This window comes from Delphinapterus leucas, chromosome 20 (assembly GCF_059928025.1).
Source record: "Delphinapterus leucas isolate spDelLeu-1000000601 "Yukka" chromosome 20, BTC_Dleu_Yukka2, whole genome shotgun sequence".
In the NCBI taxonomy this organism is placed as follows: Eukaryota; Metazoa; Chordata; class Mammalia; order Artiodactyla; family Monodontidae; genus Delphinapterus; species Delphinapterus leucas.
Window position 1 is genome coordinate 31758885 of NC_143148.1, and position 251552 is coordinate 32010436.

At 45.5% G+C, this 251552-nt stretch overlaps 4 protein-coding genes across 8 annotated transcripts; all 4 read left to right on the forward strand.

Annotated features, from left to right (window-relative positions):
* The first annotated feature begins 48174 nt into the window (after window positions 1-48174).
* MMP2 (matrix metallopeptidase 2) lies at window positions 48175-73683 on the forward strand. The gene is made up of 13 exons (XM_022555065.2): window positions 48175-48699; window positions 51236-51462; window positions 52335-52483; window positions 53512-53640; window positions 53860-54033; window positions 56712-56885; window positions 57742-57915; window positions 59822-59977; window positions 61222-61357; window positions 65420-65556; window positions 66548-66707; window positions 71041-71150; window positions 72625-73683. The coding sequence occupies exons 1-13, from the start codon at window positions 48544-48546 to the stop codon at window positions 72726-72728; spliced, it is 1986 nt and encodes a 661-aa protein (XP_022410773.1). The 5' UTR covers window positions 48175-48543; the 3' UTR covers window positions 72729-73683.
* A 2434-nt stretch (window positions 73684-76117) lies between these two features.
* Window positions 76118-140413, forward strand: LPCAT2 (lysophosphatidylcholine acyltransferase 2). 3 transcript variants are annotated; one of them, XM_022555066.3, is made up of 15 exons: window positions 76125-76336; window positions 84304-84443; window positions 85724-85941; window positions 87252-87364; window positions 89275-89335; window positions 90422-90480; window positions 91754-91788; window positions 95031-95085; window positions 95371-95460; window positions 104661-104743; window positions 107325-107450; window positions 109030-109183; window positions 129894-129992; window positions 135090-135225; window positions 138717-140413. In XM_022555066.3, the coding sequence occupies exons 1-15, from the start codon at window positions 76166-76168 to the stop codon at window positions 138899-138901; spliced, it is 1725 nt and encodes a 574-aa protein (XP_022410774.1). In that variant the 5' UTR covers window positions 76125-76165; the 3' UTR covers window positions 138902-140413. The 3 variants fall into 3 exon arrangements, with proteins under 3 accessions (XP_022410776.1, XP_022410775.1, XP_022410774.1); XM_022555067.2 differs by lacking the exon at window positions 95371-95460 and having other exon boundaries at window positions 76122-76336; XM_022555068.3 differs by lacking the exons at window positions 87252-87364; window positions 89275-89335 and having other exon boundaries at window positions 76118-76336.
* CAPNS2 (calpain small subunit 2) lies at window positions 122839-123621 on the forward strand. Its single transcript, XM_022555070.2, has one exon. It carries the CDS (start codon window positions 122950-122952, stop codon window positions 123418-123420), a length of 471 nt encoding a protein of 156 aa, XP_022410778.2. The 5' UTR covers window positions 122839-122949; the 3' UTR covers window positions 123421-123621.
* A 3699-nt stretch (window positions 140414-144112) lies between the features above and the next one.
* On the forward strand, window positions 144113-224206 carry SLC6A2 (solute carrier family 6 member 2). Of its 3 annotated transcripts, XM_089903083.1 has the most exons (19): window positions 144113-162775; window positions 163109-165312; window positions 167863-171009; window positions 171522-171849; window positions 183950-184081; window positions 184832-185069; window positions 194025-194163; window positions 198969-199103; window positions 200795-200898; window positions 202144-202268; window positions 203010-203122; window positions 204372-204500; window positions 205459-205558; window positions 206504-206604; window positions 207100-207267; window positions 208793-208864; window positions 209500-213744; window positions 216648-216779; window positions 218041-224206. In XM_089903083.1, exons 3-17 carry the CDS (start codon window positions 170749-170751, stop codon window positions 209521-209523), a joined length of 2169 nt encoding a protein of 722 aa, XP_089759209.1. In that variant the 5' UTR covers window positions 144113-162775; window positions 163109-165312; window positions 167863-170748; the 3' UTR covers window positions 209524-213744; window positions 216648-216779; window positions 218041-224206. The 3 variants fall into 3 exon arrangements, with proteins under 3 accessions (XP_089759209.1, XP_089759210.1, XP_089759211.1); XM_089903084.1 differs by lacking the exons at window positions 144113-162775; window positions 163109-165312; window positions 167863-171009; ... (2 more) ...; window positions 216648-216779; window positions 218041-224206 and adding an exon at window positions 171036-171263 and having other exon boundaries at window positions 206763-207253; XM_089903085.1 differs by lacking the exons at window positions 144113-162775; window positions 163109-165312; window positions 167863-171009; ... (2 more) ...; window positions 216648-216779; window positions 218041-224206 and adding an exon at window positions 171045-171106 and having other exon boundaries at window positions 206763-207253.
* Window positions 224207-251552: the final 27346 nt, after the last annotated feature.

Genomic DNA, 251552 nt, shown 5'->3' on the forward strand with positions numbered 1-251552 from the left:
TTGGATCATGCTACAAAACAAGCATCTCAGAATGGTAAAACAGGGAGTTGACTTCACAGGTCAGCAGGGGGCTCTGCTCCTCTTAATTTCTCAGGGACCCAGGCTGGACAGGAGCTTCTGCCTTTCTGCAGGAGTGGGAAAATGATGTAGTAAATCACGCATTCACTCTTTAAGCTTCCTTCTGGAAGTGACACGTGTCCCTTCTGTTGACATGTCATTGCCATGCCTACCTTTACGGGGGGCTGGAAATGCAATCCTACCACGTGCTGGAAGAAGGGAAGAACTGGAGCGTTTTTGATCAGCACTAATGACCCAACACAGTTCCTGCCCTCCTGCTTGTGAGAGACTCAGACGTGTAACCTACAAAATACTGGAGTCTGATAAGTGCAGGGTTCAGCAAAGGGCCACCCTGAGAGTCACGGAATGATGGGGAAGAGAGGCCCTCCCATGTCTCTGCAGCTGCAGGAGGGGAAATAATCTTTCTCTTTCCCTGTTTAACAGAGATCTCTAAAGTGAACTGAGATAAAGTCTATAATAGTCAGTAAGAGTGAAAGGGAACATTATTTTAGTCATGCAAGCAAAAATATTTTTAAATACTTTCTCTGTCTTTCAATTTTATTTATTTCCAATATATTTTCTCTTTTATTCCAAAGTAAGCAAAGTTTTCTCTTTAAGATCAAAGCAATTAGAAATTCTGAAAGCCCGCCTGAACTATCCATAGTTCATTTAGTAAAGTTTTCATGAGCACTTATTATCTGCTAGGCCCTGTGCTAGCACAATGTAGTGGGTTCAGCCAACTGCTCCATGCTTTGCTCCTTGAGGATAAAGAGAAAAGATAGACCTTAATCAAATGAACATGCAAATAGCTACAACGATACACTGTGACAAGTGCTAGGCAAAGAAAAGACTCCTGTAAATTGTGTCAAGGAAAGAGAAGACAGTCTCTCCAGTGTTCAGGCTTGTGGAAAGCTGATCTTGTCTACCATTTCTTCATTAAACCAACAGACAGGTAATGGAAACCTACTCTGTGAAAAGCCCTGGACAGGGCAGGATGGGAGAAGAAGGCTCTGATCTGGGAGAGGGTCCAAAAATCAGGAAAACACAGGTCCTGCTCATTTCAAATTCATCATCTCGTTGGAGAGGCAGAGAGATAAATAGCTGAATGGCAAACCAGTGTGGATGGTGCTACAACAAAGGCACTTCAGTCAAATAGTCTGAGTATTTAAAACAGAAGGAATTTAATACAGGGAACTGGTTACCTATGGTAGAGAAAGTCAAACATGGGATTGGGAAGCAGCTGAGATCTTAACAATAGCAGGATGCAGGTACCACCCCTAAGCTGGAAAGACAAAGGGAGGAGGGGGGGTTATGCGAGCCAGGGGCCAGGCATGACCCAGAGAAAGATGGAACTACTGAAGGTCAGCCCAGGGAAACTGGAACTCTGGAGGAGACACAGCTGCTGCTGGAGACCCCACCAGAGGCAGAGAGGGAGTGGAAAAATACCCTGGCTTCTCCCTTCCTCTCACCCTCCAGAGCCCAGCAGTGCCTCCCATTGGTTGAATCCAGCTGACTCAGGACCTGGGAAATGTAGCCTGCAGGGCTCTGGCCCCACCTCTCCTTGCCTTATAGTTCAGAGCAGGGGAAATATAAGGAATGGATCCTCAGCACAATCATTATGAACCAAATTCCAGAAAGCCTTGAAGGATGAGGAATACAGCCTAAGAAGAGGAAGAAGAACGCTCCAGGCGAAGAAACAACACAGGTAAAAGTTTCGGTGTATGAAAAGCTTGTTTGCCCGGTCACATAGTGAAGGCATCCAGTCTGGCTAAGCAGAGGTTGCTCTCAACACACACCTCCACCCCGGCTACACATGCACACACACACTCACGTACACACATGTACACACCACAGCACTGGGTCCCAGTCTTCCCAGAATACGCTCCCCAATCACGTCTTCCCTCCACCTACGTCTGAAGCCTCTTTGGTCCTCCCCGGGCTCATCTCTGCTCTCCCCTTGTACTGTCTGTGCTGTTGGCTGGGTCAGGATGCCAGAGCAGACAGGGCCCTTCGGATCCTCTAGTCCTATCCAGAGGCATGGAGCAGGGTCCTGAGGTGCCCTGCTGTGCCAGGAAATAATACTTTACTTGCTGGATGCAGGGCAGGTTCAGGGAGTCCAAGGAAAGAGCCAAGAAAGCCAGCGCAGCAGAGGCATTCAGAGGGTGTCCTGTGTGAGATGGTGCCCCCCCAAAATTCATGTTCATCCACAACCTCAGAAAGGCAAACTTAGTTAGAAAATAAGGTCTTTGCAGATGTTATTAGTTAAGGATCACAAGATGAAATCATCTGGTGCCCTTTATAAGAAGAAGAGGGGGGCTTCCCTGGTGACGCAGTGGTTGAGAGTCTGCCTGCCGATGCAGGGGGCGCGGGTTCGTGCCCCGGTCCGGGAGGATCCCACATGCCGCGGAGCGGCTGGGCCCGTGAGCCATGGCCACTGAGCCTGCGCGTCCAGAGCCTGTGCTCCGCAACGGGGGAGGCCACGACAGTGAGAGGCCCGCGTACCGCAAAAAAAATAAATAAATAAAATAAAATTAAAATAAAAAAAAGAAGAAGAGGGGACACAGAGACACACGGAGAAGGCCACGTGAAGATGGAGGCACAGACAGCATTGATGCTGCCACAAGCCAAGGAACATCTGGGGCCACCAGAAATTGGAAGAGGCAAAGAAGTACTCTTTCCTAAAGCCTTCAGAGGGAGCGTGACCCTGCTCACACCTTGATTTTGGATGTCTAGCCTCCAAAAGTGTAAGAGAATACATTTCTATTGTGTTAAGCCTCCCAGCCTGTGGTTATTTGTTATAGCAGCTCCAGGAAACCAATAGAGGGGGCTTTTTTTTTTTTTTTTTTGGGCGTACCACAAGGCATGTGGGAATCTTAGTTCCCCGACCAAGGATGGAACCCGCGCCCCCTGCAATGGAAGTGTGGAGTCTTAACTCCTGGACCACCAGGGAAGTCCCTAGAGGGGACTTTTTAACAAATAGTATTTCAACATTCAACACCTTATACAGCAGAATCACAGCATATCAGCCCCGATTCGGTCCAAACTCCTCCTATTACTGATTCTGAATACTGAATAGCTAGGAAACTGGAGCCCAGTGTAATCAACGGGATGCAGATAAAGTCAGTCCCACATTACTTCGCTGAGGGGAACTGAGAATGCAGTGGGGGGGGATGTCCTTTCTCTGTCCCCTACTGTTCCCCCTTCCCTGTGCCCACCCCTCTGGTCTGTTTGTGCTTCCCAGGCACCCCACGCCACCCTGCCTTGTTTGGCAGCTGGAACCTTTGCCAAAACCCATATTTAGTTGTTGAAAGTTCTTTGCCTGGGCGCCTCTGAAGTTAATGATGGAATCTTTGAAAACGACATTAGAAGCAAAACATAAGCAGAAAACATGAAACCACCTCGAGTCCATCTGTTCGAGCACGATCCACCTCCGAGTTCCTGTTTCCCATGTAAAACAGAAGATATGATTTATAATTTATATCTCACCGGTACAACCCTGATTGAAGCAAACCACTTTGATGAAATGTTGGTTTCATGCTAGTGGAACACCATTCCAAATCAGAGAATATTTAGAACTCTAACTCCTCTGCTGCCACTTTGAAGTAGAAAGATTTGTATTTTATATGCTTTTCTGAAGAAAAAAAAAAGAACAAGAAGAAAAGAAAAATGTGTACACTCCAACATGCATGTGGTGGAAATACGAAAGCATTTACATGTGAATCAGCACCTAAATGTAATTACTGCTTTAAGGATTGGAAATATTTATAGACTCATATCTCGTGTTGAAGACCTGGTTCCAATAATTCTCAGAAAACTGCAAAATGAATACTTTGTTTTCTTGGGATGAGCTTAATTTATTTGAAATTTACAACACATGAAGAATGAAATCAAAGAGAGTCAACTTTCCATCACCTCAGCTAATGATCTAATAAAGTTGTTCTGAGGAGATGTATGTATATATTTGTGTAAGACTTTTGGTTGAGAAAGTGAGAGGCAGAGTCAGAAAGAGACACGGAAGTGGAAAGAGAAATAGATTGAAATTTGAAAGACAATCCCAACTATTCCTACAAGAACAACTAGAAAATACCTGTTAAACTACAACCCAAATATCAAACCATCAAGTTAAATCTCTTAATTATTTCCCCCAGTGACAAAACTAGCCAGTTAGTTGGCATCATAATTAATAATCATTCATTCATTCACAGGTGTTCATTGATCCCCTCTGTGCCAAGCACCATTCTAGAGGCTGAAGATGTTATGATAAGCAATGGCTCCCACCCTCATGGACTATACATCCCAATGAAGGGTCCGAAAATAAATATTTATTTACTTATATTTATATAACATGTCCTTATAAGAGCTGTAATAAACAATTTAGAAAGAGAGAATGACTTAAAAATAGAAAAAAGGGTGTGCCTTTTTTTTTTTTTTTTTTTTTGCGGTACGCAGGCCTCTCACTGTTGTGGCCTCTCCCATTGCAGAGCACAGCCTCCGGACGTGCAGGCTCAGCGGCCACAGCTCACGGGCCCAGCCGCTCCGTGGCATGTGGGATCTTCCCGGGCCGGGGCACGAACCCGTGTCCCCTGCATCGGCAGGCAGACCCTCAACCACTGCGCCACCAGGGAAGCCCGGCTGTGCCATTTTTGATTAGGAAGACTTTTCTGGAGAGATTTGAGTAGTTACCTGAATTAATTGAGGGAGACAATCATGCAAAGACCTGGGGCTAGAGCGTCCTTTAGAGAGGGATGAATGGGGTGAAGAGGCAGAGATGAGGATGAGGTCAGGGAGATGGGCAGAGCCAGACCCCATGGAGTATGACAGGGACACCGTGCAGACTTCCTTCTGTATCAAAACCAGAAAGGGTGAGTTTAGCTATTCAGGTCTATTTAACGCCATATGCTAAGAGTCTATGATGGGCAAGGCTCTGAAAGTCCTAGGCACCACAGGGGAAGGAGAGACAAATTCACAATGATTGTAGACTAAGGAAGCATAAGATAAACGTCATAAGGAAAGTACACAAAGGGATTTGTCTTTGACCCGAACTGGATATTTGGGCAAATAGAAATGGGAGACAAACTTGAGAGAAATTCACGCATTCATTTGTTCATTGAATCAATCAATATGTATGGAGTGCCAAGCACTATGCGATTAGGCTGTGGGAATACACAGCTGAACAAAAACAAAACGAGGCCATAGAAGGAGAGTGATAGGAAGTGTGACTCGAGATGAGGCTGGCAGGGAGTGGTGGGGGGTGTCTGTGCTTTGTTTTGTTTTTTAATTGGGATATAGTTATTTTACAATGTTGTGTTAGTTTCTACTGTACAGCAAAGTGGAGTTCCCTGTGCTATATAGCAGGTTCTCGTCAGTTATCTATTTTATACATATTAGTGTATATGTCAATCCCAATCTCCCAATTCATCCACCACCCCCTTTCCCCCCTTGGTGTCCATACATTTGTTCTCTACATCTGTGTCTCTATTTCTTCCTTGCAAACTGGTTCATCTGCACCATTTTTCTAGATTTCACATATATGCGTTAATAGACGATATTTGTTTTTCTCTTTCTGACTTACTCTGTATGACAGTCTTCAGGTCCATCCATGTCTCTACAAATGACCCAGTTTCATTCCTTTTTATGGCTGAGTAATATTCCATTGTATATATGTACCACATCTTCTTTATCCATTCATCTGTCGGACACTGGGCGGGAGGGTCTGTGTTTTAAGAGCAATGGAAAGCCAGTGAAATGGTTTAACTTGAGGTGAGGGCAATGAAATCAGATTTGCATACTGAAAATTTCACTTGGATTGGAGTATGGACAGCAGATAGAGAGAAAGAAACAAGAGTGAATTTAGGGAAATCAGATAGGGACTCCTGCAGAAGTCTAGGCAAGGAGAGAGGCTGGTGGGTTTGGTAGAAATGAAGAGGAAGGAAAGTGATCAGAGAGAGATTTAGAAGGTCATGACAGGTCTCAGGCTTATGAGAGATGTGGCCATATGACTTGCTTGCCAATGAATTGTGACCAGAAGTGACATGTGCCAATTCCAGGTGGAAACTTTAAAGAACCAGCGTGTGATTACCCACACTCTCTCTTTTCCTTTGAATGACATTTGTCATCATTTCAATTGCTGGGCCACACGTACATCTCGGGTCCCTTGTGCAGAGGAGAAATGGAGCAAAGCCCCAGGTGAGCCACTGGATATGTAGCATGAGTCAGAAATCAACTTCTGACATCTTAAGACTTTGCAATCAGGGGATGGTTTGTTACTGCAGCATCATATACCCTATCTTGCCCAAAAAAGGAAATAAGAAGAAAGCATGACTGGGACACAACTGAGAGGAATTGAGATGGAAATGACAATTATCCTGAGATCTCTCCAGTGCTTATTTTCAGCCTGTTTTCAAGCACAACTCAGCATTTTAAGGCGTCCCCTGCTACTTGTCCCCTCTAAATTCAATCTGATGTGATTCAGCGTGACACAAAGGAAAGCGAATCTATCTTCAGCAAATGTGGCCTTTAATGGTAGCACAGTGCTTTGAAGATGAAAAGTTCTCTTGTGAGTGCTAAGCATTATTATTCTGCATCAGATGTGAATATGCAGTTTAAAAAAAGGATGCAATTAAACTGCCTTGCCATTGTTTTATGATACGACCATCAGACATTTGCAAAGGGGTCAAGCCATGACAGGAATATTTAACTCCTAGTAGGAGCAGAGAGTAACTGAAGTGAACCAGAGGATGAGCCAGGAACTGAAAGACCGGGTATTAATTTTTAGCAGTGGGATCTGTAGGCAAGGGCGTCCACATAAGAGAACGGTGGAGTCAGTGTGCTTACTTAAAGAGACTAAGAGTACAGAACCTGTGAGGGGATGGTTGGATGCAGCCAAGGCTCCGGCATCTGCACATGGACAGGTGAGGCTGAGACAGCCCATCTCGGACATAAGGAAGGATGGATGGATGCAGACACACACACCTCCATGGTCGCTGGTGTTTCCTGTGCGTCACTGTCTCAGGTAAAAGATTCTGGGGGCCTGGGAAGCTGAGCTGGAAGACTAGGAACCTGTCCAGCTCAGCCCCAAGACCCCCACTTCATATTTGCTGTTGGACTACTGCAGTCATTCAGTGCTGGGCATCGTCATTGCAAAAGGGATGGAAGAGGATGAGGGGGCAAAGCACATCATGGAGAAGAAAGCAGGCTTGGAATTGTTGAGTGGCTGGGATGGTGCCAACAGGCAAACATCTTTCGGGGTAATATTAAGGCCAGCCTAAGGTTCTACCATCACAGGGTGTGGAGGCAGGGGGTCTCCATTTCAATCACACTGCTACTCAGATGTGCAAAGAAAATGTAGCAGCTTTATTCTGTATAACCTATCTTCTCCTTTCCCCAAACCTCTTGCCACTGGGGATGCATGTTGGGTGGTGGGTTCAGGAATGGATATTTTAAGCTTGCTATTTAAAGACGACTCCACTTCCTCAGTTTGAAGCATCTCCTCTGAGTTCAAACAGTCCTGTCTAGTCTTCGTGTTTATGACAGTGGGGAGAGGGGACCCCTTGTCCACACTGTGCCTTCTGAGTACTCACTAGTGCCTTCTGCAAGGCAGCTGCTGGTGTCTCCTTTGCTCCCAGAACCACAGCCTCCCAGTGATCTATCCCATCTGGACACTCAAGCTGTTGCTTATGTAGAGACAGTTGTCCCAGCCCTAAAGAGGGTGGTCCTCTGGTGGCACATTGCTTGCATCCCCTACACGACCACGCCCTTCACTTTCCACTCACCTCTCACCTGCCAGGAAGGGGCTTTCTCCTTCCTCTTCTTGTCCAGTCTGGGCATTTCCTACCTCATAGCATATTCGTTCCCAAGGTGACATTCACCCTTCACTGGAGCAATCACGGGAGGATGGCTGTAGACAACATTATTTATAGAGGAGTTGGATGAAAACCACAGGCATTTAATATTTTTAAAATACTTTCTCCATTACAAGAGGTGCATTCCTTTAGCCCAAGGTTTGCTTCATCTCATAAAATGCAGATGTGCCTAGGGAGTGTCAAGCAAAATCTCTTCTTTCCGAAACACTTTTGGAAAATATGAGTTTGTTGGTGGCTCATCCAGCCCTAAGACTGGATAACCCCAGCCCATTCATTCATTCATTCATTCAGTAACTGGTCATTGAACACATCTCTGTGCTGGCCCAGTTCCAGGAAAAGGGGACCATAAACTACTGAGAGGGAGAGAAAAGGACAAGAATATGGAATTCATGACAGCGGTGAGAAGGGCCACACAGGACAAGTACAGGATGCTGTGGGAATGAATAATTTAGGCCAGTGGCTCTGGGAAGGCTACCTGAGCAGGTGACAAGTGGCACAGAAGGACAGAAGGAGTTACCGAGGTGGGGTAGGGTGGAGTGACAGGCACTCACAACACAAAGGACAGTATGTGCAGAGGCTTTAAGTAGGAAGGAGCTTGGAGGGTCCCTTCCAAAGTGAACTCTGGAAATAGGCTCTTAGAGGGAAAGGAGGGATCATCACCGAGAGAGAGACTGGAGGGAAGGCGTGAAAGGAGGAGGGGGACTCAGGCAGTCAAAAGCCACCTTGAGAAATTGATGGGTAAAGTCATGGCCACTTTTTTTTTTTTTTTTTTGCGGTACGCAGGCCTGTCACTGTTGTGACCTCTCCCGTTGCGGAGCACAGGCTCCAGATGCGCAGGCTCAGTGGCCATGGCTCATGGGCCCAGCCGCTCCACAGCATGTGGGATCTTCCCGGACCGGGGCACGAACCCGTGTCCCCTGCATCAGCAGGCAGACTCAACCACTGCGCCACCAGGGAAGCCCCATGGCCACTTTTTCACTGTTCGTTACAGAAACGCCACCCCACCCCAGATATTTCAAGCCTTATTCTCATCGCTTCCAAACCGAGTTTGGATGGCCCTCCACTTTGGCCAGCTCTGTTTGTTGTCAGGTTCTCTCCTGACCCTCTCGAGGGAGACTGGCTTGAAGGGACCCTCAACGCTGCACTGACCCCGCACCTGCCGTCGACCAGGTCAGGAGCCAGGCGCTGGGGAGGGAACTCAGCTGTGGTCCTTACCAACAAGGCGCCTGTTCCAGCAGATCCCAGCAGTGTGAACTGCCAAGGCTTTCACCCTCCTGCCAGCACCCTGGTTGCCCTTCATCTGGGGGCACAAATCCCAAACCTCAGAGGCATTTTGATGCCTTCTTCTCCCTTACACCTCCTGCCTCATCTTTCTACCAAGTCTTCTCAATCCTACCTGCAAAATATTCTTGGGTGCAGCCACCAACCTCAGGCCTCCCTTCCTCTACTCTCATCAAAGCAACTATAATTTTATTTTTTTCAATTTAAGTATAGTTAATTTACAATGTTGTGTTCATTTCTGGTGTACAGCACAGTGCTTCAGTTACATATATATATATATTCTTTTTCATATTCCTTTCCATTATAGTTTATTACAAGATATTGAAAATAGTTCCCTATGCGATACAGTAGGACCTTGTTGTTTATCTATTTTATATATAGTAGTTTGTATCTGCTAATCCCAAACTCCTAATTTATCTCTCCCCCCCCACTATCCCTTTTGGCAACCATAAGTTTGTTTTCTATGTCTGTGAGTCTATTTCTGTTTTGTAAATAAGTTCATTTGTGTCATATGTTAGATTCCACATATAAGTATTGTCATAGGGTATTGGTCTTTCTCTGTCTGATGTACTTCACTTAGTATGATAATCTCTAGGTCCATCTATGTTGCTGCAAATGGCATTATTCCATTCTCTTTTATGGCTGGGTAGTATATATATATATATATACATATAACACATATATATAACACACACACACACACATATATATATATAACACATCTTCTTTATCCATGTCTTGGCTATGGTAAATAGGGCAAAGCAACTATAATTTTTCAGCTTGATAACTGTATAATAGCCTCTTAACAGGTGGCCCCAAATCTACTCTGATGCCCCCTCCATGGGGGCAGCCAAAGTGATCCAGTCCAATTGCATATATGATTGTGTCATTCCCTGCTTTGCCCACTTCAGAGGCCTCCTTGCACACAGGAGAAAGGAGGAGCCCTACCCAGCCCACAAGGTGTGGGGAGCCCCAGCCCACAGTTCCAGCTGCACATGCCCGCCATGCTCCCCTTCACTCTCCGACCTGCAGCCGCACTGGCTTCTCTGAGCTCCTAGAAGGGGCCATGCTGCCACCTGCCAAACGCCCAGCTCTTTCCTCCACTCCTTCCTCAGGCAGCCTTCCCTGATTGCCAGACCGCCTCAGTGTCTCTTAAAGCCTCTTCTCCCCATCGCTCTCCAGGGCAGTGGTCTGACTTTGGAGGGTTTATTGAATGAATGCCTGTCTACCCCCACTTGATTTTGAGTTCCTTGAGAGCACAGAGAGTGGTGTGTGACTGACCCCACGGAGAGAATAACTAGCACAGGGTGGGTGCTGTGCGGATGTGAATACTGGATGTTGAAGAAGTAACTGCAGAGGGAATGAGAGAGGACTCTGGCTGCCTCCCCAGCATCCTCAGGCATGAAGGCCTTACAGTGACCTACAAGGCCTAACACGGTCTGCACGCCTTCCCCAGCCTCGTCCTTCTCGGATATCTGTTCTACCATCTCCCTTTAGTACGCTTAACTCTGGCCTCATCACATGTTCCTGGTGTTCCGGCTCCCACTGTGTTCCTGTTACAGGACAACTATGTTCCAGCCCCAGCGTCTTTGTACCCCTGTGGCTCCTTGTGCCTGGAATTCTCTTCTTCCAAACATTCACGTGGCTGACTCCCTCCATCCTTGCATTCAGGTCTCTGTTCATAGAACACCTTCCCAGTGAGGCCTTCTCAGATCTCCCCACACAAAACAATCATCCCCCTGCAGCATTTCCTAACCCTCCCTACTCTGCTTTATTTTTCCTGACACATTCTGACATATTAAATATGACCTTATTTGTATGTGTATCATCTATATCCCTCCACTAGCATATGAACCCGTTGGGGGCAGGGATTTGGTCCATTTTGTACTCTGCTGTGTCTTCAGTTCTTATTATAGCGCCTGGCATGTTGTAAACCCTCAATAAAGGGTTTGTGAATGAGTGAGGTAATGAATGAATGCATGCATGCATCTTAGGCCCAGAGATGCCCCGGGCTTTGTGCTCAGAGATCCCCCTTCTCCCTTGACCCTGTGGCAAAAAAAAAAATGAAGTTCTATCCCCAACCAAGCTCTTATCCAAGCAGGCCCTAAATTCCCAGCTGCAAATTAATAACATTAATAATAAAGCACTGATAAGGGCTAACTGTCTGCCAGATATTCTAAGTGTTGTATCTGTATACATCGTTCTTATAGGGTAGTTATAAGCCCTATTTGATAGATGAAGAAAATGCTGATCAGAGAGGTTAAATCACTTGCCCAATGTCACACAGCTAGTAAGTGACTAAGCTGGCATTTGAACCTCAACAGTCTGTCTCTCTCAGGCAGGCGGTGGCAAAATATGGCTCACAGGCCAGCTCCAGTCCTCTATATGTTTTTGTATAGCCTGCGAGCTAGGACGGGTTTTCACATTTTTTAAAAGTCGGAGGGAGGGACTTCCCTGGTGGTTCAGTGGTTAGGACTTCGCCTTCCAATGCAGGAGCTGTGGGTTCGATCCCTGGTCAGGGAGCTAAGATCTCACGTGCCTCGGGCCCAAATAACCAAAACATAAAACAGAAGCAATATTGTAACAAATTCAATAAAGACTTAAAAAAAAAAAGGCGGAGGGAAAAAGTGTGCAACAGAGACCATACATGGCCCACAAAGCCTCAAATGTTTAAGAGAACAAATATATCAAATTAGGAATTCCCTGGGCACTCCCCATGTGGACACAGGAGTCACAGAGAAGAGATGCATGTTTAAGTGGCATCCATCAGGCTCCTCTTGCTCCAGGAGCCAGCTAAGCACCTTTGTGGATATTACCTTGTTGAGTCACCTCACAACCTCCAGCATAGAGATGATTAAAAGGGGGCCTAGAGATAGTGACATGGCCAAAGTCATATTTTAAGAGACAGAACCGGTGTAGAATCACAAAATCATGGCTGAAGAGGCATCTAACATTCATCTGTTCCCAGCTCCTTGTTTTATGGATTCAGAACACAAAGTAGCCAAGTCCCGGGGAGGCCGGGGACACTCGGGGTTAATACTGTAGCCCCTCTCCAATCCCTTGACCAAAGGTTTACCCTCTGCTCCACCCTCATTTCCAAAATCTCCGGGAGTCTTTACCAGCCCCAGCATCCAGTCCGTTTCCTCTCCCCTTCCTGACCTTCCACTTCACCCACCGCTGCCCTGCCTGCAAGGACGACTCCAACTACAAATTAAGTGAAGGGGAAAACTGAATTGATATGATCTGAGCAAGGGAAGCACAAAGGCCCCAATTTCCTCTCCACATTATACAGGAAGATCTGGGCCTCGTGGGGAGCCGGCGCAGGGCCTTTTGATGTTTGCCTTCCTGCAAGAAGGCAAAGCAGGAGGACGGGAGACGCCTTCACCTCCTCCATGCAAACTCACAACATCAGGTTTCCAATCATGCTTGAAACAAACCAGAGATGAAAAACCAAGAAAGGGAGCAAGGAAGGAAGAGAGAGGCATGGCTGCTGAGAGAGCTTTAAGGACAACGAGACCCTTTAAAACTAACGACAGCATGTGTTAAAGAGCTTACACTCTCCCAACACAGCCCTGGGCTGAGCTCCTAGGGATGTATCAACAGGGAAATCAGCCTGAGCTCGGGCCTTCCTGCAGCTCAGCTGGGCCCATTCAGGATGGGGACGCCAAGGCCTCCTCCCTAGGCTGGGATTTCTAAAAGCCCAGGGCCAGGATGCTGCCACCGGCCAGAGTTTAGACTCCAGTTCACATAGTCAATTCAACCAGCCATGGCGCTGGGTCTGTAAATATACCTTGATACCCTCATGCCCAACTCAGGTATCTGTGGTTCGGCTTGGGACATGTGCCAGTCGTGGTGGCAATCTCTCTTTCTCTCTCTTCGCTTTCTCATTCTCTCAAACGTTTTGTTACAATGAGGTGGGTAGTTAATTTCTGTCTAAATCACCTTGGGCTTATCCTGTAGCACTAGTAATTCTGGGCCATTCCAAGGTACCAACTGAAGATCAAAGGTCCTATAGCATTGAAACACCTTCCTGCCTTCACTCACCACATTGCCAACAAAAATTATTTAGGAAGCGTGGAAGAAATATATCCAGACAAGAAATCGCAGTAGCTTTTTCCTTCCAGAGAGAGGGGCATGAAGTAAGATCCCTTTTCTTAGTTGAATCCTTTATGGCATGATTTTTTTAAAAATCATAATATCTCAACAATTCTACTGTCATTATTTCATAGATGGTGGAACTAAAGGCTCAGAGAATTTAGCTGACTTGTCCGAGGACCACATGCTACAAAGTGATGGAGCCCGACGTCCAGCCAAAGGCTGTCTGATTTTAAAGCCTGGGCCCTTTCAGATAATATCCACACATATTCATCTTAAAATGGCCATGTGGGCCATTTGTGAAAGCAGAGTCATGTTGAGCCTAAATGTTCCTTGAAAAGAATATCAGAGTAACCTGGATTTGGCACCTGCCTGAACTTGTACTTGTCAGTGTTGTCCATGTTGCCAGCAAAGCTGGAAGGTGAAGGTCTCCAGCTGCTGACATACCTAAGTACGAACATGCTTTGCCTGCAACTGGGGACCCGTTACTATGTGGATGGGATAAGTCATTATAAAGGCAATTAAATGCTCACCTCCATAGCTAGATGCCAACATGTAGGCCTTTGTGCACGGATAACTTAGCTCTTTGAGCAGGGGTAAAAATCTTTAGTCATATTTTCTCCCAAACCTAGGGGTTACTCAAGAAGTCAGCTTTGGTGACTCCTACACAGAGGCCAATGTGTGTGGCCGTTGCCCGAAACTGGGGGGGACAATGGCACGTAAAGCACATTGTGGCCACAGGCAGCCATTGAATCCGATCTTAATATTCTAGTCCATGAGCCTGCAGTTTCACTAGAGCCTGGTGTTGCTTTTTTTTTTTTTTTTTTAAGGCAGGCAAACGCCACACACATTCTTTCAATTTCTAAAGGGAAATTTGACTCGAGCTGTAGAACAAAGGACGAAGAAATAGAAGTAAAAGAAAATCAAAGAAAAAGTGATTTGGATTCAAGGGGATCAGATGTTTCATTTACTGCAGGTTGAAGACCTTCAATCAGTCAAATGAAAGGAACATTTGTATTAAAATACCTACGAGGCAGAGAGAAAGCCTTGATCGGACGCGGGAGAGTTAAGTTACAGCAATCTTGCTGAGAGATATGAACCCACCTTCGAGGCTATCTGTTCCCAATATTGAAGGTTTTCTGTGTTACAAACCTGAGATGAAAGGTAGTTGTTTTGACGTCTGGGTCTGGAAGCCAGACGCTGAAGTTAGCAGCATTCTCAAAATGTGTGTTGCAGGGACGGGGAGCCCGGGATGGAGTGAAAATGTAGCTGCTTTATTAAAATGAAAAGATGTTTAATGCAACACTGAGGGTCCAAGTCATCCGTACAGGCAGGGTATGGACGGGAATTATGAAAACACCTCCTACCGGATGGGAAGGGGCAGGGAAGGAGCAGTAGACAAGGAATCAGGGGACCTGGGATAGAGTCCCTCCTCTGGCCCTAGGATGGTAGCTCCACGGTAACAGGGACTGGGCCTGTCTTGTTCACAGTGCCAGGCATATTGGAGGCGTTCCGTAGATAGATGTCAAATGAATGCATGGATGAATAAATGAATGTGCCATTGGGTAAACCCTTCTCCTCTTTGAGCTTAAAAGTCTTGTAAAATGAGAGGGTTGGACTAACTGAGGATTTCCCCAGTGGGATGGGCACAATGATGTTTGGGTACCATATGGATGGGATTGGGTGATAAACCTGAATATAGCATTAAATCATACTGATGCACGGAGGGAGAAAGGTATCACTTTTGAGCTCTCTTTCAAGCTTTCTGCTTCCCCCCAAGAGAAAGTCGCCAGTCCAAAACTAGTATGTCTTTAACACCTCTCTTATGTTCTTAGACCTCCCTTCATAATAATAAGAGAGGAGGACTCAGGCTCCCATCCCTCCACAGGCAATGGCATCCAACTAAAGTTAATAACACGATTTCTTTCTTTTGTCCTTTTTTTTTTTTTTTTTTTGCGGTACGCGGGCCTCTCACTGTTGTGGCCTCTCCCTTTGCGGAGCACAGGCTCCGGACGCGCAGGCTCAGCGGCCATGGCTCACGGGCCCAGCCGCTCCGCGGCACGCAGGATCCTCCCAGACCGGGGCATGAACCCGTGTCCCCTGCATCGGCAGGCGGACTCTCAACCACTGCGCCACCAGGGAAGCCCTGTCCTTATTTTTACAGTTACCCATTCATGGCAAGTAAAAATAGTTTTTCCTTTACAGAACTGATTTTTAAAGGCTTCTTTATCAGACAAACGTAGATAAGTAAACATGGATTGATGTAAAGAAATAATATTTCAAGAGGGATGCAGGTAAGGCAAACATCTTGACAGTGAGACTGAACGCCTTTCCTCTGGGAACTCCTGTCCCAACTGACCTCCAAGTTTCCCTCTAGAAACGCTCAGCATCCGAACTACGCTCCTCTGGTTTGTGTAGAGCAGACGCAGCTGTCTCCAGCAAAGAGGCAGCTGTAGCTCGAACTTTAGGATGATGGGCCCATTCATTCATCCATTATTTCAATAAATATTTATTGAGGGCATACTGTGTTTGCTGCTTTTCCAGGTAATGGGGATAGAGCAGGAGGAAGAAAATAAACCAAAAAAAAAAAAAAAAAGATCCCTGCCCTCATGGAGTTTCTGTTCTAGAGGTCTGGGGCAGGGCCAGGGTCAGGCGAGGCAAATGAGGCACCAGGGTGCAAAATTTAAGGAAGTACCCACCATCAGGGTCATGTACGACCTGGCCCTGGCTTGAAGACAGTGCCCCATGTTGACCATAACTTGCCATAGTTTGTCATCAGTATGAGAGCCATGGATTCTGCCTCCTGAGTATCTGCTCTTTGGTCTTAGGTGGGGTCCCCAGCATCAGTATTTTGCCAGAATTCCCCAGATGAGTCCATGAACATCATGATTGAGAACCACTGAGTTACAGACCTAGACCAAGAAACCTTTAAAATTTATAGTCTGGCATTTTTCAAAAGCATCCTACTGATAGATGTTTACCAAGCCAATTAACTAGTAAGTGAATGTCAGTATGTTACCTTGCATCAGAGTGACAAAAATAGCTCCTTTCTTCCGTGCACTTGCTAGTGATCAGGGGCTCTTCTGAGCTCCTTGCGCTTCTTGACTCATTCAGTCCTCATAACTACCTCCAAGAAGTACAATTATCATCATCACCCCGTTTTGCAATGAGGACACAGAGGCAGGGAGAGTTTAAGGAAGTTGCCCAAGGTCACCCAGAAAGCCATGCTCCTAACCACTGTGTCCAACTGCCTCTGTGGGGGGGGCCTTGATGCTTGGGTCCTTAGGCACAGGAGTAACAGTGAAAGTGAGGGAAATAGGGGGTCATTTGCATATTAAAGATAGCACATAGAAATAGTAATTACTTCTACCAAAAAATATGTCCTCTCTCATCCTCTCCAAACACAAGGCCCACTCCAGCTTCATTTTGCATCCACATTTGTTAAGGGCATGGCTGTATAATAATGCTCCTCTATGCAGGAAAAAACAACAACAATACAAGCACAATACTACATAGCAACTGTCTTCCCTCCCTACTGTTGGGGGAATCTTGGGGAATGGTGGGGAGTGTGGAAAATTGGGAAAAGGAGCCTGTTCAATGTCTCCAGATTGTCTGACTTATCCAAAGAAACAAAAATTTCAGACCTAGTTGTGAAAACTCCCAATTTCCATGTGGGCTCTAACTTCTAAATAACTGTGTGGGGCAGATAAGTGTTTTGTAAAACATGAATGTGAAGTCACTGGGAAAGACCAAAACTGAGAAAAGTGCCTGGGGATCTGGTCTAAGATCACTGTGTGATCTGGGACCAGTGGCTGCATTTCTCTGTGCCTTGAATCCAAAGCTGTAAGAAGGATATAAAAAATATCATGGATTCATTCTTCAACTTTTAGTGACAATTTCGATATATTTAACACTGTGACAGATGGCAGGTTTAAAGATTAAATCAATATGCTTATCACTGAGAGAGAGTCATTGACAGTGAACTCTAGGTCCATGGAATGAGGGCTGCTATGAAATCAGAACCTGGGAGGACTTCTGCCTGGAACAGATGACATTTGAGCCAGGCCTGGAAGGCTGAAGTGATGCTCCCTAGCAGCAAGGGCAGAAAGGAGAGGACTTTTCCTTGATACCAAAGTTCTCTGTGTGCCAACACAGCATGAATCTTTCATGAGTTCAAAAATCAGGCATGCACGCCCATAGTTTGGAGAGTGTGCAAAGTGGTACCACAAATCCAAAACTGCATCTCTGTTTTATATATGAATTACTTATCTAAGTGTAAAACCAGACTCACTGGGTTTTCCCCTGAGCTACTCCCCCTCTTTAGTCTTACTGGAGTCACGATATCCAGGAGCCCAGGTCAGGCACGTTGGGATCACTTCCAACCCATCCATCTTCCTCCTCTTCCACACCCGATCCAGAGAAGTGTCCCTCCCATCAAGTGGGTGTCCTCACCCACCGCCCGCCATCAGGCCACCACCATCCAGTTCAACCACTGTCTCAGGTGTGGACACTTGCTGTTGTTTTCTCTCCGCTTTCCTTGTCTCTCTTCCAGTCGGTCCGTTATTGTTTCCAAAACGCAGATCTGACTGCATTGCTCTGTGGCTTTAAACCTCCAATGGTTCCGCTGGCAGCAGGACAAAGTGTAGCATGACATCCACGGCCCTTGGCACTCTGGGTCCTGCATACTCTTCCTCCTTCACCATCCTTTAGTCCGCAAGCCCCTAAAACAGATGCCCGCAGGTGCCTTACGTTCCTCCCACCAAATGCTCCGCAGCATATGCCTGACACTTTCCTACCTCGGTGACCTGCCACCGGCTCTTCTCTTTTCCTCACGTGACTCACCTGCCATGTTTAGCAGTCGACCCACAGCCATGGCCAAGTAGTCCCTCCTCTGGAAGCCTTCTCTGGCTATCGCCCCCAGCCATCCCTCTCTGGCCCCCGCTGGGGCACAGCCAGCTGGGGACAGAGCTGGAGAGTTAAGACAGGCGAGGTAGGAGGGGTCTTGAAAGTCAGGGAGGGAAAAGTCTCTCCGAACTGTCATTTTTGCAAAAGCCTTAACCCAGAAAGTCTTTTTTTTTTTTTTTTTGCGGTACGCAGGCCTCTCACTGCTGTGGCCCCTCCCCTTGCGGAGCACAGGCTCCGGATGCGCAGGCTCAGCAGCCATGGCTCACGGGCCCAGCCGCTCCGCGGCATGTGGGATCCTCCCGGACTGGGGCACGAACCCGCGTCGCCTGCATCGGCAGGCGGACTCTCAACCACTGCACCACCAGGGAAGCCCCAGAAAGTCATTTTTTGCAAAAGCCTCAATCTCAAAACCCCTTCAGCAAGCATGGGGACCCACCTGAGGAACAAAAAGAGAATGCAATTTCACACGTTGGAAAAAGGCCCTGGGCAGAAGACATGAAAGCCACGAGTTGGCAGTAGGTGCTGCAAGGTTGAGCAGGAAACCCATATCAAATGGGAGGTTGGGGCGTTCCTGGGACGCATATGGGCCCCAGCCCTGCTCAGGCTGATACTTGCTTCTGAGGGGCGAAGCAGCCAGTCTTCCAGAGGGCTCAGACAGCCACATGTCCCCAGCCTTGTTCACAGCCAACGAGGGAGAGGGGACTGGGCAAGGCCGGCTCTGGGATGAGGCAGTTAAGCCCAACAGGTTAAGGTGGGGCACACTCAGGGCTGTGCCCTTACCAGTCACCAGGGAAGAGAATAACACTTCCAACTGGGGTGTCTCTCTTTCTGCCTCAAGCATCCAGATACTCGCCTTGTAAAAGAAAGTCTCAAACTCAAACACCTAGGCCGGGTTAGGTGACATTAATGTCACCTAGTAGGGACAAGGATGAACAGACTATGGCCGTGACAGGCTGACTCAATTCCTGCTGATGGTCTCAGATCCGCTGATTTTTGTAGAGATGTCAGATATTGGAATTTTCATGGGAAATCTTGTTATTCAAATGTGTACTCGGTTTTAAAAAATACCATACAGTGCAAAAGAAAGAAGGCCTCCGGTGGCTGAACCCTGATGTCTGGGTTCAGATTAAGCTCATTAACTCAGAGCAAAAAAATATGACCCTTAAGTCTGCATCACTCCCTCCCTTTGGCTGATAATTGAGATTCTGTCAAGATGGATTTTTCTTACTGTCTAGGTATTTGGCCCTGCAGAGATGGGGCTTCAGTACGCACTAAAATTCACGAGTATTTCTCTGTGCATTCTTGTGTATCTGTATTTTTATCCAAGAGCAGTATCCATATCATTAAAGAACAAGAAGAGTTCTTAGACATCAACTAGCCTTGTCGCCCCTCCACAAGTTTACAGTTCAGGAAACTGAGGCCCCGCGGAGGAGACAGGCTTACTGCAGCGCACAGAGCAGCTTAGAACATCTGATCCCAGGCTCCCCCTCTAAGCCTTCTTGGCGCACCGCGGCTGTATTTATACAGCGTGCACACCCGCGCCGCTGTGTTTGTTTTCCCTGGTCCTGAGAAAAAGCCCACCAGGTTGCCAGATGTGCCGAGCTCAAGGGAGCCTGAGGAAGTGGTTTGCCAGCGATGAGAAGCAGGCCTGGTCTGGGTGTAATCGACACTTCACATCAGCCTCGCCTTTCTGCCTGCGGGAGATAAGAGGCCGACGTGGAGGAAACTGACGCGCAAGCATGCACCCCGCACCCTGAGAATGGTTTCCTCTGCCCTCTTACAATCTGCTGGCTTTGGCCACCCAACCCACGCCTAGGCATGTGCGAAGCCTCAGGACCTCTCAGCCCACGGGGGAGGGAAAGGCACGCCCCTTGGGTAGGTCCAGTCCTTTGCCCCTTCCTTCCATTTCTTGGGGTCCCCCCTTTCCCAGAGTCTCTTTTGAAAGAAGGCACCTGACGTACCCATTTCTGCTTTATGTGTTGGCTCTTGCATTTCTCTAGGGAACCTACAGAAGCGAGGACAGAGCCAAGCTCATAGGCATGAGATTCCAATGGTGGGATTACAGGCTGTTGGCCATGAGGGACTTCCTGGTCCATGTCAGACGATCACTCTTGAGGGACCCCTTACTCCACCTTCTGGTAAGGTTGCCCTGAAACTCAAGGGGCTGTATCTGCCTGTGTCTTTCTTGTCCCACGTGTCACATTTATTCTCATGTGCTCAACTACAAAATCCCTCTTTTCACTTAAAACAATATACACACTCATGTGCGTATTTTGTGTGTACGTAGAGAGAGGAGGGGAGGGGAAAGGAGGGAAGAGGGAGAGTGAAGCACCTACTATGTGCTCAAATCCTCCTGACAATCACCTATCTTGTGAAGTAGGGGGGTTTTTTAAATGTATTTTATTGAAGTATAGTCGATTTCCAATGTTGTGTTAATTTCTGCTGTACAACAAAGTGATTCAGTTATACATATATACATTCTTTTCCATATTCTTTTCCATTATGGATAAAGAAGATGTGGTACATATGTACGCCATGGAATATTACTCAGCCATAAAAAAGAATGATATAATGCCAAATGCAGCAACATGGAGGGACCTAGAGATTATCATACCAAGTGAAGTAAATCAGACAGAGAAAGACAAATACCATACGATATCACTTATATGTGGAATCTAAAATATGACACAAATGAACTTATCTAAGAAACAGAAACAGACTCACAGACATAGAGAACAGACTTGCAGCAGGATTTATTATCCCTGTTTTCCAGATGAAGACCCTGAGGCTCCTCTCCTCCTCTCCATCCCTTGCCCTCACCTCCTTCCCCCTCTGTCCATTCCTCCTTTCCTGCATCAGTGTCATCCTCATTTGCTAAGTCTGAGGAGGCCCAGCATTGTGCACGTGCATTTCTGTCCTGCACAGGCGGGGCTGCTGGTAGGCACTCTGTCTCAGCACAGGGCCCTGTACAGTGGAGGTTGTGCTTGGATGGACGCCTGGCCTAGGCAGCTCCTGAGGGGTCACAGGATGCTGCCAGATGCTCTTTTCCTGGGCAGATGTAGCCATGGAACAGAACACCACTGTGGTCAGGCAGCCTGGGGGAGAGGAGCCCCAGCCGCAGAGTCAACGAGAGCAGGGCTGCCCCTGCTGGCTGTGCCACCTCGGGCTAACTGAGCAGCCTCTCTGTATCCATCAAATGGGGTAGTAGTAACTAGTTCTAGTACTAACTACTAGTAGTACTAACTTGTACTAGTGCTAACTAACTAGTACTAGTAATAACTGCTACTAGTAATACTAACTAGTACTAGTACTAACAGCATAGGGTTGTTTCGAAGAGGAACTGGGATAATGGAGTATTTGGAGATGCACAGAGACCACAGATGACACCCAAAAGGATTTTAGATGATGCTCAGGTAAGACAGTAAATATCATTGATTCACACAGTTAGTACGTTATGTCCTTGTAAATTCCCTTTTGACCCTCCTAATTACATCAAGAAAGTCTCCATTTGATGCTAGTGTGTCTTTAACACCTAACAAGTGTTTTCTTTGTGTTTTAACAAAGAGAGAGAAGACTTAAGGTGCTGAGTCTATTCTAGGCAGCAATACCGAGGTAGAATTTAAGATTTTTTTTTTTTTGCGGTACGCGGGCCTCTCACTGCTGTGGCCTCTCCCGCCGCGGAGCACAGGTTCCGGACGCGCAGGCTCAGCGGCCATGGTTCACGGGCCCAGCTGCTCCGCGGCACGTGGGATCTTCCCGGACCGGGGCACGAACCCGTGTCCCCCGCATCGGCAGGCGGACCCTCAACCACTGCGCCACCAGGAAAGCCCAAGAAAAAGTTTTTGATGGAAGTAATGTATATGGTTATTGGCTTTCTATTTACACTGGTGATATAAATTTCACTTTGTAAGTAAATGGATTTAAGTTTCAATAAAAGCAGGTCCATTTAGGGGGGTGGGAGCACTAAGTAGATAAGTTTCAATGACACTCATATATGGCCAAAGTTGTAAAGGAAGCCACAAGTGATGGAAGTTTGGAATCATTGAGAAAACCCACATCAAGGGGCTAGCACAGTGATTGCGACCACGGTCTTGGTGTCCACCCAAGAAGTGACATGGGTTCTGAGAAGCAGGACACGCTCCAAATCCAGACCCTCTCTCCCATTCCCTCCATCTCCAGGATGCAGATTGAAGAAGAAACCATAGTTTGTATAAACCTGTGTGAGGATGGAAGCCTGGACCAGTGCTTGAGCTGGTGCCAGGGCACTGGGGCCACCAGCCTGGCCTCAGCTCTTCTGTGTGCCCTCCCCATGCCCCAGTGTCCTCATCTAAAACAGGTAGGACAAACTAGATGGCCCTTCCCACTCTGAGGATCTGACAGTCCTTGCTTGTTTTGTCCGTCGTTTTTCTCTGTCACGTTCAAAGCCAGATTCTCTGATCTTCATCTAATGCAGCCCTGGGCTTCTCCTAAGGAACATCACTACAGAAGGATGTTCGATGCAAAAAATTTCTGGGGTCAGACAAGTTCACCTTTCTGAGTCTTAGTTCCTCCTCTGTAAAATGCTGTTCCTGATAGTACAAACATCCTAGGATCTATAGATTCACTAAGATTATGTAATGTCTCACAAAATGTGGGAAGTTACCTTGAGATATATGTGGATGTTATGTGGACAAAGCATTAAGTGATATTGACTCATAAAGCAAGTTTCCTCATTGCACCAAGGAGGAGTCTCAGTTTGGTACTAACATGGCTTGAACACTTCTCTGATACTTGCCTAATAACCCCTAACTAAAGCAGAGAACAAAACCTCAGGCTCTTGGTAGGCAGCAGGGTCCAACTGGGATGCTAGAGGGATGCTTAGAGGGATATGAAGAATTTATCCCCAGGTGAGCCTTGGGGACAGAACAAGAGCCACAAGGCCAGTGGCATTTGAGCTGAGCCCTGAAGAGGGAGGAAGATTCCTCCAGGTAGAGCAGGCTTGGGAAGATATACAGGTATGAAGAAGGGCAGTTCCCCCAGAATCAGAGTGTCTTAGCCTGGTTTGTACCATGGACCCCTCCAGTGAGGCCCATGAACCCCTTTACAGAACAATGTCTTTTTTTGAATGTGATTCAACTCCTCTGGGTACCTTAAATAAGTAGAATCATATAGTATTTGTCCTTTTGTGACAGGCTTATTTCACTTAACATCTTCAAGGTTTGTTACAGATAATGTTTTTACAGGCATAAAATTTAAAAATAGGATTACAAAGAAAAAACATATTAAATGACAGTTATTCAAATAATTTTAAAAGATATAGGAATTCATGTGCTTCTATTAACCTTTAAATAGCAAGACGTAGAGGTGGATCTAATAGCTATTATAATTTCAAGATATAATGAGTCTATTTTACGATATCCTAGAGCAACTATAAATGTGACATTAAATATCTATGATTTCTGTTGATGACAGAAGCCACATGTAGTGCCAATATGGTTATGGTTTGTTACCTACATTCAAAATTGGAGGAAATGCTAACTTTCAGTTAGGAATTAGAAAAAAAAAAGTGTATGTGTGTGTGTGTGTGTGTGCGTGTGTGTATAAATTTTTCCCATCTAAGTTCACAGACTCGCTGAATTCTGCCCCATGGATCCTTTAAGGGGCTTCTGCTCCATGGGACCCAAGTTAAGAAGCCCTCCACCCCAGACAAGGGGCGTTTTTATCCTCCACCAGCTTATGTCCATCTTGGTTCAGAAGTGAGGCAAAGGCCAGATCCTTCCAGCCTCCACCTAGCCCCAGAACCAGGCCCAGTATCCACACCAGTGGCTCAGTTTCCGATGCACTGGGGTGCACAATGGGGCTGATTTCTGGACACCAAACAACCTTCCCTAACCCCACTCCCACCCCAGGCATTGTGTTTGGGCTGCAGCCCATGAAGAAGAATGAGTACCAGAGAAGACAAGCCCGTTTTTGCTCCAAAAGCTCCTCCCTTTAGTCTTGTGGTTCATTTCTATTTGCTGTACCTACAGCATCCGATGAAGATGAGGGGATAGCCTGAAACACGGGAGAGCCTCAGCATGTGGACTGGGGTTTTAACCGACAGAGGAGATGCGCTGCCCCCTTCATAGTAGTTGTTTAATTTTTCTCATCTGCAAACAGGCTTTGGATTGCCAACCTTTAATTAAGATGCAGTTTTCTTTTCAAAAGCAATGTGTTCTAATCAATACCATCTGAGCTGGGGCAGGGGGTGCTACAGAAATTATAACTGCAGCTGAAAAACCATGAGACTTCCAGCAGACTAACCATGAAGACCTTCTGGAAGGCAATAGTTTCCATGTGCTTTGGAGAGGAGGACACGCCTCGTGGACAATGTTCCCTGGCTTCAAAGCCAAGCCACCGTGCCGTGGGTTCTGCCTTCTTGTGTGGAGGGAGGACCGGAAGAGGCAGTGTCTTAGCTTACATGACCTCTGCCCTGGCATTTTGACTTCAGAATCAAGAAGGTACAAGGAGTGAGGTTAGAAGGATTTCCTACTGCCCTGAGACCTCTCAGCTTCTGAGAAGGGAGCTCCTAGAAAAGAAAATATTTCTGCACTGAAATGCCTTGGCATCCCTGTGACTGTTGCCTCACCCCCCAGTTAGATTTGCCAGATAAAATACAAGATGTCCAGTTAAATTTGCATTTCAGATAAATAATGAATAGTTTTTTAGTATAACTCTGTACCGTGCAATATGCTAAAATATGCAAAAACATTAGGGCTGTTTCTCTGAAATTCGGATTTCACTGAGCGTCCTGTATTTTTATTTGCTAAATCTGGCAGCTCTACACTGACTCAAACTGGATTCTGGAACATCTCCTTGGGATCTTGGGAAAGAAGCACTGGGCCACCCTGGGACTTACTGAGGTCAGCTTACAGACATCTCTGCAGTCAGCACGATGGTTAAGAACATGAACTTTGGGGTCTTAAAGACTTAAAGTGGCTTCCAACTCAGGCCTGTCACTGCCTAGTGGGTTGCCCTTGAGAAGGTTACTTGCGCTCCCAGAGCTTCATCTCTGTCCTCTGCAGAATCTGGAGACTGAAAATCAGGGCTGATGTTCAACCATATCCAGATATGGTTAGTGGTCCAGCTTGTCCTGGTTGTTTAAAACTGAAAGCCCTTCCCAGGTCAGTTGTTAAATAGCCTCCCAAGCCCCCCTCCATCTTACCAGCCACCCTGGCTCTCCCTACCTCCTCCAAAGCCGCACCTCTTCTCATCTTGCAATGAACAGCTGACACAGACAAGGGCTTTGTTCCGTGTCCTTTCTGTTTGGCCCCTATTGTAGTGTATTGATAGTTTAATAGATTGACTATCACTCCCATTAGGAAAACCCAGCTCAAAAGGTTGTTGTAGGATTAAATGAAATGATATAGAAGAACTGTGGGATACAGGACCTGGCCCATGGGGGACAGACACACATGAATGAATAAATGAATGAATGAATCTGTATACTACTTATAAGTGAGACCCCTGATTTTCATTGTACATAGAAAAGTTATTCTCTCTCTCTCTCTCTCTCTGTGTATATATATATATATGTAATTTATATATGTGTGTAATTTATATGTATAATATACACACCTACATATATATGTGTATGTGTGTGTGCCAGAATCACTAATTATACCTGCTTTGAGAAATCTTAAAGATCATTCTAGTTCCAATTCAACTCCTTCCACTTTACACAGAGGAAAACTGAGATCTGGTTTAATCTACTGACTTATCAAAACAAGCCTATCTCTATGCATTGGAGAATAATTGTTTTGAGGAATCATTGGAACAATTTTTTTGTTGAAAAATATCTCTTTCATCCAACGGCCACAAAGCCTAAAATTTCCCCATTAGCATTTTCGTCATCTTTTAAAATTGAACTAAGGCTTATCATGGTATTTCTCGAAGTCCACTCTCTTGAAGCTGGAAATGACCCAGGGTCAACCTGAGAGACTTAAGTGCTGGGCTTGGGGGGAGGGGGATGGTAGAAAGGAGATTCTAAATGAAGCTGAAAGCAGACCTAGGACTTGCCAAAGACACATGTGGCCAACTTTAAAACTTTGTGACAGCCTGGCTATGCACTGAATTGTCCCACTATGACAGTTGTACATTTGTGCTCTTGCATAATACAGAAGGACAAAATGCATAAATACTAACTGATCATTTCATTCAAAAGAACTCCGACAAGAAAGCCAGACTCCTTGATGTAGTCTTATGCTAAACAAAGCTAAAAGTCTTTCTTATCTTGTTGGTCAAGGGTTTTTCAACTGGAGGGATGGAAATGTTTTTCACAGATCTACAAAGCATGGATGGTAAAACAAAGCCTCAAAACATCCAGGGGCAAAATGTGGCTGGGACTGTATCTGTTCATATACACAAATTGGTTCCACCACTTGGGTTAATGCTAACTGTTGGAGTTCAACATCCCTTGCGTTTGAATGTGGCTTTCTCTGCTGTCAGTTAAATTCAGCCCACCTACATGCTATTTTGGGGATGGACGGCTGCTGGTACAGACTAGACTGTTTTCTCCAAAACATAATAAACACAACCTCCAATAATCTGATTGGCTTAGTTTGGAAGATCAGAGTCTTAGGAAAATGAAGAAGGAAACTTCTGGAAAAACAGGGTTTCAAATTCCGAACTTTTCTTCCAATAGCAATATTGGTGATTTATTCATTACCCGTAGATGATCACTAAAACATCGGTGTGGGGGGGGGGTGGTAGAAAGGAGATTCTAAACGAGAGATTTTTCCCATCAGAGCCTAATTACTTTCATTGTCCTTTCTCTGAATTCTGTTGTATTCCATTCTACCCATTGGCTGCCTGTTTTAATTAATTTTGCCCTGTATTCAAAGGTTTTGCTTTTGTGCCTCTCTGTTTGATTTAAATTCCTTTTTGCAAATAAATAAATAAATATCAAAGCTAATGAGGCTCTGAAGATTTGAGATGTAAATATCGTATGCAGATTATTTTTGGGGTCCCAGCTCAGCGGAAGACCAAAAATAACACTTGGAAGTTTGATTAAGAAATCTCAGCCCCCCCCCTTCCCTGTCTCCCTCCAGACACTCTTTCTGCTGGTAAATCTCAGTTATTTGACAAAAAAATCATGCCCCACACATGCAAAAGCCCAGAAGCAAGTTTCAGAAGCAAGTTTCTTTCAAGAATAGCTCAGCCGGGTACAAGATTGTGCTGAGCTATTTGAGATGCATCTCCCACTGACAAATTCATGTCCATCCAGAGAGGTTTCCTACGTACACACTCACACACTCGTATAAGCTCACACACCTACACACACGGGTGCTCTCCGGACATATGTGCCACTTATGCTCACACATACAACACACACACCGACTCATACATTCTGTATACACACACCCTCACACATACACCAAACACGTGCACACACACACACAAAATCATGAACGCTCTCACACAAACTCACCCACATTCCTGCACGCAGACACACACACACATATTCTCACGCACACTCATAAACAGCGCACACATTTTCACACACAAACTTGATTTCATACACGCACTCACACACATGTTCATTCACACATAAACACACACACATTCTCACACCCAACACATGTATCATGCTTCGGCCAGCCCAGGTTTCCCATCTCAAATCTATGCCGCCTAGATTTGACCCATATCTCCAACATCCTCTCCAAAGACATCTTTGCAGGGCATCTCAGGAACACCCCCCCCCCTCCTTTCGGGTGTACATAGGGCCTCCCGGGGCACAGTTATTAAACTGTATCTGAAGAGCTCTTACACTGTGCAATCTGCTTTTGCCCAGGATGTGTGTATCCTTTACCGAGAAAGTCTGATTCATTTCCCAGAAATGTTCATCTCTCCATTAATCTTTCAGGATACAGTTAGTGTGGTGATATTTTCAGATATCGTGTTCGGGTGGCTGGGGGGAGGGGAGGCGGATCTCACGCGGCTGTCCCTGGTAGTTCCTGAGATTACTCAGTACTCTAAGCAGCTCAGAATTGTGCGACAGCATTTCCATGCAAGGGACTTACAATCATGTTTCATTAATTCGACGCGAATGAAGCCTCATTTCTGGCCTTGAGGAGCTTAAGATTTATGTGAAATTAATAACAGAACAGATGTCTTCACAATTTGGTTCCTCTGGGAAAAAAAAAAAAAAAAGGAACCTGATTACTTTGAAAACTTCAATGCTGGAAAATGCAGACCCAGGGAGTTTTTACTCCAGGGTAAAGAGTTACGCCTTGATATGGTCCACATCTCAGAACTAAGTGGAATTTAAATGTCAGATTTATATTAAATAGTCATTCCCCATTATGACATATATAAACAACAGCTTATTACTTTCATTAATAAGATGTGTTGGGCATTTAAACTAAAGCTTCCGAGATAAAGCTGGCACCTCATAAGCAGGGGACACTGGGGAGGTATGGGGGAATATGCAAGCAGCCTGGTTTTGAGCTTGGTTTCTGATAATTTAATCATCGATTCCTCCTAGGAAAACAAAATGCGTCTGTGCTTACACAAAACTCACCGCTTTCCAAAGGAGTCATCTCCCGTGGACGTTTGTGCTGAGGGGCCAATGCTCCCCATTTCACAGGACATTTTAAAGAGGCGCCTCTTTATTTTACTTTTTCCTCCTGCCTGAAATCCCTTTTTTTTTTTTTTTTAATCTATGCTTCTATCTCACTGGGCGCCTCTCCAGCTGAATTGTAACATCCCTCCAGGCTCACGTGTGGCTACACAACAGCACGGGCTCGGGTTTTACTTCTCAAAGTCCAAAGAGGGAACGTGTCATGGAAAGCTCACCCATGGGCATGCTCTGGAGGAGGGGGCGAAAGAACAAAGACCCACAGGCACGGATGGTTGGACGGATGGACAGACCAGAGTTCCCCTCCCTCTAGCTAAGCAAGTTAAAGAGATTGCAGGGGGAGAGGGATATTAAATGGCAAAGTCCAGAGTTAAGGTCCCTACTACGACTACGATGACCCTTTCCTCTATTCCCAGCCTACTGTGTCTCCTTTAAGCCACCACGTCCGCCATTTCTTCCAGGGAGAAAACAAGAGCATTGAACCAAACAACCGGAAAGCTCTTCACGTTCACATCCTCCATTTACTCTAATTTTGGACTTTCCTGACACTGACTCTCTTCCTCTCCCTCCTTTCAAGCCTGGAGCAGGTCAGGGGGTCCCCTGCTCCAGTCACTTCTCCAGACTGACCCACAGATGATGGTCAAGGGAAGCTCTCAGGTCCAGCCCCGGCGCTTCCTAAGGGCGTGGCCTTGGGCAAGACACAGAGTATGTTGGACCCTCTGTCTCTTCACCTGAAAGTGGGCAGAATAAGGCTCGCCCAGGGCTGTTGTGACAGTGATATGAACTGATGCTGGAGAGTGGAAGAGACTGTCCAGCTCTGCTCTTAGGATTCCACAGCTTCACAGGGATGACAAACAGTGGGCCTGAGGGAGACAGAGGTACCTAGGAATGACATTAGGAAACTGCGGGCTGCCACAGTCCCTACCACCACCCCACATCCACGCCTTGAAAGAGAATTGTCCGAATCTTCTCTATCCTTGGCTTATCTTGGGCTATGGGTGCACAGCAGTGGGGACCAGGCCAGAATGCAGAGGGCAGGCCCTTTCCAAGGGGGCAGAGGCCTCTCAGAGTTCAACAGTTGTCACCCCAGGGGTGCATGACAATGGCACTGTGGGGAAAGGCTGGCCCTCCTTCCAACACTTTTTTTTTTTTTTTTTTTTGGCCATACTGCACTGTTTGCAGGATCTTAGTTCCCCAACCAGGGATCGAACCCGGGCCCTCGGCAGTGAAAGTGTGGAGTCCTAACCACTGGACTGCCAGGAATTCCTTCTTGCCACCCCTTCAAGGAAGCTGGAACTATTGAGTTTTACACGAAAGTCTTCCTGGGTTTTTTTTCAATGCTTTTTTATTGTAGTAAAAGTCACATAATATAAACGTATTATTTTAACCATATTTAACTGTGCAGTTCAGTGGCACTAATCCATTCATATCGTTGTGCACCTCTCACCATTGTCCATCTCCCAAATTTTTCACCTTCCTAAACTGAAACTCTGTCATACAGAGTAAAGTAAGTCAGAAAGAGAAAAACAAATATCGTATATTGACGCATATATGTGGAATTTAGAAAAATGGTACAGATGAACCTATTTGCAAAGCAGAAATAGAGACACAGACGTAGAGAACAAACGTATGGACACCAAGGGGGAGGGACAGATGGACTGGGAGATTGGGATTGACGTATGTACACTACTATGTGTGAAGTAGATGGCTGGTGAGGGCCTACTGTAGAGCACAGGGGGGAAGAAAAAGGTACAATCTGTTTGCAGGACATAGATTAAGTTAACCTTAAAAATACTTCCTGGTTTTGAGTAGAAGACTACAAACCCTTATCTGAAACTGTTGGGGCCAGATGTATTTCAGTATTCAGAAATTTTCAGATTTAAAAAGATTACATGGGCTTCCCTGGTGGTGCAGTGGTTGAGAGTCCGCCTGCCGATGCAGGGGACACGGGTTCGTGCCCTGGTCCGGGAAGATCCCACATGCCGCGGAGCCGCTGGGCCCGTGAGCCATGGCCGCTGATCCTGTGCGTCCGGAGCCTGTGCTCCGCGACGGGAGAGGCCACAGCAGTGAGAGGCCCGCATACCGCAAAAAAAAAAAAAAAAAAATGTCAATGAAATACAAAAGTGCACTGGGGACTTTTTCGGGAATCATTCCATTTTCACTTTTGGATGGTAGGCTGTTCCTTCCCGCAAGCCTGCCTGCTTGTCCACTCAGAGCAGACACTCGACCCACCCTTTTTCTCTGCCATGGGGGAGCCCTTGTCCAGACCCTTTACCATCCCCTTGGGAGACTGGAGGGAGGTGGGCTGCAGATACCTGCTTGAGCCTTCCCTGTATCTTGAGTTGCCCGAGTTAGAAGGCAGGGGTTAACATCACCTGGGTACGTAGCCCAGAACTGCAGAATGAGGGGCGGGGTGGAAGAGCAGGGGGAAGGAAAGTGAGGAAACACAGCCTCAGAGTGACTGGGGCAGCATCGGTGAACCAAGGGAAACAGGAGCGACACAGGGATGTTTTTAACTCAGAAGATAAAAATGCAGATACCTATGGGGCTAGACGAGGGACATAACTGAGGGTGTGGGGAAGATGCAGGGTGGTAGGGAGTGGTGGGGATTGTGGTGAACTCAAAATCAGTCTCCCCTTGAAAGGGGCAGCTGCTACTCAGCTTCAAGATTGTTTATATGTGGGATGCAAGCTGGGTGTCACCACATCTTCTGATTTTTTTTTAAGAAAATCCAGAAATCTGTATTTTTTTAATGTGAAATCTCCTGGTTTTGTAGTGGCTACTTATTATTTAAATATTTAACATTTTTAAATATTTAAAGCACTTGTGTGGGTCACCTCTATGACCAAAATAAAGCATTTGTGTGGATGAACTTTGGCCTTCAGTCCTAGGAGGCAACTATTAGGCCTCAGTTTTGTCCCTTCTTTAATGTCAGTATCCATCCATCCGTCTGTCCATCCATCCATTTATCCATCCAACCATTTATTCACTTATCTATTCATCTATCCATCCATCCGTGCATCCATCCATCCATCCAGTGAATATTCAGTAATGCTCCCAGGTATAAGGGAATGTGATAGAAATAGAAATAAGTCTACCCCCAAGTCCAATCTTATCTCCAGCCCCATTCTGGTCTTATCTTGACTTGACAGAGGGAGGCAGCCAGATATAGTTTTTAAATAATAGTGTGTGTGTGTGTGTGCGCGCGCGTGTGTTTTAAGCACAGACCAAGGATCAAAAGTCAGCATGTGGGATCTTAGTTCCCCAACCAGGGATCGGACCCACGCCCCCTGCATTGGAAGCAGGGAGTCTTAACCACTGGACCACAAGGGAAGTCCCCAAAGTCACGTTCTTGAGGCCTATCCTGTCTCCTAAGCTGCATGTGACCTTGGGCTCATGCCTTCCCTTCTTTAGGCTTCTTCTCTGATACCTGAAGCTGTCATCTGTGACCATTTCTGGTCTGTTTCTTTCTTTCTTTCTTTTTTTAATAAATTTATTTTATTTATTTATTTTGGTTGTGTCGGTTCTTTTGTTACTGTGCACGGGCTTTCGCTAGCTGTGGCGAGCGGGGGCTACTCTTCATTGTGGTGCGCCGGCTTCTCACTGTTGTAGCTTCTCTTGCTGCAGAGTGCAGGCTCCAGGTGCGCAGGCTTCAGTAGTTGTGGCGCACGGGCTTAGTTGCTCCGCGGCATGTGGAATCCTCCCCGACCAGGGCTCAAACACGCGTCTCCGGCACTGGCAGGCAGATTCTTAACCACTGTGCCACCAGGGAAGTCCTCTGGTCTGGTCCTTAACCTCATTTCAGGCCCAAGGCCAATGCTAACCTTTGTGCTGACGTCACCTCAGTCTTAATAGGCTCACCTATTAAGCTGGTCTTAATAGGCTCACCTGCCTGAATCTGCCACAACTTCCTCCCTGTGCCCCACCTGGGCCATAACCACAAGAAATGTCTCCATAAATGCCTCCCCAGAAGGAGGGAAGAGACGCCTGAGACAGGGCCTGAAGATACGGGCTGATCTAAGGCTCCATGGGACTGCAAGGCACTCTGGGTGGGCTCTTCTCCCAGGGAGCCCTTCCTCTCAAAAGGTACCCAGGTTCATGCTAAATATTTGACTCTCATTCAAGTAGCATCTCTCAGGAAAAATTGTTACCTTGGCAGCGATCTCCTGGACCTCAGGCAGAGGTATCAACCTGAGAGGACATTTCCACTGATGGGGAAAACTGTCCTGTCATTCTTGAAATCCCATCTCTGAGGCAGTGTTTACTTCTCTGGAGGCACGAGGAGGGAACACACACTTCCACAAGTGTACCCAGACTTGGCCTTTGGCTGAAGAATGAAACATTAAGTCATTTATGTCAAGAGTTGCAAAACTGCAACATAGCTTCTAGGCTATTCTTTATTAAAAGCTCAAGATGGTACCTTTAGACCACAAATGCTGTGTCCGTTTCTCTGAGTTCAAGGTTCCCATTTCCTTTATCTGCTTATCTTTTCCTGTGTGGTTATCCTTCCTTTTATGGGTCTGTATGTTTCCGGCACGTATTCACTGATTCGGGGCCATTTCGGGTCTGTTTTCTGGGGCTTTTATTCAACTGCCTTTCAAAATTTATGGGTCTCCAGCAGATCATTTGGCCATAATTTAACATTTGGGTTTTCTCAACTCTTTCAAACGTTCTTCTTTTATGGGGTTAGCAGCCCTAAAAGGAGGCAGGGATGAGAAGGCATGCTTGGGTTTGTTCTGCCTTTGTTTAAGCCTGTTGCTGAGAAATGTATATACTTCGTTCACCATCTTATCTTTCCAGCTTTTGATTGATAGCAGAGTGTGTTTTTTATATAAGAACTAACCAAATTTATTCAACAGATTATACATTCATTTTACCATTATGACATCAGACAAACAGATAATCCACACACACACAAAAAGCTTTGGATTTCTTAAAAGTGAATTTAATTATAAGTAGTCATGTGTGCTGGAGAATTATAATTATGAAAAGTCATGTTCTGTAAGTCTGAAATGACAGATTATATTTCAAAGGCTTACTGCAGAGGAATTAAAGGACCCAATTTATTAGTTGTAAATGTACGATTATTGCAGATTTGCTTTTAAAAAAAACCCACACGCACACACACGATCACAGTATATTGTAGCTGGATTTACTACATCTAATCCTTTCGACAAGAATCATATTTGGCACCAAAAGCTGCCACTTGGTTAATTTGTTTGTGAGACAGAGACAGGCAACTAATCTTCGTCTTCTGATCCCTGAATGGCAATAATTTCAAGGACTTTGCGGGCATGTTTTACTTCCCTCATTCCCATCCTTGCAAAGTGATTAAGAAGTTGATGTGGATCAAAGAACAGAAATATTGTTGTCAGGGAAGAAATGGAGACAGTCTCGTGGAGGTGGAGACAGTCTCGTGGAGGTGCAGGGGCTTCAAAGAACCTGGAACTGGGCTACATTTGTTTCTGCAACAAACATTTTTGGGGGCGTTTACTATGTTCCAGGCACCGTACTAAGTACATTCTGTGTGTTTTCTCAATAAAAACTCTCAGAACAACCCCCTGAGGTCGCAAAATTGTAAGCATGTCTTACAGATGGGGAAACTGAGGCTTGGAGAGATCACCAAGCAACCTGCCCAGGTAACTGAGTTCCTGAGTGATGGAGCCAGGACTTGACCACAGATCTGTCTAACTCCCTTGTTTATGTTGTCACCCCAGGCCCCCCATTTCTCTCGCACATGGGACTCACAGGCTCACTGGAGAGAGAGTGGTGGGCAGTGTGCATGTCCCAGTGGCATTAAGCGGGGTGGGAGGGCTGTGTTTATAGCACTCCCCAAGACACAGAAAGGGAAGGAGGAATTAATCATGTATATGGGGATGAGGAGGGGGCATCGGGGAGGCCCAAAAGGATCAAGCAACACTTTGTAGCCATGACATTGAGCCAGGCCCTGGAGAACAAGTAGGTTGCTCCAGGCAGTGGAAAAGCATTCCCAGCAGAAGGAACAGCCTCTGGAGGAGACAGATTCTGAGGTGTACAAATAAAGTGTCTTGTGTTTGCAAACACTTGTATGATGAGGGTTTAGGGTATAAACGAGAACAGGAGAGAAGAGTTAGAGGCAGGGGGTAAGCTTGGAATAGAAACAGGGAAGAGCTTTTAATGCCCAGCTAAGGAGCTTAGACTTTCTTCTGTAGACAATGGGGAGCCATAGATGGTTAAAGAGCATGAGTTGGTGGTATTGGGGGAAGAGGTCGCCAATCACTTGTCTACAGGTGCCAGGCGGGTAATGGATATGAGCGATGCAGGCCTGGAGAGGTTGTATAAGCCTGAGAAAGGACACTCTGTCTAAAGGGGTGACCTCTACTCGGCTTCAGTCGATGGTGGACAGGGAGAACCAGATCCCCCAGTTCTTAAGAGAAGCTAGAAGTAGCAGCAACTCGGTAGATTGATTGCAAACAAGCCCCATCTATTTCCTTACGCAGGACCCTCATAGGGTGAGTCCCCAGTTCCTCCCATCATGTGTTGGAGCCTATTTCCCACCCACTGAACCTACTGTGACCCATTGAATGTGACAGAAGGGAACGTGTGTCTGTTCTGAGTCTGAGCTCAAGTGGCCTTGAGGACAAGCCTGGGCCAGCTTGCGGAGGATGGAGACCACGTGCAGTGGGGCCATGTCATCCCAGCCTGGCCTGCCTAGACCAGACCAGCTCCAGCAAGCCACCAGCTCTTCTGGAAAAAGAGAAAGCCTAGCCCAGAACGGCAGAACCAACCCCCAACCTGTAGACTAACGTAAAACGATCGACGTCTGTTGTTTTAAGCCACTACGTTTTGGAGCTATTTGTTAGGCAGCCATAGCTAACTGATACAGTAACTAATTTGTATTTTTAAGAACACTGTGCTGATGTGTCCCCCTACCCCACCCCCCAAAATGGAAGGATCAGAGACTCAATACTCAGCATTTCTTGTTCAGCAAGCATCAAAAAGTGCTCAGTTCTAAGTTGCTGGATGGGGCAGAGGAGGGAAGGCCTAAGAACATCTCACACACTGCCACCTGCTCTGTCCTTCTTGCAGGAGGCTGTGCCAACAGTGGAGTCCACCGTGGTCTCAGGATCCCCCACTGGTGCACGGCCACCAGGCCCTCCTGCTCCCTGTTCAAGCAGCTCCCCCAGCCTCCACGCAGCCCCCTGCCTGTAGTAACTACACTCAGCAGACCCCGATCCAGCCGTCTCCCCCTCACCCCAGATCCCCAGCTCCGCTTGTCTGAGGCTGTGACACCCAGGAGGTTGAAGCCCCCAGCATTTTAATCTGAAGTCACTCTCATTTTAGTTCCGACATGGTTTGCACATTCTGTGGACACACCAAGCCCTCAGGCAGGCTGCACAGGTCCCCCAGCCTCCAGACAGCCTGCTCCCTCCAGGCCCTGCGTTTGTGGCTCAGGGGACAGTGGTCACAGGGCTTGGGGTGGGCTCTCAAGCTGGATCTTACTCTGCCACCTTGGCTTTGCTGCCATGGGAATTAGAAACGGCCTCCTCCAGCAGGCGTGGGCAGACACAGGAGGTCAGGGGCTTGTCTTAGCTGGATGTGAGCCCCACTCAACCCCCAGCCAGGGCCCCTGGTTCAAGATGAAACATGACATCCATCAGAACTTGAACCAGCCCAGGCTTTCCCGACCCTTGTCCCCAGCTATGAATGCTTTTCCTCCTCGGCCTTCAAGGCTCCGCTCCAGGGATGCCTCCTCTGGGAAGACCTCCCTGACCCCCCTCTCCTGACGAAGCCCCTTGACGCCCTGGGGGTCCCCTCTCATCAGCTTGTGCCTTGTCCTGGGGATCTCTCGACACCTGGCAGGCACCCCCAGTAGACTGCAGTCTCCTCCAAGGGCAGGGAGGTGTGGAGTGGGGTCCTCTGGGAATCAGAATTAAGGGGAACCTAGAGTCTCAGAAAGGAGGCTGACCTCCCTCACCTCTACCCTGCACAGCTGGATGTGCATGAAAAATGAATATTCCCTCAGGAGCCTGGGGCACTGCCCACACGTGCACTTTGGAAACCCCCAGCCATTTTCCAGGCCTTCCTGAAATCCCTCCTAGTTGCCTGCCTGCAATTCCTCCCTTAAGTCTCTCCTGGATCCCGTGACAAGGAGCCTCCACCTGGTGAAGGAGGGGTCAGGGACCTCCCTGTCAACCCCTCAGTGCTGGTCACCGAAGGGGGAGGCCAAGGGCCAGTTGAGTTTGATGAGAGTGCTGATGGGACACGGGCATGGAGCTGGAGACCGACTTGGGCATCACAGCTGGGACTCCAGCCTGCGGGTCCCTGGGCTACAGCTGGGAGGGCAGCGGACAAAAGCCAAGCTGTGGGTTTTCCTCTTTGAAGGGTTTCGCTGACCTGAGGGGGAAGGATGGGGTGGAACTTACAGGAAAGGGGATTGACTGTATTCTTAGAAAAACAATAACCAGAGCTTACCGCTGGGGCAGAAGGATTGGGGTCACCGGCTGGCTGTTTGATACAGGGACTGGTTCCTGCCGCTTTGGAATTCAAGGGCAGGAGGCGCTCTGGGGCCACGGCTCAACCTCGGGCTCTCTGGCCCCCTCCTGAGCGCCCTCCCTGGATCCTATAATATGTAGGATGTTCTGATTGCCCATTTCTCCTTCCTTCTCACTTGACTTTACTTTCACTGGAATGTGGCAGGGGATAAAGTCTTAGAGGCATTTATCTAAGCCATGGAGGGACCTTTTGTGTGGGGGGGGCGGGGGCACAGGAAACAGATAAATCATCTCAAGCTCAAAGCCATTGGCTTTCTGCTCTCTGCCTGAGGGCAGCTGCTTGCTAATTACAGAGAGGGGTAGGGACCTGGCTTGGGTGGGGAAGGGAGAAACTCTGGATGAGGGTTGGTAGAAGAAAGGTCATCCCTGCCCATAAGTAGCCACCTACACGTAATCAAGAGATCTCAGAAGGGCAGTGTCAGAGGAATCCACAGGATCCCATAGTCATTAGAACACAGTCCAACCCGTTAGCTTGGCCAAACAGCAGGATCTGTCCCCGGCTTCATCTCCCTTTGTTCCTACACTGCTTCATTAGGGTTATTTGGGTGCAAGCAACAGAAATTGATGCTGGCTAACTTAAAACAAGTGGGCATTTATTGGAATAATAATAGCCGTGGTGGCAAAAGCTAGACAACCAGGGCAGGCACCAAGATGGGAACACCAGGTCCAAGGGACCCCACAGTTGGCATGCCTGGGCTCCCAGTGTTCTGTTTATATTTATGTCATTCAAGATTCCCTGAGTGTCCCATTGGCTGAGCCCAGATCACAAGCCCACCCCTGCTTGTAACGGAGGAAAGGTACCCAGAGGAAGGAGCCTGGCCCAAGAAGGCACCAAGGACCCATGTGACTTCTGAAGAGGGAAGGCAGGTACCCCAGTCTGTTTTCCCAGCAAGAGAGAATTTCCCCAGCAACACTGTCCTCAGTGGAAGGAGAGAAGTATCCCCAAAAAGGGGATGGGCAGATGTTTGCAGACCAAACCCATGAATGTCTCGTGTGTCCTTCACTCTGCTCCCACCACAGGGCCTTTGCACCTGCCATCTTCTCTGCCTTGAACATCCTGCCCCTGGTTCTGCACATGTCTGGTTCCTTTTCTTCCTTCAGGACTCAGGTCTCACATCAGCTTCTCTGAAAGGCCCTTCCTGACCACCCATTCTCAAGTTTTCCCCATCGGATCATCTTGATCCTGTTACCGAGTCCAAGCTCACTCTGCTCACCACACGACAGGCCAATAAATAGGGAGACAAGATGTTGAGACAAGGAATAATGACTTTATTTGGAAAGCTGGCAGACCGAGTCCTAGTGTCCCCAAAAATCATCTTATCAGGGGTCTGGATGCCGGTTTCTCTTATAGAACAGAGAGGGGGAGGAGGTGAGGAAGTAAAGTAAAATGGCCATTAATCTCACAAGATATCTCCTCGTTTGGCCCACATCAGGGAGGGGATGTATTAATTTCTTCTTTTCTGCAGCCATTCACAGGTGGGCAGGGATCCCTGTGGCAGGCCATCATGTATGTTTACAGCTATAGACAGCATCCTTTTAGTGATTATAATAACAAAAGCAACGAAAAGCAAAGGTTAAATTAAAAGAAACAGAGCCAACATGGAGTCAGATTTTGCTCTTCCCTGTTACAATCCCATCTTCACAGGTCTTCCAACCATCGAACATTACCTTGTTTATTAGTTTATTAATTTGTCTGCTTTGTATTGTCTGTCCCGCCCCACCCCCTGCCACCAGAATGTAAGCACCATGAGAGCAATGACTGTAGTTAATCACTGCTATATATCCAGTGCCCAGTGCAAGGCTTTAATAAACATTTACCAGGGAAACAAACAAATAAGGACAAAGAGACCCAGACAGAGAAGGTTGCTTGGCCAAGGATGATCAGAGAGAAGATGTTGATGTCCTCAAAAATGCAGAAGCCAAACCTTACCTGCTTTGGGGCACTGGATGGCCCCTGGCTAAAAGCATGGGCCCAGAGCAGATTGCCTGGGGCACTGCTCACTAACTGTACCTCGGTTTCCTCTGTGCAAAGGGATAATCATAATAATATATTCTCAGGGGCGTGTTTGTAGGATCAGATGAACTAATACATAGAAGGTGCTTAGGGCAGAGCCTGACATTATCGTAATGCAAGTTCTTACTATTCTAGACCTTCTGTGTCCTTATCCCTGACAGATCAGGGTCCCATCCCACCCTCAAGCCAACCAGGATGAAGAAGAGGCAAGCAAGATAGTTATAGTAATAATCCAACAGACAAACTGCAGCATCGTAAGACCAGAGGCCGGGAGATCCTGCCACAGTGATCTAGCTCACCTTGGCAGAGCCCTTCATTTATTTGCAAATAGCAGGTAACAGATGCCAGGTCTCCTGATGGCAAACATGCTTCCTTCCTGCCCTAGAGCTGGGAGGGGAGATGTCTGCTGGCTCTCTGTGTGGTCATGGGTGAGTGACTGCCACTTTGTGGACCTCGGTTTCCTCCCCTTTAAATGCGAAAATGACAATCTCATATATGAAGTGGGTTGATGATTTTATTACTGAACAGGCGGGGAGCAGGTACAAATACATTGGTAGAAGTCCCTTTACAGTCCTGCTTCTCAAACGTAAACTTTCCTTGAGTTCAGAATCACGCCCCCCAAATCTGGCTCATTAGTTCTTAAGTGGAGTCCTGGAGTGTTTATCCAACCTCCTCGGGTGATTTCTGAGGTTGAAGCTGATTGCGTGTGATTGCTCACTAATGCCACTAGATAGAGCCACAAGCCTAAATAACGGTCTAACCCAGCGGGCTCCGCGCCCTGAGGCTGCTTCACCAAGAGTGGCCACCAGATGGCGCAGCCCGTCTGCAGAAGGAGCCGCTCCTCCACGGTGCGGGGTTGGATGCAGGATAACCTGGCCTCACTATACCAGTGGTCTGAGAGGTACAAACTTCCCTGCTGAGGTGGGTTATAGCCCCAAGATGGAGATCTGGGGTCAGGGGAGACCTAGTTCTATTTCAGGGTTATGAACATCCAACCCCGCCTGTTCCATCAGAACCCCGTCTGCCCATCTTGGCACTTGCCCCAGTGTAAAGGCCTTGCATTCAGTAGGTGCTCAACAAAGACTTTTGATCACTTGAGCTGATACCCTCCCCACCCCACCTACACACACACACACAGAGGCCTGCTTGATGAGCCCTGTGGGGAGCACAGTCATTACAGTGATCAATTATTAAGTGCCTACTGCACGCATGCCAGACACTTTTATTTTAATGTTCTTTTTGTATATACTTTTTTTTTTTTTTTTTTTGGCTGTGCAGCATGCAGGATCTTAGTTCCCTGATCAGGGATCGAACACTTGCCCCCTGAGGTGGAAAGACAGAGTCCTAACCACTGGACCGCCAGGGAATTCCCCAGACTCTGTGTTAAGTATTTCATAAACACTAACATATTCTATACCCAGCCCTGAGAGGTGATTATAATGACTATTGGACAAAAAAGAGAGAGCTCCTCCATGAGGTGAAGGCATCTGGGGTCACAGGGTAAGTAAGTCATAGTCAGCACTTGACTGTAGTTACAGAACAAGGGCTCTGAATCAAGGGCTCCCTGGGGGTGAGTTTCGAACTGGCTTTACAAGTAGGGTAGAGTCATGGAGGGAGGACATTTGGAGAACACCCCTGAGCAAGGGTGAAACTGGTGAGCTGAGGGCAGCAGAGGGCAGGGGGAGGTTTGGCTGCAGGGGTGCTGAAGGAGGTGGAAGACAGTGGGGTTGGGGTGCTGGGCTGACAGGACCCAGCAGGTGGGGGAGTAGCAGCTGCTACGGGGGAAAGACTCACTAGACTCAGGTTCCAGCGTTATATGCTGTGTGTCCTTGGTCAAGCTACTTGCCTTCTCTGGGCTCATTTTCCCCTCATATTCGTAGCCTAGTCACAAGTTCATTGGGAGGACTGAGTACAGTGACCTGTGTGAAGGTGCCTGCCTCTCTCAGTCCTTGGAACAAATTGAGCCCCTGGGGGTGGCTCGTTTTCTTTCCCTTGTGTGGCCTGGGCAAATCTTCCCATGTGCCTCCGTTTCCCCCATCTCTCCAGGGTGTCCATGTAGTGTGGTGGCTGAGTGCGAGGACCCTGGTGTCAGAGAGCCCCGAGGGGTATCCTGGTGCTGATGCTGCATGCAAGGACCTTAGCAAAGTCCTCCTCTCTCTGCCTCATTTCTTCAACTGTAAATCGGAGATGCTAACCATATGACCTGCGTCAAAAGAGCACCGTGGGAATTCAACGTCCATGAAAGACCTGGCCCAGTGCCTGACGTGCAGTCAGCACTCAGGTTTCCTTCCAGTGGTGACTTGCATTAAACTGAAAGGTGAAATCAGACCTTCTCAAGGATCCGTGCAGATCTGACATGCTCGTTAGTCTTTTCTTTAGTTGACAGCCTCTTACTTCCTTTTCTCTTTTTTCCCCCCTACTATACCTGCCTGTCATCTGGGGTGCCCTGAGTGCTCGGGCAAGCCCCATACCCGCAGACTATGCTCCGATTTGGGCCTCCCCTTCTCCGGACCACCCGTGGCCTCCCACCCTACAGAAAGGCAGCCTGTTAAGGCTGCTGATGTCAAATGAATGGGCTGCTCAAATATGTGGACACCACTGCGCCCACGGCAGGGTATCACTCAGGACTCCTCTCTGCAGCCTCCCTGAATGGGGTGGGGGGGGGCGGGCAGGGGCAGCCTGTTTGAACATGTCCAAGTACAAGTACAGGGAGCTCACTGCCTGGTTTCCATCTACCTACCTGTAACCCACGCTTCTCAGGGCCATTCAAGCAGCAGTGGGAATGTAGACCCTTCCTCGCAGATGCCCTGGAGCCCACGGGGCAGATCTGCACTCTGCCATCTTTTCCACCGCATGGCGCCTGCACAGGAAGACCGACCCCCAGGAGCTGAGGAAGGGGGGTTCTCTGCCTGGCTTAGCGATGTGCAGACAGACAGACAAATCGATATCATCACAGTTTCATCCACTGAACACACTTACCCTGGGGCTGCATCCTGCCAGCAGAAGCACCTCAGTGGTGAGCCTTCCCAGGTATCATGGGGATTTCCCTGCACACTTTCAGGTACAAATAACGGAAATGCTACCCAAATCAGATGAAGTCTAAAAGGGTTCCTCAGACTGAGAAATCCAAGGCGAGATGATTTCAGGTAAAGCTGGATCCAGGGTCTAAAGTAGTGCCCCCCAGTCTGTGTCTTCTTCTTCTGCCCCCACTGTGAGGCCGGATTTACCCTCCAGATAGAAGCCGGCAAGTGGCTCCTGTGCCCCAAGGGCTGGATACTCCAACTGGCCAGGCCTGGGCCACGTGGGAGGAAGGTATGTTTTCCCAAGGAGAACCCAGTGTGCTGTGCACAAGAAAGGAGAATGGGGGCCAAGCAGGCAGAAACAAGGGCTTTGCCAATACTACATTCTGTCCTGATGATCATGGCCAGAAGCCACGCATCTAGACAAGAGCAAAGGCAGGGGGAGTGGGCAGGGGCAGAGCCCCGGGGGAGGCAGTGACCCGGGGACTCAGAGACCCCGTGTGAGCATGGTGGCGAGGGAATGGAGGGCCGATGGGCAAGGTGGGGATGACAAGGACGGAAGTTGATGGCCCACTTGTCTTTCCCAGCCTAGTCAAGATCGTTTTGCTGTCTGCAGGTCTTTGTGTCCACTCAACTAGTCTAGGTTAGGCCAAACACGGTTTCACCTGTCCTCTGTCTCCCCAAGGTCCCTTAGGGAAGCCGTTGTCTCAGCCTAACTTATGGACACTTTAAGGCCTCATTCCTTCTCTTCACTGTTGGGACGTCTACCTGACATCTACCCTGAGTTTCTCCTGCTGTTGGTTACAAATTAACAACTCTGCCCTGCGGCTCTCCAAAACCTAAAGCAATCTGTTCTCACCTGACCTCCACATGGCAGAAAAGGGCAGACTTAGGATGGCCACCTGTGTCTTTATAACACAAGAGAAGCCCCAGAGTTTTGAGTCATCCAAAATGACTCCAGATCAGAGCCCCGGGTGCTCATTCTGGCCTTTCTTTCTACTTGGGGACCACCACACCATTCCCACCTCTGCTCACTGGGCCTGCCCTTCCATCTCCCCACATCTAGGGGTGATTCATTAACGTATTCAACCATTTATTTGACAAGTATTAATTCAATACCTTCTATATGCAAACCCTGTTCCAGGTACTAGGGCCACAGCTGACATTCTAGTACAGGAGTCAATAATCAAACAAGAAATTAAAGTTAACAAGATTGTTTCAAGACAGTTGTAGCTGCTTGGAAGGAAAAAACACAGGGGGTGGATCCTTTCTGTGGATGGTCAGTCAAGGAAGGCTTCCCTGGGGAGGCAGCATCTGAGCTGAGACCTAACAGATGAGAAGACTTGCAGGCCAAGAGGACAGGCATGTCAGTTGGGCCCTCCAGGAAGTACATTCTGGGATGGGGTCAGGAGTTCAAGGAGTTTTGGAGGATAAGACCAGAGAAAGAAAAAGAGTGGGAAGCAGGATGGGGCAGAGAGTCTCAGCCTCCAAGACAGCTCCTCCAAAAAGATCAAGTGGCCCCAGAGGGGAGCTCTGGAGCCCTGGTACCCTATGTGCTCAGTCATCGTCTGGGGCTTTGGCCAAACGGGCACGGTGTAGGCTCAAAAGCTCGGATTGATTCCTACAGCTGTAGGCAGTCAGCTCACTGCACTCTTTGCCACTGAACAGCATGTTCTTCCTTGAAAGAAGATCTATGGCTGTCACAAGAGGGTTGCCATCTTTCAGGAACAGAGAGAAAGCCAGCTTAGCTGCAGATAAAAAGTGCAGGAGGGAGATGGTGGGCGTGCTGGTCAATTTCCATTTGCTCCTCCAGGTGGTGCTCCACCTCCCTCCCCCTTGGACTGCTGGGGCCCGCTCCTCCCGCGCTGGGGAGCCCCGCAAAGGAGGGAGGGAAGGAAGAGAACAAAGGAGGGTGTTTATTCCTGGATCCCTCGGCAGGAGGTCTCTTGGGCTGTCGTTTCGTTAAAGGCACCTGCTCTCCCATAACTGCGCCCTCCGGTCAACCTTCTGGGCCAGATGATCACGGTCCTGCTTCTGGCCCATTAGTCCCCCCTACCTTCCACCCGCACACTTTGTATTTAATCCCTTCCTCACTAAGCACTCCTGGAATTAGCCTCCTCCAAGAGTGCCATCTGCTCCCTCCTGGGCTCCTGACTGTATGGAGAGGACATGGCTTGGAATCTATAGGCCTGGGCCTAGGGTTGGGGTCCCAGCAGGAAACCAAAAGGTACCTGGGGTTCCCTGGCCCCAGAGAAGGTCCTGCTATGCTCCTCTAGGATGGAGTGTGTTGGCACACTCCTGTACCCCCAGGACTGCTTCTCAGATGTCCCTGGGACCAGAGACAGAGACAAAAGGAGGGAGGGCTGTGACCTCAGGCAGAGGGTCTGACTGGTGCTGATTTCTCAGCTAAGTCTTTCACTGTATTGGTCAGGAATCTCAGGTTGCAAGCAACAGAAACTCAACTCAAACAGACTTAAGCAAAAAACAAACAAACCGCATACAAAGTTAGGAGGAGAGGCTATATTGACTCACCAACTAAAAAGCTCAGGATACATTGGCTGCAGGCAGGGCTGGATCCAGGAGTTCAGCCAATGCCAGCAGGAGCTCAGCATCACCATTTCTGTTCTCTTTGGTGTAGTTTCAGTCTTAGGAACCTCTGTCCTTAAGGGCTCCTCCACCATTGCATCATACCATTTATAGCTGAAAGTGTAGGCTACATCCCAAATACCTCCAGTGAATGTCCCAGAATTACTTTTCATGGGCTCCAATGGACTCATAAGCCTCCTTCTGGACCAGCATCTAGCCAGTGACATTGGATCTGCTTTTTAGCCAGGCCTGGGTCACATGGACCCACGATCCAGGAGGTAGGTCACATCCACTGAACCTCATAGACCAAGAATTGCTTAGCGGAGGTTTCCTCAAAGGAAAATTAAGGGGCCGCTACCAAAAGGAGGAGGACAGGATCTTGGGAAGCAATAAACAACAGATGGCCACTACCTCCCTCAGGGCCCAGTCTTCTCCTGTTTGGTATCTCCCATCCTTGTTTTCCCTCTTCATCAATACAAATTTTATCTTGATGCTGCTGTACCCCAGCACCTGGAACAGTGTTCATTAAAGTTTTCCTGAATGAATGAATGAATAAATGAATGCATGGCAGAAACTGATCCACATCCTGGTGTCACTTAATTGAAGCCTGTATTAATGTCTTAGGGCTGCTGTAACCAAGCAGCACAAACAGGGTGGTTTAAAAGATTAGAAATTTATTCTATCATAATTCTGGAGGCTAGAAGTCCAAAATCAAGGTGTTGTCAGACCCATGTTCTCTCCAAAGGCTCTAGAGAAAAATGCTTCCTCGTCTCTCCCAACTTCTGGGGCTCCTTTCAGTCCTTGGGATTCCTTGTCTTGCAGCTGTGTCACTTCAAACTCTGCCTCCATGGTCACATGTGTGTGCAAATTTCTTCTCTTATAAGGACACCAGTCATTGGATTAGGGCCCACCCTAATCCAGTATGACTTCATCTTAACTTGGTGATATCTGCAAAGACTCTATTTCCAAATGAGGGCACATTTACAGGTACTGGCGATTAGGAGTAGAACATACCTTTTGGGGGGGCCCACAATTTTTACCTGTATTGGTATTGGCTGAAAGATGCTGCAATACCAACTGTATCCCCAGATGTCAGTGGTTTAGAGTATTATGTCAAAGTTTCTTTTTCCACTTACCAAGTCTACAGTGGGACTGGTTGCTTTCATTTTGTGGTTCTGCCACATCACCATGGGGCTCCCAGGGTTACCATGGCTCCCAGGGTGACCCTGGCAGGTTGCCAAGGCAGAGAGAGCTAAAGGGATACACAGGGGTCCTGGAGTGTATCGCATGCATTCGCTGACAAGTTCATTTCCACTAGATACTGCCTATGATCTCCTGGTCCCCTGGGCCTTAGTCACTACTGGGCACTGCCACTGCTCTGCTGGGTACAATGGACACCTGCTTCTGCAGCTGTCACCATCTCTAAATGGGCACCAAGCACCTACACTGGGCACCAATGCCCTTGGAATGCCAAAACTACACAGACTGTGAAGAGGCACAGTCACAGCTGCCCTGTGCAAGAAGTGCCCAATGTCTTACAAAGGTTTTCGGGAAAATGTTAAACCTCAAATGGGACAAGTGATGTAAATGAGCAAAACTGAGCTGAGTCACATGCAAGGCAATAGAGAATGGTGGGGACTGTGGCAAACCAAAGTACATACCTCAGCTAATTGTTGCCATGTGGACATCGGCACCCAGTATTGCCAGATTTGGGGGGATTTCTGAAAGCAAACCAGAAAGTCAGATTTTTAGATGAAGTGTCCCAAGTTTCAAAGTGCTGTTCAGGCGGGATTCAGCCCACAGGCCACGAGTTTGTAAGCCCTGCTTCAGTGAGACAACTTTTTCCATTTTCACTCCTAGCTCTCTGCTCTCCAACTTGGCTCTCTGGTTATCCAGAGGATGTGGACCTGAGCCAAATGGGGCCTAGCCAGGAGGCAACCCCCTCTCCCACTGACCTCAGACTCACCCTCCCCCAAATAGCCAAGGCTTCTCCCTGGGTCAGGATGCTGGGCTGGGTTCCTCCTGTGGAGCGAAGTCTTTCCCAAGGGGTGCCTTTCAGGTTGACTCCTGGCCAGCCAGCAGCACATGCCTGCCAGGCAAGCCTGTACTTCTCTGAAACCCACTGACACCCAAGCTGCAGAAGCTTTTCTGGTTCTTAGGATACAGACCAGATTCATCACCCTGACTTCCAAGGCCCTCTCAGGCAGCTTGTTGCTGACCCTTTCAGCCCATGACTCTTCTCCTCAAATTGGTCCCTGCCGACCCCCAGTCCCATCTCCTCACCCTCTCCCCTCCCCCCCAGTTTTCAGATAGAGGGAACGTCCTTCTCCAGTGCCTCTTGCTGTCCTTCATCTCTGGACCTTTGTAAATGTTGTTCCTTAGACTGTGCCTTCCACATCCCTCCCCCCACCCCAATACTCTCATGTCTTGTAGCTCTTCAGGTGTCAGCCCAGAAGTCCCTTCTTCCAGAGAGCCTTCCCTGACCACCTATACTAGTTTAGGGACTGAGGTCAGGTGTTCCCACACCTGCTGGAGTTCCCCATCACAGCTTAGCACCCAGTGAATTCTTCCTGAGGGAGGAAGGGGACATTCCTCAGGGACAGAAACCAGGACTGCTGGGTTTCCAAGTGTTTATCTGGCACCTAGCATTATGCCTGAGGCCAAGTAAATGCTTAAATAGTCATAGAAGGAAGAAGAGGGGAAGGAGAAGGAAGGAAGGAAGGAAGGAAGGAAGGAAGGAAGGAGGGAGGGGAGGGGGAGGGAAGAGGGAGATGAGGAAGGAGGGGCCTTCACTTTGTTTCCATCTCTGTATCTCTTCCCATTTCTGCCTATCTCTCTCATCTCTCTGTCTCCATCTCTAATCATCTAAAATCTCTTTCTCTGACGATCTACAGGTGCAGCTGATCATCTGTTCCTGACCCTTCCTCCCCATCTCTGACCTACACCCCTGGGAGTGCAGGCCGTCTGGCCCCCCGCCGTGTGTCCCTCCAAGAACCGCTGCTCTCCAGCCTCAGGACTTCAAGTGTCTAGAGTGGTCGCGCCAGATGTTTCCCAGCAGAGGTTCCATAGGTTTTGCGCCCGGATTGGGGAGTAAAGGTTGGAAGGTCGCCGCACTGATGGTTCTCGAAGAGGCCCAAAGCTCTGGCTGAGGGGAAAAGAGGCGGAGAAAGGAAAAGAAAGGAGAAAAGAGGAGGAGGGCGAGAGGGAGAATGGGGCGGAGAGGGGCGGGCCTGAGCGCTCCCCCTCCACCCGGCGCCGCACTGCCAGCGCCCTCCCAGCCCAGCCGGCCACATCTGGCGGCTGCCCTCCCTTGTTTCCGCTGCATCCAGACTTCCTCCGGCGGTGGCTGGAGCTACGCATCTGGGGCTTTAAACATACAAAGGCTTTGCCAGGACCGGCGAGAGCTGGCGGCGGCGGCGAGGGCTGGGGGCCGGACCATGCGCCGCTGAGCCGGGCAAAGCCGAGGAGACCGAGTCGAACAGCCCCTGGGGGCGCAGCGCTGCGCGGGGGAGCAGGCGCCAGCCAGGCGGCGACGCGGCCACACGCACCGAGCCAGCCACCCCCCGGGCGACGCGCGGGGCCCGGGAGCGCAATGACCGAGGCGCGAGTGGCTCGGGGCCCGCTGGCCGGCCCCCTGCGGGCCCTCTGCGTCCTGGGCTGCCTGTTGGGCCGCGCCACCGCCGCGCCGTCGCCCATCATCAAGTTTCCTGGAGATGTCGCCCCCAAAACGGACAAAGAGTTGGCTGTGGTGAGTTCCGAAGCGAGCCTCATCCAACCGAGTTTAGACAAACTTCGGAGGTAGAGGAAGGGCCACCCCTCCCCCATCGCCACGGAGGGCACACAGCGTGGGGGAGGGGCTTCAGCAAACAGCATGGGGTGGTCTGGTTCGCAGGAGGAGGGGGTGGGGAGTTGTGGTAAGAGAAGCCCAATTTGGCAACTTTCGGGACACAGCGGGGGGCGCGGGGGGTGCTTTGGCAAACCGCTGGTAAGGACATTGTCTAGTATCCGGGATTTGGCAAAGGGGGGCGGCTTTGTATACATCTCTTGGACACATCTGGGGGGTTGGCTAACGAGGCCGTTGGCCAGCGTCCTGATAGGCCTTTGGCAAAAAGCCTAAAGGGGTCTCTTGCAAACGGTGGAGGATCCTTTAAACCCCTGTGGGACTTAGAGAAGAGGGGCCTTTGGCACACAATTTGGATAAGTTTTTGCACGCGTGAGGGTGGGAGCTCTGGGCAAAGCGGAACTTTGGCAAACGTCTGGGAACCTTTGGCACACATCTGGAGAGGGGCCTTGGACAAACCGATCCCCGGGACCTTTTGGCAAGTATTGGGGGCAGGAGGGAAGAGGACAGCGCTTTTTCCAGTGGCTCAATGAGCAAGTTGGTCAAGGAGGGTCAAGGGTTGGACCTCAGAAAATTTCCTCGAACTTCTCCAGAGGGGTCGGAGGACAGAAGGAGAGAATTGGCCGGCAGGGCGGAGGGAGGGGCGGCACGAGGGCCCTGGCGCGTGGGGCGGGGGCGGACTGAGGCCGGCTGGGGTCGGAGAGCGGCCAGGGAGCCCTCCCTCCTGGCGGGGCTCCGAGCTGCGGCTCAGATGTTGTTTTGCGAGCGCGCGCGGGCGCGGGCGCGCGCGCCTGGCCAGAGGGGCATCCAGGCCACCACATTGCACAAGCAGAGATGCGGGCAGCTGAAGGACACTCCCCCTCACCCTGTAAGCGCCTCGGGCTGGGGACCCCTCAAGATGTTCTTTCCAGCGCACAAGACATCTGCCACGTATTGCTTCAGCCACCTTAGAAAGCCCCTATTCTCCTTCAGCGTGGTCCCCAAACTGCCCAGGACAGGATCTTCGTGCCCCCTGGTCACCTGGGGGGCCCCTTCTCTGGATGTGACACCACCCCTGCCCCCTTTCCAGCATCTAGGTCTCTGCCTTCTCTGGACAAATGGGTTGGGAGACCTTACATTTTTAGGGGGCTATTTTTCTCAAGGGTCTGGGGGTCGTCTGCATAATGAGGGGGCTATGGCTGAGGGGGAGGGTGGAGCTTTGGAGCACTGACAAAGCTACCTGGGTCCCCATGCTTTCTACAGCATATGGAAGTCCATGTTGCCCAGAGGCAATGCAGTGGGGACCGGGGCTTGAGAAGGCAGGCTTTGAACTTAGTCTGCCTGGCCTCAAATCTGGGGGTGCACGAATCAACTGGCCTAGTAAATCTTGGGCAAGTGACTTAACTTCTCTCAACTGCTTCCGCAAACTGAGGGTAATAATGGTACCTGTCTTGGGGTTCGAGGAGAGGTAATCTTAGACACTTTGAAGGGTACCTGGGACATGGTAAGTGCTCAATAAGTATTAGTCATTATATTGTTATTATCATTATTATTATTATACCGTTTATTTCTTCTTTCCTAACTACCCTCTCAAACAAGGTTAGGGCCCCAGTAATGAGATCTCCTGGCTTCTCCCACCATTCCTATCACATATTTAATTTGTCACTTATTTGTGGTCCATCAGCCTCCCCACACTGGGATTTGAACCCTAGAGACTAGAAACATCTGTCGTGCTCACCACTTGACCCCCAGCACTAGCACCAGGCTTGGCACCTGGTACGTGTCAAAAAGTATTTGTTCAACAAATAAGTGAGCTGATTGGTCCCCGATGCCCTGCAGGGGCCTGTTTGGTTTTGGCCTCCGTTTGGGCAGAGCCGCTGCACAGGACCTGAAGGACAGGACTGTTTTCTTCTGGGAAATTGGCAGATTCAGGATTTGAACCCAGGACTGACTGCTGCTGGAACTCAGGCACATAGCCCTTGAATCTCTTTAAAGAAAAGTGAGGAAAGTAATCCCCATGTCATCAGCAGTTTGGTGGATTAAAAGAGATGATGGAGGTATAGAGGGGTGGTAGAGAGGTACAGGTCTAAGCCTGGCCCCTGGAGCCAGTTTGCTTGGGTCCAAATTCAGTTCTGCCATTTGTGAGCTGTGTGATCTTAGGCAAGTTTCTTAACCTCTCTGTGCTTTAGTTTCCTCCTGTATGATGGACTGTCTACATGATAGAGTTGCTGTGAGCATTCAGTGAGTTAACACAAGCTGACATTAGTGCCTGGGCCCATTGTAAGCACTCAACATGTGCTCCCAAGCCGTGCTCTCTACAGCTTTTATGTCACTCAGCTAGTGGGTGACAGAGCTGGTTTGGGAACCTGGGACTCCACCCAGTGCCCTTGGGCCCCTGACTCCTTTGATCAGTACTATGCCATCCTAACGTGGCTGCCTGTGCCGGGGTGCTTACTTCTTCCAGCAATACCTGAACACCTTCTATGGCTGCCCCAAGGAGAGTTGTAACCTGTTTGTGCTGAAGGACACGCTGAAGAAGATGCAGAAGTTCTTCGGGCTACCCCAGACAGGTGAACTGGACCAGAGCACCATCGAGACCATGCGGAAGCCGCGCTGTGGCAACCCCGACGTGGCCAACTACAACTTCTTCCCCCGCAAGCCCAAGTGGGACAAGAACCAGATCACCTACAGGTGCCGGGGCAGGGCTGCGGGAGGCAGGGCCCTGGGCCAAGGGACACCGCGTCTCATTGGGCATTGCCTCCCCGCTCCGGGGACCCGGGAGCTATCTTGGGAGGACTTGGCCTCTTAAGGAGCTTGCATGCAGAATTCTTAGGACCTGGAATAAGACAGACCAGGACTTGAATCTGACGCTTACTGGCTGTGCGGCATTGGACTCCTTCCTTTTCAGCGCTCTGAGCCTTGGTTTTCCAATCTGCCAAATGGGGTTAAAACGAAGCCTTACTTACAGCTTGGGAACTGGATCGTATGTATAAAGGGCTTTCAGTGTCCAGCATGTAGTAAGAGTGTAATAAATGCTAGTCACTATTATTATCAGATGAGGTCATTGGGGCGGGTAAAGGGAACTTGATGATTGGTTGCTAATTGGGTTTTTTATTGTATTATAGAGTTGTTATCATTGGTTGTTAATTGGGCTGCGGGCTCTGTTCCGTACGGCTCGTGTTGGACTCCAAGGATGAGATCTCTGTGCTGTGTTCCATAATGCACTATTTACACCCCCATCCTTCTCCCTCGGCCAGAGGGAGGGAAGAGACGCCTGAGGCAGGGCCTGAACATACAGGCTGATCTGAGGCACCGCCAGACCTCAAGGCACTCTGGGCGGGCTCTTCTCCCAGGGAGCTCTACTCAACATGCACACACATTGTCTGCCTGTGTATCCACACTCGCATGCACACGCTCGTGCACACAGACTCGCACACCCCTCCCATGTATGCACACACTTGCATACACACACACACCCTTGCACACATGCACTCACACGCGTAGGTACGCTCACGTTCCTTTGCACACCCATACACACTCACGTGCACTTCTGCCACCCCCAGGATCATTGGCTACACCCCTGATCTGGACCCCGAGACAGTGGACAATGCCTTCGCTCGTGCCTTCCGAGTCTGGAGTGACGTGACTCCACTGCGGTTTTCTCGGACCCATGATGGAGAAGCTGACATCATGATCAACTTTGGCCGCTGGGGTAGGCAGAAGAGGGGCCAGCAGGGGGCTCAGTGCAGAGACAAGGGGGCGATCCAGACATCAGAGAGCCACAGGGGACTCCTTTCCAGCTTAGCTAGGAGGGCAGAAGATGCAGACGCTGGAGAGCCGCGTTGATGGGAAGGCAGTGACGTGACTCCCTGGAGGCGGTGTGAACCTGAAAACATATGGCTCCCCATCTCCTGTCCAGCATGGTAGCCCCTGGATCCATAGGGCTACTTACTTTTAAATTAGTTAAAATTAAATAAAATTTGAAATTCAGTTTCTCCGTCACACTAGTCAGATTTCAAGTGCTCAGTAGATACATCAGACTACATCGTGGCAGGAAGTTCTGTTGGACGACACTCAAAGACACCGAGGAACTCGAGATATGGGAGTGGGGCAGATGGACCAGTGTAGACATGAGAGTAAGTGGAATCGAACCCAGGGTCCAGGGCGCCATGTGTGTTGGGATAGGAACACTGACAGTAGTGTAGACACGAAGGTAGGCAGTGTAGACATTGTGAGTGGTATGTGATGAGGGCAAGTGGCACAGGCACAGGAGACAGTGTAGGCATGTGGCCCTGGGTGGCAAAGCGGTTATGAGGGTTAGTGTCGTGGCCACGGGATAGTGTGACACGAAGGGAGGTGATGTGGCTAAGAGAGAGCAGTGTGGATGGAGGGTAGGTGGTATAGACGCTGTGGACAAGGAGGGCGGGTGGCGAGGAGACTGGTATGGTAGTGTAGGTATGTGGATAGCTGTAGTGTCATTGGCAGTAGTGTAGGCAGTGAAGGTTGGTGGCAGGGATTCTGAAGGCTGTGTAGACTTGACGGAGTAGTGTAGACAATAGGATGGTGACAGTCAAGTAGGCAATACTCTAGACTCACTGTGTCCCCAGTCCTGGATAACCCAACAGGACAAGGGAAGGGGACACATGCTAGGTGGGCTAAAGGGCCCCAACCACGGATGGCATGTGCTTGGGTTTCAGTGCCCAGCGGGGTAGCTAGAAGCTGAGATCCAGTGTGTTTCAGAGCATGGAGATGGGTACCCTTTTGACGGCAAAGACGGGCTTCTGGCTCACGCCTTCGCCCCAGGCCCTGGCATTGGGGGAGACTCTCACTTTGATGACGATGAGCTGTGGACCCTGGGAGAAGGGCAAGGTAAGAAAGTGACCATCCACGTGCCCGAGCCTCCTCGCCGGTCCTCTGCATGCCTCCCTGTCACCTAGCAACAAGGACTTTGGCTTCCCTGGCAACCGCGGACCCCTCTATCTGCTCAGATGGGAGGGGGAGGGAGGTAACCCACCCTGGTGAGTCACAATCCTGGTCTCTAAAGAAAGGCCCGGAGAGGTTCACCCTCCACCCTGTGTGGCCCCTCAGTGGTCCGCGTGAAGTACGGGAACGCCGACGGGGAGTACTGCAAGTTCCCCTTCCTGTTCAATGGCAAGGAGCACACCAGCTGCACGGACACAGGCCGCAGCGACGGCTTCCTCTGGTGTTCCACCACCTACAACTTCGACAAGGACGGCAAGTACGGCTTCTGCCCCCATGAAGGTGAGTGTCCTCCTGGCCCCAGACCTCCACCTTCCCGGCCTCCACACTCCCCAGGCCTGGCACTGCCAGGGAACCAGTGTCCCCTTCTTCAGGCCCCATGTCCTGATCTGAGCCATCACTGTGCCCCTCTCGTCTGTTCCATTATTCAGTTAATACTTTCATTAAATCAATTCCTTTTTTTCTTTAAGTTTTATCATTAGTAATAATATTTTTGAACTCACCAGTTTGATGCACTAATTATTTTTTTCTAACATGCGTTAGAGGAACTTAGAACGATTAAAATGCCCAGCAGATCTCTAGAGAACCACTCTCTACCCTCCAGCAGGATTGGGGGTTCAAGGGCATGAGGAGAGGCTTGGGGGTAGATGAGAAGCCTAGCAGTGGGATTGGGAGGCAAGACTCAGACACCAAGGCCTGGTACCCAGCCTGGCTTGGGGACGCCAACCTGGGGAATTTCAGCCATCACTTCTGGTTCTGATTTGGACTCTGAGTATGTGTGTGGGGGTGGGGGAGTGTCTGGGAGCTGTTGCATCTGCCTTTCTTGGTCTCCATCTGTCTTTGCTTGTGGCTGCATCTCTGTGTCTTGGCAAAGGCATTAGGTTTGACACAGTATTTGTGTGTGCCTTTTTGTCAGTGCTTCAGACATAAGCTTCAGATATTTTGAAGCAACGTAGAGGGAAAAGTTTTTTAAAAGGTGAGGGTGTTGACATACACACTCAATCCTTTTTCATCTATCTATCCTTGACACACTTCATAATCAGAAATCATAAAAGGACAGCATACGTACTTCATACTCTATCAAGTCATTGTGTTTAATGATTCTAGAGGTTGAAAGCTGAGAAAGTTTGGGGAAAAGGGGAGAAAGTCCAAAACCTTTTAAAATACTTTTTAAAAGTATTCACTATCCCATAAAGACTCCTTGATCTATAGATGCCTCTGTCTTCTTGGCTGTAATTTTACATGTTTGTGAATCTCTGTGACTTTATTGCAACTGAACCCTAAGTACCAGCCATGTTGACAGAAGGAAAAAAACAAAGACCTGGTTAACTGTGTTCCTGTTTACGCTTTTGGTACCAAAGTGCACGCAATACTTTGTATTAAGTAAGAGTTCAAGGCATTGACCATCAATAAGTCAGAAATATTTAAAACCAAAAATATTTAATGTATCTTGCATTTCTCGGTAGGGGTTTGGATGGCGTTAACCCTCCCATGTGTCAACCCCTGTGTTTAGAACAGAATGTCTTGATAATAGAATTAGAAACAGCTGGAATTCATAAGTTAGGGAAGGGTATTTCCCTGCCCTGAACATTATCCATTGATTTGGTCTTTAGCCAGATGCAAGTACGCACGACATGCACGTGTTTGGGTCTTGGGGCAGAGGTTCCGATTACTCAGCCCCTCCTGACTGCTGAGCCAGCGTCTGCTTCTCTCCATCCCTTTGGGGGCAGGATCTGAGAGGAGATGGGGGCTTCCTGGGTGGTAGAAATGCAGCTGCTGGAAGGCCGGAGGTGGAGACTGGCCTCCATTGAGGTTAACACCATCCTGCCCACCATGGATGATACATTTAACAATTGCCTTTCCCACTTTGAGGTCACCAAGGCATCTGGCCTCAGTGTTTCTTCCTCCATTCATCCCCTTGTTTCTGGCGTTGCAGGAGAAGGTCACTTGGTTGGGGAGACAGGAGCAGTGAGGGTATGGGGCCCCAAGACCTGCGCTGGGGGCGCCACGGACTGGGCTCAATTCTGGCCATGGCGGAGTTAACGGGGGCTGGTGAAGTCACCTCTGGCGCCGTAGTGCACAGATGGTCCTTGTTACGCACTTGTGGTTTTGCTAGTTGGCAAATCCAAAGACACACCATTTTGTAGCTTTAGGGTGGATGAGGGTACGCGGGAGCAGGGGAAGAACCCAAGACAGACAAGCCCAGACTCTTAATCCCACTGTCTGCCCTGAACTCTCCAGTCATGGCCCATGTCTTGGGGAGGTCAGAGTGGGAGCCTGAGGTGTGTCTTGAAAGGTCCCCCAAAACACCACCTCCCTGTCGTGCCCTCCTTCTCCTGTCCTCCTCCCTTGTGCAGGGACTGCAGCATCCAGGAAAGGGCCTGGGGTTGAAAGGAGGTGAAGCTTTCTCTGTGTGCACAAGCGTGTGTGACAGAGCGAGGAAGGGAGAAATTGCGGTTAAGTGTGTTTTGTAGTTTTCAGTTACAGCCCTCATCCAGTTTTTCCGTTTCTATGACCATGAGCAGTTCTGGAACCAGCTTCTGCAAACCTCAGTTTCCCGATCTATCAAATGGAGAGACTCTTGCTATCCTGCCCACCATGGATGATATATTTAGCAATCCGCAGGGATGTGGGCAACAGCCAGGCAGAGTGGACAGTGACCCTGGGGCTGGGGCGGGGATCTGAGGGCCCCACTGTGTGCCAGGTGTTAACTATTTTATTGCTGGTGTGGAGGGGCCGTCCATAATGTCCCAGAGGAAGGATGGGGTTGGCCGTGTAGGCAGGGGTAATTACACCCTGGGAGCTCAGAATTAACGTTTTACCAATGCTACAACTTCCCTGGTATGAGCGGGCAGGTGGGCAGCAGCTCTGCGCCCATGCAGGTGCCCAGCGGATGCTCCCGTGGGCAGGTGGGCGGTCTCCCTCACATTCGCACCCTCCCCCTCTCTCCTGCACCCCAGCCCTGTTCACCATGGGTGGCAACGCCGACGGACAGCCCTGCAAGTTCCCGTTCCGCTTCCAGGGTACATCCTATGACAGCTGCACCACGGAGGGCCGTACCGATGGCTACCGCTGGTGTGGCACCACCGAGGACTTCGACCGCGACAAGAAGTACGGCTTCTGCCCCGAGACCGGTAGGTGTCACGCCTCTCCCTGTCCTTCGATAGCAAGCCCACGGGAGCCCTGTCCCCACCTCCTTTCCCCAGGACGGGGGCGCTAGTCAGGGTGTGTAGCAGCTGGTCCAGCACGGACACCAAAATCAGGACAGACGCTGGGCACCGACAGCCAGTTCAGCTGAATCGGTTGGTGATGTCTAATGTCAGGTCCACCCAGGACCCTCTGAACGACCCGCACTCTCGCAGCCTCCCTGGCAATTGTCTCTCCCTCTCTCTCATCTCAATGTCTCTATTGCTTGCCTTTCTTTGTCTTAGTCTGTATCTCCTTTGGTCTCTGTTTTTCAATAAGGACTCCCTCCCTCCTTCGCTTCTTTTCTTCCTCCTTTCCTTCAGCAGACATTTGCTGAGTCCCTGCTCTCTGCAGGAGACACAGGTAGGTCTCCCACGAGACCATGTGTGATGGAGCTCCCGGTCTCGGGAAACGTGTTGACACCTTCAGCTCTGCCCAGCCCCCTTTGCCTCTAGCTGCTGTGGTCCCATCCAGGGGAGGCTAATTAAAGCTCTGGAATCGGGCTGCCTGGGTTTGCATCCCAGCTCTGCCACTTCCTAGCAGCATGTGCCCAGGCAAGTTACTTAATCTCTCTGAGCTCCAGTCACCCCATCCATAAAATGGGGGGTAACCTAGGGTCCCAACCACACAGGGCTGTTGGAGGGGGCCAAGCAGGTGAGCGGTGTGTAAAGCACTTGACCACGTGCCCCGGACTGAGCTAGTACTCCGTAAGCCTGGTTTGTTAATGGCCGCATCATATCATTGCTCCCTGGCGGTGGCCCTAGACCCCTTGCTGCCTACTGACCCATGTCCCTAACCCCACAGCCATGTCCACTGTGGGCGGGAACTCGGAAGGTGCCCCCTGTGTCTTCCCCTTCACCTTCCTGGGCAACAAGCACGAGAGCTGCACCAGCGCCGGCCGCAGCGATGGGAAGTTGTGGTGTGCGACCACGGCCAACTACGACGATGACCGCAAGTGGGGCTTCTGCCCCGACCAAGGTAGGAGCCCTGGCCATTGGGCAAAGACACTGCACACCCCGCCCCGCCCGCGACTGGGCTGGAAATCTTCCAGAGTCCCCACCCACCTCAGCCACAGACACTGCCCCCCAGACACCCACCTACCCTGGTAGAGACACTGCCCGCAACAGACCCACCCACCTGGCAGAGATGCTGTCCGTTCCTCGTGGAGACAGTGTCCCTGCCTTGGCCTTGTTTCTCCGGGCAGAGACATGGCCTCCGAAATAAGACCCCATCCATCCCAGTACCCGATTCCTGGGTGGGAACCAGCTTTCCCGAGGAGATGCTGCTTTTCCCTCCCACATCTGTACCCCTCCAGGTGGGGCTGTCAAACCCCAAAATGTCTCAATGCTGGGCACAGGGAGCCCTGCCCCAGAGAGATGATTCTCCTGCGAGGCATTCTCACTCCAACAGAGAGCTGCCTTCAGGGAGCCAGGTGGGCAGAAGAGAGGAAAACAGGAGGAGCCTCATCCTTGCTCTCCCCACCCTCCATGCAGCACGGGGAAGCGTCCACAGCCCTCCTGCCCCACGGGCACCATCCTTTGCCAAGTTGTGAATGGAGGGGTCCTCGTCAGTGCTGGGTGTTGAAAACACAGCTACCTGGGACAGTTCTCTGCCCTCCAGGACTCACAGGCTGGAGCGAGAGAGTGACCAGGAGACAGGTCATGACCGTACTGTGTGGTCACTGCAATGAACAGAATCCTTGGGGGCACTGTGCCCAGTCTAGGCTGCAGGGCCCAGTGTCATTGGGTTCAAGGCCCCAGATGGCCAGGTGAGAGTGCTGGTCCTGGGCCAGCCAGAATTAGGTCAGCCTCTCTTTAAGTTACTTTTCTTCTTTTTACTCTCAATGAGATGGAACTTGGAGAACGCCAGCTGACAGAGGCTGGCCAAAGGAGTTTTTCTCATCCTCCACCAAGTGCCGTGCTAAGACATATCCTGATTTTACCTGCTGCAGTCTCTACCTAAAGGTGGGATTCTCCACCTGCTGGAGTGGTTTAAGGCTCCAGAGCAGGTGTGGTGCACTTGGGGGGCGGTGTATTAGTGTCCTAGGGCCGCCATAACAGAGTACCGCCAACCAGGTGGCTTCAAACAACAGAAATTTATTCTCTTGCACTTCTAGAGTCATCTAGAAGTCTAAAATCAAGGTGTGGGTAAGGCCACATTCCCTCTAGAGGCTGTATCCCTCCAATCTCTGCCTCTGTTGTTATTTGGCCTTATATGTTCATCTCTAAGTATCTTCTTTTCTTATAAGGACATGGGTCACATTGGATTAAGGGTCCACCCTACTGCAGTATGGCTTCATTTTAACTTGCATCTTAATTTATCTGCAAAGACTCTATTACCGAATAAGGTCATAGTCACAGGTACGTGGGGTTTGGAGGGACACAATTCAATACACAACAGGGTGTGACAGTAGGGTTTGCCCACTGTCTGGCTTGAGCTTGGACAACCACTCCAAGTGAGAACCTTTTTACTGCTTCCCCTGGAGCAGAAATGGTGGTCCCAGGGGTTACCTCTTTGGAGAACCCACAGAGCAGGTTTTGTCCTTAGTCTTTATAGAGAAACAAAGAGCCAGGAAACAGGATTTTTAACAAATGGGACTCTATATAGAGGATTTGCCGATGCTACGTGCTCCCCTTTCTAGCACACGTGCAGCCCACCTGGAAAGGGACAAGCGGACTTTGGTTGACTCTCCTTGAAAACCATAGGCATGGTCTGTTAACCCCAGAATTCTTGGGGGAAGGAAAAATCAGTACATGTCACCTCCATGCTCTCAGTCCCACCATGGGGATGTCCTCAAATGTCGCCATCACCGGGGCCAGGCCTGACTTCTCTCTCATCTTTCTCCTTGTCTCTCTGTCCCTCCTCCCCTCCCTGCGGGCCTCAGGGTACAGCCTGTTCCTTGTGGCAGCCCATGAGTTTGGCCATGCGATGGGGCTGGAACACTCAGAGGATCCCGGAGCCCTAATGGCCCCCATTTACACCTACACCAAGAACTTCCGCCTGTCACATGATGACATCAAGGGCATTCAAGAGCTCTATGGTAAGCCTCAGCTTGGGGTTCCTGGGGCAGGGATCTGGGGAGGTCATGCCACTGGGGATGGAGGCCCAGGGAGTGGAACCATCCAGGTCCCATTTGTCTAGGACTGCAGGAGACAAGGGCAGGAGTGTTAACCTGGTCTGGGTGTGTCAGAGCAACTCTCCAAGGGGGCCCTTGGACAGCCCTTTCCTTTCCAAATAACACCAGTGTCTGTGCCCCACTTGGTTCCCCAGAGCCATGCTGTGAGGCAGGCGGGGCAGAAATGGGCTCTCCATTTTCTAGGCGGGTCAACTGAGGTATGAGAAAGGTAACCCTCTGGCCCAAGATCAACCAGGTTTATGCATCCAAGTGAGGTTTAGAATCCAGGAGAATTAGCTAAACACAAGGTAGAGTTTCCCAGTGCCTGGAATGACCTTAGTGACACAGGGGTGCAAGTTTCTAGTCTTCCTAACGATTCTTCTATTTTAACGTGTAATAGGATCAATACAACTAGTACCTGAAACTAGGGATTTTATTTATATTAATGCTTACAGTGAGGCCAGAGTTTACAAAGTAACCCCATTAAAAAAAGTAAATACGTAATAGTACGGGTGGTACCTGGACAAAGCTGAAATCATGAAACTGGCTCTGGAGTGATGACGTGTGGGGAACATTGGACTCGGGGAAGAACTGCAGTAGAGTGAGAGGCTGTGGGTTCGAGTGCTGCCTCTGCCACTCACCAGCCGCAAAAGATGGAGCCGGTCTTTACCTCTTTCGACTCAGTTTCTTCATCTCTAAACTGCGGCTGGCTATCCTAAGGAGTGAAGGAAGTACCACACCCCCCAGTGCTGGACACACGAGTATTCCCCTCTGACCACCGTGACTCTCTTGTGGGCTTACTAACATGAGCTTTGGGTTTAAATATTTGGGCAAGTCATATACAACCTTTCTGGGCCTCAGTTTCCTCATCTGTAAAATGGGGGTAATAATGATGCCTACCTCTTAGGGATGTAGAGAGGACTGATTCTGAGGATGTCAGGGAAGAGCATTTGTAAAGGGTGAAGGGCCACAGGATTCCGGTTTCTGTTCAGTCTCCTCTCTCCAAGTCCAGGCCTCGTCCCCTGTCTTCCCTGGGCTGACACCGAGGCCAGAATACTATTCTTCTGATGCTTCGCAGGTTGGGTGGGCCAGCCTAGGGGCTCAGCCTGGTAGGGAGAACCCCTGGAGCTGGGGAGAGTCTGAGTCTGAGGTCAGGTGTCCTCCCCCAGGGGCCTCCCCTGACATTGACACTGGCACCGGCCCCACGCCCACACTGGGCCCCATCACTCCTGAGATCTGCAAACAGGACATCGTCTTTGATGGCATCTCTCAGATCCGTGGGGAGATCTTCTTCTTCAAGGACCGGTAAGTGCGGGATCTTGCTTCTTGTCCTCCTTGCCCTCTGCCCCTTCTCTGTTATTCTCGTGCCCATCTCTTGCTCAAGGATCCTACTGTGGGCTTCACAGAATGGCCTTTATGAGACCATTTTTGCTGCGTGTCAGATAGATCCTGGTGGCTACCACAACAGGCATTTCTTGTGCCCTCTCCTAGTCTGTGGGTCTACTAGATGCCTTGGCTTCGGGCTGCAGTTTGGGCTCAGGTATGCTCTGTGTGTCACTCATTCTCCTGGGATTAGCGGCTACTTGTGGCACATGGCAGGAGCACAAGAGGCCAAATCAAACCACACAAGCACATTTAAAGCCTTCAGTCTCAGCATGTTTGAGAATATTCCACTGGCTCAAGCAAATCACGTGGCCAAGCCCAATACCTACTCTAGGGGATGGTACTGCATAGTCGTGTGACAACACACGTGGATGTATACTTCTAAACTAGGGATGGAGGGAAGAATTAGGAACAATAATCCAGTCTACCACAGGCCTTCTCCTGGAATGGCCTTGACCTAAAATGTTCTATGTATGGGGAGCAAGTAACCACAGAGTAGAAAGAAGTGGTGTCCTTCGTGCTATAAATAAAGGCCCCGACTCAATCCATCAGGGGCTAAGACTCACCCAGCTATCCTAAAGGCAGGCAGAATCTAGGACTACATTAAAGGGTCCATTCATCATCCATCAATCCATTCATCTGTCCGTCCATCCTCCACCCATCTATCCATTATCTGTCAGTCCATCATCCATCCATCTATCCATTATCTGTCCATCCATCATCCATCCATCTGTCCATCCATAGAGCATAATAGCTGAGAGAATGGTTCTGGAGCCAGATTGCCTGGGTTAGAATCCTGGACCTGCTACTAACCAGTTGCATGATTATAGGCAAGTTAATTGTGTATCTCTTTTTTTTTTTTTTTGCGGTACGCGGGCCTCTCACTGCTGTGGCCTCTCCCGTCGCGGAGCACAGGCTCCGGACGCGCAGGCTCAGCGGCCATGGCTCACGGGCCCAGCCGCTCCGCGGCACGTGGGATCTTCCCGGACCGGGGCACGAACCCGTGTCCCCTGCATCGGCAGGCGGACTCTCAGCCACTGCGCCACCAGGGGAGCCCTGTGTATCTCTTTTTAGCCTCAGTTTCCTCATCTCTAAAATGGGATGAATATTCCAACGTGTCTCACAGGGCTGTTGTAAGGATTAGGTGAGCGTGGTGCTTAAAACAGTGCCTGACACAGACTAAGTGCCTTCAAGCATACTAGCTGTTATTATCGACAAATAATTACTTGCCATCTACTGTGCCAAATCATTTGCTAGGCTTTGGGAGCTGGGGGTGCAAGGTGTTGTTCCAGAGGTGGAGGGGCTGCTTAATGCCTGAATCGGTGTCTTCAAAAAGAGGTCAGTGGATTTCCCACACAGAAACCACCTAGAGTGTGAGGGTTAAACGTGTGGGTTTCTGTCCTCACCCTCAGGCCCTCTGACTGGAATCTCTGGGAATGGGTCCCAGGCGTCTGCATTTAAGAAAATTTCCCCACGGGAATTCCCTGGCGGTCCAGTGGTTAGGACTCTGAGCTTTCACTGCCGAGGGCCTGGGTTCAATCCCTGGTAGGGGAGCTAAGATCTGACAAGCCACGTGGCACAGCCAAAAAAGAAAAAAAAGAAAATTTCCCCAGCGATTCTGATGCACATTAAAGTTTGAGCACCCCCAGTCTGGTTTAGGGAATAGAGGCATAGAGGACTGACATGGCAGAATGAAAGAGATGTGACTGCAAGAGACATTAGCAAAATGCTTTGTGGACACGTCCGAGTGAAGGAAGAGCTCTGCAGGTGAAGCAGCGCTCAAGGGGAAGCATTAAAGGAGAAGCAGATGCGGACGGACGTGATGGGGCTGGCAGGGTGGGAGCGTGTTTGAGATGAGGGAACTGCAAGAACAAAGCCGTAGAGATGTGAAAGTTCCTGGCTTTTCCCAGGAGAGCCTGGTGAGGCTGAAGATGTTCCAAAAACTCTTGTGAAGGGGCTCCTCTGCTCCAGGCACTGGGCTAGGTGCCGGGGGGCAGATGCCAGTAGGGAGAGAGAGGGCAAGAATACGGAGTGAGATGAGACCCAAAATGCAATGAGAAGTCAGGTCCATCAGGCCATGAATGCCCAAACCAGGACATGTAACAACAGATGTCAGTGCTGTCCTGCAGCCCCCATTACAGGGCTGGGGAAGAGGTGAGCCCAGGGGCCCCGTGCCCCAGCACCACCCTTGGTCTGGGGCACTTCTCCCTAAAGAAGCCCTGACCACACGTGCGGATCTGAGTACAGAGTTGGGAAAGGGTGCAGTGCCTAGGCCCAGGTCGGAGCCATCCCTGGCCTGACACATCACACTTTCTTTCAAAAGGAAGTTGATGAGTGTTTAACGGACTCCTTGAATTAATCAGTAAATATTTAAGCTCTGGGCTTCCCTGGTGGCGCAGTGTTTGAGAGTCCGCCTGCCGATGCAGGGGACACGGGTTCGTGCCCCGGTCTGGGAAGATGCCGCGGAGCGGCTGGGCCCATGAGCCATGGCCGCTGAGCCTGCGCATCCGGAGCCTGTGCTCCGCAACGGAAGAGGCCACAGCAGTGAGAGGCCCGCATACTGCAAAAAAAAAAAAAAGACAATTTAAGCTCTGACCATATGCAGAAATTGGTGCTAGGCATTGTGGGGGACAAGAAAGGCAGTATTGTAGGATAATTAAACTCAGACTTGGAGTCAGATGTGGATTTGAATCCTGGTAATTCCATTACCTCTCTGAGCGTCATTTGCCAAATAAGGATTGTGATACTTTCCTGTATCAGGATGTTTTGGCTGCAAGTAACAGAGAATCCCAGCTGAAACCAGCTTAAACAATGGAAAGAAATTACTCCCACGTGGTACAAAGTCCAGGGGTAGGGCTGCCTCCAGGGGCAGAAAGAGGGTCACTGATTCAATGATGTCTTCGTCCACTGCTCTCCTTGGCATTGTCTTCATCCTAAGACTGGGTCCCTCAGGGTCACACAATGGCTGCCAGGGCTATAAACTTCCTTGCAAACATCCAGCAGAAAAGAAAGAGAGAGACAGATCTCCAGATGTGAACTATAAGTGTATGTGTTCAATCTTATTGTGCCAACATAGGACATATGGCCACTGCTGCATCAATAACATTGCCAGGGAATGCTAAGCTCCGATAGGCTTAGATCAGTGGTTCTCAAACTTTGGCATGCATTAGAATCATCTGGAAGGCTCTTAAGACACAGATTACTGGGCCCCAAGCCCAGAGAGTCTGATTCATGGGTCCTGAGTCGGGTCCAATAATTTGCATTTCTGATGAGTCCCAGGTGTTGGTCTGGAGCTCCCACTTTGAGAACTGGTAGCTTAAACTCATCAGAATGGGGATTGGGTCCACCTATAGGAAAGGAGGGGCCATAAATGTGGGAATTTTGTGAGGAAGGATGATCGGGAAATAAGATAATAGATGCTGGATAGACCACTGAGAGTGCATATTATCTTATAATATTGACATTGAAATCGACATTTTACAAGCCACATAAAGTGCTTGGCACTTAGTAGGCCCTCAGTAAACGATGGCTCTTTACTACTCCTGCCAAAGTGCCTGAATCCATCATTTCAATTCAGGAAATACTTTTGAGCGCCATCAGCCTCTGCCTGAATTGGCTTTGAATCTGACAGGAAAGATAAGACACTTAAAAAAACAAACAATCAAACTACTCTTCTGGGCACTCAGTGTTGATGATTTTAAGAGGCTCAGAGGAGGGAGAACACAGTAAGGGACAGAAGTAGTTAGGGAAGGCTTCCTGGAGGAGGGAGCAGGAGGGCGAGCAAAAGGTTGCTTCTCAGCCCTGGCATCTTGCAGAGGGGGCTCTGCCCATTCTCCAGTCTTCTCCACCCTTTCTTTGATCTTACCTCCCCTCCTCCCAGGGAATCATCCAGGGATGTTTCTGAGAGGGCTTATAGAGGCATGTGCAGTTACAACTGCAGAGTGACTGAAGGTTTGGTTTCCTGTGTCCCCTTCCCCCACCCAGGTTCATTTGGCGAACAGTGACACCACGTGACAAGCCCATGGGGCCCCTGCTGGTGGCCACATTCTGGCCTGAGCTCCCAGAAAAGATCGATGCTGTATACGAGGCCCCACAGGAGGAGAAGGCTGTATTCTTTGCAGGTGTGTGGGAGGGGAGCTGCCTGGCCCTGGGCTCCAGGCGGCACTGCACCGTGATTCCTGTGCGCTGGTGGGTGTTCCCTCTCCTTTATGGGTCCACTCTTTCAACCATCATCTGGGAGATGGGTTCAGACACTCAGCATCAACTAGCTCTGGCCCACAGAACGACCATTTCAATAACCTTTTAATCCCTTTTCAATCCTTCTGATTCCTTTTCCAGAGGGAAAATGACACTTTAGTTCTGGTGTCTTTAACACCTTCCTAATGCTAGTGCCTTTGGCAGGTGACAGTTTTAATTAGAATTTTTTAAACACCTATTTGTTTTCATTTTTAATGTTTAAATTTATTTCTGTAGACTTCAAAATGAATTCCTTGAAAGCAAAATGTTAACTCGAGTTAAGTAATATGAGGAGACTCTATAAGTGGTAAAAATCACCGAGGTAGGGTCACATGGGTAACATTTGGGAAACCCTGCTCATTTAATCTTTATTCGAGCACCTATCATATGCCAGAGATGCAGCCCCTGCTCTCAGGGAGCTCATGAACTAGCGGGGGAGACAGAAAACCAGGCTGTTATGAGGGAGCTCAGGAAGGGCTGCGGTGGAGGCCCAGGGGTGGCTTCCCGGGGGCACTGAAGCACCACGGGTGCATGTTCCACCAGCCGGCTTCCCAGCTCCTCCAGCCCAGAGCGATGAGGGCAGCTGCTGGCTCACAGGGGACCTTTGTGCAAATTAGAAAAAGGTGCCTCTTCACAACAGGTGTGGCACTTAGAGTCTCTGGCTTGGTAAGTGGAGCCAGGCTAACCTTCTTGGCCAGGGACCTTCCATAACCGATTTGTAAAACCTTATATGTGGACCCTGATTCCGGACACTGAATGCGGCACTGGGCAGAACTTGTGTCCCTGCCGAGAAAGGCCACAGTGGGGTCCCTAGTGGATGGTGGGAGGAACAGCCTCCAGCACCTGCCACCAGCCCACCCTCTTCTTCCACCCCAGGGAATGAGTACTGGGTCTATTCAGCCAGCACCCTGGAGCGAGGGTACCCCAAGCCGCTGACCAGCTTGGGGCTTCCTCCTGATGTCCAAAAAGTGGATGCTGCCTTTAACTGGAGCAAGAACAAGAAGACGTACATCTTCGCTGGAGACAAGTTCTGGAGGTAAGGGAGGGCGGTGCGAAGGAAAGCGGCACCACCAGCTGCGTGGACAGAGAGAAGACACGGGCTTTGAGCCTCCTGGGTTAAGTTTGGAGGCTGGTGGACCATGGATGCCCCCTCTCTGGTCTCTAATCTGCCAGGGTTATTGGCCCTCTGAAAAGTCACCAAAGGGTGAGCTATTCTTGGGCACATTACTGGTACAATTCTGGTTAGATCCTCCTTTCCCTTCTCAGAAGTCTTTGGATTGGGCCCATGTCCGTCTGGTCTGGAGCCCCATATTTTAGAGTGAATCACTGAAGAAGGGAGTGATAAAAATAAAGATAATAGCTGCTACTCTGATGCTATGTGCCAGACACCATCCCAAAGGCTTTATGAGGTGGATATTATTATTACTATTCCTCCCATTTTACAGGTGAAGAAAGAGGTTCAGAGAGGTTAAGTGTCTAGCTTAAAGTCACACAGCCAAGTAGTGGCAGGCTGGGATTTAAACCCTGGAATTCTGGCTCCCAGAGAACATTCTTCACTTTTCTACACTATACCTGAGATAGTGGGGTCCCAAGAGATGGGGGTGGTGGAGGCAGGGATGGCAGATAGCAAACACAGGATGAAAACTGAGACGGGTGTCCACTGGAGCCAGCATCCAAATTCAGCCTCATTGAAAACAGCGGCACCCTCTGGCCCATCTGCCACAGGCTCAGTAGCTGTGGGCACAGGCTGGCCGGGGGCCAGTGTGGAAGCAGGTAGCTCTCTGCTCCAGCTCATCTAAAGGGAAGGGTCTGATTCTGAGAGGCCACGGTCAGGCCTGAGGGTCAGGGAGCCTGATCTCCAGGAAAGGTTAGTGAGAGGCAGCCCAGACCTCAGGAGTTTGATTTTAAATCTTCACATTTCCTAGATGAGGAATCTGAGGTCCATAGAAATGAACCAACTTGTCTTAAGTTATTTATAGGCAAGTGTGTTGGCCACAGATTATAGGATTATAACCGCTTCTTCTGGTTTCTAACCCTGGGCCCCCTCCACTGTACCCTCAGGGTCATCGGGTCGGTGGGGGAGGGGTGGTCTTCCTCCTTCCCTCCTAGCGTCCCCACGTTTCCTCCCATGGCTGCATCTGGACCTTTGTCTGCCACCCCTGGAACAATCCTGCTTCCCTCCCAAGGCCTCTCTCCTCCCGTCTCCTCCCCACCACCCGCCCCTAGCTGCCCTGCATTCAGGAGCTGTTTATGTCCCAGGCTGCCGTGGCAGGGTGGAATTCCAGACATATTGCTAAGATACTTAGCAACTTAAGCTGATTGATATCTCAAGCCTCAAGAAAGGAAACAGTCAGCCAGGAAAACGCGGAGCAGGCGCTCTGCCCACAGGCTCCAGAACACTCTCAGGCACGCGCACGTACTGTGGAAGGGCATCTCGGCACAGTAGGCACTCCGAATCTCCAGATCTTAGAATCATGCACAGCAAGAGGCCCAGCCTCACAGAGCAGAATCGTAGAACCCTTGTCTTTGAATCATGGTGTTGAGAGGACATTTATAATCACCCCCCAGCACGTACGGTGAATGTAAACATATGAGAACAGACGCGCGCGCGCACACACACACACACACACACACACACACACACACTGATGCTCACGCTGTGGTGGTACCTTGCTGGGTTTGGGTCAGAGTTCTCTGCTTCCCAGTCCTTTTCCATAGCAAGCCCACCTCACAAAGCCTGGATCTGGGATGGACAGCCTGCTCTACAGAGGAAGTTCTGTGAATCTTCCTTAAAAGCAGCAGAACTGAAACATCTATTGGAGGATCTGGGCGGGGTTTCCGAAGGAGACAGATCTTTTTCCCAGGAGAGGTAGTTAATGAGCTCGAGACATTGGTCCTGGTGGAGTCTGCCGCTGCCCAGGCCTCCTTTCTGGAGAAGGAGAGAGAGCTCCAGAATGACAGAGGATGAGCAGCTGCTTCCAGATTGGGCAAACCCTAGGTCATGCCAGGGAGTGCTCAGCCCTTGCTTCTAGATGCTTCCACTAAACCCACAATAATATATTCAATATCTCCTATGTGCCAGACAATTACCTAGGTGCTGGAAGACGGCTGTCAAGAAACAGTCGCTCTCTGCCTGGTGGAACTTACAATATCGTGAGGGGAAGAGACATAAACACATACAAATAAAATAGTGATGGCTCTTGTGATGGGACCTGTACCACATCCCAGGGCTATGCATTTCACCTGTATTTCTCATTTAAGGTAGATGCTATTATTAGCTCCATTTTCTGAGTGTAGAAACTCAGGCTGAAGTGCCTCAAGGATATACCTTTGAAAAAGCTTGGACACACATGTCTGTGTTCTTTTTTTTTTTTTTTTTTTTTTGCGGTACGCGTACCTCTCCCTGTTGTGGCCTCTCCCCTGGAGGAGCACAGGCTCCGGGCGCGCAGGCTCAGCGGCCATGGCTCACGGGCCCAGCCGCTCCGCGGCATGTGGGATCTTCCCGGACCGGGGCACGAACCCGTGTCCCTTGCATCGGCAGGCAGACTCTCAACCACTGCGCCACCAGGGAAGCCCGATGTCTGTGTTCTTAACACCTGCTCTGCACTGCAATTCTACAGCCAGAACGGAGAAGTTCAGAGGCTCACAGAGAAGTCTTTCAAAAGAGTGTACCAGCGAGCAGGAAAGGAGGCTCCCAGAGGAGGCTCTGGGGACAGAGAGGAATGTGAAGAGGTGTGGTTCTGTTCAGAGCCAACATGTTCTGATGGCTCCATGCTGTATTCTTCCTGGAGGAAAAGAACTTGGAAGCAAATTGGTTCACTTCTCCGGGCCTCACTTCCCTCATCCATCAAATGGGGTTGCTTCCTGCTGTCCCTACCTTCCGTGGGTAGAGTGAGAAAGAAATGAGGGCAAGTTCAAGGACACATAGCTCTCAGCCGTCATCACTCTAGAGAATGTAGTTTGGGAGGTCAGTGCAGGTGACATGGATGGATTGCTAGAATTTTGAGCTGGGAAACTTGGTTTTGGTACCCCAGGTCATGAGGAAGCATGCTAGGTTTGGCAAGAAGAAGTTTCATGACATAACTGGGATTAGGAAGGCTTTTCTGGCAGTTCTGAGGGTGATGGGCAGAGGGGGAACACCCCTGTAGAAGGGGACTCAGAGAGGAAGCTGTTTTTGGCATCTGGGGCGGAGGTCGTCAGGCGGGCTGTGGGGAAGAAGAGAGTCAGCTGTGAGGCTGATGTTTGGCTGTCACCGGGATGGCATTCAAACACAGTTCTATCTAGAAAATCAGCATCATGAGGGCAAGACTTTATCTTGTTGATTACAGTATCCACAGCGACACAGTGGGAGCTCATTAAATATTTACAGGATAATAAATATATTGAGTGTAAGTGGAGAAGCAATGGAATCAAAATAACCCCAGCATTTAAAAAGTTCTCCCTCCAAATTAAAAAGACACAGATGTTGCTAGCCAGAAGGAAGAATACGCCAACTAATACTCAAGGTATTTACACAAATTAAAGGCAGAGCCCGAGATAACGACTTGCCCTGAGAACTGCAATTGGGACTGAGGTGGCAGGAAGTCGCCCTGTGACTGACAGGGCTTGGGTTCACACACCACCTTGTACTGTAACCTCACTGTCCCAGCCAAGATCATTGCCCAGGATGTGGACTGTCAACTCCACCTGACAGGTGAAGAAGCAGTATTTGTCCAAGCTGAGCTGTGAAGGGCAGTGATGGGGCTGGACCCCGTCTCTGGGCTCCTGGGCCAGTGCTGTTTGTACTGCAGCAGGGATCAGAGTTTGTAAGGGAACTAACATTTCCCAGATACCTACCCAGTACCAGGTACTGGGATAGGCACTTTTCATGTTTTACTCTGTTTCACATATGTGTTAATTAAATGCATTAAATTAATTATAACCCATTTTACAGATGGTAAAACTGAGGCCCAGAGAGCAGTTTGCTGCCCTGAGCCAGACAGGCCAGGGTTGGACTCCCACTTAGAAACTGGGTGCCCTTTTTAAACCTCTGGTCTGTAAAATGGGTATTATGGTAGTGACTGTGTCTTAGCGTTGTCGAAAGGATTGAAAAAGTATATGGAAGGTGGGTAACACACTGCTTAAACGTGAGCAGTAATCACAAGATTGTTTTCATGGGGCTGTCCAAAGTCACCTAATTAGTGAGTAGTGGAATTAGGATTCAACCAGGTCTAACTCCCTGCCCCTCAGCTCCAGTCAATGGCCTCCCTGAAGGGCTAGGTCTGGCTTCCCAGGCTCACCCAGGAGCCATCATCATGGCCCTCCTATCAAGTTGGGAAGGGCTGGCCTTTAGGGATCCCCACAGGTTCACCATGGCCATTTCCTTGCAGATACAATGAGGTGAAGAAGAAAATGGATCCCGGCTTCCCCAAGCTCATCGCAGATGCCTGGAACGCCATCCCTGATAACCTGGATGCCGTGGTGGACCTGCAGGGCGGGGGTGAGCTGCCCAGGCCTCTGTCCACTTTCTAGGACTCCCTGCCCCCCAGCCAGGGCCCTGCTCCTCGCAAGCACACACTCCCTTATTGTGCAGGAAAGCATGCGGCGCCCCGGGAAAACAAACCGGCCCCTTCAACCCAGTGCTGGGAAGGCATCCAGACCCCTGACCTCTGCTCACTCAGCTGGCTCCAGGCAATAAGACCCAGAAAGGCCCCTACAGCTGCAGAGCCTGGAGCCAGGGAGCAGGGAGGGCGGGAGGCCTGCTGGGAGCGAGAAACCTGGGCTCAGTGCCCTGGATTCATTCTGGGGTTTGATCCAGGCCCTTTTGGGTTCCGCAAGGGGCCTTGTGACTGCTTCCTATTAGCAGAAGGATGGCTCCATTTGAGACAGCACAAACTTTGTTAGGCCCTGCTGCTGAGGTGGCAGAGATATCCCATCGGCTCAATTTGTCCCTGGTCCCTTGCTGAATGAAACGCCAAACCAGCGAGGGATAGAGTTTGGAGTTTGGAAACCATATTCCTGAGGAGGCTTCTGGGAGGTCTCTAGGGCCCTGGAAATGAGTCCGGTTTGGCTTTTTAGAGGAGATTTCAATTAAATTTCACAAAGATGCTTCTTGAGTTCCTATCACACGCTAAGCACATGGCCCTGACCTCCAGGGGCTAAAGGTCTTACATGTCCAGGAAAAAGCAGTATACAATCAGGTGCTAGGTTAAAGATTATCTTCAGAAATAAACGTCTACTGAGCACCTACTATATGTCAGGGTTTGAAAGGAAGAAAATGAGATCATATATGTTCGGAGTAAGAAATTCCAAAGCCCACAGGGGCCAAGCTGGTGGCATGAATAAGTGAAGCAGGCAGGGCAGACAGTAGGGAGTGGTGGGGTCTGTGGAGCACCAGAGAGCACATGGCTCATTTTCAGGGGACAGTTGCTTCTCGGCTTCTGGCGATCTCTGCCCTGCAAGAAAAGGGGAGCAGTGTTATTAGATATTCTAACTCTTTTAAAAGGAAGTGAGAAATCTGTATTTTCATATGAAATTTCCAGATGTTTACATGTTGGCCAGTTATTCAAAACAAAACAAAAGAAAAAACTGTGTGAGCTAAATAAAACCAATCTGTGGGCCCGATGGGGCTAGCAGCCTCCTGGTTTGCCACCTCTGGAAAAGGAAAGTGCCTAGTCTGGAGCTTGTGCTCAGTGGAGTTCTGTTATTTATCTTAATTATAGCATATATCATCTCATTTAATCCTCAGAAGCCTTAAGAGGTGGTATCGTTATCCACATCTTAAAGATGAAGAAACAAAGACTCAGAGAGCATAATTCCACAGCCGTTTCCCTTCTTCCAGCCTCACAGGGGTCTCCTGTGATTTAAAAGCTTCTTCCCTATGGCAGGCAGACTTGTAAAACTCTCAGGAACCTTCCCTGTGCCATAATGCCTGAGGATGGCTTGGTCACAGCCTCTTCTCTTTCTCATCCCAGGTCACAGCTACTTCTTCAAGGGCGCGTATTACCTGAAGTTGGAGAACCAAAGTCTGAAGAGCGTGAAGTTCGGAAGCATCAAGTCCGACTGGCTGGGCTGCTGAGCTGTCTCTGCCTCCCCCAGGGCCTGCCTCTCTATCACTTTCTGCACACCGGGCCCTGAGCACCAGGGAAGGACCCGGATGGGCCTGGCAGCCCTCAGCTCTGTAGTTAATCAGCATTCTCACTCCCACCTGGTAACTTAAGAAACCACAGAGTGGCTCTGCCCTGTGCTCCAAGAAAGGTGCTGATTGTACCCGTCCCAGGTGCCCCTCCCCCTCCACACCTCACCAGCCCTCCAGAGCCACCCCCAAAGAGATGCTTTGATATTCTCAATGCAGCCTTGTCTTGGGCTGCCCTGGTGCTGCCACCCTTCAGGCTCTTCTCCTTCCACAACCTTCTGTGGCTTTACAGCACCCTTGGAGCCAACAGAGACTGTCTGAAGAGGGCACTGGTGGCCCGACAGCCTGGCCTGGCATGGGGCAGTGGAAGAGGGGCATGGCCCGGTGGCCACGCCAGACACCTGGCCTTCTCACTGCTGGCTGCCTTAGAACCGTCCCTACATTAGCAGTTTGCTTTGTATGCACTTTGTTTTTTTTTGTTTGTTTTGATCTATTTTTCCACTTTGAAATTGCATTTCCTGACAGAAGGACTCAGGTTATCTGAAGTCACTGCACGATGCATCTCAGCCCACGTAGTGATGGTCCCCTTGGTCACTCTATTTAGTATGTCCCTCCGCTGTCACTTACTCCACTGGATGGAGGAAAACCAAACCCTGGCTCCTCACCCAGTCTCCCCTCCTCTCCCTTCAGCAGTTTCCCCGTGGGAAAAATCAACAAGTAAGAATAAAGACACCGATTGAGTGGCCATGTTGGCCGGCTGTTTTAGCAGAGACTAGAGAGGGGCCCCAGCCCCAGCCAGAAGAGGAAACTTAGAAAGTCTAAATCTCCGCTCCCTGCAGCATACAGGTAACATATGCTGGAAAGGTCACAGATGCCCAAATAAACAGTGAGAGACTCAGGGTGGGTGAGCTGGAGTCCCTCTGTCCCGTGGAAAGAGCCCTGGAACAGCAGCGTTTCTGTTATTTAATTGCAGGGCCTTGGTCAAGGTTTCCTCTCTTCTTGAGTCTCAGTTTCTTTGTTGACAATAACACCAATTCTAATACTAATAACAGTGAACAACAGTAATACCCCTTCCATTAATAGAATGCTTACTATATGCCAGGCACTTCACGTGCATCACTTCATTTAACCTTTATACCAACCTAAAGAATGGAGAATATTATTAGTCAACTTTTATTGATAAGGAAACTAAGGCTTGGAGAAAAGTGATTTTCCCAGGATACCATAGATACTGGGTAACATCCTGACTCAAGGCCAAAGATGACCTAGAGAAGGCGCTTTAGCCGGAAGCTGAGTTATCTCCCTCAGCAGCATTAACCTTCACCTCCCCCAAAACCCTCTAAGTAAACTCAGCTAGGGGAGAAATGTGTGTGCTTTCTAAACACAGCTTCTATTAATGGGTAAGCTCCTTACCTTCCTCTCCAGCAGATTGCCCATCTTTAATCCCTTCCTATATAGAAATCCTGGAGCTGCTACAGAACAGAAACTTAAGGCCTGGGGTTATTTCAGAGGCCCTTTCTGGCTCCGATAGACTATTACTTCAGGCCTCTCATGGTGGGGCTGGTAGGGAAGGGGATGGTGAGTGCACAGGTCTCTCTGGAAGTGACCTTGGTGGAGTCCTCTTTTCTCCTGTGGCCTGCCCAATCGCTCCGGTCCTTGAGGGCTCTTGGAGAGACTGCCTTCTGTGCTAAAGAACCATAAGGGTCTGCCACCCTCTACTTGAAGACCCCAAAGCTGGGGCGCTTTATATCACGGCTGTAATATGTTGTTATTAAGGTTCTCTGTTAAATACTGAGAAAATTCAGCTGCTCCACTATGTAATACCTAAAAGGTGCCATTTCTTGAGTGCTTTTCTATGAACACTACACATGCATTATTTTACTTAATTGATACTACTGGGTTGGCCAAAAAGTTCGTTCGGGCTTTTCCATAGCGTGGTGTGGAAAAACCCAAACAAACTTTTTGGCCAACCCAATACAATCCTATGGGGTAGGAATTAGTTTTCCCATTCTGAGATGAGTATGCAAGCTCAGAGAGGTTAATTGAGTAGCTGAAGGCTGCATCTATCTGGTAGGGTTGGAAGGTTCTGAGATCCTACAGTGGACACCTTGGAAGGAGCAGCTGTCCCAGGGCCCAGAGTCAGATTCTCATCATGCCTCCAGCCTGCTGTGAGCAGTTGACCAGTAAAGATAAATCATTCACCATCTCCATCTGCCTCTCAGCCACTCAGGGCTTGACCAACTGATCTCAGGTCCTGGGAAAATCCTCCCCCTAACCCCCACCAACAAAGGTCCAGATAGGCCCTTGAACTTCTTCAGGGTGAAGTGGAGCCACAGCCCAAGTCACTTCCCTTTTTGAGGCCAGGTTCCTCATCTAGTGCAGAGGGCAGTGGTGGTTTTGTCATTTTCTAGTAATTGCAGCTTCAATTTTCCTTTGGAGAACTATCTCCCCATTGTCAGTCCATATTTTGACTGAAAGAGATTCCACTCCTGGTACCAATTTCTATATTAGTCAGGAGTCTTAGCGGTAACATAAATATCCCACCCAAACGGGTTTAAGCAAAACCAAAACATACACCAGAAATCAAATTAACCCTGGATAATTAACCCTCTTACAGGAACAGCCCAGGGGTTGCTACTTGAATTGCTGGATTCAGGTTGTTTACGTGAGTTCCATTTATCCCCGATTACGAAGGGGGCAGCGGAGGCTCATGGAGACAGTGATTTGACCAACGTCAAAGAGCCAGTAAAAGCGAAAGGAGGGGCTTCCCTGGTGGCGCAGTGGTCAAGAATCCACCTGCCAATGTAGGGAACATGGGTTCGAGCCCTGGTCCAGGAAGATCCCACTATGCCGCGGAGCAACTACTGAGCCTGCGCGCCTAGAGCCCGTGCTCTGCAATGGGAGAAGCCACCGCGATGAGCAGCCCCCGCTCGCCGCAACTAAAGATAGCCCGTGGGCAGCAAGGAAGACTCAACGCACCCAAAAATAAATAAATAAATAAATTTCTTTTAAAAAAAAAAGCAAAAGGAAATCCAGGTCCGCCTGACCCTAAAGCAGAGAACTCAGCCTAAACTGTCTCTCATTGTGGGGTGCCTGGCTCTGAAGGAAAGTCCTTCACCCCCAAGGAGGCTTAGCTATTAACCCCAAGAGGAAGAGCCGGACAACCTAAAAGGGTGGGGGTGTGCTCAGGGGGTGGGGCCAGGGCCTGGGCGTGTTCAGAGCCGGAGGGGGCGGGGCGAGACCGGAGGGCGGGTAGGTAACTTTGGCGCCTGCGCAAAGACCCCGGACTCCTAAGCTGATCCTCCTCAAGCCTTGGCGGCAGCGGCAGCTCGTACGCGCCGCTTGGGTCTCTTCGCTCCTGTGAGGCGCCGGGCTCGGCCATGAACCGGTGCGCTGAGGCGGCGGCGGTGGCGGCCTCGGGACCCGGCGCGGGCGTCGGGAACGCGGGGCAGCGGCCGCCCAGAGTGCCCCGCCAGGCGTCCTTCTTCCCGCCGCCCGTGCGCAACCCCTTCGTGCAGCAGACACGGCTGGGCGCGGCGAGGCGCATCCAGGTGCGGGGCGAGGGTCTGACAGGGGACGCAGATCCAGGTGAGGGGCGTCTGACAGGGGACGCAGATCCAGGTGAGGGGCGTCTGACAGGGGACGCAGATCCAGGTGAGGGGCGTCTGACAGGGGACGCAGATCCAGGTGAGGGGCGTCTGACAGGGGACGCAGATCCAGGTGAGGGGCGTCTGACAGGGGACGCAGATCCAGGTGAGGGGCGTCTGACAGGGGACGCAGATCCAGGTGAGGGGCGTCTGACAGGGGACGCAGATCCAGGTGAGGGGCGTCTGACAGGGGACGCAGATCCAGGTGAGGGGCGTCTGACAGGGGACGCAGATCCAGGTGAGGGGCGTCTGACAGGGGACGCAGATCCAGGTGAGGGGCGTCTGACAGGGGACGCAGATCCAGGTGAGGGGCGTCTGACAGGGGACGCAGATCCAGGTGAGGGGCGTCTGACAGGGGACGCAGATCCAGGTGAGGGGCGTCTGACAGGGGACGCAGATCCAGGTGAGGGGCGTCTGACAGGGGACGCAGATCCAGGTGAGGGGCGTCTGACAGGGGACGCAGATTCAGGTGAGGAGCGTCTGACAGAGGACGCAGGTCCAGGAGAGGGACGTCTGACAGGGGACGCAGATTCAGGGGAGGGACGTGGGTCTGAGAGAGGAGGCAGTCTGAGGGGAGCTTGGGCCTGTCAGGGGAGGTTGTTGTCAGAGGGGAGTGGCTGAGGAGGGCGTGAGTCTGGGAAGCAAGGCTCTGAGGAAGACAGGGGTGTAGATCTGAGAGGAGAGGGCTTTTGAAGGGGCCATGAGTCTGCAGGGGACAGAGATGCGGGAGGGAGAATTGAGGGCCCTTGGAGGATGGTCTGGGGGCGTGTGTGAGAAAAGACGCAAAGAACAGGTGGGCCTTGGAGGAAGGTCCTAAACAGGAGGAGGCTGAGCAGGCGGGCCGTTGGCAGAGGAAATATTCCATGCTGAGAAGAGGGAACGACTGTGGGAGAACTTCGACTTGAGTGTGTGAAAGTCTAGTGGGAGGTCATCGTAGCACAGGAGAGTGGGTTTGGGGAAGTTTTCGCTTTGCCGCAGGGAAGGAGAGGAGTCAGTTTGGGATGGGAAGAGTAAGGGAGAAGGCAGGGAACCCAGGTCTGGAATTAGAACAAGAAGAAAGGCTGGGATGCTCTGGCTGAGCAGGGGCATCAAGGACGGGAAATCACAGTCTAAGAAAAGGGATAATATGGGGCAGCTTAAGGTATTCAAGAGTTTTTGGTCCTGAGTCAGTTTTCACCCAAACACTTCTACATTCAAGGATGAGAAGCAGCTCAGACTTTCTTTCATTCTTAAAAACAGCTACATACAAAAAGGAAGTTCCCTGTCCTTTCCTTTTTCTTGTAAAACGCTGCATTTACCGTTAGCACTTACACTCGCTCTTTGGACTTCCTGTTTGGTGAAGTTAGTGATCAGAGAACAAGATAGACTATGCAAGCTACGTTTGTCCTTTGTGTTCTGCATGGAAAAAATGGTTTTAATATTTTCCTGTCCATCTCACCCATTTATTTACTTTGGATTTGAAATAGTGTAATTTTTGCACGGCATACTTGTGTGCCCTGAGACTGTTGTTCTCCACGATGGAAGCAGGTTAAGTGAATATCTTCAGGAAAAAACGCAGACGCACTTTTTGGCTAAGCAGCATGGGGTGGTGGTTAGAATAATGGTAGGTGGGTGTCTGGTTGAAGAAAGATGTGAGAGAGGAAGAGGAAGATAGTGATGTAGTAATACCTCTTTGTAAAGGAACTAAATGTTTCAAAATTTGATCTTCATGTCTTTAAATGGATAGATATTCCCTTTATATCTTAAAACTTCTGAAACAATAAATACATTGACTAACATTCAAGGTTCCTTTTGGTCTGATTGAGTCAAATCGGTCATACTTAAATGAAAGTCATGTCTGTCTATTTGGCTTCATGTTTTGGAGAGAGGCTCAAAGTGGCATATTTATAAGTATTTATATTGTACCTGGAGTAAATTATTAAGTTTTTTGAGTTTTGGGGGATTTTTTAATAGCATGCCTGCAACCATTTTGAGAGCACTTTCAAATAACCCTGCAAGAGTTGTAGGATGATGGAAAGATCACTAGTCTTAGTCAGAAAACCTGCTCAGGCCCTGCCATTTATTAGTTGTATAGCTTTGGCCAAGTCACTTAACCTCTCTGAACTTCACTTTCCTCATCTATTAAATTGGAATAATAATACATGGAAGAGGGATTAAAATTTAAGTGAGATAATGTGTGAAAGAATCTGGTATTGTTTGCTGATCTTAATATTGATAGTTATGCTCTTTGTTATCTACAATTGTATACTGCACTTAAAATTTACCACTTGGATTGGATAGAAATGAATATAGTCTCGATATTTTTTTAAAAATTTAAAATGCGGGCTTCCCTGGTGGCGCAGTGGTTGAGAGTCCGCCTGCCAATGCAGGGGACACAGGTTCGTGCCCCGGTCCGGGAAGATCCCACATGCCACGGAGCAGCTGGGCCCGTGAGCCATGGCCGCTGAGCCTGCGCATCCGGAGCCTGTGCTCTGCAACGGGAGAGGCCACAACAGTGAGAGGCCCGCGTACCGCAAAAAAACAAAACAAAACAAAACAAAACAAAATTAAAAATGCATGTAGACCAGAGATTCCAAGGTAGTTTCAATGGCTTGAACAGTCTGGGTAAAAGGAAAATTTAAATAGACATGATTGAAAAACAATGTTGTCTGTATTATCCAGTTTAAAAGATTGATATACTTGCATTTAAGTATGATTTGATATGATTAAATCAGACTAAATTTAATCCTAAATGATGATCAACGTCTTGCTTAAGGACTGTTGTGACTTTTGTGTCTCATTATAGGGCTTAGCTTTATTGCTCCCCTTCTCTTTTTTGACCGTTTAAGGGTCTGCTACACAATGGCATATAAAAAATTAGCCTAGCTTCTACTTTCTCAATAGAATATGGAATTAAAATGAGTGGTTGTAATTGTGGGGTCATTTACCATACCAAAAATATTTGTTGGATGCCTACTATGTGCCAGGCACACTGTTAATCCCCGGAGACATAGCAATGAACAAGAGAAATAAGGACCCTGCCTATTTAAAGCTTGTATTTCACTGAAAAAGTTAAACGAGCAAGTATAGAAATATATAATTCCATGTTTTAGTAAGTGCTATGAAGTAAATCCAGAGAGGAAAACAATCCCAATAGAGTGTTGAAAGAAGGCCTTCCTACAGAGATGACATATTACCAAATGGCAATATAATGGGTAATCCTTTTAATTCGACAGTTACTCAGAATTGATTTTGTCATCTTAATAATGTTTAAAGATTAAAATTTTAAATCAACTTTGTGTATATACTAGCAGCAAACAATTGCAAAATGAAATTAAATAATCTCATAATAGCAATAAAATGACCTGAAATACGTAGGAATATATTAACCAAAAGCATGTAAGACCACTACAATGAAAACAACAAAACATTGTGAGAAATTAATGAAGATTTACATAAAATGAAGAGATATACCATGTTTATAAGTTTGAAGAATCGACATTATTAAGATGATAATTCCTCCCAAATTGATCTATAGTTTCATTGAAATCTCAACAAAAATCCCAACAGGCTTTTTGTTTGTGTGGAAACTGACTAATTCTGAAATTTATGTGGAAATGCAAAGGATCTATATTAGCCCAAAAAAAGCTTGAAAAAGAAAAAGTTGGAGGACATACACTACCTTATGTCAAGAATTACTAGAAAGCTACAGCAATTAAGAGGGTAGGGTAGTATCAACAGAAGGACAGATGAATAGATCAATTGAACAGAATAGAGAGCCCACATGTATGTTCAATTGATTTTTGACAAAGTGGCCAAGAGAATTTATCGGGGAATGTCAAGTCTTTTCAAAACTTGGTTCTGGGGAATTCCCTGGCGGTCCAGTGGTTAGGACTCGGCGCTTTCATTGCTGGGGCCAGGGTTCAGTCCCTGGTTGGGGAACTAAGATCCCGCAAGCCTCAGCACAGCCAAAAAAAAAAGGAGGGGGGATGGAATTGGTTCTGGAACAAGTAGATAAATCTATGGATAAAAATGAAACTTGACGGGCTTCCCTGGTGGCGCAGTGGTTGGGGGTCCGCCTGCCGATGCGGGGCACGCAGGTTCGTGCCCCGGTCCGGGAGGATCCCACGTGCCGTGGAGCTGCTGGGCCCGTGAGCCATGGCCGCTGAGCCTGCGCGTCCGGAGCCTGTGCTCCGCAACGGGAGAAGCCGCAACAGTGAGAGGCCCGCGTATGGCAAAAAAAAAAAAAAAGAAAGAAAAAGAAAAAGAAACTTGATCCCTTCTGCACACTACACAGAAAGTAATTTAAGATGGATCATAGTCTTGAACATAAAAGCAAAACTCATATATCTTCTAGAAGAAGAAGAAAATATAAAATATCTTCATGATCTTGAGATAGGTAAAGATTTCTTAGAAAGGATGCAGAAGAGAACTAAACAGAAAATAAAAATTGATAAATTAGTCTTCATCAGAATTAAAATTCTTCTCATCAAAGGATACCATTAAAAAAATGAAAAGGCGGACTTCCCTGGTGCTCAGTGGTTAAGAATCCGCCTGCCAATGCAGGAGACACGGGTTTGAGCCCTGGTCTGGGAAGATCCCACATGCCGTGGAGCAACTAAGCCCGTGTGCCACAACTACTGAGCCTGTGCTCTAGAGCCCGTGAGCCACAACTACTGAGCCAGTGTGCCACAACTACTGAAGCCTGCGCACCTAGAGCCCATGCTCCGCAACAAAGAGAAGCCACCACAATGAGAAGCCCATGTACCACAATGAAGAGAAGCCCCGGCACACCGCAACTAGAGAAAGCCCATACACAGCAACAAAGACCCAACACAGACAAAAATAAATAAATTAAATTTAAAAAAAAATAAAGAAAATGAAAAGGCGAGCCATGAAATGGGAGAAAATATTTTCAATACATGTATTGAAAAAGGGCTTGTAAACAGAACATATAAAGAACTCCTACAAATTGATAAGAAAAGGACTAACTACCCAATAAAAATGGGCCAAAGACTCGAACAGACAGTTAGGTTTAAGGGATGACCAATAAGCACATGAAAAAATGTGCTCACCATCATTGTTCATCAAGGAAATATGAATTAAAACCATAGTGAAATATCATTTTACACCCACTAGAATGGCTACAAAGACTGACAACACTGAATGTTGATGAGGATGTGAAGCAACAGGAAATTTCATACTTTGTTGGTGGAGATATAAAATGATACAACTACTTTGGAAAACAGTTTGGCATATCCTGGCCCAACAATTGAAATGAAAATGTATGTCCACATAGAGACTCAAATGAAAATGTATGTCCACATAGAGACTCAAACATTAATGTTTACTCATAATAGCTAAAAACTTATAATAGGCTAAATGTCCCTGAACAGATTAATGGATAGATTAAATGTGATATATTCATACAGTGGAATATTACTCTGCAATTAAAAAGACTATACTACTGATACATATGACAACATGGTTGAATCTCAAAAATATGAAGTGAAAGAAGCCAGACATAAAAGAGTACATACTGTGTGGTTTCATTTATATGAAAATATAGAACAGGCAAAAACTATAGTGAAAGAAAGACTGACTGTCAGTGGTTGCTATACACTGAGGATATATTGACTGCAAAGAGGCACAAGGGGGGCTTCCCTGGTGGCGCAGTGGTTGAGAGTCCACCTGCCGATGCAGGGGACACGGGTTCATGCTCTGGTCTGGGAAGATCCCACATGCTGTGGAGCGGCTAGGCCCGTGAGCCATGGCTGCTGATCCTGCGCGTCCGGAGCCTGTGCTCCACAACAGAAGAGGCCACAACAGTGAGAGGCCCGCGTACCACAAAAAAAAAAACAAAAAAAAACCCCAAAGAGGCACAAGGGAACTTTTCTGGGTGATGGAAATGATCTATATCTTGATTATAGTGGTGTCTGCATAGGGTTATGCATTTGAAAATCTCATACTTAAAATAGGTGCATTTTATTTTATGTAAATTATGCCTTAGTAAAATTGATTTTTATAAAAGACTACAAACACCAAATGTCAGCAAGGATGTACAGTAACTGAAATTCTCATTCACTACCAGTAACACTTTAAAATGATACAGCCACTTTGGAAAATTGTTTGGCCAGTTTCTTATAAAGTTAAACTACATCTATGACCCAGCAATTCCACTCCTAGGTATTTACCTAAGAGAAACGAAAGCAACTATTCCCAAAAAGGCTTGTAGAAGAATGTTTGTAGTGGCTGTATTCATAATAGCCCACAACTGGAAACAGCCCAAATGTTCATCAACAGGAGAATAGACAGATTGTCATATGGTCATATAGTAGAAAGAATGACTTACTGACATCGAAAGCAACATAGTTGAATTTCAAAAACATTATGTTAAGTGGAAGAAGTACACACAAGAATGCATAATGTATGATTCCATTTATATGACACTCAAGAACATGCAAAACTAATAATATATGATGATAGACATCCAGCATTCGTTGCCTAAGAGGATAAGGATTGACTGAAAGAGGTATGAGGCAACTTTCTGAGTGGCAGATGTGTTCTGTATCTTGATTGAGGTGATGTTTACAAGAGTACACATCTATCAAAACTCATTGATTATACATTTAAGGTCTGTATATTTCCTTGTATGTTTTGTTTTGTTTGTTTTTTTTTTGGTGGTACGCGGGCCTCTCACTGTTGCGGCGTCTCCCGTTGCGGAGCACAGGCTCCGGACGCACAGGCTCCAGACGCACAGGCTCAGCGGCCATGGCTCACGAGCCCAGCCGCTCCAGGGCATGTGGGATCCTCCTGGACTGGGGCACGAACCCGAGTCCTCTGCATCAGCAGGCAGACTCTCAACCACTGCGCCACCAGGGAAGCCCTGTATGTAATTTTTAATTCAGTCATACACATGTACACATATAATTTGATCGAGATCTGATAACTACAATATTTTTGGCATTTCTCATAAATTATTTGATGATGCTCAGATTCACATTATGGGCCAATAGAGACAAGAAGGGCAGCACTGTTTGAGTAGTGTAATTGGCTAAAAAAAAAAGAAGACAATTTGTGATGTATAAGGATAGTTTATTTCACTTGAAAGACATTATGGGATAGGATTAAGAGCAAGAGCTTTATAACCACATTGGTTTCAAATCCTGGTTCTGCCACTCACTGTGTGATCTTAAGCAGTTTAACTTAATTCCCTCTGTGCCACTCCTTTCTTGTATGTAAAACAGCTTAAGGTTGTAAGACTCATAAGTTACTACATGCCAAGTGCTTAGAGTGTCTGGTACATAGTAAGCACTCAGTATTATTTGCTGTTCTTATTTATTTAGTTTTTATTCTTATTTAGTTTTTATTATTTCTTGTATTTCCTCCCCCATCTCCTTATTGTTAGTTATAAAGGACTGGCAGGTATATAAAATAATACATTTACTTCTTCACACTCTAATGCCTTTACTAATATTCATCCTACTTATAGCTCTCAAAAAACTATTTCCCCCTCTTACCTTGCCAGCTTCTGCTTGCTTCTTAAAGCAAGACGTTTCAGCTTCAACTCCTCCAGGAAGCTTTCTCTGACTACTAAGTCCAACAAACCTTTTCTTTGTTCCCCCAGCAGCCCCTATTCACATTCATTTATATACAGATCAGGCAGTACTTGGTTTTCTTCCCTGTTTCTTTTGCTGCTTTGTAGGCTTTGTGAGGTCAGATACAATGTCTTATTTTCTTTGTGCTTAGATCTTTGTCTGGTATAGGGTAATGCCCAATTCATCTTTGAGTGAATGCATGAATAGCATAAGATTTTCCTCTTATGTATTTCTGTTTGATAACTACAGCATTAAAATAACGTCATCTGTTTTTTTAATCAACTTTGATTTCAGATTTTCTTTCTTGGAATTATCCTGCTTCCAATTCGTGCCCTGTTGCTTGCATTAATTTTATTACTGGCGTGGCCATTTGCTGCAATTTCAACAACATGCTGTCCTGAAAAGCTGACCCACCCAATAACTGGTTGGAAGAGGTAAGAAATAACTATGTCTAAATATTAGGAAAATCAAGATAAAGAAGAGTTTGTCAAATTTTAGTCAGTGAACAACAATTATGACTCTGAATATAGGATATTTTGGAATATAGTTTTTACAGGCTGTGTCACTAAAAATAAAAAATAGGAGGTATAGAAATTCTGTGAAGAGATTAGCTCTTTATCTTTAAATAAATAGAGATCTCAACTCTAAACTACAGGGCAAGGAGAGATCGGTCATTTCCCTGTGCCCTCTGGAAAAGTTCTTTGGTTTTCTGTGTCTCACTTCTCCTTACCGTGAAATTAAAGTTAGAGAAACATCCTCAGGAGTTAGTTGCTTAATAGCGCCTCACTATATTATTATGTGAATGTTGAGAGAATTCTATAGGAAGCCCATTTTTTAAAGCTCCCACTGGATGTCTTATGGGAGACATTTTTCATGCAAAGCTATAATGCTTATTCACATACTGAGATGTCTGTCTTGTGTTTGTACTTCCAGGGCTATTTTTTTGTTTCTCTACTCATCTGAGTTTATCAAGGACAGAGACTGGATCTTACTTGTCTTGTGTGTCCAACACAATTCCTGGCACAATTTGATGAATTAACTAATCTTTAATGACAGATTCTTTTTAAAGAGTAAACAATTCTATTTCTGGAATTGAAATTTCTTTGTTCCAGAGAAGTGAGATGGTAAATTTACTTCTTAAGATTCTTGATGATGTCTAAGGGCTATAATGATATAGGTAATAAGGCTTACTTTTAAAATTTTATTCCTAAAATAATTCCGAGGACAATTTCCACATACCGGTTCTAAAAGTTTTGGGAGGTAGCAGCATCCTTGTTACACAAATATAGATTTCCAAGGTGACTCCTTTGAAGGACAGTACTGATTTGGATTTCTCAGTGGTGGATGCATGTTGAAGATTCATTCTTGTTACTTTATAGTCACAGAATAAAGGAGCCACTTATTAGCCACATGGCCTTGGGAAAATTACTTCTCTGGGACTCAGTTTTCATGTCTATAAAATGGGGATAATAATAAATGCTATCTATTTCATAAAATTGGGCTAAGGATTAAAGAAATTAATATGCATAAATTACTTAGAACAGTGCCTGGCAGAAAGAGCTCCACTGAAGTGTTAGCTATTCTTCTTAGCTCACGTTTTAAAATGAAGTGCTCCAGCTTGTCTTGGTTTTTGCATTGTGCTTTAGAGTAAAACCCTGCTGTTAGCTGCGGTTGGCAAAGCTAATTATGTCCTTTTTTGTATTTATTTCCAAAGGAAAATTACTCAGCCAGTCTTGAAGTTTCTAGGCCATGCCATGTTCTTTTCAATGGGATTTATAGTTACCGTGAAAGGAAAGATTGCAAGTCCTGTGGAAGCACCAATTTTTGTTGTTGCCCCTCATTCAACATTCTTTGATGGAATTGCCTGTGTTGTGGCTGGGTTACCTTCTATAGTATCTCGACATGAGAATGTGCAGGTGCCTCTGATTGGCAGTAAGTACTTTATAAGATAACAGAGATAAAATATTTTCATGTTCATGCTTTCAATTTAGAAAATCATGTATAGTTCGTTGGTAGGCTTTTAAAAAACTTTAAAATAATAAAACACTTCAAACATATTTCCTTGCTTTAATGAGGTACTATATCACAAGAATGAATTTATGAAAAAAGATTAAAGACTTCCCTATCTGTACCCTTATCATTCTTTTTAAGTCTAAACTCTGTCACTGCACCATCACCTCTTTCTGCTCCTAAATATGCCAAAAAGAACAGTTTTTAAATACCAAACATGGTAGATTTTTTGGAGAGAGAATTTAATCTAAGAATCTGTGAAAGCACTGGTTACATGCTATTTCAGTGAATTTCTCTTTAGGGTATTAGACTGATAAATAAGTGCACTAAGTCTTTTCTCCTAACTCTGTTTTCTTCATTATTGTCCAGATCTCCATGAGGGACAAATGTGTAACTCTTTGAAAATTATGATGTGGAACAATTAATGCTTCCTGCCATAAAAAATAATGAAGCAAGTGAAATGTTTTTCCCACCAGATGCTTTGCTCTCTCCCCAGGGGATTAGTCTCCAAGTAACTGCTACCAGTTGTCCCAAGGTTATTGCCAAGCATCAAGTGGTGAGAAAGTGCGTGTGAAAACTGCCTGATGTTGCCTTGGTACTCTGGAGAAATAATAGTAGTTCTTACAGCTTTGTCATTCATCTAAGAAAGACAGACTCTCTCTCTCTCTCTCTCTTTTTTCTTAAGGTAACCACCCTGCTTTGTGTAATATGACATTTTCCCCAAAAGTTGTTTAGCAATAGTCTTTTGGTAAATTGAGGTTTATTTTGCATGTGCTAGGAAGCTACCTACTTAAAAGACTATTGCGCTGAAAATTTTAGTAAGATAAATAATAATTGCCTCCTACCCATGTGTACTATGACTTCACATAATCGGTTTGCAGGATATTCCTGAAATAAAACAAGATAATCTTATAGTATATTCCAAACGTTTAATGTCAATTGAGGAAGAAGTCTTTTAGGGAGAAAACTGCATTTGCTTCTTTTCATATTCCTGCTGCTAACTTCTGTTAAATCAGTGAAATATTTTTAGGTCTAAATATCCACCTATCCTTTTGAAACTGGAAGCTAAGTTCTAATAAACTTTGAATTAGAGGGCTTTTTTAAGTTGTTCTCTTTGATTTGCTATCATTTTAATTTTCCATACAATTTGTTTTATGATTTATCTGGTATCATTGCTATAGTAGCTTTAGCCCCAAAAATGACTTAGTTGTGACTTTTCATTTGTTTTAAAGGAATATTGCGGGCTCTGCAACCAGTGTTGGTGTCCCGTGTAGATCCAGATTCTCGAAAAAACACAATAAATGAAATAATAAGGCGGGCCACATCAGGAGGGGAATGGCCCCAGGTAAAACATAGTAGATGTTTATTTAAATATATTGAAAGTTTATTTATTGTACACTTGTATACATACTCATTTGGATCCACAGATCCAATACTGGGGGACACCTGCTAGATGTCTAGAAGCAGAATAAATGAGTGAGGATTAAAAAGTCCTCTTCCCCATGAGATACTCTGTGGAATTAAATGTATCATTCTTTTTTAGTCTCCAAACTCTTTGAACTGGTTTTTACTTTGTGTCATAAAAAGTAATTCTCTACCTCTGAATTTATTTACCCTTTTAAAGATGAGATACTGAAGCTCAGTTATACTCAACAATGTGGTGGGTTTATTTTGAAAATGATTAAAATCTTAAGTTTATCTGAAGTGTATTTAGACAGTCTTTTTAGTTCAGGGGCATATTAGAATCACCTGTAGAACTTTTTCACATTTTACCATCCCACCACCTCCTTCCCCTGGAATGCTTTTTGAAGGTGTGGAAGGGGCAACATTTATTGCATAAATGGAGCCTCATGGGTGATTCTGATAAGTACCTCTCTATCTTTGCCCAGGTGAAAACAAGTGATCTCTAGCAGAACTCATGGTCCTGAGGTGATCTGGCCACTCATGGTGATTTGTAGTTGTTAAAGTACCAAGAGGCATATGACCAACCAGGAGGTTTTAGAAACCAAGGCATGTAAGGAATGATTTAAAAAGTCACTGGGAAGAAATGACATTTGGAATAAGGGTGTGATTTTGCTCTTGGCTCCAAGGAATGTATCTAGGACTTGTGGGTGAAAGTTAACAATTAGGTAGATTTCAGTTCATTTTGCTCATCTCAAGTTTTCTGTCCAGAATTAGAATGGTCTGATTTGGAATCTGTTTCTGGAATGTTCAGGCATTGGCTAAGCAACAACTTGGGTGGGATATTGTAAAAAGAATTCAAGCATTAGAGATGCTATATGACTTTTAATGCCCCATCCAGTTCTTGAGATTTTATGATTTACTCTATATTAATTTATTGTTCATAGTATATAGAATATTCACTCCATGAATCATATTTGATATTGTATCCGATTGGGGTAGGAAACCTGGTGTTTTTTTTTTAATTGGAGGATGGAACTGCACCTATTCACAATTTTTATTTTAAAAATAACTTGTTATTGTGACAATTTAGCTTAATAATGTTTTCCTCCTCTAATTATTATAAAATACCCATTACTAACTGCTAGTGCAGGGATTTTCTTTTTTGTTTTATGTGCCTAGCAATTTACTCATTGCTAAATTCTAAAAGCTTCAGAAAAATGAAGCTGCTATGCTGTTCAGTTAATGAGGAACTGTACAGCATATCTTTTGTGTGGAAAACATAAAGAAGTATATTAAAAGCTAAAAACACCTCCTCAAAAAAGGACATTAAATTGTATTCCATATGTCAACGAATTGAAGTAAGCATAAAGCATATTGTAGGCATTTCCTCCTTTTTTCTCAGTACGTCCCAAAGCTACATGTTGTAAGAGGGAATATCATTTAATGGGAAAACTGAAACAAAGAAGTAGGAAATGATTTGGTTAAGGGTGTACAGCAGTAGAAGAAAGCATTTAATATTGCCTAAAATGCACACTTTGACCATGATTCAGGGTCTACATCTTCTTCGAAGTTTATTCAGATCATTAGCATCATCATTAAGAAATATTTACTATGTGTATTCTCTCTTCAAAGCTTTAATTCATTTTCTAGTTATCTTAATGGTCAGACTACACTTCTTTTAGAGCAAAACCGAATAATCAGATTCTAGCTTTCACTAGAATCAAGTGTTAGCCTTTTATTTTATTTTTGCTTTATAAAAATTGGCAACTATTTGCAAAGTCTTAAGAAAGCAAGTAAAGAGCTAATCTATTAATTAGACTGAAATATTAAATCTATTCCTTTTCTCCCAAGATACTAGTTTTCCCAGAAGGTACTTGTACTAATCGTTCCTGTTTGATTACTTTTAAACCAGGTGAGATCAATTAAATTATGTATTGTGACAAAGTAGTATGGAAGATTTCTCAATGATCTGATAATAAATATACAAAATAACTTGTCAGTTTGCTTGGAGCATTTCTTATTTTCTGATAAAATGTTTTGAATGATGTGGATCCACAGAACTCACTCCTTTGCTTTCTCTTTTGGTATCATAACCCCTTCTTCCTTGGAATGTCCAGTGTGTGTGTGTGTGTGTGTGTGTGTGTGTGTGTGTGTGTTTGAGCAGAAGCCACTAGCAGATTTTTCTTTTCCTCCAAAGATAACCCTCACAGACACTTGGGGTCCTATGTCATCAAGTTAGAAAACCTACTTCAATTATCATTAAAATACCTTCAATTCCTTCTAAGGTTCACTCCTTTTTAAAATATTATGAAGGCTTCCCTGGTGGCACAGTGGTTGAGAGTCCGCCTGCCAATGCAGGGGACACGGGTTCGTGCCCCGGTCTGGGAAGATCCCACATGCTGCGGAGCCTGCGGGTCCAGAGTCTGTGCTCCGCAACAGCAGAGGCCACAACAGTGAGAGGCCCGCGTACCGCAAAAAATATATATATATATTATGAAGTTGTGAATTTTATAGTAATTTGTAATTTCATATGTCATTTCACAGTAATTATTAATACTTTAAAATGTTTTTGTATTGGCTGCTAGAATGCTCAGAGCCAAAGTTAGAACTCAATTCTAGCAAGTATGATAGTTTAGGGTTCAAGCATTTGGTTTCAACTAGATTTTCTTTCTTTATTTTCTCTTTGTCTTAGTTTCATCATTACTGTTTTTTTTAATCCTGTTGAATAATAGGTATTTGGCAAATGAAAACAAATGGAGATATAAGTAATATTTTAAGTGACTTAGGCTTAACATTTAATATTTTGCTTACATATTTCTGAATTCAGAAATCTGTCATTTTGGCTAACACTAGGGATTTACCAACATTTAGCCAATAGTTTATATGTACTCTTAAAACATTTAACATATTTACATCATTTATTATTAATTTTTAAATTCACTGTAAAGTTTGTGTTCATATAAAGAGCATGTTATAAAATTTCACTATATGGTTATAGGGGCCTTCATTCCAGGAGTTCCAGTGCAGCCAGTTCTCCTCAGATACCCAAACAAGCTGGTAAGCATCGTAGTTTACTATGGGAAGAATCTCAACATTCCAAACAGCACAAATTCTCTAGGACCCCTTTTGTTTGAATAAATAAAATAGATGAATAGATAAATGGTGGGAGCAGATGGGTAGACTCATTCTCCTTGCTACAATTTAGTTTTTAAAAATTTGCAAGATAGGCACATATTGGTTGATACCAATTTGACATATTGCTTTTGCTATTACTAAGCTATAGGAAGATATTTCCTTAGCTTCTACCCTGTAGTCACTGTGATGGTATGGTTAAGTCTCAGATTCAGGGTCTCTTAGACTGGACTTCAGAAAACTCTCATAAATTTGTAGTTTTCATTAAGCTTAGAAGGAGAAATCTCCTGATTCACTGGTCATTACTGGTGGAGAAGGATTGAAGTAGTAGGATAAATTTGGAAGAGGCTTGGTGTTTAATTACGGGCTCAGTACTTCATAGCTGTGTGACACTTGGCAAGTAGCTTAAGTAAGGAAATATCTGAAAAGAACCTAACATCCTATAGAAAGTCCATGTGGGCTCAGGAAATACTCTTCTGCTCCAGCGAGGAGCTTTGTCTTTTTCTGGGTATTGACTGCATCACCATTTTCCTAAAAAAAGTGGTTTTTTGGCAGGGGGAGGGATGTTCTGTTTTGGAGAGGAGCTTTCTTTACTAGAGAATTTACATAAGAGCCAGGATGTAATTATTAAGCATCTGTGTCATTTAAGATTGAGTTCTTAATCCATTCAACTTTCTATCAGCGGCTTATTTCTCAACCTTGGACACTTGTAGTTAAAAAATTAAAATTCATCAGATTTTTACTCAGTGTACTTCTACCTGTGGGTTTGAATTTGTCATTTACTCAAATTCTTTCACTGTGTACTACCTCACTACTGTAGTCTTTTTTCCCCAAATAAACTTTTTTTTTTAAGAACTGATGTATTCTGGTTTTTGTAAGCCAGTTAATTATCCAGATATGTTCATATTAGGAGAAAAATAGTTAAGCATGCACAAGTTTTTTTAAAAATTCAAAGCAACTTAATTCCATAAAAAGATAGGTGGTTACATATGGAAGACAGATCTTTGCCATGTAGATATGTGATCCAAGAATTTATAGATCAGTTCACTCTTGTTTAACAAAAATAGTATGCTTGTCTTACTTTTCAGCATATTGCTTTTAATTCAGAAAGAAAGTATATTCAGTATCAAAATAAAATTTTTGTTTTATTTGGTATTTTTTCTCTGAACTAACAGTTTAAATACTATTGTTATTCTAGGATACTGTGACATGGACATGGCAAGGATATAAATTGTAAGTTGCTTATATTATTATTAGTTTATATAAATTTTATTCGAGTGAAGAAAAAGAATTTGTTCTTTTTTTAAAAAAAAAAAAAGCCTTGTTTTTGTAGAAGTAAAGATTTCTAATCAGATCCTTGAATCTTGTAACTGAGAAGTTTCTGTAGAGAGCATAACTATCTTGCCCATTAAACCCCAGTGTCTGCCATGTGCAGAATTCTAGTTGTTTGTCATGTTCTAATGGGTCTCAAGTGTTTATCTACCAATTCTTAAGAAACATTCCAGTGATCTCATTTGAATCCTACTTAGCTTAAATTTTGTAATTTCATTCCCATTGCAAATTTAGCATTATCTGGTGTCTCCATCTTTATTTTACTGTATTCGTTTAAACAGTCCAGAGCATTTTAGTCATATGGCCTGAAATAGTTGTGATGTGTCTGATTTGAGTTGAGGAAATAGCTAACCAAGCTTTCACTTCCACTCTTGGATTTTAAGAGCCTAAGGATCAGCAGTTTCTATAAATGTTGAAGAGAAGAATACAGTTTCACTGTTAAGCTAGCCGAAGTGAAATAGACCTTTTAAAAAGAGCAGAACATGTAGAATCTTACTTACTCTCAAGAAGTTCTTTTGTTTGGCTCCCCTGCCTGTTTACGTGCCTCCTTTGGTCCTTTACCTGCATGGAGTGTCGACACCCATCTATCTTCACCTCAAGGAACCTGGCTGGCTTTGGGTGGCAGAAGAGAAAAAAAAAATAAACCTTCCCCAAACTTAAAAAAATTTTTAAAAGACAGCCTGTTTATATTTTGGATTTGAGGACTTTCCCAGGACTTATGAAGTAATGCCTTTTGATACTGTTATACACAGAGCTCAAATTATTGATGGATAGGTGACAATCACTTGGAAATATTTAAAAGAAATCATCATTTGCCTTCAAGTACATTGTAGACAATCCAAACAACTTCTGAAAATTAGATTTTTTTAACTAAAACATACTTATTTTCTCCATTTTTTTGTGTATGTAAGTTGCTTTGAAATGATACATTTAAATAGCCAATTACATGTGTTAATAAACATTGATATGCCTGAGACATTTATGTTCCTGTTATACTTCAGTCCCTAGTAGTTGAAGTTAAGTAAACAACACCAAAAATAAGGAACATAAATTGTAAAAGGTATCTACACATTATGCTATCTTTAACCCTACAGGAAATCAGTCTATTCCCTTGGCTAGAATACGTATTTCCTGTCATTACTAATTACGAATTCCTGGTTTTCAACTTCTATACAAGGGGAAAGTAGGAGAAACAAGTAGTATGAGAGCATTTTAGAAAAAGAAGTGCCTGAAAATTGAGGGGATAACATATTTAAATTTCCAGAGGTGTGTCATCCTTGGGGCCTTTACAAGTTAAGTCCTCATAGAGATAGTGACTTTGGGTTCATTGTGACTTTTTTTGGTTTTGCAGCTGGGCTGGTGGATGTGAAGGTCAAATAGGAAGCTTTTCTGGAAGGGAGATCAGGGGTAAATAGAGTGGTTGAGTTAATCTAAGCTCTAACCTGAGAAACGTGTGACAGAGGGGGAAAAATAGAATTCAGCAAAGAAAGAGAGGAAAAAAAGTATTTTCAGAGTTAAAGATTTCTTAGGATTTATAAACAAACACAAAATCTTCTAAAGATACAACGTTGTTTTATCCAAGTGCCACATCACACTTACGTGTGGTAACCTCTTGTTTCCACCTTTATCTTCTGGTCTTCATGTTATATTTAGCACTGTGTCTCTTACTTCTAAATCAGTTTTCTCAGTTGTCCTGGCTCCAAGTACTACTCTGACTCAGGATCTAGGGAAGGGATTTTACACCAAAGCAGATGTTCTAGGGGAGAGGAGACTCAGGGACTAACCATCAAGAAGGGAAAGCCTTGGAAAAGCCGTTTTATGTCAGTCTAAGAAGTGTTGTTTGGTTTGTCTGTAGTGTGGACAAGTGAAGTTTAAAGAGATCTTGTGTGTGCTTTCATTTGTGTGTTTTTTTTTTTCTTTAACAGCATTCAGAATTTTCAGAACAAAATATGTATTCAAGTCATTGAATTCCAAAGCTCAATTTAAATCATTAAAGAACAATTTACTTAATGATAGTTAATATGGATTGGCTTTGTGGCTTGGAGTTGATAGTAAAAGATTCTTTCCCTTTCAAACAGAAGATATGAGAACTGACACATTAACAATTTATAATTAATTATGGAATTAATAAACCCGTTTCCCAAATTCCTTCTTTTAAGTAAATTCCTTGTTTAAATTCCTAAATTCCTTGTCTTAAGTAAGTCCCTTCAAGCAATTTTTACAGGTAAATCATATTTTAATTTCTTAGTAGCAAAAAAAGCTTGGTTGGTTGTTTTCTTAAACTTGTAGTCTAATTTACCCTGCCTGACTTCTGGGTCATCCGTCTACATGAGGCGAAATAAAAATCCCATAGAAATCTTAGCCAGAGAGTCTAAATATACGCTGGAAAGCTGCAAGTAGGAACCATTTCAAAAATTATCTTTGAGAGGATTGATTATAACCACTTTAAAGAAAGCCTTTGTTGGGCTTCCCTGTTGGTGCAGTGGTTGGGAGTCTGCCTGCCAATGCAGGGGACATGGGTTCGTGCCCTGGTCCAGGAGAATCCCACGTGCAGGAGAGGCCACGGCAGTGAGAGGCCCGCATACCGCAAAAAAAAAAAAAAAAAAAAAAAAAAAGAAAGCCTTCGTCTAGCTTTACAATGAAATCTGAAACTTTTCAGAAAATTTCCCCATAGCTAAAACATTTATTAATAACTGGGACAATGATGATAAAGTTTCTGCTTTTAAGGAAAGGCCCACTGGTTTTTTGTTTTTTTTAATATTAGAAAAGAATTTAGTAATGTTTTACTCAGCAGTTTTTCTATAAACATATTAATGTACCTTAAAATGTGACCATGGCTAGTTTCTCTAGGCCTATGAATCTTAGCTGTCAAGAAGACTTCAAATTTGGGGTTTAGTCTGCTGAGCTGCGGCTCTGACCCACAAATACATATTTGGTATTGCATTCAGCAATTTAACTTTTGAATATCAAGAATAGTTCTCTAAACCCAAGAAGTGTTATAGCTACAGTGTGGCATTTATAAATGCAGAATACATACAAAGAGTGACATGGGGTTGCTTGTATGTAAAGAAAAGATTGTTCAGTAATATTAGATGGTACTTGTATTACCACATAAAGATGGCCTTCTCTTTTTTTCTCTTCAGCATTCAACTTTGTGTGCTCACTTGCTGCCAGCCCTTCACAAAGGTGGAAGTTGAGGTAAGTGGTTCAAAATGTAGCCTTGGAGCCTAAGATTTGGCCTTTCCTTTCATTGTGAATTTTTAGTCTAGAGAGACCAGATGTAGAAAGATTGGAAGTTAAATCCGCCACCTTGAAAATAAGCCCTGGTCTTTTGCAAATTGTGTGCCTAAACCCAGTCTGTCAACCCTAGCCCTTAGAACTGTGTTAGGAAACACAATTTCCTAACTTCTGGGAACTTCCAGCATGTCACCACCCTGGCTGGCCAGATTTGCATCACCCGTTCCTATCTTTTAATCCTTTTAGTGCCGACCTCTGCCAAGTTGTATGATATGCCTTCACATCCTGACCAAAGGAGCTACAGTAGCTGGTAGAACCCCACAACTTCTTGAAGAAGTATGTTCTGTGAAAGCTGAGAGATTGTGGGAGAGGTACAGAGTGAGAAACCCTCACTTTTGGAATCAATCTGCACGTGGAAAGCCTGAGGAAATCATGTTGTATGAGCCATGAAGGCAGCTCATATCATCGTTCACAGGACAGTTTTTCAGTTTAAGTCACAGTAGCAGGCTGTAACACTGGAGGAGTGATTAGAATGTTCTGAAAATCCTGACCAGATTTTTAAGACTCTGAAGGTTGATTCCAAGAACTATGCTTAGTTTCCAGGAATGACATGGAATAATGGACCTCTGAATTCAGAATCTCGTTGGCTTCAGTGATACCCTCAGGTAGCCTCTGAAGAGAGAGTGTCAGAATAGTGGTTCTCCAGACTCTTGCCTGGATTTTCCAATTGCATCCATGGCTTTTGTAATGAAAACCTTAAGTCTGCATATGTAATTCAGAGTTCTGAGCGGGGGCCAGTGCTCCAGGTGACAGGACTGTGGAATGGAAGTCACAAGAATCCTGTTTTATTTTGTTGGATAGCTTGGTTGTTCAGCCATTTAGATGTTGTCAGCACTACCAAATGATGTAGGAGGACAAATTATGTCAAAGTGAATTTAACTTCCGTGAAATTTTTCTTGAGACTTGCAGGTTGTCTGCCTGCCTTGAAAATACCTGTTTACTAATTATATGCCACTCCTCCCCACTTTTAAAACCAGCTCAGTATCTCTCAGTGTGACCAGAAAACACTAGATCTTGGAATATAGTTAGATGTTTCTAGAGAAAAAACTAATCTGTATCCTAATAAGTTTAGGAAGTACCAGGGTAAATAAAATGAATCAGATTTCTTTTCTCAAGACTTCTCAGTGCCTTTGAAATGTTTGACCACTGAACCCCTTTTTCTCTGGATACCTCCTAGAGCCAGTTTCCATAGAATACATTTTGGGAAACCCCGGTAGAAAGAAATATCTTATTATTTCTAAGTACTTCGACTGAGCACTGCTCTTCCTTCTTGAAAAGCTGCTCAGATAGCTAGCCCTGTTTTCTTTCTCTAAAAAAAAATAAATATATAAGAAAACCCATATTCTCTGCAAATTTGGAAGATATTGTTTATATATATATATGCTGTTCCTTCCTCTAAATTTACCCCTCTTTAGCTAAGATGAAATCTAGCAATAGATGTGGAAATGCACATAGAACTGTACATTTTTTTGTCTAGCACACGTGTCAGTGGTCAAATTGTGTTACAACAGAGGTATGCAAATTCCTCATGCTTTTGCCCTGACCACTATTACCACATTTCCTTTCCATGTCATGGCTGTCCTTCTTTCTTTTCAATTACAATATTTGCATTCTCCAACCTGTTCTCAGACCTGTTTGGATAATATTTTCTGCAAATAAAAGAATGTATCCTTTGTTCGATAACTTCACACACAAAATGGCTTTCAACCAGTTGAAAAAAGCTGAATAGGTAGGGATTTGATGTATAAGAATTGTGGTGCAGGGTAAGAAGATGGAAATTTGTAGGCTTCAAATTGGGTATTCTTATTTTAACTGTAATTTAATTTGAGATTTATGAGTCTACCTTTCACCCAGGGGATTCCTAACTACTTTATGATTTTTGAATATTTTAATTCCCCACTGTTGGGATGTAACTGGAAAATGTATCCCAGCAGCCTGCCAGGCACTAAGTATACCCACACCTTGGCTCAAGACTCTCAGGGGCTGGGCACTAGCTCTGAGGCTCCAGCTTTTTCACCACGTCAAAGGAGGCCCAGCTTGAGCTGCCCCAATGCAGCTTAGTCAGAAGTCTCAGTACATTTAGTTGCTACAATTTCAGTTGTCTTGGTTGTTCAAAAGCACTTCCTCTGCTTTCCTTTTTCTTAAAATGGATGGAAATCCTAGGTATTATTTTTAACATGTGTTTTTAGACCTTCTTGAATATTAATTAGGTAAACCTAATTCAAGATGTATTATTCAAGAATATAGCCTTAACTTTATGGTTTTTAAAATGAGCTATGAGTGGATTGTTACTAAAATGTCCATTTAGACACACTTGTTCTTGTGAGTCAAGGACTTCTCAGTATGTTGAAGGCTGTATCCTTTAGTTTCACAAGTCTCTCCTCATTAATGATGATTATCAATCTCTTTAATTACCAAAATGATCAGATATCTAAAAATCTAGGGAATATAGTATTTAGGACTATTTCCTTACCCACTCCTTCTCTGCTTCCCCAACAAAAAGACTTATTTTTGAAAAGGTTATTATTTTCTTGACTCTTAAAAATACAACAAGTTCCAAACCTCATGCCCTATGTAATTGGTCTTGTGGCATCTTTGAACAATGATGCCATGTGTGTCTACAGAATGGTTCTATTGAAAGTTATTCTTTGAATCATAATGTGGCATAGTGGGTGTACTTAAAGCATCTTTTAGTGATCACTTTTATCAGCCAGCTACTCCACAAGTATTCCTTAATAAGCATATGGCTTAGGGGCACAGGGAATAAGCTAGCTAGTAGGGAACATCCCAAAATATGACATAAATAAAGAGCCTTCTAGTTTATCTCATGAGAGAGAATATAAGCAAAGTCAGACTATATAGCACTCTGTGGATAACAACTAGTTTCTGAATGGAAACATGACATTCACATTGACTCTACAATCAGTTTCCTTTTTCATGGGCTGTGTCTTAGTTTGCATTCAAAATATGTTGACTTTAAACCCATCCGTTATATTAGAGATACATAAAAATGATTTGTCTGTAGACATACATATTTTGCTCTAGGAAACTTCCTTGGCAAAGCTTCTAGTGAGCTTCTAGTGGCTGCTGGCATTACTTAATGGTAGGTAATTCATTGCCTTGTGATAGAAAGAGGTTTTTTTTTTTTCATTAAAAAATTTCTGATGTAGGAAAGGATTATAATAATGAGTGTTATGATCAACACCTATAGAAATATATCACTTTTTAAATCTCTTAAAGCTAATTACTTAGAGAAGTTTCAAATACATTTATATAGTTTATTTAAATATCCGAATGCACTAAAATGATGTGTAGCTTTTAATCTAAAACGGGCCTTTTAGAAAACCATCACACAAATACATACATACATACACACACAACACACCCCATATGTACTTGTTCTAACAGAGGTAATTTCTTCTGGAACTTGGTAGAATTCTGGAATTTGTAAGTGGAGAAATAGAGTGCTACAAGAAGAGCGTTAACTGGGGTTTTTGTTCCAGTTCTGCTAGTACTTATCTGTATTTCCTTGAGCAAGTTACTTAAACCGCTCTAAGCCTGTGTTCTCACTGGTCAAAGGGGGATAATAATACCTATTTTATAGGGTTGTGAGGATTTAATCAGGTTGCTTGTGTGCTAGTATGTGGTGAGTTAGGCATTAATCTTTATTCACCTTATCAACTAGATTTTCCTGTTCTTTTGGGAAGGAAGGAGCTAATGTTCATAAAACATTGTTCATAAAACCTTTCTTCTTTTGCATTTCTCCTTTTGAAGACTGTAAAGGAGAATCACGAGCAGAACTAGAACTGCACTTTTCTTCTTCTTCTTTTTCTTTTCTTTTTTTTTTTTGGCTGAACCACACGGCTCGCGGGATCTTATTTCCCTGACCAGGGATTGAACCCCAGGCCCAGCAGTGACAGCACCAAGTCCTAACCACTGGACCGCCAGGAATTCCCAGAACTGCACATTTCTTAAGATTCACCTGTTAAAATCCTTTTCTGTTCCTTAGAAGAAGAAAAAGTTGATTGTAGCGTCATCACTCGTCAATCTTTCTCCCTCTCATCATCACTTATTTAATAGAAAGGAATGTGCTTGATGTGGTCAGTAAACAATGAATACACCAGTCTCACTGGTAGTGAGTATTCATGTAAAGGACTGGCTCTGGGTAATGGAGAGCCTCAAACAATAGGCAGGGGAATTTGGGCTTTATCTTGTGTGCAGTCTAAGGCCCAAGAAGAGGTAGAAGGCTCTGGGACCAAAAGTGCAAACTAGAGGTGCTGGTGTGGGAGACAGGCCAGTTAGCCTCCTCATCATCTGGGTCAGGATGGTACAGAATAAGCAGGGTGAGGGAAGAGGGGATACTGCAGTGAGGAGGGGGCTGGAGCTGTGGAGCCCGTCTCAGGTGCAACGGGAAAGGGAATTGACGGAGTTTACACAGGATGCTGTCAGGGAGGAAAGACTTCCCTCTACCCACCCAGGTCTGATTCCTGGGTCTGTGAAATAAACTGATAATAGGCAGATTAACAGCAGAAAAGATATACAGATTTATTAAGTTTTAATATGATATGCACAAGGGCATCACAGGGAATAAAAAGTGAATACCCAAAAAAGTGAGATTTGAGAGCTTATATACCATATTAAAAGAAACAGGGGATACAGCCACTATGGAGAACAGTATGGAGGTTCCTTAAAAATACTAAAAATAGAACTAACATATGACCCAGCAATCCCACTACTGGGCATATACCCTGAGAAAACCATAATTCAAAAGGACACATGTACCCCAATGTTGATTGCAGCACTATTTACAATAGCCAGGATGTGGAAACAACCTAAATGTCCAACGATACATGAATGGATAAAGAAGATGTGGTACATATATACAATGGAATATTACTCAACCATAAAAAGGAACGAAATTGGGTCATTTGTAGAGATGTGGATGGACCTAGAGTCTGTCATACAGAGTGAAGTAAGCCAGAAAGAGAGAAACAAGTATCGTATATTAATGCATATATGTGGAATCTAGAAAAATGGTACATATGAACCTATTTGTAGGGCAGGAATAGAGACGTAGACATAGAGAATGGACATGTGGACACGAGGAAGAAGAGGGTGGGACGAATTGGGGGATTAGGTTTGACGTAAATACGCAGGAACCTGCTGTATAGCACAGGGAGCTCAGCTTGGTGCTCTGTGACGATCTAGATGGGTGGGATGGGGAGGGAGGGAGGTCCAAGAGAGAGGGGATATAGGTACACATATAGCTGATTCACTTCATTGTACAGCAGAAACTAGTACAACATTGTAAAGCAAATTTACTCCAATTTAAAAACAAGATGAATTAGAGCTTCCACATAGTTTATAGCAGAAATAAAAGTTTCAAATTAAAGAAAAAAAAAAAAAGAAGCAGGGGAGGGAGGGCATAGGCCACTTAGGGGAGAGTAAATGATTTTTAAGAAAGACCAGTGGGCCCTTAGAACAGATGGGAGACATGATGGTGTGTGATAAAGTTTGTCTGGGTGTGATGTTGACTTCTAGTCTCCTCCCCTCTGATGAGAGTCAGTCCTCCCTGTTTGATGAAACTCCCCAGGAGCACATTTAGGACAAGTGGGTTCTTTTTGGAGGATCTGTCATGGGCAGATAAGGGGAGTTTAGAGAAAGCCTCTCCCTGCAGTGCTGTTTTTAAGTGCCTACAGCTCAAAATAATTGATATACCCAAGTGGCACATTTTGCAGTTGCATATCCTGAACTCCTTCACTGCCTTCTTTCTAAACTTGAAAATGAAGTATCATTGAGATGAAAGTGGAATTGCAACTTGAGAAGCAAGGAACGTGTTTGAAGCCGGAAAATATGACGGCAGCAGGTCAAAGAGGGACAGAAGAGGGCTGCCAAGCAGCAGTGAGGTTCGATTTAAGTAACTTGATCCTCGCCCATCACATCAACATTAAAGAAATAGACCCAATGTTAAGATCACATATTTTGGCCCACCTACACAGATTAGAAAGATAAAAGAAGATCTTCGACAACAGAAACAAAAAAGTATTTTTTTATGTTTGGAGGCAGCATGGTCACCTTGGGAAATTACATAATTTTTCAAGCAGCTCCAAGGAACTGAACATGAATTTGTAGTAGCCTCAGCCAGTAAGATTTTGTACCTTTGTTTAGCATCTCTCAGTTAGCATCACTCTCTAACGGGATCAGGAGATCAGGAGAGGCGGGATCAGGAGAGGTGACTGAGTATGTGGCAGGAGTGAGAGATTCTAGGTGACAGAAAGGTCATAGAGAAGTGTCTGATTCTCAAAGTACAGTGTAGATAGGCAGACAGATGTTGTCAGCATGGGGTGGCAGAGAGGGATGAATAGTTTCTGAGGGTGACTGTCAGTTTCTTGCCGTCTCTGCAGGACCAGGTTAGGGGTGAAGTAAACACTAATAGATAATGAGGGGAAACTCTCATGGAAGAACTTGTCAGAGGAGGAATTAGAATTGCATGTTTTTTCCATGGCCAAGGTGGAGTTGAGAAGAATATCTGTGGCCAGATGAAGGGGTGTGAAATCAAGATGGGCCATCAATGTGGATACTGGGGATAACGAGAGAAGATAAAGGTAGAAAGGATAACTTGTGGTCCTGGGGTCACTGGGGTATTTAGGTGTGTATTAGCGTTCAGTAATAGATAATGACAATCATGTTCCCCTCTCTCTGGCTGATCTTCCTTCCCAAGTAAAAGATATGTTCATGCTGTGACCCTTGAATGACTTTGTACAAATTGGAAATGTGATATAGAGGGCAAGATCTTATCCCAGGAGAGATGACTTTTTATTAGAATTTCCATTGAATTGCTTCTCAGGAGGCATGGGGGCCTCCAAGACCAGTGAGTATCAAATCCAGGCTTTTAACTATTTTGAACTCTCAGGGGAATTATTTTCCTCAAGAATAAAATGCCATGCCAATATGAGCATTATTAAAAATCATTTTATGGAAAATATTCCCTGCACTAAAAGGAACCAAACCCATAGTTCATTGTATTGTGTTTGGTTAACAGTGTAACAGCAATTTATTTTTTAGGGTTTTCAGTATGAACTTTTATGACCTACCAATCAAGTGTATTATAAATGAGCATTTAGCTTTTTTAATGAAGAATTAAATGGCAATTTAAAACTTTAATTGATTGTATTATTTTGTTAGGTTTTTATGAACATTGATTTTAACATAGTTTTTTCTTCCTTGGATTTCATCCTAAGCAACTATAAGAGATTTTACTAGAACAGGATGGAGGGAATTTTTAGAAATATTTATTTGCAAAGATTTTTCATTGCTCTGGATATATAAGTGATGTGGGGACCTCTGGTGGCTTAGTTTATTTTTCCATCTTAAAGAATGACTGGATACTAAGCGAAAAGATAGACTTAGAAGTCCAGTTGGAAAGGACCTTAGACGGCATCTACTCAAACTTTTCCTTTGACAAGAGAGGGAATTGAGGCCTATAAAGGCTAAATGACTTTTCCAGGATCGCACAGCAGAGCCAAGGCATCAATCCAGGCCTAGTGCTGTCTCCGCAGCATGCCACTGTCCTCTTGGAGAGGATGTTAATAAAATAAATGTGAGAAGTAAAATAACAAATAGCACATTATCCTATGATTTCTGTCCATTTTATCCTAAAAATGCCATTTGGGTCCATGCTGGCCTGTAAACCCTCCCTCCCTCCCTCTATTCATGGTCTTACCATCACTCACAGAGTGATTGTGGTTGCCTCCAGGGGTTCTCCCTGCTCCGAGCCTCTTCCTCTTTGGTTATCCACTCCCTGCCACCAAAGTTACTGCTCAAAAACTTTGACCGGGTCATTTCACTCCCTTGCTTAAACTTCATCTCTGAGTCGCTATTGCCCGTAGGCTTCTTAAACATGGTTAACAAGCTTGAAAACAGGTCCATGTGAGTCTGAAAGTGGTGTTATTTATACAGATACTTACTTTTCTTTCAAATTGTGACCCTGCCATTTGTGTGTGGCTTAGCTATATCGTTTAACCTCTTGGAGCCACATTCTTTACCTATCAAAGGGAAATGGTAGAACTTGCCTCAAGAAATTGTTGCAAGATTTCAGCACATAAAACCCCTTATATAAAGTACCCAGTACACAGTAGCTTCTTGAAGGATGGTAGCCCTTATTGGTGGACTTAGCTCACTGTATCGTACATTTATTCCCCACTGCATGAAGAACTCCTTGAGGGCAGAACTTCCTTGTCATGTTTTCAAAGCTTAGTGTGGTGCCTGGCATATAACAGTGTGCTTAAGCAGGATTTGTTGAATGGAAATGAGCCATGAAATCTTGAGCAAGTCATTTAATCTTTGTGATCCCCAATTCCTTATGACTAGAATTGGGAGGATTAGTAAAATGAAATAATGCATATAAAACACCTAGCGTGGTGCCTGGTTCAGTTAATAAACAGTAGGAATTGGCAAGATCATGTTTATCCTCAGAAAGTCAAGATCAAGCATTAGCTCTTCTATAAAACCTCTTTGGTTGCTTTTCCCAGCCCCCGACCAAATTAATCGTTTCCTATCCCTTGTGCTCGTACTCCGGGAAGGATGGTTTAGTGGGAAAAACAAGGGTTTTAAAGTCTGACAGGCCTTGAGCTGAATCCTAGTCATGTGACCCATATAACTTTAAGTAAGTTAATTAAGCTTTTAAGCCCTATCATTAGGGGTAATGATAGTGTGTGTTGTGTCAGTCTATCCTGTTAAAATATGGATCTTCTTTAGAGTGGGAATTAGGGTCCTGTTCATCTTGCCTGGTATATAGTAGGTGCTCAAAAAATGTACAATGACTTAAATATAGCACTGAAAGCTTGTTAATGTTAGGAAACTATAATTAAAAACAAGAATAGTACAAATGAGGTATCACAGATTATCAAGTGGAGAAAAAAGAGTAAAATTTAAAATGATAAAGCAAAACATGGTAGAAAGCCAATATAAGGGTTCAAAAACAAGCAGAAGAAATGATCAAACATAAAGCTTGATCAAGTGATAAAAATATGGCTGATATAGGAATGGATAGAGAAGATAAACTACAAAAAACAAAGTACTATCACTAATAACATTTTCACACAGAGGGTAGGTGGGAGAAAATGCAGCTTTGAGAGTAAGATCTGAGTAGTTTCAGCTTTACAACTTCCAGAATTCCAGACATTGGTTCATTTCATCCTCACCACAACCCGGGACATAGGTGGCCATAGCCCTCCTTTCAGAGTTGAGGAGACAGTTCAGGAAAGTTAAAGGTCGTACTCGTTAACACACAGAAAGACCCAGAGCTTGGATTCAGATCTCTTGAGTCCAAGCACAGTGCTCTTTACATTCTATCTTATAACCCGTGTGCTAGAAAGGCAGGGGATTTCATATAATGACAGCTTATAAATTAATTTAGCATTTAAAGTCTTAGGCCTCACAATTGTAATGGAAAGGTATATTTATTTGCCTTTCAGTTTATGCCTGTTCAGATACCAAATGATGAAGAAAAAAGTGATCCTGTCCTTTTTGCCAGTACAGTCCGGAATTTAATGGCAGAGTAAGTATCTATATGTGATTATGATCAGTAAATAGTTTTAAAATTATTGGTAAATGGCATTTAACATTGTTTTTGTTTTTTGTTTTTTGTCTTTGTTTTTTTCTGTCTGAGGGCCTCATTCCCCAACTCATTTTGGTAAGGAAAAATCATGTGCCTAGGAATGCGGTCAGTAAGACAATCTATAAATATTTTCTCTGACGTAACCCCAAACTAATGGAGACGTAGCTTTGCCAGAAGGTGAACAGGGAGGGTACATGAACCAGGAGAAACCAGCCAGTGACCTCCAAAGAGTGAATTCTCCCAAGCTGGCCAGTCGCTGTCAGACAAAGCTAATGATGGTCTGAGTGGTTCCTGCTGTGACCCACCTTCTATCCCCTCAACCTCCATATAGCTGCCAAGGCCATGTGTTTCAAAGGCATTAATGATTATAGCACCAAAAAGGGAAAAGTTTGCAAGGGAATGCAATAGATGCATAGAAAAGGGGGAAAGTCACCCTCATTAAGGAGATGGCTATAAATTTAGGATTTAGAAACTGCAAAACATAAGGCAAGTATTTTCTTGCACTTAAGGGAGTTTTAACTGGCCACTATCCTGATTAGATAAATCACCTCTCCTCCTGTAATGAAAGAGTGATAGTTATACTATCCCCACCACCCAGGCAGCCTCAGAGCCCTCCAGGTGTGCACCCTCTCCCCAAGCACCACCTCCCTCAGTCATGCCCAACGGTAGGTTTGGAGCTAATAAGCCAGCAGTATTTATTCTCTTAGAAAAAATGCAATGAGAACTCTGAATTTAGCTTCATAGCTGAATTTGGCATTATAAGCAAGATTATATATGTTATATATATATTACATATATTAATATTTCACAGGAGACTAACTTTATTTTCAAAAAAGAATAAATGTTAAAGTGTTTGGCTGAAAACCTTTTGTTACTACGTGTCCCTACATGTACTTGATTTACCTAGTTTCTAGAGCAGCTACAAAATTTGCTTTGATATTGTTTTCTTCCCTCTTCCATTATGTTTTCATACTAGCTTATGTCCAAAACTTAGGAAGGAAGATAAGTATTAGGAACTGAGAGAATTTACATCAGATATTTTGACTTCCCAAAATCTGCCTAAAAACAGGAAAGGTTTGTTTAAGCAGCCTTTTCCTGGATTTGGAGGCGTGGAGGTAGAAGGGCCTTGGATAAAGAGTAAGAAAGACCTCAGTTAGCTGTACAACCTTGGATAAGTCCCCTCCAAGGCTCCTTTCCTCATGTGTAAAGTGGGAATTCTAATCCTTGCCTGGCTTTTCTCATAGTTTTGGTTATTATGAGAGTCAAGTAGGAAATGTTAAAAGCATTTGAAAATGGTAAAGAGCAAAGCCGAGGTAAGTAGTGGTGGTCGACCACTAATAAATATTTACCAAATCCTGTGCTAGGCCATTTGCTTGTGTTACCTAACATAATCTTCACAGCAGCTCTGAGGCAAGTGAGAAAATGGAGGCTCTGAGGTAGTGAGAGTTTCTGGGCTGGGATTCAAATCCACACTTCCTATTACCAAAGCCCAAGCTCTTAACTGTTTTGTTCTACTATTTACTCATAATTCCTGAAGTGTTTTTAATTTTTATTTTCCTTATATATTCTTACACCCAAATAGTCATTAATCAAAAACAGCTTAGTGGCAGGTAGGAAAAAAATGTTTATTCATATTGCATTCATTGAAAATTGAATGTTCTTAGCCATGATTCAACAAAATCAAATAACAGTTGATGACATAATTTTATGATTGTCACTGAATGTGTGTGAATAAAAATTTAGCCAAGAGGGATCTGCAGGAAATTATTTTATGTACAGCACAGATTTTCTTCTTGTCACTCAAGTGTTATTTCAAGTTCTTGTTAATATGTATTTTTTCCAAATCTGTTTCACTATAAGTAGATCTCTGAGCAGGAGGGAGGTAGTCAGTATTGTGCACTCCTTTGAGGATGGAGGGTGTTTAGGTTTGGAAGAAATGATCTTATAATCAGTCCTCATTAGTATTTTTTGAAGATTGCTATGTAGCAAGAAGGTGATCTTCAGTCTTAAAAGATGGAAAGACGCAGATAGCTAGCAATATGGATAGACCGTTCACTTATAATATGTACAGGTACCATTTATCTGTTTAAATGGCACTTCCACAGGCATTCTTAGCTGGTCCTTAAAATAACCCTGTGGAGGAAGTGATTATTCCCATGTGCAGATGAGAAAAGTGAGGCTTAGGTTAAGTGCCAGCTGGTAAAAGACTCCATAGGACTTGAACGTAAGTCTTCTCATTACTTTCCAGGGACTGAACTCAACTATTATTGTCGCTGTAATCAAAACACAGAACAAAAATGACTAGCTGGCAGAAGCACACAGACATAAGGAGATTAACTCGGGCCACAATAAGTCTGTGAAGTAGAGAAATATGTCTCTTTGGCAATAATAAGCCAAAGCCACTGGTTCAAAAAGTAGTAAATACTTTTCCATTTACTGTCGTTTGTTGACCAATTCAGGCCTAATGAAAAACCATCACCTTTTTTAAAAAGTTGAATCTGTTTGTTTTTTAATACTTTAGAGCTCTGAGAATTCCAGTAACAGATCACACCTATGAAGACTGCAGATTGATGATTTCAGCAGGACAGCTAACACTGCCTATGGAAGCTGGGTTGGTGGAATTTACCAAAATCAGCCGGAAATTGAAGTAAGCATATTTTAAAATTACCACACTTTCCTAAAGATGTCCAAAAGAGATCTGAAATCCTGTTATGTTTATTTTCTCTGGTTTCATTAATGCTCAAACTCTAGAACCTACGTGGTGTTTATTAAGAAAGCCAGGGATGTGAATTTATCTCCCATTTAGTTCATCTAGTTTTGTTTTTTCAAGAACAGCTAACTCAGAAATATGTGCGTTGGTCACGAGAGGAGAATGAGATAGTAAACACGAGTCAGCACAGATCTGCCTCCCTACCCAGAAACAGCTGAGTAGTTGGTCCTGCCACCTTCTTATAAGAAAGATGGCATAATTATATGGTACTGGCACGAGGTGGTCAGAACTCCTCATGTGAAATAGGAATTGACTTGCAGAGCAGCAATTCTGACCATCATTGAATTTTAAATACTTCCCTAGATCAATCTTCTCATTCTGGATACATAATTTTTTTGAAAAGGCAAAAAAAAAATTGTGATTTTAATGATCTGGTTTAAACCATTTAGAACATTCCCTTTGAACTTCCTGGTATGAAGGTGTAACTCCCACATCCCTCTCTGATTACAGTTCATTGTTTTCAGCCCGGACAGGGATCTGCAGAATTTATTAACTCAGTAGACCTTGGCATCCTCCCTAGGAGGGAGCTGCAGAACCAGTTACTGTATTAAAGTTCAATATTAAAAAATATTTTTTGATAGCTGATGTAGCAAACATTATTTATATCTTCTAGATAGCAATGTTTTGATGTTATATTTTTACAATATTCCAATAGATTTGAAAAAATTAGATAGTTACTGAAATTGGATGTAGAAGTATATGTTAAGTCACCTGTTTAATTCTACAGGATATGATGTAAGCTACAGTATATTTTCCAGTGTTTTTTAAAGTGTTTTATAACTAATATTGGAGGAAGTGTACAAAGTCTAATGAATCCCCCATCACAACATTTTGTGAAATGTGAGTTCATTATCATCCGGAAAGCTTGAAAGCAAGAATTGTATTTTTTTTTAACAACTCAGTAAGTACTGTTGACTTACTAAGTAATATTTAGATTAAAATGTGAGTTCTTTTTTTCTTCTCATGAGTCATTTATTATCTTACCACATTGCTCCTTTTCCCAGTTACTTTTCTTTCCCTCAGATATTTGGGATAATTATAGTTATGTTAATATCCTTTAAAAAATTAGAAGTCTGTATCCATGTTCAAAGTGTGCCTTAAAATATTCATTTTTGGGGCTTCCCTAGTGGCGCACTGGTTGAGAGTCCGCCTGCAGTTGCAGGGGACACGGGTTCGTGCCCCGGTCCGGTAAGATTCCACATGCCGCGGAGCGGCTGGGCCCGTGAGCCATGGCTGCTGAGCCTGCGCATCCAGAGCCTGTGCCCCGCAACGGGAGAGGCCACAACAGTGAGAAGCCCGCGTACCGCAAAAAAGAATTTTTAAAAATTCGTTTTCTTCTCCTTTTCAAATGTAACACTGAATATATTTTTCCCTCAGACAGATGAATAAAACAAAACTCACAAAATGTCCATGTGGATTGTAAAACGCTAATACATCTTCATAACTCTTTGTTTAGATTAGATTGGGATGGGATTTGTAAGCATTTGGATGAATATGCCGCTATTGCAAGTTCCTCTAAAGGAGGAAGAATCGGAATTGAAGAATTTGCGGAGTATTTGAAGCTGCCTGTTTCAGATGTCTTGAGACAACTTTTTGCGCTCTTTGACAGGGTAGGTTAAAGTTTAACCTTTAACACGCAAATATTTTTATTTCGCGAGTCCCCACAGGGTATAAATCAGTATGGCAGGCATTAGAAAAACTTGCTAGGTCAGTGTTAGAAGAAGCAAGGCTGAGCCCATTGTTTAATTGCATGATTTTGTTTTTCAGCTTAATAGTAGTAGAGCAGTAGTAATAGTAGTAATAATAATAGTAATATAATAATAATTGTGTGTGTGTGTGTGGCAACAGTTATGATAGTGTCCATTTATTTTAAACACCAGGTCAGAAATAAATATTGTGACCATATACCCATATTTGTGTATGGAATTGGAAAGGTTTACATAACTAGCAAGAATTTTAATATTTATGTCAAAATCATACATTGATGACATGGGTGGTACTATTCTATCCTGAAGGTTTCTGGACTTCCCCCAAAACATCCGAAGACCAAATAGATTTTAGTTTATTTATAACAAAGTTTTCAATTAAAGCCTTGACTGTTAGTCCTTATATTGGGGATTCAGTTTTCTGCTTACGAATATGTACGTACATGGAGTTAGATAATTGAAATGTCAAAGTTTCCTTAGGAAAAGTGCCTCAAGATTTCAAGTTCTCTCTTTTTAATTTGTTTTTTAATATATAAAGTTGACAGTAAAGTTTACTTTTTTGGTTACAGTTTTGTGAGTTCTAACAAATGCATAGAGGCATGTAACTACCACCACATTCAAGAAATACAATTGCAAAAAAAAAAATTCCCTGTAGCTAGGCTTTTATAGTCAAGCCCCTCCCTCACCTTTAACCACTGGCAATCACTCCATCCCTATAGGTTTGCCTTTTCCAGATACCATACAAATGGAATCATTTAGTATATCCTTTTGAGTCCAGCTTCTTTCACTCAGCATAACGCACCTGAGATTCAGCCACGTTATTGCATGTATCTGTAATTTGTCTCCTTTTATTGCTGAATGGTATTCCATTGTGTGGATGTACCATACTTGGTGTATCCATTCCCCAATTGAGGAACATTTGGTTTGTTTCCACCTTGGGACAATTATGAATATAACTGTTCTAAGCGTTCATGTATAGGTTTTTGAGTGAATATAGGTTTTCCTTTTACTTGGGTAAATACTTAGGGTTGGGTAAATACTTAGGATTGTTATCTTTTTTATTTCACATTCATTCCTGAGGGATATTTTTGTTGTACATATATGGAATTCTGTATACAGTTCTTCCCTTTCAACAATTTAATAATTTCATCCTGCTGCCTTCAGGCCTATGTGGTTGTTTTTCAAGTTCCTCCTGCCATGGTATTTTATCCAGAGGTAGTGCTTTTTGTATTTCGATCAGAGTTTCTAATTGTAGTGAGAAGGAGAGATAGGCTGAACTAAGCTCATTCCATCCTGGCTGGCACCAGAAGTCCCAGGTCTCTATCAACCACTGGAAAAAGATATTTTGCAAAGAAATTATAGCCTGCTGACAGAAACCAGGACAGAGCTTTTCTTTTTCTTCTTACCCAGAGGTCACTAACATTCCTAATGACTTATTCTGTGACTTATTCTCTTAGATGAACTTTTTTTTTTTAATTTATTTTAATTTTGGCTGCGTTGGGTCTTCGCTGCTGGGCCCGGGCTTTCTCTAGTTGCGACGAGCGGGGGCTACTCTTCGTTGCGGTGCGCAGGCTTCTCATTGTGGTGGCTTCTCTTTGTTGTGGAGCACGGGCTCTAGGTGTGCGGGCTTCAGTAGTTGTGGCACGTGGGCTCTGTAGTTGTGGCTCGCGGGCTTAGTTGCTCCGCGGCATGTGGGATCTTCCCGGACCAGGGCTCGAACCTGTGTCCCCTGCGTTGGCAGGTGGATTCTTAACCACTGCGCCACCAGGGAAGTCCCTTAGATGAACTATTCTTTAACATGATACAGGTAAGCAACCTTCTTCCGTATGGAGTGCACAAGCCTCTCTTCTGTGCTTGTTGCAGCATACAAATATTTTTTCCTTGTCCGTGAAATGGTAATGTGTCACTGCAATGGTGCTACTTTAAAGTGTAATGAAGATTTAGGGAAAAGGAGATGTAAATTATGGTATGTAACAGTGCAAGTTGGGAAAATACAGGCACTTTTCACTTGTACTGTTACTAGTATTTCTGTGAGATTTGTATAGCATTTTTCAGTATGGCTCTGGAAACCATGCAAGCAATTTTAAATAAAGTTTCTATAAATATGAACTTGGTGACAGGAAGGAATATGGCAGGGACATACAAATAAGAACAGGAGATGGGGAAATGGGAAGTGACATGAAACAGGGACCAAGAGGGAAGTTCAAAGCACATCATAGACTTTATGCTCATCAGGATTTTTAATCAAGATTAAAAATAGTCTCCATAGAGGGCTTGCCTGGTGGCGCAGTGGTTGAGAGTCCGCCTGCCGATGCAGGCGACGCGGGTTCGTGCCCCTGTCCGGGAGGATCCCACATGCCGTGGAGCGGCTGGGCCCGTGAGCCGTGGCTGCTGAGCCTGCACGTCCGGAGCCTGTGCTCCGCAACAGGAGAGGCCACAGCAGTGAGAGGCCCGCGTACCGCAAAAAAAAAAAAAAAAAAGTCTCCACAGAAGTTGCCCTGTCTTTCAGGTGTCAAACTGTCATAACAGCAATAACAGGATTGCTTTGACACCAGTTCTGTCTTTTGATGACTGATGATACCTGCCAGTGGCCCCACTGTTTCTATAGCACTGGGATATGTGGTAAGATTTGGGAGTGGGGAAGGGAGTGTAAACCAAGGATTACAATAAGCCTGAGTTAGCCAGATTGACTCACTCTGAACGAAAGAATACAATTAGCTCCAAGCAGTTTGGAGACTGGTGAGCCTTTGTGGCCAGTGTGGTCAATCACACTTCTGCATGGACTGCTTCAATCGGCTCACGTATCAATTGTAACTGTTAAGTTTTCTTCACTTCTTTGTATAGTGTATAGACTTAGCTTTAGATATAGACCACGAGTTGGTCTTTAAAACGCTTTTGATCTCCAACATACTGGAAGGTAGAGAAAATAATCTGGAGAATTAACAACTAATGCATTTGACCTTTCTTTACCTCTTCCTTTTCTCTTCTCTTTGTCTCTCTGTCTTTCTCGCTTTCCTTTTTTTTTGTTGTTTTTAACATACCTGCATGTCTGTGCCTGTGAAGATTTGCTTTGTTTTGAGAAGCTGAATTATGTAATCGTTGCCACACCCTGTGCACATCCCCACTTCCATGCTCTCTTGGAGGGATTTAGCTGGGAAATGTTCCACGGAAAATACAAAGAAGTTCAGTAACGTCATAGTTTATTTCTCTCTGAGTAGCTTATCTTGCTAAACTCAATACTTATGAGGGGTGGGGGAGGAAGAAGGGTGGGAAAGAGAGGGTGGGATGTTCCTCTTGCTCTTTCATTTCAGTAGCTATAAATTTTTGCAGGGCAGAGGGCTCCTCCCATGTGCCTTTCCCACTTTATTCTCCTTTTCCCCTTCCTTCTTTTCTTCTCTCAATCTCTCTCCAAGTCTGGTGCAATTGTGGTTGGTATTTTGGGGAAGGGGAGAGATCTGTATATCTCTCCATGTTCCCTTACTCCTTCTTCCCACATACATTCCTGGCAAGTCTGCAAAAACTTCATAATGATTTTCGTCTCAGTCTGTCCTAAAAGAAAAAAAGTGCTGTCTATTCAGTTTCTTCTGACAATCTGATGTGTTCTTTTAGATTGTCAGATATGCGATGGCAGATGATTTCAAGGTCCAACAGAAATGTGGCATTCATGATCCAAAGCATAGCATGGCTCATTGGATTAGGATAGTTTTTTGTGGAGAGGTCTCATCTCTGAAAAAAAGGAAAAGAAGACCCTTTTCATCTTTAGGTTTCATTCAGCTTCTTTATTTTCCCAAATGTACACTGAACTCTCTGAATCAGAGGCTGATAGGGATTAGTCAAAAGTCCACATGAGTTAGAGACAGTTGAGAGCTGAGACAGTAGTTTAAAACAGTGGCTTCTCAACATTTTTTATATTCATAATTCAGTTTTCAAGACTAGATTTTTTTTGCCAACACTCTTGAAGGCATTTAAATACACTTAATGGGACTGAGACACAACACTGGCTAAGTCAGAAATAATTATAACACAGTCATTTGTACAGTTATAAGAATATCTACACAGCATCACCTTATTTCATTCATTCTTCAACGCTGTGTTATTGAGCAGAGCCATGTGCTGCCCTGCCAGCAGTATCTTACATACCTATGAGACAAAGTCCTCAAATATTGCAGCACACATATCATCTTTGCTGCTAGTTTGACAGTATACCATGTTATCTGCCTCTTACCTCTTACTAGTGGCAAGTCATCTCATCTGCACTGCATCTCATGATACATTCAGGGTCATGTTCCATCTGGCACACATCACCATAACGGTATGTATATTCGCTGGTGGCGAAGCTATATTTCAGGGATCAGCAGGCTTTTCTCAGCAAAGAGCCAGATTGTAAATGTTTTTGACTTTGTGGGACATTTGGTCCTAAACTTTCAGTATAATTTGTACAACTGAATAGAAAAGTTAATCCACCCCACTCAGAAAGATTAACCTGTTTATTTTCAGTCACTTAAGCCACATAATTGCCCTGTCCTAACTCTCAGCTTGAAAATCTGCATAATACAGCACCCTACCTTCTCTAACAGGGAAGGGCAAGCAAGGATGCTTGTTATTATATGCTCACTATTTGCTCATGATTTAACACTTGAACTAACGCCAAGAACGGGGCAGACAGGAAGAACTCGGATAAAGAAACACATTCATTCCACACAATGCAAAAGAGTAATAAAAGATCTCCAGAATAGCCAAAAATGCTGGATTGTCCAAGTGCTAAAGTATACACACACTTTCCTGTTCTAATATTTAAACAAAGGACATAGTAATGCCAGAAGAACTAAGTACCAGTTAGAAGGCCGAAATGGGAAAAATCAGGACAGTTTTCACATTTTTTAGAGAATGGAAATAGTAACCAACTATCTAAATTTTCTTAGCCTGTGGTCTGTTGTGTGCATAATGGTTTTGGTAAAAAGAGAGTGAGCTCATGCCAGACTATAGCTGAGTGATTAGAAATCAGTCTCTCTCATCTGTGAGGATGAATGATATACCACTAGTTAGAAATGCGGAGGATGTCAATAAGAAGTAGACAGATTTGGTGAGAATAAAGATTCAGAATGACCCCCTTTAAATCAGATGTGGAACGATGGTGGCTATAAGCCTTGACTGCAATCCTTCAATCAGTCCTTAAACTTTACCAGCATGCTTTATTTTCATCAGTTTAGGAAATATAGCAGGTGACAGTCAGCAAACTACAGCTGATAGACCAGATCCAGTCTGACGCCTATTTTGTAAATAAAGCTTTATTGGGACACCAACCACGCCCATTTGTTTATGTACTGTCTATGGCTGCTTTCATAATACAGTGCCAGAGGTGAATAGTTGCAACAGTGAAGTCTTCTATCCTATTTTTTAAATTGAAGTATAGCTGATTTACAATGTTGTGTCAGTTTCTGGTGTACAGCAAAGTGATTCAGTTATATTTATATATTCTTTTTCAGATTCTTTTCCATTATAGGTTATTACAAGATATTGAATTTTTTTCCCTGTGCTACACACTAGGACCTCGTTGTTTATCTACTTTATATCTAGTAGTGTGTATCTGTTAATCCCAAGCTCCTAATTTATCCCTCCTCCACCCCCCTCTTCCCCTTTCTTCTATCCTTTAAATTTCCAGTTCGGGTTTGATGTGTACTTTAGTATTTCATAGCTCGTGTGAAAAGAACTCATCTTGATTCCGATCTCAATTAACCAGGATTTGTTATATGAAATCTAAAGCTCATATGATATAATTAACAGAAGAAGGCTATAACTTTCTGAGTGGGCTAGATGAACATTCCTATCCAGTTGTACCAGTCATCCTGAAAGTTTGATGGCCTATATGTCTGACCATTTCCTTCTTCAATTCTCATGATGACTTAACTCCCCCATGCAGTCCAGCATAATATTTTCCCTCCCTGAGTGTTCTTACACTAGAAATATCATTTTAAGCATGAGAATTGTATGCTTTCTTTTTGGCTTCTCAATGCAAGTCTACCTAGGAGACACTTAGAGGAAACAGAAAGGAGAGGGCATTGATTAAAGCTCGATTTTTTATTGGAACAAGTGAGCAGTGGCCTCCTCCAAGAGCATAAAGAGGTAAAGAACAGGGCTTTGTAAGGAGCAAATTGTGTCAGACCAATTTAATTTCCTCCTATGACAGAGTGACAGTCCAAGATGATAAAGAAGAAGAAATAGATATTATCTATATGGACTCTAGAAAGGTTTTTGATTTCATCCAACGTGACATTCTCATCAATAAATTAGGAAGGTCTGGTCCAGATCATGTTGCAGTTAGGTGAAAGCCCCACTTGACAGAAAACCCTCACTGAAAGTGGGAGCTGTGTGTCCTGTGTTATTTGAGACCTGCTTCAGTCCCCCCACCTTGGAGTTCTGTCTGGAGGAGCAACATATTTGATAGGTTACCGGAATACTTTTGAAAACCAGACAATACGTCAAAGTGAGGATAAGGGTATGTAAGTATGTCTTTAAAAGTTGTAGAACCAGACCCAAGAAAAAGATTAAATTACAGTCATATATAACATAAAAATACTTGAGCATGAGAAGGAAACTGAATGCAAGGTAAGAACGAAGCTGCAGTCACCACTTCATGGCACATGAAGATCTAGACTCACAGCATTCTAGAGCTGAAAGGATGTTTAGTGTCAAATTGCCCATCTTCCTCATTTCTCAGGAAGCTTCCAGCCCAAAAGAGGAAGTTGTATGCTCAAGGCTACAGAGCTGGTTAGTTGCAGCACTGGGAACTCCTAGTTCAGTATTCTTTTTACTGCAAACCATCTCTGGACTTTTTAAAAATAACTTTCTTGAGGCATATTTTACATATCATAGCATTCAGCCAATTTCAAGCATACAGTTCAATGATTTTTTTAGTAAATTTACCAAGTTGTGCAACCAGCACCATAAATCAGTTTTAGAGTTTTTCCATCACCCCATTATGATTCCTTGTGTCATTAACTGTTAATTCCTGTCACCTACCTATCTCCCAACCCTAGGCAACCACTATAGTAAGTCCTCCTGCATTGTTCTAGACCTGGTCTAGAATAAAGACTAGAATAGAGACTTGTATAGATTTGCCTTTTCTGGACATTTCATATAATTGAATCTTACAATATACAGTATCATGTCTGGCTTTTATCACTTATTGTAAGTTTTTGAGGTCCATCCATGTTGTTGCCTGTATCAGTAATTCATCCCTTTTTATTGCCAAATAGTACTCCATTATATGAATTTATCACATTTTGTTTATTCATTCACCTGTTAGTCGATATTTAGGTTGTTTCTACTTTGGAACTATTATGAATAGTGTTGCTAGTAGCATTCGTGTGTCACTGTTAACTTTTTAAGTTCAATGACTCTTCCCCCTCAAATTGAGGTTAAATTTTCCATTGAATATGACCTCTTCCCCTACTCTTTTTCTCCAGAGCTGCACAGTGGAGTTCCCCCAGACAGCAACCAAAGTTCCTATTAATGTTCTAATAAATAGCCTTAGGGGATTAAATAGTCCAGAGAAGAAAAGGCTTGTTAATCTAATAACAGTCTTTTATTCTATGATGGCTTATGAGAAACTGTTAGCCAAATGCTTTCCATCTTAGCAGAAAATAAATGAGAGGAATTGGATTTAAACTTCAGCGAAAAACACTTCAGATGGTCATAAGGAGGCACATTTTATATGACAATGGATGCTGTCAAGTTAATTTGCAATATTATAAAAACAAAGCCCATGTAATTTCCTCAGAAGCTTATATGAATGGATTTAAATCTGTCTGAGGCCAGATGGCCCCTTGTGATCCCCTAAAGGGAAGAAAGTCCTTTTGTGGTGCTTCTTCAGTGTGGTAAAGGAAGACATTTGGCCTTTGGTGTTTACGGAGACCATTTCACGGTGCCCATGAGACCAGTTATTGGAGTCATTGTGATGGAGAGTTTTCTATAAACCACTAAGTGTGGCAGGAGACATTGCTCTCATGTCCTACACAGAGCAGTGTCTCCCAGCTACTATTCTCTCCCTAATAATAGCTAGAATAATCATTATTTAATTCTAGAATTGTACAGTTTATAAAGTAATTTTACGTTTAATCTCCTGTTGACTTCATATTTGAGCCCTAGTAGTTTCCAGAGTAACCTGTGAGATAGACTCTGTCACATGGCAGTTCAGAGTCCTTTCCAATTTCATTCTATTCTATTGAGTTGCCTTTATCTCCCATCGTTCTCAGCAGTAAACTCTCATCACACTGGACTACTCATTATCTCTTGAATACCACACATGCTTTAGTTCCTCTATCTTTTCACTACACCACCCCTTTATATATATGTATATATATATATATATATATCTTGTCTTTTTGGAGAACTCTGACTTAGCCTATGGTCAGGCCTACACATTACCTCTTCTGTAGGTAAATGTTCTCCTTTCCTTTCCTCAGCAGAACGTATTGTTCCTCTTTTGGGCACCCATATTGGTTTGATAATCCTATACAATATATTAGTTGTGTGACCTTTTATAAGTAGCTTAACTTCTCTGAGTTTTCCTTTCCTTATTTCAAATGCTTTTATGTCTTTCATGGAAATTCTATAAAATCGATATACCAAAGAATATTATATACAAATGTAATAGTTTAGTATTAATAGTAGAAATGTGAAAATAGACCTCAGATTATAGTTACAACACCTAGTTTTCTGTGGGTCTCTTTGATCCTTGAGGACAGCAATCCTGATGTTTTCATCTTTCTCTCCTAAACATTGAGTCCAAGTCCTGAAACATAATAAAAGAAATTGAATCATTATGAAGTAGGCAGGGGAGATACTATTATCATCAGTTTGCAGATTGAAATTAAGGTCCAAAATGCTGAGTGATATAAGGATTTAGTTATGTCCTGGCCACTTTTCCCTGAGTTTACCAATAGAACTTCCAAAGACTGCTGAAGGGCTTGTACCCTGACTCTACCTAGTATCAAGGGTGAGGTTTCTCAAAGTATTATCTGGGACTATCTGTCATAGACTGACTTCTGAAGATACTTATTAAAAATATAAAATCTCACAAATGTAATTTTGAGCAAAGAAAATCCAGACACACAAAATCAGAAAAGAGAGGACAGTACTACCAAATTTACAGAAATAAGAAGTATTATGAAGCAGTACTATGAGCAACTGTATGCCAACAAATTGGTTAACCTAGATGTAATGGACAAATTCCTAGAAATGTACAACCTACCAGGACTGAATCATGAAGAAACAGAAAATATGAACAGACCTAACTAGTAAGGAGATTGAATGAGTAATTTTTTTTAAAACTTCCAACAAAGAAAATCCCAGGACCAGATGGCTTCACTAGTGAATTCTACCAAATGTTTAAAGAAGAGTTAACACTAATCCTTCTCAAACTCTTCCCAAAAATTGAAGAGGAGGGAATACTTCCCAACTCATTCTATGAGGCCAACATTATCCTGACACCAAGTTCAGCAAAAGATAGTACAGTTGACCCTTGAACAACACAGGGGTTAGGGGAACCAAACCCCGTGCAGTCGAAAATCTCCATATAACTTTATAGTCGGCCCTATGTATCCATGATTCTGCATCCACAGATTCAACCAAGCTCAAGTGTAGTACTGTAGTATGTATTTATCGAATAAAATCCTAGTAAAAATGAAGGCACATAGTTCAAACCCGTATTGTTCAAGTGTCAACGGTACATGAAAAGAAAACTACGGACCAATGTCCTATATGAATTGTTTTTGTAATTTATTTATTTTGGTCTTAATTGCAGCAGGCGGGCTCCTTACTTGCGGCTCGCCAACTCTTTAGTTGCAGCACGTGTGCTACTTAATTGCAGCACATGTGCTCCTTAGTTGCAGCTCATGGGCTCCTTAGTTGTGGCATACATGTGGGATCTAGTTCCCTGACCAGGGATCGAACCCATCTCACTTGCATTGGAAGGCAGATTCTTAACTACTGCACCACCAGGGAAGTCCCCCATATGAATATTGATGCAACAATTCTGAACAAAATACTAGCAAACAGAATTTAACAGCACATAAAGAGGATTTTACATCATGACTAAGTGGGATTTATTCCTTGAACGCAAGGGTGGTTCAACATATGAAAATCAATCAATGTAATAAACCACATTAACAGAATGAAGGGGGAAAAAACACAGTTACCTCAATCGATCCAGAAAAAGCATTTGACAAAATTCAACCCCCTTTCAGATAAAAACACTTAACAAACTAGGAATAGAAGAAAAGTACCTCAACATAATAAAAACCATATATGAAAAGCCCACAGCCAACAGCATACTCAATGGTTTGAGCCTGAAAACCTTTCCTCTAAGATTAGGAACACAAAAGGATGCCTGCTTTCACTACTCCTATTCAGCATAGTACTGGAAGCCCTAGCCAAGACAGTTAGGCAGGAAAAGAAATGAAAGGAATATGAGCTGGAAAGGAAGAAGAAAAATTATCTCTGCTCACAGAATACATGATCTTATATGTAAAAAAATCCTGCAGACAACACACACACACACAATTGTTAGAACTAATAAACTAATTCAGCAGAGTTGCAGGATACAAATCCACACACAAAACTTAGTTGTGGGGACTTCCCTGGTGGCTCAGTGGTTAAGAATCCGCCTGCCAATGCAGGGGACACGGGTTTGATCCCTGGTCTGGGAAGATCCCACATGCCGCAGAGCAACTAAGTCCGTGCGCCACAACTACTGAGCCTACGCTGTAGAGTCTGCAAGCCACAACTACTGAAGCCTGCATGCCACAACTACTGAAGCCCATGAGCCTAGAGCCCATGCTCCACAACAAGAGAAGCCACCACAATGAGAAACCCGTGCACCGCGACAAAGAGCAGCCCCTGATCACCACAACTAGAGAAAGCCCGCGCGCAGCATCAAAGACCCAATGCAGCCATAAATAAATAAATAAATAAATAAAAGAATCTGCCTACCAATGCAGGGGATACAGGTTCGATCACTGGTCCGAGAAGATCCCACATGCTGTGGAGCAACTAAGCCCGTGCAATGCAGTTACTGACCCTGCACTCTAGAGCCTGCATGCCACAAGTACTGAAGCCCACATGCTTAGAGCTCACGCTCCGCAACAAGAGAAGCCACTGCAGTGAGAAGCCTGTGCACTGCACCGAAGACCCAATGCAGCCAAAAATAAATAATTTTTTTAAAAAAAAACTTAGTTGTGTTTCTATACACTAACAATAAACAATATGAAAAAGAAATTAAGAAAGTGACTCTATTTACAGCAGCATTAAAAAGAATAAAATAGGAATAAACAACCAAGGAGGTAGAAGACTTGTACACTGGAAACTACAAAGCGTTGTTCAAAGAAATTTAAAAAGATGCAAATAAATGGAAAGACATCCTGTGTTCATGGATTGGAATTCTTAATATTGTTAAGAAGTCAATCTACACAAAGTGGTCTACAGAGTCCGTGCAATCCCTATCAAAATCCCGACAAAAATTTTTTTTACAGAAGTCAGAAAATCCATCCTAAAATTCATATGGAATCTCAAAGGATGCTGAATAGACAAAATAGTCTTGCACAAGAACAAAGTTGGAAGTCTTACACTTCCTGATTTCAAAACTTACTACAAAGCTACAGTAATCCAAATAGTGTGGTACTGGCATAAAGACAGACATATGAACCAATGGTATAGAATAGAGAGCCCAGAAATAAACCTGTGTGTGTGCATACAAATGATTTTCGATAAGGTGCCAAGACCATTCAATGGGGAAAGAACAGTCTTTTCAACAAATGGTGCTGAGAAAACTGGATAACCACATGCAGAAGAATGAAGTGGACTCTTACCTTATGCCATATATAAAAATTAACTCAAAATGGGTCTAAGAGCTAAAACTATTATAAAATGGGGGACTTCCCTGGTGGCGCAGTGGTTAAGACTCTGCGCTCCCTGTGTAGGGGGCCCGGGTTCGATCCCTGGTCAGGGAACTAGATCCCACATGCGTGCCGCAACTAAGAGTTCACCTGCCACAACTAAGGAGCCCACGAGCCGCAACTCAAGTGTTGAGCCCATGTGCCACAACTAAGGAGACCATGTGCCACAACTAAGGAGCCCAACTAGGGCACCGCCTGCTGCAACTAACTAGGGAGCCACCTGCCGCAACTAAGACTCAGTGCAACCAAATAAATAAATAAATATTTTTTAAAAGATGGTTAAAATGGTAAATTGCACATTACATGTATTTAACCACAATTTTAAATTTTTTTAATTAAGAATTTAAAAACAGGGGCTTCCCTGGTGGCACAGTGGTTGGGAGTCCGCCTGCCGATGAGGGGGACGCGGGTTCATGCCCCGGTCCGGGAAGATCCCACATGCCGTGGAGCGGCTGGGCCCGTGAGCCATGGCCGCCGAGCCTGCGCGTCCGGAGCCTGTGCTCCGCAATGGGAGAAGCCACAAAAAAAAAAAAAAAAATTTAAAAACAAGATACAAAAAAGTATATGCTATATGATTCCATTTATTTAAGGTACAAAAATGAATCTGTGGTGTTAGATGTCAGGACAATGGTTAGTTACCCTTGGGAGAGGAGAATAACTGGAAAGAGGCATGAAGAGGCTTTGGAAGTCCTGATGATGTTCTATTTCTTGATTGGGGTGTTATGACATGGATATATATATATATATATATATGAAATTCTTTGAGCTGTATATTTGTGATTTGTACAGTTTTCTATGTGAATGTTACACTTCCAAAAGATTCCAAAAACGTAAATCATGAACCCCACAGCAGACTATACAGAATCAGAATCTCTGAGGATGGGACCTGGGGACCCTGCATTTTAAAAATCCCCCTTCCAAGTTTTTCTTAAGAACATTGGATGCTGCAGATCTTTGCTAAAGGAAGAGAATTAGGTAAATATTTTTCCAGTGCCCCAGGATTCTTCAGTTGTACCCTAACAATAAATATTCCTTAGAAAAGAAATTCTTGATATCCTTGAGTCATTTAACTTCTCCTGTTAGGAAACTCCACGTCATCTTTCAGGTGCTGAGAAAGAGAACTAAAAATAGTTAACAGCATATAGAAATGTAGAGTTTAATATATTACACTTAAAAATATGATTTCTTCTAATTTGTCAGACATACTATAACTTAGGAGTATTTTATTGACGCCCTCTGAAAAATGGCAGGTGCTAGGACCTAGTGGAATTCAGGCAACTAGGGTAGGAGGTGCACCCGGGGTGTGGTACAGTGCAAGCAAGTACAGAAAAGCCAGTTCTTCCACATGTAAACTACTTAGACTCCATTTCATCTCTCTCATACCACCTCCAAGATTTCAGCAGCCTTTACCCTTTACCCTTTCGGTAAACCAAAAGCGTGTTTCTTGCAAAAGCTCTGTTGGAAGGAGCAGATCAAGGTCAAGGTCTTGGACAAGCTCTTGGAGACCTTCTTGGAGGAGGCAGTCAGAAAAGTAGAGGAGCAGGAAATATTGGAGGAATAGTTGGAGGAATTGTGAATTTTATCAGTGAGGCTGCAGCTGCTCAGTATACCCCGGAACCACCACCCACTGAGCAGCATTTCACCAACGTGGAGGCCAATGAAAGTGAGGAAGTTAGGCGGTTTCGGCAACAATTTGCACAGCTGGCTGGACCAGACATGGAAGTGGATGCCACTCACCTAATGAATATTCTCAACAAAGTCCTGTCTAAGCACAAGGATCTGAAGTCTGACGGCTTTAGTCTTGACACCTGCCGGAGCATCGTGTCCATCATGGACAGTGACACAACTGGAAAGCTGGGCTTCAAAGAATTTAAGTATCTCTGGAGAAACATCAAGAAATGGCAGTGTGTTTATAAGCAATATGACAGGGACCATTCTGGGTCTCTGGGAAGTTCTCAGCTGCGGGGTGCTCTGCAGGCAGCAGGCTTCCAGCTAAAGGAACAACTTTACCAAATGATTGTCCGCCGATATGCCCATGAGGATGGAAGTATGGATTTTAACAACTTCATCAGCTGCCTGGTTCGCCTGGATGCCATGTTTCGTGCCTTCAAATCCCTGGATAGAGATGTGGATGGCCTGATTCAGGTGTCTATCCAAGAATGGCTGCAGCTGACCATGTATTCCTAAAGTGGGCACTAAGTCGGGACTACCCTGGGGGACAGGAGTGCTGGAAGCTTAGCCATGCTCTCTGCACGGTTGCGGTTACCCCATCCAAAGCTGTCATTTCCTGCCGAGTTCTTTCATAACCTGACCTATTTCTGAACTTGTGCTGCCCTTTACTGCTTAATTAAACAGATTTTTCATGAAAAATATTCTGAGTGGTTTGTATGTAGGCTTTTTGAGACACAGGATTAATATGGACTTATATATGTGATGGGAGTGCAAGGCAGGCTCTAATGGAGTAGATTTTAATAGGTCATTTCTTATTTGGTGAATGAATTCCAAAGAGCAGGAAAGCTGTTGTTGTTATTGTTAAGAATGGAATTTTGAAAAAAATCCTGGAATAAATCAAGAAAGCTCTCAGGAGATACATTTTTTTCCTTTAAAAAAGGTGAGGAGGCAGGAAATTCAAAACCTGTTTTTCTCTTAATTCACATCTGGTCTATTACATTTTTTTTTTAAAAAAAGTGTTTTCCTGGTAACCCGTGTAACTGTATAGAAACAGGTTCAGAAATGTGAAATTAAGCAGTTTTATAAAAGGTAGTATTTTTTTAAATGGTGGAACAACTATCTAAAATCTAGAATTCTTTAGTCCCTTTTCTCTAGCAAAATAAGCATGTAACAGTTTTGTTTTTATATAATTGTAAAGAGGATCAGGGCATTGGGGAATGAAAGAGTGTACTTATAGTTGAAATGTCTCTGGTTGCCTTAATGAATCAAAGTGACCGCTCTTACATGTACTTCAAAATCAGGCACGCCCTGCTGATGTTAGCCAGCTCTTGTCATGCCTTGCCCTGCCTCAGAGCAAAGAATATTCTTTCATTTGTTTGAAAACTGCAGACAGGAGAAAAAGTAAACAAAGAAAATGTACACAAATCATAACCAGTTATTTGGTATCTAAAGCGATAGAGAGATGTATAAATATATATAAATGTTGCTGAGTCTTTATTGCAGTGGTTCTCAGCCCTGACTGCAATTTAGAATCGCCGGGAGAGCTCTTGAGCTGAGTCCCACTCCACATGAGTTAAATACAAATCTTTAGGGGTGGAGCTCAGAGATGAGTAGTTTTTAAATCTCCCCAGGTGATTCTGATGAGCAACCAAGGTTGACAGCCACAGCTTTAAGGTTAGTCTGTCTTCACTGTATTTTTCATATTAGACTCAGCTGAAAACTGAGGTCCCCACAGGAGTCAGTGTTGCCAGCTTCCAAAAAAAAGGAGATAGGAGTATGGAGAAACTGCCACCCAAAAAGCAGGGGTAGTTGCGCCTTTCTTGTGAATGGCCCTTGGTTTGGCTTTTTCATTTTGATTCAGGTGGTGATAACGGGGCAAAGAGAATCCAGGAATCCCCGGCCAGTAGACTCAGTTCGAGAGGCTGCATTTTCAAGTGCTCTGTTCATCTGCCTATTTAATTGGTTTCTACCCTCCTGCTTCTCTGGGTTTTAATGCATTCCCTCTCTCCCAATCTACTTTGGAGGATCATCCTGAGTTTGAAGATAAATCCTTCCTTTTTGACTCATTTAGAGGAAAGCTGTAACTGTTGAAATGATGTAACTGGCCTGTTAACAGCCCTCAGCTGCCTGTTAGAAATCCCCAGTGAAAATAGGACAGGTTGGCATTTGGCCTCTGTGGACACCATTATCACCATCATATAATATTTATGATATACCACATGCATGTAATTCTGAATTGAGCCAAGCCTAGAGATCACGTCCGCTTTCCTCAAGGGACTTGTAATTTAAACTTGGTCTGGGGAGCTACTTAAAACAGGTGTGGTTATATTAGAATGAGGCTGCAACCTCACATTAATATCAGGATCCCTGTTTTAGAATATGGCCACTAGTATGTTAGGCATGGCTGTAGTAATATAGCCAGGAAAGGGGAAATCTGCCAAGATGCCTTTTAAGGTCTCAGAATATTAAGTTTATAATTTAACCTTTCCACATGATGGTTGGGGAAAAGAAAACGTAGCCCCACTTTTCTCCCCTCACTTCATTTTAAATGTTTTATGAAAGTTAAGACAATTATCTCACACTAGGGGTGGTATTAAGTATTTCTCTTGCTCTTCAAGTTAAGGGATTACCTACTTTTATGATTCTCTTCCTGCATGCATGGGGCAAAACATCCTGAAGTTACCTAAGTTTCTCTTGTTCTTTTCTGAATTTGTGTAAAATTGGACAAATAACCCCAGGCACTAGAGTGGATCCCAGAAAATTTAATCCAGAGTCTGGATTTTTCCAAGTAAACAAACCTTTGGCATTGTGTAGAACCAATAGCCTAACAAGTGATTGAATTTCTTAATTTCCATCCAATGGGGTTTTTTGTTTGTTTGTTTTAGTTGGTGTTTTAAAGGCACATCTTCAGTGTAAGAGGGAGTATTTACCTGATAATTTTTTTCAAATGTTGCCTTTTCTACGTGGAAGACTACTGATAGCCTAAGATGAAGGGCTTTCATTAATATAACTCCATCTCATTTTCAAATTTCTAAAAGCAATACAATCAATGTAGTAAGTTGAAAATAATAATGATTTTGTTTAAATGTGAAATTATACATCTACATTTTTTAATTTCAAAATATCCCATATGATTTTGAAAAACATCTTAGTCTTGATTTAATACACTGAATTCTGTAACCTATAATAGCAGGAAAAAGAAGTGTGTTCTGTACCTAAGAACAGCAAATGTCCAAAAACATTCAAAATTTGTATATCATCTTAAAGGTCACTTTTAAAATATTTTTTGAGTCATAGTGCATGTGATTTAAAAGTTGATTTATGTATCAACTTCAATCAGAAATTTCATCAGTAATATTGCACAACTAACCCATAGTCAGGCCTTAAAAAATATTTGCTGAGGCACCTGCAGGGCACTGATACTTAATGTACGTATTAATCTTGAAGTGCTTTCAGAATTACTTTGTTTTAAATGTCTATTTTTAATGCTAAGTGGATTAAAACAATTTAATTCCTAGAAAATTGATAATACAATTATGCAGGTGGGTAGAAATATGCTCTAACTAAGAATATTGAGGTAAACAGAATACCTCTTCCCTGACTCTCCTGGATAACTGAGAATTTATTGAATTTGAATAATAATACTCTTCCTGAGGAGTTCCATTAGTTTTTAAAGGAAAGAACCACAGCTTTGAGGAATAATTTTTTACCATGGGACTGATTTGAATTTGAAAAATTAAAGGAGTGTATTTTGCTGTATACTTTTTTATTATCTGTTTTTGAATATATTTTATCAACTTGCCTGCTTTAATTTGAATGATTGGGTGTCAGGTAAATGTTTAGGTAAATGTTAATTGTCATTGTGGCAATAGTGAGTTTTGTGACCTCAAGTAAAACTTACATCTCAATTTTTCATTAGTAAAAATGAAGAAGTTGAACGGATGATTTCTAAGATTCCTCCCAGTTCTAAATTTTATTATTCTGAAATTGGAACCTTAAAATGTATTATTTTATTAGTCCTATAATGAAATCTCTCAGAATAATTTCTATGCTGCCTTTTGTCCTTCACATTACTAGGATGAAAACTTACATATAGTTTCTCATGTGATTGATTATCAAGAGTCTGCTTTAATATTCTTTTGTCGGTCAAAGCCACTCATATAAAACTGTTAAAGAAAACCAGGGGTCCAGAATATTACCTTTATTCATGAATAGCAGTAATACTAAGGGTCCTTTACATTTCTCTTTCTCCATCTGAAAAATAAGCTATAATGCTTGACCTGTATTATACATAGGGTCCGGTAATATAGATAAAAATTGGATGCCTCACAATAAATCAAAGGCGTATTTCCAATCATACTACCTATGACCATATCCTCAGTGTCCATAGATCATTCTTTTTTTTTAATTTATTTAATTGAAGTATGGTTGATTTACAATGTTGTGTTAATTTCCACTGTACAACAAAGTGATTCAGTTATACATATATATACTTATTTTCATATTCTTTTCCATTATGGTTTATCACAGGATATTGAATATATTCATAGGTCATTCTTATATCTATACTTCAGAACTTCTTTTTTTTTTGAATTTTAGAATTTTATTTTTTTTATACAGCAGGTTCTTATTAGTTATCCATTTTATACATATTAGTGTATAAATGTCAATCCTAATCTCCCAATTCATCACACCACCACCACCACCCACCTCCCCGCCATTTTCCCCCCTTGGTGTCCATACATTTGTTCTCTACATCTGTGTCTCTATTTCTGCCCTGCAAACCGGTTCATTATACTTCAGAACTTCTATTCAAGACTTCTATGTTGCTTAGTGGAGAAAACCAATTGCAGAATAAATTTACCTTTATTGAGCATATATTCACGGTACCATAAGCTGTTCAGCCTCTAAGCCCTAATGAACAACAGCCCTCCATAGTACAGAAGAAAATTAAACGTTAGTGGCACAAGGAAAATTATGTCCCTTAAAACTCTACCTTCTCTGAAACTTCTGGGGTGATGAAAATATCGTAGCTATCAATTGTGATGGTGGTTACCCTGGTGTCTGCATTTTTTCAAAGAACATCAAACTGTACACTTAAAATGGATGCTTTTTATTGACTGTAATTGATACCTCAATAAAGTCGATTAAAGGAAAGGCAGAAAACAGCTGTCTTAGAGGCTGGTAATCAGACAAAAATGGAAGTCGGATGACCTGAGTTTTAAATCCTAGGAAGAAACCCTGTTACTTTAGGGAAATCTTGAATCCTCTGTTTCTACCTTCTCCGATGAGAAAGTGAAGGTAAATTATTCCTTTTTAGTTCCCACCCTGCAGCAAGATAAAGTAGTATGGTGACAGTGGGTCTTGGTTGCTTTGAGAAGCTGAGGAAAGCTACAAGATATTTTTTCCCTAGAAAAATGTACATATAAAAAGGGCTGGGACTTCCCTGGCGGTCCAGGGGTTAAGACTCCATGCTTCCACTGCACGGGACACGGGTTCAATCCCTGGTCAGGGGTTAAGACTCCACGCTTCCATTGCAGGGGGCAAGGGTTTGATCCCTGGTCAGGGAAATAAGATCCCGCATGCCCTGTGGCTCAGCCAAAAACAAACAAACAAACAAAAAGGCATACCCTTTCAGAGGCTTCACAGCCTTCCCTTTCAAGCTCATCTATGAAACCCCAGTGAAAAACACTGCCTAAGTGTCTTAAGGTGAACCCAAAGTATCAATAGTAGGTGAGAGTAGGTGAGGAAAAGGTAGCATCGTTTTTTAGCACCTACCTGTGTGTGCTAGGCAATGGGAATACACTGCACAGAGGAAGGCAATCCCTGCCCTACAGGAACTCTTGATGGTTGAAATGTAGATACTTAGTCACAGTTACAGATTACGCTCTTATCAGTGCCAAACATCTGCTAACCTATCAAGTATCACACTTAGCTGTGTTGTTACTAGTTCATAGTTCATCTGGCAACATGAAGATCTTGCTGCCAAAATGATTCCACACCTGGGATTATAATCATTGAGCTTATTGTCCTCTTCCTTTCTCCCTCCTCCTCCTCTCTTTCCCCCTCCATCTTTCTCTTCCACTCTCCATCTCACTTTTCCTTTCTCCTCTTCCCTTTTCCTTCTTGTTCTCTCTCTTCTATCTCTTCCTTCCATCCTCCCTCCTTCTCTGCCTTGCCTCTCTCTCCCTTTCTTCCTCTCTTCCTTAAGCTTTCTCTCCTTTCTCCCCATTTCATCTTCTCAGTGTTCCCATCTAGGTGAGTAGTTCGTGTGTAGGAAAAACTCTGTATTCGGTCAGCATGGATTAGAATTATCAACCCCTTCTTTTATAATACCATCAAGAAATACCTGCTGCAGTGTATAGATATAAACATCATACGAATTACGTTTAGTTTCCAAGGCTTAGAAGTGCAGGATCTTCCAGGGCCCGATATCACTAAGGGGCCCTTGAAGTTGCTCGAGTTTGCTTACTTTCTCCTGCTTTATTGCAGAGTAAGTACAGAAAGGAGAAAGAATGTAGCTGTGATTATTGCCTCAATTTGCCCCTTTCCTTTCCCTTCTATCTCCTACATGGAGAAAGTCTCTTAGTGACCCACTGGTGTTGGCCATCATGGCAGGCCCACCATCGATGGTGGAAGGAAGGCTTCAGTCCCACCTAGGATGAAATCCCCCATCCTGCTTCCCAGAGAGGCTCCCATCAAGGCTGAGCTCAAGAACCCACAATGAGTGCCATAGAGCCAGTCTAAATGAGCCTCAGTGATAAAATGTTTATATTGATCACTCAACAGGAATATGTTTTTCTTCCTTCTGAGTTGGGAATAGGTGGGCCACTCACTACTGTTCTATCTCAGTGCGAACATTTTCCCAAATTGGCTCAGTGCATGACGAGGCTGAGCTGCGTGGCATGTCTGAATTTCACCTTGTGGGCTGTGATTAATAGTCATTCAACCAGTGGCCCTGCTAACTGATTTCTCCCATCCTTTCACAGAACCATGATGGCAGTATCGACTTCCGAGAGTATGTAATTGGCCTGGCTGTCCTGTGCAACCCTGCCAACACAGAGGAGATCATCCAGGTGGCATTTAAGGTACTGTCAGCCCCACTGAAATCATCTTGGTCTGTCTCGTAAACAAGTGTTGACTCTAAGTGTATTATCTGAAAATCAGTGCATCTATTACGAGTGTTTATAGATCTGCTGTGACATGTACACGAGGGCAATGTGATTAAGACAATCGCTACCGAGAATAAAGAAAAGACAAGCATCCATTTAAGCAAAAAGAAAGTCTTTGGAAGCAGCCTAGTTAACAGCATTAAAATTGAAGAGCAGGTGATTTCATAAAGTAGTTTAAAAATTATTTCTTTTCAGCCTCCCCATTTTGGAGCCCCAAAGTGAGGTTTATAAATAAACACCACCTGTCTATAGTCATCCCAATTCACCAGGCAGAAAGTTCTGATCCATCCTTATTTTCTCACTCTGTATGTCAGAGATATTTTAGGTGATCTTTTCCCGATGGAGTTTAATTTGTTGTGGTGGTGTCAAGTGAATACCATCATAAATGTCTCAAGTTTCCACCCTATGTGTTTTCCTGTGTATCACATACATTGTCACAGCAGTATGGGGGGTTGAGGGGCAGATGAATAAAATCCATGTCCCCCACCCCTAGCAGAACTTAATGGAGGTTTGAATTATGAGAACTCAGATTCCATTTTATCACTTATATATGCAAAAAGGAGAGGGAAGAGTACATTCCCAAAGTGTGTTTTGGTTCTTTGGAGATGAAACGTGCTTTATCTAATTAGTATTTGAATGGGATGTTCCCTTCCATATTCTAATCTTACATGATCTGCTCTCAAGTAAAACAAAAACTTGATCTCACTTACCAAGCTGTGTATGTGGAATCTTATTGTACAGGTCTTTGAGTCTCTGCTTCATCCACCATAACAGCTGAGGGCCTTCCCCCATGCCTCTTTCCTACTCTTATTTCTTCCTGATTTTCTCTGAGAAGAATATCCCACTGTGTCCTCAACAAGTGTTGTCCCCTCTATCATCTAGAAAGACTCTCTTCCTCCCAGAGTCCTTTCTCATGTCTTAGAGGCCACCTGGGTTAGCCTCACGAATTTCCATGTGTTCTATCCTTGACAGAGGAGTCCCCAGGTTGACTTTTTATTTCAGATTGGTTTCAACTGAGTTAACTGCTAGGCCTATAAAGAACCTAAGAGGTTGATGCTTAGCAGATGGTCTCAAGGCAAGGGCCAGAACTCTTTCCAAGCTGAAAACTTTTACAGACTGATTCATCATAAAACCTAAAATTATACACATAGCTAACTTATTCCAACCCAGACATTTCTGTTTCTGTTCTGAGATTGTCTGTGTGATTATAAGGTCAGCTGGGCAAGTGGTCACTTTGGGTTTACCAATGAAAGACCTGATAGAAAATTTGGCCCTTAATCATAGTAATTATTGTCTTTAAAGAAATCCTGAGATTTTTCTCTAGCCTAGACCTTGGTTTTGAGGGGGGACAGGGAGAGGAAAGAAGGACCTAAAACTATAATTAGCTCTTTTCTTCAGTAAAGCAAGTGTCATGTTTTACTTTGGTTATTTTTTTATCCTTCTCGGGGTGTATGATGTTCTGGTTTTTTTGTTTTGTTTTGTTTAAGTGTCTAAATGCCTATTTTATTTTATTTATTTATTTATTTATTTATTTATTTTTTGGCTGTGTTGGGTCTTCGTTGCTGTGTGCAGGCTTTCTCTAGTTGCGTCGAGCAGGGGCTACTCTTTGTTGCGGTGCACGGGCTTCTCACTGCAGTGGCTTCTCTTGTTGTGGAGCACAGGCTCTAGGCATGTGGGCTTCAGTAGTTGTGGCTCGCAGGCTCAGTAGTTGTGGCTCACGGGCTCTAGAGCGCAGGCTCAGTAGTTGTGGCGCACGGGCTTAGTTGCTCCACGGCATGTGGGATCTTCCTGGACCAGGGATCGAACCCGTGTCCCCTGCATTGGCAGGCAGATTCTTAATCACTGTGCCACCAGGGAAATCCCTGTATGATGTTTTTGAAAATTATTTTGGCATGCTTCTATTTTTCATTTAGTAGTATCATTTTGTATATATACAGAATGCATTCACATCCTTTTATTTGGGTAACACTTCACAGTTAACTTCCCATCTTTGATCATATTTCATCATCACGGTGACCTTTAGAGGTAGAATATTAGTCAGCATTCTTCAGTTGTAAGCAGCCGGCATAGACTCTGGTGGAGGAATCAGTTGTGAGGACAGCAAGCAGGCTCCAGGGAATACTCCAAAGCAGGCAGCTCCAGAGGTCCCAGCTGCGGGAGCTGCTCTACATCTCCCTTGGGCACTGCCGTTAGAGTGAGCAAACTCCAACGCTGTTCATCATTCAAATTCCAGGCAGAGTCCAAATGGTCTTGGACCATGTGCTTGCTAGGAAAGACAGGATGTTTTGATGCAGAGTCCCACAGCATTCCGTGCACTGGGGAGATATCGCTCCCCCATTCTCCAAGGAAAATGGGGTGTTAAACCTTCTACCAGAGCCCAGAGCATGAGATTTACCTTAGATCTGGGAACTCTGGGGTAGGGAGGCTATTGGGAGCGATGAGGAATTGAGAGAAATGGAGGGGTTTTCGTGGGGTAGTTGTGACAAAGGACAAATGGAGAGGAAGTAAAAGTCCCCAGAATGGACGTGTGAAGGAAACTTATACAGATGGAAGAGCCATCAAAGGACCAAATTTAGTTGATTTGATAAGTTGGTGAGAATTCTTTAGGAATGGAAGACTTTTACAGAAAAATTAGAGTTTGTGAGAAGGTGGGGGGAGGTTGTGACTGAATCCTGGCAGTTAACGCCTGAAGTCCAAGGCCCATAAAGAGCCCCGGGGCTACTGTTGTGAAAACAAATGCTAGCTAATTCACCTTGCGCTTTCCAGCTATCTTATCGTCCATTTAGGGGCTGAGTAGTAGAAAATGGACTAGGCGTCCCGTGCCTTCTTATCTGGGAGCAGCAAATCACATCTTCGAATTATATTCTTCTCCTCCCACCCTAGTGGACAATTAAAACACTATTCAGTATTTGCTTATTGTTCTTTTCATGATTATCACACCTTATCCAATGCCTGTTTTTGATCGTGTATTTGGTCAGAAGTGGATACCTTAACAGCAGGAACTGTAGATATCTGCCTGCATTTGGGCGACAGCTTGACCATTTACAAGCTGTGTGACCTTGGGAAAGTTACCTGGCTTCCTTGTTGCTCAGCTTTCTCATCTGTGAGATAGGGCTAATAACAACACCCCCCCTTACATAAGACTATTATTAGGGTCCAATGAGTGTGTAAAGTGATTTGAACATGTTGGATCAGTGCCTGCAAAGAGTCAGTGTTGATATCATGAAAAACTGTTAATACCCTGGAGAGGATTATGAATATGGCATATTAATTATCTATCAGTTACCCCTGCATTGCTGCTTGACTTTCAGACTATCCCACCCTTTCCCCTCTGCCTATAAACATATTGTCTCTCCCTTCCTGAAGGCAGCCTCCTTTTGTACGTGGTTATTACCCCCATTTATCTCCTGTGCTTTATTCTATAATTTCTTAAAAGAAGAGCCATGCCTGTTGCCTCCACGCCTCACCTCTCTATTCATTGCTTGATTCCCGTTACCATCTGTCGCCAGGATCTCCTAATTGCCAAATCCAGCAAACCTTCTTGCTTCTTGCTTGGCCTTCCTATGCCATTTTATTCTGTTGGCCATTACCACACTCAGAGTTTCTTCCTCTTTCCTAAAAACCTTCCCTAGCTTCCAAGATGCATGCTCTTTCTTTCTGCTTCTCCATCTCTCTGGCTGCTGCTTCTGAGTTTTTCTGGCCGGTTCCTCTTCCCTGCACACACCTCAACTCTTGCTGTTCCCAGGGCTCTGTCTTACTTTGTGCACTTTCCACAGAGAAGCTCAAACACACTTGTAGTTTCAATCTTTACCTGAATTCATATCTGAAGCCTCATCACTTTCCTGAGCTGATGTGCTCAATCTTAACTTCCTCCTGGCACTTCTGACTCAAATTTAAGCTCTCCAGGTCTAACCCTTGATCTCATTGGGAACCTGTTTTCCCACTCTTGGTAACATAACCCTCCTTCACCCATTTGCCCAAGCTAGAATCCCTCAGCTGTCTTTAGCTCCTTCTTTTCCATCACTACAGACCTCTAACTGATATGTAAGTCCTGTCTTTGCTTCCTTATAAATTCTGTCTCTTCCTGCCCTTCCTGCTTCTCCACCCCAGACTCTTAATTGTTCATGCCTCTAGTCTTTTCAACTTTCTGCCCTCTCTCCATCCTCCACACTTTGCCTCAGAGCTCCCTCAGTTCACAAGCAATCACCCCACAGCCCTTCCCATCATAATCCTGCAGGGGTAGATGAAGCCTTATATGGCCGTCATGATCTGATCCTTGCTTGTCTTTCTCTCTCCTGACTTGAGCCCCAGGCAATTGCCTGCCAGTACTTGTATGTTCTGGGAATATCTCTTCATGTTTTAAGACCCAACTCAAATGTCATAAAGCATTCCCTGACCTCTCCAGGTAGGATTCATCTTGTTTACACAGGACTCCCATGTGCTTTTGTACTTACTATGGTTATATCCCCTGTTTTTTCCATGTGCTTTTGTACTTACTATAGTCGTAGCCCGTATTTTTCTTTAAAGATTTATTTATTATTTTATTTATTTTTGGCTGCGGCACACAAGATCTTTTGTTGCAGCGCACAGGCTTCTCTCTAGTTGTGGCACACAGGCTCCAGGGAGCGTGGGTTCTGTAGTTTGTGGCACGGGGTCTCTCTAGTTAAGGCGCGAGAGCTCAGTAGTTGTGGCATGCGGGCCTAGTTGCCCCGCGGCATGTGGAATCCCAGTTCCCTCACCAGGGATCGAACCTGCACCCCTGAATTATAAGGCAGATTCTTTACCACTGGACCACCAGGGAAGTCCCTGTAGCCCCTATTTTAATCCTATCTCTTTCTACCACTAAACTATAAGTATTGTGAAGGCAGCAGATACCATACTTATGGACATATATCCCTAGCCCCCCACACAATGAATGTCTGAATTACTAAACAGTTTATTTTTTAAGATTATTACATACCACCATTGCTCTGGAGGAGCTCATTCTTAGGCTTTATTTTCTTTTTCCTTCAGCTCTTTGACGTTGACGAGGATGGCTTCATAACAGAGGAAGAGTTCGCCACCATTCTGCAGGCTTCCCTTGGAGTGCCTGACCTTGATGTTTCTGGTCTCTTCAAGGAAATAGCCCAGGGGGATTCTGTTTCATATGGTGAGTAGGCAGTTTGGCTCCTGATTCGGTGTACTGTACAGTATACAGTGTACATCCAGACTATGACTGACCCTCATACAAGAGTGTTGTTTCCCCCCACTAATATGTTAACAATAGAAGTAATAGTAACAATGATGATGATAGTAATAATAGTAGTAGTGGTGTAATGGTAGAAGCTAATTATTGAGGACTTACCGTATGCTAAGCACTCTTCACACATTTTATATATATTAATTCATTTATTCTTTATAGCAAGCCTATTCAATCAGTACTCTTCATTATTCTTATGTTACTGAGATGCAAAGAATTTAGGTGACTTACCTAAGATCATCTACTAGAGAATGTCAGAGTTGTAGCCACAGTAGAGGGATATGGACTGAGGGACCCACAGTAATAACAGTAGCTAAACCATCTATTAATGTTTCCTGTTAGTGGCTTAGATGAGCTTTCACGTTCATTATCTCACATCATGTTGATGGCACCCCTGTGAGGTAGGGACTATCTTGGAGGAAGACCTTGTGGCCAAGTGGCAGGTCCGTCCACCAGTGACCAGCCTTTCTCCTGATGGCTCGAGTCCACACATGAAGACAAGTCCCCTAAGGGCTGAAGGGATGGTTCATCAGTTTCACAGTGTCCTTGGGAAACACACCTCAGTGGAGAGGCCTCTGCCTTAGCTTTGATATGGTTGTAGATGTCAGCATGGCTTATCTTCCCCAGTCTTCTCTCATGGGCCAGAGGGGGATTCCTCTTGAATGCCTTTTTCCTTCTGGTGTTCAAAGAGTTTCAACCTGATAACTTTCATGGGATGGGGGAATTAGTTCATAGACTTCTCTTACTCTTCTGTTTTTTGTTTTGTTTCGTTTTGTTTTCTGCGGTACGCGGGCCTCTCACTGTTGTGGCCTCTCCCGTTGCGGAGCACAGGCTCCGGATGCGCAGGCTCAGCGGCCATGGCTCACGGGTCCCATATGGGATCCTCCCAGACCGGGGCACGAACCAGTGTCCCCCTCATCGGCAGGCGGACTCTCAACCACTGTGCCACCAAGGAAGCCCTACTCTTCTGTTTTTAATTACTGTCATTTTGGCTGTCCTTATTCTATTTTAGGTAATTAAGTGCACTTATCTATTAAGTTCATTTTTTTTAAAAAAAGGATAAAATGGCAAGTAGATACTTATATAAAACTTAAGAGTGTGGGCTTCCCTGGTGGCGCAGTGGTTGAGAGTCCGCCTGCTGATGCAGGGGTCACGGGTTCGTGCCCCGGTCTGGGAAGATCCCACATGCCGCGGAGCGGCTGGGCCCGTGAGCCATGGCCACTGAGCCTGCGCATCCGGAGCCTGTGCTCCGCAACGGGAGAGGCCACAACAGTGAGAGGCCCGCGTACCACAAAAAATAAATCAATAAATAAACAAACTTAAGAGTCATAAACCCCATGTGTACTAATGCTCTGACCATTTTCATTGCATAGTTAATACTCTGTATTACTCCAAACTACAAATTTTGAAAAACTATTTGGAATAGCTATTTCAATGGAAGCTAATACTAAGAATTATTTGTAGGTAGTCATATTTTTACCTGTCAGCTTTAATATGTTTTTAGGGAAATCTACTCTGGTTTTTGGAGTTCAACCTTTTTCTTTTTAGAATACACAGAATATCTCCCTTTCCCCAATATTATGCAAGCCCACTTTTTTTTGCAGGAATGTTTGAGGTATTTAAGTATGATTTTATGAAAGAATAGGTATAGAAATGTATCATGAATGTATCCATTTACATTATTTAAATGTGATAGTTTAAATTGTTTTCATTCTTGGTTTTCCTTTAGCCAAATTAATGCCCAAATTCTACTTATTGCCAGTTCTCAGCACTTCTAGAAATGAGTTACTCTTTAATGCCACTAGCATCCCCGAAGAGGACAGAGAGCCTTGATCTTTTGACCAGAGCACAAGTCTTAAAATTAAAGCTCGTGGTTTCAGTAGATCAACACTCCTGCCCACGTATCTTAGAAGTCACTTATGTCCTCTGTATCTCTGTCATTGAAATAGACTCATTCAGATAAATCTTTATTTTGGATGTTAAGAAAGAACAATTAATAGCTTGCCTGATTTGGAAATATAAAGTGCTCTGTCAATGCAAAATAATGTTGTAATTGCAAAGAATGATCTGGGCTCTATCTGGTGACTTCCTCATCACTAAGACCTGTTTTTATCTTCAGGAGTTGCTAGATAGTCTAATGTGCCATGAAGTAGACATTTGGTTATCGGAGGATTTTTTTTTTTAGTGAATGGATAGAAATAGGATATTGGGTTAAAAACCTTTTATTATAGAGTCAAATAGCAAGCTGATTCAAAGACCAGGATCACTTTGCTATATAAGCTCAATAAAGTTTTCTCCGTCCAAACAGAAGAGGAGAGAGAAATGTCAAACTTGAGGGTAGCATCATATTTCAGAAACTCCAGGTTACCGGAGGCTTGGGGTTCAAATTCTGATGGTTAATTTTGTAAGCCTTCTATACTCTACCTCACTTCCTAAATCTCAAACACCTGAGATAAAAGGAGGCCTACTACTCAGGGGTCTTGTGATATGATTAGTGAATATTGTACACTCTACTTGCCCTTACTGATCATAAGTCAGGGCTCAGCTTTTCAAGATGGTTTATTTCTTTACCAGAGTTAAAGGTTAAAATAGTTTTAAAAGCCAGTGATAGAGAGTCCTGGGTAATAAATTTTGTTAACATTTTCTATTACAAAAAAAAATAAAATTACATAAACATAGAGCACAACAAAGTTTTACAAATGAACCCTTGTGTAACTACCACTCAGGTCAAGGAATAGAGCTTTTCAATAACTCTAGAAGCCTCCATGTGCCTATTCCCAAATAGAACCCCTTCCTCTGTCTTAAAGGAAGGAACTGCTGACCTGACTTAAAAAGGAATCTTTGCCTGCTTTGTTTTAGCATTTCACCACAAAAGTACACATCTTTAAATATATTTTAGTTTTGCCTAAGTTTTTGAACTTTACATAATGGTCTCATACAATATGTGTTCCTTTGCATCTGGCGTTTTTCATTCAACATTATGGTTTTAAGATTCATCCACATTGTTACAACACAGCTATTCATTCATCTTCATTGCTGTGTAGCACTTTGTTCCACAAATATGCCATGATTTACTTAGCCATTCCAACTGTTGACAAACATGTGAATTGTTTCCATTTTTTACCTATTATGAATAATGTTGCTATGAACATTCTCATACATGTCTCCCAGAGCACAATGCGCACAAATTCTCTCGCTTATATACCCTGGAATAAAGTATGCATATCTTCAACTTGACTAGATAATGGAAAAAACTATCTCCCAAAGTGGTTGTATAATTTATAGGGGTTGAGTAATAGACTTTTACGATCATTGTATTATTAAGATCATATGTTAATCTGCATCATGCCAAAAGAAGATTCACCTCAATTTATTGGATTTTGTTTTTTCTCCTCTTTTAGAGGAATTTAAAAGTTTTGCCCTAAAGCATCCAGAATATGCTAAGATATTTACAACCTACTTAGACCTCCAGACGTGCCATGTGTTTTCATTACCAAAAGAAGTCCAAGCAACTCCCTCAGTCGTAAGTAATAAAGTCAGCCCTGAAAGTCATGAAGAGAGTACCTCAGACAAAAAGGACAACTGAAAGCAAACATTCCTAATAAGGAAAACGCGGTGGCTTTTACTTGAAATTTCAAAGGCATTTACTGATAGTATTTTATTTGTGATTGAGTAATGATGTTTAAAATAGAAAGCTTTTTTATAAAAAAATGATAGATTTTCTTATTGAAATGCTTCTATTCACATGTGTTTATCAAGTAATATTCATTTTCTTTTACATTATATTTTGCTATACTGATGGGCTTATTGGCGATAAAGATGTTTTTATGGATTTTCCAGGTTAATTTGCATATCCAAATGAATGAAATGGTCTCCCTTATTTACTGATGAGCATTAATCAACGCTGCAAAAAGTTTTTAAAAGTATAAATAATTTTTCATTTACTTTCCTCTAAAGAAATAAGGTTAGCTTTAATCCCTTCCCATTCTAGAAATAAGAATGAAGAGTCTGAGGAACGTTGCAGAATTTTATACCTTTAACTTCACAGATTCATTTTTTCCATTTGCATTTCAGTTTCTTGGATCACTAAACATGGGGGGATTGGAAGGGAGAGCTCCGCTAATTAGATGAGACTTCTTAAAAACTCATATTCTCTTGACCATGCATCCCTATTGTAGATTTCCTTAACCACCTGCTAAGGAGATCATAACCTTTTGCATGATCTACAGATTTAGAACTTTGTTTTAAAGACAACAGCTATGGCCAAAGGCTATGTGGGAATTGCCTTATCGAAGGTAACATTAATTGCCTAACGAGAAAAATTGTTTGCCACAGAGTTTAGTTTAATTTGAGTTGGGTAGTTTAGAATGTAGCCCTTGCCCAGTAAATGAATCAGATTTACTTTATTTATATATTATTAGAATTAATATATTTTATCATCTAAGTGGGAGTTTTATTTTATTGTGTCCTCTCAAATTTTAGAGCTTGCCTGAAATATCTACAGGGAAAATACGAAAGGTTCCAAATTATCACCAAAAGCTAAGGAATCCAAAAACCTACTTTATTAATGCAAGACCACAATTTAACCCCCAGGCAAGAATTTAACGGTGATATTTTTTTCCTTTAGGTTAAGCAATAATTTCCCTCAAGTGCCATTTTATTATATGTCACGCATGCTTACTAAAAAGTTTCATCCTTAAGTATGAAGGATGAAACAGTATGATTGTTTGCTTTTTACATATCTTAAGTTATTTAGACAGAGCATTGAATAAGCTGAAAACAATTTCTTAAGTAATTAGGAAAGTACATCTTTATAATATTGGTTGTCATATGCAATTGAATGTATGTTATTACTCAGGTACCATGATTTTTATCACAGAAAACCCACATATTAATCCCATTAATCATGAAAAGGTAGCATTTTAAATCACAAGCTTTCTGTGAGGCTCTTGAAAGTGATCCCATTGTTTTCCTGTTTTAAAGTAATATTTTATGTTCTTTAATTCCACTTCTGCCAATGTAATATTCCTATTTTATTATGTTACTGAACAAACTTGCTACATAAAATTCTTGGCAATTAAAAATTCTGGTTTTGCCATTTTGTCTCAAATGTAATATACCTTTTTAATATCATGGTTTGAACGTAAGTTTGCATATTTATGAATGTGATTAATCATTTTTGTTTGCATTTAAGCCTTATGAAATGTCAGACATAATTTTACTCTAATGAAAGACTCAAATTTTAGCCAAAGCAGCAATAGTTATTATTCCTAAAGAAGTTGCCTTTTGACTGGTAGGGTGTATGTAATAACACAAGTCATGACTGTCAGTACTACTACCAACGAGGCCTCTACTTTTATGCCATCTAAACAAAGATTTCCTTCAAAGAGTTTTTTCTCCTCTTAGAATTTAAAGTAAGAAATTAAATTTAACTAAATCAGTTAAATGCACTGTGGTTTTATATAATAGTTTGAAAAAGCGAGGTTACTCTTTGAAATGAGAAATACTAGATCCTAAGACCTATAAAGACCATAAAAATTTCCATCAGAACAGTTCTATTGAAGGATAACGACATACTGAATGCTTATAGAACAAGTTGCTTGCATTATGCATATTTAATTCTCCTTTGCCAATGCTTTTAGAGTGTTGGAAGGCTGAGTGTGAGCGCTAGTAGTGCTACCTCTAATGGATATTTAAAAGAGCCCCTTTTAGAAGGCACATGGTCTGCTGTCTGCATGAGGCACAGCAGTACAGATATCTGACTCCCAGACTCAGGAGCTCTCCCTTTCAGACTGTTACAGATGCAAGGTGGTTAGTTGATGGCAGTTAATTGATACACCATTGACTGTATTGGAACAAGTGGGCTCTCGACCACAAAGGTCCTTGTGGAATTCTTATAAAGGAATCACTAAAGAGGATTAAAAGACACTAGTAAGAAACCATCCCCTAGGAAAGCATACATATTTATAATTCTTTTTTTCTTTTCTGTTCACTTGAATGGACTTTTCCATTTTTGGTAAATTGTTATACCAGAGTATTCCATCGATGCCATGCTGTGAGTTGATAGAGGTGAAGGCCCTCACAAAGTTCTTGACATATATCCAACATACATATCACGTATACATATCATAAACAATGTAGATGGTATTTATATACTGCTTTTTCACTTGCAATATAACATTTTCCAGTATCATTAAAATTACCTGGAAATGTAAATTTTTAAAAGTATACCTAATACTCCTTCAGAGTATAACATAGTATATAGCTATAACATAGTATATAGCTATAACATAATATATGTGATCATTCTTCAAATATTGAAACTGTGAGTTTGATTTTCATTTTGGGACTATTAAAAATAATCAACTCCATATTCCATAATAGTTTATAATTATGAATAGTTTGCTAAGGGGCTTATTTATACTTACTGAATTCCAAAATGAAAAATTTTTTGGCTAAAGATTTTATAATTATTAACTTTATTTTAAATTAATTTTATTACAGGAAAAAATTGAAATGATTATTTTTGATTCCATAGTTTTAACCTCATGTAGTAGTTAACAGGTTCATGTCTTTTAAAGGTAAGTAGACTTCATCTTTTTGAAGGTATTTTTCCCTTTGTAAAAGTAACAGACTTACTAATTATTACAATATGTAATAATAATAATACTACCAATCTGGCATCCTTACTATGTATCAGGCATTGTGCTAAGTGATTTACAGACATCAACACATTTAAACACTCAATGAAGCATAGGTATTGTTGTCCCTAGTTTTACTAAACAAAATTTAGAACTATCCCTAAGTTACTCATTAAGTGGCGGAGCTTGCAATTAAACCTAATTTTGTCTGATTCCAAAGGCCATGCTTCTAATCATTTATATAAAGCAGCAAAGCTGCCTGATTTATAAACTTTATAGATTGAGCATCTGCCCATGTATTTTTCTACTTGTGGGAAATTTTGACTTAGTTCTTTTTTTATTTTTTTATTTTTTATTTATTTATCTTTTGGCTGCATTGGGTCTTTGTTACTGCACGTGGGCTTTCTCTAGTTGTGGCGACTGGGGGCTACTCTTCGTTGCGATGTGCAGGCGTCTCATTGCGGTGGCTTCTCTTGTTGAGGTGCATGGGCTCTAGGCACACGGGCCTCAGTAGTTGTGGCATGGGGGCTCAGTAGTTGTGGCTCACGGGCTCTAGAGCGCAGGCTCGGTAGTTGTGGCGCACAGTTGTTCCGCGGCATGTGGGATCTTCCTGGACTGGGGATCGAACCCGTGTCCCCTGCATTGGCAGGTGGATTTTTAACCACTGTGCCACCAGGGAAGCCCTTGACTTAGTTCTTAAAGAGAGACAGAGGTAGTTCAGAATGGTTCCAAGCAGTGGCTGAGATGGGGGAAAAGATTGGCCAACCCCAGCCTAGAAAAGTGAACCCTCCTAACCCTCTTCATTGTGGCCCAGGACAGATCAGCTGGAAACCCTGAAACCTTCCTGTAGAAATAGTACAAGTTACTGTAAACCAAAGGTGAGGTGAATGCCAGGGTACTACAGTAAACTTTTTCCTTTGTGGGTAGTGGTGGAGCATGAATTCTCTACTTCTCATGGGTCCCTCTGCTGCAGTGGCCTTTTCTGTCACATCTCTGCTTTCAGAATAAAGTTTATGATCAATAAAGGAGAGTCTGAGGGACCGAGGACCAAGCCAGAATTGCAATATCTAGGACCTTCGTTCTAACTATTGTGAAGCATTCCCTTTGCTGGTCTCCCTGCTTATATTTTTGCCCTCCTATATATCCTCTTGCCATACAGAAAGCACAAGTATTGTTTGAAAGCATAAACCAGATATCACTTCTCCAGTTAAATGTTTTCAAGGGCTACCCATTGCACTTCGGATAAAATCTCAAGTATTCAACATGACCTACAAGGCCCTGCCTGGTCTGTCCCCTACCATAGTCTAGATCTCCACCATCTCCAATCTCCTCCCTAACTAAACTCCCACCACCCAATCTTTCTTTTCCTCCAACTGATGAAAGTCCCTTCCAACCTCATGGTCTCTGTACTGCTGTTCCCTCTAGCTGGAGTGCTCTTTCCCAAAGATTTTCACCTTGTTTTCTCTTCTTCCTTCAGTCTTAAAGAAAAACAGCTTCATCAAGATATGATTCACACACCATACAATTCACCCATGTAAAGTATACGATTCAGCTTTTTTTTTTTTTTTTTTTTTTTTGCGGTACGCGGGCCTCTCACTGTTGTGGCCTCTCCCGTTGCGGAGCACAGGCTCCGGATGCGCAGGCTCAGCGGCCATGGCTCACGGGCCCAGCCGCTCCGCGGCATGTGGGATCTTCCCGGACCGGGGCACGAACCCGTGTCCCCTGCATCGGCAGGCGGACTCTCAACCACTGCGCCACCAGGGAAGCCCCTCAATTCAGCTTTTTTAGCATATTCACAGAGTTGTGCAACCATCACCTCTCATCTACATTTTTTATTCTTGACTTCATTCAGATTTTAAATCAAATGTCACACCATCAAATGGGAATCTCCTATCACCTAATCAAAAAGCTCACTCTGTCTCTATGGGCAGTCTCAATCCCATTATTCTTTTTGGTAGTGCACTTAAACTTCTGGGGGGTTTGTTGTTGTTGTTATATATATATATAACAAATATATATTTATATATTAAAATATGTTTATATAACGTATTATTTGTGTATTTATTGTCTTTTATTCATAGCACTAAGAGGGTGTACCTGACAGTGAACACTCAGTATTTGAAGAATGAATAATGATAACATTATCTTTCACTTATTGTGCCTTGTATTGTATTTAGAATAGAGATCATCTTTACAACAAACTTGAAAACCTGGGATTATGATCCCTAAAACTAATATAGAAAATAAGGCTCAGACAGGTTTTGTCACTTGCTCAGAGTTACATAATTGGTGAGTACCAGGGCTGGAATTCAAACCCAAGGCTGCCTGGCTCTAAGTGAAGGGACTTTTGATTAGGCCAAGGTAACCTGAACCCATAAAGTAAGTAAAAACTTATATGACAAGCTTCAGGTTCCAGAAACGTGGAAACTAGATAATCTGAGAACCCTCTGGCCACAAAACCCCTAGAATGTTGAACAAAATATCACCAACATATTTGAAATGTGTAGCTGAGCATGCACAATACTAAGGGAAATGCTCAAAGGCCAAAAATGAAAAGGGAGCTGGACCCCAGAACTGTGTGAAGGCATAAGTTATAGTTGACCTGGGGACATTCATCAATCTTAGTAACAAAGAGGGTTGTATTTTGTGGCTATGGGAAACAAAAGACAAGGTCTTTATATGATATGGGGATTTGGAACTGAGATCTCAGGGGAGGAAAAAAAAAAAAAAGACACTTGAAGGGCTACACCCTCAGTAAAAGAATGAACTGCGAAAATTCATCTTCTGGTAAAGGAAGACTCTGAGGAAATTTTCTGTCCTGGCCTGGGTTCTAGCTTGGGAGAAAACTCCTCCTCTGATAACTTTTTTAAAACTTTCAATTCTTTTAAATGTTTTGAGACTCATTTTATGGCCCAGCCTATGATATATCTTGGTGAATATCCCATGTGTACTAGAAAAGAATGTGTATTCTGCAGTTGTTGGGTGTAATGTTTTAGAAACATAAGTTAGATCCAGTTATTTGATAGTGTTGTATAAGTCCTCTTTATTCTTACTGTTTTTTTGTCTACTTGTTCTATTAATTATTGAAGAGGGATGTTGAAATCTCCAACTGTAATTGTGGTTTTAGCAACTGTCAGTTTGTCTGGAGTTTGCCATTGGTTTATAATCATTTTCAATTGTTATATAGTTTTGATAAAATAACCTTTTTACCATCATGAATATTCCTCTTTAATTCCAGTAATACTTGTTCTGTTAACATAGCCACTTCAACCACACCAACTTTCTTAGTGTTTGCATGTTTACCTTTTTCTATCTTTTTACTTTATATTTAATATGCATCTCTTAAGTGAGTGTTTTGTGGTCTGTTTGGGTCTTGCTTTTGTATCTTGTCTGACTTTCTTTGATCTTCTTTGATCTTTTTTCCTCCTTTCCTGATTTATTTTGGATTAATCAATATTTTTTGGTCATTTATTATCTTATTTTCTTTTGCCTTCTTAGCTGTACTTTTTTATTTTTAGTGGTTTCTCCAGAGCTTAAAATAGATATCTTTAAATTAATATAGTTTACTTTCAAATAATAGTATACTTTTCACTTATAACATAGGAACCTTACAAATATATTTCCAATTCACTCCATCCCATCATTTGTGCTATTGTAATATATCTTCTATGTGTTTTAAATCCCACAAGACAGTTTTATCATTTTTTCTCTGAATAGACAAGTTAAAAATTTAGAAAAAAAGGTCTATTTATCTACATATTTACTGTCCCTGGCATTCTAATTCCTCCTTTCCATCATTTTTCTTAAGCCTGGAGAATGTCCTTAAACAACTCCTGTAGTGCAAGTCTCCTGACAATAAATTCTCTCAGCTTTCTTTTGTCTAAATGTGTCTTTATTTTGCCTTCCTTTTCGAAGAGTATTTTTGCTGGATACAGAATTCTAGGTTAACTTTTTTTTTCCTTTCAGTACTTTAAAGATCCCATTGTCTTCTTCCTTTTATTGTCTCTGATGAAAGTTAGAAATATTTCTTTTCATAGCTCTCTTGTATATAATGTATTTTCACCATCAGGCTACTTTTAACATTTTTTTCTTTATTACTGTTGAGAAATTTTATTGTGATTTGCCTTGGTGTGATTTTCTTTATGCTATTCTCTAGGGGTTTATTGAACTTCTTGGATCTATAGGTTTAGAGTTCATCATATTGGAAAATTTTTCAGCTATTATATTTTTCAAATAACTTTTCTGCCCCTCATATTTCTCTTTTCTCTCCTCCAATTACACATATGTTAGACTGCTTGGATTATCCCACAGGTCACTGAGTGGGACCTCAAGCGGTGGGATTTTTTTTCAGTCTTTCTCAATGTGCTTCAATTTTGGTCATTTCTGTTGCTCTTATTTCAGGTTCACTGATTCTTCTTCATCTAATCTGCACAGCAGATGTTTCATTTCAGATACTGCAACTTTTGCTTCTAGAATTTTCATTTGGTTCTTAGTTTCTATCTGGCTAATGAGAAATCCATATTTGTTTCCCTCATTATGTTCATAGATTTCTTAACCTTTTGGAATATACTTATAATAGTAGTTTTAAAGTCCTTGTTTCCTATTTCATCATCTCTGTCATTCCTGAGTCTATATTGGCTGATTCTTCTCCTGGTAATGGGTCATATTTTCCTTCTTCACGTGTCTTTATACAAACTATTTTGTACACAAATGTGTACAGTTTATTTGTGAAAGTAATTTTGTACTATATCCTGTACATTATAGATGCCACTGTATTGAGTGTCTAGATTTGGCTATCATCCTTAACAGAGTTTTGAGTTTTGTCCTGCCAGGTAGTTAATTTACTTGCAGAGTATCACATGAACTTTAACCTAAACTTCACACCCTATACAAAGAATAACTCAAAATGATCACAGATTTAAATGTAAAATGCAAAACTATAAAACTTTCAGAGGAAAATGTGTGAGAAAATCTTTGGGCTCTATGGATAGGCAAAGAGTTTTGAGACTTGACACCAAAAGCATAAGACTATAAGACGTTTTTCCCAAAGTAGCTGTACCAGTTTATATTCCATCAGCAATAGATAAGAACCCTGAAGGCTCTACATTCTCACTAGCATTTGGTGGAGTCAGTATAAGTTGCATTTTTCAAGGAATTTATTTATTTTACTTAAGTTGTTGAATTTATTACAATAAATTTGTTCTTAATATTCCTGTGTTATCCTTTTGATGTCTGTACAATCTTAATGATATACTTTCTTACTCTTAACATTAGTAAGTTTTAACCCAGACTGATTTTCCCAGTAGATAGCTTCACAAGTTGTTGGATGCATTTTTGCCGTATAGAAAGATGAAGCATATGTGTCCGATGGAGAAAGTTCAAGTGAGTGATAATTTGGGGAACTGGAGGTGGGGGAAGGAAAGAATCCCTTCCAAAGTGGTTGTTTGAATAGCATTGCTAGATTGTAATCCACTTCTCTATACTAGAAAAGCCTGCAGTTTCCCCTAAATTTATTCTACACACACACAGAGTTTTCTTCAGTGAAAGACATTCATAATATAACTTGCAAATTTTTCCAGGTTTCTTAGATTCAATCACCTGCTTGTCAGTGTTTTAAACTAGAAGGCGCTCCAAATTAAATTGAGATAATTGAAGCAAAATCTCTGTGCTCGGCACAATTGTTACGGAAAAGGAATTTCCTTTGAAAGGTAAACACAGGCCTTATGAACAGCATTGATGGGGCCTGCTGAAATCACTTTTCACTCCATTCAGGGTTACTTTCCTTTCAGATGCACAGGGTGGAGGAGAACAAATGATTTGTCAAATAAAATGAACAGGGAAAAGTTTAGGAGGCTAAAACGGATTTCCGATACAGGAAATTTATTTGAACAAAGGTGTTTTCTCAGGCAATAGATTCAACCTGCCGTAGAATCCAACATTTGTTCAATAATCTCCCAACCCTACCATACCATATCAGTGTCATCTTTACATAGCACATTTCCTCTTCATCCAAATTCTGCCACATTTATAGGCCTCTCATTATCTCCTCAACTCTGCCATGATATTTCTGGACAAATAAGTAACTGAATACTCTCAACCTCAGAGTTTCTTGGTGAAGAAACAAAACACAGAAATCCTGAGAGAGAAGCACTGTCACTTTCCCCAGTGACAATTTGACTGTTTGTTTAAATTGTGTGTAAACAGAAACCCAACCTGCTAGTAAGCTGCTTTTAAATCTGCCAGAACTGCCCCTTTCCCCATCATCACCCTGCAATGCCTGCATTAAATGTTGGCAAATGCAGAACAGTTGTGGGAACATTCAGATGTAAACCATAAATGGCTCAGAAGTGAAGGAACCAGATCATGGGGTCCTGACCCTCAGAGGACATTTTTGGAGAATGATTTTGTTTTCTGCCTTGAGCTCACTCATAATAGTCACACATAGACCTTAAGTTTGTCTCCATTCATTCTTTGAATCAGTAGATCATTTGAATGATGGGTCCAGAAAGTCGGGGGGGGGGTTTAATGATTCTCAAGGTACTATCAAAATGAAGCTACCTATTTGGGTCCTACTAGCAGTGTCTCAAAAGAAGCATTAGGCCTCCTTTACAAATGAGTAAGCTGAGACCCCATGAGGCGAAGTCACTGCTGGATCCAGCTCTGGGGGCAGAGTTCCCACAGTTCTGGGGACCAAGCTGGCTTAGTGTTCCAAGTCCTCTAACTTGTAGGTCAACTCTGATTCCCACACACCACCAAGAAGCCACTTCCATCTCTCTGAGCTCAATTTCTGCCTCTCTAAAAGGAAATCATTATCATGGCTTTGTCGACCACACAGGGCCTTTGGAGAAAGCTGATGTGACAAGAGATGGGAGAGGGCTCAGGATGCTCATGAAGTCCACATAAGGGTAGAAGTGGTACTGTGACCTTGAATGGAGACCTCCTTTGCTTTGATCCCTCACGTGGCAGCCCTTGAGCCACACCTAAGGCCCATACTTCCTCAGGCAAGGAAGGATTCTTTCCTGGAGCCTTCAGAGTGGGCAAGGCCCTGCAGAAACCTTGATTTGAGACTTCCAGCCTCCAGAATCATGAGACGGTAACTGTTGTTTAAAGCCACCAGTTTGTGGTACTTTGTTACAGCAGCCCTAGGAAATTCATACAGTCCTTTCTGGTAAATGTATTGTTTCCAAAGATGGCGCTGAACAAGATTCAGCAACAGCCCTTCAGATTCCCAGGCCTCCACCGGAGAAGCATGTGACCACACATTCTCAGGGCAACTGGTTAATTAACACTCAGATTAGCCCGGTAACCCATGGTTCTTTCCCTATCCCTCCTGCCTATTTCAGCAGAACATCTGATCAGGTTCAAATGCGAGACCAGGAGGATGGACCAAAGGCACCTGATCCGGTCAGGAATCACCTGGCAACACTGACATAGGTAGGAATTCAGACAGAGGGCCAGCGATGGCTGGGGAGGTCAGTGCACATGGAAAGCCCCGTGTACAGGCAAAGCGATAACTCTTTCCCAGGCAGCACCACATCGCGGGGGCAACACTGGTGACAAAGAAGTGGAAGGGCCGAGGGCCGTGGTTGCAAACTCAAAAGCCACGGAGGCTCGGCAGAGAGGGAAGTGAGTACGGCTGTCAAGAAATAAGGGGTCTGGAGTGATCTGGAGAGCTCCTGCCCTCTCCAAAACTCAGGGTGGCCAGACATAACTCCCCAAGCTTTATGGGAAGCCAGAGACCTAGATTTTTTTCTTAACTGAAGTATAGTTTATTTACAATATTGTGTTAGTTTCAGGTGTACAGCAAAGTGATTCAGTTATCCGAATTTTTTTTCTATTCTTTTCCATTATAGTGAATTACAAGATGCTGAATATAGTTCCTGTGCTATACAGTAAATCTTTGTTGTATATCTATTTTATATATGGTAGTGTGCCTCTTATCAATCCCATACTTCCAATTTATCCCTCCCCCCACATCCCTTCCCCTTTGATAACAATAAGTTTGTTTTCTCTGCAGAGACCTAGATTTTTATGTGAAATTTCCTGATCTGTAAAGCACTGGGTGGGCCAAGTAAAACACTGGGACCTCAAGGTGGGCCCATAAAGGCACTGGTTGGTGATGCTCTGTAACAGAGGTTAACTCCTTCCACCATCCACCCTGACATCTGGCTGTGCGTGGCCACAGCTGCTTTAGTGGCCCTTAGGCACCTTCCTAAGTGATCACAAAGGGTTATGGCCTTCTCTGGTGCGGAGAATGGGCAGGTCTCTCTGGCGCAGTGAAACAGTGTGAACGTTTGCATTTCACTGGGATGCGATCATTACAAACCAGATCAAGGAAACCTGAGAAAGTCAAGGGCTGGGAGGGGAAGAAATGTGTCGTGTGGCCTCTTAAGCAATTAGCGTTGATGTCCCTAGCAGCTGCTGAATTCCAGAGGCAATTCCAGAAGCTATGATTTGGAATCAGTCTCTTAAGACACACTTAAAGGCATTGGGGCTGGATGCCTGGCCCAGAGAAGAGAAAACCCAAGGTGCGAGGGCGTGGTGAAAGGGAGGGAGAGGGAGTAGTTATCCCTGTCCTCAAATACCCGCCGGTTGTTACAGTTGGAGGGAAGTAGCTTCTTTTGTGAGGATCCAAGAGTTAAACCCAGGGCCAGCAGGTGCAAGTTATAGGGAAACAACTCCCTAGCAATCAGAGGTCTAAAGGTGGAGTCGCTTGCCTTTGGAAGAAATGAGCACTCCGTCGTGGGAGGCATCCAAGCACACATTCAGTGCCCACCGTTTGGAGATTATATGGTGGAGAGAAGCATCACTTTGGACAGACTCTTGAGTTCCATCCATCCTAGAAATTCTGTGATTTATCTTACTAGTCACAGTTCAATTGACCTGCTTTATTTGGGGTCTTGTTTTTTGTTTGGTTGGGATTTGATTTTGTTTTGTTTTAGAAGATATGCAGAAACTTCAGAATTCTCTTTCCACTCTAGAAATGGGACTTAGAACTCTCAGCACAGGAACTATGAGGAGTGGAAAGTGACCCTGGACCGCGATACTTTCGAGGCGAAGGTAGCAGGGAGTCACTTACAGTGCCTTAATTTGTGGCTGCCGGGAAGAACTAAAGTACAAGCCAGGCTTCTGAGAAACAGGAAGGAAAATGGGCAGATAGGACATGGAATCCTGGAATTAATAAGAAGTCAAATGGCTGAGTCACTGAGATAATTTCCAAGTCTGAAGGTAACAGGAAAAAATAAGAAATGGAAAAAAGAAAATCGACACTTGGAGAGTAATGAAGGCTTTCCAGAGACCCCTGGTGACCAACGCAACAGGAGAAGTCAGGAAAAGTTAATTACACCCTGCTAGGGGAGTCCTTCACGGCAGCCAGACGTCCTGCTCCGGCCTTCGCCTATCACTGGATTCCTTCCCGGTCAATAGCAGCCCTCACACCCACCCCAGGACCCAACGAGACCAGGCGCTCACCATTTACGCAAGTGATCTCCTTCACGTCCAGTTATAGTGTTGATCAGTCCATTTCATCACTCCCCCTCAGTAAGGACGCAGAACATCAGAACAGAAGTAGACTAGACGTTGGGAAACACTGCATGCGTCGTACAGAAGGGAAAGCGGAGGCCCAAAGAACGGTGCCTGTACCAAGTGCAACAGGGAAGATTGAGATGTGCAGGAGCCGCTTCGTGTTCTCTCCTAAATTAATAGAAAAGAAGTTCACAGCACTAAAGATAGAGCTCACGCTTCTGCGTTAAAAAACATCATCTCTGGAGATTAATATGGGAGTCTCTCCAACTCAATAACTGGCTTTTGAGAAATAGAGATTTCTCCTGTCCCACGCACTAAAAGTCACGTTTTTGTTGACAGGGTGAGGTTTGGGGATGTTCTTAAGTACCACCAGGCTCTGTGTTCTGCCCTGTTCACAGACCCACCCAGAGAGCAGGCCCATCCCTCGGTGGTTCAGGGGCATGGAACCTGTTTGGCCCACTTTGAAAGACACAGAGAGGCCCAGCAGGGTTCCCAGCAGGACTGGGAAGGTTAGGCAGTTTTCTGAGCCAGGGCGGTCACGTGTGTAAGGAACTAGAGAGAGCAGGTCCATTTACTCTTTCAGTATTTCCTTACCTTTTTTTCAAGATCAGAAAATGTCCCCAGACTGTTCTTTTGGGGTGTGATTTAGACTCGTCGTTAAAACCACCCTTTGCGCCTGCTGTCCTCCTTCTCCTGCCTGTGAGGAAGGCCTCAGCCCCCCTTCCTCACTGCCCCCTCTTCTCTTCCGGTGACTCCAGGACCTCCTGACCAGGCCTCTGCCCCACCCCTGCCCGCCAGTCTGCACACAGTGTTGGACAGACCCTTTCAATACAATTTTGATTGTGCTGCTCACTGTATAAAGGCCTCAGTGGCTTTCTCACTGCATTGAGTAAATGCCATCCTCTTCAGGGTGGCCAAGAAGCAGATTAAAATTAGGCCACCGCCCACCTCTCCACTTCCTCTCCCTTGCCCTTGGCCACACCCCTGGGAGGCACTGCCCCTTGCTGCTAGCTCCCTCCAACCCACACGGTGCTTCGTCTACCTGAGGCATCCCTCCCTGCTCCCTGCCGAACTAGGTCCCTCTCACCTTTTGGTCTCATTGGGGAGGCCTTGGAGAAGGCGTTCCCGAGCACCCAACTAAAGGGCCCTTCCCAGGTTTTCTGAGTTAACCCACTGCTCTGGTATTGTCTGCAAGGCTTTGTCAGTATCTGTTGATAGCTGATTTAGTTGCTTGTTTATTTCTTTCTAGTCTTCCCCCTGCTTGAGTTTAAGAGGGACCTCATCTGTTTTCTTTATTATTACAATCCTGGCTCATAGAACTGTTCCTGATGTGTAATAGTTGCTCAAGAAATACTTGTGGGAAGGAAGGAAAGAGGGAGGGAGGAAGAACGGGAGAAGAAAAAGAGAAAGGATAAAGGAAGCCTCTTATATCTACATATACTAGTTGGTGTCTAGCTTGAAGAGGGTAGTAGCTAAAACAAAAGGATTAACTGTGGGTTTTAATGCATTATAAGCAGCAATATTGGGGGGCAGATTGGGGGTGGGGAGCCCTCAGTCTCACCTTCCAGGCAGCCAGCTCTGTGGTCCAGGGGAGGACAGACAGGAGCTGCGGAGGTAAAGGGAGCTGCCAGTGGGGCGCAATGGTTGGATGGAGTGGATGGAGGAGGGGAGAAGTCTCCGCCCTCACAGGTGGGCAGGATCGGCCCTGCCTGGCAGACGTGTGATGGTAGCATCTGCCATTGCATAAACAGCATCAGGACCAGCCTTGCCCTCAAATAACCTAGAATCAATGAAAGAGTTGGTGGAATGCAAATATTTAGGTCAGAGCAAGGAATATAATTTATTTCCCTCCTTCAGCCCATGAGGTCCTTGGAGACGGGGCCCAGGTCTTCTGAAGTTATGCAAATGAAGTATGTCGCTCAAGACCTGGCCTCAGGTGGGCACTGCACACACAACTGAGCTATGATGAAGGTGGCTCAGGAGGGGGTGGGACCTTGTTCCAGGGAGGTGGCATTGCACCAACCTTTGGTGTTCCAGAGGGCAGGACTCATGTGGCTGGACACATGCTACACAAAAACAGCTGGCTGGCCACCAGCAGAGAAATCTCTTTTAACCGAGAGCGCAGACACTGGACAGCTTGACTAGGGGGCTGGAGCAGGCAGGAGCTTCCCACACTGGAGGCCGAGGAGAGCAAGAAGTGCTCAGGTGTTAGGTAGGAGATGGTAAAGACGGTGGTCTGAGTCCCTGCCACACCACAGATTATTCTATGATGCCCAGACTAAATCCATGTCCCGCTGATGCCCAAGTGGACACTCGGAGCCATCGGGAGGGTGCTCAGCTCTTCAGGGGAAAGTCAGTTCCCTACGGCTCTTACTTATAACTTTGTTTGTAGATAGTGAGCCTTTTCTGTCCGGCTCCTCATCCCCATCCTTTCTGCCTGTGACAATCACGTTATTTAATTTAGACGAGTGAAGTTACCTTAGATCAATTATACTTACTTTTCCTGTGTAATTTCCAAAGCTTAATATCTCCATTCAGGCCCAGCCTGGGGGACAGGTTGTCTAGCAGAGTCCTAAACGATTTCAGCCCTTAATTCAATTGTACTTTTACCACAGCCCGGGCAGCGAGCATAATTCTTTTATCCCTAAGATGTCTCATTAGCAATAATCTAATAGCACATATTAAAATATAGGTCACCGAGGTGGGCTGCCAAGTGGAAGCCTTGTCATAACTTTGAAGGCTGGACAGCTGTCTTGTTCCCCCCACATGACACAGCCCAATCCCAGGCTTAATTCTCAAACAATGAACTCACAAAAACAGTTTACTTTCTGCGGTTCAAGGTTAAGAACTAACCCTGGCTAGAAAATAGTGTTGGTATCTGTTGCCATGGGGTGGGGTGAGGGAGACAGTTCTTGCCAACATGACACAGTAGAAAAGATCTCTGGCCTCTAGCATTTGGAGCTGGGGCCCTCATCGCAGTTGTATCCCGAACTTGCAGAGTAACCTGAGGGTATGACTTTTACTCTCTCGGACCTCAGTTTTCACATCTGTAAGAGGGGAAGGCAGTGGAGTTAGAGCCATTGTTCCTCTGGCAGTCCAAGTTCAACTCATCCTTGTGTGCCCTTGATGTTTTCCTTTAAGTCAACTCACTCTTCTAAATTAAATACATTTGTTTTATAAAGGAAGCTCAAGTATCAATATGAAAAAATCTCAAGAACATTTGTAGAAAGATTCATGCAGAATGATGCCATTTGTATAAATGTTAAACATGCAAAACTAAATACTAGCAAACAGAATCCAACAGCACATTAAAAGCATCATACACCATGATCAAATGGGGTTTATCCCAGGAATGCAAGGATTCTTCAATATATACAAATCAAACAATGTGATAAACCATACTAATAAACTGAAGGAGAAAAACCATATGATCATCTCAACAGATGCAGAAAAAGCTTTCGATAAAATTCAAGACCCATTTATGGTAAAAAACCCTCCAGAAAGTAGGCATAGAGGGAACTTACCTCAACATAATAAAGGCCATATATGACAAACCCACAGCCAACATCGTTCTCAATGGTGAAAAACTGAAACCATTTCCTCTAAGATCAGGAACAAGACAAGGTTGCCCACTCTCACCACTATTATTCAACATAGTTTTGGAAGTTTTAGCCACAGCAATCAGAGAAGAAAAAGAAATAAAAGGAATCCAAATGGGAAAAGAAGAAGTAAAGCTGTCACTCTTTGCCGATGACATGATACTATACATAGAGAATCCTAAAGATGCTACCAGAAAACTACTAGAGTTGATCAATGAATTTGGTAAAGTAGCAGGATACAAAATTCATGCACAGAAATCTCTTGCATTCCTAAACACTAATGATGAAAAATCTGAAAGAGAAATTAAGGAAACACTCCCATTTACCACTGCAACAAAAAGAATAAAATACCTAGGAATAAACCTACCTAAGGAGACAAAGACCTGTATGCAGAAAACTATAAGACACTGATGAAAGAAATTAAGGAAGATACAAACAGATGGAGAGATATACCATGTTCTTGGATTGGAAGAATTAACACTGTGAAAATGACTCTACTACCCAAAGCAATCTCCAGATTCAATGAAATCCCTATCAAACTACCACTTGCATTTTTCACAGAAATAGAACAAAAAAATTCACAATTTGTATGGAAACACAAAAGGCCCGAATAGCCAAAGCAATCTTGAGAAAGAAAAGCGGAGCTGGAAGAATCAGGCTCCCAGACTTTAGACTATACTACAAAGCTACAGTAATCCAGACAGTATGGTACTGGCACAAAAACAGAAATATAGATCAATGGAACAGGATAGAAAGCCAAGCGATAAACCCATGCACATATGGTCACCTTATCTTTGAAAGGAGGCAAGAATATACAATGGAGAAAAGACAGCCTCTTCAATAAGTGGTGCTGGGAAAACTGGACAGCTACATGTAAAAGAACGAAATTAGAACACTCCCTAACACCATACACAAAAATAAGCTCAAAATGGATTAAAGACCTAAATGTAAGGCCAGACATTATCAAACTCTTAGAGGAAAACATAGAACACTCTTTGACATAAATTACAGCAAGATCCTTTTTGACCCACCTCCTAGAGAAATGGAAATAAAAATAAACAAATGGGACCTAATGAAACTTAAAAGCTTTTGCACAGCAAAGGAAACCATAAACAAGACAAAAAGACAACCCTCAGAATGGGAGAATATATTTGCAAATGAAGCAACTGACAAAGGATTAATCTCCAAAATTTACAAGCAGCTCATACAGCTCAGTATCAAAAAAACAACCCAATCCCAAAATGGGCAGAAGACCTAAATAGACATTTCTCCAAAGAAGGTATACAGATTGCCAACAAACACATGAAAGGATGCTCAACATCACTAATTATTAGATAAATGCAAATCAAAACTATAATGAGGTATCACCTCACACCAGCCAGAATGGCCATCATCAAAAAATCTAGAAACAATAAATGTTGGAGAGGGTGTGGAGAAAAGGGAACCCTCTTGCACTGTTGGTGGGAATGTAAATTGATACAGCCATATGGAGAACAGTATGGAGGTTCCTTAAAAAACTAAAAATAGAACTACCATATGACCCAGCAATCCCACTACTGGACATATACCCTGAGAAAACCATAATTCAAAAAGAGTCATGTGGGGCTTCCCTGGTGGCGCAGTGGTTGAGAGTCCGCCTGCCGATACAGGGGACACGGGTTCGTGCCCCGGTCCGGGAGGATCCCACGGAGCGGCTGGGACCGTGAGCCATGGCCGCTGAGCCTGCACGTCCGGAGCCTGTGCTCCGCAACGGGAGAGGCCACAACAGTGAGAGGCCCGCGTACCGAAAAAAAAAAAAAAAAAAAGAGTCATGTACCACAATGTTCACTGCAGCTCCATTTACAATAGCCAGGACATGGATGCAACCTAAGTGTCCATCCACAGATGAATGGTTAAAGAAGATGTGGCACATATATACAATGCAATATTAGTCAGCCATAAAAAGCTACAAAGTTATTTGTAGTGAGGTGGATGGACCTAGAGTCTGTCATACAGAGTGAAGTAAGTCAGAAAGAGAAAAACAAATACCGTATGCTAACACATATATGTGGAATCTAAAAAGAAAAAGAAAAAAAAAGATATAATTGGTTCTAAAATGTTTGTTCTTGAGCTAGAACCTATATTAGCAACCATTCATGGAAAATCAGCTAACAAAAAAAAAAAATGGTTCTGAAGAACCTAGGGGCAGGACAGGAATAAAGATGCAGATGTAGAGAATGGACTTGAGGACACAGGGAGTGGGAAGTGTAAGCTGGGACAAAGTGAGAGAGTGGCATGGACATATATACACTACCAAATGTAAAATAGATAGCTAGTGGGAAGCAGCCACGTAGCACAGGGAGATCAGCTCGGTGCTACGTGACCACCTAGAGGGGTGGGATAGGGAGGGTGAGAGGGAGACGCAAGAGGGAGGAGATATGGGGATATATGTATATGTATAGCTGATTCACTTTGCTAAAAAGCAGAAACTAAAAAAAAAAAAGCAAAACGATACTTTCTGTTGTTTAGACAGGCAAAACTAGTCCATGACATTAGAGGGGAGGAGGGAGGAGATGGTGACGGAGAGGGGGTACAAAGGGGAATTCTGGGGTGCTGGTCATTTTTTTTTAAGTATATTCATTATGTAAAAAGTGCACTAGTAATTATTGCACTTTTCTGTATTTTTCTGTGTGTGTTAAGCCTCATAGACACACACACATATATGTAAGATAATTTTAGGAGTATACACATACAATTTTAGTTATATATCCCTATATCTATCTCTGTCTTTATCCATCCATCCATCCATCTACATATCAATCTATCATCCGTCTAGTGAAAACATGGATACATGCTTGGGAATAATCAACATTATATAAGGATGGCGGCAGGCCAGGGCAGGTGGGAGGGAGAGGAATACAATTGGGAAAGAGACTCAGGAACTTTGACCATATTTCTAATGTTTTTATTTCTTAAGTTAGTTAGTTGTTTGTTATAGGAGTGTCTATAATTTTATGTAAGTCTGAGATATGTCATAAGTTTAAAATCATTAAGTAATAAATAATGAAAGAAACTTTATATAATATCAGAAATCAAAAACCACTACCACATGCTATAAATAGATGGTAAGCGTAACAATAGATATTCAATGAGATGAAATGCTGTTATTCAATTGTACTTTGACACTGTTTGGGCTAGAAGGGTCTGATCCTGAGCCCGGCTTCCCTCTGTTGAAATGGGGATCAGTGAAGGAGAGAGAGGTGTTACTTCAATAGTCAGGGTTAAAAGGACATGGTGTTACCAAATGAAATGTTGGAGTTTGGATCAGAGAAAGGTTTATTGCAGGGCCATGCAAGGAGAACAGGTGGCTCATGCCTGAAAAGACCCCAAACTCCTCGAAGGGTTTCAGCAAAGCATTTTTAAAGACAAGGTGAGGGAGGAGCGTGGCTTGTTCTTGCAAACTTCTTGGTGTCAGAATCGTTTGTTCTTGTAGCTGTCCATGTAGGTCAGGTCAGGATGTTCCTGTAAACCTCCAAGGAAGAAAATGTTATTCTCTCTGTTCTGCAACTTTTTATCTCTATATGAACGGGAAAGTATTATACCCTTAAAGGTCACGGCCTTGAGAATGGGCTGTGCTGTATATTTCAGGCTATAGGCAACATTCTTAACTGGAAGCAAAAGCAATAGAATACAAAGGTTAAAACAGAAGAAACAGATCTAATATGGAGTCAGATTTGTTCTTCTCTATTACAGTGGGAAGGGGGTCACACTTTCTTCCTATATGAGGCAAAGCCATTTAAAGCAGGGGCTGCATGGGCCTAAATCATCAACATCTCACGACCCATTGTGCTGCCCTACTTCAGGAAAGGGTAGCGAGGTCCCTCTAAGCCCTGGCTGTCCTGCCTTCTAAGTGGTTTGGGGAGTGGAGTAGGTCTTGTTAGGAGTGGGCTGGGAGACAGGGAGGCAAAAGTGGAGGGATTATTATTAGTAAAATGATTAGCAATGATTGGCAAAATTGGGAAAGCCTTGAGGAAGAGCCCCCTTCCTCCTGCGACCCCCTTCCCAGGCCTCATGAGTGCCTGGAAAACTGTCAGGCAAACAATCCCCACCATGTGATTTGTTCTCACGCTGGGGCTCAGCCTGGACGCCTCTGGGAGCCAGGCCCTCATGCCTGGGAGGGGGGCCTCGTCCACCCCGGTACAGCTCTTTAAGCCCCCTCCTGTGCTCCGGGGAGCTGGGGGCTGACTCCCTGCAGTGTGTGTTTATGGGCTTTGATCCTGCTCTTGGGTCACAGAGAGTATAACTGCCACCTCCCCTCTCTGACTGCATGTCCCCCCATGAGGACAGCAGGTCTGTCCCTCAGTCTCCTAAGGCCACAAGCCCCTTTACCACCCCCTCTCCTCATACTCCCCGGCACACACGCAAGCAGAAATATGCAGTATATTTGCGGGGGTGTCCGAGTGTCTGCACTGACTTCAACTCAACAGCCGCCATCTATGCCTGGGCAGTATGAACTGGCTACCTGGTCTCCTCACAAGGAAAGCAGTGCATTGGAGGGTTAGTATGTGCATTTCTTTGTCCCCTGGAATAAGCAGGGATGACCTAATGATGACCTGTGTTCGACTCTGTCACCCAGAATTCTGCCCAGCCTGGACCCTCCTCCACCAAGACCTCAAAGTCTTGCCAGCCTCCTCATCTCAGCTTCCCGGTCCCTTGTTTCATCCCTTCAGGGTGTGCCCAGACTACCTAGTCTGATAAATGCTCCACAGAGAAGATGTGGCATGTGGGAAGAGCCCTGGACCACACGTCACGAGTCAGAGTCTGAGCGCTTGTTCTGTGTGACCCTGGGAGTTGGGGGTGAGGCACGGAAGCTGTGAGTGGGGGGTTCTCCTTCGAGTTACCTGGGAGGAAGGGAAAGGAGCGTGATACAGCTCTAAGGAGGGGGGATGCCATCAGGTGGAGAAGACCTGGGTAGGACAGAGGGAAGGGGAGGAGAGAAGAGAAGTAGAAGAGAAACAGGATGGTGTTGGGGCAGGTCCCAGAGGTGGGGGGACATAAGGGACTGGAGTGGAGAGGAGGTAAGCCTTGGAGAGGGAAGGACTCCAGCTCTGAGGAGAAAGGGCCAGAGAAGATGGTGGCTGCAAACAGACAATGCTGGGGTTCAGAACTGCATCAGCCACAGACTCCGGGTTCCCAGGCAAAAAGCGAGAGGAGCCCTGCTGAGAATGGGAAGCTTGAGTGGGGAAGGGGGAAGGTGAGAAGGTGAGGAGGATGAAGAAGGTGGGGACCAAAGAGGGAGACCCTGAGCCACCAGGATAGAACAATGGTTAAGAACATGTGCCCTGGAGCCAGCCTAGTTCTAGGTTCAAATCCCACCCTCTGTCCCATCCTACCCATGTGACCCTGGGCAAGGCATTTAACCACTTTCACCATTATTGTTCTTTTTGGAAAATTTTTTAAAATTTTATTGGTTAATACCATTAATTCTTTAATCTGTAAAATGGGGATAATAATAGTGAGTATTATATGAAATAATACTTAGCGTGGTACCTAAAACCAATGAATGGAAAGACTGCCAAATATATAGCAAATGTCTTTTGTGAATTTAGTATGTGCCCAACACGAAGCATTTAGCAGTCATGATGCATTTAAGCCTTACGAGTACCCTGTGAGATAACTACTATGATGAGCACCATTGTATAGAACACTGAGGCACGCATCAGCCCAGGCTGACACAACTAGTAAGCAACAGAGCCAGGATTTGAAGCCCCAAGCAGTTAGTATGAAAGTTGAGTGCCACTCTGCCTGCTTGTCACATAAAGGAGGCCAGTGTGTCAGGGGTCTCCCGAGAAACTAGGAGGGGAGGGTGATGGTGTTTACCATAAAGAGGGGCAGAAAATCACTACCCTGAGCCCTGCTCTCTAGTTCCCCTGCCCTTGCCCTAAAACCACTCAGCTTTCATCTTGGGGGTCAAGGGTACAGGCAGAGGAGGAGACGGGCTTCGTAAGGGCGTGCCTCAGGCTGGTGTTTTCTGTCTGTGGTGCACAGAGTGTGGCTACTGCTTGTGCTGCCGTCACTAAGTGGCTTATTAGATTCAGGTTCCTGGGCACGAGGGCGGAGCAGGACCAGCCCAGGCTGGGGGCAGATCCCACAGCCCTTGGCTTCCTTGGGCTGAGGCCTCCTGACAATCACCTTGATGAGGGTGCAGTTCCAACCTCCATCCCCTTGCCCATCCCACACACCTGCTCTGGGGGTTCTATGGCTGCTCCTGGTACCTCTACAACTGTCCCTTAGACAGTGAGCAGGAAGCAGCTCTTCTCCTTCCATGCCCTAGAGGGCACCCGTTCACCCCTCCCAGGGAGAAGACAGCTCGGCCAGGAAGTGGTTGCGAGTTTTTTGCTAAGTGTAGCCAGAGCAAATGGAAGAAGCCCCAGTGCTCGGGAAAGACGGCACTCAGGTAGGGCAAAGCCAGTGTGAATCGCTATAGCCACTCTCAAACTGGGACTGTGCTTATGAAACATATCACTAATACTGGAATTATATTTTTTTTAAACAGGAATTAAACATGCCACAGACAGGCAGATGCAGATCCACTGAATCTAAATTTCTGGGGCCGGCCCAGGAATCTGCACTTTGAACAATCTGCTAGACTAATGTGAACTGGGAAAGTGGCAAAGAGGCAACAGAATTCTAGGAAGAAGCAGATTACTTTCAAGGACATGACTGTAACTGACGTCACAGAGCGTTGATAAATGAGTCCCTTCCTGTAGTGTTACCAAGTCTTTCCCATTGATTGTTTTATTTAATAGCTGTGTTATCCCCATCTTACAGGTGGGAAACCTGAGGCTCAGAAACCAAAGTCACTCAGCAGGTAAATGGTGAAGCAAGTTTTGAACCCACCCAGCTTTTTGTTTTTAAACTCCAGATCCACACTCATAGTTGTTATACCAACCCATATTTGCTACTTCATCCCAGTCTCGGAATTTTTTTTTTTTTCTTTTGGCTGCGTTGGGTCTTAGTTGAGGCACGTGGGATCTTTCGTTGCAGCGCGCAAGTTCTTCCCTGTCGTGCGCAGGCTTCTCTCTAGTTGTGGTGCACGGGTTTTTCCTCTTCTCTAGTTGTGGCGCACAGGCTCCAAGGTGTGTGGGCTCTGTAGTTGTAGTGCGCGGGTTCCAGAGCGTTTGCAGTATGGCGGGCTCTAGATGAGGCGCGCTAGCTCAGTAGTTGCCGTGTGCGGGTTGCCCCACAGTATGTGGGATCTTAGTTCCCTGACCAGGCATGGAACCCGCATCTCCTGCATTGTAAGGCAGATTCTTTACCACTGGACCACCAGGGAAGTCCCCCAGCCTCGGAATTTGAAGTCAGATAGACCTAACTTAAAATTCTGAAGATGATCCCCGCCTCCCACAGATGTGGAGACATTAAAATTTTTGAAACAACAGCAAGAAGCAGTAACACATACGCTATACCGGGCACTGTTCTAAGTGCTTTGCATGTATTTATTCATTTAATCCTCTCAACAGTTCTATGAGGTAAGTCCTATTTGGCATCACCATCTTATCCATTTTACAGACGAGGAAACTGAGACAAGGAGAACTTGACCAAGATTTCACAGATAGTAAGTGTGGAGACAAGATTAAAATTCATGCAATATGGCTCCTAAGTTCCTGCTTTTACCCATTCTCCCTCTCCAGACTGCAGAAAAAGGTTAACTTGGTAAGTTTCCGAGGAATAGATATCAGAGGGCCAGAGAGACAAGCGGGGAGGGGGTGGGAAGGTAGCTGTATGTGTACGTATTATGTATGACTAGTGACACCACTGGGGAATGTTTCCTGATGGAAAAGAAAACAGAGCACAGGGACTAGTGGGCAGTCATGTCAGGGATTCTGAGATGGAGTCCATGCAGGAATCTGCAAGTCCCTTAAACCTCTATTTAAAATGCTGTGTACATTAAAAATGACAAATACACAGAGATAAGGAATACTTATCTTGGATAGGAATACTGAATACTGTAAAAAAAATGTCAATTCTCCCCAAATTGATCTATAGATTCAATGTAATCACAGTTGAAATTCCGATGGGATTTTTCATGGAACTCAGCAAGCTGATTCTGAAATTTGCAGAGAAGAGTTTGCCAAGACACTTCCAAAGAAAAAGAGCTGGAGAGTCTTGCCCCATGAGATGGAAAAACTTATTATGTGGCAAAGTTGTTTGTTTGTTTTCCCAGCTTTATTGGGGTATAATTCACAAAAAGTTGTATATATTTAAAGTGTACAACGTGATGGTTTGATATACATATACAACATGATATGGTTACCATAATTAAGTTAATTGACACATCCATCACCTCACATAGTTACCTTTTGTGTGTGTGCGATGAAATATGTAAGATCTACTCTCTGCATATTTCAAATATACAATAGAGTGTTGTTAGCTATAGTCACCATGCCATACTTTAGAGCCCTAGAACTTAGTCACCTTATGACTGAAAATTTGTACCTGGAAAACAATGTTAATTCAGACAATGTGGTATTGCTTGGACACAGAAAACCGACCAATGGGGCAGAATGAAGAGCCCAGAAACAAACGCAACTGTACAAGGAGACTTGGTTGGTGAGTGAGCATTCTCTGCCAATCAGAGCAGAAAAGATAGAAGTGCTTAATGAATGGGCCACGACAGTTTATCAGTGATTCATATGAAAAATAGTGAAGTGGAATCCCTACCTCACACCCTACACAAAATCAACTCCATGTGGATTAACGATATAAATATGAAGGGAAAAACTATCAAAATTTATAGTTTAGGAAAATATCAGGTAGGGAAGTGTTTCTGAAATAAATACATAATGTATTTTAATGCACTGCTGCATTAAAATACATTAAAATGAATAACCTCTATCAAAATCACCATATAGAGAAAAAAGACTTACACAACCAAGACAAGATGTTTGCAACGTAAGTGACAAAGATTTGGGCCCAGTATATTAAGAACTACTGTGAATCAATAAGAAAAAACAAGCCAACACAAAATTGTACAGACAACATGTCATCATGTCACAGAAAAAAAGAAACACAAATGACCCACACGTATGTGAAAAGATGGTCCAGGTCATTGGAAGTCAGAGAAATGCATGTTAAAATCACATCTTTTTTTTTGTTTTTTGGCTGCGCCGTGCGGCTTGCAGTATCTTCGTTCCCTGACCAGGGATTGAACCTGGGCCACTGCAGTGAAAGTGCGAAGTCTTAACCACTGGTCCACCAGGGAATTCCCAAAATCACATCTTAAAGATTGGTAAAAAATAAAAGCCAGATAATGCCAAGGGTTGGCGAGGATGTAAAGAAATTGGAAATGAAGAAATAACAGTGTTAGAGTTTCAGCTGGTACCACTTTAGAAAATAGTTTGACATTATTTGATAAAGCTGAACAAACACATACTCTGCACACCAGCACTTCACTAAGTATAGAGCCTAGAGAAACTTGCACATGGGCGTAGGAGCTGTCTGTACAAAAGTTTCTAGGCAGCATTGTTCAAAATATTTAAAAAACTAGAAACAATCCAAATGTCCTTCAATAGCTGAATGAATAAACAAATTGTTATAATTCAGACAATAGAATGAATATATACAACAGTGAAAATGAGTGAACTACAGCTAACTCCATCATCATGGATGAATCTCAAAAATACTGTATTCAAGCCAAAGGAGTCACAGAACAGTATCTGTAGTATGATTCCTTTTAGATAAAGTTCAAAGAAGGACAAAACTAAACAATATATTGTTAGGAATAGATTCATAGGTGACAATACTGTGAAGAAAAACAAAGAAATTGATGAGTTGCTAAATACAGGAAAGTGGTTACCTTGGAGTGGGGCACACAGGGGCTCATAGGGTATCGGAAATGGTCTATTTCTTAATCCAACAGGGTGGGTTCTTGTATGTTCATATTATTGATACTTAAACTATAAATTGTTCGTATATTTTTATACACTTTTTCTTATGTATGAGAAATTTCACACTAAATTTTAAAATACCATGTGTGCGTGCATATTTCTGGGAGAGTCCACATTCATCGGGTTATCTAAGGAGTGTCTGGTCTTCTAACAGAGTACACCTGGGCATGAAGGTTTCTGTGGTCCCATCCTGCTCTGATATTCATCCCCATGATGGACAGAGGCCTTGTGTCAGCCTGATTACGGCTCATCCTGGTCAGCTGACCTCAACCCCCCTCTGCCTTGGAACAGGACATAAACCAGGTGTGAGTCCTCTGTCCCCATAACTCACGTGACCACCTCAGGCCAAAGGATGTATGTGGTGGCTCATGCAGAAGAGGGAGGTCCTCCTTTCCTCCCAGGAGACTGAGTTCCTTTGCCTCGAACATCTCCTTTCCTTTCTCCTGCAGTTCCAGTCCTGACATAACTTCTGTCTTTCTTCTTCCTACTGCCCCTCCCCATCTTGCTGATGGACTTGGCCATCACCAAAAAGCCCGAAAGCAGCAGAGCAGCAGTCAGAACCCAGGGTGCTGACTCCCAGCCTTGTGCTTTTTCTGCCACCCCACCTGCCAGTGCCTCTGTCCATCCCATAGAGGGTCACGAGGCTTGGCCAGGCTTGTGTTGGCAAATCCACAAAAGGATGGTTTACTCATTCATCCATCTCACCCGTGGAGGGGCTTCAGATTCTATTCTGAATGAGATGGGAGCCATTGGAGAGAGGGAGGAATAGGATCTGAACTCGCTTCCAAAAGGTCTTCCTGGTGGCTGTATAGAGCTTAAAGTTCAGGGGGCAAAGGGAGAAGTGAGGGAGGCCATTCAGAGGCTGCCACAGTAATCCAGGTGAGGGATGACATAGCCTGGAACAGGGTGGCGACCTTGGAGGTGTGGAGGTGGGATCTGATTCGGAGCCAACAGAGTTTGCAGTAGGATTGGTTGTGGGAACGTGAGAAAGAGGACTCCAAGGTTTTTGGCCTCTGAGGATCTACAAGGAAAAATATGCCATCGCCTGGAATGAGGGAGGTGAGGAGGAACAGGTGTGCATGCAGGTCAGCAAGGGGTCACCAAGAATTCTATCTTGGACACGGGAGTTCCAGGTGCCGTTTATTACCTGTGTGGAGATGTCGGTCTGTATTTAGATCCAGTCAGGGGATGTAAATGGTTGTATCCATCGTCAATGATGGATAGACGCTCTTTAATGCCTGTGCCCGGATGTAGTCCCAGGTGGGGTAGGAGCTCCTTAGAGAAGAGTCCTTAGACTCTTCTAACCCAGATGAGTCCCATCGGGGTAGGTTGGAAGCCTCAGGGACACCTGGGGGACTTTAGTGGGAGGTGTCCTGAAGGAGACTGATTTCAGCTCCTAGGGGTCTTTTACTGAGGACACTTTTTTGCTATTTGTAAATGCAGTTTAACCTATACCCATGACCAATGACGCAGGGCAGGTCAGTGGCAGGGACATCAGTCTAATGCCCCTGATCAAAAGATGAAAAAAAAAGAAACAGAAAGAAAGAGAGAGAGAGAGAAGGAAGATGGGAAGGAAGGAGCGAAGGAGGAAAGAAGGAAGGGAGGAAATGTACAGGCGAACCTCTCCTCCTCTCTGGCCTTATTTTCCTCATCAGTGCAATAGAGGTGCAGGTTCTGATAGTATCCTCAGGACACTTCCAGGACTGAGCCACTTGGATTCCAAATAACCTCCAGACCAGCCTTTGTGTGTCAGGGTCTTGGTGTCTGCAGGGAGATGGCCAGAGCTGGGCTGACAGCACCAGCCATCACCTTGTGCCCATGGCCTGTGTCACCAAGTGCCGTGGTAAGTGGAAGTGACGCCTCCCCAGGGATCCCGTTAGCTCTGATAATGTTCCAGTCGCCTGCCCACCCACTTGCCCTCAGGCCACCTGGAGGGGCAGGAGGCAGGGCACAGAGAGAAGCCACATGGCCCCATGGCTCTTGGAACTGAGGGCAGGGAGTCTGGGCCAGAGATGGAGAGAGATGTCTTCCCCTTCAGCACAGCCGCGGGCTGGTATCCTCACTGCTGTCCTCCAGAAGTCTCTGAAACCACAAAGTGGAACCCTCAGGACTTGCTGGCGGCCCCTCCAGTGATGTGCATGTATGGGAGTGTGTCTCCCTCCATCTCAGTAGTGAACGCTTCCACTGCCTCACCAACACCACTCATCATCCGCTATTCCTGCCAATGCAGACCTGACCCACAAGCTTCCTACTGCCCGTACCTGGGACTCTGATGGGAGACTTTTTCTGGCAACAGGAGCTCGCTCAGCCCACACACCAGACAGGCTGGGAATGCTGGGAAGTTAGCACCCTTCCAGGGAAGGCTGAAGGGAGCAGCCTTCATGGATAAATACTCCAGCTTCCTTGCCCAGGGATGGGACAACTCCGAGGCATGGTCAATGCTGTCTCCCAGAAGTTCCCAGCAGGACTGACCAACAGCTGCCCACAGCCATAACTGCTTTTTTTTTTTTAACATATTTATTGGAGTATAATTACTCTACAAATGGTGTGTTAGTTTCTGCTTTATAACCAGGTGAATCAGCCATACATATACATATATCCCCATATCTCCTCCCTCTTGCGTCTCCCTCCCACCCTCCTTATCCCATCCCTCTAGGTGGTCACAAAGCACCGAGCTGATCTCCCTGTGCTATGTGGCTGCTTCCCACTAGCTATCGATTTTATATTTGGTAGTAACTGCTTTTTAACGTCCCCTCTGTTGGGTTCCTTCCCTTTCTTACCTCCCCCCTCCTCTATCAGTGCTTCCAGTATCCCCTCCTAAATAAACTTCTTGAATTCAATTCTTTGTTTCAGGTTCTGTTTCTGGAAGAACCAACAGAAAAAACCCCAACCAAAGACACCAAACCCAGCCAACAATTGAGATCTCTCCTAGTTCTGTTGTGTACACATTTCTGGAGTGCAAGCTATGTAACAGGATATATCAGGTACTGTCCTTTTCCCTAGTAGGGAAGTCACACAGATAAAGTACTAGGCAAAAATACAAAGCAGTATAAAGGGGGAGTTTACTCTATTGTGGGAGGTGGTTATCAGGGAAGGCTTTACAGTGGAGGTGACATCTGAGATTTTAAAGGATGAATAGGAGTTCTCCAGGTAGACAAGAGGAAGATGGACAGCCTACTTAAAAATCCACAAGTGTAAAAAGGCACAAGGTGTCCAAGGAACTATTAATAGTTGAGTATCTCTCATGTTGCTGGAGAATAAAGCACAATTTGGAGATGGTAAAGGAATTTTAAGAAGAATGAGGAGAGAATTGGAATAGCAAGAGATGTGGTTAAATAGGCAGGCAGAATCTTGTCTGTACAGCTGAAGGTGTTTTGATATTATCTCGGAAAGATTGGAAGATTTTAAGAAATTATCTTTTTTCTGATTGCATAAGTATCAAATGCTCATTGTAGAAAAGTTGTCAGATAAAGAGAAGTATAAAGAAGAAAATAAAATTACCTCAAATTCAGGGTTAATTAAATCACGTTGATGTGTTGTTGTCTCTCAGAGGAGTTTTATGCAGAAGAGTGAGGTGATCAGATGAGTTTTAGAAAAGGCTCTGGCAGCTGGTGAATATCATGTGGCTGGAAAGATACCCGACACAGGGTAACCAGCGAGGAGGCTGCTGCAGTGGAAGGCGATGGGTGGGGACCCTCTGTGGGGATGCTGCAGCAGTGGGAATGAGGCTTCGTAGCAGACTTAAAGGTGGGATTCTCAGGACCAGTTGGATGGGACATGGGGTAGAAGAGAGGAGGGGAAGATGACTCCCAGAGAGATTCTGCGTGTCTCCATCCATAAGCTGGTGGAGGAGACACAGGCTGGGAGCCAGGAGACCTGGGTTCTCATTTCAACTCTGTCACTTCCAACCTGTGAGACTTCACAGCCACAGTTTCCTGACCCCCAGATTGGAAAGATGATTCCATTCCTGCTTTCCTCACAGGCTTATCAAAATTGTCCACGGGTCAGAGGAGATGAACGTCCTTGATGGGTGTGGTTCCAGGCTTTCCTCCTGAAACCTCCTCCTTTCTCTGACCATCAGCCTCCAGAAGGCCAAGGCTGACCCACCACCCCACTATTTTTCCCTTTCTCTTCTCTCTGCATCCTTCACAGAGGACATCTGTCATGCTGGTCACCCTGATGAAAATGCTCTAAACACCCTCATGCACCACCATTAATTCATTCAGATATTAGGAATATGGTAGTGTATAGGACAGCCAAGATCCCTGCCCTCATGGAGCTCATAAGCCACCAAGAGGAGACATATAATAGATAAACAAATTTTAAAATTTGGATAGTGATGTAATGAAAGGAATAAAACAGGATGATAGGGTGATGTGATAGAGAGTGGGCATACACTTTAAATTTGAGTGGTCAGGAAGGGACCACTGAACTGAGACCTGAACAACTCAGGCAGAGGAAACAGCAAGTGTAAAGGTCCTGAGGTGGGTTTGAGCTTGGAATGTTTAAACAAAAGAAAGGTCGGTGTGCCTGGGCTTATTCAAACTCCTACCTATCCTGCTTAAGAGTTGTCACCCCTGTGAGGCCTTCTTGGATCACCACCCCACCCCTTACTCGCTAATTCAGCTGCGCCCAATTTCCACACCCTTGTGGTCACAACTAATTCTGACCACGCTGATTTGTGATCAACTCTTTACACACTGGACTGAGAGCTCCTTAAAGCCAGGGACTATCTCCATAGCTCCACCAGCCAGCACGCTTCAGGCATATAGCAGGTGATCAGCATCTACTGATGAACGAGTAAATTAACCAACAGGTAAACGAATGAACAAATATCAGGTCCAAATGGCTCACTCCTTTACTTGTTTAAACTCGCCTTCTCAAGCTCCCTGGTCACACTGCAACTGCACCCTCCCCCCACAGCACTCCCCATCCTCTCATAGTACAGACCACCTTCTGATATACTGTATAATAATGGGTTTACTTGTTATGTTTCTTGTTTTCCCCTGACTCCCCATGACAGATTGTAAACACCATCGTGTCAGGGATTTTTTTTTTTTTCAAGGGATTTTTGACTGAGTTGTCCACTAATGTGTCTCAAGAGCCTAGAACAGTGCCTGGCACGTAAAAGGCATATGTAGGAACACGTGAGCAAAGGGGTGCATGAATGGGTGAATAAATGAATGAATAGCGACTCTAAGCCTCATACAACAGGGGTCACAACCTCAAATCCCTTGCTAGCCTGCCCATAACAAACAGACGAAGGAGTAAGTGCCCAGTTGTGACCTTTCAATTCGAGCCAGCTAAACAAAACCCACCCAATGGCCTGCAGGCCCTCAGTGTGCCTTCCTAGGCACTGAACAGAACATTCCCATTTTGTTGTGGGAGAAACTCTGGCCAGGTGGTTTAAGGGCCTGCGGCGGATGACAGAGCTGGTACTGAACCGTCGTTGATCTCCCCAGTCTTTTCCCCGTCCCCGCGACTCAGATACTATTTCTGAGAGTCTCGCTCTCTTCCCGTAGTCAGAGGTCAGAGCCTGGTGCCCCCAGGAGCTGAGTCTGGTGTCCCAGTGCGTGCTGCAACGGGAATGGGCGCCCGGGTCCCGTGAGTCGCCGGGAGCGGGACTCCCGCCGTCCCCCGAGCCCGCGCCGCGCTCCCGCCCCTGCCCATCCCCGGCCGCGCTGTCAGTCTCCATTAGCGCTAACAGGCTCCAGACAGAGCGGGCCCGGCGCTGGGTTAATGCAATCGGCGCGTTACCTGGGGCGCAGGCTACATTACCAGCCCGGCCCCCGCCCGGCTCGGTCAGAACCAGCCAGCCTGCGCCCCGCCGGCCGCCCCGCGCTTTCAGCGCTCCTCAGGCCGCGCCCGAGCGCCACGCGGCGGAGACCAGCCCCAGCCCGCGCCCCACAGCCTGGCGAGGCGAGGCGAGGCGAGGCGAGGCGGGTCCGGAGCAGGCAAGGCAGGGCGCACGGCAGCCGGGATCCCGTCGCCGCCGAACACGTGAGTGCGCCCTGCGCGCGGAACCGAGCTAGGTGTGCCGGGGAGGCCCAGGTTGGGATGCGCAGAGGTAGGGTGCCAGCGAGTTTGAAGTGCAGAGGTAATAAGTGTCCGGGGAGACCCCTGGGGCTCTCGGACGTGGCTCAGACCCGAGCCGAGGGTAGGGGGCAGCCAGCTGCACCCGGCCGGGTCACCGCCCTGGGAAACCTCTGCCTGGACGTGTCCAAACTCCGCCGTTTGGGGACAAGAGAGAGCGGGTGAATGAGGGAAGAGCTGCGGGGTGCCTAGCAGGATCCCTAGGGCGGCAGGGGTGGTCTCCACCTCGAAGTGCCGTCCCAGTCGGGCGCCCCACTACCTCTGCTTCCAAATTTTTCCAACAGACGCGCGCCCTTTTCTAGGAACCTTGCGTCCGCTCAGTGCGCGCCGACCACAGTATCCCGGCGCTCCCGGGAAGCCTCGGGAGGCGCAGGCAGGGTGGAAGGGCCCAGTGACCGCATCTTTTCCTTTGATTCCAGCAGAGCCTCGGCGTACTCCCAGTATCGCCGACTCCCCTCTCGCCAGCCGCACCCATGCTTCTGGCGCGGATGAACCCACAGGTGCAGCCTGAGAACAGCGGGGCGGGCCCGGGGTCGGAGCAGCCCCAGCGGAAGCGCAAAGCTGCAGAACTCTTGGTGGTGAAAGAGCGCAACGGCGTCCAGTGCCTCCTGGCATCCCGCGACGGCGACGAGCAGCCCCGGGAGACCTGGGGCAAGAAAATCGACTTTCTGCTGTCGGTGGTCGGCTTCGCCGTAGACCTGGCCAACGTGTGGCGCTTCCCCTATCTCTGCTACAAGAACGGCGGAGGTGAGCCCCCTGTCGGGCTGGGGGTTTGTACTTGGGAGGCTACCTGAAGTCCACAGCGGTGGCCGGGAGAGGAGCTGGGATACACACGGGAGGAGAAGAGGAGGCAGAAGGGCAAGTCTGGGACGCAGGAAGGGACTGGATAGGGCTCACGGAAAAAGGAGTCCCCTGTGGAACAGGGAAATCGAGGCATGACTTTGGACGGTGATAGGAGCATGCGTGGAAGGACCAGGGTGGGTGAGGAACTCTGACTTTTTGATGGTCCACAGGAAGGGAGGTGGAGAGCTCTTGACTGGGCGCCAAAAGTGCCCACGGTGACCCCAACTCCAGCACTCCAGGTGTGATAAAGGACTTGGGTACCCTGAAGTCACTTGGGAGGCCCTGCTCCCTTGGGGACAGAAACCCTGGAACAGAGACGCATAAAGAGAAGCTAGTGGCAGAGAGAACTCCACTCTCGGGTTGGTGGTCCTTTGGCTGGAGGGACCAGAGCACACAGCCTAGGCGGGATTGCATCAGTGGGTACCAAGAACTGGCCTGGTCCTTGAGACAGGAGGCCTGGGTGATTGGGATGAAGCCTCTACCTCCTGGGGTCCTGGCCACGTTGCAGGGTGGAGTGGGAGGAAGGCCTGGAGGAGACCCCAGTCCAGCAACCAGGCTCTCTCCCCCTCCCCCTGCTGGGTGACCAATTACTGTCTGCCCTGGGATGAGAGCCTTGAAATCAACTATAGCCTACTCAGGGGGCAGAGTCCTGGGGGAAGCAGCCCAGGGGGCAGGATACTGGGGCCTAAAGCCCTAACTCCTTCCGGAGAGCTTTTGCCCAAACCACCCCAGACCTGCCCCCTTTGCTGGGATGAGCTCAGGAGTACCCTGTAGAGAGCCTGGGAAAATGACCCAGAGGAAGAAGTCGGCAAAGGGGTGGCCACCAGCAACCGAAACACTTTTCTATCCACTGGGCCATCTGCCTGGCAGGGGCTCTGGCTCAGGACTCCAGGGGGTCAGAGGGAGGTAGGGTGAGGGTTTGGAGCTGGAGGGAAAGCTCATGACCTTGTTCCATAGGGTCTGGGCCCCTGCTGATTGCTTCAGTGTGTACTCTGGACACTTGCTTTGGGTGAGGAATGGAAAACAGATGATCCAGAGGTGAAACTTTTCCTCGTTTGACTGCTGCAGCTTCTCAAGAGTTTCTGGTCAGGTTTAAGCATTCTGGCCCTTTGGACTCAAGGAGGGAGGAAATGCAGGTTCTCTGTATTTTTAGCAGACAGGGAGATGAGGAATGAAAGACAGACTAAGAAAACCTAGGACACTCTGTCTAGCATGTCCTGCATGACTGTCCGAGGCTGCGTGTCCCTAGACAGCAGAAGGTTCTGTCATTAATCAGCAATACTGATTGGGTTCCTCTTGGCATGAGCTACAGTGCTAGGCTCTGCAGGGGTCACCTAGATGTATTAACCACCACGTCTGCCTGCCAGGAGCTCTAGTCATCTAAGGGCTTCATTGTCATGCACTACACATCATTTCCATTGTTATAAGTATCTGTTGAAACTAAAAGCACCCCAGATGGCCAATTGAACACATCAGCTAGATGGATATTCTGGGGCTTTCACTGACACTGTCCGCTCACTTGGCCACCGCCACCAACTGAGAGTGCCTGCTGTATGCAAGGTAGTCTGTACCAGGCGCCCAGGGCACCAAACACAGCACATTTGTCACACGTTCCAATTTTTAGGTGAAGTTGGCCAGAAGCTCCCTCTCCTAGGCTTGCTAGCCCTGCACATCACCCATCCTGAGTTGTTGAGTCATTTGTCTCTTTGTGAGTCTGTCTTCCAAACAGACGGGGGCACATTGAGAGCAGAGACTGTGGCTTTTTCATGCCTGTATTTCTAATGCCCAAGATAAGGGCTAGATCCTGGCAATGTGGTAGAAGGTGCCTGACAAACTTCTGTTGAATGAAAAAAATGAATGAAATGGTTCAAGCCCTCAGAGACCTAATGCCTACCCAGGAACAGCAGAACCCCCAACTCCACCGGCAGGAGCTAACAAAGTGAGGCAGCCTGTGCTGGTGGGAGGCGGGGTTGGCACCTAGAGATCAGAAGCCCTGGCTGTGGAGTCCTGGGTTCCAGCTTCTAGCTGTGTGACATTGGGTACCTCTCCAAGCCTCTGTTTCCTCATCTGTCAAATGGAAACAATGGTGTTCAACTCAGAGGGTTGTTGTGAGGACTCAATGTGATAATGCTGTGGAGGGCCTGGCATGAAGTACGGCCTTAGTAAAGATAGCCGCCACCTCTTATTCACATCCTTGCGATGATGCGTGAGATGGATGGGAGAGGTGTCATGTACTCTAAAGGCCTGAGGGGAGGCTGCTTAGGAAAGACTCAGAGGAAGTGAGCTGTGTGGTTGGAACTCAGCTCCTTGGGACGGAGGGAGCGCGGACAAGCCTGGGGAAGGGAGCAGGTGTACTAGGTGTTCAAGAATGCAGGAGGGATCGTCTCTGAGATTAGGAGTGCAGACTGGCTGAAGGGCGAGCCGGGAGAGATAAGGGTGGAGAGGCAAGTTGGGGCCAGGCTATGGAGACCGTGGCTGGCAGGCTACGGGGTGGGGAAGTTATACGAGTGAATTTCCATTTCTGGCTAGGATGTCTACGGCTGGCACAATGGAGCGGTGCAGTCCCACATCTCAGGGTCTGAGGCAGCTTCTGTTCTTACTCTGCACCCCTCCAGGGGATGCTTGGCTGGCTCCTTCTGGGCTTTGTCTCTGCTGAGACCTCCTGGCTGCTCCTTGTGGATCAATTCCCATCCAGCAATTATAAAGTCAGCCCTAGAGATGGGCAAGCAGGTTAGCAGGTGGATATCCTGTAATTCTAGAAGCAGCCCAAAGACCCAAGTTCAAATCCCATCTCTGTCACTCTCTCTGAGCTCAAGTTCCCTGCTACAGCTGGAGGTGAGCTTGGATGACCCCAAGATCCGTCCCTCTCCAATGCCTGGCTCAGCACTGCACCCAAGCCAGGACTCACGCACCCTGTTATTTAACAGGCTGTGTTCTCTTCTGGTGCCAGTATTAACACGGTAACCTCCAAGTCCAGCTGTTCATGCTGGCCCAGACTGGAGGATGTTTTGAAATGATAAAGGTGCCAATAGTTTAGGCCCCTGGCTAATATATTTTTTTTTTTGGCTAATATTTTTTGAATGAATTACTGAGAAAGATCAACCTGTCCGAACATCTTCCCATAAGCCAGCTGCTGGGATGCACGGGGGCAAGTGGCTTCCTTCCAGCCGGGAAAGCCACTCTTGGAAATTCCAAGGCTTTGTTCAGAACCTTCTCAAACAGGGAGGCGGTGTCAGTGGGGCTCTTTCCAAGGTCCTCCGCTCCTGTGGTCTTGGGCCAGGCCTGTGTTGGTCCCCAGGGAGGAGTGGACAGATCCATCGAGTCCCCGTGTCTGTCTCCTTGCCATGGAAGAGGCCACTCTGAATTATCCTTTGTAAATGAACGCTTCTGTTTGAGATGTGTCCGGCTGACATCTCTGAGCTGTCAGAGAGGTGTCCTTTAAGTTCAGACAGACCTGAGTTTGAATCTGAGCCTGACACTTCCCAGAAGTGTGGCCTCGGACAAGGCACTCGTCCTTTTTGGACCTCAGTTTCCTTGTGCAGAAAAGGAAGGTGACTGCCTCTCCCCACAGGGTGATATGACATTAGATATAATATAAGCAAAGTACTTACAACAGTGTCTGACACGTAGTAGGGGCTCAATAAATGAAGTTGTTGCTGTTATTTTTATTGTTCAATGATTTTTAACTGCTAGACCCAGGCTAGATACAGGAGTAGGGCAGGGTCCTGATTTTGGAGCAGATTTGATTCTAAGAGGAAGTTAGAAGGGATATAAGGCTGGAAAGTGGTCACACTTGGGCCTGGGGTTTCTAACAGCCTAACCTTATCCCACTTTTTTCCCTACCTGGAAAATGGGGATTAACATTCCTATATGGGGTCCCGTGAGATATGTAGTTCTGGGTCCCAAATGGGGTTCCCTTCCTTCCTCAAGTGAGCTCAGGGCCTGTGGTACCCACAGACCTTTGGGAATCCTCTTGGCCAAAATATCTGGGGTTCTTGAGGTCAAGCAAGAGGCGGTGACGGGTACAAAAGGCAGGAGTTTGCAAACTCATCGCCCTCGCGTTGGGCCTGGCTGCAGGGGGCCATCTACACCCCGAGCTTGCCAAGCCTGAGGCTGATTTTTCAGCTCAGATGTACATGAGCCAGCCAGCTGGTATGGCCCTCCGGCTAACAAGTTTGCAGGAATGAGGCATTCTTCAGGGGCTGGAGCTGAGACTGTGATCTGGCATTACCAGCATGATTTGGCCCATTGCTCTGAGCTGGCCAAAAAGATCTAGAGGGACTGTTTTCAACAAGGTGGGATTTCATAGGGATAAATGTTACATCCTGCCCTGTGGTCCCAAACCCAACTGCCTAAGTAAGGATTAGGCCACAGCACAAGTGGAGAAAGGCCCCGGGGCTTTCATTAGCTGCATCCTCTGTGTGAGTCACTGCCGGGATCCATTTATTTAACAAAAAAACCCCACTTACTAAATGCCTGTCATATGCCAGGAATATAGAGATGAGCAAAAGGCAATCCCTGCCTTTAGGGAGTTCATAGTCTATTACAGATTTTCTACAAGTTAACGTCATTTTCAATTCTGTTATTGGAGGTGCTATATCCCAAATCAGGGAGGTGAGGTTCCACTCTGTTCTTTGTGAGTTATATTTCCTTCTCTAATATAGTTCTGACCATTCCAAACACCCTGTAATTTGTTCCTCTTAAAGAGACCAGGATGGAAGAGATGGGAAACCAGAATCTTCGAGGAGCTTCATTAGTAAGAATCAAGTCAGATCCTGCAAAGTTGACACGGAGGGAGAATTGTCACAGGAGGAGGGGTAGCCTCAACTCCAATTTCCCTGAATTTCACCCCCACTGACCTCCTTAGAGGGGCGGGGTTTAATCTACCAGAGGAGCAAGCATGTTTCCTCATTGGAACTGTCCTTCTCTCAGAACTAGGGTCCAGAGATCAGCTGGAAGAACCCAAAGTGAAGATGAGGGAGCAACCCCTTGTGGGACCAGAAAAGGCGGTCCTCGTCACTTGGTAGATCATTCTGTAGAATCCCCTCTTGGAATAGCAGAGGCTTATGTAGAGGCGTGTATAGATGCTGCTGGCTAGTCTCGGTAGAGTGCAGGGGATGGAGTGAAGAGGTGCAAGACTCCACTTGGGCTGAGGTCCCGGGAACTCTGAGGCCAGTGGGCAGAGCCCCACAGTGGTCGCTGAGGGTCCTAAGGAGAAGGTCAGTCTTGGGGCAGAGAAGACACAAGTTGACACCACATGGCTCAGCTACCCTACCTGTGGCAGAGAGTCTGTGTTGACAAACTTGAATGACCTGGGCGTGATTTGTTATAGGAACAGGCATGGTTCCTTACAGAAATGGCCACTGGCAAAGACTCAGAGGGGGACCCTACGCCTGGCACCCAAAGGGCACAAAGGATTGCTTTGGAGAAGTCTGATTTGTTTTGTTCTGGAGGACAGAATGAAGGCAGTAAGTGGAGGCTGCAGCGAGAGGGATTTAGGAGCAGGGAGGAAGCAGAGCTGGCCAGACAGAGAGGTTGGGCTGCCAGGGTCAGCAAAGCCTCAGCTGACCATGGTGTCCTCTGAAGCTGGGATGGCCCTTCAGACTGGTCCTGAGTTGGGGTGAGGGGGCCAGGACTGTATGCCCCAGGGTCCATCGGTCATTGGATGCCAGCTGCCCTGGGAAGGGAATGTGGCCTTGGGTGAGGCAGCTGGCTTCAGCCGAGGCAATTCCCAAAGGGCTGCACCTGAGGGCTGAGCAGTCCCAGCTGCAGGGGAACAGGTCCTTCATTCTTGAAGGAGCATCTGGGCAGTACCGCCAGAGCCCTTTTTGCTCATGGGGCTGGCTGTGGCCTCAGGGAATCCTTGGATCTACTCCTCGTGGTCAGCAATCTTGTTTGGACACGAGGAGGAGTAGCCAGCCTCGCTTGGGATGGGGGCATGAGTTGCCCAAGCAACTTGCCTCAAAATCCTTCTGTGCTGGGAGCTTCTGTGCTGTGCTCTGCAGAGGACCCGGCCACCGTCAACCTCACGGGCGATCCCTAGCTTGTGGTTTCCAGTGTACAAAGGCGCATCTCAGCTGCTCTTACGTGTGATGGCAGGACATGCTTCCCATTTACAGAGCACCTCAGTGCCAGGGACTTCACCTCCGTTATCTCTAATGATCACAGCAAACCAGTGATGCAGGTATCATCCCCCCTTACAAAGGGGGAACCAAAGCTCAGAGAAGTCACATTGGCTCGAGGTCACAAAGCCATAAATAGCATGGTTGGGGGCCAGGATTGCCTCAGATCGAGGCAAGGGGGTAAGAGGAAAACTCCGTTTTTGTACACATTCTACAGTCTTTTGACACCAAATATGTGGGGTTTTTCTTAACACCAACCCATCCTCCAACTTTGGGGTGGGTGTCCTACCATTCAATTCTGACACCACCTGGAGTTAGTGCAGACCCCACAGGTTAGGGCTCAGTCTCACAAGAATTCTCTCACTTCACAGGCCAGTCACAAGGGTCAAGATGTCACGTGTGCTTCTGACCAACCGGCTATAATCAGGGGTTCCCATGACCCCCTCTGCAGGTTTGATAATTTGCTATAACAGCTCACAGAACTCTGATAAACATTTGCCAGTTTGTTATAAAGGCTATTATGAAGGGTACAGGTAAACAGCCAGGTGAAGAAGTACACAGGGGGTGAGGTATGGAAGGGTCCTGGGTGCAGGAGCGTCTGAGCCCGTGGAGATGGGGTGCACCACCCTCCCAGTATGTGCACGTGCTCACCAGTGCATCAGTCCGGAAGCTTTCCAAACCCCCTACGTTCGGGATATTTATGAAGCCTCCTCACAAGGGCATGATTGATATTCACTCAATCTCTAGCCCCTCTTCCTTCCCTGGAGGGTGGGCGTGGGGCTGAAAGTCCTAAGCCTCTAATCATGGCTTGATCTTTCTGGGGAACAGCCCCCATCTAGAAGCCCACCAAGAGTGGCTTCATTAGAACAAAAGACACTCCCATCACCCAGAAAATTCTCAGGGATTTAGGAGCTCTGCATAAGATGCTCCTGTCACCCCATCACTCAGGAAGTTACAAGGGTTTTAGGAGTTCTGTGTCAGGAGCCCAGAGCAGAGACAAGGGGTCTGCCCTGGGCCCTGGGCCCTGATCTGCCCTCCTCTCTGCCTCCCCCACGCCAGGGCTGAGAGGGCCTGCCCACTCAGAGCACTGATTCTAACCCCCATCAAACTCCAGGTACCTGGACTCCGGAATTCCCTGCCCAAACACTCCAACATCCACCCACCCCAGTCTACAAGGTCCTCTTACCTGGACCCTGCTTCCCCAGCCTGGACTGTATTACAGGCCTGCACAGCCCCAGGCCCAAGGGGAAGCCAGAGGCCCCCTGTCTGCAGAGGCTGTGGACAGAGCTTAGACATGTGGGCACAAGAGTCCACACGTACGTGCAAAAGGCCTCACACACTGCTGGTTGGAGCTGAGGTGGGGATGAAGCAGGGTGCGGGCTCCCCCCAGGCCTCCACACTCCAGCGCAAAGCTCCAAGAACTGGGGATTCCAGATTTGAACTTTATAATAGAACCATGCTGAGTTGTCAAGGTAGGATGATAGAGCAGGTTTGGTTTAACAGCTGTGGCCTGAGTTGTCACCTTTAAATATGTGGATATCGCAGGGTAAGTCTCCACCGGTGCTCTTGTCCCCATTTCTACAAGTCGGGTGGGCCTGCTGCATGCAGCCCTGTCTCTACTGAAATCTCACCTTCTTTTGCACCCTGATGCCTATACCCTTGGGATACCTGGGAAGCGGGGACAAATCTGGCTACCATAGGCATTGACTAACTTTTTCTTGGAATTCTGGTGAAAGCCACGGGCAGTGACAACCCATAGCTGAGCTACAGGCACCAGGCGAACAGTCCTGTGGGTTTTCACTTCTTAATACATCAGGATGTGGCCAGTTTGAGGAATCCTACCCTCCCCCAACTGGGAAGCTGGGCCAGTGAGGTCTCAAGGGACCCTCCTGTCCCTCCTGCAGCCCCTCCCTGATCACAGTCTCACCACCCTCACACCAGGCCTGGCCCGCACCTCCTCTTGCTGAGCCACCTCCCACAGGCATCCCGTCCCCTCCCCTGGGGTCCTCCTCACCCACCAGGGGTCTGCTCCAGCACTTCCCATCTGAACTGAGTGACCACTGGCTTCCCTTTTCTGAGGACTTGACATTTGCACAGAGGAGTCCAGAGCCCCTCTCTGACCAGTAGGGTTCCTCTCTAATGGCGGGGCGGCATCAGGCAGTGTGTGCCAGACAGATGCTTTTCTTACTGAATTCATCCAAAGGCCACGGGTTGGAGTCCCTTTCGCAGTTGACAGTCTTTTCTTCCTGTGTTCGTGTGAGTGTGTTGACGTGCAGAATCCGTGTGTACCTTTGCATGAAGATGTACAGGTGTGCATCTGCGTACGTGTGTGGATGTTGGAGACCCCTAGGAGCTGAGACCCTCGGGAGGTCTGCCTCTGTCAGCCCAGCCAGAGCATTCCAGAGCCAGGATTCTGGGCCTGTAGCTCCTCAGGTTCTCAGCTCTCTGGCCCTGCACGAGGCTGGATGAAGCTGACACTGCCACGCATGGAGATGAGGCAGGGCCGTGGGAATGTGGCACTTATGGGCCTTGCAGAGCAGTACCTTCTAGGAAGTTTGCAACCAGCCTCGGTGTCCCAGGAGCTGCTGCAGGGCTGTTTCTAGGAGAAGCATCCTTAGCTGACCTCAGGCACCCCTGAAGCCTCTTTCTGACTCTTCAGCTCTGTCCTGGCTTCCTCCAGATCTTTCTGCAAGGGGGCTTAGGCCATCTCCCTGGTCGATGTCCTCTTTTAGAATAAGACACTGGCCACTGGGCAGCTTTCTGGTTTTCATTCATACTCAGCCATTCCAACATTCTTGAACGTTCCCCATCTGTTACCACCTGAAGCTTTGGCTGCCCCGCATCAAATGCACTTGGAAGAGTCTTGGGCTTGTGCAGACCCATAATCTTTCCTCCTCTCCTTCCACTGGAACTCCCAGCCAGCACAAAAGGGTTATTTACCTACAATTGGGCAATTTACCTACCTGTTGGCAGTGCCACCCAGAGGGTTAGAGTTGAGAAAACTGGCCAGTGTGAGATCCCTGGTGAATTGGCTGATGTTGCTTTTTCCTCTGGTTGTAGAAAAGAACATCTAGTTGACAGGGGCAAACCACAGTGCTGAGATCTGAGCCATGACTCCTGGCTTTTTCCTTCCCTGTTGTCCCTTGGACCACTGACTTCAGTCTTCAAGCCTGTTAAATACTCTAATACATCTATTTCCCTTACTCTCTGGCTCCAGGCCCCCAAGGGCAGTGACAGGTGGCCACAAGGCAGAGTGGGGCTCCAACAGATCCAGATGTGGAGCCAAGCAAGCATACTTACTAGTTTGGACAAGCATCTTGACCTTTCTAAGCCTCAGTTTCCTCATCTTTTACATGGGATTGGTGGTAATTCTCAGGGATGGTTTTAAAGGAATAATTATGCAAAAACTTAGTGTGTGGCTTGGCATATAACGGAGCTCAATAAATGGTACTTGTTACTTTCACCAGCTCCACCGTCACCACCACCACCCCGACCTCCATCAGCATCACCGGCATTGCTATCAGCAGCGTGAACAGACGTGGGTTCCAGTGCCAGACTAGCCCTCTCTGTGTGGGGAAAGAGAAGGGTGGAGATTGAGAGTAGAAATGAGGAGGGGAAGAGAGAGGTTGGCATGTGACCGTTTCAAAGAAGTCCAGCCTGGAGCAGGGGCTGGAGGCTTGGACCAGCCCATGACCAGCAGACCAGCTGGCTCAGTTTCAGAGTCCCAGTTTCAGATCACCCTCCACCAAGCCTCTATGCAGACTCATGTCCTCCATCGAGGCTGGGATATTCTGAAATCAATAGAATATTTTGGGAATGGCTCTGGAGCTCTGGAGCCAGGCAGACCTAGGCCCAAATCTCAGATCTATCACTGACCAGTTGGGTGAATTTAGACAAGTCACCAAGCCTCAGTTTCCTCCTCTGAAAAATCGGTATAGCAGTTGCCACCTGAGATGGTTTCTGGGTAGGATAAATGGGATCACAGATGTCCAGTGCCCAGCGCCCTGCTTGATACATAGGAGGTACTCATGTTCCAGTGGTTTCTTCCCTACTCCCCACCCTGCTAGTCCGTCTCCTGCTTCAGAAGGACTGGGTCTCAGAGCACTGCGGCCAAAACTTCATGCTTTGTCCCTAAGAGCCCTGGGCTTCCTGAGGGGAAGCCCTGGGAGGAAAGTGGAGACTGACAGTCTGAGTAGCTGGGGGAGTTTTACCCTGGGTGCATGCGACTTTGCCACAGTTCTCTGCTAGCCTGGTGCCCCAGTTTCCACATCTGTAAAATGGCGGTAGTAATACTTTTAGGGTTGTTGTGAAGATGGAATGAGATATTGCATGGAACACAGTGCCGGGAACACAGTAGGGAATATTATATTCCTAATATTATCATCGTTACGCATTTCCTGGTTTCTGCACTTTCCTAGTGTGGGCGGGTCAGAGAGTGTTTGGTTTCCAAGGTTACGACATCTCAGCCAAAGGCCAATGGCGGGAGGAGTGTGGATCTGGCCTGGCCACCTCCGGTTGCACCAGGCCAAGGAGCAGCCTAGGCTGACGTGGCGAGTACCCCTGTGAGTCACCTCACGGCGTCAGAGCCCGTTAAGCTCACCCCAGGCTACCAGGCGTACTGAGAACTGTCTCTGGAACTCAGACGTGTCTAATTCTACCAGGAATTTTCCCAGGGACTTGCTGCTGCCCATTGCCAAGGGTTCCCTGTAGCTTCGGCAGTGTTCTGGGTGGGCATCTTCCCTGGTCAGAGACTTGAGCCTCTGACCTTTCTGATCCGGTGTTTGTTTACCTTCAGCCAGCAGTAACAGAGTGAGCTTGATGGTTGGAAGACATGAATGCGAATCCTGCTTCTGTCACTTAGCAACAGTGCAAACAAAACCAATTCGACTCCCTTCTCTGCCTTCAGTTTCCCCTGGGGGGAAATAATGACCCTCTCTGATTATTTCTGTGAGCTGATGTGAGACTAAGGACAATCCAGTGAGGTCATGTTTGGGAAAACCCGAGGTGACCTTAAACTGATATAGACATGAGCAAAATGAAAACTCAGTCATATGTAACTTTGGGCACTGTCTCTCCCTCTCTGGCCTCAATTGCCTTACCTATAAAAGGAAGGGTTTGGGGTGATTGGCATTCCCCAGAGTTGTGATTCATGAAAGAAAGGGTTCTATGTTGAAATTAATTTGGTAAAGACTGCACCTGATCTTCCTCATAGCCCGTCACAGCTTGTGCTTGTGTATCAAAGGCTAGGAGAATCCTGCAAGAAACAAGCCTATTTAGCTTTTTTTTTTAATTATTTTTTTTAATTTACTTTTGGCTGCTTTGGTTCTTTTGTTGCTGTGCATGGCTTTCTCTAGTTGCGGCAAGTGGGGGCTACTCTCCGTTGCGGTGCGCGGGCTTCTCATTGCGGTGGCTTCTCTTGTGGAGCACGGGCTCCAGGTGCACGGACTTCAGTAGTTGTGACTTTCAGGCTCTAGAGCACAGGCTCAGTAGCTGTGGCTCATGGGCTTAGTTGCTCCGCGGCATGTGGGATCTTCCCAGACCAGGGCTCAAACCCATGTCCCCTGCATTGGTCGGCAGATTCTTAACCACTGTGCCACCAGGGAAGCCCAAGCCTATTTAGCTTTGATGAACACAGATTTTACTAATTTGAGCACAGAACCTCATTATTATGATTATGACTACTGCTATAACTATTATTATGTTATGGCTATTTGTATTAATTGCTCTGATTTACCTACCACAAGACATCCCTTGAGAAGTGGCCGGGTGACATGAATGAGGACCCTCACAGCTCTGGCTGACATGGGTCCACACACTCTGAGGGGCAGGCCCAAGGCTGAGCAGGGATCTAGGGGCTCACACTCTGCTTCTGTGTCTTCCAGGTGCCTTTCTGATCCCGTACACCCTGTTCCTCATCATCGCTGGCATGCCCCTGTTCTACATGGAGCTGGCTCTGGGCCAGTACAACCGGGAAGGGGCAGCCACCGTGTGGAAGATCTGCCCGTTTTTCAAAGGTAAAGAAGGAATCTGGGGGAGTCAAAGGTTGTTCTAAAAGACTTCTGTGTGCCCCTGGAGAATCTGCTCCAAAGGTGGGATCTACGGTAGACCAACTCTCTCGAGGTTTACAGTTATTGGCAAGGTCAAGCACGTCCACCATTCAAAGTTACATGGAACGCATTGGGGGTGTCAGGAACAGCTTTAGCCTAGAAAGTCTGGAAATCTGGGTTCCAGTCCAGGCTGTACAGCTGAGTAACCAGAGGGAATCTGTTTTCCTGATTGGGAAAAACTCATAGAAGTGTCAGAAGTACCCAGAACACATACCACTACTCTCCCCTCTTGCTCCCATGGCAGACATGATAAATGGATCACGTGCCTTTCCACCGTGGGCAAGGGGCTTCATTCCGCTGGGAGAGAATGTTATCATGCCTCAGTGTTATCCTGCCCAAGGGGTGGGGGGAGCTGGGATACTTATGCTCCAACACCTGACCCGGCTGCTCCCTGGGGCATTAAATGTCCTGGCACTTTCGCCTTGCCTGATGATAAGTGGACAGAAGGGGCTCCAGGGGCAAGAGAGAGCCCTCAGGCAAATGAATGGGGGGTGGGGCCCTAGGGGATTTAGGGCTCCGACAATCTGCTACAGAAAAAAAGAGAGGTGTGGGAGGTCGGGTAGTGCAATGGTTGGAGCCAGCCAGGAGAGGTGGTTCTGAGGAAGCCACTGCCTGACCCCCTCTGCCCCCGCCTGACCCCCTCTGCCCCCCACCCAGGAGTTGGCTACGCTGTGATCCTCATTGCACTCTACGTTGGCTTCTACTACAATGTCATCATTGCCTGGTCACTCTACTACCTCTTCTCCTCCTTCACCCTTAACCTGCCCTGGACTGACTGCGGCCATGCCTGGAACAGCCCCAACTGCACCGACCCCAAGCTCCTCAACAGCTCCGTGCTGGGCAACCATACCACGTACTCCAAGTACAAGTTCACGCCGGCAGCAGAGTTTTATGAGTAAGTCATCAACCCCTCGTCCTGTTCACACGGGCGCATCGAGACCTGTGCTGGGCAGGACCTGAGCCAAACGCTAAGGAAAACCACAGGAGGGGAGGGGGCCACGCCAGTCACTGTAGTGTGTACTCAGCAGCCACCACAGGCGTGATCCTGGCTAGAAGCCAAGGATACAGCTGTGGACAAAGCTTGAGGAGCTTGTGTTCTGGCGCAGAATGGGGGTGGGGAGACAACACACTAGCAAAAAGGTAAGGAAGCAAGAACGCTGTACAGCGTGAACATGCCCTTCAGGAAATCAAACACATTTTAGGGAGTATAAGTGCTCTTAAGGAACTAAAACCAGTGCTACACAGTGATTGTGTAGGGAAAAGGAACTTTAGTGCAGGTGGTCAGGGAGGGCTTCTAGGAGGAGGTGTCGTAAGAACTGATGAAGTCAGCCAGGGGAACACCTAAGGGCTCAGCTGGTAGATGATGGAGCTGCAGCTTGAACCCAAGTCAGTCTGATCCTGAAGCTGTCACCTGGTCCACCGTGTGCTGCTGTCTCTCTGGGGCTTCCACGGGTGAAAGTAGCCAGAGTTTGTGAGTGAGATTTAGGAAGCGGGAGGCAGGCCAGCTGTGTACAGCTCAGAGAAATTATTTGGACTATGTGTATGAGAGGCACTGACTGGTGTAGAAGACAGAACATCTTTTTAAAAAAGAAACATTTTATGTTGAAATCATTTTAGAGGTAGAAAAAAGTTGCAAATGTAGTACACAGAGTCCCTGTAGACCCTTCACCCAGTTTCCCCTAATGTTGACACCTTATACAACCATAGTGCAATGATTGAAATCAGAAAATTAACATGGATTAACTAACCTGCTAAAGACTATTTTTGAATTTGTTAGTTTTCCCACTAATGTCATATCGTGGTCCAGGATCCAACCTAGAGTCCCATGTGGCATTTAATTGTCACATCTCCTTAGTTTCCTCCAATCTGTGAGAGTTCTTTAGTCTTTCCTTGAGTGTCATGCCCTTGATGCTTTTGAAGAGCACTGGTCAGTTTTTCTATAAAATAGCCCTCAGTGTGGGTTGGTCATTGTTTTCTCCTGATTAGACTGACTTTGACATTTTTGGCAAGAATAACTTGGAAATGACATTGTGTCCTTCTCGGTGCATCATATCAGGGGGTACAGGATGCCAGTCTCTTATTACTAGGCATGTTGACCTTGATCACTCAGCTAAAGTGCTATCTACCAGCTTCCTCCTGTGCAGAGGTAGCATTATTCTCTGTAATTAGTAAGTGTCTTCTGGGAAGTTACTTTGAGGTTATGCAAATATCTCATTTGTCATCAGACTTTTGCCCACAGTTCTTACCATCCTTCAATGAGTCTTGCAGACAAGGATTATTATTTATAGTGTTGATCTAAAGTGATTTCTAGTCCCATCATTCCCTCTAGATTAATTGAAGAGAAAAGTCCCTTTTCCCCTATTTATTCATTCGTTTGTTTACTCATTTATTCATTTCTATCAGTATGGCCTCATTGGTATTTATTTTATTCTGTGGTTTTAACCCATAGCCATCATTATTTATTTTGTTGCTCCCTAGACTCCTCTCAACCTCTACTCTGTCCTTTTAAGTCCTTGAGGTTGGTAATAGTCAACTTGTTTTCAGTCGCCTTATTTCAAATGTTTGCATGGTGGTCTCTTCAGAACGTAGCATCTATTGTCTTTATGCTTCAGGCGGGGGTGAGTCCCATTTTAGCAACCCCCTACACAACTGTTAGCAGCTAAGCAGAAAGTCCCTGGTACAAACTGTGGGGCAGGACAAGTAAATCCCACTCAAACCTCACTCTCAAGGTACACATGGTCTGAGTAGTGGTTGGAAAACTTTCCAGTAAAAAATTAGATAGGAAATATTTTGGGCCTTGTGGGCCACGTAGGTCTCTTGCATATTCTTTATTTGATTTTACCCTTTAAAAAGATAGAAACCATCCTTAGCTCACAGGCCATAACTCAATGGGCCACAGCTGGATTTGGGGACGGGGCGGGGAGGGGTGGGGCGTGGCTTGCTGACTGCTGGTCTGGAGCAGTCCTGCTCAGGAGAACTCCCCGTGATAGAAATGTCCTATGTCTGCCCAGCCCAGTGCAGTAGCTACATGCCACACGTGGTTAGTGAGCAGTTGAAATGTGGCTAGCGTGACTAAGTTGATTTTTTTTTTTTTTTTTTTTTTTTTTTTTGCGGTACATGGGCCTCTCACTGCTGTGGCCTCTCCTGTTGCGGAGCACAGGCTCCAGACGTGCAGGCTCAGCGGCCATGGCTCATGGGCCCAGCCGCTCCACGGCATGTGGGATCTTCCCGGACCGGAGCACAAACCCGCGTCCCCTGCATTGGCAGGCTGACTCTCAACCACTGTGCCACCAGGGAAGCCCTGACTTTTTAACTTCATTAATTTTCATTCATTTATGTGTAAATAGCTCGTGGTTACCATATTGGGCAGTGCAGGTCTAGAGGATGGAGAACAACAAATTCACCAACACCAAAACCTTAGGGCCACTCTTCTTTGGTCCTATATATTCCCTAAGCCAAGGACCTTGGAACGAGTCCTGATTATCCAGAGAGTGGGGTTCCTGAGGACCATTTCCACTCCTGCCATCTCGGTGCAGCATGACCAAGGAGCCTTGGTGTGGTTAAAGGTGGCCTCTGGAAAGTCTGCTGCCTCCTGGGGCTCAGAGGAGTCAGGGTTCTCAGGACCCAGGAACTACCCTCAATGAGCCATGGCGGAGAATTTGCTAAGGGTCCTGGACCTGTGTGTCCAGCTACCCCCATCTGTGTTTTCTGCAGACTTCAGCAGGCATGTGCACAGTTATGTAGATTCGGGAATTTTGTGGGGAGAGGGTCCACAGTTGTCATGGAATTCAGAATCCTTCTACAGCCCCAGACGGATCTGAAGGACTGCTGTTACTTAAAGTAAGCATCTAAGCAACACCATCATCCCTGTCTTTCTCCTTATCACATCAACAGCTAATCACTTACCGTGTGCCTCAAGCTTTCTGCTAACTTCTCTGTATGTGTTATTTCAGTGTAAGCCTCACACCAACCTGATGAGGTGTCTGTAACTCTTACCTTCATTGCATATGTGACGCGGCCTCATTTTGCAGTTGAAAAAATCACTGTAAATCACTGGCCCATGGCCACATGGCTAGTCCTGTGCAGAGCCAAGATTTGGACCCAGACGGTTTGCAGCTACAGGACTCGAAGAGTGAGAGCCCCCTTACACTTTGCCCCCAGGAGCCTCACTCTCCTCACCCTGGCCCCTCCCTTGCCAAGCAGTGAAACTCCAGAGCCTGCAGGCTTAACTTCTGTGTTATATTGGATTCTAGCCATTATAAACGGCTATTATTATTCCAAAATACTGTCATAGTCACAACTAACATTTATCCAGCTTAGATTATATCCCAGCCATGCATTTGGAAGTGACATTTGAAGTGGGTTTGAATCCAGGAAGTCTGGCTCCAAAGTCCAGGCTCTTAGCCCAGCAATTCTAAACACTGGCTGCTCATTGGAACCACTTGGAGAGCTTTAAAACACACTGATGCCTGGATCCCACACCCAGAGATTCATTTCATTGGTCTGGGTGCAGCCGGTGGGGCGTGGAGATTAGTATTAACAGCTCCTCCAGTGATTCTAATATCCAGCCAAGGCTGAAAGCCCCTGTCTTAGCCACTGCATTCTCCCATCTCAAACAGAATAAGATCCTTAGTGGGCTCAGGCTAACACGCCTACAGTACCATGTCATGGAAAATCTAGGGCCTCCTTTATTCTTCTCCTTAGGGGTGTGGCCTCGGACAATCCCAGAACCCTCAGGGACCTTGCAGGCGGAGGTTTCAGGCCTTCCTAGTTTATAAGTGTGGTTTGGACTAGGAGATGGTAAAGGATAGTGGAGCTGAGGGTGCTGCATGATACATGTAATTGGTTCCATGCTTTCTCCTTTATCATCTCATGATAAAGGAAGAAAACATGATCTTTCTTTTTGCTCTTGGCAACCCTCGTCCTTATAAATTAAAATGGGAAATGATAGCCTTGTCTCTAGTCTAGTTATTATTTGATTCCTTCTCTGACGTCTTCATAGCCAGCAGATCTGCCCCAGCCGAAGGGAGAAGTGAGTTGGGTTTTGAAACCCAGGTTGCTTTAATTACAGCCTTAAACTTTCTCCCAGCTTGGCTGTGAGCAGAATAAGGTGGAAGAAGATGACATTCTCTTATGTGGGGCTGAAGGGGCTTGGGGGATGTTGTGGGGAGCAGAATCCAAGGCTTATTTCTACAGCTTTCTGCTCCACAGAGCTCCTATCCCCTACCCGCCTCCCCCTTCTTTCCCCTCCTCCATCCTTTTAAGTACATCCCCACCCCAAGCTTCACAGCTGCTGTGAGCCAGGCACCAAGCATCTTCTCATATCCAAGTCCCATTTAGTCCTCGCAGTTCATGGAGGTGGGAATTACTCCTATTTTCCAGATAAGAATGTAGTGGTACAGGTTTTAGGGAAGTGGCAGAGCTGGGATCCGAACCCGGGCCGTCTGAGTTAAGGCCCTCACCCCATCCACAGGCCTCTCCCCTGTCTTCTCTTCCATCCCATCAGAGTCTCCAGTGGGGTGTATTCGGGACAGGAGTGCAGGAGTGTCTGTGGGTAGATCAGAGCCCTTCTCATGCATCTCTTTCTCACCCTGAAGCTGCTTTTGTGTGCTTCTCAGTATCTAAGTCATGAGCTGCCTCTGGATTTGTTTTTGCTTTGTTTTGTTTTTTTTACATCTTTATTGGAGTATAATTGCTTTACAATGGTGTGTTAGTTTCTGCTTTATAACAAAGTGAATCAGTTATACATATACATATGTTCCCATATCTCTTCCCTCTTGCGGCTCCCTCGCTCCCACCCTCCCTATCCCACCCCTCTAGGAGGTCACAAAGCACCGAGTTGATCTCCCTGTGCTATGCGGCTGCTTCCCACTAGCTATCTATTTTACGTTTGGTAGTGTATATATGTCCATGCCACTCTCTCACTTTGTTTTTAATGGCCCTTTCATCTAAATGCTTCTGCTTTAAAGGTTACCCCCTCTCAGTCTGGGGACCCATCAGGTAGGACTCCCAGGGCCAACCAACCCTGAAGAGATTAGTTGTTTTTTTTTGCTTTCCTCAGAGCTTGCTGGCCGATTCTCTTGCCATCTTGTACTTATTTAAGCTGATAGATTGAACATATCATTCAAGGGAACAAAACTTCGATACTCCCCAGGCTCTAGGCCTGAGGCCAAATAGCCCAAGGCTGAAGGAAACCCCGAGGCTCTGTAACTTAATCTGTAAAAGGGCACCCTTGGTGAACATGCTCAGGGAATAGAAAACTTCTACCCACTGCGTGTAGGGAAGAGAACTCTCCCTCCACCCCAACACTAACCCTTTGCACTTAAATGTCAAGTGAGATCTGAGCCCGTTTGGCCTGTAGACATCGGAAAGTCTGGACCGTGTACTCCATGATGATTCATTTTCATTAAACTGCTGGAAAACTACAACAAACAACAAAGTTACTTGTACTAATCCCCAAGACTTCGGCCTGTTACGAGAGAGGAGGCTGGATTCACTTTTCTTGGAAATCAGCTCTGGAGTCTGGCTTTTTCACTGATGAAGTATCTAGACAATCACTGCGAGGCTGAAAGTGGACCTCACACACATGTGGGTCACCTGGGCCGGTTAGGAGGCGTTTTGGCCATCTGATTGGATTCTAGAGTCATTTTAGCATGTTTGAGGGCAAGCACAGTTGGTTCAGTGCCTTTTTTTTTTTTCATGATTTTAACAGTCAAATTGGCCAAATGGTTATTGATACCATTCAATACTTGGCCCGTATGGAAAGAAATGGGAAGAAGCAGGATTAAGAGTCAGATGGGCTCAGTACCTGATTCTGGTTCTCCATATTTTTAGATATGCCCGGCCTCTCTTCTCTTCCAATCTCCTCCCTTCCCTTTGCTCCCCTCCCCTCCCCTCTCCCCTCCCCAACCCCATGCTTCTCCCTCCTCTTCCCCTCCTCCTCCTCCCCTCCCTTTTCCTCTCTCTCCCCTACTCTTCCCCCTCCCCCCTCCTCCCCTCCCCCTCCTCCCTTCCCTTTTCTTCTCTCTCCCCCACTCTCCCCCTCCTCCCCCCTCCTCCCCTCCCCTTCCTCCCCTCCCCCCTCCCTTCCCTTTTCCTCTCTCTCTCCCTACTCTTCCCTCTCACCCTCCTTCCCTCCTCCCCTCACCCTCCTCCCTTCCCTTTTCCTCTCTCTCCCCCACTCTCCCCCTCCTCCCCCCTCCTCCCTCCCCTTCCTCCCCTCCCCCTCCTCCCTTCCCTTTTCCTCTCTCTCCCCCTACTCTTCCCCCTCCTCCTCTTTCCCCTCCTTCTCCTTCTTCTTCCTCTCTCTCTCTTTCTCTCCCTCTACCTCCCTCTCCCACTCTCTCCCTCCTTCTCAGCATAGGACAGGGACCTCAGCCAGGGCCTCATTTTTGAGCTGAGACTAGCAGGGACAGAAGTTCACCAGGCAGACACATTGGACCAGGAAGTGTGTTCTAGGCATAAAGGAACAGACAGTTCCAAGGCCCAGAGTGACAAGAGCTTCATATAATTCGGGAATGACAAGTGGCTGGTGGTCGCCAGGAGCCAAAGGCATGGTGTGGCAAGGCATAGGGTGCACTTGGTACAGGACGACTGAGAAAGGCCTCCGATTCTGAAAGGCATATGTTTTTATCCTCTCTACCAGGATTCCACAACGCTGATGCTTTTGACATTTGGGGCTGGATAATTGCGGTGGGAAGGCTGTCCTGTGCATTTTGGACGTTTAGCCTCATCCCGGGCTTCTGCCCACTAGACACCAGTAACACCCCTCTGTCCTCCAGCTGTGACAACCAAAAATGTCTCCAGCTGTTGCCAAGTGTCCAGGGAAAGCAGGGGCAAAATTGCCCCCAGTGAGAACCACTGTTCTAGGTGATAAGGAGCCTCTGAGGACTTGGGGGCAGAAGAGTGACAAAGTTAGAACACAACTTCAGATGAATCGGATGGTTCTACAGCAGCACAGACTGTAGATTTAAGGAGGCTGACTGGAGGTAGAGACACTGGGATGGTGGGAGGATGGGGAGGTTTTTACAGTAGTCCTGGAGGAACAGAATATGGGTCTGGCCTGGCATCGGGCCATGAGGATGGGGGTGTTGGGTGAGCTGATTTCCAAGAGCTAGGACTAGGAGGGGCCAGACACAGAGACTGATTGCTCAGGGAAGTTGATGCAGGGTGAGTAGTTTATGTCCACAGCATCCTGCCTGGGGGCAGTGGGGATGAAGGCCGTTCTGGAGATGGGGACACAGGTCTTTGTGGGCCTTGATCAGCCACACAGCTCTGCTCATTCATTCCTGAGCGCTCACTGCAGACTCCTCTGTTTGCCTGTCACCACCCACCTCCCTCTCCCCATCTCGCCCCTACCACACCTGGCCGCCCCTTCTCAACTCACCGGCTCTCCCACAGGCCCACAGAGAAGACACCAGCCAGCCCCTCAGTGGAGCCCGCCACAGTGACTCCCTTGGCTAAGTTTTCTGGGCACTCCTTAGCTTCTTTGCCAATGCTCGCTGCTCCTTGAAGGCTGGGACTCGGTCAGAATGATAGTTACAATGACCATTGGCGCTGAGCATCTCCTGGGTTCTAGGCACTGTCTCACATTCTGCAGCGTAAGCCTCACGAGAGCCATTTTACTGAAGAGGAAAAGGGCTCAAGATGGGGAATGTTTGCACCAGCTATGGTCACCCAGGAGCTCCATGTGGCTGGAGCCATCACCTGCTTGTCCACAGCCTTGTCACCTGCCCCCAGCAGTCCTCTTTCGGTTTTGACTTCTTTCTCACGAAATCAGGTGTGTGAGATTCATCCATACAGAGCTAGTTGCTATATAATATTCCAATTTATGAATATATCATAATTTATGTAGTCTACTGTTTTTGTTTTGTTTTGTTTAATATTTATTTATTTATTGGCTGCATTGGTTCTTAGTTGCAGCACTCGGGATCTTTTGTTGCAGTGCGCAGTCTTCTCTCTAGCTGAGGCGCATGGGCTTAGTTGCCCCAAGGCATGTGGGATCTCAGTTCCCCGACCAGAGATCGAACCAGCATCCCCTGCATTGCAAAGTGGATTCTTAACCACTGGACCACCAGGGAAGTCCCTGTAGTCTACTGTTTATAGATATTTATTTTGCAATTTGGGGTTGTTATGAATAATGCTGCTATGAACATTCTAGACCATGTCTTTTGGTGAACATATGTACAATGTTTCTACTGGGCAAACACCCAGGAGTGGAATTGCTAAAGCAGAGGATACACATACCTTTAGTTGGGGTAGATATTCCCAAATAGGAGAAAAGTTTACTCTTATCTCAGTCTCTAGACCAGGGATTCTAAACCTCAGCAACATGGGAATTTTGGAGGCTGTCCTGTGCCTTATAGGATGTTTAGGTTGTCCTGTGCATCATAGGATATCTCAGTTCTCTATCCTCTAGATGTCTCCTACCCAAGTCGTGACAATCAAAGACATCTCCAGACATTGCCAAATGTTCCAGTGTCCACTGCTTTAGACCATGAGTGCTATGAGGGCAGAGACCTTTCCTCTGTTTATTTACCACCATCTCCCTAGGACCTGACTTGCAGGTGGCACTCAAGAGATATTTGTTATGAAAGCTTCTGTTACCGTTTAAAAAGCAGCCTTGGGTGGGGACGTCTCCCCAGATGAGTTGCTGGCCCAGGGCAGGGAGGTGCTGGGCACAGGCCATGACTGTGCAGGGCAGGTCCAAGTGATGCAGGGCTGTAGCGGGGGCAGCCGAGGACCTGTCTCCATCAATGTGCACTTTCGAGGACTGGCCTGTGGTCGAGGCCTTGATCATCCTCCCTGACGACACCATCTTCCCCGGTCCGCTCCCCTCTCCTCCCCGCAGACGTGGCGTCCTGCACCTTCACGAGAGCAGTGGGATTCATGACATCGGCCTGCCCCAGTGGCAGCTCTTGCTCTGTCTGATTGTCGTCGTCATCGTCCTGTTTTTTAGCCTCTGGAAAGGAGTGAAGACATCAGGAAAGGTAATATCTTTGTTTCTCTTTCAGTTGGGAGGTTGGCCTCAAAAAAGATGTTTTTTTCTACCTATAAACAGGTAGTTGGTGAAAAGAAAAGGTGGTGCTAGAAGTACAAAACCTGGGTTTGCACCCCAGCTCTACCACTGGCTTGCTGGAGACTTTAGATGAATCCCCTCCCTTCCCTAAGCCCAGGACTCCCCAGCAGTAGGATGAGGGAGTGCAAGTGGATCAGAGTTCTTCACAATTTCCCACCAAAGCCTCCCTAATAGCAGAGACCAGGGAACGGGACACCCCAAGGGTCTCTGGAAAAAGCCCAAAGCAACCTGTTGACATGTGTTTGATAAATCTTAAATTCTGGACTAAAACTGCATGCAAATATTGCAGCCTTCTCTAGCATATAACCATTTCCTCCACTATAAAATTGATTGTTCCCACCTCTAAATTTTTGAGTAAATGAGAATGCTCCAGAAGATATCTAGATGAATCCTGGGGCATCCTCTGACACAGTGCGGAGTGCTCGCAAGGGTCTACGTTTCCTGGAGAGAGGAGCACAGGGTTTGATGACCTAGGAGAGCCTGCCAGAGTTGGCATTCTGACTTAGGTGACAGTGCCCCCCATAGTCAGCACCTCATGGTGGAGTATACTCAGGTCATGGCCCACATTGATTCTGAGCCTGACGAATATCATGAGAACAACAGCTCCACTTGGACCGTATGGGTCCATGTGGAGCTTGGCTGTGTTAAAGAGGCTGTAGCTGGGAAATATTCTGTCCAGTGTTTTGGTTAGCTATTGCTGTGTAACAAAATACCTCAAGATGTAGAGATGTAAAATAACAGCCATTTTATTACCTCTCATGATTCTGTGGGTTGACTGGGCTCAGCAAGGTGGTTCTTCTGCTCCATGTGATATTGCCTGAGCTACATGTCTGGGGGATTGACTGGGCTGGAACCTCCAAGATGGCTAACACTCATGGATGGCAGTTGGTACTGGCTGGGAGCTTAACTGGAGCTGTCAACCAGAGCACCTTGGGTAGTTTCCATACAGCCTCGCCCTGTAGCTTGGGTATGTCACAGCATGATGGCTGAGTTCCAAGAGCATGTTCCAAGCAGACAAGCCCCAATGTACAAGTAGCTCTTCCAGTCTCTGTTTTCATCATGCTTGCTATTGTCCCAATGAACAAGATAAGTCTTGTGGTAAAGCCCAGAGTCAGTGTGGAATACACAGTGTGTATGTTCATTGGGGGTTACAAGGCAACAATAATCAGGTAGGTATGAATTTATGAGAAGCTTCATTAGGCAACTGATTTTGAATTTTTTTAATTTATTTTATTTATTTATTTTTGTCTGTGTTGTGTCTTCATTGCTGCGCGTGGACTTTCTCTAGTTGTGGCAAGCGGGGGCTACTCTTCTTTGTGGTGCACAGGCTTCTCATTGCAGTGGCGTCTCTTGTTGCGGAGCACGGGCTCTAGGCTCACAGGCTTCAGCAGTTGTGGTATGCGGGCTCAGTAGTTGTGGCTCGCGGGCTCTAGAGCGCAGGCTCAGTAGTTGTGGTGCATGGGCTTAGTTGCTCCGCAGCATGTGGGATCTTCCTTGACCAGGGATCAAACCTGTGTCCCCTGCATTGGCAGGCAGATTCTTAACCATGGCGCCACTGGGGAAGCCCTAGGCTACTGATTTTGAAAAGTGGGGTGCATCAGGGTTCTCTCTGGTTCTCCTAAAGTCTTGGTTATGCCATAGATAGCAAAGATAGTGACAGGAGACCAGCAGCCAACGGGAATGAAATTTGACAAGAGCCTGAAGTGGAACTTCCTATCAGCGTATTGGAGACATGGTATCTGCCCCAAGGAAGAACCCAAATGAAATGCAGACCAGGGCTTGGAGGAATTCTAAGATAGAGCAAAACCAGGCTAGGACCACAACCATCCCAATACCTGACACGTAGTAGGTCTTCAGTAAATATTTATTGACGGAGTAGTGAGGAAAGAAGGGAAGGGAGGAAGAAGGGTAGGTGGGTAAATAAGTTTGGGGAACTTCATTAAGTGTTCTTTTGAATTCAACTCGGTAAACATTTATGGATACCTACTATGTGCCAGGCTTGATGCTAGTACTAGTGATGCAAGAAGAAATAAGACAGATTCAATTGATTGTAGTATTATGTGTGTTATAGCCAGGTAAGTGTAGGTCAATGTTATTATTTTCTTGCATCTCCGTTCAGAGACATATGTGTGTCCCCCTTTCAATAAACACTAATGGTCACAAACTATACACACTATTATAGATCTTGCTTTTTCAAAAACTTAACTTTACCTTGAAAACAATTTTACATCAGGTAGGCTGCACTTTAATTGAGATACAAACTGTGGGTTTTTCAACTGTCATTAAATCAATTTAGTGGGTCACCACAATTTTTCAAAATGAAATCGTCTAGATAATAACAGCATGCATTGCACATACTGAAGATAGAGATGTCTTGTGGAATTTTTGCATTTCAGTTATAGCAACCCATATGTCTCGATAAATAAGGTTTTTCTTACCATGAGTTCCCATGGTCCAAAAACCATAAGATGTTCCATTAGTGGAAGAAGGAAACTCTTCAGACTGAGGGGGTCTGCAAAGACCATGGAGAAGGTGGCATTGGGCTAGGTCAGGTAGAGATGGGGCAGAGGGAAAGGGTTTTCAGCTGCAAGCAAAACTACAGAAGCCCCAGGCCAGCCTTGTCCAGTCTCTCTGGGCCTCTCCTGGGTATCAAAAGCAGGGCTTTCCTGGCCTCTGCAGGCAGCAGAGCTGCAGAAGGTGTATGAGTTTTAATACTGCTGCCGGCCTGGGTGAGGGGCCACCACGGGCTTCTAATATTACACCTCAAGATTAAGTTTCCTGTAGCCATCGCCAAAGGGGTACAGCCTGCCCCACCTTGTTTAGCACTTGGCTGGAGCAGGCCTGAGTTGTCTATGGGGAGACTGATGCTAAAGAGAAAAGGAGGGGAGACTCGCATGCTCCGTTTCTTTGTGCAAAGTCACCTTTGGAGGAGGAGGACTCACGCCCTCCCCTGAGGAGTGTAATGACGAGTGGGGCAGGAGTGTTGCCCTAGGAAGCCCCCCGCAGATGGAAACTTGTCGCCTGAAGTCCCTGCCCATATTTTGCCTCCAGAGCAGGCGAGGACCCCTGCAGTCCATAGGGAGGGGCTTTCTAGAATAAGGAACTTGATGCAGGACATTGCAGTGTTCTGTCTTTCATTGTTTTTATACTCTGGCTCATGAGAAAACCAAGAGCATTGCTTATTTCTTCCCAGACTACGTCTGGAACAGGACACGGATCTTTTCTTAGCAGGCTGCCAAAGCCACAGAGCTGGCCTGAAATGAATTGCAAGTGTTCAAACTTCCTGTCTTGGCCGGTGAAGGCTCTGTTCTTGGGAAGATGGCTCCACAGCTGGCAGCTGGGATATTGGGGGGCGAGGTACAGTCTGAATCAGGGAAAGGGGTTACCGCAGACCACACACTCTGTGACCCTGGCCCACCGACCACCGCAGGGTAGAGGGCAGAGGCCAGTCAGCCCCCAGGGCATCGGGCAAGTGTGCACACAGTGCTACTTGCCGCCCTGGAGTCCTGTCTGCCCACCCCCCACTCATAGGTGTTGGCTGAACCAGCACTTAGAAACTACAAGCCTGTACCAAACGCCTAAGTGTTGAACTGGAAGGTTCTCCAAAGCCATGTACTCCAGGCTGCTTGTACAGATGGGGAAGCTGAGGCCAAGAGAGGGCCAGGGTTTCACAGCCGTCTTGGCAGAGCCAGGACTTGAACGTGGGTCTCAAATATGCAGTAGCGTGAGTGATTAAGAACACGGCTTTGTGTTGGTTGATGGGTTGGAGTCGCGGCACCATCATTCACTAATGGGTGACCTCGGGATGAATGATGCTCCCTAAGCTTCGGTGTCCTCACCCCGCAAGATGAGGGCAGTTCATGATCCTGCCCACCTCCAGGGCAGCTGGGAGGATGGGGTGAGAGGTCCTCACTGCTGGGCTAGCAGATGGAAATTGCTCAATAAATGATCCTCACCTGTCTTTGTCCCCTGCATCCACCTGAGGGAGCTTTTAAAGCATGGAGTGCAAGCCCCATCCCAGACCAATTAAATCAGAAACTCCAAAAATGGAGCCTGAACTTGGACATTTTTGTCTATAACTTCCCCCAGAGTCGTCTAATGTATAGTCAGGGGTGAGAAGGAACAGCGAGGAAGCCTACGCAGCCTTCTCCTCTCCCCGCCTCTCTTCTCTGTTTCTTCATCGTGGGCAGGGTGGGCTGGTGTCTCTTTTCAGTCTGGGGACAGTTTTTTCCCTTATGGGTTTCTGGATGAGGCATTTTGTCTTTGCCCTAAATCCATCCCAAAATAAAGAGCAGCCAGGGATCCTGCTTTCTGCCCAGCCACGTCCCTCCCTGGGTGGTGAGCTTAGGAGGACACGCTTGAATGAAGGTAAACGAGAGGGGGAGAGAAGGGAGGCAGGAGGGTGTAAAGGTGAGGGTGCTAGTTAGTGCCGGAAGCTGGTAGAGCAGGAGGCGCTGGGCACCGAGAGAGTCTGCGCCCTCACTGCCTTTGGCTTCCTTGGCAGCGGTGCCCCCAGGGTGCTGACTCTCATTGGGTGCAGCCTTGGTCTGTCCCCTCTGTCCTGGAGTGCCCCAGGCCTGGCCTAGAGGTGGAGCTTTTAGCACGCGCACTGTGTGAAGGAACGTGTGGGGAGGGTGTGACTGGCTCGCCCCCCGCCAGCCCCCCACCCCGCTGGCGGCAGAGTCGGGCCCTCACTGTGACCTTGCCCACCGCCAGGTGGTGTGGATCACGGCCACGCTGCCTTACCTCGTGCTGTTCGTACTCCTGGTCCACGGCATCACGCTGCCCGGCGCTTCCAATGGCATCAACGCCTACCTGCACATCGACTTCTACCGTCTGAAAGAGGCCACGGTCAGTGCCCAGTGACCACCCACCCTTGGGCCAGGGTTGGGGAGGGTTCTCGGTGCAGGCAGTGAAAGAAAATCTGGTCCCAGCTCTGCGTAGCCTGGGATGGATCCTTCCCACTCTGGGCTGCAGCTTCTCTACCTGACCAAGGCCAATTTGATTTGCACCCGACAGTCTCTGTGAGCCTGTCCAGCTCTGATGGCTCGGGATCTGTGGTTCTGTTGAGTGGCCTTTGCAGACCCCTCCTTTCAAGGAAAGCAATACCCTGTCCTGGGTTCTTACCCTCTGCCCTGTGCCGTGGCCCCAGCCTCACCCCAGCCACCCTAGCCCTATTTCTACTCTGGTCTCCAACTCTGGCCTCTGGTACCATCTGTGATGTTGGCATAAGGAGCGGCATCGGCCACAGGGAGACCCAAACCCTGCTGACTCTCCCCTCGCAGCCCCTCCAGCTCACTGTCCTGCCCAGAGGCAGCGATTACAATGAAGGTGGGGTGACTTTGGAGTGGAGTCCAAAGTAGCACCGTGAGGCTGGGAACAGGGACAATCTTAGAGGTTCCTAGTGCCTTGAGCATCTTCAAATCACAGCTGAGATTATTTCCAACCTCCTCCCTCGCGTCTGCCTCAGTGACCACACCTCAATATTTCCCCTCATAATCCCCAAAGACTTCCCCACACTCTACTTGAACCCATAATAATCCTGGCAGGCAAGAACAACATAGGATTAGGACGGATGCCTCCCAGTACACACCTCCCATTGTCCCAGCACAACTCTGTGTTACAGCCCAGTAACCAAGAGAAAGCCCTACTTCCTTAGTAACTGTCAGAAAAATAACAGAGCGTAAGACATGAAACAGCCTTGTAAATTGTGAAGCAAGTCAGAGTTCTATCTGTTCTGCATTGTTTAAATATCCTAAGTCTTTCTGGACAGTAGAAACTCAGCCTGAGTGCCATCTCAGGGAGCAGATATATCTTCCTCCGTCAGATTGCTTCTCTCATTACACCCTTTGCTTACAAAGCAGGGGAAGTCTAGAATAGCACGAGTGCGGAGATGACAGAAGTCTCACAAATCCGAATTGTGGCTTAGTCCTGGTGAGCTAGGTAAAATTATCCCCACTGTACAGATGAGGAAACTGAGATATAGACAGTGAAATTGACCAGGGCAAGACCATGAGGCTGAGAAGTTGGAGAGGAGCTCAGATCTCCGGGCTTCCAGCCATGCAGTTTCATCATCCAAAAGATGAGGGAAGTAGCCCCGACTGGCCACCAAGGAGTCACCACTGTCTATGGGTTGGTAGAAGCTACTAGGAATCATTACCCCTTTCTGAAGATGTTGTCTCCATAACCGCTGAGATAGTCATAACCCTTTGCCCTTGCCCTATCCACATTCTAGTCTAGAACATTTTGTTTATTAACTTTCTTTGAAAATCAGGATGTCAAATTGAGCCAGTGAGTTCCTCTGGGGTGAGCTCACTCATGACCACCCAAGGCTGGGAGATGCTAGAGAGACCCCAGCCTCTCTCCACAGTGATTTTGTACAGGCTGCTGGAGAGCAGGAGTTGCATGGCTGCCCATCTCTAGTTCAGACCTCGCTTCCTCAGGTCTTAGGGCATCCCTGGGACTTCCCAGCCCTTCTGGAGCAGTGAGGTAGTCCAGTCCTGTGGAAACAGAGGGTGATGGCCTTTACCTGCCCATTTCAGGTATGGATTGATGCTGCAACTCAGATATTTTTTTCCTTGGGCGCTGGATTTGGTGTCTTGATTGCATTTGCTAGTTACAACAAATTTGACAACAACTGCTATAGGTAAGATCCTTCCTGGGGCTCTGGAAAGCTCTAAATCCTGGGAATCAACCCTTGCAGGGATGGGAGAGAGGGCTCTGGTCTGGGACAAGTCAAATTTTCTGCTTGGGTTTCTTTCCCTGTGAAATGAAGCAGAGTAGACCATCCTGGATGTTCTGTGAACTCCAACATGGCCTATGGGGGTCCTGATGAACATATGTCAGTTCAGGACACCTCCCAAATAGATGCAGAGTGAGGAGCTGGCAAAGTTGAGGCCACTAACACTGGGATATCATGAGGGTGGGTAGCTGGGACAGAGGGGCACTGTGTGGCTTTCAGAGCAGCCAGCACTGCCTTTCTGTCCATCTGATGCCCAGGCAGACAAGGTTGGAATATCCAGGCTGGTTGCTTGAGGGGTGAGGGCCTAGCAGGGTCAGAGCTTAAGACCACACAGCAGAATGAGAAGTCTGCTCAGTGCCGTAGAGTCAGAAGACCATGCTCTAGATCACCTGGTCCTGTAAGCATTTAACGCTGCCTCCTGCAGCCCCAGTGCTGTGAGGGCTTCAGACATGGGCACAGATGGGGCTGCTTCCATCCCTCTCTATCAAAGGCTTAAGACAGAATCGTAACCTCCCTGGTACAAGACAGAGTAGGATGAACGCATACCGGTGGGGCAGGCTTTAGGGAGGCTAAGGAAATGGGGTGATCAGGCATCTGATGGGGGGTCAGCAAGAGCACAGAAGTGCATTTGAGGTGAGCCTTGGAAGACAGTTAAGGTTGGGCTAGGCAGACACGGAGTGAGTGGACAACCTACAGCATGAGCAAAGCCAGGGGAGGTGTTGTGTTTGTGAACCAGCAAGTTGACTGGTTTGCTCAGAGAGTACGTGTTGGGGAGTCATGGGAAATAAGCCTGGAAAGAAGTTTGGGTCATCTCAGCAAAGCTCTTGAATGCCTGGGTGAAAAGTTGGGAGGCACTGGGGAGCCACAGAAAGCTTGTTGAGGAAGGAGGCTGGTGCCTCGATTTCCCAGCAAGAGTTTGATGTCAGGCTCTGGTGTTAAAGTGTTTCATCCAGAAGCTGCTGACCTATTTCCTGCACCTACAGGTTCTGACCCTGTGATGGTGGGGTGCTGGGGGCCCATGTGGCAGCAGGGACGCTGAAGAGGGGGTTGGCATTTGAAGCCGTGGATTCCATAGATGATCCAGCAGTCCATAAGCGGGGTTGGGGAGAGTCAGACCACTTGAACTAACAGTGCTTTCTTTTCTCTCAGGGATGCCCTGCTCACCAGCACCATCAACTGTGTCACCAGCTTCATCTCTGGGTTCGCCATCTTCTCCATCCTTGGTTACATGGCCCATGAACACAAGGTCAACATTGAGGATGTTGCCACTGAAGGTGGGTGGGCAGACTCGCCCACTGAGGAGGCGGGGGCTGCAAAACTCACCTCTTTCTTAGCAGTTCTCCTGTGGCTGTGGGACTGAGAGGACTGGACACGGAGCTTTCCCAGCTGCCCACTTTCTTTGAGGCCATCAGTAGGAAGTCCAGGCAGAATCATCTTCTGAGTCAGGCCAGACCAGATAGATTTGGGAGCACTGACTCTGTACCAGCCCCTGTGCTAAGCACTTGACATATCTTGGTTTAGTTCTTGCAGTGTTACTAGGCAAGTGTTAATAGACCCACTTTAAAGATCAGAAAGCTGAGACTCAGGCGATTGAAGTTGTTCAACCAGCTCGTGTCCTTCCCCGCTGCTTCTCATATTCTTATGGCCACAAACAGGCCAAGACTTGGGGAGGGGCTGCCTCTGATGGACTCTGAAAATCACAAAGTTTTGAGAGTAAGAGGATCCCTCATGGGGCGCAGGGGGTGGGGTTTGAGGCCCATTGCCTGTAGCTGTCCAGGAGAGGCACTGCGCTCTGGCTTGGCTGTTTGAGGTCAACCTCCTTGGTGCATAGGTGAACTCAGGCTGAAGCTGGTTTCGTCAGTCATCTTTAGACCTTGGTTTGCTCCATCTACACGTGACTGCCCACATATCATGGGGCTGGGCTGGGGCTCGTTGGGCCCCAAAATGCTCTCCTGTCCTCTGCAGCTCAGACCAACAGGCCCAGCTATTAATGAGGTCCTTGATGTTTCTTACAGGAGCTGGCCTGGTCTTCATCCTGTACCCAGAAGCCATTTCCACCCTATCAGGATCCACGTTCTGGGCTGTCGTGTTCTTCGTCATGCTCCTGGCTCTGGGAATTGACAGCTCAGTGAGTGACCTGGCTGGGGATACCATCCCCCCACAGACACCACTAGACCTGACCTTCCCTCCCCTAAATACACTCACACTACTCAGAGTTCCCCCGCATTCAAGCCCCTGATCAGTAGTTGTTTGCCGAAGACCTTATTTAAATGCAAACAAGGAAATCAGTACTCACTCAGAAAGGCAAGATTTAGGCCAAAGCCAAGAACCAAGAGAAACCTACTTGACATCATGGAACTCTACATTAGAAGGGACCTCAGATAAGCCAGCCCAATACTCTCCTTTTACAGATGGGAAACTGAATTCAGAGAGGGCGTGGCTAGAACTCTTGTTCTCTAACCAACCACTCTTCCCACGGTATTTCATCAGCATCCACTTAGGCTGAGTGAGCGGACAGGAGTCAGGTCCCTGTTGATAAGGGGGAGACAGGCGTTATCTCTTCACCCTCTCCCACATGGTTTCTGAGTTCTGAGTTGGTTGAGAACAGGGCAGAAGTAGGGTGAGAGGATGGGGAGAAGGGAGGATCTGCTGATTTCTCTAGAGAAGCAAGGCAGCCTCCAGGGTTCATGAGTCCAGGGCTGCGGGAGGTCCAAGGGAGCCGGGAGGCCTGAGACTGGGGTTCAGAGAGTCCCTCACTCCTGTGTTGACTGAAAAAAAAATGCACAACCTGGGACTTCCCCGGTGGTCCAGTGATTAAGACTCCGAGCTTCCACTGCAGGGGGCACAGGTTGACTCCCTGGTTGGGGAGCTAACAATCCCGCATGCGCGTGGTGCGGCAAAAAAAAAAAAAAAAAAGTGCACAACCTAAAAGTTAAGAATTATGTTTCAGTTGGCAGACTTTCTGGGGACTTCAAGCCTGGGAGGCAGGCTCTCAGATCGCTCTGAGGGACTGCTCTGAAGAGGTCAGGGAGGAGTCAGGATATGTAGGAGTTTTTGCAACAAAGACCAGGTGGTCAGAGCATCAAAAGATTACTGTTAATTAAACAAAACCAGACATCTCAAGTTAATGAATTTAGCGCTTTTCTATATATGGGAAGATGCAAGAGTCTGGGCTCATTGAAATCATTCCTTTGATATGCACCAGATCTATCTAGAGCCAGTATCCTTTCTTTCCCATCCTGAGTCCCCTCAGGTGCACCTTTGCGGGGTCAGCAGTAGTGGCTGATGGCTTGATGGCTGCAGCATCCTTTGTTTGCTGATATGTTGGACAACATTTTTCATTCACCTCTGTATCCCACCTGCCTGGTTCCCTTCAGATGGGAGGCATGGAGGCGGTCATCACGGGCCTGGCCGACGACTTCCAGGTCCTGAAACGACACCGGAAACTCTTCACATTTGGTGTCTCCTTTGGAACCTTCCTTCTGGCCCTGTTTTGCATAACCAAGGTGAGGGGGGCTGGGCTCTGGGTCACCTGGGGCTTCTGAGGCTGCATTTCAATCCAGCCAGATATTCCCAGACTTGAAGCTGGGGGGTAGGGCTAGGGTGAGCTCAGGGGAACCATGGCAGTGCCTGGTATCCTGAACTCCGTGGCCCAGTCCCTTAGGGTTACACCCCATTGTTATCTGTCCCTTCTGAGCCTGAGGATATCCAGACAAATCTTTCAACTGCTTGTTGGTTTGGGGGGACAGCAAAAGTCCATTTTAAACTGCCAACTGAAAAAAGTGCACAACCTGAAAGCTGAGAATTATGTTTTGTTCGGTGGACAAAACTGAGGACTTAAGCCTGGGACACAGCATCTCAGATAGCTCTGAGGGACTGCTCCAGAGAGGTAAGGGAGGATCCAGGATACATGAGTTTTTGCGACAAAGACCAGGTAGTTGTTACATCAAAAGATTACTGTTGACTAAAGAAAACCAGACATCTCAAGTTAAGGAATTTCGTGCTTTTCCGTGTATGGGAAGATGCAAGAGTTTGGGCTCACTGAAATCATTCCTTTGATATGGACCTCAGCTACCTAGGGCCAGTATCCGAGCTTTTTGCTGACTGCTAGATGGCGGGCATCCTGTTTCTATCCTGAATTCCCTCAGAGCTCACCTTCAGAGGGGTGGCTATAATGTGATGGCTGCAACATCTTTTGTCTACTGACATGGCAGGCAACATTTTCTTTTTTCATTGATAAAATCCATCTTGCTTTTTACTGGCTGAAGTCCCCACCCTCAGACCCAGTGAATACATAGAATATATAGCAGCAACACAGTAGCACCAGAAACCCCATTACCTGTGTTGGGGGTGGGTGTGAGTTCTGAGTGAGCGGGACAGGGGACAGCTCAATTTTGATGGATGTAACAGTTGATAGCCATTTCTATCCATCATGGCCTCAGGCTTTCTCTGTCCATGCCCCAGGGTGGAATATACGTGCTGACCCTGCTGGACACGTTTGCGGCGGGAACCTCCATTCTGTTTGCTGTGCTCATGGAGGCCATAGGCGTCTCCTGGTTTTATGGTACGTGCTGGGTCCTGAGCGTGTGGAAAAGCCTCGGGCCCCGTGTGCTTCTGGAGCCTTTTCACCTGGAGGTGCAAAGGGGCTTTCCATTTCCAGGGCAGTCACTGGCTGATCCCAGAGTTGAGCAAGTTGCTTATTGGGCACAGCTCTTCCAGCCCTCAGCTCATCTTTGCATGAGCTCCCTTTAAAAGGAGGAGGCAAAGGCCCCAAAGGCATCAGAGTCAGCTGTTAGAGAGGAACTCAGAGGAAGATGCTGCTCCTCAAGCCATGTAATTCATTCTAGAGTAGGGTTGCCAGGTTTAGCAAATCTGGGATACGACACATCCAGTTAAACTTGAATTTCAGATAATGAATCATTTTTTTAGTATATGTCCCAAATATTGCATGAAATTATTTAAACTAAAATGACTTTTGTTGTCTCTCCGAAATTCAAATGTAACTGAGTGTCCTCTATCTTCTCGGGCAACCTTATTCCAGAGCTGAATGGGGAGAACATGGTAGAAAGTGAAATGTGTTGTCATTGTTCATTTTTTCCCCATGTGTCACTCACTCTTTTCTACTCATTGGAAAGAGTCTGGTCTCTTCTACCAGATTAAAGTCAGGGAAAGCTCTATATACACAGCCATCATTGTTTTAAGAGAGAAGGAGCGGGAGGAAAGAGCTGGGCTTTGGAGTCAGGCCACCCTGGCTGTGTAACCAGGGCCAAGTCCCCTCCCCTCCCCGAGCCCTGGTTTTCCCTCTGAAAAAGGAATTGGGGCGGCACCTACCAGGGGATGCTACCCCTGAGTGTGTTCTCTCCCCTGTTCTGAACCAGCCAAGTGCCTGTCCCCAGGTCTCCTAAGTGCCAGGGCATCCCTGCCTTAGGAGATACTGTTCTGCTGCCCACCTGGGGACAGACCCTCTTGGGAAGGCAGCAGGTGACGGGCCGGCCCTGTGTGTGTGCAGGTGTGGACAGGTTCAGCAACGACATCCAGCAGATGATGGGGTTCAAGCCGGGCCTGTACTGGAGACTCTGCTGGAAGTTCGTCAGCCCTGCGTTCCTCCTGGTGTGTAGTGCGTGGTTGGGCATCCTCGGGTGAGGGGTGCTGTGTGTCTGGGGTGAGGGTGGGGGTAGGGATCTTTGCTTCTAAGGGGAGGAGGTTGGGATGCAGGGCCGTGGTCACGCAGACAGATGCTCAGGATGCTCCGCCCTGTTGATTCCCAGGAGGCTGCACATGAGAGGGGTCGCCAGCCTGGGGCCAGGTCTGGGCCGGGGGCTGTCTGTGCCACCACTCAGTTCCAAGGTCACCTTTCTAGTCTTCTTCTCTTTGTATTGCTCCTGTTTCTTTGTCTCCTTTTTGTTATCCTTCCTTACTTGGATTCTTCCTCCTTTCTCTCTCGATCTCCCTCCTTCCTTATCGTCTCCATTCCTGCATCCATCTCACACGCTGGCCCTCACTTCCCTCTGGTCCCTCTCTGCATCTCTCCCTCTCTCCCGCCTCCTTCCCTCTCTCTCCCCTCTCCCTGTCTCTCTCCCTCTTCCTTCTGTCCCTTCCCCCCAGTTTGTGGTGGTCGTGAGCATCATCAATTTCAAGCCGCTCACCTACGATGACTACATCTTCCCACTCTGGGCCAACTGGGTCGGGTGGGGCATCGCGGGCTCCTCCATGGTCCTGGTGCCCGCCTACGTCGTCTACAAGTTCCTCAGCACACGGGGCTCCCTTCGCGAGGTGAGCTCTGGGCCGAGCCTGGGGGAGGGTGGGGGACAGCACGGGAGGGGGCATCCCGAGTCATTCCCGCTGGGGTGAGAGAGGGAGACAGAAGGACACGGAATCTAGAGTCAGATGGACCTGCCACGTTGGCCACGTTATTTACCCCCAAGCCTCAGGTTCCACATTTGTAACCTGGGGTAATCATACAGACCTTGAAAGGTGAAAGGAAGTGCTTAGCGCAGGGCCTGGCACACGGTAGATGGTCACCACGCGGCACCGGCTATCGTGTTGAACGTCATATGCACCGTGTGCTCCCACTCTGTTCCTACCATTGTTTATGTGAGGAGCTCAGCCCTCCAGTCCCCTAAAGAGCAGTTAATCTGCATTAACTGTGCCCACTCCTGTGTCCCACCTCCTAAGGTTTGTCATGTCCCCAGATGTCCCCCACTCTCCCCATCCAAACTCACCGTGACCTTGTATCTTGGCTTTCACCTGCTTCTATTTTGAACCTGATACCTGATCAGCCTACACCAGAGATTTCCAAACTACATTTTCTTCTTTGACCTGTGTACATTGCAGATACATATATGCATGATCTGCGTTTTAACTAAAATTATGTCTTTCCTATAGTTTGGTTGTTAAATGCCCTTTCTTTTATAAATAATGGTGATAGTCATTTCCTCATGTCCTTACTTATAAAGATCTCATCCCTTCATTCCTTTATCCACTCCCTTCACAGATACTTACTGAGAATCTGTACGGGGCAGGCAGAATCCCCAGCACTAGACACACTCCCCGGAGCTCATGTTCTCGTGAGGGGACAGAAAGACACAGGAGGACATAAAGGAGTGAGCTGTACAGGAACTTAGGGCAGAGGGTCCCAGGCAGGGCTGGGACCCCCTCCCCCTGTGACATGTTTCCTGTCCATGAAATCCCAAAGTCCAGGAACCTCTGGGTCACTGGGAGGATCCATGTTCTGTGAGCTCATCCCGGACGTGGAACCAGGACCTGCTTTGAGCTTTTTATTCTCTACACTTTGGGATCCCCCTCTAGTGATCAGACATTGATTCCAGACGCATTCCCTGAGTCCACCCTGTGTCTACAGCCCAAGGAGGCGGCCCCAATCCCCAGGCAGGGCTGAGGTCCCATCACTGAGTTCTCATTGTGCTCTGAACTTGTCCTCTGCAGCACTGACTCCAATCGTGGTTGTAAAACTGCCTGTGTGTGTTTCTGTTCAGTGTCAGCCCCTTCCATGAGCTGTAAGCTCTCCCAAGGCAAAATGTGTGGGTGACCTTCAGCTCTGGATCCCCAGGGCCTAGGCCAGTGTGTGACTACAGTCATTGACTCAATAAACATTCACTGGATGAATGTCTCAAAGTGAACTAACCAGGGTGGGGAGTGTCTTGTACGAACCTCTCCTGCTGTCCATGTGAGACTTCAGGGCCAAATAGCAGGTGGCCCTGATGTGTGGTGTCCTCTGGGCTGCTGGAAGGGTGTCCCTGGGCCAAGCTGAGGCCTCCTCCCCTTCTCCATCCTTTCACAGAGACTGGCCTATGGCATCACCCCAGAGAACGAGCATCACCTGGTGGCCCAGAGGGATGTCAGGCAGTTCCAAGTAGGTGCAGTTTGTACCATTTTGATGGGGGCCACGGGGCGGGGGCCCTACTGCTCCCTGCTGTGCTATCGGAGGCAAGACCACACACCACACTCCAGAAAACCCAGAGCAGCTGTGGGCTATAGCCCCTGGGGTTGTGATGTTACGAACCGGAGGAGAGGGGCCTGTCTTCTGCCTTCTACCAGCTGTCGCCTGCCCCTCCACTCCTTGGTCCTGAGATACCAAATGCCCAGACTTTCCTAAACTCGGTTCTCCCTCTTTGAGTTGTGACCACGGAGTATCCCCAAATTAGGCTGAGGATTTCTTATCTTGAAGGAAGCGCTGTAGGTACATCAATAACGTGTTGACCTGAGTCCTACCCTTTTCCCCTGTAAAATATGGGGGTGGGGGAGCCAGGAGGGTCCCGGTGAGCCCCCCTGCTTCAGACTTACTGTGTGACTTTGTGAAGGCTCCTTTGCCCTTTCTGGGTGCCCGTGACAATTAGGGGATTGGCCTGCGTGTTCTGCGGGTCTTTGAAGGAAACAGCTGTGTTTTCTGCCCCTCCATGTGTCTTACTGCCCTTCTCCCTGGCCCTTGTCCCTCAGTCCCTGCCTGCCCTGGCCCTGGCCTAACAGCCTTGCCGTCTTCCTCTGCAGTTGGAACACTGGCTGGCCATCTGAATCTGACCCCGAGGAGGAACCCTGCTGCACCAACGTTCAGGTCAAAAGTTTCCTACCACCCCAGACACTGTCTGGGGATTCCTCTCCGACCCCCCTCTTCCTCTTTTCCAAGTTACAACTGATTTAGTGACCTGGTTTTCGTTCACTTTCTGTTCACCTGGCCTGAGGGCTGTGGGCTTGGATTGGTAAGCCTTGTGGGAGAGGAGGAGAGGAGGGAACAGGAAAAATGACTTCCATCGAACCTCTTTAGTTTTGAGGAAGTCTCACCCAGTGTGGGAACCGGCCCGAGCTGACGTCCACGAGCTCGGGAAGGACTCCCCACCTCGCTTGCTGGTACTTTGGGCCGCAGAAGAAATCCTCAGTCCACCAGATCAGACAGAGGATGTTGCTTTTTGGTCAGACACTGTAAAACCAAAACACAAATAAAAAGCCCAGCTGAGTTTGGGAGGTACAGAGATCTTGCCTCTCTCGTCTGCCCCGGTCAGTGCTCTGTTGTTTGGACCTTGGTTGGGGAGCTTGGGGATATTTGTCGCTGTTATGAAGTCCGTGGATAGAAGCTCTGGGGGGTCGTGAGCAGAAATCTTCATAGTTAGTTTTCACTCTGGTTGACCTGGGTTTGATTTGTGTGTGTTCTGGAATATTCTTCTGGTTTCTGGCGCTCAGAGGGTCCAGAGCTATGGGTGTCATAGTGAGTGGCTTCTGCAGAAGAAGCAGACAAGTCTGTAGAGACCACATGCGGGTCTCGCTCTGTCAGATGCACGGAGCTCAGGAACCTACCTGTGGCTCCTGAGACCTTCCTGGGGGACTCAGGACAGGAACCCAGCAAGGCCAGCTGCGTGTCTCCGCTACGGGATTCTCTGCTGTCCTCACGGGGCCAGGTGGGTGTCCAAGGGCAGCCCGACAGGCTGTCTGTTTCTGTATTGTTCACAGACACCTGCAAAGCCTGTCCCTGGGAATCCCGCCCAGCCTGGACCAGAAGTCTCAAGTGATGAGAAGTGGGCCCTGAAAACTCCCTTTGTCTCTCCTCATGGGCCGTACTTTGCACCATGGAGGGCAGCATGGAACCAAGCATATAGCACCCCGGTCACTCAGGTTGAGGGGAGAATAGTCTCAATTGACGGAGCAGGTTGGCGGTTGTAGAGAATTTCAGGTTGATTTCTGATACAAACTTATAAGTGGTGCCCTCTGGTGGTGCTGGTGGCTAGTCTCAGCTCATTCAGAGAAGCGATTTGTAGTTGGTAAGTCGGTGGCATCCATTTGGAATTTTTTTTTTTTTAACATATGGTCTGAGTTTCTTACGCTCTCATTGGCAATCTAGAGTTGTGGGTTATTGTCCTGACTGTGGGAGGCCCTGTTGCAGAATCTTGGGCAAAAAAAAAAAGGCCACATCATTTCCACTGGGAGTAGAGGGTGCCACACATCCAAAAGGTGCTTTGGGGAAAGTGGGGTGTCACTGAGCCTAATCTATCGATCATGCAGTCTGTGGAAGATGGGCTGGCTGGGGGCAGGGCGGTGGTTTTCTCCCAGGGACAGGGTCCTTATGTCATTCTTTAAAGAAAAGTAGGAAAATCAGGAGACCTTGGATCTTTCCATGCGAAAAGTTCAGTTCAAAATCTGAGACAGCCCAAGTGGCAGGTGTCTTGGACCCTGAAAAAGAGGGGGCCTGGGAGCATCCAACAGAGTGGAACAAACAGGTAGGGGTCTGGGAATGAGAGCAAGGTGACCCGTCACTGATGGAATTTGGCCTCACAAGTGACTGAATCCGCCCCTGAAGGGTAATTCCTCCCTAGGTGTGGCAGCTTGTTTGTTTTTAACAAAGCACTTTCATCCATGTTTACTCCCATCCGCCCAGCAAGTACTGCAGGGCTGGCTCCTGTGTCCCCATTCTGCAGGTGAGAAAACCAAGGTCCAGCATTTCAGTCATTCTTGCTCAAGGTTCCCCAGCTACTAAGGGATCCAGTTGGACCCTCAAGTCAGAGCCCCTGACTCTCAGCTGAGAGCACTTTGAAATTCCCAGCACAATATGGTTCACCCCACCCAGGGCTGTCATTAAACATAAACAAAAATCCATCCAGTCAAGTGGCCAAGGCGTATTTCTTAGCAAAAGAACAATGTGTTGGAAGAAGGGGGGGTGGGGGGATGTCATTTATTCTCCTCCTCTAGCTGGTTGCTAGAGAGGAAATGATTTAGCTGCTCTCCTTTGATGAAAATAATCACTCTAGGTAAGAGTGGGTTGTGAAAAGCTGAGTCTACTTGGCAGAAATGAGTCAGAAAAGCCTGTGTATCAGGGGCACCCTTCAGAGAGAGCCTGATGTTTGCTCTTTGCCATCTGCGCGTGGCCCTTCTGCCTCCAGACATTTGTCCGAAGGCGAATCAGAGATGCGGTGCTACCTGAACCAACACCAACCAACCCAGTGGTGCTGCCTTGTGGGGGAAGTTGGCTCCCGAGCCTGGGGAGGGGCTCTGGAGATGGGGGGACCCGGGGCACCCATGGACATTTTCGAGGAGGTGCTGCAGACCTTCTGGGTTCACCTTTCACCCACACTCGATGGAGAGGGAGCATGGGCTTTATCATAAGTAATGTTTGATTTCTTATTTGAGGCCTTTTTTTTGATAGTAGAGGTTATCCGGGATAAGGGTGCTCCTGTGTACTGTATAGAGCACTTTTGATACTTTACCAGATTTTTTAAGAATTATTATTTTCCATGAAGTGTAAAAATATCTGTTTAATACCATCCCGTTAACATCTACTCAATGTCTAATTATATCATTTAGTGTATACCTGTGAGTCGGTCTTCATTCTAGATGCGAATGAGACAGAGGAGAAGGGGACCTGCCAACTCTTGCCAAATATCGTGCCAAATAAAGGTCCCAAAAGCTGCCTTAATTCTCAGAGGGGTTCCGGCCCAGGTGGGAGCCAGTCTCTTGCCAAATGATCCCGTTAATGTGAGACCAAACATTCTTACCAAAGATATCATTTCTTAGTAAGAAGCCCACTGAGCTCATTTCATTTCTTTATTTCCTTTGAAAGCCATGGAAGGGGAAGAACAGAGAGGGAGTGTGGCGTGGGGGAAACAGCACAGCATTTAGAGTTGCACGGACCTGGGTCTACGGCTGTCTTACTGGGTCACCTGGGGAGAGGGGCTCCACCTCTGTGGGCTTCAGAGTTCTCTGTCTGTAAAAGCAAGGGTTGGATCAGAGATCAAAGGTCCCATCCAGTAAAAAAAATTTCCTGTCTCCGTAACAATGTTATTGTTGTAAATTTACAATGAAGGAAGCACACGGTTTACTGTAGGACTTTCCAGAATGATCTAGTGACCAATAACCTACTACTGAGCAGAGACATATCAGGACTATGATTTTTCTGGACATTCAGTAGTTCCTCTTTCGACAATATTTCTTCAACTGATGCCAGAAACACTTGGTATTTTAAAAAATAAATCCAACCCTTTTGTTTTGCAGAATTTGAGGGTAAGTTGTCATGCTCTTATGAGTCCCAAAATCCACAGCTCTGCGATGTGCAGCATGGCTATAGCTGCGATCATAGAAGTCACCAAAATTCCGGTGAATGTGAAGTAGCTTTTGGGGTTCCCGCCCTCATCCCTCTGTTTCTCCACTTTTATGTAAATAAGGACTCTTTCAGTGGTGCCCTGTGTCATGGACTGTTCCAATGTCATGCATATTTCTATATCTGGTGTGTGCATTTATTTTAAAAGCTGTTCTCTTCATGGAAAATTAAGTGTACAGAATAATAAAGGATATTTCCTGTGCCATGTATCTGGTAGTGGAATTCTTTCTGGCGTGAAGGTAAAATGCTACAAATTAAGTCCAATGGGTCTTCTATGATCAGCTTCCAGCTAGTAAAGTAGAGCTTCTGGCCATAGTGGCCCACCTTTCACCCAAACAACTCTTGATAATCTATGGAACAGAAGACTAGGGGGGAGTTAAATCTGTAATCCTAACTCTGAGATTGACACTTTTTTTTTTTTTTTTTGCGGTACGCGGGCCTCTCACTGCTGTGGCCTCTCCCGTTGCGAAGCACAGGCTCCGGACGCGCAGGCTCAGCGGCCATGGCTCACGGGCCCAGCCACTCCGCGGCATGTGGGATCTTCCCGGACCGGGGCACGAACTCGTGTCCCCTGCATCGGCAGGCAGACTCTCAACCACTGCGCCACCAGGGAAGCCTGACACATTTTTATTTAAGTAGAAAGTGGATACCAAGTTAGTAGTTTCGCTTTTTTGTTTCTAGGGCTGAATTTCAAGGGGATCAGAGCTTCCAGTTGGATGGAAATGAATGTGCAATTTAGCACTTGTGTGCATTTTTCTGGGAAGAGGGATACACTAACACTTAGGACCTTAGTGCTATATTGTATTGTTTGGGGAAGGTGTGACCTTACATTGTTATTTTTAATGCAAGTAAGCAGATAGACAGTGACACCAATATAAGGGAGGTATTGACAACCAACAATTCAGTCTATGTCTTCAAGTATGTAAAGGCCGTCAGGGAGTGGGTGGTGGGCCCGAGGGCTGAATTGAGGCCAAACAGAGAATGGGATAGTGCCAGAAGTAGTGAGCACCCCAGTGATGTCTCTTAGGGAGGTTGTAGAGGGAACTCAGTGTCAGGTAGGGGTGTGAGAGGGGGTTGCATACCTCTAAGGTCCCTTCCATTTGGAGCTTATGGAATTTTTTTTTTTTTTTTTTTTGGATAGCCATGAACCCAACCTTGCACAGCAGCATTGGGAGAGTCAAATACGTTTATGGCAAAGATGTCGGGGTGGGTTTGGCTTGTCGAATTGGAGTTGGGCAGACATCCCAGAGAGGGTATTATCATCTGATCATTTAAATTTTACCTCCAGAATTGGAGTTAGGGTTTATTATAATGAATCAAACAAAAGGCAGCCACATTGCTTCCAGCCCTCCCCTCACGCCTGCCGACATTTAATAAGGGGCCCTGCGGGAGTAGAGGAGGGAGCCTGGAGCAGAGGGGGAAAGGGCAGCTCTTCTGGGGGGCTGGCTGCCATTCTGTCCCCTAGGCTGACAAATGTAGTTGGAGAAGCCTCACAGGTGGGCTTCACTTTAAGAAACTGGTGGGCTTTTGAAATGTCCCAATTTTAATAGCACTCCTGTCCTATGTTTGGAGAGATAGAGCTTCATTTTTATCTCCTTCCAAAAGGCCCTGATATGTGGAGTCTCTCCCTGGGCCTCAATTTGTTCATCTGTGCAATGGGTCAGGGGTTATTAACACTAAGTGTTCATGGATAGGCTTCAGAAATAACAGAACCTTCTGAAATGAAACGCAAATTTTTGTGTGCATGAGTTTATGTCTACCTTTCCAGGAGAGAGAATTGATACATTCATCAGATTCTCAAATGTTGAAGACTCACTGGTATATATTATCTTTGGGGGCCTCTTTCTTCCGATAGTACATGGCATCTCTCTCTGTCCTCACCCCAAATGAAATCAGTATGACAACAGAGTTCATTTCTAAATCTCCATCACCCTGCATTATGTTGACTTTTCATTTTAATCCACCCCAGATCCAATATCTCATCTGTTTTCCTGGCAACAGTTATTAAACCTTAGTTTTCCGATTGGTAAAATGAAAAGGTTGGATTAGGTGATTCTGTAAAGTCCCTTCTGTTTTTTGTTTTTTTGTTTGTTTGGGGGGCGTTTTGGCCACACTGCGTGGCATACAGGATCTTAGTTCCCTGACTTGGGATGGAACCCCATGCCCCCTGCAGTGGAAGGGCAGAGTCTTAACCACTGGACCACCAGGGAAGTCCCCCCTTCTGTTTTTGACTCTATGATACACTCTCAGGGAGTGACCACAGATATGATTGGTGAATTCACACTAAAATGTGAATGACTACCTTTCTAGGCAGCTGCTGACAGACAGAAGTGGGAGTTGCTGCTTTTCACCCATTCTACGTTTTTAGTGTAGGTTTCAGCAAACATTTTCTGTAAAGGTCTCTGTCAGAAGTACTCCTCTCCTGTTGTAGCATAAAAGTAGCTTTATTTACAAGACAGGTAGTGAGCTGGATTTGGCCTGAGGTCTGTGGTTTGCCCTGGATTAGTGAAAAGCACAAAGGTTTTGAGCCAGATTAGACCTGGGTTTGAATACCAACTCTACTACTTACTCCTGTGGAAACCTGGACAAGTTATGTAAAATCTGAGTCTCTCTAGCTTCTGAAGAGTGGGAATAACACTGCCAAGAAGGTCAGCAGGATCGAATAAAGATGATGAACACTTAAGACCAACCTCTCTGGGGCCACATTGCCTGGATCCAAATCCTGGTTCCATCACTCAATTGTGTGAAGACTTGGGCAAGTTACTTAACCTCACTTTGCCTCATTTATCATCGATCCATGGGAATGACAATGACCCCACCACCTCATGGGATCATAGGTAGGATTAAATATTAATATTGGATTCAGAATAGTGCTAGCTTACACAGCTTGTTGTTATATGTTTAGTACATGTCAGTTACATAATGCTGATCTATTTCTTCTCCTTCTCACCCATCTTTGCCCATTTCAAAGGCAACCCAGCTACTACTGTGTTTTCACGTAGCCGAAACAATGTCCCTGTTCCCTTGTCCCCTCCTTAGGAAACTGCCCCAGAGGTTTGAATTGGGGTCTGAGTAGCCAAATCTGAGTCTCCTTGGGCCTGAGTGCATGTGACCACTGGGCAGGAAGTTCCAGCTTCGGAAATACCAGCCTGCACAAGCCTTGCCAGGCAGCAGCCAACCTCCTGCAGGGCCTGGCTGCCTCACAAGCCCTCCGCTGTCAGTCCCCATTAGGCTGCTGGCAAGGGAGATGCTCCCTCAGCTGGGCCATGTTTCAGGGAGGCCCTGACCTCAGCTATGACCCAGAAGAGCTGGAGACAGAAGTGTGGTAACCAGAGGCTCCTGAAAGAGCTGGCAAGTGATTGGCTTCTGATGTCTTTCTTATTAGCTACTGGCTTGTCATCAGGCCTGGGAGGGGCTGAGCTGGGCCCCTAGCAGGGCATGAAGGTAAGGGGTTGGGCCATAGGAAATCAAGGGAAACCATCTCTGTCCCCAGAGGACGCCCAGCAGGGGTCATGGCCGGAACATACCCTTGAGCCACGGTTGATTGTTTCTACAGCAAAGAATATAGAGGGAGCAGCCACCCCACCTACTGCAGCTTCAGGCTCCAGTGCAGAGTCTCAGCCTAGGACAGGAAGATGTGGAGTCAGAAGAGGAGAGGCCTGAAGCAAAAACCCAGCTTCTGGCAATGGTGAGCCTGGGGCAGACCTGAAGGCCGTGGTCAGGCCAACAACAGGGTACCTGCCTACTGCCCACCCTGAGTCCATTCCCAGGTTCTTGCTCCATTTCTGTTCTTGCACCACGGCGCCCCAGACTTCCCTGGTAGTTGCCATTGACCCCTGACTCCCATCTCCAGTCACTGGATAGTAACAATAACCTATCAATGGAGAGGAGTGAGAGGGCAGGGCCGATAAATGAGGCAAACTCACTTCACAGATAAGGAAGGACATTGCCACTCTGGCATTTCAAGTGAGCTGCAGAATCAGATCAGGGAGTGTCAGAGCCAAGACTAGAATTTTTAGGTAAGCAATTAAATGTATAGAGTTCCCCACCGGAGTTTTGGGATTGGAAGGGAGCACGGCACAAGCAGTACCTGGCTGGCTTTGTTAAAATAGAAAATGGGGCCATCCAGGTCTCACAGGCCATGGTTCCCAGGAGGACTGAGACCTTAGGAGCATCAGCACCTTGGACAAGGCCAATGCACTGGGCTGACATTCAATTAACAAGCACATCAGCTTATCCTGCCGCAGTTACTATTCCCGGTGCTTTACAAATTGCAACTCTTTGAATCCTCTTAATGAGTCGATGAGGTAGTATTATTATCCCCATTTGTAAGTGGGGAAAATGGAGACACAAAGAGAAGAGACAACTCACTAGCTGGTGGGACTGTGATTTGAAGCCAGGAAGTCCGGCTGCAGTCTGTGCTTCTAACCACTCTGATGTGCATATTCCTTGGTCCCCAGCCATCCAGGCATACCATGGTCCAGCTGGTAGGGGCATGGGTCCTCAACTAGTTCCAACACCCTCTTCAATTACAAATAAGTACTAGATATGAAAATAAATTTATTTATATGTATACACATTTATAATTTGTACACATATACATACTTTATGTACATATGTTATATATGCATGCAGTTAAATCTATATACATTTATATATAAATATAATTTGCCTACATGATGCTAGGAAGCAAATGACTTGCCCTAGATCACAAAGTAAGAGATTTCATCTTGAACAGACCTCTCCTGTATCTCAAGGAAAATATCTTTGCTGGCTTTCTCCATACACACCCCAATCCCATGCTTTCTGGTTCTTATGTCCATCTGGACTGACTATCGAAAAGCAAAAATATTATACTCATATGCGTTAGGAAGATAAGCGGCTGCATGTAACAAATCTAACCATGGTCTCTTAACAATGAGTTTTTCTCATTTTCTTGTAACAAATAGGCAATGAGTCAGAGAGAAGAGTGTTCTTCAGCAGGAAGACAAAGGAGAAGTGTCCCTGGTTCTGGAGAAGGACTTTAGTGAGGATCTCCTCCTGGACATGCCCAGAAGCCCAGGATGCCTCTGGTGATGCTTAAGAAAGTCATCAAGGATTTGGACTCCTTCTAGCTTCCTGTTCTACCATCTACAGCATGCGGTTCTCACGGTCATGGAGAAAAATGGCTAATCCACCTGCTGACATCTTGCCCACCTTTCAGGCAGGAAGAAGGGAAATAAAGAGAAAGAGCAAAGGGCAGAGGCCTGCTGAATCTGTGCCTCTTGACTCTGAAGAAGAGTAGGTTTCCTAGAAACCCACCTGGATGTCCATCTACATCTCATTGGCCAGATTCAGGCAACCTGGCAACTTTAGCTGTAAGAGAGTCTGGGGTGGGAGAAGACTGTGTAACTGGGTACATTGCTTCTCTGGACAGAATCAGGAAGAGGATCTTAGGAAGAGGATGAGAAGGACATTGGGAAGACACTGGTCATTACCTCCCTTTCGTGGCTTCCTCACCTGAATTCATCGTCTGCTGACAATGGCAGGGGCCCTTGTGAAAAGCACCATGGTCTGAGTGGCCATAAATAAAGGGCTTCTCTGTCCTATGGGGTGAGATCAATGACTCCTTTGGGCTCAAGTTATGGGGATTCGGGACGCAGGTCTTGCAGGTGAGGACAGACTGACCTGGGTTGGCATTTACAGAGGCACCTCTAACTGGCTGAGCTGGCAGCTATGTCTGCTTGTAGCCAATTATAGAGTTAAAATTTTAACAACTGACCTTCTCTTTTAACTCATGTTTTAATTCAAATAATGTACACATGCTGCTTCTCTCTGCTAACTATGCTGATAGGCTCTAGCCTGTTTGGCTATTTCTTTTTATCCTGAATCACAGGTGTGTAGGATCAAGCAGTCAGCAGAAAAACAGTCAGTCTGGTCTGCCTTGACCGGAGGCAGACCACCACAATGTCCATGAATCACGGAAGTATCAAAAGAAGTGGCTCCAGCCCAGCGAGGTCTCAGTCACATAGTCTTGCGATCCCCACCCTCAAAATTCTCCTTAAATAGACCTGCCCTCTTTCAGAGAGTAGGACGGTAGTTTTCAAGATCTTAGTCTGTTACCCTCCTCATTTGCTGGCACATTAAGAAATTTTTCCTTCCTTTATCCTCAAAACCTTGCCCTCGTTATTCTCATTTGGCATCGGGGACAGGGACCAAATTTTCGGTTACAAATTGGCTGAGCCAGCCAGAGGCACCTCGGCTCCCCAGCGGGGTGGTGTTCATCCCCTACCCAAGCCCGCTGGAACACTGTCAGAGCGGGGAGGGCCCGCCCCCGCCCGAGGGCCCGCCCCCGCCCCCGCCCCCGCCCCAGGTTGCACTTGGAGCCCACGCCGGCAAGAGGGCTGCCTTCCGGGAAGAGAGTGAGGGACTGTCCAAGCAGCGGCCGGAGCCCCATTTAGCTCTGGGGAACTCCGGTCTCTCTCCCCAGATAGGACGTGGTCCCCTGCAACTTGAACCTTCTTGGAGGAAAAGGAAACAGATTTTGGAAGAGTCGAGACACCTTGGCCATTTGGGTAAGTCCCCTGGTGTGCACACCGAGATCCTTGATTCCGTACTTTTAAGGAAGGTTGTGAAACTTCCAGCCCTTTACGGGTTGTTTGTGGCACCAATGGTATGGAGGTCACGGTTGAGTGAGACCAGAGAACCCGGGGAAGTTGTTCCCTTTTGTTCTCTTTTGAGTTTTGAAAGGTTCCTGTTTGTTTAGCTGGCCTTGTTGGGTTTGGTTCCTTTGTTGTTCCTTTGTCGTTTGTCTGCTTTTAAACATGGGAGGTGCCGTTTCAATTCCGCCTGAAAGTCCCTTGGGAAGGATTATGGCCAAATGACCAACTTACAGCTATAAGCCTATGTCTAAAAGGAAAATGGGTAATGAGAGCTCTATTCCATCTTGTACTTGTTCCCTAGGGTGTATTTTAGAAAACTGGGTGATTTTTAGTATGCTCCTAGAAAGAGAAAGAAGTTGTTTTTTTGTTTGTTTGTTTAGAAGATGTTGGGGGTAGGAGTTTATTAATTTATTTATTTATTTTTGCTGTGTTGAGTCTTCGTTTCTGTGCGAGGGCCTTCTCTAGTTGTGGCAAGCAGGGGCCACTCTTTATCGCGGTGCGCGGGCCTCTCACTATCGCAGCCTCTCCTGTTGCGGAGCACAGGCTCCAGACGCGCAAACTCAGTAGTTGTGGCTCACGGGCCCAGTTGCTCCGCGGCATGTGGGATCCTCCCAGACCTGGGCTCGAACCCGTGTCCCCTGCACTAGCAGGCAGATTCTCAACCACTGCGCCAGCAGGGAAGCCCAAAGTTTTTTGTTTTTTTTTTTTTTTAACACTGCATGGCCACAGTGTTCTTTAGACTCTGGAGAAAAATGGCCAAGATGAAGTTTTTTTATCCAAAACTGTTTCTTTTTGCATATGCAGTTAGAGAAAGCTGGTTTGATAAAATACTTTTTTTCAGAATTCTGACCCTGTGAGAACAAAAATATGCCTAGGAGAAAGCTTGAGGTTAACGCTTACATGTCCTTGAAATATAAACGCAGCCCTCTTTGCCTGAGACTTCAGCCTTCAGTTAATAAGTAGAACTGTTGCCAAAATCTCAGCTTCTCTGTGCACCGATGCCGAACAGAAATTCGGAGCCAGAGATTTTGGAGGAAGAGAGAGATGGCTTGATTTTTTTCTTCCAGGCACAAGGGAAGACACAGCAGGCTAGCGCCTCAAGGACTGTGCCCCGCACCCTCCTTCGGGAATCGGAGAAGATTTTATATGTGGGGCTGCAGTCCGGGGGTATATGATAAGGGTCAAAGTAGTGAAGGTCTTGCATTCTTCTTCTTCCCGCACTTCCCGCATTATTTCAAAACAGTCACAGCTGGCGTCAGGCAGTCGGGTAATTGGGTCCGTTTGTCTCTGCCTTATCCGCCTGCGACCTTGTTTCTGAAATGCAAATCCTACAAGGGGTGATTTACTACAAGGGAGTGTAATTCACAGAGTGTTAAAGAGTAATAGGTTAGCTTTGTGAAGTACAAATCTAGTTACAGAAACTACAGATTAGTAACAGTTAAAAAAAAAACAAAAAAAAACTAGGAGTGATTAACCTTTCAGGCCAGGTCATGTTTCTTCTCTAGCCTGTTCACTGTTCCCTTGTTCTCAGGAGGGAGAAAACTTCACTTCTATTTTTGCTGCAACAAATTCCCCACTGCTAGTTCATTCCCTCCATATCAACGGAGGGAGGGAAACAGGCATCATTCTTGTCTGGCTGAGGACAAAACTTCAATTTTGCTCCACTTGACAAACACCAGCTATCTGGCCCAGGGGCCCATCTATCTCCTATTTTATATCCCCCCTGAGAGGCGTGAACCCCAAGAAATCTTCATTGGGAGGATAAGGGACGATGGTATGTCTTCTGTAGCTTCTTTAGGCTGGCAAGGGGCTCGTAGACCCTACCCAGTCGGGGTCACGGAGCTCTCACCCTGTCTTATTAAGGGCCCCGGGGTGACTTCTGTTGTTGTTTTGGCAGGATCTGTTCTGAGAAATGGCTGGAATCTTTGCATCATCATTATCTTGATGTGAACCTATTGTAATCTGGAAGAGACAGAACTTAACAGGTAGTTTAAAAAAAAAACAGAGGCCAAAGATTAGTAAAAGAATTATTGTAGCCGGGGTCCCAAGCAGGACTAAGAGCCATGTTACGCTCGGTGGTAATTTTGATCCTGGTCTAGATAGAATCAGCATTTGGGTTACCCTGTCTAAAGGAATGGAGCCATTTGGTATAGTCATATATATGATTTCATGTCCTCTTCTATTAGCCCAGTGTGATTGATGTAGGTGTAACAGACCCTATTAGAAGTATTTGGGGGAGTGACAACCTAAACGTTAATAGACAAAATAGATCTCATTTCTTTTTAGGAGAATAAATCTGAAACCCAGTCTAGGCCTGGCGCTTTGGGGAGACTTGTAGCTAGGTAGCCGGTTATCTAGTTTCATCAAAATAGGTTTTAACCTTTGATGTGGTATTAACATATAAGTAACAGGAGCTACTGGTCACTACATATGTGTTTTCTCTTTTTGTTAACGTATGATCTAAAGAAGGTTTTTCATCTAAAAGTGTAGTAGTTACCAGAGGAGACCTTTAAGAAGTAAGGTTGCAGTTACCAGCTGCCAGCAGACGTTCTTTTGAGAATGGCTGGTAACATCCCAAATCTAACACAGCTCAGAAAACTCAAGTTCTTAGCAATAAAAGGACTTGCCTAAAATAACACCTTAGTGTCCCTGTTAATGATGTCAGTGTTTCTCTAGGTATGAGAAGATGCAAGACTTGGGGCTCATAAAATCTTCTCCTGAAAGTATTTAACTATCTGAAAGCCTGTCCTTGTCTGTTTTTCCCAGAGCACAGAGTGCCTCATTTAAGATCTCCACCCTGAACTCCTTGTAGAGGGTGTTGAAGGTCACCAGCTACAGAAGCTCATGATTTAACCCTTGTAGAAGGAGATGGCAAGTGTCAGTTTTCAGTCGGCAGGGCCCCTTTATGGTCATAATTTCAACCATGGTTTGGGGAATTTCCTGACCATTTTGTCCCACGGTGCTAGGAACGCTCTTTCCCAGGTCTGGCAAAGATTTTGCTAGTAGGCCACTCCATGTGCTATTACTGGACTAGGCCTTTACTCGTATCCAGAAGTCTCTGGACCACCTGTCTTCCTAGTCTCTGATGGTCCAGGAGATTCCCTCTTGTTGCTTCTTCTCATATCTAGAGTTAGGTTATGGTAATCATTTGATCTCCCATGGAACTATATATCCTCACTTTATCAGAGGCTCAGTCACACATTTGGTAACGTAAGAAACAATCATTTTTTTGAAATAGGCAAAATACAAATAGCATAGCTGGCAGTATTAATAAAGTCCTAGGTAAGAATTCAGCCAAGAACTTCCATTAGGTGCAGCCCAGTATATCCCAGGTTGTCTTGACTTAGTCTGTTCTATACTAATCCCTGTTCTTCAGGGAAATTATATATTGGCATATTGTCCATAAGGTACTCAGCCCAGCTTGCTAGTGTTACTAGAATGATTATCCTTAGTATGATTTAATTGTTCCCAACATAGAGAAGCCTTTAACCTTAAATTACCATAGCCTGGTGTTAACTACATAAATCCATCCCATGATGGTGGGAGGTTTTATTCCTTGGCTGAAATTTTGCTTGTTGCTCCGATTGAACTTTGAGTAATAGAGGAAAATTCATATTTATGGTCAGGGTCAGAGCAGGTATTATTAATGGGTCAGGTGAGGGGATCTTATCTAGTAATACCAATAGTGCCCTGAACATGACTATAATTTTCCTTTTAAGATTAATTTCTTAAGAGTCAACCAATTAGAGCCTTGGAGTGGAGAAATCCACTCAGGTAACCCAGAAGTACTAGACATAGGTAATTGGCCACAAACCCAACAACTGGATTGATTTTTAAAACTAGCATAGGATCGTGCCTATGATAGAAAAACATTTGATTCATATGCAAAGGTCCAAGAAGTCAAGAGAACATTATAAATGGGCGTATGAGTCAGGTCCAGGATCTTGAGTAAGCTGTCTACTTCTGATGTTGTCTTTTTCTCATCCTGGTGTGAGTGTAGTTTCTCCGCTGTTTGAGCATTGTTTTAAGGTGATTTTGAGGTCAGCTGCCCTCTCTATAGGCCAGTCCAGTGCAGGGGCCCTTTGTGAGTGGAAATTAATCCAAGCATTAATTCCCTTTAGTTTTACTGTGTACGAGCTAGTTAAGAGTACCAGATAAGGGTCCTTCCATCCAGTTTGGAGATAGTCCTTTAAATTATGTCTTTTCCAGTATGTATAATCCTCTGGTTGTCGGTCGTGGGGCATCTGATCTTCATCCAAAGATAGATTACTGAGATCAGCTTGAGAAACAAACTTAGAGTGGCCTTTAATAATTCAATTAAACTTCTTAGCAATATAACATAACAGCAAGGAACTATCTGGGAAGTGAGTCTTGGTAAACACAGACCTCAATTAACAAAACTAGAATTTAATATTCAGTAAAACATAATTTTTTTCCTTCACTGTGAGGGCATTGACCTTGCAGCCAGGGAAGGCTTTATACCATCAAATAAAAAATGAGGTTTGTTAGGGAGCCGGAAAAAGCCAAGCAGCCATCTTGGATTTTCCATAGCCCTGTTTGATTGACAGCTATTGTGTACACATTTTTAATTCCCTGATTTAGGAGTAGACTGTTGTCATGTTTTTCAGGACATCAGGATGGCAAAAGTCTGACAATGAGGGGTCAATTTTTGTAGAAGCAGAGTGAACTTTATCTGCGTGTGCCATCATAATCTTTATAGATCACTGTGAAATAATACTTATTTACTTTACCAAAGTAACAAAAGATTTTAAAAGCAAATGTAAATCACGTAAAGGCAAAGAAATTTACATAGTCTGTTATTAAAGCAGCATTCCAAGAAAACTTTGTTCTCTAAACAGAGAAAGAGAACCAAATTTTAGTCTGGTATCAATAAACTTGGCCTGATGATTTATATAACTGTAATTGATCATATAGGCTTTTTGCTTGCTGAAACTTTTATAAGGAGTCTCAGACTGAACTTTTAAAAGACCTCTCAGGGAAGTCACACCAAGGGCTTGTCACAGATTTCGCTTACCAGATGTAGGTGAATTCCTCCCTTTTCAAGGTCCCGAAAATACCATGAGATTTCTATACCTGTTAGTGAGGTAGCCTTCCTAGTTTATCTGATAAAGCTGCTGGGGACCTAAGAGTTTCCAGTCTCTGGAGGGAGCAGATAGAGAAGATAAATGTTTTAATTCTACCCATAAATGTAAATCACCAAATTGTTGTAAACCATAAGTAGCTTGAGGAGAAGAGCTTCTTTATATCCAATTTAGCAGTATGGTCTGAAAGTCAGAAACTTTTATTTATCCAAAAGTCCTTTTTATAAATCTTCTTGAAGAGGAAGCATTTTTGCAAAGGGATCAGAGTGAAACTGTGTCTCTAGAGACAAAAGACTTAAGGCAAATTTAAAATCTGATTACAATGTAATTAACAAGGTAACTTGGTTACTGTTGTGACTATATGACACTTAAGATAATAACTAGAATTATGACTGATAACATTTTACCGGGACATAGCAGAATTTTTTTGAAACTCCATATAATTTCTAGACTATCTATATTAGTAACAATTACCATACAATATAACCTAAGAAGATTTATTACACATTTGCCAATACTTCCCACATACTTTTAACATACCAAATGAACCTAATTAGTGTAATCTCTCTCTTTGGGATGTTTCAGGGACCATTTGAAGCACGCCAAAGTTACCTAGAGGTCAAAGAAACTTCATTACATTTGATTTGGGAAGTTTTATGAAAAAAATCAAAAGCGTTTAGAACAGTCAGATAAGATCATACGTCACTGGGAAACAGTAGTTATTCACTTAGCCAAAGTAACGATAAAAGATTTTTTTTTTTTTTTTTTTGCGGTACGCAGGCCTGTCACTGCTGTGGCCTCTCCTGTTGCGGAGCACAGGCTCCAGACGCGCAGGCTCAGCGGCCATGGCTCACGGGCCCAGCCGCTTCGCGGCATGTGGGATCTTCCCGGACCGGGGCACGAACCCATGTCCCCTGCATCGGCAGGCGGACTCTCAACCACTGCGCCACCAGAGAAGCCCTCGATAAAAGATTTTAAAGGCAAATATCAAACGGATCACTTAAAAGGTAAAGAACCATGGGACTTCCCCGGTGGCACAATGGTTGGGAGTCCGCCTGCCAATGCAGGGGACACAGGTTCGAGCCCAGGTCCGGGAAGATCCCACATGCCGCGGAGCAACTAAGCCTGTGCACCACAACTACTGAAGCCTGCACTCCTGGAGCCTGTGCTCCACAACAGGAGAGGTCACTGCAATGAGAGGCCCACGCACCGCAACGAAAAGTGGCCCCCGCCGGCCGCAACTAGAGAGGGCCTGCGTGCAGCAACAGAGACCCAATGCAGCCAAAAATGAATGAATGAATGAATAAATAAATAAATAAGCAAGCTTGAAATCTGTCATCCAAGGCAGTTCAGCATCTTAAGAAAACTTGTACCATGTATAAAACTCTTTTCTAAGGGTCCACATTCTGCAAACCTTCTTTATCACTTTCTGTATCCATCACTTTATTTTCCCAATCAGAAACAGCCACCTGTAAATCAGACCTACTTCCTTTTCCCTTAATAAAATGCAATTCCATTCCTCATACCTTCCTTACTAAAAACCACTTTCTACTTTCCTTAAGCAACCATGAACTGTCCTTTATATCAGCACTCTGTAGATTGGTAAACATACATCCAAATAATAATTTTTGAAGAATGTGCTTCCTTATAGAAAATATCTCAGTGTGGCACCAAACACATTTTTTAATAGTTCTAAACCTTTTGTTTCTCTGTAAAAGGAAGCCAATGTTCAGTAATTACTGTTTAATAAACTTCCATCCTTTAACTTAATTTAGCACAACTCTAAATTTTCAAGTTGTTGAATATCTGGAGAGATCATGCTTAAGTAAATATTCCTAAAACATAATTATTCCTAAAAATTCACCCAAAGTTCTTATCTCATTTGCAGTTTTTCTTCTTAAAAGTTTCTTCACATCGAGTTATTTTCATTGCTGACAAATTTGTAGCAGATATAATAAGATCTTATTTAGTTTATATTAAACCTAGGCACAATAAAAGTATTATACTTAATGTTGATGGCTCTAAAGACATGTTCAGATTAATTAGATCAACAAAATTAAACATTAATAGCAGGTATTAATTTAATATTAATTAAATATTAATGTTTTATTAATTAAATATTTGTTAATACAGGTATTACTTTAATATTAATTAAATATTAATATTTAATATTCCCAGTTCACATGAACCTGAAATTTATTTAACTTTTCTTGTGTTTAGAATTGTTTGATTTGTAAGTGCTTACTTTTCTTTAAAGCCAATGAAATAGAGGTCCTTTACAAATTAACCTCAGCAATATTATCCAAAGACAAAAACACGTACTGAGACATACACATATATCCAGACAGACAGAGATCTCGTAGTTTCCACTTGAGATTTAAAATGTCTCTTTGCCTCTTTTTTTTTTTTTTTTTTTGGCTTGAAGTTCTACTTATTAACCCAAGGCTGAACTCTTAAGCAAAGTGGGCTGTGTTTGTAACTCAAGGACACGATAAGAGTTAACTTCAAGCTTTCTCCTAGGCATATTTTTGTTCTCTCAGGGTCAGAATTTTGAAGAAAAGTATTTTAACAAGCTAGCCTTTTCTAATTGCACATGCAAAAAGAACTGGCTTTGCAATTTTAAGAAAAGTTTTATTTTAACCAGTTTTCTCCAGAGTCTAAAGAATACTGTGGCCATACTGTCAAAAATGATCTTTCTCGGGCTTCCCTGGTGGCGCAGTGGTTGAGAGTCCACCTGCCGATGCAGGGGACACGGGTTCGTGCCCCGGTCCGGGAAGATCCCACATGCCGCGGAGCGGCTGGGCCCATGAGCCATGGCCGCTGAGCCTGTGCGTCCGGAGCCTGTACTGCGCAACGGGAGAGGCCACAACAGTGAGAGGCCCGCGTACCACAAAAAAAAAAAAAGGGGGGGGGGACACAAAGTCCTGAACATAAGGGAACCTCAGTCCATTTTCCCCATCCTGTGGCAATAAAGATCTAATTGTAGGAGACCCATTTTCAGGCCATTTTTTTTTGTCATTGGATCATAGCTACAGGTCGACCAGTCATTTAAGATTTTCCCTAAAAGTTCCCAGATGAGGGTGGAACCTTAGAGGATGCGCTTCCCATTTTGTCTAGAGCAGTTGGTAACAGACGTTAGATGTTAGTGCGCTCAAATCAAAACATAAACCTTCACCTCGTCAGCTGGAAGTCACACACAAACGTAAACCATAAAAGGAAACAGCAAAGGGATGCTTAAAAAGAAAAAAGAGAAACATATGGCAGAGACCTGCCCAAACGTGACTTCCGAGTCCCACTCGACCTGGATGGTTGCCCCAAAGCGGCGCCTTACATCAGAATCTCCCTTTGCAGGGAGAATTCCACATCAGGATTTCCCTTTGCAGGAAAATCCCCCAAATTGGAACCGAGTTCCCCTACGGGGGGGACGGTCAAAGGTCCCGGAGTGCACTACCGGAGACTCACCGTAGGTGCTGACGGGGTGTGTCGCGACCTCCGTATGCCCTCTTTCTGATCCTCCAATATTTAGTGTTTTCTCAGAGTGGAAGTCCAGGCCGGCACGGGCAAGAGAAGAGAAGGTGTCCTTAAGACAAAAGAAGCCTGGCAGCTGCTGGGTCAGCCTCTCCCGCGTTCTCTGCCGCAGCCTCGGAGTTCCGCAGCCGAGTCGGCGGGCCGGGTGTGATCGGGGCACAGCCCTGGGGCAGGGAGTCCCTGGCGATCTGGACTCGGGGATATCCTCGAACCCTCCGCTCTCCTGAAGGGCGTGGAGAGAGATCCCCAAGCTTCCGATCAAGCCGAGGGGCACTGCGGAGCCGCCTGCCTGCGAGCAGATCACGGAGGAGCCCCCATTTTGTGGACGAAATCTCGGCTTCTCTGTGCACCGATGCCAAACAGAAATTCGGAGCCAGAGATTTTGGAGGAAGAGAGAGATGGCGTGATTTTTCTGCCAGGCACAAGGGAAGACACAGCAGGCTAGCGCCTCAAGGACTGTGCCCCCCACCCTCCTTCGGGAATCGGAGAAGATTTTATATGTGGGGCTGCAGTCCGGGGGTATATGATAAGGATCAAAGTAGTGAAGGTCTTGCATTCTTCTTCTTCCCGCATTATTTCAAAACAGTCACAGCTGGCGTCAGGCAGTCGGGTAATTGGGTCCGTTTGTCTCTGCCTTATTCGCCTGCGACTTTTTTTCTGAAATGCAAATCCTACAAGGGGTGATTTACTACATGGGAGTGCAGGATGTAATTCACATAGTCTTAAAGAGTAATAGGTTAGCTTTGTGAAGTACAAATCTAGTTACAGAAACTACAGATGCTAGTAACAGAACAAAAAACAAAAAACTAGGAGTGATTAACTCTTTCAGGCCAGATTATGTTTCTTCTCTAGCCTGTTCACTGTTCCCTTTATTTTCCTTGTTCTCAGGAGAAGGGAAACTTCATTTCTATTTTTGCTGCAACAGAACCTCAAGCCAAGGAGGAAAAAAAGGCAAAGAGGCTTTTTTTTTTTTTTTGCGATACGCGGGCCTCTCACCGCTGCGGCCTCTCCCTTTGCGGAGCACAGGCTCCGGACGTGCAGGCTCACGGGCCCAGCCGCTCCGCGGCATGTGGGATCTTCCCGGACCGGGGCACGAACCCGCGTCCCCTGCATCGGCAGGTGGACTCGCAACCACTGCGCCACCAGGGAAGCCCTAAAGAGGCATTTTTAACCTCAAGCAGAAACTATGAGCTCTCTGTGTTTGTCTGGATATACGGATGTCTCATTACGTGTCTTTGTCTTTGGATAATATTGCTGAGGTTAATTTGTAAATGAGCTCTATTTAATTGGCTTAAAGTAAGCACTTACAAATCAAACATTTCTAAATACAAGAGAAATTAAGCTAAATAAATTTCAAGTTCACATGATCTGAGGAATATTAAGTATTAAATTAATATCTAGTATTAAAGTCAGCTTAAGTTCATTGTTTAAGTATGTTAATTAGCAAGGCACATCTTTAGAATCATCAACATTAAGTATTGTACTTTTATTGTACTTGGGCTTACTGAGAGTCAATAAGTTCATACTACTGGGATCGCCAAAAAGTGCCTTCGGTTTTTAAGTAAAAATAAGACACATTTTTCATTTTCATCAAGAACTTTATTGAGCAACGTATTCACCCTTTTGTTCCACTACCTTCTGCCATTTTTCAGGCAACTTCATAATTTCATCTTCCTAAAACTTATCTTTTTGAGCAAAGAACTGTTCCAGGTGCCTTTTACAGTCTTCCAGGGAACTGAAATTTTTTCCATTAAAAGAATTTTGTAAAGACCGAAATAAATGGAAATCCGAAGGTGCGATGTCTGGTGAATATGGCGGATGAATCAGAACTTCCCAGCCAAGCTGTAACAGTTTTTGCCTGGTCATAAAACAACATGCAGTCTTGCATTATCCTGATGGAAGATTTTGCGTTTTCTATTGACTAATTCCAGATGCTTTTCATTGAGCACTGCTTTCAGTGGGTGTAAATGGGAGCAGTACTTGTTGGAATTAATCGTTTGGTTTTCTGGAAGGAGCTCATAATAGAGGACTCCCTTTCAACCCCACCATATACGCATCACCTTCTTTGGATGAAGACCGGCCTTTGGTGTGGTTGGTGGTGATTCATTTCACTTGCCCCACAATCTCTTCCGTTCCACGTTATTGTACAGTATCTACTTTTTATCACCCGTCACAATTTGTTTTAAAAACGGAACATTTTCCTTACGTTTAAGTAGAGAATCACGTGCAGAAATACGGTCAAGAAGGTTTTTTTCACTTAACTTATGTGGAACCCAAACCTCAAAGCAATTAACACAACCAAGATGGTGCAAATGATTTTCAGAGCTTGATTTGGATATTTTGAATATGTCAGCTGTCTCCCACATGGTATAATGTTGATTGTTCTCAATTAATGTCTCGATTTGATCGCTATCAACTTCAGCTGGTCTACCCAACCGTGGAGCATCATCCAGCGAGAAATCTCCGGCATGAAACTTCACAAACCACTTCTGACACGTTCGATCAGTCACAGCACCTTCTCCTTACACTGCACAAATCTGTTTTGCATTTCAGTTGTATTTTTACCTTTCTTGAAATGATAAACCATAATATGCCAAAATGTTGCTTTTTTCTTCCATCTTCAATATTAAAATGACTACACAAAAATTCACCAATTTTGGTGTCATTTTTTAAATGCATGCTGATATGACAGCTGTCACATACAATCTAACAAAATTGTTTCGAATGAAGTTAAAGAAAACTAAGTGCTACTAGAGACATCTTATGAAAAAACCGAACAAACCTTTTGACCAGCCCAGTATATCTATTGCAAAATTTGTCAGCAAGAAAATTAACTTGGTATGGGATAAAATCTTTTGGGTGAACACTTTGGGAATAATTATGTTTTAGAAATGTCTACTTAAAAATAGTTTTTCCAGGTTTCTGGTAACTTGAAATTTTAGAGTTTTGCTAAATTAAATGATAACATTAAATGTCAAAATCATTTTTAAGGTAAAATACTGGAACATTGATTGCTGAACAATCTAAGTTTACCTACTTTTGTCTTACGAGAGGGAAACTAAAGATGTTTGGGTTTATTAGACATGCATCTTGCACCACATGCAAGAGAAATCATGCTATGAGGAAACTATGTTTTTGGAGGTTATGAAATAAATTCTTAAGTTTGCTAATCAAGGAATGCTGATATCACAGCCAGTTAAATTACTTGTTTCTTGGTTTTGTTAAGGTTTCTAAGAGTTAAAAAATTATTATATGTAACTAAAGCTACTAAAATAATAAGGGAAACATTTCAATATGTAAAGATAGTAGGATATATGTTGTCAGTGACAGAAGACATGAAGACTGGAAATATATTCATGGGGAAAAAAAAGGAGAATAATTTTGTCCTAGAGCTGCTTGTTTATAGTTTTAAAAAAAGGGGACAAATTAATATGGACACATAAATTTATGGAAGGTTTACAGAAAGAGAACCTTGAAAAAAGGAGGGTTTTTTAATGGTCAGGATTGATTAAGATTAGATTGAATTTAATTAAATAAATGGATTTTGTTATTAACAGTAAGGTGGTACCAAAAAAAAAAAAGAATTTGGTTTTCTCTCTGTTAAAAGAACAAAGTTTTCTTGAAATGCTGCTTTTGATAACAGATTGTGTGAATCTCTTGGCCTTTAAGTGACTTGTATTTGCTTTTGAAATCTTTTATTACTTTGGTTGAGTGAATAAGTATTGTTTCAAAATGACCTATAATTCCATTCACCAAGTGTTTTGAAACTTTTTGATATTTTTGACAAACTTCCCAAAAGTCAAATTCTAGTTAAGGTTCTTCTGACCTCCAGCTAACTTTGAGGTGCTTCAGAGGGCCCCTGAGGCATCTCAGAAAAAAATATTAAACTAACTAGGATTATTTGGTAGATTAAATTAGAGGGGAAGCATTGTCAAATAAAAGGTAACATTAAGCCTTCTTTTTATTATGTCTATATAAATATATTGTGGGTGTTACAGAAATTATATGAAATTCCTTAAAATCTTATATGACCTGACATAAAATGTTATCCATCATCAAATTTGAGGCTCACACCAAAGGGACTGAACCTGAGTATTAGGGAAATGCCCTAACTGACTTTCATGCAAAGGCAACAACAGAATCTATAAAGATTATAGCACATGTAGATAAACTCCATTCTGGTTCTACAAAGAAACTTAACCCCTCATTGCCATCCTGATGTCTTTATAACATGGCAACAGTCTGCTCCTAAATCAGAGAAATTAAGATAGGTAAACAATAGCTGTGAGTTAAACAGTCAGGGCTATGGGAAACCCAAGACAGACACTTGGATTGTCCCAGCTCCCTGGCAAACCCCATTTTTTTGTTTGTTTGTTTTTGTTTTTTGTTTTTTTGGGTTTTTTTTTTTTGCGGTACGCGGGCTTCTCAGCGTTGCGGCCCCTCCCATTGCGGAGCACAGGCTCCGGACGCGCAGGCCCAGCGGCCATGGCTCACGGGCCCAGCCGCTCCGCGGCATGTGGGATCCTCCCGGACCGGGGCACGAACCTGCGTCCCCTGCGTCGGCAGGCGGACTCTCAACCACTGTGCCACTAGGGAAGCCCCAAACCCCATTTTTTATTTGATGGGTTAAAGCCTTCCCTGACTGCAAGACTGATGCCCTCACAATGAAAAAAGAAATGGTTAGAAAATGTGTTTTCCACTTGGGATATTCTTTCTACAATCATAATTTGGCTATATTTGGTAAAAATGAGGGTACTTTTAGAGAGAAAAGATTGTTTCAGTAGATGTTAAATTCTAGTTTTGTTAATTGAGGTCAGTATTTACCGTCTAAAGCTCTCTTCCCAAATAGCTCTTTGTTACTATGTTACGTTATTGTAAAGTTTAACTGAGTTATTAAGAAGATATCCTAAGCTTGTTTCTGAAGCTGATCACTGTAATCTATCTTTGGATGAAGATCAGGTGCCCCATGATCTATAACCAAGGGGTTATGCATACTGGAAAAAGCATCATTTAAAGGACTGTCTCCAACCTAGATGAAAGGCTTCTTATCAGGTATTCTCAAGTACCTCATGCACAAGGAAACTGAAGGGAATCCACTCTTAAATTCATATTTCCCAATTAAGAAGGGCCTCTGCATTGAACTGTCTACAGAAAAGACTGCTGACCCAAATGACAACCACACAGGATAAGAAGACAACAGCAGTGGTAGGCAGATGACCCAAGAATCTGTATCAGCCCTGAAGAACCATCCAACTAATTTAATTGAATTGTTTACCAAATGTTTGTCTTCCTATCAAAATGGAAAGTTATTGTTTTACTTCTGACCATACTTTTAACACCAATGTTCAGGATGGAAAGAAAATTCTCTAGTGAAGTTATCTAACTATTCATGACATATATCACTGCTTGCTTTGAGTGTACTGCTAAAAGCACATATACAATGTTTGAATGACAATTTGTTACAGTTGATTAAACACATAGCCTATAAAGCGTTTCCCTGTCAGCAAACCTCACTATATTTGTTTGTCCTATCTGATTAGTTTTCCCCCAACGTGGAGAACTAGGCAAAGGTATAAACGAAGAGTAAGCCTAGCACTGAGGGACATGAAGTAGACCTGGAGCAGGCAGCTAAACCACTCCAACAACAATGGAAAAATGTATTGATTATCAATGCTTTCTATGGAGAGATTTGCAACTAAAAGGGAAAAATGATGGAGGAAATTTTCACATATTGAGGTATGGGAAAATCATTCTGACTTATACATTATTTTGAACTTTAGGCTAACCAGCACAGCCTGTTTGTGTCCTATTACATACACTTGTACATCTGCTTTAACCATTAAGAAAAAGTATACATTTAAAAATCAAAGTAGAGTAACTATGGTTCAGGCATTGAATACAGAGCTGGATGGCTGTTATGGATGTGGTTTCAGACATGTTTCTGTACTACTGAGAACCTGGCGGCCGACTGCAACCTTATGCCCTCCAAGGTGTTAATATAACAAAAGGTGACATCAGGCCAGAAAGAAAGAAAAAGCCTCTCTGCTTATCTTGCAGGATTCTAGAGCACCTTTTGGGACAAGTGAATCCTTTAAAATGAAAGTCCAGAACTTTCTCTTTCTAATCCTCCCCAATTTTAACATTGCCCCTGTTCAGCAGGAAGTAGCCAGATGACTTTTTAGTCCTCACTCCCATAGATATGGAGGGTTATAAATGACAGTGGGGAGTATGTAGCTGAATATAGAGTTAAAAATTTAACAACTGACCTTCTCCTTTAACTCATGCATTAAATCAAATAATGTACACATGCTGTTTCTGTCTGCTAACTATGCTGATAAGTTCTAGCCTGTTTGGCTAGTTCTGCTTAATTTGAGTCACAGGTGTGTAGGATCAAGCAGAAGAAAAACAAAACATCTTGACCAGAGGCAGACCACTGCAATGGCCATGAATCACAGATATATCAAAAGAACAGCACCAGCCCAGTGAGGTCTCGATCATGTAGTCCTGTTATCCCTACCCTCAAAATTCTCCTTAAATAGACCTGCCCTCTTTCAGAGAGTAGGACAGTAGTTTTCAAGAAGTTAGTCTCCCACCCTCCTCATTTGCTGGCAAAATAATATTTCTCAAGGGCATTCCCTGGCAGTCCAGTGGTTAGGACCCTGCGCTTTTACTGCAGAGAGCACAGGTTCAATCCCTGGTCAGGGAACTAAGATCTCACAAGCCATGTGGGACAACCAAAAAATAAATATAAATAAATAAATAAGTAAATATCTCAAGGACTCCAAAGTGACACTGGCCAACACCAGTGTGCTTGTGGTAGAATGAGCTACCAAAAATGACTACTGCCAGCAACTGTGTCCCCAGGGTGAGCTCCAATTGCTTCCCGCCTCTCCAAGGAGACTCTTCTAGAACGGCAGAGGTGACTCAGGAGGCCCTGGAAGATCTCAGCCTCACAAGATGGAGAAGCCAGATACCAAATCACGAGGGAAGGCCAGCTGCAGTTGGCAAAACTCATTTGGACTGTGATGTGAGTGAAAACCATACGCTTGTTGAATGAAGGAATAATCAAAGAGCTAAAAGCCTGGAATGTTACTAAGTACCAAGAGCAGAAGTGTACAGGGTTTTCTGTGAAACTTTGGAAAGGATGATGAACTAGTTGACAAGACATTTTTCTCACTTCAGACAATTGGGTTGGATCAACTGGCACTTTGGTGAAGCTATCCTGAGAAGTCACTATTCTTTCCCATTTTCTCCTGCTGCCCCCACATCTAAAGAGCACAAAGTGTTTCTAAGGCTATAGATAGCCATGTGGGATGGTACTGTAGTTAATACTGAGTTCTGAAGACCCTGGTTTTGCTCGTGAAATGATAGGAGCATGATGTGTGTACATTAAAAGAAGTGTTGTTATATTAAAATCTTTTCTCTCCTTTATTCTCAAAACCTTGTCCTCATTATCATTTGGCGTTGGGAACAGGGACCAAAATTTTGGTTACATGCTGAGCAGAGCATTTCTGCCCACTCCAGGCTCCTGCTTCCCCTTCTCTGGCCTGACAGGGCCCCTTGGCAATGGAGGAAGACAATCAAAATAGAACATGAGCACTGTGGCCACCAGGTAGTACCAGCACACACTCCTGCTGCCAAGCAAAGGCTCAGGGAAGCCCAGAGGACTAGGGGTCTTTGTTCTCTGGACCCGTCTCAGAGCCTTTCTGAACCCTCAACACCTCCCTGACCAGGGGAGTGAAAAGCGGTTCTTGTTTGGATGAAAAGACCCATTGGGTTTTGTATTGTTATATCTTGGGTGGCATTATTCACTCATTCATTCATTGATCAAAATCATACCCAACCATTCCAGGAAGGAAATGGAGAATACAAAGAAGGAATAACCCTGTCCTCGGGAACTCTCAGTCTAATGGAGAAGACAGACGGTGTGCTAATAAGGAGACATTTATTGAGCACCTATTGCATGCTTCTTTAAAGCCCTCTAGTGGCTCCCATTGCCTTCAAGGTAAATCCAAACTCCCCCTCCTAGCCCACCCTGCCTCTCTGCTCCAGTCATCCTGTACTACCTGCAGGTGTGTCCCCAAGCACACCCAGCCCCCTGGGCCTCATACCTGTGCATTTCTCTGAAACTGACTAATTCCTATTTGTCCCTCAAGATGTCACCTCTAAAAAAAAGCCTTTCTGAACCTATCCTTGTCACTGCACTTACCACAATTTGTCAAACTGATCTTTCAGGGGACCAACAACTTTGGGGCCAGGAGGTCACAACAACTTACTTTTATTTGTATATCCAGTGTCTAGACAAGTATCTGGAACATGGTCGGCCCTCAGTGGGTGGTTGGGTTTACAGATGAATGAGACAAGGCCATTTCATGACCTGGAAGTGAAATCACACACAGAATCCCACCTAGGGAGACAGGGCTCCCCATTACCGATGGCACTTGAGCTGAGCCATGAGGGAAATTCCAGGTCGTGAGAGTCACAGAAGTGACAGCACAGAAGTATGAAGCAGTACAGGGAATACAAGGATTTGCAGATTTGAAGGGTCTGAGTGAAAGGGCTGCAGAGGGACATAAAATCCAGAAGACAAGGTCCCTCCTATTCTGGATAAGGTGATGGAACTTTTTCCAGAGGGTGGTGGGGAGTCGCTGAAAAGCTCTAGATTGGTGGAGTAATGTGATCAGACTTGGGTGTTATATAGTGTATCAGTGAGCAATTGCTGTGTAATAAACCACCCCCAAGCTGAAAACAACAACCATATATTTGGCTCCCGAGTCTGTGGGCTACCTAGCAAGTACTGCTGATCTGGACCAGCCTCTGCTGATCTTGATTGGGCTCACGCATGTGTCTGCATCTGTGGGTCAGCCAGAGGCTGGCTGGTCTTTGTTGCCTCCAGGTGCTGTCTCATTCTCCAGCAGTCTCAGCTGGACTTGTTCACATGGCGGTCACAGGGGCGCAAGAGAATAAGTATTTGCATGCAAGGCCTCTTATATCCAGAGCTGGGAGCTGGCACACCATCACGTCTGCTGTGTTTTATTATCAAAGCGAGTCAAGCGGCCTGCCCAGATTCTTCATGAGTGCAGCTGCAAAATCACATGGCAAAGGACACGTACAGAGAGATGTGAAAACGACGGTGGCCATTGAGATGAATCTCTCTGGCTCTGCAGGGTGGAGAACAGCAGCAGGGAGAACTGGTTAGAGTCTTTGATTAGCCCAGGTGAGAGGCAAAAGATAGATACTCTTCAGAGAAATGCTCTGTGAGTGAAGTCTCCTTAGCACTTCCAAGGTGCCAGGTCCTGGATTAGTTCCATCTTGGAGGCTGGGGAGTCCACCTGACGAGAAGGCATTAAATCTCAGTTTGAAGAGGAGGAATAAGATTTGGGAAGCTCCCACCCACGCAGCTGCTGCATGGTTGGGGCTCTAGAGGCTGCAAGAGCCAAGGGATCAGTCCGAATGCTGTCCCTGGAAGTGTCAGCTCAGGCATAGTCACCATTATTTGGGAAAAGTGCTGGGAGTCTGGCCCTGGGGTTGTCGTCCAGCTCCATCCCTGAAGGAAGTGTGGCCATATGGACAAGAGGACAGCAGAGAATCATCAGTCAAATGGGTGCCTTTCGCCAGAATCAGGCGATGATGTTAAAGATGAGAAGCCCAGGTAAAGATTTTTAAACCATGTTCTATGTAGGAAGGAAGGATTACTTTGTACTTAAGGACTCAGTTTCTAGAGCCAAACTGGCAAAAGTCATATCCCAGCTCTGTCACCAGCTCTGTCATGGGTGTGAGACCTGTGCTGTCACACAGTACCCACTCAGAAGCCTCCAGGCTCCGTGGTAGCTTTAGTACTCTGCTGTTGCCATCTTGAAATTCTTAATAACTTTTAAATTATTGCATGTGCAGTCCAGTTCTTTTAAACTAATCTTCACAAAAGCCTTGCTAGGTAGACATTAATATGCCCATTTTACAGATGAGGTAACTGAGGAAATGGAGGCAGCCAGTATGGGCTTTCTAAAGGTGGAAGTGGCGTGGCCCTGCCAGGGGGTAAACAGCAGGAAGGGAATAATCTGCCCCTAATTTGGTTCTTACTCTGCTCTTACCCTCAGTTCCAGGCCTCTCACAGTGTCATAGGCCCAGGAAGAAGAGAAAACCCAGTGGAGCCTGGGCTGTCAGTGCACTGACAGCCAGAGCACTGGCTCTGGACTCAGGAGTTAGAGATAGAATTCAGAGCATGATTTTCCGGTTGACCTTGGGCATGTACATTTCCCTCTCTGAGTCTCAGTTTCCCCATCTATAAAATGGCACAGATGCATTCTGAGGTCCCTTGCTGCACCCTTGTATTAATCAGGTCTTTTATGTTCTGTATTCTGACGCCTTGACATCTGGGGCCTTGCTGATTCTGGAGGGACTGCCCCTCCCAGAGTTCGCCAATCCCTAATGATAGGAATGAACTTCCCCTTCAAGCGTGCCAGAGCCTGTACCCCAACTACCTTCTCTATCAGGCCCTCCACATCTGGCCACTATCATCCTGCCCTAATCACTCCAGGCCAAGTACCTGACAACTGTGGGAACTCCCTAAGCCCCAGAGCCCACTGCAATCGGCTGCCAATCCCAAACCTGCTTATTCAGCTTCACCTCGACCTTCCCCCCAGCAACCAAGATAAAGGTTCTTGCGCCCAATTCCTCCTTCCTTCCTCTGCCTCCTGATGCACCGGGTGCCTCACCTGTGGCCCACCATGGTGGTGTCACGCCACCTCCTCTGGGGAGCTGTGAGTAACAAACTATCTTTTCAGTGGCAGTTGGCTCCTGATCCGTGGCCTTACCACACCTCAGACTGTCTATTAATACACTATATCTTAAAACAACCCCTTTATTTATGAATTACTTTTTTGCACTGTCTCCATTCCAGCCACATTTTAGAAACAGCAACCCATTTCAACCTCACAGTAGTCCAATGAGGTAGATACAGTTGTCACCCCCATTTTAGAAATACAAAACCGAGGCACAGAAAAGGGAAGGTTCTTGCCTCAGGACCCACAGCTAGTAAGTGCTGAGCTGGAATGCAAACACACGCACTATGGCTCCAGAGTCGGTATTAATATTCTGGTATGCCACTCTCCATGATTTGGCCTCATCCATACTGATAATCAAGAGGAAAATACTAGGCACTCTCCAAAGTTCTCAACAGCAAGGCGGGAGGTCAGCTGATGTCCCTCCTGCACATGGCCCGTGCAGCTGTGTCTCATGGTGTTTACCCTCCCCTGTGTCTCCTGCCACCAGATTGGCTGGGCTCAAAGCTCCAAGTCCAGAGGGTGAGCCATTGCTAGGGAACTTTGACCCTGTATGCATCTCTGGCACCTCGTCCCAGACAAAGATTTCAAAATGTCACCCCACTATTTGCATTTCAGGAGGACTCATGCCAAGCTGTGGAAGTGGAGAGGGAGGTCAGGACCAGAGCAAAGAGCCACAGTACAGAAGAGCAGCTCCCATGCCTACAGGTCTCTAGGAGTTTGGAGAGGCAGTACGGTCCCACCCCTCAGCTCTGCCCCCCTCCAGTCCCGCCCTCTCCAGCTCTGGCTACAAGCTCCTACCCCCCGAACCCCCGGCCACCTCTAAGACACACCCTCCCCGCCCCAGAGTTGGCCCTCTTTTATACTGACAGCCAGGACTAAACCCTCCAATTACAGGTAGCCGGAGACTCTTCAAACAATTTGTTTCATAAGTGTTTTTCCCTTCCTGGACTCTAACCTTAGGGTGCTGTGGGCTACCAAGGCAGACACAAGCACACAGAGGCCTTTGGACAAGGGGAGGCTGTGGTCTGGGGTCCTCAGAACAACTTGAAAACTTTCAGAGCAACTCCCAGACCCAAAGCTGCCCAGCTGGGGAATTAAGGGCAAATCTTTTCATTTCCCTGGGCTGCTATTTCATAGAGTTCCATGCTCTTATTTTGGAAACATCTTAAATCTCATTCAGTCTCCCTTCTGATGCCTAAATTAACTTCACAATATTCCTGCTAAGTGACTCAGCCTCCTGTTGCACACCTGCAGGGTCAGGGAACTCATTACCTCTCCAGGCAGGGATCTTTGGACAGAATGTTCTTACAATAAAGGGACTCCATCTCTCCATAGTCTTTGGTTCTAATTATTCATTCATCCATCCCTCCATCTTTCCTTCCATTTATTCATTATTTCATTTATTCATTCATTCTCCAAACATTTACCAAATGCCTGGCACTATGCTAAGTGTAGTGGATACAAAGATAAATCCAAGACATGTTGCTGTAAGCTGGACTGGATCCTGAATTTTTCTAGTTTCCTCAAATATCTGGCTACGACTCTCCAAACTAAAGTTTCAAGTTTTTTCCCACCTTTCTGATTTGGAATCACTAAGCACAAAGACTGTCCTTTAATCTCCTTGGAAGGGAACCCATTATAACAGGTCCTCCTGACTACCCAGATGACAGCCAAATATCAGGGACTTAAACCTTGGGTCCTCATTTCCTTTCTTTTTTAATTAATTTATTTATTTAGTTTTGGCTGCGTTGGGTCTTTGTTGTTGCACGCGGGCTTTCTCTAGTTGCGGCGAGCAGGGGCTACCCTCTGTTGCAGTGCACAGGCTTCTCATTGCAGTGGCTTCTCTTGTTGTGGAGCACAGGGTCTACGCACACAGGATTCAGTAGTTGTGACACACGGGCTCAGTAGTTGTGGTACATGGGCTTAGTTGCTCCACGGCATGTGGGATCTTCCTGGACCAGGGCTCAAACCCGTGTCCCCTGCATTGGCAGGCAGATTCTTTTTTTTAATATATAAATTTATTTGTTTTATTTATTTATTTTTGGCTGCATTGGGTCTTCGTTGCTACGCATGGGCTTCTCTCTAGTTGCAGACAGCAGGGGCACCTCTTCGTTGCGGTGTGCAGCCTTCTCATTGCAGGGGCTTCTCTTGTGGAGCGTGGCCTCTAGGCACGCGAGCTTCAGTAGTTGTGGCACACGGGCTCAGTAGTTGTGGCTCGTGGGCTCTAGAGTGCAGGCTCAGTAGTTGTGGTGCATGGGCTTATTTGCTCCATGACATGTGGGATCTTCCTGGACCAGGGCTCGAACCCATGTGCCCTGCATTGGCAGGCGGATTCTTAAGCACTGCGCCACCAGGGAAGTCTGGCAGGTGGATTCTTAACCACTGTGCCACCAGGGAGTCCTTTGGGTCCTCATTTGTCAACTTAAAAGGATTCCTCTAGACGCTAGGAATTGCACACCTGCTGGAGACCTCAAAATCAAATTGACTAGGAAAAGAAGTAGCCAACATTGAGGTAGACTACTTCCTACCAAGACGTTGGATCCAGAAAGTTTCTTTCCATTTCTCCTTTGCTACTTGACCATTCTTTTCCTAATTCTTACACCATGAAAATATTTTATGATTCTTTTGTCCACCTTTTACCTTGCTCTGGCCTGGAAAGATAATGCCATTGCTCAAATGCCTCAGGACATTGCAAATAATGGTAATCCAACCACCAAATGACAGATTTGCCATGATGGTGGTGATTCTGTAGTTTTTCCTGTCACAAACTTACCCTGATTTCCAGTGCCTCAGTTTCCCTGGAACAAACTCAGTCCCCTCTGTACTGTGTCGGACAACGTGACCCTGGGGGTCCATTTCCCTGTCTCTGATTCCCTGCCTGTGATCCCAAACTGTGTACAAAAAGACGGGCATGGGCTTCCCTGGTGGCGCAGTGGTTGAGAGACTGCCTGCCGATGCAGGGGACACGGGTTCGTGCCCCAGTCAGGGAAGATCCCACATGCCGCGGAGCGGCTGGGCCCGTGAGCCATGGCCGCTGAGCCTGCGCGTCCGGAGCCTGTGCTCCGCAACGGGAGAGGCCACAACAGTGAGAGGCCCATGTACCGCAAAAAAAAAAAAAAAAGACGGGCACAAGGCAAGGATAACTGGAATAAATATGCCTGTGTGGTCTATCAACCCTCAAATTTTATTGACCTCCATGGCTGATGCCTTTTCAGCCCTGAGACACAGACTCAACTGGGAATTATCAGAAGGCATTCATCATTCAAAATTAGCTCCCTGTGGCAGATTACTCCTCTCCCGGGTAGGAGTAAGTGCAAATGAGGTTATGACCTGAAACCTCTCCTCAACTGTTAAAAGTATTGCAGGATCTTCTGCTAACATAATGGTTGCCCAACAAAAATCCTTAGACTCTCTAAGTCTTTTTTTTTTGTTTGTTTGTTTTGTTTTTTGTTTGTTTTGTTTTTTTAACATCTTTATTGGAGTATAATTGCTTGACAATGGTGTGTCAGTTTCTGCTGTATAACAAAGTGAATCAGCTATACTATATATACGTATATCCCCATATCCCCTCCCTCTTGCGTCTCCCTCCCACCCTCCCTATCCCACCCCTCCAGGCGGTCACAAAGCACTGAGCTGATCTCCCTGTGCTATGCGGCTGCTTCCCACTAGCTAACTGTTTTACATTTGGTAGTGTATATATTGGACAGGTTGTTTTTGATAATAAAACTGCCATTGATTATCTTTTAGTTGAACAAGTAGGTGTCTGTGCTGTGGACCACGACACCTGAGGCACCTGGATTAACACTTCTGGGGAAGCTGAACATCAATTGAGCATGAGATCACTGAGCAAGCCACATGCCTTAAGAAAGTGACCCTTTCAATGGGTCTTTCCTTGACTCATTTGATTTTGATTGATTTAGGTCTTGGGGACCACGGCTTTAAAGTACACTCTAGACATTGGGAATTATCCTGCTTCTAATAATCATAGTAATCTCCCTGGTGTGTTGTAGCCCCTCAAAATCTTAGATACATATTCGTAGCTAATCTCCCTAAGACTGGAACATCAGAAAAGGAACAAAGAGAATAACCAACTAAAAAAATGTGAATCGAAAATCATGACCTCTGAATACAACAGAAATTCAGCAAAGAACATCATGATCTGTGAATACCACACAGAGGATCAGCAAAAACTTCAGAGTGGCAGCTGGGAGTGGCGCTGCTGCCTTAAATTTTTATCACGTCTCTCAGTTAAGCTGAGACTCTGACCAAAAGCGGAAAATTGTCAAAAGAGACAACAGTCCCAAAATGGAATCACTTGCACTAAGCACACGTCACCAAACAGGTTTAATATCTGACTTAATTATAGTTCAACTTCTCCCAGGAGTAAAATGTTAAACCGGTCAATCTGGAATTGCCTGGTCAGCACCAGTGAGGTCATTGGCCTGATAGACCCCTGCCATCCCCTCCTTTAAAAATTTTTTTTATTGTGGTAGAAGTCACATAATATAAAACATACTGTTTTAACCATATTTAACTGTACAGTTCAGTGGCACTAAGTACATTGACATTGCTGTGCAACTCTCACCGTCATCCATCTACTGCATTTTGCACCTTCCTAAACTGAAACTCTGTCCCTATTAAACACTAACTCCCCATTCCCCCTCCCCATGCCCCCAACCCCCTAGCCCCTGGCATCTACAAATGTACTTTCATACTCCATGAATTTGACTATTCAAGGTACCTTGTATAAGTGGAACCAAACAGTATTTGCCTGCACCTACTGTATATTGGCATGCATTTTTAAGGTTAACTTAATATATGTCCTACAAACAGATTGTACCTTCTTTTTTTTCCCCCTGTGCTAAACAATAGGTTCTCATTAGTTATCTGTTTTACACATAGTAGGGTATATGTGCCAATCCCAATCTCCCAATTTATCCCACCCCCTTTTCACCCTTGGTGTCCTTTGTTCTCTACATCTGTGTCTCTATTTCTGCTTTGCAAATAGGTTCATCTGTATTATTTTTCTAGATTGCACATATATGCGTTAATATATGATATTTGTTTTTCTCTTTCTGACTTACTTCACTCTGTATGACAGTCTCTAGGTCCATGCACGTCTCTGCAAATAGCACTATTTCATTCCTTTTTATGGCTGAGTAATGTTCCATTGTATATATGTACCACATCTTCTTTATCCATTCATCTATTGATGGGCATTCCATGAACTGGCTATTGTAAATAGTGCTGCAATGAACCTTGGGGTGCATGTATCTTTTCAAATTATGGTTTTCTCCAAGTATATGCCCAGGAGTGGGATTGCTGGGTCGTATGGTAATTCTATTTTAGTTTTTTAAGGAACCTCCATACTGTCCTCCACAGTGGCTGTATCAATTTACATTCCCACCAACAGTGCAAGAGGGTTCCCTTTTCTCCACACCCTCTCCAGCATTTGCTCTTTGTAGATTTTCTGATGATGCCCATTCTCACTGGTGTGAGGTGATACCTCACTGTAGTTTTGATTTGCATTTCTCTAATAATTAGTGATGTTGAGCATCTTTTCATATGCCTCTTGGCCATCTGTATGTCTTCTTTGGAGAAATGTCTATTTAGGTCTTCCGCCCTTTTTTTGATTGGGTCGTTTGTCTTTTTGGTATTGAGCTTCGTGAGCTGTTGTTATATTTTGGAGATTAGTCCCTTGTCAGTTGCTTCGTTTGCAGATATTCTCTCCCATTCTGAGGGTTGTCTTTTCGTCTTGTTTATGGTTTCCTTTGCTGTGCAAAAGCTTTTGAGTTTAATTAGGTCCCATTTGTTTATTTTTGTTTTTATTTCATTACTCTAGGAGATGGGTCAAAAAAGATCTTGCTGTGATTTATGTCAATCCGGAATTGCCTGGTCAGAACCAGTGAGGTCATTGGCCTGATAGGCCCCTGCCACCCCTTAATGTAAGGTGAGCATGCCACAAAAAATGCACTCTTATTTAGTAACTTCCTTGTCCCACCTCCTTCTGCCTGTAAGAGTCTTTCATTTTGTATAGCTCTCTGAGCATCTTTCTTTCTGCTATATGGGATACTGCCTGATTCATTAATTATTGAATAGAGCCAATAAGATCTTTAAATTTTACTCAGTTGAATTTTTACCTTTTTAACACCTTTAATTCATGATAATTTATAATCTTCCATTTATGGAAATGGGTAAAATTTTTTTGAACAATTGCATTAAAACAAAAAGAATTAATTCATTTAAGAAAACTGCTCATAGGAACTTCCCTGGTGGCGCAGTGGTTAAGAATCCACCTGCCAATGCAGGGGACATGGGTTCGAGCCCTGGTCCGGGAAGATCCCATATGCTGCGGAGCAACTAAGCCCATGCGCCACAACTACTGAACCTGCACTCTAGAGCTCATGAGCCACAACTACTGAGCCCATGGGCCACAACTACTGAAGCTCGCATGCCTAGAGCCCGTGTTCCACAACAAGAGAAGCCACCGCAATGAGGAGCCCTCACACCGCAACGAAGAGTAGCCCCCGCTCGCCACAACTAGAGAAAGTCTGCGTGCAGCAACAAAGACCCAGCACAGCCAAAAATAAATAAATTTAAAAAAAAAAAAGAAAACTGCTCATAATAGTACAGACGGTATGCTGATATGGCTAAAAATGTGATGTTAGCATGAGAATAACAGATTCCAGAAACACTGTATATGTCTAGGCTGCATTGAAAAATTTCATAGAATTCCAGGTTCATAGAATGTTGATCCAAGGTGGATGGCGCATGAGGGGTCACCTCAGCCATTGCCACCCCTGCCTCTCACCACTCCCTTTCCAAAAAGGACGTTCCGAAGTCACCCTGTGTGTTTCCAGACCTCTGGTCCGCCAGTGCAGTGTTCGCCACCATGAAGACTCTGCCTGATTAATCCCATGATTAATGGACAGAGTCCAGTTGAATGGTCCAGTAGGACATGGGCTCAGACTTGTCTAGTGCTTGTTCTAGTATGTGCTCTCCATGTATCTGCTGAGTGAATTGATGGAGATGGCGGGGGTCTGATTTGGAGCTTAGAGGTGTCTTCTTTCCCAAGACCTGCCCAGCTACTTAGGCATTAAGGCCAGTATAGGATTTTCCTCTTCAGACTAGTTCCATATGGGAGTTTCCCAAGTTAAAAGCTGTAATCTCTATCAAATGCCACTGAAACAAGAGCTGGATCACTTACAGCTGGTGTGACCCAGGGAGCGGGCACAGGTTAAGCAAATTGAGGTCTGGCTTGATGCCTTACCCATTTCTGCAGAGTCATCATGAGCCAGGAGTGGGCATGCAGGCTGCAGACACTTCAAGGTCTGGGCATAGCTGCGCGTGTTTGCGGAACTGTGGGTGTCACAAGAGGGCATGTGATGGAACAGTGGGGCTGGGAGAATAATTCATCCTTACCTTTTATATTTTGCTAAGATAGCATCCTGCAGTCTTCATAGTCTAAGAGCCAGGTCTGTCTCAAGTTGCAAAGGCCAGCTGGCCAGGGCAAAAGGCAGGATGGTTTTGCCTTAACAGCTCTGTGTGTGTGTGTGTGTGTGTGTGTGTGTGTGTGTGTGCGCGCGTGTGTGTGCGTGTGCGCGCATGTGCACACGTGTGCGAGTGTATGAGTGCAAAGTGATTAGAAACAGCTTTGTTTTCTGCTTAGGAAGACAGCCTGGGTTGTTCAGTGTGGATAGAGATAGGGGTGTTCTTTATTAGGGTGTTCTTTAGGACCCATGTTTCTTTCCTGGTAAAAGGGAGGAGCCCAGCCCAGGTCAATCTTTGTAGAAGCAGTCGCCTCTGGGGCCTGACTCTACTGCTGTCCCAGACTCACCCCTCACCGGCCTGCCACGGTGGCTAGAATGGGTGCAGGTGAGCATCACTCTTAGAACTTGGATCTCCAAAAGCTTCATTTCAGCTACAACCTATGACATTGGCCAAGGACGCATGAGCTTTTCTAAGATTGTCGTGTGCTTTATGGTCGCCCAGTTCTTCCTAATGTTAATATTGGTCTGGCCTGGACAAGGTCAATTTTGACAAATGACAGTTGGAAAACAGTGCAGGCATGGAGAAGGCACAGCTACCTCTTCAGTCTTCTGCCCTAGAGAACAACCCCTTCACATCTGCTCCCTCTCCACGGACAAGAATAAATTTCACATCTCACGACTCCGGTTAACACAATGTTTAGAATAAGGTCTATAACACTGTGCAGCTTTTGTTCAATTCTCAGCTCTTCCTCTTACTTGCTTTGTGACTGTGGGCCATTTCCTTGTCCTCACTGAGCACTGGGAGATCATAGTATCAATTCACAGGTTTATTTTGAGAACTAAGTGAGATCCTACATACAAAGCCCTCAGCATGGTCATTCCCACACTGTGAGCGCTCCGTAAATATTTGTCAAATGAATGTCTGAGTGAATAAAAGTGGAAAATACTAATAAAAACACTCGTAATATTATAGCCAGGAAATGGCTGTCGCAACACAAATTAGAGGTGTAACCTTCCAAAATTTTTCCTCCCCAAAGAAAGATATTTTTTATATTATAATGGGATATTGTACATGACTAGATTTTTTATTTTTTTTTAAATTTTTTTTATAAATTTATTTATTTATTTTTGGCTACGTTGGGTCTTTGTTGCTGCACTGGGCTTCCTCTAGTTGAGGTGAGCGGGGCCTACTCTTCGTTGCGGTGCATGGGCTTCTCATTGCGGTGGCTTCTCTTGTTGCGGAGCACAGGCTCTAGGCTCGCAGGCTTCAGTAGTTGTGGCGTGCAGGCTCAGTAGTTGTGGCACACGGACCCAGTTGCTCTGCAGCATGTGGGATCTTCCCAGACCAAGGCTCGAACCCGTGTGTCCTGCATTGGCAGGCGGACTCCCAGCCGCTGCGCCACCAGGGAAGCCCTAGATTTTTAAAAATATTTATTTATTGAAAGATTATCCACACACCATAAAATTCACCTTTCTAAGGTGTACACTTCAGTGGTTTTCAGTATATTCACAGGGCTGTGCAACCATCACCACTATGTAATCCCAGAACATTTTCATCACCTCAAAGAGAAGCCTCTACGCATTAGCAGCCGCACATCATTCCCCCACCCCAGGCCTGCAGCAGCCACTAAACTACTTTCCGCCTCTATGGATTTGCTTAATCTGGACATTTCATACAAATAGAATCATACAATATATGTCCTTTCATGTCTGGCTTCTTTCATTAGCGTAATATTTTCAAGGTTCATCCATGTTTAGCATGTACCAGTACTTCATTTCTTTTTATGGCTGAATAATATTCCATTGTATAGATAGATATTATTTTATTTGTCCATTCACCAGTTCCTGGATATTTGGGTTCTTTCCACTTCGGGCCGTTGTGACTAATGCAGCTATTTGTGTACAAGTTTTTGTATAGATGTGTTTTCAGCAGTTGTGGGTATATACCTAGGAGTGGAATTGCTGGGAAATCTGGTAACTTTGTGTTTGATTTTTTTTAATTTTGAAATTTTTTTGGCCTCATCATGTGGCATGCAGGATCCTCAGGGATCGAACCCACACCCCCTGCAGCAGAAGCATGGAGTCTTAATCACTGGACCGCCAGGGAAATCCCTGTGTTTGCTTTTTGAGGAATTGCCAAACTGTTTCCTAAAGCAGTCATAATTATAATCTGTTTTTTTCCCCTTCACAATAGATCATGACTGCCTTTCCTTGTCAATAAATAGAGGTGTGTATGACTTCCCTGGTGGCTCAGTGGTTAAGAATCCGCCTGCCAATGCAGGGGACACGGATTCAAGCCTTGGTCAGAGAAGATCCCACATGCCACAGAGCAACTAAGCACATGCGCTACAACTACTGAGCCCGCGTGCCACCACTACTGAAGCCCCCGCACCTAGAGCCTGTGCTCTGCAACAAGAGAAGCCACCCCAGTGAGAAGCTCACGCACCGCAAAAAAGAGCAGCCCCCGCTTGCCTCAACTAGAGAAAGCCCATGCGCAGCAACAAAGACCCAACGCAGCCAAAAATAACTAAATAAATAAATAGAGGTGTGCTTCACTAGTTTGAGTGAAAGCATAGTATTTCCTTAGCCAGCCGTACCAGAATGTATTTAGAGAATGTCCTATTGTTCAACATTTAATAATTCTATAAAACGGGCTTTGAGCATTTTCCTTGTGTCCCTAGTGAGTAAGTGGCACTTTCACAGGTGTACTCAGAGCACTTTGTATCCCTCCACCTTGGTGCTTTCAGATTGCACTGCAATCTACTTATCACCTCTCCCTGCATCTGTCTTATTTATTACATAGTGAGTTCCTCCAGGAGATGGAACATGTCTTGAATTTATCTTTGTATCCATTGCACTTAGCATAGTGCCAGGTATTTGGTAAATGTTTGGAGAATGAATGAATAAATGAAATAATGAATAAATGGAAGGAAAGATGGAGGGATGGATGAATGAATAATTAGAACCAAAGACTATGGAGAGATGGAGTCCCTTTATTGTAAGAACATTCTGTCCAAAGATCCCTGCCTGGAGAGGTAATGAGTTCCCTGACCCTGCAGGTGTGCAACAGGAGGCTGAGTCACTTAGCAGGAATATTGTGAAGTTAATTTAGGCATCAGAAGGGAGACTGAATGAGATTTAAGATGTTTCCAAAATAAGAGCATGGAACTCTATGAAATAGCAGCCCAGGGAAATGAAAAGATTTGCCCTTAATTCCCCAGCTGGGCAGCTGTGGGTCTGGGAGTTGCTCTGAAAGTTTTCAAGTTGTTCTGAGGACCCCAGACCACAGCCTCCCCTTGTCCAAAGGCCTCTGTGTGCTTGTGTCTGCCTTGGTAGCCCACAGTACACTAAGGTTAGAGTCCAGGAAGGGAGAAACACTTATGAAACAAATCGTTGAACCTGTAGGTGGCTACCTGTAATTGGAGAGTAAAGTCCGGGCTCTTGATTTAAAAGAAGGTAAATTCTGGGTGGGCGTGGCTTACAGCCCTAAACAGCAGCCCACGGGGAAGGGTGGGAGAGCTTTTCTGTTATTTCCAGATTAGGCTACTGAGCAACTGGGGCGGGAGCCTGTGCAGAGAGCTGGGGGCGGGGACTGGGGGCGGGGACTGGAACAGCCCCTCTGAGCAGGGCTGAGACCTGCGGGCACAGGAGCTGCTGTCCTTCCACGATGTGGCTCTTCGCTCTGGTCTTGTCCTCCGTCACCACTTTCACGGCTTTGGGTGAGTCCTCCTAAATTCAAATAGCAGGGGACCTTTGGAAATCCTTGTGTGGGACAAGGGGAAGGAGTGACAGGGGCGGTTCTGCAGCTGCGCGCGCTCTGTGGACTTGGACCGTCTAGCCCAGCTGGTCCCCCGCAGCAGGAGACACAGTGGACGATAAACACCCTAGACTCGGCTGCATGCCGCCACACCAGAGGAGGACAACCAGCTAACCTCCTGGTTGGACAACCAGCTAACCTCAACCTCCAGTTGAGGACTTTGGAGAGTTCCATATCTTTTCCTCTTGATTACTAATACGGACGTGGCCAAATCCTGGAGCTTAGCTTACCAGAAAATTAATACCGCCTCTGGAGGCAGAGTGTGTGGGTTTGCATCCCAGCTCAGCACTTACTAGCACTGTGAGCTTAGGCAAAGGACTTCCTTTTTCTGTGCCTCAGTTTCCCCCTCTATAAAATGGGGGTGAAAGCTGTATCTACATCATTAGGCTGTTGTGAGGTTGAAATGGGCTGTTGTTTCTGAGAGAGTGCCTGGAATGGAGAGAGTGCAAAAAAGGGATAAAGAAGTTGTTTTAAAAGACAGTGTATTGAAAAAAAAAGACAGTGTATTAATAGACAATTTGGGGTATTCTAAGGCCCACAGATCAGGAACCAACTGTCATTGAAAAGATGGTTTATGACTCAATTTCCCCAGAGGAAGGAGTACGGAACTACCATGGGGGGCCTGGAGGTGAAGCCCTGGGTGGGTCATGAGACACAGGGAAGAAGGAGGAACTGGGGGTGAGGAGCTTTATCTTGGTTGCTGGGGGGAAGGAAGAGGTGAGGCAGGATAAGCAGGTTTGGGATTGGCAGCCGATTGCAGTGGGCTCTGGGGCTTAGGGAGTTCCCACAGTTGTCAGGTACTTGGCCTGGAGTGATTAGGGCAGGATGATAGTGGCCAGATGTGGAGGGCCTGGTAAAGAAGGTAGTTGGGGTACAGGCTCTGGCACGCTTGAAGGGGAAGTTCATTCCTATCATCAGGGATTGGCGAACTCTGGGAGGGGCAGTCCCTCCAGAATCAGCAAGGCCCCAGATGTCAAGGCGTCAGAATACAGAACATAAAAGACCTGATGAATACAAGGGTGCAGCAAGGGACCTCAGAATGCATCTGTGCCATTTTATAGATGGGGAAACTGAGACTCAGAGAGGGAAATGTACATGC

Excerpts from the sequence above, each read along its gene's own strand:
- MMP2 (XM_022555065.2), top strand. The coding sequence starts at position 48,544 with ATGACCGAGGCGCGAGTGGCTCGGGGCCCGCTGGCCGGCCCCCTGCGG. Across the intron at positions 48,700-51,235 it reads CGGACAAAGAGTTGGCTGTG|CAATACCTGAACACCTTCTA; the intron begins GTGAGTTCCGAA and ends TACTTCTTCCAG. Across the intron at positions 71,151-72,624 it reads GGTGGACCTGCAGGGCGGGG|GTCACAGCTACTTCTTCAAG; the intron begins GTGAGCTGCCCA and ends TTCTCATCCCAG.
- LPCAT2 (XM_022555066.3), top strand. The coding sequence starts at position 76,166 with ATGAACCGGTGCGCTGAGGCGGCGGCGGTGGCGGCCTCGGGACCCGGC. Across the intron at positions 95,461-104,660 it reads CCCCACAACTTCTTGAAGAA|TTTATGCCTGTTCAGATACC; the intron begins GTATGTTCTGTG and ends TTTGCCTTTCAG. Across the intron at positions 104,744-107,324 it reads GTCCGGAATTTAATGGCAGA|AGCTCTGAGAATTCCAGTAA; the intron begins GTAAGTATCTAT and ends TTAATACTTTAG.
- CAPNS2 (XM_022555070.2), top strand. The coding sequence starts at position 122,950 with ATGGAAGTGGATGCCACTCACCTAATGAATATTCTCAACAAAGTCCTG.
- SLC6A2 (XM_089903083.1), top strand. The coding sequence starts at position 170,749 with ATGCAATCGGCGCGTTACCTGGGGCGCAGGCTACATTACCAGCCCGGC. Across the intron at positions 205,559-206,503 it reads AGGCGTCTCCTGGTTTTATG|GTGTGGACAGGTTCAGCAAC; the intron begins GTACGTGCTGGG and ends GTGTGTGTGCAG. Across the intron at positions 207,268-208,792 it reads CACGGGGCTCCCTTCGCGAG|AGACTGGCCTATGGCATCAC; the intron begins GTGAGCTCTGGG and ends ATCCTTTCACAG.